General features: G+C 32.8%; 10 protein-coding genes across 15 annotated transcripts; 5 read left to right on the top strand and 5 right to left on the bottom strand.

The window, feature by feature from the left end:
* Nucleotides 1-861: 861 nt before the first annotated feature.
* igfbp6b (insulin-like growth factor binding protein 6b) lies at nucleotides 862-3,987 on the top strand. Its single transcript, XM_051096544.1, has 4 exons — nucleotides 862-1,486; nucleotides 2,306-2,340; nucleotides 3,053-3,172; nucleotides 3,446-3,987. The coding sequence occupies exons 1-4, from the start codon at nucleotides 1,144-1,146 to the stop codon at nucleotides 3,548-3,550; spliced, it is 603 nt and encodes a 200-aa protein (XP_050952501.1). The 5' UTR covers nucleotides 862-1,143; the 3' UTR covers nucleotides 3,551-3,987.
* Nucleotides 3,988-7,323: 3,336 nt separating this feature from the next.
* pip4k2ca (phosphatidylinositol-5-phosphate 4-kinase, type II, gamma a) lies at nucleotides 7,324-18,525 on the top strand. Its single transcript, XM_051096543.1, has 10 exons — nucleotides 7,324-7,830; nucleotides 8,858-8,955; nucleotides 9,195-9,291; nucleotides 10,185-10,331; nucleotides 13,238-13,384; nucleotides 15,240-15,278; nucleotides 15,367-15,480; nucleotides 15,562-15,826; nucleotides 15,944-16,047; nucleotides 16,153-18,525. Exons 1-10 carry the CDS (start codon nucleotides 7,669-7,671, stop codon nucleotides 16,231-16,233), a joined length of 1,254 nt encoding a protein of 417 aa, XP_050952500.1. The 5' UTR covers nucleotides 7,324-7,668; the 3' UTR covers nucleotides 16,234-18,525.
* A 7,180-nt stretch (nucleotides 18,526-25,705) lies between these two features.
* On the top strand, nucleotides 25,706-27,999 carry gpr182 (G protein-coupled receptor 182). Its single transcript, XM_051096808.1, has 2 exons — nucleotides 25,706-25,859; nucleotides 26,337-27,999. Exon 2 carries the CDS (start codon nucleotides 26,340-26,342, stop codon nucleotides 27,414-27,416), a length of 1,077 nt encoding a protein of 358 aa, XP_050952765.1. The 5' UTR covers nucleotides 25,706-25,859; nucleotides 26,337-26,339; the 3' UTR covers nucleotides 27,417-27,999.
* Nucleotides 28,000-29,832: 1,833 nt separating this feature from the next.
* LOC127154929 (zinc finger and BTB domain-containing protein 39) lies at nucleotides 29,833-38,426 on the bottom strand. The gene is made up of 3 exons (XM_051096807.1): nucleotides 38,146-38,426; nucleotides 34,425-35,939; nucleotides 29,833-32,532 (listed from the first exon to the last, which is right to left on the bottom strand). The coding sequence occupies exons 2-3, from the start codon at nucleotides 35,904-35,906 to the stop codon at nucleotides 31,639-31,641; spliced, it is 2,376 nt and encodes a 791-aa protein (XP_050952764.1). The 5' UTR covers nucleotides 35,907-35,939; nucleotides 38,146-38,426; the 3' UTR covers nucleotides 29,833-31,638.
* Nucleotides 38,427-39,491: 1,065 nt separating this feature from the next.
* agap2 (ArfGAP with GTPase domain, ankyrin repeat and PH domain 2) lies at nucleotides 39,492-62,532 on the bottom strand. 5 transcript variants are annotated; one of them, XM_051096351.1, is made up of 20 exons: nucleotides 60,613-62,532; nucleotides 60,306-60,398; nucleotides 57,438-57,496; nucleotides 55,822-55,909; nucleotides 55,627-55,712; nucleotides 53,851-53,992; nucleotides 53,626-53,760; nucleotides 53,421-53,536; nucleotides 51,504-51,644; nucleotides 50,955-51,035; nucleotides 50,689-50,793; nucleotides 48,988-49,159; nucleotides 48,752-48,859; nucleotides 47,365-47,502; nucleotides 47,065-47,124; nucleotides 46,672-46,820; nucleotides 42,050-42,140; nucleotides 41,724-41,946; nucleotides 40,621-40,888; nucleotides 39,492-40,242 (listed from the first exon to the last, which is right to left on the bottom strand). In XM_051096351.1, exons 1-20 carry the CDS (start codon nucleotides 61,631-61,633, stop codon nucleotides 40,036-40,038), a joined length of 3,483 nt encoding a protein of 1,160 aa, XP_050952308.1. In that variant the 5' UTR covers nucleotides 61,634-62,532; the 3' UTR covers nucleotides 39,492-40,035. The 5 variants fall into 5 exon arrangements, with proteins under 5 accessions (XP_050952308.1, XP_050952307.1, XP_050952311.1 ...); XM_051096350.1 differs by having other exon boundaries at nucleotides 48,976-49,159; nucleotides 60,613-62,531; XM_051096354.1 differs by lacking the exon at nucleotides 51,504-51,644 and having other exon boundaries at nucleotides 48,976-49,159; nucleotides 60,613-62,531.
* A 9,551-nt stretch (nucleotides 62,533-72,083) lies between these two features.
* On the top strand, nucleotides 72,084-80,750 carry tspan31 (tetraspanin 31). The gene is made up of 6 exons (XM_051096944.1): nucleotides 72,084-72,269; nucleotides 75,125-75,292; nucleotides 75,413-75,493; nucleotides 75,576-75,716; nucleotides 76,011-76,121; nucleotides 79,031-80,750. The coding sequence occupies exons 1-6, from the start codon at nucleotides 72,207-72,209 to the stop codon at nucleotides 79,103-79,105; spliced, it is 639 nt and encodes a 212-aa protein (XP_050952901.1). The 5' UTR covers nucleotides 72,084-72,206; the 3' UTR covers nucleotides 79,106-80,750.
* A 10,089-nt stretch (nucleotides 80,751-90,839) lies between these two features.
* marchf9 (membrane-associated ring finger (C3HC4) 9) lies at nucleotides 90,840-112,210 on the top strand. Its single transcript, XM_051097084.1, has 4 exons — nucleotides 90,840-92,327; nucleotides 108,439-108,594; nucleotides 108,729-108,921; nucleotides 111,236-112,210. The coding sequence occupies exons 1-4, from the start codon at nucleotides 91,986-91,988 to the stop codon at nucleotides 111,568-111,570; spliced, it is 1,026 nt and encodes a 341-aa protein (XP_050953041.1). The 5' UTR covers nucleotides 90,840-91,985; the 3' UTR covers nucleotides 111,571-112,210.
* Nucleotides 112,211-117,783: 5,573 nt separating this feature from the next.
* Nucleotides 117,784-143,786, bottom strand: hipk1a (homeodomain interacting protein kinase 1a). The gene is made up of 17 exons (XM_051096747.1): nucleotides 143,519-143,786; nucleotides 140,944-141,680; nucleotides 137,431-137,804; nucleotides 135,433-135,556; nucleotides 135,002-135,121; nucleotides 134,814-134,900; nucleotides 133,133-133,314; nucleotides 132,864-133,025; nucleotides 130,688-130,881; nucleotides 130,446-130,564; nucleotides 127,981-128,121; nucleotides 125,450-125,607; nucleotides 123,480-123,635; nucleotides 123,223-123,381; nucleotides 121,378-121,571; nucleotides 121,007-121,116; nucleotides 117,784-118,446 (listed from the first exon to the last, which is right to left on the bottom strand). The coding sequence occupies exons 2-17, from the start codon at nucleotides 141,676-141,678 to the stop codon at nucleotides 118,027-118,029; spliced, it is 3,435 nt and encodes a 1,144-aa protein (XP_050952704.1). The 5' UTR covers nucleotides 141,679-141,680; nucleotides 143,519-143,786; the 3' UTR covers nucleotides 117,784-118,026.
* Nucleotides 143,787-146,992: 3,206 nt separating this feature from the next.
* ube2j2 (ubiquitin-conjugating enzyme E2, J2 (UBC6 homolog, yeast)) lies at nucleotides 146,993-153,511 on the bottom strand. Its single transcript, XM_051097188.1, has 7 exons — nucleotides 153,330-153,511; nucleotides 152,561-152,691; nucleotides 151,430-151,470; nucleotides 151,240-151,342; nucleotides 150,678-150,816; nucleotides 148,127-148,207; nucleotides 146,993-148,023 (listed from the first exon to the last, which is right to left on the bottom strand). The coding sequence occupies exons 2-7, from the start codon at nucleotides 152,689-152,691 to the stop codon at nucleotides 147,739-147,741; spliced, it is 780 nt and encodes a 259-aa protein (XP_050953145.1). The 5' UTR covers nucleotides 153,330-153,511; the 3' UTR covers nucleotides 146,993-147,738.
* A 2,552-nt stretch (nucleotides 153,512-156,063) lies between these two features.
* On the bottom strand, nucleotides 156,064-251,381 carry acap3a (ArfGAP with coiled-coil, ankyrin repeat and PH domains 3a). 2 transcript variants are annotated; one of them, XM_051096591.1, is made up of 26 exons: nucleotides 251,236-251,381; nucleotides 212,544-212,601; nucleotides 206,826-206,945; nucleotides 204,550-204,603; nucleotides 194,898-194,956; nucleotides 192,366-192,549; nucleotides 192,241-192,285; nucleotides 192,056-192,151; nucleotides 190,183-190,257; nucleotides 187,769-187,780; nucleotides 177,022-177,134; nucleotides 175,544-175,595; nucleotides 174,956-175,056; nucleotides 174,773-174,884; nucleotides 172,605-172,813; nucleotides 169,166-169,235; nucleotides 168,958-169,052; nucleotides 168,652-168,869; nucleotides 168,376-168,477; nucleotides 166,125-166,226; nucleotides 165,811-166,031; nucleotides 165,563-165,672; nucleotides 163,797-163,907; nucleotides 163,249-163,310; nucleotides 156,872-156,974; nucleotides 156,064-156,777 (listed from the first exon to the last, which is right to left on the bottom strand). In XM_051096591.1, the coding sequence occupies exons 1-26, from the start codon at nucleotides 251,280-251,282 to the stop codon at nucleotides 156,771-156,773; spliced, it is 2,538 nt and encodes an 845-aa protein (XP_050952548.1). In that variant the 5' UTR covers nucleotides 251,283-251,381; the 3' UTR covers nucleotides 156,064-156,770. The 2 variants fall into 2 exon arrangements, with proteins under 2 accessions (XP_050952548.1, XP_050952550.1); XM_051096593.1 differs by having other exon boundaries at nucleotides 166,125-166,217.
* Between the last annotated feature and the right edge of the window lie 9,923 nt (nucleotides 251,382-261,304).

The following is a 261,304-nucleotide window of genomic DNA, read 5'->3' as shown; positions in this document are numbered from 1 at the left end:
TGCACAAAGAAAACAAAAATTAACGACTTTATTCAACAATTCCTCTCTTCCGTTTTAGTCTTCGCACACCTTATTACCTTTCTGTCGGATTTCTCTCAGATTTCATCAGAAATATCTTAATTTGTGTGCCGAAGATGAACGAAGGTCTTACAGGTTTGAAAAGACATGATGGTGAGTAATTAATGACAGAATTTACATTTTTTGTAACTTTTTTGACTTCATAACTGGTAACTTCCATGACATATGCCGGACTTTTCCAATCTTTTTTTTACCGTCTTTTTCAAACGCAATGCCCACATCTTAACATCCATTTGACAACCGAACCACAAATCAAATCCCTGCTCTACATTTAGTCTTTTTCAATGCTCAGAGGTATGTCTGAATACTGAATAAAAGATCTATCACCACTTCTGTTTGATCTCAACTTTAATAAGTAGTTTTCCTGCATCTGAAAGGTTCAAAAAGTCACTAATACTACAATGCAACATAAAAAAAAGCTTCACTTCTATGAAGTGACTGATCATTCTTAGAAGCAACAGGGTTAATGGAGCGACTCTCCCACAAGCAAATTACGGTAGTCGGCAGAGAAATGGAATCCCTCGCCTTTATTGTTACCATGGCAAAGATTACTAGAATGCTCTAACATTTTCACAGATGATGCAGAAAAAGTAACCATCATAGCCAGAGTAAGTATCCTGGGCATAGGAATGTTTCCAGATACAATAATGGGTGAGGGAAAGCTGGAGCAGTGCTTGATGATTTCTAAAAGGAAAAATAATCTCTCTCTTTCTGTCTCTCTCTCCCTCTCTCTCTTTCTTTCCACCCCCCCTTACACATTCTCTCTCCCTCTCTCTCTCTCTCTCTCTCTGTCTCTCAGTCCCAGCCCCTGAAGGTGTCATAACTGTGCTCTCTCCCTCTCGCTCTCTATCACCGCCTTTCAGATCTTTAAAAGCCGCTGCTTGCCATTTCTCACTCGTTCTCGGTTTGTATCCTCTGGCACTGCAGGGGACTCCCGGCTCGCAGCCTCACCAAGCTGAAAAGCCAGCAAAGAAACAGAGAGGAGAAAGAGAAACAGACTTCCAGAAATAGCATCAGCCACGTACGACACAACCGAGCTTGGAGAACCTGAGACCCGGACACAAGATGTCTTTCCTTTCCAACTTGACGCCCGTTGTCCTGTTGCTGCTCATCCACTGTGGATCCTGGTCCTCGGCGGGTCGCTTGGGCCCCCACAAGAACTGCCTGACCTGCAAAGACGGGCACCTCTCGGGCGCGGGCCGGGCCTCCAGGGACCCGGCCGGGGCGCCCGCCACCACCGTGCTGGCGTTGGGGGAGCCCTGCGGGGTTTACACCCTGAGCTGCGCCAAGGGGCTTCGCTGCGTGCCCCCTCCACGTGAACACAGCCCCCTTCAGGCTCTGCTGCAGGGCAGAGGCTCCTGCGCCAAACAGAGCAAAGCGAGTCCCACCGAGAGGCCCCGCCCCACAGGTAAGAGTTTCAGCCAGCGGATGCCTTTGCAGTCCCTTCCTCCGTGCCGGCGTTGCCGCATGCGGTGAGAAAATGCGATGGGTAATCTGCTTTAAGTACCATGGCGAAATAGCTAGAGGATGCATTTCAGCTTCTATGGATGTGCTGGCAAGCCGCTGTGCTGCAGTGTCCATATCACAGGCTTGGTAGGATGACAAAACTGTAACTGAACCAAGGACATGTGCATAAAGTGCCGGGAATAGCTGCTGGTTTGCATGTGATGGCTGTAAATTTCTGCAGGGTGTAAAGGCATTTCTGTGATTTGAGGCTTTCGCACCTCGTAAATACGCATGATGAAGATCACTTGTAATAACGGGCACTTGAATGAATGCGCGAGGGTTGTATATGAGTACAGATGTGTGACAGTATATGCAACTGTGCCATGCATATGGCCATCAGAACTATTCAAAGCAGAATAAAGAGGAGAAACAGGAGATAAAGAGCAAGAGTAGTGTGTGTGTGTGTGTGTGTTCTTGAGTGTATATCAGTGTCACCCACATTCCTACAGTGTCATTTCATGTAGCAGGTGAAATGTAGTCATGCAGTCTCCATCTACTGTTTACTTTAGGTTATTACAATTTGACAAAGCCTATATGGTCAATTCATAAAAATGATTCTAGGAACTGTTTCCTAAAAATATGGGGTTGTCCAGTTTGAGAAACCCAAATTAAGCAACATATACTCTTAAATCACAGCCATATTCATTTAGTCGAATCACAGATTTCAATGTCTTTTTCTCAAAAGTGCACAGTCATTAATGTCTCTTTTTTTTTTTCACAGGGCCACATCCTTCGAACAGTGGTGAAATAGACAAGGTGAGTCTATCCTTCGGTTTTTGGCTTCTATGATTAATGCTCACAAGCTAAATAGAGCATGACCAATGCAATCTACTGGAAAAATGGTTAATTATGTTTCACAGTAATTGTTAAATTAATGTTAAATGTTAATGGACAGGTTTTAAGAAAAAAAAAGTGACCCTGGACCACAAAACCAGTCGTAAGCAGCACGGATATATTGTAGCAATAGCCAAGAATACATTGTATGGATCAAAATGATTTTTCTTTATGCCAAATATCATTAGGATATTAAGATCATGTTCCATGAAGATATTTAGTAAATTTCCTACTGTAAATATATCAAAACCTAATTTTTGATTGTAATATGCATTGCTAAGAACTTCACCCTCAGATTCTAGATTTTCAAATAGTTATATATCAGCCAAATATTGTCCTATTCTAACAAACCATATATCTATAGAAAGCTGCTTATTTATTCAGCTTTCAGATGATGTATAAATCTTAATTAAAAAAAACTGACCCTTATGACCCAATGGTTTTTTGGTCTAGGGTCACACATATCAATATAGTTATTATTTTATATTGTTACACCAAACTCATTTGTGTAGGCTGTGCTATATACACAAAAATCAGTGCCAGAACAGAATGTGCCTCTTAGGAATATTCAAAATACAAATACTTATGTATGATATGTGGTGTTCCAACATTTTCTCAACATTTTTCTCACCAGGCTCCATGTCGTAAGCTGCTTAACACTGTCTTGCGAGGTCTTGAGCTCACCATTTTCCAGTCGGATCGTGACATCTACATCCCGAACTGTGACACTCGTGGTTTCTACAGGAAAAAGCAGGTACTGACTAAATGAATATCAAGTGGGAATTTATTTTTTTAATATTAAGCAAATGGCAACATTAACATTAAAAAAAAAAAAAAAAAAAAAAAGTGTTAGTTCCTCTTGTTTTTCAATAGCAGCATCTACCCCACTTCCTTGCGGAAGTTTGTTTCAATTAATGAACCGAGGAGGAAGTTTTGATATGTGAAGGTCACCATTATGAGCCATTTTGTACTGCGAATGACAACCTTTGACGTACCAAAGCAAGAACAATCTCCTGTTGTCTCGTAGTGTCGGTCCTCTAAGGGCATGCAGCGTGGCCACTGCTGGTGCGTCGACGAGATGGGCAACACCGTGCCATCACGTGCCGGGGGAGGATGGCGCTTTACCATGTGACGGAGAGTGAGGGGAGCGACGGCCCCACAGCTCTGAGCCTGGAGGAAGAGGAGGGGTACAGGGAGAGGGGATGACTTCAGCTCGGTGCAAGACACTGCCTGACCAGGACACACCAGGGATAAACCACTTCACACGGGAACGGGCCCTCACTCAGAACGTCCAGACCACGTTCACTGCCATAAACTCGAACAAACAGCATCAGAACACAGAAATAGTGACCACTACACCACATGAGCTTAAGTTGGGATAGGTCAGCTGTTACAGAGAGATATTTAATTCCTGGCCACAACTTCTATGTTTGTTTCTCAATGGGCTGTTTAATTATTAAGCAGACGGGGTGACTATGTTTTCGAACCCGTCCCCTCTCCCCTTCTCCAATGATACACTGACTAAACTATACTTATGAAAACGGAATATACCTTCTCGTCTAATTTATTCTGGAGTATTACTAAATTTCCTTGAATATTTTCCTCAAAGACTTGCATACTTTTGAATCGTACACATTGTCATGTAATCGACATCTAAACGCTATCATAATGTGCACATTTGGGAAGTACTCCTTTTTCGTTCATACGACACTCTGACCGCAAACACACGTCGTGGATTATTTGTACATAAGTGAGGTTATCGTGGTTGGTTGTGTCATGAGGTGGAATATTCTTGAATGCTGATGGCTGTTACCTTTTTCGAGAAGTTGTTAGGCATATTTTTCTATATTTCAATATGCTATTTTATATATATATATATATATAAATATATATAAATTGTTGATTTATTTAATGAACTACAATGCCATGTATTTTTATATTGTCAGCAGTTTTTTCATTGTCAAAACAGAGCTTATTTTATTTGCTAAGAGAGTGAGTGCCATGCCATAAAAAGGGATTAAAAACAAAAATACAATTTAAACATACCCTTAAGAGCATTTACTGCTGTACATGTGTTTTTTATATAATTTTTATTATTTTATGTCACACTTGTTTCATTATTTATGTTGATATGTTGATCCTTCAGTATTGGAAAGTGTTACTATACCGCTTCATTTTCAATATTTCAGATTGTATTTGGGTATTTTGTTCAGAACCCTGTGTTTTCTCATTCCCACAATGCATTGAGAAAAAAAAGTGCACAAAATAATGTCTGATCAATGTACCTCACACTGATTTTGTTGTATCAATATATGTGCCAGTAGTTGTGGGCCCTTGAAAAGGAACCCATTGCAAAAATTATAACGTGTGCAAGAACTATGATACAAAAAAATAAACGGATACAGAGAAAAATAAATGCATATGTTAATATAAAGAATGGCTGCAGAATCTCATTTAGAAACTCACATGCATGAAATGCACTATCAAAACATGCACATGCATAACTGAAGATATTAAAAAAAAAGAAGCGATGAATTAGCATAGGCATCAAGGAAGAGCAGATGCTGCTGTTGGCTGCAAAAATACAGCCATATGCTCATACAAATGTCACATACAAATATTGCCTTGCGCATACTGAGCTATGGTGACTGTGCATTTTTTGCAAGCCCAGAACAGATTTAGCTTACTAAGAATAACTTTGTGCTTTATCAGGGTATAATATCTTGTTATATCATCCAAGCAGTTACATATGCTATTTATACAGTCTCATTTTCATAAATATAAAGGAATATTTAGAGTGCTGCTGCATTTGCCAAGACATATTCATGCACATGTATACTCACACAAAAATCCATATGCTTGTTTCCAAGGTAACAACATATAGCAGAATATAGCATATGTCTGTGCTTTCATCATGCCCTACTTTAGATCACTGTGACTTGGAGAATTTATTCCCTCTGTAACGGATGCAACATTTTTGAATGCATATATTATTCGCTGTGTCGAATCTAGACAGCCAAAATATAGGATCTGCAATGGAAGATATAAGCAAATGTATAAACAGCATTTTTACCCACATACATTGCTGACATTTATTATACAGTCACTCAAAAATCACAAGAGTCCCTTGCATAGGCCGAGGGTGAACCAACTCCTGGGTAAGTCTAAAAGCAGCTAAATCTGTGTCTACAATAAACTCATCTTTAGGAACCAAACACAGGTGTCATGTATGCTAATAAAATATTTTTAATGGGACTGAATTTGTATTTAACGTGATTACAACTGAATTAAAAAAACCTTAGAAATTAATAACTGTATTTGTATTTCCATAGTTATTCAAACAGCTAATTATATACAGAAAGCATTATTATTAACTTTGAACTATGGCGAGTTGAAGCACTCTCAAAACAAACAAATGTCTACACTGTGAAATGAATCTCTTACTTACATTGTACGTGCATCTGAGCTTTGTTGTTTATGATGGAGAGAATTCAAGAGTTGCGCACACTCAACAAATCATGAGTTTCAGCGAAGAGTCATCTGACCGCCTCTGATTGGCCATTGCATTCCTAAGCTCAACAAAATCGTGTTTGATTGGTTATAATAGAACACTGTAAAAACGCCTAAAAAGAATTAACTTACAGTGCAACATGAGCAGATCTTGATTTAATGCCGCAATCGACACTTTCTAGTAATTTTTACTTTGTTAGCAACAGACAAAATAGATTTAATTTGCTTGTGCAGGGGCACTTTTGTCCAATTTAGTGGCATTTTTTGCCCCAAGTCCCCTAAGCCTTCCCCAGCCTTGCACACGCTCCGCCAAATAGACTAATTTCAGACAGATTTTAGTAAAATGTGAGTTGTGCTTACCTGTGTAAACGTTCACAATGCTAAAATAGCTTGGGTGGTCGCCAGGGTGTTGCTATGTGATTCCTCTAATTTCGCGCGTTGGTTTAAAAGTGGTTACTTACTGGTCCAAGAGTCAGACGTCCACTTCCAAGTCTCTGCTGACATCCTGATATCTAAATACTCGTAGTCTTTCTTAAGTTAGGGTAAACTGCTCACGATTTGAGGTAACAGGACGTCTGATTCAATTCCGCGAATCGGTTCTTTCGAACAATTCTTTTCAAAGAGCCAGATGATTCTTTCGTATGTTTACGTAGCCAATGGTATCCACCTCTTTCTTCAACGGGGAAGTAAGCGTATGGGTGAGACTTCCGGTTCATTATCCGCTATAGGGAAATAACGAGAAGAATAACAGCGTAGCGTGCCGTAAACGGTAAAACTGTTTGCATTACAAACCAGTTTGTTTATAATAAGATAATAAATTAAGATAATATGGCAAGACACAATTTGCAATATCAAGCAACAAAAGGAGCTGTTACTAAAAATAGCTAAACATGGATGAGACCAGAAGCCTTACCCATAAAATTTATAATGTCCACGCAATTTGAATGAAAAAAAGGTGGATATTGGTGTGAAATATTACGTCTTTTAAAATGTTTTAGGTTTTATTTTCCCAATAAGATTATTTATTATTTTTATGTTTATTGTAATGCACTACAGCTCATTTGTTGCAGCTGTGTTTAGGCTCAAACAGTGAAATATATCAAATAAGTAATTTAGAATCTAAATATAATTCTACTTTCTCTAAATCTTCTGTCTTAAAATTTCTCACACATTTTAATTAGCCTAAATACAGCGTGTTTTGTTTCAAGTTTTGAATTCATTGATTGGTTCGGCTTTTTAATCGTTGATTCAAGAACCGCTCAGACCGATTCAGTCGGATTCGTGAACGAACCGAATCATTATAAAGATCCACCTCAAAACAAGTGTTCGTTCGGATATGTCAACCGCAGGAACGAGCGACAAGAAGTTTAATAGTTATGGTTAGATAAGTATGATATTTTTCACTGTCTCATCTCACCTGTACGTCCACAAACCACGTGACGTACACTCAGGTGAGCGTCTGACACACATTCTTGCTGTCACAATATATCAAGATTTGTTCTTATGAACTTGTGGGAGGAGCATCTGGATCACTGCCACACTTCAGCAACCTAGTGTTGTTCACTTCCATGAAGAATCGGTCCATCTGGGCCTGCAGACACAGCGGAAAAACCGGCCCCCGCGGCTTAGCGCTGGTGTTGTTTTCGACCTTTGATTGTCAGTTAGAGGAACCGGAGCAGGAACAGAGGGAGGCGGATCCGAGAGGAAAATAGACCGCTGTGTTACAGGGGAGTGACCGTGATGATGGCGTCCCTCGGTAACACCGGCAGCGCCTCCAGCCCGATGGTCATGCTCGCCCCCAAAACCAAGACCAAAAAGAAACATTTCGTCCAGCAGAAGGTGAAAGTGTTCCGGGCGAGCGACCCAATGCTCAGCGTGTTCATGTGGGGCGTTAATCATTCGGTAAGGTGGCATATGATTCACTTAACTTCCTACATCACACAACACAACTGCCATTTTAAGAGCTAACAGTTAGCTGCAAGCACGTATAATGCGGACTTGAGGTCTTTACATGCATTATGTATAACAACATTCATAAAATGTGCGTGTGCTGTTGCTCATATGGGTTTTGGCACATGAGGTCACACGCAAACCGGATACATTGTTTCATTGCATGCGGCGGATTTGCAACTGTTGCTAGCGACGTTCGATTTTCGAACGAATCGTTCTATTGAGTCGGCTCTTTGAAATCGAATTGGTTCACGGCACTGGTCGCACCGCTTTGTGGCGAATCAGACTGAATCGTTCTAAGCAGTTCAACCGATTCTGGATATTTTTTTGGTTTAGTGTTGTTATATAAGTCATATTTAGGTTCTAAACCGCTTTGTTTTTATTATTTAAATTGCTTATGCAACAAATTTAACAGGGACACATTCAATTAGAATAATTACATATATAATACGTACGAAAATAAAACGTTTTGAACATGTGTTTGAACGTTTTAGATAATGTTTAACTCCGGAATGACGGGCCATATGATGATGAACTAACATCATGAGAGGAACGAATCCCTGAGTTATTGATTTGAACGATTCTTTGACACTGTTCTAAAGAGCCGTTTGGCAAATGAATCAGATTTCATAAAATGACTGTTTTAGATTAAGTAATTTTTGCAGATTTAATATCTTAAACTCCTCCTTTTTATATATGTACTGTTTTTAATTATGACTAAGACATTATGAAGGAATCCCGTTTATATTCCTTTAAGATTTTGGCAGGATCCTGGGAAGTTTATTACCTTTAGCAGGAGTTTATGTTATGTGAAGCATGTGGTTGTTGCATAATTGGGAGACTGGGAAATCTTCATGCAGTGACATGTGTTAGAAGGGGCGTATACAAGCATTGAGTCATTCACCGTTAGGATATGAAAAATCTGGGAGTGCAAAGTTCATTTCAGATGCTTAAAGTTGTTTTTCCCACTGTTTTCCAGATAAATGATTTGAATCAAGTTCCAGTGCCCGTCATGCTTCTCCCTGACGACTTTAAGGCCAACACCAAAATTAAAGTGAACAACCATCTCTTCAACAAGTATTTATCAGAAGCACATCATTATTTTACACCGATTTTCATTGCATTGTGTCTACAGCTGTGTGTGAACTTGATCTTGCATGTTTTACCTTCGTTTAGACGAATTCTTGTAATGACCGTGAAAGAATGTAATTGGCAGCTTTTTCGGCAGAACAACCACATCAAAGCAGCATTTTGCCTTAAGGTGAATGTGAAATGCAAGAGTTTGTAATATGAAAGGATCCTTGTTTTCTTAACAGGGAGAATCTTCCAGGCCATTTTAAATTTAAGGAGTACTGTCCACAAGTTTTCAGAAACCTCAGGGAGCGATTTGGAATTGAAGATCTGGACTACCAGGTGACAAAAGTGTTATTTTGTTCTTAGATGTACACTACCAGTCAAAAGTTTTTGAACAGTAAGATTTTTAATGTTTTTTTTTTTTTTTTTTGAAGAAGTCTTATGTTCACCAAGCCTGCATTTATTTGATCCAAAGTACAGCAAAAACAGTACAATTTTGAAATATTTTTACTATTTAAAACAACTGTTTTCTATTTGAATGAATTTTAAAATGTAATTTATTCCTGTGATCAAATCTAAATTTTCAGCATCATTACTCCAGTCATCAGTGTCACATGATCCTTCCGAAATCATTCTAATATGCCGGTTTGCTATTCAAGAAACATTTTTTATTATTATCAATATTTAAAACAGTTGAAAGCAGCTATTATCTGAAATAAAAAGTGTATTTTTTTTTTATTAGGAAAGAAATTATAGAAATTAATACTTTTATTTAGCAAGGATGCTTTAAATTGCTCAAAAGTGATGATGAAGACATTTATAATGTTACAAAAGCTTTCTATTTCAGATAAATGCTGTTCTTCTGAACTTTCTATTCATCAAAGAAACCTAAAAAAAAGCTACTCAGCTGTTTTCAACATAATAATATGTTTTTAAAAAGCAAATCAGAATATTAGAATGATTTCTGAGGGATCATGTGACTGGACTAATGATGCTAAAAATTTTTAAAATACATTCAAATAGAAAACGGTTATTTAAGATAATAAAAATATTTGTAAAAATTATTTCAAAAGTTTTCGCTGTACTTTGAATCAAATAAATGCAGGCTTGGTGAGCAGAAGAGACTTCTTTAAAAAACATTAAAAATCTTACTGTTCAAAAACTTTTGACTGGTAGTGTAATATAATGTTACTGCCAAATTTGATCGGAATTTTTGTGCTGTTTTCCATCAGGTGTCTCTGGCCCGCAGTGCTCCCATGAAAGGCGACGGACAGGGAGAAGGTCTTCTCTTCACGTCCTACGACCGTACGCTGATAGTAAAGCAGATCTCCAGTGAAGAAGTAGCTGATATGCATAACATTCTGTCCGAGTATCACCAGGTATCTCACAACATACTGCTCAGGACATTCACGGTTGGAATATTTAATCTAACATATAACTAATATCTGTTCAAATGTTCATGAAAGTGTCTTATGCACATTGGTATTTACATATAACTTCTTTTTTGAAGTGGTGATATGTTCAAATGAAATTCAGAACTTATCCATCAGAAACTAGTATACCAACCAAATCATTAGGAGTCACAATAAGGTCTCAATTATTAAACTTTAGCTTCAAAAGTTGCAAACAATACAAACACATGGTATGACAGGCATTTGTGTTTTAATTTTAAGCTTGTTTGCTGTTCATTTCAACTTAAACTTGTATACTATTTTAGTTTGCTTATTATACATGTTTGCATGTGTTGCGGAAATAATCAGACAAAGAATTCAAACTCCAGCTATTTTTATGTTTAATTACCCAGTTGGGATCCGCACGCACTGTCGTTCGTTTCCCCTCCACGCTGTCATAACTTGTTCAGTCACTGAAGTCATTTTCATGTTACATTCACACTTCCTTGAAATAGGTAAATTTCTTTTATGATTGACAATGAGCTTTTGTTGTTCTGCATGCTTATTTAAAGGTGTAGTAAGTTTGTTTGTGTTTAGTGGTTGATACAGCGATAGCCTTCAGTTTTATAAACCTATTGGCATGCATACAGCATCATGATTTTGGGTTAAGATTGTGTTGTTATATTCAAAGGTGAGTTTGTCACGAATAGTTAATCCAGGCCAAAGTCAAAAAGACACTACTGAGAGAAATATTATGTCATGGGATTTCAATATGGCAGCCACCATGAATGGTGACCTTTTTTACGTAGAATAACAACTACACTACAGTTCAAAAGAATGGGGTCAGCAGGATTTATTTTTTTGGAGAAAAATAACACTTTTATACAGTAAGAGACAATAAATTGGTCAGAAGAGACGGTTAATAATAATAATGTTACAAAAGGTTTCTATTACAAATAGAGGCTCCTTTGAACTTGAATTGTGGAAAATGTACCAAAAGGTATTGCTTTTCAGCATATTAAAATGATTTCTGAAGGATCATGTGACACTGAAGACTGAAAATTCAGCTTTGCATCACAGGAATAAATTATATTTTCAAGCATATTGTAATAGAAAACAGTTATTTAAATTGTAATAATATTACTATTTTTTACTGTATTTTTGATGAGCATAAGAGACTTATTTTAAAGGGGTGCTATTATGCTTTTTCACTTTTTGAACTTTAGTCAGTGTGTGGTGTGTATGTTTGGGCATAAAAAAGATCTACAAAGTTACAAATCTCAAAGTCCACTCCAAAGGGAGATATTTCGTTTTTTTTAAAAAATCCCTTTTCAAGAACTACAATGAACGGCTCCTTTGGACTACAACGTTTGTTTTCCGCATGCAATGATGTCACAACACGGTCCATTAGAATATCATTAAAACTAGATGAGTAAAGTTTGAGAACAAACTTCTAAGTTGGCTTGGGAAAGCCTAGCCTGAACGTTTGAAGCAGTTGTAAAAGTATGAAAGCAGCTAGCATGATTTAACACATTGCTTACATGGTTTAACATGTTGTTAACATGTTTTAGCATGATTAGCTTGTTGCTTGTATTTTTATAGGCTGATTACAATGTTGTTAGCATGATTAGCATGTTGTAAGCATAATTCGCAAATTACTAGAATGTTGTTAGCATGAATAGCAAGTTACTAGCATGTTTCTAGCCTGATTAGCATGTTAGCATAGCACGTTTTGTGCATGATTAGCATGTTACTAGCATGTTTCTAACTTGGCTAAAATGTTACTAGCTTGTTGTTAACATGTTTCTAGCATGATTAGCATATTACTAGCATGTTGTTAACATGATTGGCATGTTGCTAGCATGATTAGCATGTTGCTAACATGTTTTTAACATGATTAGCATGTTACTAGCATGTTGTTACCATGATTAGCATTATACTAGCACCCTGTTAGCATGTTTCTAACATGATTAGCATGCTGCTAGCATGATTAGCAAGTTACTAGCGTGTTGCTAAAATGATTAGCATGTTACTAGCATGTTGTTAGCATAGATACCGAAATTTGGCTCAGAAGAAGAATAATAATAATATTCTTAAATAGTAGATCAGTAAGTTAGCTTTCTCAAGCCAACTTAATTAAATCCCGCCACGGAAATTCGAATTCGAACATAATTAAATTATGTTAAAAATACGTTTTTTTTGAACCACCAAGCATGAAAGCATGTTCCAGTACATCTCCAAAACAAAATCAAGACTTTGTTAAAGAGCATAATAGGACCTTTTTAAAAACACTGGAATATATTACAACCCCAAACTGTTGCGCAGTCTTTAAATGTAGTTGTTAAAAGTATTATTCATTTTGAAGCATTTTGAAACACTTGAGGCTGTGCTCTTGTAAGTGTTGGGTTATTGGTTTAAGTGCTTGTGTGTTGTTTACAGTGCTGTGAGAAAAGTAAGTGTGAGTGGGTTTCTCAGTTTCCATTGTAGCTGCATGAGCAGATTTTAATCAAGACTGTGCTTCTGCATTTGTACTGCCTTTATATTCACGACATGGCTTGAGGGTGTGCTAACACATACCCCACAATCTATAATGACAAATGTCCTACTAAATGTTACATTATAAGCTAATATTTGTTTTAAATGCTAGTTTTCCTTCATATTCCTTACAGTTTTAGTTCAGCACTGCTGATTTTAAGATCGTCTATGTGTGCAGTGATGCAGATAGGGAAAGAAACACTGTAATTTATTAAGCCTGTGGGCTTGTTTTGGTACTGGATGCCATATGGTGCTCAAAGTTGGTTTATTGGTTATAAACTGTGTTTTATTGAATACATTTTGACTGTGTCAGATTTTATGGGTGAAGCTCATGAAATATTATTCCTTGTGTTTTGCAGCATATTGTGAAGTGTCATGGCAGTACACTCCTCCCTCAGTTTCTGGGCATGTACCGTGTTACGGTGGAGAGCGAGGACACGTACCTGATCGTCATGAGAAACATGTTCAGCCACAGACTCGTCGTCCACAGGAAATATGATTTGAAGGTAGGAAGTGTTCCTCGCAGCAGAGATGAGATGCTGTTTCTTCAGGATTGTTTTGACTGTGACGCTGTGCGCTTGAACTTTTCATAGCTTGACTGATATTTGTCTTTGCGCATCATTAACTTCACGAGCAATAAGCAAACAGCACCTTAATCATGCGGCACATCCCCTGTGGACGTGATTGAGTAGTTCACGAAAAGTATCTCAGATGTGGCTGTTATCAAGGGACTGAGTGCTGAGCTTCATTGCCAAATTCATAAAATTCAGTGAGGACAAAGGTTTTTTTCATCCGGTAGAATAGGCAGTATAATTTATTTATGGCAAAATAAAATGAAGAAATTTTTTTTTTTTTAATTATTATATTCAATTAATTATGTATAAGACATTCAGTGAGAACAAAGGTTTTTTTTACACCCTGTAGAATAGGCAATATAATCTATTTATTGCTAAATAAAATGTAATAAAATACTAATAATAATTATTATATATATTCAATTAATTATGTGTATGAAATTTCAGTGAGAACAAAGGGTTTTTTTTCCATCCTGTAGAATAGGCAATATAATATATTTATGGCAAAATAAAATAAAGAAACATTATCGAAAACAATGTTAAAAAAATAAAAAAATAAAAAATATATATATAGTTACATATAAAAGAACAAAGTGTATAATATATTTTCAATTAATTATGTGTACGAAATTCAGTGAGAACGAAGGTTTTATTTCCCATCTTGTCAAATAGGCAATATAATACATTTATGGCAAAATAAAATGTAAAACATAATTATTATATATTTTCATTTAATTCTGTGAGAACTTTTTTTTTTTTTAATTATTATTATTATTATTATTTATTTTTTATTATTTATTATTAAGGATTTTTTTCCATCCCGTAGAATAGGCAATATAATATATTTATGGCTAAATAAAACGTAACAGGGAATTGCTCCAAGTCTGGGTCAAAATGTTTTAGTTCTTACATTTAACATTTTCAAACAATGTGGAAACAGTGGCTTTTAGTTTAAAATTAATCACAGTTATTTACATATTTGCTTTATATATTACATTTATGCTACCATTTACACGTACCATTTTTAAAAAATGTTTTTAAAAGTCTATTCTGCTCACCAATACTGCATTTATTGGATGGAAAATACAGTAAAAACAGTAATATTTTAAAATATTAATAAAATAAAACTGTTATTAATAAATTATTTTATTATTATTATTATTATTATTATTATTATTTTAAATTGTATTTATTCCTGTGATGCAAAGCTGAATTTTCATCAGCCGTTATTCCAGTCTTTAGTGTCACATGATCCTTCAAAAATCTTAATTTTAATGATCATAATAATTTGCAGGGTGATTTGATGCTAAAACATTTATTGTTATTACAGTAGTGCTCTTTAATATTATTTGTGGAAACCATGCTATATTTTTTCAGGGTTCTTTGAATATAAAGTTAAAAAAGAATAGTATTTACTTTAAATATAAATCCTAAATGCATCTTTGCTGAAAAAAAGTATGAATTTCTTCAACTTAAGTGACCTGCAAATTATTAACTGCAGTGTATATCATAATAAAACAATCACTGTAATGTTTCTGATATTATAAACTATATCTATTAATAATTATGTGCATGGCTGAAGTGTTTTTGGTTTTGGTTTTGGTAGAAATGGGCCTTAACGTCCATGTTTATTGCTATGTTGATTTTGTGCCACAAGGGGGTGTGATTGCACTGATGTACAACAGACTAATGCACCACAACAAATTGTCTGTTAAAGCATCTGATGCTGATACATTTAGTGAAACACTGTCTTAAAAAAATATCAACCTTTTATTGTTTTATTCAGGGTTCCCTGGTAGATCGTGAGGCCAGTGACAAAGAGAAGGTAGGATCTCAGTCCACATAATTTTTCGAAGTTATCTGCTGCGATATCAAACAATTCAGAGATTTTTTTTTTTCTTGTTTGAATGCAGGTGAAAGAGCTGCCGACTTTTAAAGACATGGATTTCAGAAATAACATGCAGAAGGTGTACGTGACAGAAGAGCAGAAAGAGAAGATTATGGAGAAACTAAACCGAGATGTAGAGGTAAAGACTTTTAAAAGTACTTTTAAAAAATGCACTGTATGTGTCGTGATGAGCTTCTAAAATCCCCGCTCTTGATGACAGTTCCTGGTGAAGCTGAAGATCATGGACTACAGCCTGCTGTTAGGCATCCACGACGTGGCACGCGGCGAGCGGGAGGAAGAGGAGGCCGAGGAGCCCTGCTGTGAAGATGACACCGATCCAGAAAACGGCCTCGCTCCGGCCGCGCAGGTGGGCTCGTACGGCACGTCGCCGGAGGGCATTGCCGGTTACATGAACTCCTTCAAACCCCTGGGACCTGGAGAATTTGACCCTTACATTGACGTATACGCTGTCAAAAGCGCCCCAGGTAAGTTCTGGCTGGTAAAACGGAGGGGAAGTTGAGGGGAAACTGCTTGCGTTTAGCACGTATGGAGAAGGGAAGCGGGAAAGGAGGTGATGTGCGTGTTTGTGTTTCGGATTCCAGGAGCGCCGCAGAGGGAGGTGTATTTTATGGGCCTCATTGACGTGTTGACGCAGTATGACACTAAGAAGAAAGCTGCCCACGCTGCAAAGACCGTTAAACATGGCGTGAGTGGAAAAACAATTTTAATGCGTGCTCGTCCAGTGCAATTCGCTTAATTCTGAGTTATAGGAGGTTATAATAACATGACTCATCCTGTTCCTTCCTTTCAGGCTGGTGCTGAAATATCTACGGTTCATCCTGAGCAGTATGCCAAACGATTCCGTGAATTCATCTCCAACATTTTTGCGTAACGCTTCAAGGTCACATTTCACCCCAAAATCAAAAGAAAAAAGTACTAAATTATATTTTGCATAAAGAAATTAGGTCTGTTTTTAAGACCATTAAGTTATTTTTCATTGTGACATTATTATTTTTATTATAATAAAACACATTTGCCCCTGTTACTGTAATATGTTCAGATGTGCTTTTTTTGGTTTTTTTTTTTTTTTTTTTTTTTTTTCCTGCAGAAATACAGTAATTGTTTTAACACACACACACAGATTTTTTTTGTTGTTGTTGTTTTAGGAGCTTTTAATCTCTTCTGTTTACAGAGCCTGTATTTATTTGATCCCAAGTACAGCAAAAACAGCTGAATTTTGAAATAGTTTTACTTTTTAAAATGACTATTTTGAATATATTTTAAAATGTAATTTATTCCTGTGGTTTCAAAGCTGAGTTTTTAGCATCATTACTCCAGTCACATGATCCTTCAGAAATCATTGTAATATTCTGATTTGCTGCTCAAAAAATATTATTATTATTTTTATTATTGTTGAAAACCACTGAGTAGAATTTTTTTTCAGGTTTCTTTGAAGAATAGAAAGTTCAGAAGAACAACATTTATCTGAAATAGAAATCTTTTGTAAAAAGACTCTCAAAATGCTTTAAATATTGATGATAATATTATTAATAATGATAATAATAAATGTTTCCTTAACAGAAAATCAGCATATTAGAATGATTTCTGAAGCATCATGTGACACTGGAGTAATGATGCAAAAAGTTAGCTTAAAAAATTAGCAAAATGTTGGGAATAAAGTACATTTTAAAATGTATTAAATAAAAAGCTAACTTTATTATTTATCTATTTTAACAGTAAAAATACAGCTTTTGCTGTATTTTGAACCAAATAAATGGAGGCTTGGTGAGCAGAAAAGAATTCTTCAAAAAAAAAAAATTAAAAATCTTTCTGTTCAAAAACACACAAACAATATTTAATACAGTAATACAGTAATATTTAAAATATTTTGATGTTAGGTTATATTATTAGCTTATTATATAACAAATTTAAGTATTTCTTCATTTTAGATTTTTTTTTTTTTTTTGAATACAATTTTCAGTATTTTGTGTAATTCTCATCATATATAGCATTATGATGAGAATTTTGAGGGGAAATGTGTTTTATTCTAAAAATAAAGTCTGAATAAAAAAAGCTTAGTGCTTAATAGGCTTATTTTTTTTAAAGCAAAATATAATTTTTTTTTTTTTTTTAATTCTAGGGTGACATGCACCGTTTTTCATCTTCTTCACAGGTTTTTGTCAGATTCACTCAACATGTTTTTGCCATCTCTATCTGCTGCCATCACATATAGGTTATGTTTTTTTTAACACCTCTTGGCTGTGCTTCATATTTTCATAACGTGATATTTAAGCAAGATATGTTGACAGGAACTTGACACACTACAGCTACGTTCATTAAGTGTAGATTCACAAATGAGTAACACTAGATTCACCTTGTGGCACAACCTGCAAACATGGGAACATTGCCTAATCTGTTAAGGAGATGTAACTCCGAACCTGTAGCAGTGACATAATATGTTCATAATGTTTTCTCTCTTTTTCTTTGGACTTTGGCTTCCCAGAGAGAGAAACCTTCGCCTTAACCGCTTACAGAACCGATTGTGGAGAATAGCAGAAACTCATGTTGTCCGATGATTTAAGTGCATGCTAGCTTCACTTAATATATGCACCACTAGAATGTTGTAAGGAGGATAACAAGATACTTGTATAAACAAATACACAAAATGACCAGCCGGTGACCCTATGTGTACAGTAAGGGTCTAGATTGAAGTAATATTATGAATTGAATACTGACTGTTTATATGGATGGATGGATGGAGCGCACACTCTTCTTTTCTCTTCTTTGAGCTATTTTATGCAGTTAGCCTTAATGCAGAAAAGAGGATTTTTGTAGTTTGTAGTAGAAATATTCTAGCAACACTGAGCTGATTTAGTATGAAATGCCTTATTGTTGCATTTTATTTATTTTGCAAATCAGTGTTTGGACCAAATATATTTTTCAGAGATTTCCAAAAACATGGTTTCTGTTATTTATGCATTTTAGCTTTGTACAATGACAATTGGCACAATTCCAGTATGTCCATAATAGTTGTACTTTAAATGGTATTTTCAGAGCTGTTTTAACACTTTAAGATGTTGTTACATTAAAACAAGTTGTTACATTGTGTTCACATAATGCATGTAACGACTGTAATTACCAATAATGTGCATTCCTAACTACAATAAAAACATTTTTTCTTACACACTGGGTTTACATATACATTCAGTTCTGTACAGTTTCAGTGAACATTTGGGCTTCTACTAATTGTCTACATTTTGGAATAATAGTTTGTCATAAAAACTGTAAAATTCCATAAAAGTATATACAGTTGAAGTCAAAAGTTTACATACACCTTGAATCTGCAAAATGTTAATTATTTTACCAAAATAAGAATGATTATACAAAATGTATGTTATTGAATAAGATATTTCACATAAAAGATGTTTACATATACGTACACAAGAGAAAATAATAATTGAATTTATAAAAAATGACCCCGGTCAAAAGTTTACATACACTTGATTGTTAATACTGTGTTGTTACTTGAATGATCCACAGCTGTGTTTTTTATTTGTTTTAGTGATAGTTGTTCATGAGTCTCTTGTTTGTCCTGGACAGTTAAACTGCCTGCTGCTCTTCAGAAAAATCCTTCAGGTCCCACGAATTCTTTGTTTTTTCAGCATTTTTGTGTATTTCTATGATTTTAAGATCCATTTTTTCACATTGAGGACAACTGAGGGACTCATGCAACTTAAAACTTTTTGAATTTTAAGATCAAGTTAAATGTAACTTATTTTGTCTTCTGGGAAACATGTAAGTATCATCTGTAGCTTCTGAAGGGCAGTACTAAATGAAAACAAAATTATATTTAGGCAAAATAAGAAAATTGTACACATCTTCATTCTGTTCAAAAGTTTTCACCCCCTGGCTCTTAATGCATCAGTGAGCGTTTGAACCTTCTGTAATAGTTGCATATGAGTCCCTCAGTTGTCCTCATTGTGAAAAGATACATCTCAAAATCATACAGTCATTGTTGAAAAGCATTCAAATACACAAAAAAAGCTGAAAAACCAAAGAATTTGTGGGACCTGAAGGATTTTTCTGAAGAACAGCAGGTAGTTTAACTAGTTTAACTGTTCAGGACAAAGGGACTCATGAACAACTATCACAAAAAAAAAAGTAACATAACATGCATTTTGTAAGATCCCTCTTATTTTGGTAAAATAATTAACATTTTGCAGATTCTGCAAGGTGTATGTAAACTTTTGATTTCAACTGTATATTTATATTTTTTTATGAATATATGTGTGTATATGCATTAATATATACATATATATATATATATATATATATATACATATTTATACATACACACACACACATATATATATAAATATATATATATATATATAGCTGTAAAAATAATTCAAAAAAATAATTTGTTTATCTTTTTGATCTTTCATTCAGAAAATTCACAAAATTCTAACCTTTTATTGAAATAAAACAATAGAAAGTGGGTGCAAATGTGTCAATGAGCACAAAATGAAGCTTCTGCCATGGGCGTCTCAGTCCTCTGATCTGAATCCTATAGAAAATTATTGGGGGGAAATGAAGGATCTGGAGAAATTTTGTATGAAGAAATGGTCTCTTGTCAGGTGCTCTTCAAACTTTTCAAGCAATATAGGAGAGAACTCACAGCTGTTATATTGGGAAAAAGATGTTGAAATAATCGGGTGCCAATAACTGTGGCCAACATAAACTAGAGAAAAACATTTATTTCATAATGAGATTTTTTCCCACTTTCTATTGTTTTACTTCAGTGAGAGGTTAAAATGTTAATTTCTGAATGAAAGTTTAAAAGGATAAACATTGCAGATTTATTTTCACAGCCACATTTGATCATATTTACCAAGGGTGCCAATATTAGTGGAGGACACGTATATATGTGGACATAAAACTGTAGAATAATTTAATACTATTAATTATATTAGATTCTTATGTTATTAATATTTTTAACATAATTTTTATTTTAAAAAAATATAATTTTGGAAAAAAACTAAAATGTGTTAACCATTTAAAATTGAATGTGTATTTAGCCCATGACGAGCTACTATTTTTATTGTAACTGATAAACTTTAAAAGAATTGAGGTCGCTGTAGTTAAGCCGGGGCCTCCGAACAGAGGTCAAGGACAGGATCCACCTAGCCCTTTCCAGAAGCTGTGATTTTGCTGACAAACTCTTTCCTGTTTCACTGACAAAAAGATGTACTCTTAACAATGGGGAGCATGCAGGAGGGAAAAACTTAATCGCCCAGCAAACTGCTGACGAATTCTTGTGGTTGTAAGAGTAGCTGGAACACAGAGTTCAAAGCATCACATTATTCTCCTCAAGGCTTTTTTCAGAGCTTAAAGCTAATAAGAAATTTAATACATAAAGAAAACTCTGTTAGAACCAGTTTAAAGCTGGGTTAAGAACTCAAATTAAGTATTTAGAATCTTTCAGAGCAGTATTAGCCCTGAGTTGAGTTGAGTCAACTCAAATAAGTTTAGTCAACTTGAAATGTTAAGTTGTACTAAGTAAGAACTTAGATATTTGAGTAGAATAAACTAAAAATTCGGTTTGTTGAATTTAAAGAAGTCCACTTCCAGAACAAAAATTTACAGATAATGTACTCACCCCCTTATCATCCAAGATGTTCATGTCTTTCTCTCTTCAGTCGTAAAAAAATTGTTTTTTGAGGAAAACATTTCAGCGTTTTCTCCGTATAGTGGACTTCTATGGTGCCCCGAGTTTGAACTTCCAAAAAGCAGTTTAAATGCGGCTTCAAACGATCCCAAATGCAGTTGTAAATGATCCCAGCCAAGGAAAAATGGGTTTTATCTAGAAAAACGCTAAGTTATTTTCATTAAAAAAATACAATTTAAAACTTTTTAATCTCAAACTCTCGTCTTGTCTTGCTTTGCCTGAACTCAAGACAGTTAGGGTATGTCGAAAAACTATTTTCTCCCTCAACTTCAAAAATCATTTCAAAATCATCCTACATCACTGCAGAACTTCCGACCCAGTCTTTGCAAAGTAAACATACCCTAACTATCATGAACCGGAAAAAAACAGTCCAGGCAGAGTAAGATAAGACGAGCGTTTGACATTAAAAAGTATATAAATTGTATAATTTTTATGAAAATAACCGATCGTTTCGCTAGAAAAGTCCCTTCTTTCTCGGCTGGGATTGTTTACAACCACATTTGGGATCATTTGAAGCCGCATTTAAACTGCATTTTGGAAGTTCAAACTCGGGGCACCATAGAAGACCACTATATGGAGGAAAATGCTAAAATGTTTTCCTCAAAAAACTATTTCTTTACAACTGAAGAAAAAGACGTACATCTTGAATGACAAGGGGGTGAGTACATTATATGTTACATTATATCTCGTTTTGGTACCCAGTTGCCTTAAAATTTTAAGTTGAATCAACTCAAATATCTAAGTTGACTAAACTTTTTTGAGTTGACTGAACTTGAAATTTTAAGGCAGTGGGGTAACAAATTATTACGTTGACTCAACAAATTGTTTTTTACAGTGTAGTAAGAACATTGTTACAGTAGTCCATGTGACATCAGTGGTTCATCTGTAATGTTACGAAGCTAGAATAGTTTTTGTGCACAAAGAAAACAAAAATAACAACTTTACTTAATTTCTTCTCTTACGCATCAGTCTCTGCTGAATTGTCATTTTTGAGTAAAATATCCCTTTAAATTTTGAAGTAATATTAACTAAACTTAATATTAAATCATTTTTGGGTGAACTATCCCTTTAAGTTTTGAACTAATATTCTCTGATTTATTTCAACAACTGATTTATTTAACAGATTTTGGCTTTTTGGAATAGCATACTATCGTACTACTATTATTTATGTAGTATCTATAAGTGCGTTTTCTGGCATTGCATATTCAGATGACCTACTTTATTTGACAAAACAGCATGTGAGCAAAACGATCCCATAATGCAATGTGTTTGGCCTAACCTTCCATTTCCAAATATGATGAATGAAATGTAATATCAGCCATGATTTTTACCACTTTTATGCTTGCTCTTATTTGATTGGACTGCCAAGAATTAAGACAAATGGATTACAAATGCAATTTTAAAACAATTTTAGAAGCCACTTAATGAATTAAACACAACCGCAAGGTCACCTGTATGATGTTACTGTAGCATACAAATGTTTGAAATATTAGTCAATACTTTATGTTTGTTTAAAAAATACTATTTTTTTAGTATGCAGTGTACAGTGCATATTATTCAGTAAGCTAGTATTTGATTCTGCACAGCCATATACACAGGAACGTATACAAATACGCATGTAATTGCCCATTGAAGTGAGTTGTTTAATGCATAATTCACACAGTAAATTGTTCTGCTCACATTTAATGAATTATGCCCCTGATTGCTGACAGACTTGCTACAAATTTGTCATTTTCAACACAGATGTTCAAACAGAAATGTCTAAACACTGAAGCCAACCCAAACAATCAGCCCAACCACAACATTTCAAACCTTTGTTCTTTGAAGCTAAAAGCTGATAGGCAAAAATGGATGTAAATCAGATTAAAAATTAGATTAGATTAGATTAAGGATCAGTATGTAGTGTTCTTGAGTGGTGCACTTCTGAAGCAGTCGCTAAATGGTCAGTGGGGGATGCCGGGGGTGTTGTGAGGGGGGGTTTTGATGTACGGCTGGCTTCCTACTTCTCTCTTGCTCTGCCTGCCACTCACTGCCCCTCGACCACGAAAGCATTTCCTGCTATTGTCCTGCTGGGGGCTGTGTTTTTTCAGCATATCAGGCACAAACCAGCTAAATATTTTTTTTTCCCGTGTAGACTTTAAGAACTGTTAAAAGATTCTTTGAAAAAAAAACAAAAATGGAGAAAAAAAAAACATACAGGGGCCGCAGGGCCCCAACACAACTCAGGGCCAAAAAGATACAGGTTTAACTTGCTTTTGTCATGTTCATATTAAAGTCAATAAACACACATCTAAATAATTAACAGTTGAGCTGTGGTGAAGTAATTGGACAAGAAATAATAATAAAAAATATTCTACTTCGGGAATATTCTATTCTAATCAGGTCATTCTATGGAAATGTCAATTTTTTCTGTCTCTAGCCTTTACAGAAATATTACACTTGAAAAACGCAATTTCTTTATGTTTTTTTTTTTAAAAATAATACAGTTATTTAAATGTTTATACTTTCTTGAGCAATTAATGTGGCGATATTTGTTTTTAAATTATATAAATTCCTAGCACCACAAAACTGCTTGTCCCCACAGCCATGTACAGAGGGAAAGTGCTTTATTTTGAGGTCAAAAACAGGTTTTTCTACCATTTAAAATACAATAATGTATTCATAACTATCAAATATATGATGTAAATGGCATAAAAAAAACTAAATCCCACATAAATATTTAAAATTCTATAATAAAAGTACTGGTCCCCTGGAGTTGTGTCACTGGTGTTACCGTTTAACAAAAAATTATTTTCAAATAAAAATCACACTGATGACATCACTTGACTTCCTTCTTCCTATTTCCTACAGATCTATGAAAAAAGGCCAATGTTAAGTACACTTTCTCTTTTTAGTTATTAGAATTTTTTTCATTTATCTCATGATTTCATATGAAGCTTTTAGCTGAAGTCACTGGTATGGCCTACTTTATAGTTATAAATAAACAAATACAAATGGATGAAACTACTTAATTTAGTGAGTATACCATGATTGGCAACATGTGGTTTGATGTTACCTTACTACCTTACACTGGTGTTTTTTTTCTGTTACATTAAATAAATAAAACATAATCTACTTATTTTGTTGCATTTTCAGTATTCTTCTGTAACTCTGACTACATGTGCTGAAAAAAAAAATCAAGAAATAATATTTCATAAAAACCTTTAATATTGCCAAAGAAGGTAACACCAGTGACCAAAAAAATGGGTACATGTGGTCTTTAAATAACTGCACAAAAAAGATTTAAAATCATTCAGCTGTCACTTATATGTATTCATAAAGTCAAAAGGTAATCTAATAATGTGGTCTAAGTTTAAATATTAGAAAAATAAACACATTTTAAGACATCTTGCCATACCAAAAGTAGACATTTCTGTAGAATAACCCAATCACGAATAAAAGACACCTTTTCTTAATAAAATTAGACTGAGCAAATTTAGGCACTTGAACAACCAGTTTCTGCTTTCCTACAATAACCATGCCACTTTTTAAATTTATTTTTTATTTTATTTTCATTCAAAACCTATTTGCTTTTGGGGGACTATTAATATTTCATATTGTATAATTGCTAATATTGGTTCTTAATTATAAATTGCTTGTTTTTGTTTCATTTGCATGTAGATCAAAAGAATATGGTAATAAATACATGCAAATTCTTAGATTTTTTAGATGACAGGACAGTGGAGATTGATTGTTGGGTGAAGATGGATCAGCAAAGGACCCTCAGTCGAGATTTGAATCCAGGTCGGCTGGCGCCATAGTTAAGCTATATGTCAGTATGCTAACCACCTTTTTCTTTAATGCGGAAGTAAGCCTATGGGCAAAACTTCCTGTTCATTTGCTATAGGGAAATAACGAGAAGAATAACAACGTGCAGTAAATGGTAAAACTGGTTGAACTACAAACCAGTGTGTTTATAAGTAAGATAATACATTAACATGGTAAGACACACCAATTTGCAATATCAAGCAATGAAGCATCTGTCAGCTTGATGCAATGAGACCGGAAGCCAGACCCATAAAATTTACAAATGGCCGCACCCACTCTTATAGGAAGAAAAACGTGGATAGGCACCGACAAATACATGTAAATTCTAGTACATCCAATATCTACTTTATTTACAAATAGAGCAGTAGATGGACTGCATTTGTTTACAACAGTGATTTAAAATAGATATCACTCCAAACACTTTAGCATACCTCGTCCAATCTTCCCTAAAGTTGCATGTTTGTTTATTACGCATCATTGTGACCGAATACACAGTGCTTTCAGCAACCAATAAGAGTATTATGTGCCTACTCATTAGTAGAGATTTGCTGTGCTTTGGGTAACGTGCAACATATACACCCTGGGGCTTGTTCTAATCCTTATTTTGTTGTTGCGCCACACCCTCGTGCAACCACTTTAATTCCATCTTGGCTCTGCGCGTTGTTTAGACCAATACTCAGAAGAAAAAACAAACATTCTCTCCGTTTATATGGATGATACTATCTGCGATCAAGAGATTCTTGGAGTCCTTCCTGTCGGATTCAACCCCCTCCTGTCCTGTGAGGATGTCCTGTCAGTGTGACGGTGGAGCAACCAGGCGCGTGAGAGGGAGAGGGAAGAGCTTATTTTGCCCCACAGCCCGATGTATGGCTAGATCCCACACAAGGTTCCAGTTGAGCAAAGCCTCCGGTGATATTTCTCCAGGACTGCTTTTACCAAGGGGTCAACCCTGAGAGCCTCATCTGCGGTAACCATATAGCAAGGTATGTCTCCTAAACGCATTGATATCTATTGTAGTTGATGGGGTTGTGTCGACTTTAATTTTCAAATTGGGGAACAAAATCTAGTAACATATTTGGTGGTGGAAGAACAGGGGTGGGCAACTCTGGCCCTCAAGGTCTACTCTTAAAACTTGCTGAGCTGGGAACAGCCAAACGAGATGGATTTGAGGGAAAAATGCCTCGCACATAATCCTCTAACAGCAGGGGTGGACAACTCTGGCCTTCAAGGTCCACTTTCCAGCAGAGTTTAGCTGCAACCTTAATTAAACCTGAAAATTCTTTAGGATTACTTGAAGAATTTCAGGTAGGTACGCTTTGGGTTGGAGCTACTTGGGTTGTCCACTTTGAGGCTTTTGTATCTGAATTTTTTTGGTTTGGCCTTTCCCAGCTCAGCAAGTGCAATATGCATTTACATGTACAATTTTTAACAAACTCTTTCGGTGTCTTTTCCATCTGCAGAAGATGACTTACGATCTACACAACTCGTCGTACGAATTCTACAACGGCACGCCGTGGTTTGTCTACGACTGCACCATCCACTTAGACGAGGATGGCCGACGGATCGCTCTTTTCCTCCTGTACCTAGTGCTCTTCATGGTAGGCTTGGCCGAAAACACCCTGGTGGTGTGGGTGAACTGGCGAAGGCGGCATTCGGCAAACGGTGTGCTGTTCTGCGTGATCAACGTGAGCTTGTCCGACTTAATGGTGATCTTCACCATGCCCTTCTTCATGCTGGAGGTGACCATGGACAAGGTCTGGCTGTGGGGCCGCTTCCTTTGCAAGGTGACGCACCTTGTATACGTCATAAACTTCTACAGTAGCTCCTTCTTCCTGGCCTTCATGACCTTGGAGCGTTACCTGTCCCTGACGCGGCCAACCAAGCCCGCCTGCTTCCCGACGCAGCATAAACGCCGCTGGTTTCTCTGCGCCGGGATCTGGCTTCTGTCGCTTGTCCTGGCCTTGCTAGAAAACGTCCATGTTGACTTGTTGGAGTGGGACGAGCCAGGCTGCTACATGGTTCCGGAGCAGTACTACACGGAGTGGTTCGTATCGGTTTCCTTCCTCTGCCTGATATTTCAGTTCCTGGGTCCAGCGTCCGTCATCATCACCTGCAACGTCCTGATCGCCCGAGCCGTCCGAACAACCCCGGACGTTCAGAATCGCCGGGAGGTGTGGTTGGTGCACGTGTACTCGCTGGTTTTTGTGGCTTGCTGGCTACCGTACCATTTGGTGTTGTTCTTGTTGACAGTGGACGACCTGGACCCGCACCTGTTCTCATGCAACACGGTCGGGGTGCTGTACTTCTCGTTTAGCCTTGTGCAATGCTTGTCGCTCTTTCACTGCATCGCCAACCCAATCCTCTACAACTTCCTCAGTAAGAGCTTCCGCAACAATCTAATAAACGCAGTGATCAGCCGCATCTCTTCACCGCAAACCAGCGCGCCAACTAACGCAGTAGCCGACAAAGCAGGGACAACGGCGGCAAAAGAACGGAAGCTCAGTAATGCCAGCACGAGTCATTCCGACATTGGCGCATAAGACGGGAAACTCCTAAATGACGATTTGGTCATTAACGTGCTACAAAAGAATTGGTCTTGTTGAGGGGGTTGTTTTTGGTCAGTCGCCTGGTAACTAGCCATATTGTCTCCTGTTTTTCTCACCTCACTATTGTTAACAGTGCAAGGAAGGAAATATTGTCAACCTTTCGCAACCTTCATTTCCACCAGTTCCTATTGTCACATCTAGGAACTCCTAGATAAGTAATAAAAGTTTTGTCCACATGCCAGCGTTTGTACAAAGACTGTTTTGATTGTTCTGCTCAACAAAAACATTCACTTAGCTGTCCATATGCTCGCAACACCTAGAGCTGTTTTAATGGCTTTTGAGCTCAGCAACTTGCTTGTACATATTGTTATAGATGTGATGTCATTAAAAAAATTGAATAAAAGTTTGTACGTTGTTTGAGTGAAGGGGCACTTCTTTGAAGAACGGTGTCTCCAAGATTATTTTTCACTACAGAATTATTTGTTGAATATAAATACACTCTATTTAACATTTAACAAGTGGTGATGTTGTGTTGAAATTGGAATTTTACTATTAAAAAGACAAGAATCTCTAACGAGTTTCATAAGTACCGTTTTTATTCTGAACACAAGTACAGCTGTAGTAAAAGAGAACAGATTTCTGATAGTGACACTGAACATGAATAAATCAAATAAATAACACTGAAGTGATATAAGGCAATTGTTTCATGTTCAAAATAAAATGTAGCATGACATTCCCTCATATTCAACGTCGATTGAGATCTTTATGGTTTACAATCTCAACATCAGCTGCAAACCGTGGCAAAGCACTGATAATGTGCATTTTCTCCTAAAAATAAAACTGATTCAGTGATAAAACCAGGCAGTTTATACAGTTCAACTGGTAATTTCTGTGCTACATTGTAAATAAAGCTATAACAACCAGTTGTCCCAGCAGTTTTGAATTTATACACTACCAGTCAAAAGATTTTTAATGTTTTTTAAAGAAGTTTCTTCTGCTCACCAAGCCTGCATTTATTTGATCCAAAATACTGCAAAATCAGTAATATTGTGAAATATTTTACTATTTAAAATAACTTTCTATGTAAATATATTTTAAAATGTACATTGCATCATTACTACAGTCTTCAGTGTCACATGATCCTTCAGAAATCATTGTCATATGCTGATTTGCTGTTCAAGAAGCATTTATTATCAATATTTAAAACAACAATTTTTTTCAGAATTCTTTGATGAATAGAAAGATCCAAATATCAGCATTTATCTGAAAGAAATGACAGAAATTAATACTTTTATTTAGTAAGAATGCTTTAAATTGATCAAAAAACATTTATAATGTTACAAAAGATTTCTATTTCAGATAAATGCTGTTCTTCTGAACGTTCTATTCATCAAAGAAACCTAAAAAAAAATCTACTCAGCTGCTTTCAACATCATAATAATAATAATAAATGTTTTTGAGCAGCAAATTGGAATACTGGAATGATTTCTGAAGGATCACGTGACTGCAGTAATGATGATAAAAATTCAGCTTTGAAATCACAGGAATAAATTACATTTGAATATATATTCAAATAGAAAACAGCTATTTTAAATAGTAAAAATATTTCAAAATTTTGCTGTAATTTGGATCAAATGAATGTAGGCTTGGTGAGCAGAAGAGACTTCTTTAAAAACATTACAAATCTTACTGTTCAAAAACTTTTGACTGGTAGTGTACTTTGTGGTTTGTCATCTATTCTGAATAGACCGTTGTGCCAAATCAAAATTGAATTGAACAAGAAATTATGTACAATATAAAACTGTCCCATATATGAAAAAAAGGCATATAACTGCTGGGAAAATAGTACAGAAGAACATCACAGCTTTCTAAGGATACCTGTCATTTATTCATGATACGATACGATTTGAACGAAACACTCTGATACGTCCCGAGTGAATACGGTGAACACTGCCATATGAACTGACTGATATATTAGCACCTCGGTTTGAATCACTTCTCGTTTCCGAATGAAATTAACGAAAGACGTTTAAATAGTTTTGCTTTATGTACAACACGACAACTATGATACTGCATCTCATAAACCAGTAACTGTCTAATTTAGTCTATGTCAAGTGATACACAACACTACTATAAAAATAACGATTATTCTGTAAAAGAAAAGTACCTTTATTTAATTATTTATTTTAAAAATGACCATTTTATTTATATCCTTGACCTAGAGCACTGCTTTGTGCATCAGAAAATGTAGAAAAAAAAGTCTTGGTTTATTCTCAACGTGCACTTGTGTTGTGTAAGAACAAAGGTTACTTTGTGCTTCTTTAGAATAACCAGAGACCCTTTAGCTTATTGTGATAGAGTTGCCAGAAGAGTATATAGAGGTAATTGCAGATCAGCACTTAGAAAAGCATCCCGTTAAAAATGACATAGTTAATTAAAACACTACAAATCAAAAGCTTGGACACGACTAAATTTGTTGGCAAAAAATCTGATCTACATGTTTATGCTTACAGTTGGAATAAAAGGTTTACATACACCTTGCGGAATTTGCAAAATGTTAATTATTTTAACAAAATAAGAGGGGTCATACAAAATGCATGTTATGTTTTTATTTAATACTGCCCTGAATAAGATATTTAGCATAAAAGCTGTTTACATACAGTCCACAAGAGAAAATAATAGTTGAAATTATAAAAATTACCCTGTTCAAAAGTTTACATACACCTGATTCTTAATACTGTGTTGTTGAATGATCCACAGCTGTGTTTTTTTTTTTGTTTGTTTGTGTAGTGATGGAGTGAAAACTCCTTCAGGTCCGACAGATTCTTTGGTTTTTCCGAATTTTTGTGTGTTTGAATCCTTTTCAACCATGACTGTATGATTTTGAGATCCATCTTTTCACACTGAGGACAACTGAGGGACTCATATGTAACTATTACAGAAGGTTCAAATGCACACTAATGCTTCAGAAGGAAAAATGGTGCATTAAGAGCCAGGGGGTGAAAACTTTTGAACAAAATGAGGATGTGTACATTTTTCTTATTTTGCCTAAATATCATATTTTTTTCATTTAGTACTTCCCTTCAGAAGTTACAGAAGATATCTACATGTTCCTCAGAAGACAAAATAAGTTAAATTTTACCCTGGTCTTAAAATTCAAAAGTTTTCACCCCCCGGCTCTTATTGCATCGTTTTCCCTTCTGGAGCATCAGTGAGCGCTTGAACCTTCTGTAATAGTTGTATATGAGTCCCTCAGTTGTCCTCAGTGTGAAAAGATGGATCTCAAAATTGTGGGACAACTGAGGGACTTTTCTGAAGAACAGCAGGCAATTTAACTGTTCAGGACAAACAAGGGATTCACGAACAACTATCACTGAACAAAAAACACAGCTGTGGATCATTCAGGTAACAACACAATATTAAGAATCAAGTGTATGTAAACTTTTGAATGTGGTCATTTTTATAAATTTGACTATTATTTACTCTTGTGGACATCTGTAAACTTACATCTTATGTGAAATATCTTATTCAGGGCAGTACTAAATAAAAAAATAACATGCATTTTGTATGATCCCTCATATTTTGGTAAAATAATTAACATTTTGCAGGTTCTGGAAGGTGTATGTAAACTTTTGACCTCAATTGTAAATGGTTGAAACTGACTTTGAAGACAAATATAACTGTCTGTGCAAGAATTTCTTTACAAAACTAAATTTTAGTTTTAAATAAATGAGCTAAACCACATAATGACTGAAAAGCAGCCAAAAAGTGCTCAGCACACATGTAAACTTCTTTAATAATGTTCAAACACTGTGTCTCATGACGTTCTTGGCAAAGGCTTGAAAAAGCTAAAATATAAAATGTTTATTTTTTGTTATTTCATAGCTTTGATGACTTTATTTTTACTCTAAAATGTAAAAAGAAATAAAATAATAATAATAAGTAGGTGTGTCCAAACGTTTGATTGGCAGTGCAACCTTGCTCAGTCTCTCTTGCCATCAAGTGGTCAAGTATCATCACTACATTAAAATAAAGTTTTACCTTTAATTTAGTCTTTAAAAAACAAGAACCACTCTCATTCTGTACACAACGACATGAAGACGATCACATTTAACACTTAATTACATTCTAAGACTACTGTCACTTTTCCTTTACAACATACAGAGTAAGTAAACGGGGGCACACAGTGTGACGGAGCGTTCAGAGAGGGCGACTTTCAGGTGTCCATGTTGGGGACGGGCTCTTTAGAGTGGTCGTTATACATAAAGGTCTCCTCGATGTTAAAATCAGGCGGCAGCTGGTCTTTGTGCAGCTCCATGTGCGAGGAAACCATCTTGAGCGTGGAGAAAAACAAGCCGCAGACGGTGCAGCGATACATGAGGGCGCCCGAATGTGTCTTTAGGTGACATATCATAGTGGAACGGCCACGGAAAAAACGCAGGCATACTTTACACTGGTAAGGCTTCTCGCCCGTGTGGATGCGGAGGTGGTAGGTGAACTCACCTGAGTGTGCAAAATGCTTCCCGCAATAACGACAGCGATACAGTTTTTCTCTAAGCCCCGTTCCGCCACCGGAGTTGCCGTTCAGTACGAGTCCGGCAGGGAACGGGGCGCCGCCGTGAGGCATTTTGTCCTGCAGGTTGAAGCCTAGGTTTAAGTTGTAACCTGGTTTACCCGAGCCGCTCGCCTCCATAGGCGAGGACGAGGATGAGGAGAATTCGAGGAGCTGGTCCGCCTTGCGTTTGGCCGGCCATGCCTGGCTGCCCTGGAGCTCGTTCGAATGCACGCTGAGATGGTAATGAAACGCGGTTTCCGAGCGGAAGGTCTGCGGACACAGGAAGCAGCGCAGCTCGGCCTGGCCTTCTCCACTCGTCTCTGGGCTGCCGTCATCCTGTTTCACCGTCACACCTTCCTCCGTGTGTAGAGACAGGTGTCTTTCCAGCAGCGCGCTCTCCAGGAAGGGGCTGGCGCATTGTGGACAAGTGTAAATAGGAAAGAGGTGCGTCAGTGTGTGCCACAGGAGGGCGCATTGAGAGGGTTGAGACAGCTGGCACACTCCACAACGTAATGTCCTCAAGCACGCGTGGCTTTGAATGTGGTCCCTGACAGTCTATAGAAAAAAAAAAAAGTTATTAAAGCAAATCATTAAAATAATAATTTGTTAATACCACACAAGTCCAAACTGACCTTGAGTAATACTGTATTTTTCATGAAAATCCAAATAGAACATAAATCCATTAAAATGTTATGTAAAGCGATCGTAGCACACTTTTAAACAATGCAATTCTAAAACATTTCTGATGTACTTTATCTGACTACACTTAAAATCAAAGTTAGTGCCAATTTGTGTATTTATATTAAGTGTACTTAAGCATCACAGTTAGAAAATTTACTTATAACTATTACATTACTAATGTATTTTAAGTAAAATCAATTTAATTTAAACTTAAGATAGCTATATAAAACTGTACTAACATTAAACACATTTTTAAATCATTCAAAGCACACTTTTAAGAAATACACTCATAAAATTCTACTGTATATATTTTTGTGGTAGTACACTTTATTTCAATGTACTAAAATCTGTTTAAATATCAGTGGTATTTAGTATACTTTTGCAGTTGCACTGGAGTACTACTGAAGTGGAAACATACATTCAATTAGTGTGTTTATAGTTTATAACTTTTACAATTTTATTTTGCACAGAAAATAAGAATGTACTACAAGTGTACTTGCTGGTATTTAAGTATTTTTTTTAGTGCATTCAAGTATACTTTATTTTCACCTGAGATAACAAAAAATACTGTTAGAATATTAAAACAAAAGTGAATATTACAATATTATAACAGTAATTTCAAGGTAATCTTAGCAAAAAAAATGTATGTAAGTGAATTTTACTTTCTTGCTTTACCACACAAGTTAGTTAGCAGCATGTAGCAGTAGTGTGTTTTATATGCAGTATTTTTCTTTTTTTCTTTTGAGTATTTACTTTAATTTTTCATATAATGTTTATAGTTTGTTTGTATTCCGGTTTACTTGAACAATTACTTGAAACTGTAAAAAATGTTTACTTAAATGTACAATGTTAGATTTTTTGCATTTTAATTTAATATTTAATTATATATCAAATGATAATTATATATTTCTCAATGAAGTGAACATTGCTTCTCATTTAAATTAATCTTATATAAATATTAATTAATAATTTAAAAACAGTTTTTAAAAGGCCATTTTCAACAGTGTTAATTTAATACTAATTTAATTAACTAATTTAAATACTGTTATAGTATTTATTAATATTTTGAAAGTGTTTATTTTTATATTTTTTGTTTTCATTATAGTATGTTTTAGTAATTTGATGTGCTTTAATTCATTCATTCATTTACCTTTAATTTACTCGTCTTATTTGTTTTAGCTTTAGTAATTTAATAACTTATTTTAGTAAGTTGCCAAGTTTTTCCTACACCTATATATTTTTATATTCCAGCTGTAACTTTTTAACTGAATATTTATATTTTATTTTAAAGAGATAGTTCACCCAAAAATTAAGATTCTCATTAGATTCTCATTAATTACTCACACACGTCGTTCGAAACCCGTAAGACCTTTGTTTATCTTCAGAAGACAAATTAAGATATTTCTGATGAAATCCAAGTGCTTTCTGAGCCCACATAGACAGCAACGCAACTACCACGTTCAAGGCCCAGAAAGGTAGTAAGGACATTAATAAAAGTTCAACCTTAATGTTATAAAGCTACGAGAATCCTTTTTGTGTGCAAAAAGAAAAAAAATAATGACTTCATTCAACAATTCTTCTCTTTTGTGTTCTGAAGATAAACAAAGGTCTTGGAACCACATGTAGGTAATGACAGAATTTTAATTTTTGCGTGAACTATCCCTTTAAGGCATAAGCGTAATGATTCAAAGTTGTCACGATGGACCTGTTTGTTTGTTTGTTTGTTTTTTATAAGACTTTGGAAAAAAAACAACAGCTTCACTAACCTTAAAATCATTCATCATGGATTTAGCACAGATAGTGCATTGCAGTTCCCCTCCTTGTCGTTGGGAGGTTCCATTCACTTGATCTGGATTTTGAGGAGCACACTTGGCAGCGGACTGACGCCTGTGGTGAATCAGTGCGGATTCAGTCCGAAATTGATGCTCGCAAACGTCGCAGGAGAACAGCAAGATACCAACATGTGTGAGGGCGTGAGCAACAGCAGCAGTACGGTCCGAGAAGGAGGCACCACACACCTGGCATGAACCTGATTCCGAGAGGTGTGTCTCAGCGTGACTTCGTATGACAGCGTTTTCTGCCGGAAGCAGCATCCCGCATGATTTGCATGGCTGCGATGATGCCAACTGCCCGAGTGACGCCCCGTTTTCTCCATTCTCTATGCACATCAAGTCCTCGTCGTCCTCTTCTTCTACAATGAAGTGCTCCTCCTCGTCGCTCAACTCAATGATGTCTTCTGAAAGTCCTCGCCACTGATCGCCACCCTCCGTTTGCTCTTCCTGTAATCGGTGCCTCTTCCTAGAATGATCGTCCGCAAAAAAATCTGATTCTTTGATTGGTCCTGCAACAGCCCCCAGTTGCAAATTGTCCAAGGGGTCATTAGAGGACGACGAAGGGGCGCAGGTTTCCCCTCCAATCTGGGCTGAAGAATCAGGGACGGAACATGGTTCCTGAGACCCAAACGTTGATTTGCTACCATTAACAACAAGCTGGTCTACTGAGTTGCTTCCTGTATCTTCTCCTTCATCTTCCTGCTCAGTCTTGAGCTGCAATGTCAGGCCAGGAAGAGCATCTGCAGAACGGTTACTGTCCGAAGGACTCGGCTTGTTGGTGACCTGCTGATCGTATCCCAAATGTACCTGCAAGTCTTCATTTTTTGGCGAATGGGTGGCCAATTGTGACCGATTCAATCGGCCGTTCCTGCCTTGAGAAACCGGAGATGGAGTTACAGGAGTAGGAGCGGCTGAAGAAGACAACGAAGAGCAGGACGCCGCAGAGGATGAGCAAACGGACGCAGCCACAGCATTGACCGACACCATATCGTTTTCCAAATCTCCTTCGGGAACCGCATCTCCAGAGCTGGAGCTCTGAAGGTCAGGAAAAGTGGCATGGCAAGCGTTCACTAACTCCCTCACGCCAAGCCTTTCCGCCAACTCATAAAGCACACCCACATCGATCAAGTCTGTGAATATCTCACCCGTGTAGATAAAAGTCAAGACCTTCTCGAAATTGGCAGCAGAGACGAAGTCCAGAGAGAAGGTGGTGGGAACGGCACCGTGGTTGCCGGAACCTCTGGAGAAAAGGCTGTTAAAGTGCGTGCAAGAGCATGCCAACACCACACGGTGAGCCGGGAAGGAACGGCCTCCGACCTGGAGGACGACGTCGCACAGGAGGCGAGACAGACGGCAGCGGTTGAGCTCGGAGAGGAGACGGGCCGCATGGCCAGAGCCCTGCAGCCTGATCCGCATGCCTGGCAATTGCAACAAAAGCCAGGATTTGGACTGAAACACAGAAGTAAATGGAAAAAGGGTGAGATTCAGATGGATTCAAGATAAATAAGTGTTATCTGCTCACCAAGCCTGCATTTGTTTGATCCAAAGTACAGCAAAAACAGTAAAATTTTTAAATACTTTTACTATTTAAAATAACCGTTTTCTATTTTAAATATATATTAAAATGTCATTTATTCCTGTGATTTCAAAGCTGAATTTTTAGCATTATTACTCCAGTCACATGATCCTTCAAAAATCATTCTAATATTCTGATTTGCTGTTCAAAAAACATGTATTATTATTATTATTGTTGTTGTTGAAAACAGCTGAGTAAAATTTTTTCAGGTTCCTTTGATGAATATAAAGTTCAGAAGAACAGCGTTTATCTGAGATTGAAATCTTTTGTAACATTATAAATGTCTTTATGATCGCTTTTGATCAATTTAAAGCATCCTTGCTAAATAAAAGTAATAATTTATATAATTTTAAAAAACAACTAACTCTTTTTAGACTTTTATTTCAGATAAATGCTGCTCTTGGATCTTTCTATTCATCAAAGAATACTTAAAACCCAAATGTAGTCAGCTGTTTTAAATATTGATAATGAAAGTGAAAGTGACGACGTATTGTCAACTATGGCGACCCATAGTCGAAATTGGTCCTCTGCATTTAACCCATTACGAGTGCACACACACAGCAGTGAGAAGCGAACAACAATACAAATGTTTCTTTAACAGGAAATCAGTATATTAGAATGATTTCTGAAGGATCATGTGACACTAAAGACTGGAGTAATGATGCTGAAAATTTCGTTTTGATCACAGGAGTAAATTAAATTTTAAAATATATTCAATAGAAAAAAAGTTGTTTTAAATAGTAAAAATATTTCAAAAAAAATGTACTGTTTTTGCTGTACTTTGGTATGCAGGCTTGGTGATCAGAAAAGACTTCTTAAAAAAAACACATTAAAAATCTTACTGTTCAAAAGCTTTTGACTGGTAGTGTATTATATATACCATATGATAATATGTATACTACACAATATTCAGATTTTCTGTATGCACTGAATACATATATATCAAAACACTCCATAACACTATCAGTGTTGCTATTGTTATTTAAAACCAAACCTTCTAAAATATTAGTTTTAATTAAGCTTAAATAAAGTACTAAAGTTACACTAAACACAAAATAAAATACAAATAAAAAGCTACATAGGAGTAAAAAAAAATCAAATAAAAATGACAAAAGCACATAACAAAATGACTAAAACTTAAACTAAAATTAATTTTTAACATTATAAGTGGACACCACTTTTTGAGCTATTCACTGATCATGTTGCAACAGATTATGTGGTCATGTGACAACTAGGTAGTACACAACATTGTTGTCACATGATCTATCATCGCTTTAAATGATTCATGTTTGAAGAGTTTAGCATGGAATAATGCAAACAGTAAGTGGTATAGAGTACATACTGCACAGAATTCAGATGGTAGTAAAGTAGTGTTGTATTTTGAACACAACCCCAATTACAAACACTTGAAAAATACCAGTGCTTGCTGACGTTTTAGAGTCAGAGCAAGTCTTTTTGATAAAAGAATATGAAGACAAGCATTCTTTGGAATAAAGTGCAAACAAAATATCCTGTACCTTACCTAAAATCGCAAATAAAACCATACTTATGAAAATCTTTATGCATTTTCACTATAACACATGACATTACACTGACTTAAACTTAAGTTTACATTTATCAGCAGATAGTTTCAACACAAGGTCAGAACAGTCTCAGATGTTTTGGTGTGTTCACACAAATGCATGACATGTGTGAATGTAGAAACACGATTCTCACGTAAATTATAATGTTAACATAACGTTACATCTCTTCAGAAAACAACGGGTGTCCTAACAAAGACACTCCAGAATACACACAAATCCAAATTTTGGATTAACACAATATTTGCTACTCCTTTGTAGACTATATTTAACCACGCGAAGCACACAATCTAGCTTGCAATGAAATAGTTCAATTCATCCTAATTTATTTAGTGCATCATTAGTTTAGCTGTAGCTAACCGGTTGCCATTGGATTCCATTAGCATGTGGGGCTGGCTAACTAGCACTTTAGCATCATCTCTCGCAGTGAAAATGAAACAGGCCGATGAGCTAGTAACTAGCACACAGAAACCGCATAACAACTCAAATGTTTCCTTACCCATAGAGTGCTGCTAGTTTGCGACAGATAAATAATCTCACTCGGTTCCTGTTAGCCCAGACAGCCGTCCCCTGCATAGACACGGACGGTGTTTCAAAACCTAGTGAGCTGCCTACCTAGTTCACTCGGTCGGTTTGGAACGCGCATGTAATGACCAAAAATGCTGTTTAGAACTGAAGAGCTCGATATGTTTGTAAGACACGGCCATTGTGTCATATTAAACTAAAACAAACTGAACACCGAACACTGAGAGGGAGCGCCACCCACTGAAATTCATGTAATCCTATTATTACTGTGGAAAAACCTACACATTGACTCGGGAATGTTTATGTATATAATGCAAGGTTGTGTTAAGCAGTTATTTAAACTAGTTTTATGATCATATCTGAAAAATATGACAACGGTAGATTTAACCAATACACTTAAGATCTATATAGCAATAGTGGCTATTAACCAAAAATATTAAAATAGCTTTAAGGCTTTTTTTTTTTTTTTGGACAAATTCTTTCAAAAGCTGTACAGTCACATTCTGTTTTTAATCTTTACAAAATGTTAATGTTTAATATTTTTATGTTTGAATTGTACTGATGTACTGATTCATTTGTTCAGTTCAGGAATCTCTTCATTTTAAATCGTGTGACTTTCCTGTGTGAACAGATATTACAAAAAAAACAAATTATTAATATATTTGAAAAGTAGGTGCAGCTAAGCAAACCATCCACATTACTGACTATTATCGAATATATGCATGAATGCAAAATGCAAATATGAGATAATAGTGCCATGAAACATTATGCAGTCTTGCGTTTATATGCATTATGAGCCCATAAAACAACGAGAATTTTAATGCACAATATTTACCTTATTCCTTAACGCGGAAGTAAGCCTATGGGCGAGACTTCCGGTTCATAAGACGCTGTAGGGAAATTACGAGAATAACAACTTATGGTAAACGGTAAACTGTTTGCACTACAAATCCGTGTGTTCATAATTAGGATAATACATTAAAATAATATGGTAAGACACACCAATTTGCAATATCAAGCAGCAAAACAAGCTGTTTTATACTGCAAAAAATAGCTGGACACGGATAAAACCGGAAGCCAGACCCATGTACAAAGAGCCACACCCGCTCTTACAGGAAAAATAAGGTCTCAGTTAGTTTATTTTGTAACTTGATAATTTTACCGACTCATTCAGTATCATAGCAAAATGCATATTTTGACCAAATGATTTGTCTGAAATCAAACAGGCCTTTGATGATAGTGTAGTTTTGAGGCATTAAAGTGTGTAAAGATTGGCTTTTTGATCAAAAAAAGATGGAGACTTAATAAGCAGTGCCAACGAGAGTTTGAAGAACAGCGTTTATTGTCTATAGTTTTTAGAAATGATGCACAATGACAAATACTATTTCTTCTGAATATAAACAATGTATTCTTACATTACATTACCCTCAGTCGTGATGTCTATTTCAAAGAACAATGGTAATGACAGTCATAACGGTAAATACATTCCCTCAGATTGCTTTGGGAAACTCTCAAGCTACATTTGACCATGTAATGCATCTATTTTACAGTATATTCATCAGCATATTATAAATAATATTGCTTTATAGTTGTTAAAACAGTTCCCATTTTTTGAAAAAGGCATGTTGAAATTTTGTAGCTGTCATTCTAAGCCTGTTCTAATATGGACGATTAAGTTTCTTCTTTTTTCTTAACTTTCTCCCTTTTCTGAGGAATCCAAGGGTGTACGTACAGTATATAAATACAGCGTTGTTGGCGATATCCTGGGACAGAAATTCACAGACACACGGAACACACAACTCTGTATGAAGAAATAAAAATGGCCCTGGAGAAAAATGTTTATAGGATCATGAATGTTCATGGGTTACGAGACCCTCCTCCTGGAATTGACACGTCCGACACTGGTGATGCTACTTTTGCGGGACAGAACAGGTGTCGGGGAAGTGGGCGACGTCTCGTTGGGGCAGCCGTGTTGGAGGAGAATCTCAGCACACTCTTTGCTGCCGGCTTGGCGCGCCAACGTCAATGCGGTTCTACCTTGCGGATCCTTTGACTTCACATCACTGCCGTACTGTTGAGAAAATTAAGCAGAAAAGTAACCTATTAGAAATGCGTAAGCAATCCTGAAAGTGCAAGAATTAATGGAAGCCATCCGAGATTTGGAGAAATTTAGCATTGCATCACTTGCTCACCAATGGATCCTCTGTAGTGAATGGGTGCCATCATAATGAGAGTCCAACCAGCTGATAAAACCATCATAATCATCCACATGACTATGGATTTGTTTGTTACAAACATGCATGTCAGCTGTTTGGACTCTCATTCTGACGGCACCCATTCACTGCAGAGGACGCAATGCTACATTTCTCCAAATCTGTACATTTTCAGCCAATCTTCATTTTTGGGTGAACTATGCCTTTAGCTCAAAGAAACAGGCTCAATAACTCACCCAGACCAGAAGCTGCGTCATGACCACATCGCCCAGCTGGCAGGCCGCATGTAATGCGCTGTGATGCTGCTGCGCTGCCCCTTCAGGCGGGACGTTGATCACTTCCTTGGTGCTGTGCGCGAGGAGCAGCAGAAGTCTGGGAAGGTCTCTGTCGATTACTGCTTTAAGCAACCAAGTCGACATTGTGTCCTCTGAACACTGAGCGGGCAAGGGCGACACAAATGCCCGCTGTTCATATTTGGCACGGATCCACGACTCTCTCTGCTCTCTGAAACAAACACAAAGCAATGGCCAAATTATTATCATGGTGGCTAACCGCAGTAGACGTTATCTCTTTACACAATGTCATGATGAACACTGAAGAAATGCAGCCTTTTTTATGTTTTTGGTCAATGCTGCAAAAATAATTTTCTTAAACAGTATCTTTGTTTTGTGTTTTTCAGTAAAAATATATCTTGAACTTAAGTGCTTCGTCTGCCATTAGGAGATCTGTTCATTTGCTTAAAGCAGAAAGCACAATTATATATATATATTATATATATATAATATTTTTTAATAGTTTTATTCAACAAAGATGCATTTAACTGATCAAAAGTGACAGTAAAGACCAAAAAAAAATATGTTTTTATTTATTAAAGAATCCTGAAAAATGTATCAGGGTTTCCATAAAAAGTTAAAGCACCACAACTGTTTTTAACATTAATAATAATAACAATTATTACTTGCGCATATTAATCAGCATATTAGACTGATTTCTGGAGTAATGATGCTAAAAAATCAGCTTTGCATCACACAAATAAACTTAATTTTTAAATATATTGTTATAGAAAGTGGTTAGTTTAAACTGTAATAATATATCACAATATTGCTGTTTTTATTGTATTTTTGATCAAATAAATGCAGTCTTGGCAAGCATAAAAGACTTATTTCAAGAACAATTAACTAAATCTTACCAGCCCCAAACTTTTGAACTTGAGAGTATTTAATTTAATTTAATTTAATTTTATTTTATTTTATTTTATTTTTTAAATGTCTTTGTACAACAAAAATGACTTAACCACTGTCCACAATGTCCAAAACATTTACAGTCAAAGCCAGCTCACCTTGTTGCCTCCGGTGTCAACTTCTGGCGCCCCTGGGTGCAGGTCTCCCAAATGCTATTGGCCATATGGTTACCTATAGCCGAAAGCACTTTTGTGAGTTCACTGGGCCAGTCGTCCAGGTCTAGTGAGCGCACGCGGGACAGGTGGGTCCCCAGGTTCCGGTGTATTCCCGAACACTCAATGCAGATTAGAGCACCAAGATTAAGACTCGCCCATGTTGGATCTGCAAGGACACCATAATGTTCTCATATAGAATGAACAATGATAGAGATCTCAACATACAGTATTTTAAGTTTACTAAGACATTATTTGAGGACAGCACTTACTTGACCCTCCACAGTCCACACAGAGGTCGTTCCCTTTGGCATTTCGAATGGCCTGCAGGGCAACAGCTTCACTTTGGCTGTTCCTTCGAGCCTGAGAGATGAAAATTACGTCTATTATTTTGTAATATCACAGGGCAAACTATGTAGCAATATATGTGTAATATATTGCTGCTTAACATGATTTATGTATGTAGTAATGAATCAATATCTTTTTGGTCTGGGAAAAAAACATATTAACCAATTATTGCTCTTCTATTTTAGCAATAGAAAATGGTTAAAGGAAAAGGTCACCCAAAAAATGAAAATATGCTGAAACTCAACCTCAGGCAATACAAGATGTAGATGAGTTTTGTCATTATAACAGATTTGGAGAAAATTAACATTACATCACTTGCTCATCAATAGATCCTCTGCAGTGAATGGGTGCCGTCAGAATGAGAGACCAACAGCTAATAAAAATTTCACAATAATCCACAACACAACCAGTCTATCAAATTATGTCTTGTGAAGTAAAACGCTACAAGTTTGTAAGAAGCTAAACATTTTTCTGAAAAAGCTGTCTGAATCAGGAGAGAAATATGCACAGATCAGTACCGTTTACAAGTAAAAACAGTCAGAAACAGATCAAAACAAATATGTTGGTGGAAAACGCAATGGATTTTTTCACCTTATTATAGATGAGAGATTGGAGTGGTGTGGATTACTTGTGGGTTATTGAGATGTTTTTGTCAGCTGTTTGGACTCTCATTCTGATGACACCCATTCACTGCAGATTCTTTTGTGAGCAAGTGATGTAAAGATGGTAAAGTGGTTGTATCTCTTTATTAGTGCTGCTGGATCTTAGCGCTGCATTTGACACTACTGACCACAACATTCTCTTGAATAGACTAGAAAATTATGTTGGCATTAGTGGAATTGCATCGGCATGTTTCAAATCGTATTTATCTGACCGTCATCAATTCGTAGAATAAAGAGGAATCATATAGATCACAAGTACAGTATGGAGTACCACAGGGCTCAGTACTAGGACCATTACTTTTTACCCTGTACATGTTACCCTTGGGAGATATCATCAGGAAACATGGTGTTAGCTTTCACTGTTATACTGATAATACTTCTCTATATTTCTATAATATGCTCTATATTTCTTCAAAAGCTGAATAAGCATTCACAAAAACAGAATGCATAGTTGATATAAAAATTGGATGACTACACTGTAAAAAAACTATTTGTTGAGTCAACTTAAAATAATTTGTTACCCGGCTGCCTTAAAATATTAAGTTCAGTTAACTCAAAAAAAGTTTATTCAACTTGAAATGTTAAGTTATACTAAGTGACAACTTAGATATTTGAGTTGATTCAACTTAAAATTTTAAGGCAGCTGGTTTACTTACCCAGCTTTTAAGTTTAACAAACACAAATATATAAGTTGTTACTTAGTACAACTTAACATTTTAAGTTGAATAAACTTATTTGAGTTGACTGAAGTTTTAAGGCAGAAGGGTAACAAATTATTTTAAGCTGACTCAACAAATTGTGTTTTTTGTTTTTTACAGTGTAGTATTTTCCTATATTCTGAAATAAAGGTGTGATTTTGGACCAAAAAGCCTGCATGTAATAATCTAGAACACCATCTAACACTTGATGGCTATTCTGTCAAGTCTATGTCTCTGCTCAAGTCCACTCTCTCTGTTTAAATCTAGATTAAAGACTCATCTTTTTAGCCAAGCATTCAAATAATGCATCTCATAAACTTTTTCTGCAGCTATATCTGATCAAATGTTCATTATTAATCTTTTAGCTCTGGTTTAACAAACCTTCCTTTTCTTAGTTTGAACAGCAGCTACGCTAATTATGTTCCTATTTGTTCTCTGTTTCTGCCATGGGATTGACATCCCATGGTAACTAGGAATTCACAAGCTCCAGTGTGGATCCAGAACACTTAAGAAGAGATGATGCCAACCCCACAGAGGACTTCAGATGATGCCAACCCTGAAACAACATACAGCACTACCGAATTCTGCTACTAATTTATAGTGTTCTTTGTCTGTTTGATTACGTCATTAATTGATCTTTACCACACATCTCTGCCATATGTACATCAAGCTACTACTACATGTATTGTAAAAATGTCAATTTGGTGTAAAGCTGCTTTGCAACGATACGTATCGTGAAGAGCGCTATACAAATAAATTTGAATTGAAAATTGAATTGAATTATGTCATGAGTTAAGAACTAAGTGTGCTATTTGATAGCGATCTTTCAGTTGAAAGCGACGTTTGTAAATCAACATTTTTCCATCTTAAAAATATCTCTGAATTAGAACATATGCTCTCAGTGTCAAATGCAGAGATTTTAACTAATGTATTCCTCACCTCAAGGTTCGATTATTGTAATGCTTTATTGGGTTGGTTGCTCTGCATGCTTAATAAACAAACTCCAGCTGGTCCAAAATAAAGCCCTGAATGGTTTAGGCTCCTCAGTACTTGAGCGAGCTCTTATTGCATTATAGTCCTTCACATCTGCTGCTTTCTCAAACCTCTGGCCATTTGATAATACCTAGAATATCAAAATCAACTGCGGGCGGCAGTTCCTTTTCCTATTTAGCGCCCAAACTCTGGAATAATCTTCCTAGTGTTGTTTGGGAGGCAGACAAACTCAGTTTAAATCTAGATTAAAGACCCATCTCTTTTACCTGGCTTACATGTAACTCACTATTGCATTTTAATAATTCAAAACCATTAAAGGATTATTAGGCTGTATTAATTAGGTCAGCCAGAACCAGGAACACTTCCCATAACACCCTATGTACTTGTTACATCATAAGAAGAATGGCATCTGCGCTAATCAGTCTGTTTCATTTTTATTCCAAGGTCACTGTAGCCACCTGGATCCAGTCTGTATCCAGTCCAGATGGTGTATCAGCACCTGGAGATGCCTTGAATGTCAGTGGAGACCATATCAACTAGATGAGCCCTGAAGACAGATCCCCTGTAAAGACCTTGTCAACTAGATGGCACAAATCTTTAGCAAAGACTACAAGAACTAGACGAGTCCTCTGCACAGACCCTGTGGCCAGGTTTGACTCCTTCACCATGTGATGTATTCAATCTTTAAGGGGAAAGAACTGGATGGATGTTCTGAGTGATGCCAGTTCACAATCTGACTTGAAAGCCTGGAATTAAACCACTCCATGCTGGTTTTGTCTGGCCTGAGGAGAACTGGCCTGGTTTCTCTCATGAAGCTGAATGAAGTTTGGGTTCCTTGCCACTTTTGCCTTTTGGCTTGTTTAGTTGTGGACACTTAATATTAGGCAATATTATGAACTTGACTGCACAAACAGCATTGGAAGAGAACTGAACTAAGCTGGGTAATGACATTACTGAATTTTGAACTTTTAATGGAAAATTGACTGTTTACAGCAGAATTGAATTAGCATTTTTTGCAAATGTGCATTATTGAAACACTATTTTCCTGTTTAACTCTGTAAAGCTGTTTTGACACAATCTGTATTGTATACATCGCTATAAAATTAAGGTGACTTGACTTGATGTTTTAATGCTAAATGTCTCCAAATCTTATTTTGATGAAGAAACAAATTAATCTACATCTTGGATGTAAATTTTTTAGCAAATTTATCATTTTTGGGTGAACTATTCCTTTAAAGATTTACTAATGTATATTGCAGATACACTACCAGTCAAAAGTTTTTGAACAATAAGTCTCTTCTACTCACCAAGCCTGCATTTTTTGATCCAAAGTAAGGCAAAAACATTAAAAATTTTGAAATATTTTTACCATTTAAAAGAACTTTTTTCTATTTCAGTATATTTTAAAATGTAATTTATTCCTGTGACGCAAAGATGAATTTTCCGCATCATTACTCCAGTTTTCAGTGTCACCTGATCCTTCAGAAATCATTCTAATATGCTGATTTGCCGTTCAAGAATTTTTTTTATTATCATTATTATCAATATTTAAAACAGCTGAGCACATTTCTTCAGGATTCTTTGATGAACAGAAAGATCCAAAGATCAGTTTTTATCTGAGATTAAAAAAAAAAACTTTTGTGAAATTATACACTATACCATTAAAAAGCTCAGAGTCAATTTAATTTTTTTTTTTTTTGCAAAAGAAATGATAGAAATGAATACTTTTATTTAGCGAGGAGGCTTTAAATTGATAAAAATTGATGATAAGGACATTTATAATGTTACAAAAGATTTCTATTTCAGATAAACGCTGTTCTTCTGAACTTTCTGTTCATCAAAGAAACCTGAAAAAAATTCTATTCAGCTGTTTTCAACATAATAAAAGAGCAAATCACAATTTTAGAATGATTTCTGAAGGATCATGTGAATGATGCTAAAATTCGGCTTTGAAATCACTTGAATAAATTACATTTTAAAATATATTCAAATAGAAAACAGTTATTTTAAATAGTAAATACATTTTTCAGAATTTTACTGGTTTTGCTGTACTTTGGATCACATAAATGCAGGCTTGGTGAGCAGAAGAGACTTCTTTAAAAAATCCTGCTAGTGTAAAAAGTGCAGAACTGTTCTCAAAAGTTATACTGTCAAGCTGATAGAGATCAGAATATTTTTTGTTGCCCTCTTTACCTTATTTCTGCTCTCACAGCTCTGTAGACTTGCGAGGATCTGGCTTTCGATGGCCTGAACCCAGGCGTCCCTGTCCTCTTGACTTTGGGCTTCAAAATGCCAGCTCTGTCCTGTGCTCGATATGATGATGAAGTCTGCGCTCTCCTCTTCTGTTTGGGCGAGAGCAACGGTTATTTACACGAGAGGAAGGGATCAATAAAAACACCCATTGTGTCCTCGGCCTAATGTAACGTCTCAGTATAATTATGTGTTTGAGAGAGACAGGAACACAGAAACACTCAGACCCATTTCCTGTAATCTAATGATGTGACAAGAGATGGACACGGACACAAACTGCAGAAAAGACAGTGAGACGGAGTCAGCTCAGCCACTCGTTTCATACATTCACATTACCTGTTTTGTTAATGTTTCTCAAGCTACCAAAGCTTTTTAATTTCCACATTTTGCGCTTGGCTTGCGGTGCAAGAAATTAGTCCAGGGCGGCAGAGGATAAGAGGAAAGAGAGGAAGAAAAGACAGAGGAAAGAAAGAAGTAAAAGAGATTGTAAAAGGACCTTAGAGAAAGCAATTAATCAGGTCCACATTGGAAAAGAAAGCAAAGCAAATTCACCTCAACTATTCATCATAATACTAACAATGATTGCTTTATCGGTGAAACTGAATCTGGTAATCTTTCATAAATCTGATCTCTTACCCTCAGCCTGCCCAGCTGCTGCGTCTCCTTTCAAGTTAATACTTCTGTTGCGTTTTTTCTTCTTCCTGTCAGTCATTGGAGAAGACGGGATGTGGTCTTTTCCTAAAGGTGGACTTGTAGCCCCCTCAATGCTTGAGTCTATTAAGAAACAAAATCATTTCTTGCAAAAGATTTGTAACCATTCTGATGATAAATCTGCACCCAAAATAGAATTACATTGAGTATATTTAATTATATTATAGTAATGGTAACACTTTATGTGTCATTTGTTAACATTAGTTCATGTATTAACTAACATGAACAAACAATGAACAATACAATCATTACACTTTATATATATACACAAACTCACATGCACGCACAATATATATTAACAATTATGTTATAAAATGCTAATTATATATATATATTCACATACACGCACGCACAATATATATAAACAATTATGTTATAAAATATAAAATTAACTAACATGAACGAACAATGAACAATACAATTATTACACTTTTTATCAATCTTTGTTAAAATTATGTAATAAAAATACAGTTGTTCATTGTTAGTTAAATGCATTAACTAATGTTAACAAACACAACTTGTGATTAGAATGTTAGTAAATGCTAAAATTAACATTAATAAACCTAATGAACCTTATTGTGTTACCATAATCATTAGTACAATAGCATTTTATAACATAATTGTTTATATATATTCTGCGTGCATGTGTGTGTATATACATACATATATATATATATATATATAATTTGCATTTTATAACATAATTGTATATATATATTGTGCGTGCATGTGTGTGTGTATATATATATATATATATATAATTAGCATTTTCTAACATAATTGTTTATATATATTGTGTGTGCATTTTGTGTGTATATATATACACACACAATAAATGTACATAGTAATGTAATAAAATGCTAATTATATATATATATATATATATATTCACACACACCTACACGCACGCACAATATATATAAACAATTATGTTAAAAAATGCTAAAATATACATATATATATATAAATCAAATTAATCAAAACAACCACTGCAGTAAAGCTTGTACTATTTTCTGTTTATTTTGAAAAATAAAAGAAATAATTTTTGTTTAGTATTTATATTGTCATTAAAATATGTTAATATAAAAAATATATAATATATAAAAAATATAAGTACAGAAACAAAATCATTTTAACCCTAAACTAGTCCATTGAGTAATATGAGACGTATGAATCATTAAAATGAACTGCCAAACGAACAGATTTGCATATGAACCAACAACTAAAATGAAACAACAGGTTAGTAGCCTTTCTACTATTAAATACTATTATAGAAAGAATAAGCAGAAGTATAAACAAAATATTTACATACCCACACCGAAACCTTTATTAGACACAGATGACGGGCAGCGTTTCACCTTTTGATCATTATGAAATGACAAACCGGATCTGGAAGCCTCTTCTACAGTCAGAAGATTTGCTGGAAAAAGAGAAATAATAAATAAATAAATAAATAAATAATGGCAGTAAAAAATCTTTTAAATTACTTTATTAGTGATTGAGTGCGTATGGAAAATGAATAAAATGTTCATTTACATGTAGCACCACCTTCAGAAGACTGCTTGTCTTTACTAAGTCCATTTACACCGGGCACGGGGACAAGAGTAGGGCCAGTGGACGGTCCGCCAGGAGTAACTGCACGATGAAGACGCTTTCCTGGCACCTTTACTGTAACTCGCAATAAGTCCATCTCTTTACCTTGAGAGTTCTGCAAAAACTCCTGCAATCACAGAATTACATATATAGTATGTGCAACAGCTACACAATCTAGAATCTACAATACATTGGTTCTCTTCTACAGCCTAAAGTAACACAACATAAAAGCTTTGGAATGGTTTAAGAAATACTAATGCAATTTTATTTAGTACCATAGATTTTTCCTTTTCCCCAAAAAACTCAGGCCAACAAACATTTTCTGGATTTTATCCATTACAACTAACTGACAAATTCACACCCAAAATATAATTATAAGCAATTATAACATAACATTCTAACATGGAATTATTATATTTTAGAACTGTTAATAGATTATAATATTTTATATTGAGTATTTTCCATTTCTAGGGCAGTTTAACTTGATGTAGTAAAATAACTAAAACAGAAATAAAAATGTACATATATATTTATATATACACACACCAGTGTATAATATAATTAATACTTCATATATACTTTTCTTAGTTCTTATTAACATTTTGAATCTGTTTTTATTTATATTAATTTTCTTCTGTTTTTGTTATTGGTAATAGTTTTTATTTTAAAAAGTGTTTTATATTGAGCATTTTCCATTTCTCATTTTAAGGCAATTTAAATATACACTGCCATTCAAAAGTTTGAAATCAGTAAGATTTTTAATGTTTTTCAAATAATTCTTTTATGCTCATCAAGGCTGCATTTACTTGAGCAAAAATACAGAAAAAATGTAAAATATTATTACAGTTTAAAATAATGGTTTTGGGTTTTAATATATTTCAAAATATAATTTATTCCTGTGATGCAAAGCTGAATTTTCAGCATCATTACTCCAGTCTTCAGTGTCACATGATCCTTCAGAAATCATTCTAATATTCTGATTTATTATCAATGAAAACAGTTGTGCTGCTTAATATTTTGTTGGAAACTGTGATACTTTCTTTAGGATTCTTTAATAAATAAAAAGTGAAAAAGAACAGCATTTATTTAAAAAAAAAAGACTATTTTGTAACAACATACTACCATTTAAAAGTTTGTGGTCAGTAATTTTTTTCATTTCTTTTTTTGAAAAAAATTAATACTATTCACTATTCAATAATATTCACCAAGGATGTGATAAAAAGTGATAGCAAAGAGTTATATTGTTGGAAAAGATAAAAAAGGATGATTATGAAGGATCATGTGACACTAAAGACTGGAGTAATGATGCTGAAAATTCAGCTTTGCATCACAGGAATAAATTATATTTTCAAGTATTTAAAAATAGAAAACCGCTATTTTAAACTGCAATAATATTTCACAATATTACTGTTTTTTTTCTGTATTTTTGTTTTTTCTGTATTTTTTTCCCATATTACAAATGACAAAAACACAATTTTATTAAATAACTCTTTAAAAATATAATTAATCATTATGTTAATAAAGCTAAAAATACTATAAAAAGTATTTTGAATAAAGCACAAACACAAAATGTGATTATAAAAACAAAAGCGTATGGGAAGCATTTAATTCTTTGTAAACAGAAAACAGTATGGCTTGCCAAAGAGCCAGACTCACATTTATATTTGAATGATACATCAGCATGCCGTTGTTTGACAGCGTCACATACTTCTTCTTCCACTCTTTATTTAAAGAGCGTTCGCTGCGTTTCCACAAAGTCCCCTGACAAAAAAAGTGCTTTATTTAATTCATTTTTTCATAATTGCATTGAGGTTCAGACAGACAGAAGTGTCTTCTACATGTCTAAATGCTTTCTGGTGCCACTGCATTTCAAAGAAACCTCACGTCATATCCTCAAGTCAATGCGGAAAAATGACACGAACCTGTTTGATAGGAACTGATCGACTGCTCATGTCACTTCTGTTATCAGAAGCTCTTTTTTCAGAATCACTCCCACGGCGGTTCTAAAATAACAGACACACTTAATAAAGTACAAATGAGAGGAAGGTGAAACACATAAAGGAAGGAAACTGATGTGACTCATGAGATGAGGTAAACATTAGGGTGACAATGAGAGTTCATAGAACCCTAGTTCATAGAAACTAGGACTAAACATACAGTCAAGCGTCTGCTTTACTGTAACAGCTTTTGATGGTGACGTGTGTAATTTCTCCACCAAAAAAGAAAAACAATGACTATTTTCGAACAGGTTTCCCATTCTGCTGTTGGATAAAAATTGGGATAGAATAAATCATTTTAACATCAAAAAATTACACACATCACCTCTAGCAGTATTATATTTCAAATAGAAGTCCAATTGTATTTTAAAATATGAATGATATAATATCAAATTTTCCATACAGTTTCACTGCTGTTGCATATAATCTAACCTGGCAAGATTTGACACTCTGTAATGAGCTCAAAGAACTAACCGCAAATAATGATGTCCGCCGTCGGGGCAGATTTCTTTGCGAGCCCCCGTCTCCACTTGCCCCACCCCGTATGTCTTTGTGACTTATCACAGGGGTAGAAGGCAAAGAGGGGTAATCACTACTCTGACCCCCATTACTGGCCTAAGAGAGGATGATGGGACGGAGAAAAGAATGAGACAGAGGTTGGAATGGTGAATGGTGCAGACAAATTAATGGAGACAAAAAAAAGTTTTACACAAATACTCAAAAGAGTCAAATACACAACAACGGGTGTAAAAATTTGCCATGCATTGATCCGAAAATGAAAACATGTTCAAATGGAATTTAATAATTTAGAGTGAATCTATAATAAAATATAAGAATGTAATTTCTTGGCCAAGAAAGTATATTTAATAATAATAATAATAATAATTATTATTATTATTATTATATTTACATAATTATGAATGTTATTGAAAATGAGTAAAATTACCATCACAGCATAGTACTGAAATAAAATTCAAGAAAAATGTGACTAAGTTCTTACTTTCTGCGTAACATATGATTGGGCAAAAAATATTAAATAATTCAGATCAAATATTTTGTAAAAGCAAATTTTTACCCCCCAACAACATTCAAGAATTCACAAGTATTATGATGATAAAGGGGTAAATCTTACAAAGAAATGTCTGGGTCATATTTCATAATAAATAAAATAAAATAAAATAAAATAAAATAAAATAAAATAAAATAAAATAAAATAAAATAAAAGTACACAAGGAAATTATATTTTGTATAAGGAAAAAAGGGTATGTTTAATATATAAAGTAATATGAAGATGAAATATGAAAGATATTTTCCCCCAAATTCACAATACTTATTATTATTATTATTATTATTTTTAAGTTATTAAAAATAACAGTATAAAATTCTACAAAATTCTACAAAAATGTGACTAATTTCTGATTTTCTGCATAGCATATAATTGGACAAAGAATATTAAATGAATCAGATCAGAATATTTTGTAAAAGCAAATTTCTACATATTGAAAGAACACCACCATGATGAAATTTAATTCATCATAAAGGGGCAAATCTCACAGAGAAATCTCTCAGTCATATTTTAAATAAAATAAAATAAAATAAAATAGGGAAATTATATCTTGTAAAACTAAAAAAACGTTATGTTTGATATATATTAATATCAAGTACTATAATGATAAAGACCATTTTTCCCTCATATTCACAGTATTTAAAATATATTATTATTATTATTATTATTATTTATGTTATTAAAATGAGTACAGTTACCATCAAATAACATAGTATTGAAATAAAATTCAACAAAAATATATCAAATATATAAAACTAATTTCTGATATTCTGCATAGCATATAACTCTGCAAATCCTTTTTGTATTAATATTAGGTCAATTTTAATTAATATAGGCAAATGCAATTCGTGTTTCAAGTATCAAATAAATATTTTGCTTTTATTTTTATGATCTTTTTATAAAATAAAATAATATAAAATAATAAAATAAACGAAACTAGACTAAACTAAAATAAAGGAAATTATATTTTGTATTAAGAAAAAGGTTTTTATGTTTAATATATATTAATAAAAAGTACTATAAAGATATAAAAATATAAAGTTTTTTTTAAGTGTTTTTATTATTCTCAAGACAATTTTCTCCCCAAATTCACAATATTCAAAATATAATAATAATGATAATATTTCTTTTTAATTTACTTTAATTTAAAAGAAATAATAAATACATTTTTTTTTACATTTATATCTTTTTTTTTTACAGTAATCTAAATTAGATTTCCCCACCCCACCATTTAAAACTGGAAGGAGAAAAATGACCTAGACATTTCTCAACATCTTTAATGAGATTCACCCAAGTATCTGACAGACTCATGAGCCCTAAGATACCTGTCCGGGCCCTGACACTGGAGTGGAGGCCCCTGAGTGACTCGGAGAGTTTGGTAGGGATTTACAGGAGGCCAGAAGGGCGGCTTGCTTCTTGGCAGCAACAATTTTGTGAGTCACTAAATGAGAAACAAGATTGTTCAATTAACACTTGCATCTTGTTCAAAGTACCCTGCTATTTTAACCCCTATTTTGAGATCCAACTCACTTTCACTAAATACTCTGTCCACATTGAGGCCATATGTGGCACAGGTCTCAAAATAAGTGCAGCGACGCACATCTATACACAGCTGCTGGACTCTCTTGTCCTCAATCACACGGGCGTTAGTGCTACTAATCTTATCTGCAGAAAGAAAAGCAGACAGAGAGTTTGCACACAACATCATATTACTCAATAACACATACCTATATACAAAACAAGTGTAGCTTTTACCTTGCGTTCCAACCGCTATAATGGGGATTTCTGCTATGTTACGATGTGCGCTTAGCTCACTGTAGTTCTTATACACATCCTGGAAACTTGCTTCGTTTTCCAGGCTAAAAACTAGGATAACGCCATCAAGCCAGTTGCAGATCTACGATCACAAATTTAGGAATGAAAAACAGGGAAAAACTCAAAAAAGAAAAGTCGCTGAAAATCATTCACTCACAGATTTGGAGAAAATTAATAGTTATTATGGATTATGGATGCTTCTTTGGTCAGAAGCAATGGTTTAAAGTTAAAATGTAGCATTTTACTTCACAAAATGTTAACTGATGTTTTTATCTGCTGTTTACACTCTCATTCTGACGGCACCCATTCACTGCAGAGGATTCATTGGTGAGCAAGTGATGTAATGCTAAATTTCTCCAAATAACTCATCTACATCTTGAAAGGTTTGAGGATGAGTACATTTTCAGAAAATAATTTTTTTTTGACAAACCGTTACTTTAAAGCAGATTACACTACTGTTAAAAATTTTGGGGTCAGAAAACTTTGATTTTTTTCAAATTTAATACTTTAATTTAGCGAGAATGCGTCAAATTGTTCAGTAAAGACCTTTAGAATGTTACAAAAGATGTCAAATTCAAATAATTGCTTTTTTTTTACTTTTTATACATTAAAGAATACAGAAAAAAATTAAGATAATATTAAGAAATGTTACTAAACTACCAGTCAAAAGTTTTTGAACAGCAAGATTTTTTGTTTTTAAAGAAAATTTTTCTGCTCACCAAGCCTGCATTTATTTGATCCAAAGTACAGCAAAAGCAGTAAAAAATGTTAAGATTTTTACTATTTAAAATAACTGTTTCTATTCGAATATATTTTAAAATGTCATTTATTTCTGTGAATTCAAAGCTGAATTTTTAGCATTATTACTCCGGTCACATCATCCTTCAGAAATCACTCTAATATTCTCATTTGCTGTTTAAAAACATTTATTATTATAATAATTATGCTGAAAACAGCTGAGTAGAATTTTTTCAGGTTTCTTTGATGAATAGAAAGTTCAGAGGAACAGCATTTTCCTGAAATAGAAATCGTTTGTAACATTAAAAAATGACTTTGTCATCAATTTTGAATCAAATTTGAATACTTGCTAAATAAAAGTATTAATTCTTCCCAAAAAACAAAAAATGGTGTATTATGTTACAGAAGCTTTTTATTTCAGATAAATTCTACTCATCAAAGAATTTTGGGAAAATATACTCAACTGTTTTAAATATTGATAATCATAATAATAATAATAATATTTAATAATAATAAAATGTTTCATATTAGAATGATTTCTGAAGGATCATGTGACACTGAAGACTGGAGTAATGATGCTGAAAATTTAGCTTTGATCACAGGAATAAATGACATTCTAAAATATATTTAAATAAAAATCATTTATTTTAAATAGTAAAAATATTTCAAAATTTTACTGTTTTTGCTGTACTTTGGATCAAATAAAGCAGGCTTGGTGAGCAGAAGAGACTTCTTTAAAAAACGTTAAAAATCTTCCTGTTCAAAAACTTTTTACTGGCAGTGTAAGAATACGGAATTCTTAATATAACGTAATTGCAAAAACGGTCCTTTAGTTAAACACATCCGGTGTAATGGCACGGATAAGCTGCTGTTGGTTTGTTAAATATGAAAAAAGAGGAAGATGCACATTGGCCGAATATTTCTGTCTTGCATACTGTATGCTTCTGTCTCAAGTGTACTTTGCAGCAATAAACACACCTGTGCACTTGGTGGGCCAGATTCCTCTCGGATCAGCAATAAATGACTCTGTCCCTCCACCAACACCTCTTTTTTATATCTTCCCCCTTCCCGAGAAGAAGAGGACAAAGGCAAAAGATAAGACACCTATAAAGCTCCTAAACAGTTAAAATGACAGTCTTCAAAGAAGAGATGAGAAAAAAACAAAGTTCTCACCCTCATGTGACTCAAGTGGAAGATAACTTCCTGTGATGAATCTGTTTACCAGAGCAGATTTTCCACTGCGAAGGCTACCCAGAACCCCCTGTATGCGGCAGAAAGATAATATTTCACTCCAAACAACAGAATATATATCAGTATGACACAGTTGAGAACTCCTAAGGACACATTTGAGATTACTTTTTTCATGAAAAGCCTAAGCTGGATTTAAGTAAAAGTCTCCATTTGTCCACTTTTAATTTTGTTGGTGTTTAGAAGAAGCATTTTGGATTTTAAAAGATCTCATTTGTGATTTTTCTTTCCTACAGGCAATAACGTATCCTTACTCAGCAGTATGACAAAAATTAAAAACAAACAAGCCTATTTGTAGTGTATTTAACCACCCCTAATGAAAAGTAAATATACTACAATGCATTTGAAATACATTTATTTAATTCTAAGTATACCACAAATACATCTACATATTTATGTACTTAATTAAAACACCCTGCAATTGAACTTTTAGTATACTAACCTGGTATACTTAAAGTCTGCTAAATTGGAACAACTAGTTTTGTACTTAATGCACTATAGTTGTGCGGAAGTTGTGCTGAAGTCCAACTAAAGATATACTGAAGTATATTTGTTTGTGCTAAATTGGAAATTTTGCAAATATACATACAATATCTTGCATTTAAAGACGGATATTATTCAAAGACCATACAATTCTCATCAATAGTGACATTAAAACACATTTCAAATTAAAAATGTTTTATCAACAAAATAAAGTTTTATCAACAATTTTTATATCAGCAAGTGATATGTCAAAAGATTTGAATTATACTTAGTATGAAATAAATATATTTTAAATACAGTCAAACCAAAATGTATTCACTATAGTTTAGAAAATGGTAATAAAACATGACAAGAACTGTGTCATATCAATACTTTGTTGACCAATTACCAAGCAATGCTTAATTTTGTTCAGTCTATGGTGTAAAAAGGTCGCATTAGCAATTAAAGTAGGGCTGTCATATTAATCGTGATTAATTTCATTTTGAAATTTCAATTTCAAAATAAAAGCTTGAGCTTGCCTAATATATGTGTGTGCTGTGTTTAATTATTATGTATATATAAATACAAACACATTCATGTATATATTTAACAAATATTTACAAGTATGTTTATTTATTGTAATTTTTATATAATATATGTAAATAAAATATTTTGTACATAAATAACATATTTCTCTTAAATATATACATTGTATTGTGTGTATTTATATATTCATAATAATTACACACAGTGTACACACACATATTAGGCAAACTCAAACTTTTATTTTGTATGCGATTAATCGCAATTAATCGTTTGACAGCCCTACTTTAATTGCTAATGCAACCTTTTTATAATATATAATATGTCACATTTTGCTATCCTCACCTACATAAATGAACTATAGTGTCCTGCACCCACTAGTAAAAAAATATAAAAATTTTGGCTTTGACTGTATTACTGTTTTACTAGGGAACTTAAATACTGTTTTCATAGATGTATGTCTAAAATGATTTGAAATTGTTGCTTGCTTAAGGAATTTAAAAAAAATACATAAATAAATATTTAGGTTTTCTCACCAATCGCAGTTCTGGAATAGCACGAGTTAGGGTCCATTCCTGGCTATTGGCACATGATGCTAAAAAAGAAGAGTCGAAGTTAAGTCATAACTTCAAAATTGCTGAAGAAAATAGGTGTGCAAAACACCCCACCCCATGCTATGGCACTGCAGGGTGTTTGAGTGGCTTTTAATGTGTTACAATGTGTTTTGATGTGCTGCTTTTCAGTTTCTAAAGGGGTTTTGGGTGGTTTCCAAAGCAGACAGAGTCTGTTGTCCTCAAGTTAGACATTCTATATTTAACACAGTGACCCTTTTGATTAAAGTGGTGGGGTTAGTTTTACCTACAGTCACTAGACTCAGTAAACATTTTGTTCTCATCAGGCCAGGCAACTTTCTATATTATAGTCACTATTATAGCTCACCCTAACAGGAAGTAAGCTATATTGGACTGAATGTGACCCTGGCCCACAAAACCTTCTTAGTCTTAAGGGTCAATTTTTTTTTAAATTGAGATTTATACATCATCTGAAAGCTGAATAAGCTTTCCATTGATGTATGGTTTGTTTGGACGAGATACAACTGTTTGAAAATCTGGGATCTGATTGTGCAAAAAAAAATCAAAATATTGAGAAAATCACCTTTAAAGTTGTTCAAATGAAGTTCTTAGCAATGCATATAATATCTTCATGAAACATGATCTTTACTTAACATCCTAATGATTTTTGGCATAAAAAAATCAATAATTTTGACCCATAAATTGTATTTTTGGCTATTGCTACAAATATACTTGTGCAACTTAAGATTGGTTTTGTGGTCCAGGGTCACAAATGTGGAAAGAAATTTTTCAACACTAAACCAAGACATTGAAAATGCTGCATTACAAACAGATTTTCAATATCTCCAATGGTGCTGCATTGGCATGGGATTAAATTAATGGCAAAAATGGAAAACAGGAAAAGTGTCATATATTTTAAGTGCATTGTCTGATTTAGCTCAAATTGGGGTTTTATATTCTGGTCTGTATTAGAGGTGCTTAGCAAGAAAAATAGATGAATGAATCACATAACAGAAAATGCAATGGGATATGTGCTGATTTATGAATATTATGTCTCGGTAGGACAGCTACTGCATTTCTGTTTTCCAAAAAAGATCTCTCATATTGATCTACAGCTTAAATCCCCTCGTTCTGACCCTTGATGTCAGTGACGTGAAACTTCAGATGACTCACTTACAGGAAGAGTGAGTTTGACACGATTTTACGATTACCCGGTTCTCACAATACTCCAACTGAGCACCAGAATTAATGACATTATCACTTCCTTTCATGTCAAGCCATGTTATTTTTCATGACTGTCAAAGTCAGTCCAGGCCTAGGGATGCGTGTCCATTTGAAAACAGATCAGGCGTTGCCCTTGTAGCACATTTCTATGCTGCATCGAAGTGCAATCTGTAGCCTCGGTTGACGGTTCATCTGGAGGTGTTATAAATCTCTGATAATTCACAGGGCGTGAAGGACTGCAGGTGTATCCGTGCAGCAGCGAGCATGGAGCTCCCACACCCCTCTCTCCGCTTTATATTGGAAGTCTTTGCACAGACCCGGCACCCAGTGATAGACGGGCACGTCACCTCGTTTTTTTTGGTGTGTGTGTGTGTGTGCCTGCACAGCTGTGGGTGCGGATGAGATGCTTTTGTTAAGGGGGGTGATACACCCTGGATTGATTAAACCAGCTCACGACGCACAGATGCAGGAGTTCACAGCTACGATCTGAGTTGGCACTCGTGTCGTTCGCAGTTTCCTCTCTCACACGCCACCCACGACACCACGGAAGAGGTTTAACCCCCTCCGAATTCAGCGCAATTCTATGAGGTCATTGTACGGCGGGGAACATCAGGAGTCGAGCCAGTGTGGTTAGACAGTGCGATCCTTATGTGCCATATACCACATGCCACCCCCTCCATCCAAACGGACGCTCTATGTGTCAAATTCTAAAGCTGGTCTCTCTGGTTTTCAAAAGGACCCCTCCTCGCATACCCTCACTCCCATTCATTTCATCTGTGGCTCGCTCCCTGGCATAACACAGCCACACAACAGGCAACTCTCTCAGCCCTCCCTGTTGCCATGACAACCCCACCTCCAGCCGCTGCTTCTGTTCACTCGGAGAACACATACGTAAATATTTTGTGTGCGCATGCGTCATGTGTACAGACACATCAGACCTTTTGCTCGTAGCATATAGTCCACTCACCCCTATATTGAGTGAACATTCTACCAAATAAGAAACCTAATCATCAAATCTATATTGCTCAAAAATATGCTGTTTGAAATGAATCCTTTGTCCAACAAGCTCTGCATTTCATTTAGTTGAAGGCACCTTACTTCTGATCATTAGAAGGAAAACCGACTTACTTTGCTTGGGTGGTTATCCATCCAGCTGCCTGCGGTGATTCAGACTCTTTTGAGTTATCTCTCCGCTACAAAAACCAATGCTTCACCTCCAGTTTAGAGTGCTAAAATTCATGGCTGGATATGGTTTGAAATTAAGAGGCTGGTGATGAAAGGACTGAAGCTTCCGTGAAAGAATGAGATCAGAATACAGGAAGTGGGCGGAACATCAAAGATGGGATTAGGATGTTGGGCAAAATTATGCTGCCTGTGGCATGGGTATTATCAAATTTGTCTCCCATTCCAATTTTTCCAGTGCAGAAACAGAAACAGTAGGGGGTGGATATAAAGAAAAGGCTGGGATGCTTTCAGAGCCTTAAATCTACAACCCTAGGCATTAGAATTAATAAAACCAGAATTCCATAAATGTGTGTACAGACTTCCATATGTCAGTTTTTCACTAAATCAGTTGACTCTGTCATCAGTCCTCGTGTCATTCCAAACCTGTTAGACTTTCTTTCTTCTGTGGAATACAAAAGATGTCTTCTTTTTTCAGACAATAAAAATATATGGAGTCCGATATTGTCTTAGACCCCACTGCATGAATAAAAACACAAAGAAATAAAGTCATTCAGGTTTAGAATGACACCATTTTTAAATTAAAAATTCATTTTGAAAACTTGCAGAAGCCCTCATTTACAATATATACAAACTACCTGGCATATCCCACTCCCATTTTCAGAAGCAATCCTGCTTCTGCTTCTACAAAGAGTTTGAGTTGTGCATGGATGAGTAAGTCATGTTCTCCTACCTTCCTCTTCACTCGATTCCCTCTGAATGGTGCTATAGACCGGAGTCACGATGGTCGTGGCACTGGTTGCAACTGGAGTGCTCTTCGTAAAAATGCCACTAATAAATCTCAGCATCTTGCGGTCACGTGCCGAAGCCCCCTGGGACTGAGCTGTTCTATAGTCTGCCACCATTTGTCCACCTTTGCACTTCAGGAGGTCCTCGGACAGACAGTTCAGGTCGCTGTTGTCCAGGGTGCGACTTTTTCCTTTGCGCTGAGGCTTGGTAATCAAGGCGACAGGGGTCGGAAGAGATGTAGATCCTGCCTTTAATCTCTCAGCCCGGGGGCTTTGGGTTCGCATGGCTATGATGTCCCCTTCAGTGGGCCTCTTTATCCCAACGCCTCCTTTGAGATCTTCATCGCAAGGTTTAACTTCGCTTACGGCCCACGAGGCCCGGAAAGATCCAGGAGTTGGGCTGGTTGGGGACTGGATCCTGGTCCGACTGTCCTTGCGGTCAAGGCTCTTGGAGGAGGCATGGATGCTCTCTCTGGACTCTTTATATTCACGGCCTCCGCCGTGTGCTTTAAGGAGCGAGACGGGTCGCTGGGTTGCACGGACTGGGATGTCACCGAGATGCCTGGCAACATCCCGGGGAAAAGAGGTTTGGGGCACTCCGGTGGATTCTCTAGCTCTTCCATTCTCAGTGGAGGGTGAGATTATTGATTTTTGTCTATCTCCGGGATGAACGCCATCTGCAAAAAGTGCCTTGTCCTCCCTCGGGCTTTGGAGTATTTCCTGTTCCACTGAGAATTTGACAGATTCTCCAGCTTCCAGCTCAACAGCCTCACCCATCTTCTGGCACTCCTGGCCCTCATTGGATCCCGCATGCTTGAGATGTTTCGCTCCATCAGAATCATACACCGCTCCCCCCAAATCCGGCCTGGACTTCTCCAACTCATTCTCCTCAGTGGTTTCTACCTTCACCAACGTGAGGGAGATAAGGTAGGTGGTTTTTGACTGTGAGGTCCCGGTTCGGTTCATGTGGTCCAGAATTGCTCAACAGACCAAGGACAGAAAATAAACACCCGCCGAGTCAAATAGTCTTCTACAGAAGAAAGAAATGACAGAACTCACAGAAAGAGACAATTCAGGCAAGTATGTCAAAAAGAAGCGAACCGTGACCTGGTTCCCTGGAGTCTGGAAAAATTTTAGCTAATGTCCTTTGTGCTCTTTCACACCTTCATGTCTCGTCTCAGACTTCATTCTCTTCATATTGCTGTTCTCTGGTCCTCTCCCACCTATTTTAAGCATGCAGACATGTGCCCACCTCTCCACACCTGCATGAAAAGCATGCTCCCGATTCCATTGACTACATTCAACAAGAGGCAGATGCGAAGGCAAAAATGACAATGCACAGGATTGAAAATTCCTTCAAGGACGACAACGAGTGAAATTACATCTGGGAGACATGCAGAACTGTTAACCTTAGATCAAGGCACATTGTTTCACCAACCTGCTCCACGACGTGTGGAGGAGACGCTGACAGACTAAAGAGTCAACCTGGGGAGTCAGTCTACATGCCACATGGATCGGTAGAAAGGTTTACGGCGAGTCCACAGAGAGAGATCCCAGTGTTCCCACACAGAGTCTATCCATCACGCCTCCGGTGATCGGTGCGTCAACCAGTCGGGGATGTCAATAAAGCAAACGCGCAAGACAATCATGCTTCATTCTAGAGAGGAAGGTGCATCTCACGCCAAAGGTTTAGACAAGTCACGCATCACGAACAAGGGTCCTTCAGATCTCTCCGGTGGAAGGTCTTCTTCAAACCCACGCAGAACGGCACCGTGCAGGAATACCCTGCTCTCTCCATCTCCTGCTTCTCTCTCTCTCTCTCTCTCTGCCCTTGTCACCAGCCAGACAGCTCCCAGCCCCTGCTTTCTACAGCCTGCTACCCCCTCCTCTCGCTCTCCCTCCCTCCCTCCCTCGCCTTCTCCCTCTCTTTTCTCTCGCTCGCACACTCTCTCCTGCTTAAAAAGCGAGAATCAGTGATGTGTTGAGGAATAAAGACAGACTGTAAAGCTTGCAAGGTTCTGACAGGGAAAGAGGGTCAACCGCACAAATATGCAGTTACGTGCAAAGCTAATCAAGACCGGCACCTCAATCAACCAAATTTTGCACTCGATCCAGTGCCGTATCAGGCGGCAACGTGCCACATATCACAGTCACAGTCAGTACAGTGATTCAGGAGCCGCCGTGTCCCCCCACCTTTTCTTTCCTCGACACTGAGCTTGCTTGTTACCAAGGTATTCCGAGGCGAAACTCCTCCTTCTTCATGCACTGATTCCATCTAGTCTCTGGCTCCCGTTCGCTATCTCCATATCTAACCCCCCTGCTCTGTGAGCTCACTGTCCTTGTCAAGGTGTGTATGAATGAGTAGGTGATTGTGTGAGGGCATGCAATATTATTGACAAATTTATTGACTGATCTGTTTGTCAAGTGGGCTTGATTAAATACTACACTGAGTAAATACTACACTCGAATTGATTCAGTACAATCTGAGATAAAAAGGTACAAAAGCTGCCACTGGTGCCGTACCCATTCAAAAGACACCAATATGTACCTTTAAGATTCTAATATGCACCCATTACGGGTAAATAAAGGTACAAAGGTGTACCTTTTTGAAAGGGTATTGCCTCAATGACAGCTTTTGAACCTTATTTCTTAGAATGTATCAGTGGTAACAGTAAAAAAACAATAGCTGTCCCATGCAAGACTATTTGGATGTCTGAAAATATATATATAATGCAGAAGTCCTAATGCATTTCTGGTTTTACACTTTTAATAGAAAATAACAGAAACCAAAAGGTTCACATTCTGAATAAACATGTTACGACAGCCATGCTAACGTAACGTTGACTGGCCTGCCTCCTGTTACTGTTTTGAAATAGTTTGACGACAAAGCAGGAAATGTTCATGGGTAAATGACATCACGGTATTGCAATAGTCTATACACTACCAGACAAAAGTTTTTGAACAATAAGATTTTTACCATTTTTAAAGAAATCTCTTCTGCTCACCAAGCCTGCATTTATTTGATCCAAAGTACAGCAAAAACAGTACAATTTTGAAATATTTTTATTATTTAAAGTAACTGTTTTCGATTTGAATATTTTTTAAAATGTAATTTTGTTATGTGATTTCAAAGCTAAAATTTTAGCATCATTACTCCAGTCACATGATCCTTAAGAAATCATTCTAATACTCCAATTTGCTGTTCAAAAAATATTTATTATTACTATTTTCAATATTTAAAACAGTTAAGTTCTTTTTTTTCAGGATTCTTTGATGAATATAAAGATCCAAAGATCAGCATTTATCTGAAATAAAAACACTTTTGTAACATTATACACTATACTATTCAAAAGCTTGGAGTCAGTATATATATATTTTTTTTTTTGGGAAAGAAATGATAGAAATGAATACTTTTATTTAGCAAGGAAGCTTTAAACTGATCAAAAGTGATGAAGTGATGATAAAGACATTTATAATGTTACAAAAGATTTCTGTTTCAGATAAATGCTGTTCTTCTGAAATTTCTATTCATCAAAGAAACCTGAAAAAAATCTACTTAGATGTTTTCAACATAGTAATATTATTAATAAATGTGTTTTAAGCAGCAAATCAGAATATTAGAAGGATTTCTAAAGAATCATGTGAGTGGAGTAATGATTCTAAAAATTCAGCTTTGAAATCACAGGAATAAATTACATTTTAAAACATATTCAAATAGAAAACAGTTCTTTTAAATAGTAAAAATATTTCAAAATTAGTTTTTGCTGTACTTTGGATCAAATAAATGCAGGCTTGGTGAGCAGAAGAGATTTCTTTAAAAATGGTAAAAATCTTATTGTTCAAAAACTTTTGTCTGGTTTGTCTGGCTTGATTAAATACTACACTGAGTAAATACTACACTCGAATTGATTCAGTACAATCTGAGATAAAAAGGTACAAAAGCTGCCACTGGTGCCGTACCCATTCAAAAGACACCAATATGTACCTTTAAGATTCTAATATGCACCCATTACGGGTAAATAAAGGTACAAAGGTGTACCTTTTTGAAAGGGTATTGCCTCAATGACAGCTTTTGAACCTTATTTCTTAGAGTGTATCAGTGATAACAGTAAAAAAACAATAGCTGTCCCATGCAAGACTATTTGGATGTCTGAAAATATATATATAATGCAGAAGTCCTAATGCATTTCTGGTTTTACACTTTTAATAGAAAATAACAGAAACCAAAAGGTTCACATTCTGAATAAACGTTACGACAGCCATGCTAACGTAACGTTGACTGGCCTGCCTCCTGTTACTGTTTTGAAATAGTTTGACGACAAAGCAGGAAATGTTCATGGGTAAATGACATCACGGTATTGCAATAGTCTATACACTACCAGACAAAAGTTTTTGAACAACAATTTTTTTGTACCATTTTTAAAGAAATCTCTTCTGCTCACCAAGCCTGCATTTATTTGATCCAAAGTACAGCAAAAACAGTACAATTTTGAAATATTTTTATTATTTAAAGTAACTGTTTTTGATTTGAATATTTTTTAAAATGTAATTTTGTTCTGTGATTTCAAAGCTAAAATTTTAGCATCATTACTCCAGTCACATGATCCTTAAGAAATCATTCTAATACTCCAATTTGCTGTTCAAAAAACATTTATTATTACTATTTTCAATATTTAAAACAGTTAAGTTCTTTTTTTTCAGGATTCTTTGATGAATATAAAGATCCAAAGATCAGCATTTATCTGAAATAAAAACGCTTTTGTAACATTATACACTATACTATTCAAAAGCTTGGAGTCAGTATTTTTTTGGGCGGGGGGGAAAGAAATGATAGAAATGAATACTTTTATTTAGCAAGGAAGCTTTAAACTGATCAAAAGTGATGAAGTGATGATAAAGACATTTATAATGTTACAAAAGATTTCTGTTTCAGATAAATGCTGTTCTTCTGAAATTTCTATTCATCAAAGAAACCTGAAAAAAAATCTACTTAGATGTTTTCAACAGTAATATTATTAATAAATGTTTTTCTAAAGAATCATGTGAGTGGAGTAATGATTCTAAAAATTCAGCTTTGAAATCACAGGAATAAATTACATTTTAAAACATATTCAAATAGAAAACAGTTCTTTTAAATAGTAAAAATATTTCAAAATTAGTTTTTGCTGTACTTTGGATCAAATAAACACTTCTTTAAAAAAACATTAAAAATCAGGATATACAGATATATAGATATACACACACATACTGGCAGTCAATTAAGTGGTATTGAGTTTACAAATCAATAATATATGCTATTGATTGCTATCAATCATGAAGACACGTGTCACATAAAACACAATTCAACAGAACATTTAAGAACATTTTTTATTGATTTGCTTCTGTATTGATTAGTCGATTAGTCACGATTACTATTGTACATAGTTACGCTTAGAAATTTCAACTCTTAAAGGGACAGTTCACCCAAAATTCCCCTCAAAAACCACAGTATTTAAAATATCTTATTTTGCATTCCACAGAAAAACAACATGCATGCATCTTTGAAATGGCACAAGTAAATTATGAAAGAAACTACCCTAGCAACCAACCACAAGACGTTAGCAACCGCATAGCAACACGCTGGAAACCTCTCAGAACACCTTATTAACCACATAGCAACATCCTAGCAACCACAGGCAAACACGACTTACATTTCACTATAGTTTGTTTATTTATACAGCATATTATTGTTCTGCTAAATACAAAATTTCACAGTAGACATCTACTTGGAGATCCAACACTCATAAATATATATTCCCCTTTCTTTCTTCCCTAAATCGCTGTCACTCTGCCTGTCTCCCACTCTCTTGGCTCCCCGCACGCAGTAAGCCACATTTAAATGTGTCAGTCCTATTCTCAAATCCCTATGCTCAGAAGCCAACAGAAGCCAATGACTTCCCCTTTACAGTTTCCTTTACTTTTATTTTATTCCCATCAAGCATAATTTGAATCATCATATGACTATGTGGGCTAGACAAATCATAGAGCATCCACTTTTCATCTCATCTGTTCTGCAACTGTGTTTACAGACATCATGAGTGCAACTGAACAAATGGAAAATGATAAAAACGGGTTAAAAATGTACATGATAGAAACAACCTTTAGCAGAATAGCTTAACATCACTGTGGCAAGTTACATAGGTAAGTACTAAAAAGTTCTGGCTTGTAGATAGCTAAGGTGTGAGATTATGTTCATTACGTCTTCATGTTGAGCTGCAATCTAGAGTGACGGATGCATAAACGCTCGCAAGAGGAAGTGCATGGAGGAAGTAAATTATAAGGAGTATCAACAAACACTATATTAAAGATGCATTAGTCTGTCACCATATGCTCTGACCTAAAAAGAATGCACACATGGCAATGCTTCCTGCTAACATGGTTTATAAATGTTGCATCCTAAAATAAATGAACTTTAGGTCTTGCTCGATGGATGCCAGATTAGTTCAAATCAGATAACAAATTTCCAAAAAAAGAAATAAGTGTAATCTTGTGGAAAACTAAAAATAATTAGGTCAGATATGCAGAGTAAGAGTAGCACTATAGACAGGTGGTGCTTGAGATGGAGAGGATGTGGCTTTCGTGGGCAGCAAGAGAGCGTCAGACAGGAAATGGACCAGCACTTCGTGTTCAAAAGCTTGCCAGCGTGACGATGTCTCTAAGATGGTGCTAATGTTTCAACCTGGGCCTCTTTAAATGAACATCCACGATTCTGATTTTACATCCGGACTGTAGTAACAGTTCATCATCACAGTCTAATGGAGAAGCGTGTGCATTTGGAGACGTCTACTGGATGTGTAATTCAATTTAACATGAGTTAAAACATTTATGTTCCTTTTTATCTGTCTGGCCTTTCTAAAATATACATTCGGGACATTTTATAACATGACATTATTACAAGGCTCAAAATAACGAATAGAAAAATTGGTGCCATGTGAAATAGCTTAATGCAAAATGTGCATTTTTAACTTATACAACTAAGCTGATAAACGCTTAGTAAACTTGTTTTCTTCTAAGGATGATCTAGACATGAAATACTATCAGAATCTGTCTTCAACATTAAACAGTGTGCAAGTCTTGGTAAGTACAGACCACTAAAGACGCTGAAGTCAACATCACACCTTGCAAAACGCTATGGGAAGTGTTCTACGGGACAAAATAAGCAATTGCATGATATTTATGAGATTTGAGGCTCACCTTGAATGCTGTGGAGGAAAACCTTTAGTCCTGTCCTGAGCTGCTGGTCCTCAACCCTTTCCAATTGTTTGAGAAATTTGTTTAGGGTGTTTTGCAAGCTTTCATGTCTTCTCACCTCAGCTCTAATTGCAGTCGAGTGTGTAACTTTATTTGAGCTATTCATATTTGGACCAACGCGACTGCTTAAAACGCATGGAGTTTCTCCTGTAACCCATCAGCATTTCCTGCCCGTTCTTTCATGTCAGTGTCACGAAGAGAAGCAGAAAGCCTTTCAGACTCTAGGTATGCAGCTCGGAGCAGAAGTAGTTTTGCTTGCATGAATTTCCTCTCTCTCTCTCTTTCTCTCTGAATTCACTTCCTGATTTTTAAAAGTGTCACCATCTCATAGGCCGCTTTCTCGCAAACAGGATTTTGTGGTAAATTCAAGGCAACCGTTGAAAAAGAAAATAATAAGACTTTGGTTTTAAACTGCAAATGAGGCTTCAAAACGACAGACTCACATATATTTTTAGATTTAGAGCTGTAAGGGTAAAACTTAAAAAAAAAAAAAATTATGATACCAATAGGGGAACTGTCAAACAGGTTTGTCAGACAAGGGTATTTTTTTTTGTCAGACAAGGTTATGTCAGGTCACTTGTTAACCCCAACCCCATTATTATTATATAAATTATCAAATAATAGTTTTTAAAATATAATTTTAGTTTATTAATTACAATATATTTTTAGCCTAAATAATAGTTTTGTTTTTCGTTTTTATTTATTTTCTTTTATTTAATATAATAGACTATTTAATAGCAGGTACCTATTACAACAAATTATTATTATTATTATTATTATTATTATTATTATTATTATTATACTAAAAAGCTAAATTGGGCTAACTGTCCCATGCTGTTCGTCAGACAAGGATATTTTTATGTCAGGGCAGTTGTTAACCCTAACCCAATTTTTAATTATATAATAAATCAATTAATAGTTTTTAAAATATAATTCAATTAGAATTTATTTATTACAGTATCTGTTATTAGCCTAAATAATAGTTTCATCTCTATTTTTATTTTTTTATTTCATATAATAAGTTATTTAATAGGAGGTACCTATTATGACAGCCTAAACAGTTGTTTTATTTATTCATTTTTTTATACAACAGGCTAAGAACAGGAGATTACGACAACTTACTATTATTATTATTATTATTATTATTATTATACTAATAAGCTAAATTGGTGCTAATTGTCACATGCTGTTTGTTAGGCAAAGGGGTTTTTTAATGTAAATTTGGGCAGTTTTAATATCTGGTCACATTAATATATGGGACAATATAAGTGTTACATGTTTTATTATTATATTATTATTATTACTATAAGGACTTTCATGTAATTATGTATTATTTGTTATTGGCTTAAATAGTGCTTTGATATTACATTTTTATTTTTATATTTCATATAATTGCTTATAATAACAGGTTCCCATGTGACATCCTTTTTTAATCCTGTACAGTGTCAACATGTCGTTATAATGTTTGTGCCTATACATGAATTGACATTTAAAAATAAACCTATCCTGAGAAATGTGTCATTTAGCCTCGGCCTCCCCTATACAATTCCATAAAATATTAATACCTAAGTAATATTTGGCATGATTTGGAGATGAAAAAACGTACTTGAATATAAATTTCACATTGTCTCCAGGGCTTCATAGTGTCTGACTCAGAATGTGGGTCTGTCTTTATCACCAGTCCTCAATGCAGCATCCTGTGTCTCACACGCCCGTGACGACAGAGGGCGGGCCGAAGCGTGACGTGGTTTGTTGCTACTCTACTCAGCCAATCACGCTGAAGCAGCACACAAGCTTCACTTCAGCGCTGGTTTAAATATCAGTCAACATGGAGCGAAGGCTCGCTATTTACTATAATCATCAAATCAGAACACTCTTATTATTATCTCAATAAACTTAGAAGTAAACAACTTCACGTTAAGCATGAACACTTGCCTTCACTGTCACTGAAGCATGCATATTTGTCGGCAAATTTACTGTGAAACAGTCCCTGATTATGTCTTCATGTGTTTAATAAATGAGTATGTTGCCTTCTGTGGGCTAATAAACAGCAAACTGCATTATGATAATACGCTGCTGTTCTATTTGGAGGTTTGTTATCGCGAGATCAAAGGAGGACAAGGAACGAACATTTTGTGCTTGCATTTTTGGAAAAAAATTAATACATGTTATTTACCTTTTTAAAATGACCTGTGTAAACTAGTTTAATTGTGATATGAAACACTGATATAAAAAAATAAATAAAAAGATTTTCATTTTTTCGACACCCTGGCTGTTATTTGTATTTTTGTGTATATTTATTTATGTGTATATTATTTATTTTTGTATATTTATATATGTTTTTATATATACGGTAGGTTTTATGTCAATGAAAACGTTTATGGCAATAATTAGGAAATTATCTCTGATCTCTCCTAGCGTCTTATCGCGTACATTACAAGCAAAGCACGTGTGTAAAAGTTCTGCCGCTAGAGGGTCTGCGGTTCCGATTGACGTCACCGGCTAGTTCAGCCCTACAGATGGGAACCGATTTCCGCGAATCAGTTCTTTCGAACTGTTCATGTCAAAGAATCAATCAAAACGATTCAGCGATTCGTTTCTAGCATGACCTACTTGCGTCATCACGTAGTCCCTTGACATTCCGCCGTAGATTCTCAAAAAAAAAAAAAAAAACAAACCAAAACTTAAAAACTGTATGTATGTTTTATTTCAATTTAATTAACAAAAGTAATTAATGGCAATTTCATGTGTTTTAGTTTGTTGCACCCGTGATTCAGCTATTAAAGCATACACTACCATTTATTTTCATTTTCAATGTTTTTTTTTTTTTTTTTTTTTTTTTTTTTTTTTTTTTAAGTAGTCTCTTCTGCTCACCAGGCCTGCATTTATTTGATCCAAAATACAACAAAAGCAGCTATATCGTGAAATATTTGTACTATTTAAAAATAACTGCTTTCTATTTGAATATATTTTAAAATGTAATTTATTCCTGGGATCAAATTTTTTAGCATCATTACTCCAGTCTTCAGTGTCACATGATCCTTCAGAAATTATTCTAATATGTTGATTTGCTATTCAAGAAACAATTATTATTATTATTATTGTTGTTGTTGTTGTTGTTGTTGTTGTTGTTGTTATCAATATTTAAAACAGTTTAGTACATTTTTTCAGGATTCTTTGATGAACAAAATGATCCAAAGATCAACATTTATCTGAAATATATATTTATCTGAATATATCTTTTTCTTTTTCTTTTTCTTTTTTCTTTTTTTGTGTCAAGAAACAATTATTATTATTTGTGTCAAGAAACAATTATTATTGTTATTATTGTTGTTGTTGTTATGAATATTTAAAACAGTTTAGTACATTTTTTCAGGATTCTTTGATGAACAAAATGATCCAAAGATCAACATTTATCTGAAATATATATTTATCTGAATCTTTTTCTTTTTCTTTTTTCTTTTTTTTTTCTGGGAAAGAAATTATGTTAATATATATTAATACTCTTATTCAGAAGAATGCTTTAAACTGATCAAAAGTAATAATAAAGACATTTATAATGTTACAAAATATTTCTACTACAGATAAATGCTGTTCTTCTGAACTTTCTATTCATCAAAGAAACCTGAAAAAAACCTTCTCAGCTTTTTTCACCATAATAACAACAACAACAACAACAACAACAATAATAATAAATTTGTTTTTTAGCAGCAAATCAATATTATAATGATTTCTGAAGGATGTGACTGGAGTAATGATGTTAAAAATTCAGCTTTGAAATCAGAGGAATATATTACATTCAAATAGAATAGAAAATAGTTAAATACTAAAAATATTTTAACTTTTTTTTTTTTTTTACCGTACTTTTTATCAAATAAATGCTGTCTTGGTGAGCAGAAGAGACTTCTTTAAAAAACACTAAAAATCTTACTGTTCAAAAACTTTTGACTAGTAGTGTAGTTATTTAGAACCTAAATATAATTTACATTGGAATAAAACCATGCTAAATTTCATTTAGTCGCTGACTCCAGATAAGAACTGTTCAGACGGTTTTGCATTATGGTTTTGCATACTGGTTTATTGAGTCATAGAAAAGATTCGACTCAAACAAACGATTCGTTCATGAGTCGGACATCGCTACAGTGCTCGCCACAAGAGAAGAAGAACAGCTTATAGCATACTCACGGTAGCGAAAACAACATCAGTAGCACCTCATTTTCCCACACCGGTAAATGCCTGAAGATTCAACATGGTTTGCGGAGGATTTACGTGCTCGAAAAACGCCCTCTGTTCGCTAAATGTAGTTTATATGGTGAGTCGCACACACATGATTATTTAGCTCAGTTAGCCCGTTAGCAACGGCTAATCCGGTATATATACCTAAAACCTTTAGTTCACTTTATCTCACAATTTGTACAGGATTTAAAGCGTGTTTTGAAGAATTTACTGTATTTATATTCAATACAAAAGTGTCTGTTGATAGGTCATAGGTGAGGTCTTTGTTTTCTAGCTATCAGTAGATGAATCAGCTAGCTGTTTATCTTCATAGGCGGTACTAGTTAAACAAAACCTTTTAGTTTTATTTTCATTAGAGAGTAAAAAAATCGGTTTTAGGTATTAATTTTAAGGTATTTTGAGTTTATCTGTTGTCTGTAATCTCCTGAATGATATTTCGCCATCCAGTGTTGCATAACCGCCTCTGTGTTTGTGTAATATGTTTTTTATTTAGGCTAACTTAATCGGGTTTTTTTTCTTGAAATAAGTGTATTTGTAAATTACAAATGCGTATGTAGTTGTGTCTATTTCACTACTGATTACCTTGGGAGATTTTGGTCTGGCAGCTTTATGTATGTGTCTGTCAAAACTCAAATGTCACGTCAAATATTGTTGATATTCATGCTTGCTTAATATGATGCGTACAGGACTGAGTCACTGATCATACCTCCATAATGCCTCTGACTCACATGAGTAATGACAGTACTGGGTTAAAGTCATGGTGTTACAGTGACACTTAGCCTAAAAATAAAGGACTTTGCACTCTAGTCAGAGCTGTAAATAAGAAGTTGCATTGCTAAATGACATTGGGTGGTGTAGTCTAGTGGTTAAAGATCTGTGCTAGTAACCCAAAGGTTAGAACATTTAAAGGTAAAGAAGCTTCACCTCAGGTCATCCACTGGAACTGCTTTTGTTATGAGTACTGTAAATGTACTGATTAGATATGAATTTTGAAGTCATCGCTATTCAGATCACTTTGTGGTGTGTTTGGTTTGGTTTTGGGTCACAATGTTCTCCATAACGCTATAATCATACCCCTCATGCTGGCATTTAAGGAGGAACTGTGTGCACATTGTTCGGTCGGCTTTGGGTTTGACCTGTCATATGCTGCCTGTGACAGTAATGATGTTCGGTAAGGTTATTTTGATGCATATGTTGCTCTCTGGACCTGCAATCCTTATCCTGCTGCCCTTTGCTTTGGGTTATACAGATTCCAGACAAACCCTGAAACTGTAGATTGACCCTAGTCACCTTTTAGCTTATAGAAATGATGTGTAGAATAAACATTTTAAGTGAGTTGTGCTTCCTGTCTTCATTATAGTAGTTGTAATCAATTCAAAAGCAATATAATGTAGTCATCTTTAGGCAGTGCAAAATTCCCATCGTTTTAATATCTGTATTGACTTGAAGTCAACATGAAATTTAAAATTGACTGTTTACTCTATTAGCCTTATTGTGGATGATTCATCATTTGTCGTGTTATTTTTTTCAAGTCCTTCTCTAGCTAACTACCTTCTCTCCAACAACATGGACATATGGAGACCATACCCAGCTAGCATTTGGTTACCATGATATGTTTAATGTTTAGCCACTGCTGATAATTGTAACTACACCATCTGGAGACAAAAAGCGTGTTTTTCCATTGATGAACATTCATAATTTGCCATCTTTTGAGTCAAAGATATATTTGCAAGCAACAAATGAATTGTAACTTATTCTATTCTATTTGAGATATCTTTTTATTTTATTTTATTTTATTTTAATGTATTTAATTAATTTAATTAAATTTAATTTTGTTTCATTTTGATTTATTTAGTTTTTGGTTTTACTTTTGTTTTTTATTTATTATATATATATATATATATATTTTTTTTTTGTCAATTCTATGGAAAAACAATGATGTTATACTAAAAGTTTAAAAATGAAAAACGGTTGCATTTTGTTTTACTTTATAATTATTTTTTAGTCATGTTTTACTTTTTTTTGGTTTGATTTCATTTGTTTTTCCTTTATTCAGTCAATTCTATGGAAAAAAATCTGTAAGATAAACTGAAAGTTTAAAAATGAAAACAATTGGTTTTATTTTTTTTTTTTTCTCAGTCAATTTTTACTTTATTTTGGTTTAATTTTTTTGTTTGGTTTATTTTCCTTTTTTCAGTCAATTCTATGGAAAAATGTGTAAGGTAAACTAAAGTTTAAAAATGAAAAACAGTTGGTTTTATTTGATATTTTTCAGTCGATTTTACTTTATTTTCGTTTGATTTAATTTGTTTTATTTTGTTTGGTTTGTTTTTCCTTTGTGTTAGTCAATTCTATGGAAAAATGTAAGTTAAACTAAAGTTTAAAAAAAAAAAGGTTTTCTTTTATATTTTTCCGTCAATTTCTTTATTTTGGTTTGATTTAATTAGTTTTTTTTTGTTTGGTTTGTTTTCCCCTTTTTCAGTCAATTCTATGAAAAAATGTAAGTTAAACTAAAGTTTGATAAAGTTGTTTTATTTTGTTTGGTTTGTTTTTATTTTTTTATATGGTTTTCTTTTTCAGTCAATTCTATGGAAACATTTTTTTTTATGTTAAACTTATCTTTAAAAATGAAAAACAAATTAATTCAGTTGCAGTTAAAGTTTTTTTGTGTAACAGTGCCAGTATAGTGTTCGTTTGTTTGTATTTATTTATTTATTTTTAATCTCCTCTACAACTAAAGTCCAGTTCCTCCTTAATTTTATCCTTTCTAAATATCCTGTTGAACTTGGAAATATGTCACCTTATGGAAGTAAACAATGTTGTAAACACCATTTCATGTTGACTTTAAGCACAATATAGTGTTATTTCATACAATTTGCTTTACAGTAAAAGGTTGTGACATGTTTCTGATTAGTCTTTTGTCATCCTCAGCTGGTGGGTCTCCTGCTGATTGTCGTAGCAGCATGGGGGAAAGGCTTTGGCATTGTCTCCAGCATCCACATCATCGGAGGCGTGATTGCCGTGGGCTTCTTTCTGCTGCTGATCGCCATTGTGGGACTCATTGGAGCCGTCCATCATCACCAAGTCATGCTTTTCTTTGTATCCTTCAGCAGCCTTTGTACTGCATGTTTTTGTAGTTCTATTCTTTTAAAACTTCCATTCTAAATACTCTCATCTCCCAGTGTTGTGAAGTCCTTGACCACAGCTGCTTTTCCACAGTACATGGTCATTCTCTTCATCGTGTTCCTCTTCCAGTTTGGCATTTCCTGTTCTTGCCTGGCCATGAATCAGGGTCAACAGGTAAGCCTAATTAACTTTAAAGCACTCTTATTGTTGTTGCACACACAAACTTGGTTTTTGTTTTGTCACATTACCAAAACAGGAGAAGCTGCTGGGCTCATCCTGGGGAATGATGAGTAACGACACAAGGATCAGTCTTGAGAAGAAGCTGGACTGCTGTGGCCTGTTTAACAATACGCAGGACCAGACAAGGTTTCAGACTGACTTACACCTCTGTGATGCTGTAAGAATACATCCTTTTGTTCCCTTTTGTTTTATTTTGGCTTTTTGACACGTTATTGAACAGATAAAGTAGAGAAATAAAGGAAACTGTGGCTCGTGAGCAACAAAAATTCAATCTGCTCCACATTACATCTTGTTCTGTAAAAGAAAAATGTCTGACCAACCTGCTACAGTTTATTTTAAGATAAGTGAATGGAGCACTTGTGTCTGATGATAACACATAGCCCAGATAGTGGATGCTGAGTTAAACAAATGTGAAAAATGAAGATGAACACCCTGCTTTCTTTTTCTCCAGCCATGTATAAAAAAGAGCTCCTGCCTCAGCTGTGGTGAAAAGATGCTCCAACATTCATCAGAAGCTTTGAAGATCCTTGGAGGAGTCGGCCTCTTTTTCAGCTTTACGGAGGTTAGTTTAGATTACATGTTGTCTGAATGAAACAACAAGGTTGTGGTAACTAGATCAGGACTTCTTTTGAAGCCTGACTTTCTGAGCTGTGGGCTCGTAAGTAAAGAATCATGGTTGGAAAAAAAACAGGTACTGGTCATAAGTAACAAATACGAATGTGACTTACTTCAAAACTACATTCCTCTTCATTAGAAGGATGAAATACATACACTACCAGTCAAAAGTTTTTGAACAGTAGGATTTTTAATGTTTTTAAAGCATTTATTTGATCCAAAGCACAGCAAAAACAGTACAATTTTGAAGTATTTTTAATATTTAAAACGACCGTTTTTTATTTATATATTTTAGAATAATTTATATTTTAGATTAATTTATATTTTAGATTAATTTATTCCTGTGATTTCAAAGCTGAATTTTTAGAATCATTACTCCAGTCACATGATCCTTCAGAAATCATTCTAATATTCTGATTTTCTGCTCAAAAAACATTTATTATTATTATGTTGAAAACAGCTGAGATTTTTTTTTTTTTCAGGTTTCTCGGATGAATAGCAAGTTCAGAAAAACAGTATTCATCTGAAATAGAAATGTTTTTTGTAACATTATAAATGTTTTTATCATCACTTTTGATCAGTTGAATGCATCCTTGCTAAATAAAATGTATTAATATCTATCATTTCTTCTGACTCCAAGCTTTCGAATGGTGTAGTGTATAATGTACAAAAGCTTTTTATTTCAGATAAATGCTGATCTTTGGATCTTCCTGTTCATCAAAAAATCCTGAAAAATGTACTGTTTTATATATTAATAATAATAAATGTTTCTTGAACAGTAAATCAGCATATTAGAATGAAGTAATGATGCTGAAAAGTTAGCTTTGATCACAGGAATAAATTACATTCTAAAATATATTTAAACAATTAAGCAGTTATTTTAAAAGAGATTTCTTTAAAAAAAAAGTTAAAATATTAAAACTCTAAAATCAAAAACTTTTGACTGGTAGTGTATAGTCAAATGATTAATCACATACAAAATAAAAGTTAGAGTTTGCCTAATATATGTGTGTGTGTGTGTGTGCTGTTTGTAATTATTATGTATATAATAATATAAATACAAACACATTCATGTGTATATATATAAAAAATGTTTACAGGTATATGTATTTATTATAATTTTTATATAATTAATATTAATTATAAATAAAAATATTTTGTACATAAATTACATTTCTCTTAAATATATACATATTTATATATAGATAATAATTACGCACAGTACATATTTTATTATGTTAGGCAAACTCAAACTTTTATTTTGTATGCGATTAATCGTTTGACAGCCCTAGTATAAAGTATTAATTTCACATCTAAAGTTTGTTGTATAAGGTCAACAAATAAAATAGCTGTAGTTGTTAGTAAGTGAACGAGAGAAATAAAATCCCACATGCTCAACAACTACATGACATTATAAGTATGACTTTGAGGCTTGTAATTTTTAAGGAGGAATATTTTTGAAGGAATAGTCCGTTTTAAAACTTTATTTCTTTTAATCTTTATTTAAAATCTTGTTGTTTTAAAATATACATACATGAGTACATTAGTTAAATTTTATATTAAAGTCAAGTTTCTCAGTAATGTTGTTGTTACCGGATTCATTAATATTTTGAAATAGCTTTTATTTTATATTTTCAGTTTAGTTTGTTTTAGTAATTTTATGCCTGTTATGCTTATGTCTTTTTCATTTTTATTGTTGTTATTTCAGATTTAGTCATTTTAGTACTTTAGTACTATATATGTTTTTTTTTTTTTATTATTTCATGTCAGCTTTATTTTATTTAACAACAATTTTATTCATATAGCAGAATACACTGCTGTTGAAATGTTTGGGATCTGTAAGATTTTTAATGTTTTTACATCAAGGCTGCATTTATTTGATCAAAAATACAGAAAAAAAATATTGTGATATATTATTACAATGTAAAATAGCGGTTTTCTATTTTATTATACATTAAAATCAGATTTATTCCTATGATCAAAGCGAAATTTTCAGCATCATTACTTCAGTCTTCGGGTGTCACATGATCCTTCTGAAATCATTCTAATATGCTGATCAGTCCTGAAAACAGTTGTGCTGCTTAATATTTTTTGGAACCTGTGATACCTTTTCTTTTCAGGATTCTTTGAATAAAAAGTTTAAAAGAACAGCATTTATTTAAAAAAAAGAAATCTTTTCTAATAATATACACTCATACATTTGGGGTCAGTATTCTTATTCTTATTCTTTTTTAATAAATTAATACTTCTATTTAGCAAGGATGTGTTAAACTGACTAGAAGTGATACCAAAGACCGGTATTGTTTAAAAAAGATTTATATTTTGAATAAATGCTGTTCTTTTTGACTTTGTATTCATCAAAGAATCCTGAAAAAATCACAGGTTCCAACAACTGCTGCCAACATTGATGATTCCAATAATAAATCAGCATATTAGAGTGATTCCGAAGGATCATGTGACAGTGAAGACATCTTTGATTAGAGGAATAAATTATATTTTAAAATGTATTCAAACAGAAACCATTATTTTATATTGTAATAACATTTCCCAGTATTACTGTTTTTTTCTGTATTGTTGAACAAATAAATGCAGCCTTGATGAGCATAAGAGACTTACGGATTCTAAAAATTTAGCAGAATATTAGAATGTAATACTAGAATATAATGTAATATACTAGAATATTAAATATTGATGTTATCATATTGCTGAGATCTAAATAAGTCATTTTTAGCTATGCATTACAGTGTTAATTTACTTAAAATGATGCAGACTTTTTAATACATAGACTTTTTGCTTATTATAGCTATTATACTCCAGTATTGTGTTCGTAATCAATATTTTTGTCCTTTCCCTCAGATCTTAGGAGTTTGGCTGGCCATGCGCTACAGGAACCAAAAGGACCCGAGAGCGAACCCCAGTGCATTCTTATAGTCTCTCAGACCGTCTGTCCTAAACTACGTTTAGTGTAGTCCAGCTATTCCAGTTCCCTTTTGCACAGGTAGAGTGGAGCGCACCAAGAGACATTTAAAGCATTAAACGCAGAACACAACCCACAGATCCCCCCTCAACAAACTCACATCTGCACAGCCGGTTCAGAACACGTTAGATACAAACACATCTATTTTAATGATAGATCTGACCCATTTTCCACACAAGGTCTGCAGAGGGCTAATTTAAACCAGCAGGAGGAGGTATCATGTATGATAGGATGCTCGTTCTGGCACTTCCCCCATCCTTGATGTGAGAAGCTCTTCCTGTTTTCTGTATGCAAACCGAAAATCTGCAATGTAAAGCCATCGATGTCTGCATGTTCATAGCCTCAGTTTCTTGTGACACAATCAGCACACTTATGTACACATAGCCAGGTATGTAGTGCCGAAATGGTCCCTGTAGTTTCAGTGTAAAGGAAAGTTAACCCACATAAACTATGTTAATGTTTAGTATCAGTTAGTCAGGGTGAAATTCTGTCATGTATCTCCCAGGAAAACCTCATCCAGGTCCGATTTGAATGACCTGCGAAACACCTGTGTTTTGTGCAATGGTATATGAAGTCCGTCTCAATGAGGTGACGAGTCCAGCCTATGGGATATTAGTTTAGGATTTAGACGTAGAACGTGAATATTTAAGAAACACTTGTGTAACTGAGCCATGTGAATGGGAGGATTTTCCCCTGCCGATGGACTGCAGTCCTCCTGTTGTACATAGTCTTTACCGTGACAGGGTCGACGTTCACCGATTCTTTTGCATTCTTATTTAAACCAGCGAGATCCTACCGCCTCAATCGGGTCTCGCTGTTCTCACTGGACGTTTTAAGTTCTCCATTTCCTTTGAAGCTTAGTATTACTCATGGATATAGTGTTTTAATATCTTATGCATTGTTTTGTGGACGTGTTTGTTGGCGTGCCATTTACTCGGTCGGCTTGGTTTAAGCCTCATGCACTAACTTGCGGTTTTTATTATTTGCAATCATGTATCGCTTCTTTCCAGCTATTTTTAAAAAGTACTAACGGCATCAGGTCCATAATTTTAGCACTGAATAATGTGCCAATTCAGTTAAATCCTCCTTAGTTTGTGTTTTGCCAAATCTCTTTCTTTCGTTGGTGCGCTTATTTGTGCTAATAGTGTTAAGTTGCCATTAAAGTGTGCGTTTTTTGCAATGTTGAACATTGTTGTTGTAGATAGATCATTGTGCACACGCATATGTTGATTCCACATGTCCAATATGTTCTTGTGTTAATTTACTTACTCATCTTAATAGAGGAACATACTGGCTGATACTCACAGTCTTAACCGCTTTAGTTTCCGCCCCACATGATCGAGAAAATGGGAACATTGGAACATTGGACCATCACTCAGTACAGCTTAAATGTGTTCTGCTTCACTTGGTCATGGTATTATGAGCGTGTTTCACTGATGGATTTTGAAGAGGTGAAATCAATGTCTGTGCTATAGTAGTTATTTATTGGCATTGTGAGAAGGCCGCAGTACCCGACTTGGTGAGCTGTAAGCACCATTTTCCCTGGATTTGCCTTGTATTTTTGAAACTGACTTTTCCAATTAAATATTCTTAGATCAATACCTGTGAAATTCTCTCTTTTTTTTTTTTATTGTGTCCTCGTCATGCTGGTTTTGCACTCACAATTTTACATTTGACATCAAGTGACGACCCAACGCAGTTCCAAAGCTGTATTTAAAGGAATAGTTCACCCAAAAATTAAAGTTTGATGAAAATCTACTCCCAATCCCCATCCAGTTTGTTTCTTCATCAGAGAGCAGATTTGGAGAAATGTAGCATTACATCACTTGCTCACTGTAACACAGTTCGTAGAATGGGAAGGAGGCGGGAACCGGCGAACATTTAAACAGTTTAATAATAAAATAAGCAATCACAAAAGTAAAGCGGCAGCCCCTCACGGACGACTGCCGCACACAAAACGCAAAATAAAGTCCAGGCCTGGTCCTCTCTCGTCTTCCACTGTCGTCGCTCCTCCGTGGGCCTCGAGACCGGTGAGTGGCACAGGTGTCGCTCATTACCATTATACTCCACCGGCCTCGTTCCGTACCCATGGCTCTGGGCCCCGCCCCACTCGTCACACTCACCAATGGATCCTCTGTAGTAAATGGGTGCCGTCAGAATGAGAGTCCAAACAGCTGATAAAAACATCACAATAATCCACAAGTATTCCACACCACTCCAGTCCATCATTTAACATCTTGTGAAGTGAAAAGTTGCATGTTTGTTAGAAACAAATCCATATTTAATACGTCCATTCATTACGATGGCATTTTGGTGCCACTTTAAAAATGTAATAACGAGATTGAAGTCGAACTATTACGAGAATAAAGTCGAACTATTACGGGAATGAAGTCGTAGAGTTTTGCGGATAAAGTCAAAGAGTTTTGCAAATTAATTCATAGCAATTACGAGATTTATAATGATTTGAGATTAAATTCTAGCCTATTGCACATGCAAATGGCCCGGATTGGGATCACCGGGAAATATTCCAAAGTCTCAGCTTTGAAAATCTGTCTGTTTTATACAAACAATCAAAATACAAACAATATGTCTGGTTTAGACAGTTTTGTTGTTGTTTTTAATTAAATACATGTGAGGAATGAAAAATTGGATTCCACAGACTTTTTTTGCGGAGTACCTGGTGGAATTTTCACAAAGAAAACAGTGTAATTTAATGAAACGAATGTCTCATTGTAATCGAAAAGACGATTGATTCACATGAGTACAGCGTGAAAAACACATTATTATAACACATTGTTTGTATTTCACTATAAAATTGACACATTTTGAAAGCTGAGACTTTGTTTTATATTATAAGTACGAAAAGCACAAAGCTTATTGCTATTATTGGGTGGCTGGCGCACTACAAATAGGCCTAATGAATGCAGTCGAAGATGTGAAATATTATTGCATACTGCATTCTGCAAGCATACTGTCCCTGTGGGTATAACACATGGTATGATTTTTGCTAATAAACCCACATATATTCAAATAAATTCCGGTGACCTGGCCACTTCTTCCACAGGCTGTTTTCTCAAAATATTATAACGTTAATTGCTACGATTTAATTCTCATAATTTTGACAATTTGACTGTATTCTCAAAACATTTTGACTTTATTGTCAAAATATTACGACTTTAATTTCGTAATTTTAGAATTTATTTTTTTTAAACGTGGAGCTAAAACGCCGCCGTAATTCATAATATTGCTTTTTCCAGTGAAAACACTTTCTCATCTAAATCAGGAGAGAAATATGCACTGATTAAGCCATGTTTACAAGTGAAAACAGTCCAAAACAGTAAACACACATGTTGGTGGATTACTTGTGGATTATTGTGACGTTATTATCAGCTGTCTGGACTCTCATTCTGACGGCAAAATTCTCCAAATCTGTTCTTTTATGAAGAAACAAACTCATCGACATGTTGAATGACCAAAGGGTGAGCACTTTTTCATCAAATTTTCATTTTTGGATGAACTTTTCCTTTAATGTACTTTGGTCTGTTTTTTAACCTTGCATAATTTTATTCAATGGCTTTTGAGAATCAGGGCATTTTGTTCAGCTGGTCCATGTTTGCATCTGTCACATTTGTCCTAGTTCTACAAAGTGAAGTTAAATAGAGTTTGATGGGAAACACCGCCTTTCACATCATCAGCAAAAGATATGGGAAGTGTTTCTTCTCTATTTTATGCCTGTTCATTTTGAATTTATTTGAAATGTACACAATTATGTGCACTGTGACATTTTATTATTTGCAATTAGCCTTGTTTTTCCAAAAAATGGGTCGCAACATATCACTTGACAACCACTGGATTAGAATATCAAAGCTAACTGTCATTCGCTGTCATTCCTTTAGCTAGAAATCACTGACAACAACAGGTGTTACATTCATATTGTGTTTATATGCACTATAAACATCAATTTCCCCCACAACTAATAATCCATTTTGACACAAGGATAATCCTAAAAAAAAGACTTGAGGATGTTTTTGTCTCCAGCTCCTTATTTTGTATTCAGTGTTAAGGGTTTTTTTCCCTTTCCTGTAAACAATTTACACTAGGCTGTTATATTTAGATTATGCAACTTGTGTAGGATTGTAGGAGTGTGTAAAATGATTCATACTAGATCTAAAAAAATATTCAAACAATGTTATCTTAGAGAATGCTCCCCTAGTGAGAGACAAACACTGTTAGGTTGCTTTAAGAGTAAATTTGCTGTTGTAATGTCTCTCAGAGGTAAACAATTTGTTAGTGTAATACCCCACTTCAACTTCCAGCGTTAACACTAAGCTTTATGCTGTGTGTCCGCTGATTTGTATTGTGCACATGGCCGTGTAGTGCTTTTATATCATGGGTGAAGGTTTTATAAGGTGGTAATAGGCAAGTGCCTCAAAATGCGCTGCCCCCATGTGGTGCCCACTGGAACAAAAACAACAAAATGCTGCATTTAAATACGGCTTAGGATCCATAAAGCAAAGCCCAGTCTAAAGGTAAAAGCTTTGCTTTTAGAGCTTATTTTGTGCATGTAGTGTTTGTAATCAGCAATCCAAACATATATATGACCCTGGACCACAAAACCAGTTGTAAGGGTCAGATTTATACATCATCTGAAAGCTGAATCAATGCTTTGCATTAATTTATGGTAGGACAATATTTGGCCAAGATACAACTATTTGAAAATCTGGAATGTGATGGTGCAAAAAATTGTAAATATTGAGAAAATTGCCTTTAATGTTGTCCAAATGAAAGCATACTAATCAAAAATGAAGTTTTGATATATTTACAGTAGGAAATTTACAAAATATCTTCATGGAACATGATCTTAATATCCTAATGATTTTTGGCATAAAAGAAAAATCGATTAATTTTGACCCATACAATGTATTTTTGGCCATGGCTACAAATATAACTGTGCTACTTAATACTGGTTTTGTGGTCCAGGGTCACATGTCAGGTTTATACCAGTGTTGTTATTGTTCACTAAAGCTAAATCTATTAAAAATTGTTTTCTGAATAAATCGCTGAAATAAAATAAAATCTAAATATTAGATCAAAATTTAAATAGAATAGGCAAATAGAAAAATGACTACAACTAAAACAGAAATAAAATAAATAATAATATAACTGTAAATATTTAATAATAAAAAATGAGTAAAAATGACAGTCACACAATTGGTAAAACCTAAAGTAAAATTTAAAATCAACTGAAAATTCACAAATTAAACTAATTCAAATTATAATAAATACTAGTATGGAAATAATGCTAAAACAGCACTAGTTCATGCAAAATCAGAACATTTGAAGACCCTCAAACTGAATATATTGGGGGAAAAAAATTACAAAAGCACATGACAAAATTACTAAAACTTAAAGTAACATTTAAAATGAACTGAAACTATAAATAAAAGCTAATTCCAGATAGTAATTTAATTAATAATAAATAAATAGTAAAAATGCTAAAATGATGATTTATACAAAATCAGAACATTAAGTGCATCCATCCATCATAAAACTGAAAAATATCCATATTTAAAACTTTGTAAATCGTAGTCTCTAGCTTCCGAAGAAAGAAAGTGTTGTTCCAACAGATGATGTTGTACGTAAGCATATAGCGTAAGCTCTGATGAGAATATGCAAGTCTCGTCAAGTTTTGTTAACAGCACAGGAAAACCAGTCTCCTCTTGGTTTATATTGAAATCCTCCAACATTTGTCTTTACAAATCCTCATTTTGTACTACTAATTCGTGACCCATGGAACGCCACTCTCTTGTGAACGTGCATACGACAGTTAGCGAAAGCTAAAGATTACGGTTTGTGAAGTTTTAAATATAGATATTTTTCTTTCACAAACGCATTGATTCACTTCAGAAGGCCTTTATTAACCCCCCGGAGCATTTTAAGATGGGTGGATGCGCTTTATTGGACTTCAAAATCTCAACAGCCATTCACAGCCATTATAAAGCTTGGATGAGCCAGGACATTTTTTAATATAACTTCGACTGTATTCGTCTGAAAGAAGAAAGTCATATACACCTAGAATGGCTTAAGGGTGAGTAAATCATGGGGAAATTTTCATTTTTGGGTGAACTATCTCTAAACTGAAATTTAAAATGAACTGTAAATATAAAAATAAAAGCTCATATTAATAAATAGCAGTATATAATGTCAAAATATCACTGGTTCATACAAAATCACAATATCTGAAGTTGTAAGTAATAAAATAGAGGATGTGATATACTGTGAACAGAAGTAACTATATTCATACCACAGGCTCAGTTTTATTGCTTTACTAAATGTAAACGTAAATTAAATGCCTGCTGTATCGTTCATATGATGCTTTTCTCTACTTGTTGAGTTTTTGAGCTGCATCTTATGACCTTATCATTTGTAAGATATCACCACATTTGCACTGATGAGCTTCAGTGCATCAATAATTATTGCCAGTGGCCACAACAAATAAATCGAAAGGTTCACAGCTGAAAGCACTTCATGGATAAACAACAGCTGAATTTAAAACGGAAAAACATTGCATTTTTATATTAGATTTGGACAAACTGAGATTACGGTTTATATATATATTTTTTTATATTTTTCACTTTTATGATGAACGGATGCACTTTATTGGACTTTAAATTCTCAACACCCATTTACTGTCATTTTAAAGCTTGGACGAGCCAGGACATTTTTTAGTATAACTCCGATTGTATTTATCTGAAAGAAGGAAGTCGTATACACCTCAGATGGCTTGAGGGTGAGTAAATCATGGGGTAATTCTGCATCGAAATTTGATGCAAAATTGACCGTTTATGGAGCTTGTGTTTTTATTTTAATAACATTTGAAATAAAAATAATTCCTAAAGGCTTATTTTTTGTCTTTCTGTGCTGTCGGTCGCTTATGTAAGTAGAATGTGCTTTGTAAGGTGTCTGGTTTCCTTGAATTTCCGGTCAACGGGATTTTGGACATGCTCAGCAAAGCGAACCCCCTATCCTGTCAGCACACTTGGACTCCGTGTTGGGACATTTGCCAGTTCTCACTCCTTTCCATGAGTGTCCATATGCACAAACCGGTCTGACCACCTGTCTAGCGACCGATATAGCAAAAGGTCTATGAGATTTTTGAGAAGCATCCTTAGCAAAGGCCTAAATGTAGAAGTGCAACATATGGAGTGTGATGATCAGCAATGGGAAAACGTCTCTCTCTGCATCCTGACCTACGAGGTGTTATCTGCTATGACGAATGCCGTGATGAGGACAGATAATGGAGCTGATTGCGATTCCTCACGCTGATCCAGTCGGACAAACAGGAAGAGAAATCTCTCCCATCTGAACGGGGAGACAAGCGGGTCAATAGTGGCATAAATAATGAAACAGACTAGATGCATGTTGTTAGTGCAAATGAAGACGGACCAGCCGGACTGTCTGTGGGAAACGAGCATCGAGCGTGTACTGTGTCCTTGCTGTGTGAGACGCACCATACAGTCCCACTGGTCAGCATCAGGTCACTGGTATAGTGTTTGGAGCGATAAGCCAACCTGTGCACTTTCTAAACTATTAAGTGATCCAGACTTAGCTTAAAGGAATAGTTCACCCCGAAAAAATTAAAATCTTGGAGCAGATTTAGAGAAATTTACATCGCTTGCTCACCTGATAACAAAATCACAATCATCTACAATATTTCCAATGTGTAATATATACAAATAGAGAAGTTGTTTTAAATTGTATTAATATTTCGCAATTTTACTGTTTTTATTGTATTTTTGATCAATTAAATGAATAAATTACATAAATTTTCAATATGTAATATATTCGAATAAAAAAGTTTTTTTTAATTGTAATAATATTTCACAATATTACAGTTTTTACTGTATTTTTAATCAAATAAATAAATATATTACATACATTTCCAATATGTAATATATTCAAATAGAAAAAGTTGTTTTAAATTGTAATATTTCACAGTATTACTGTTTTTACTGTATTTTTGATCAAATAGATTAATATATTCAAATAGAAAAGTTATTTTAAATTAAAATATTTCACAATATTACTGTTTTTATCGTATTTTGATCAAATAAATTAAGTTACAAAAAATGTCTAATATGTAATGTATTCAAATAGAAAAGTTATTTTAAACTGTAATAATATTTTACAATATTACTGTATTTACTGTATTTTTGATCTAATAAATGAATATATTACATATATTTCCAATATGTAATATATTTAAATAGAAGTTATTTTAAATTGCAATAATACTTTGAAATATTACTGTTTTTACTGTATTTTTAATCAAATAAATGCAGCCTTTAAAGAACATTAAATATAGAATCTCACATGGTAATATTATTATATAAATATAGTACTATTATTATATTAATAATATAATAGATTATTAATTTATTTGTTCATTTTATTTTACTTGATAATTTAAATTACTTTTTAAATAATTATTCTAATTAAAATGCCCCTATTATGCCTTGTTTAAGGCTTTTAATATTGTTTGGGAGTCTCCTACAATAGGCTTGCATGCATGCAAGGTCAAAAGATGCTTTTGTTTTCTCTATGCATTTAATATCACCTCATTTTCCATTTGCAAATGATTTTTTCGAAGCAGTTCAAAGATTCAGTCTCTCTAAACCCCTCCTTTCCGTGAGCCTACTCTGCTCTGATAGGTCCGTTGGCTGGCCAACATAGAACATAGGCAGGAATTATGCAGATGTGTGGGATTCTAATTACTAATGACTCATTTAGGCCATACAGAGTAGATTTTTTTTTATTTTGGGAGACAATAACTTTTATTTACCATACACTTTCAGCTTGAAAGGCAATAATGGAAATAGCGTAATAGGGGCACTTAAAATAATAATAATAATAAAAAAACTTTTTTTCAGTATATGAGTAATGGTTTCGATTATGTTTGCATTGTTTCTTTAGTGTCCACCAGTGAGAGCCAGATATTAAAACATTATGATATAAATATTTCCCAGGAAGTGTATCACAATGTATGTGCGAGGGTCCACTCACTTTGCAAAAGTTCAATTATTGATGTGCACAACGGACACACTATATGCCTTTGTGCTGCATAGTCATGCTATAACAATAAATCAACAATATGAATGTAATGATTTGTTGGAGATTGATCTGTACAACCAGAAAGGATCGTTTTGACAGTTCAGTGCCAACTGGGATCAGACTCACTGTCCATTATAACTGCAAAGAATTGATCAAAGTTATGTAAGAATGTGTTTATATGTACAGTGGCATCAAAAAGTATTTTGTTTTCCACAGAAGAAAGACAGTCATGCAGGTCTGGAATGACATGAAGGTGAGTAAATGATGATGCAATTTTCATTTCCGCTCACACAGGTACTAACAACTTCCCCCTAAAAAAAGTGATATTTTTGTACCTTTATTTGCAGATCTTTTGCCCAAATTGTAGTTTTCCTCAATCATCACCAATCATCAAAGAATCCTGAAAAAATAAAATGTAATCAGCATATTAAAATGATTTCTGAAGGATCACTGAAGACTGGAGAAATGATGCTGAAAATTCAGCTTTGATCACAGGAATAAATTACATTTTCAAATATATTTAAATAGAAAGCAGTTATTTCAAATAGTAAAAATATTTGAAAATGTAACTGTTTTTGCTGTACTTTGGATCAAACAAATGCAGTCTTGGTGAGCAGAACAGACTTCTTTAAAAACATTAGAAATCTTACTGTTCAAAAACTCTTGACTGGTAGTGTACCTTTTAGAGTGAGTTGTAAATCTGTATCAGTATCAGTAGTGCATCAACTAGGCAGTAATGAAAGAAACAATTGTCACTTCATTCTTCCAGGTCCTAGCTACTTAACACAGCGTGCAATAAATGCAACGGCCGAGTGTGAAAGATCAATTTTTAGAGCCGCCCAGCTAAGGCAGAAATTGACAAGAATCTCAATCAATAAACTGCATTAGAGTGCTGACCCATCAGCTAAAGCCATGAATATGTCGTTATATGGGTCAATCCTGTTATGCAGAACATCTCCATGTCCCTGTCACATTTTTAATAGGCAAAATATAAAGTTCTATAATATGAAGTATCTTCACAAATACGGTTGAAGTCAAAAGTTTACATACACCTTGCAAATGTTAATTATTTTACCAAAATGAGAGGGATCATACAAAATACATGTTGTTTTTATTTAGTACTGACCTGAATAAGATATTTCACATAGAAGACGATATAGTTCACAAGAGAAAATAATAGCTGAATTTATAAAACTTACCCTGTTCAAAAGTTTATATACGCTTGATTCTTAATACTGTGTTGTTACCTGAATGATCCAGGTTTTTTGTTTAGTGATAGTTGTTCATGAGTCTCTTGTTTGTTCTGAACAGTCAGAAAAATCCTTTAGATCCCACAAATTTTGGGTTTTTCAGCATTTTTGTGTATTTGAACCCTTTTCAACAATGACTGTATGATCTTGAGATCCATCTTTTTACACTGAGGACAAACTGAGGGACTCATATGCAACCATTACACAAGGTTCAAACGCTCACTGATGCTTCAGAAGGAAACACGATGCATTAAGAGCCAGGGGGTGAAAACTTTTTGAATTTGAAGATCAAGGTAAATTTAGCTTATTTGTCTTTTAGAAACATGCAAGTATCTTCTGTAGCTTCTGAAGGCCAGTGCTAAATGTGAAAAGGTACACTGTAGAAAATAAAAAAACACAATTTGTTGAGTCAGCTTAAAATAACTTGTTACCCTGCTGCCTTAAAATATTAAGTTCAGTCAACTAAAATAAGTTTAGTCAACTTGAAATGTTAAGTTGTACTAAGTAACAACTAAGATGTTTGTGTTTGTTAAACTTAACAGATGGGTAAGTGACCCAGCTGCCTTAAAATTTAAAGTTGATTCAACTCAAATATCTAAGTTGTCACTTAGTATAATTTAACATTTCAAGTTGAATAAACTGATTGAGTTGACTGAACTTAAAATTTTAAGGCAGCCAGGTTACAAATTATTTTAAGTTGATTCAACAAATTGTTTTTTACAGTGTAGGATATTTAGGCAAAATAAGAAAAATGCACACATCTTCATTCCGTTCAAAAGTTTTCACCCCCTGACTATCATGCATTGTTTCTCCTCCTGAAGCATCAGTGAGCATTTGAACCTTGTGTAATAGTTGCATATGAGTCCCTCAGTGTGAAAAGATGGATCTCAAAATCATACAGTCGTTGTTGGAAAGGGTTCAAATACACCAAAGAATTGGAGCTGTGGGACCTCATGAACAACTATCACTAAACAAAAAAACACGGGTCATTCAGGTATAAAGAATCAAGCGTACGTAAACTTTTGAACGGGGTCATTTTTATGCATTTGACTATTATTTTCTCTGTGTGTACTATAGGTATATGTGAAATATCTTATTCAGGTCAGTACTAAATAAAAAATAACATGCATTTTGTGTGACCCCTCTTTTTTTGGTAAAATAATTAGAATTTTTACCATTAAACTTCAACCGTATGCTTCTGCTTTGTGTTGCAGAGTTCAAGAGGTGCTGACCCGTAAAGCTCATTTATATTTCCCGCGTCTCTTTGACACGTAGGGGAAACGTCACGACGAGAGATCAGCACCTCGGACAGCGGCGCCCGTCAAAATTCAGCACAGTTGGAATCTCCCACGGGAGAATGGAGCAGGAGCGCGCACGGCAGCGAGACGTTTGTAAATGAATCATTTTGATTGGGCGAGAGCGCGCCTTGGAAACAAGGGCCGTGTGTTGATGCGCACGGCAGAACGTCCATTTCGAGGATGAATCAGAGGGGAGCAGCATCAGCATCAGCATCCCCATCACAATACGATCCACGGCATCAGCCGCTCCGACTGCCTATCACACCCTGCGAAGAACGAAAATAGGCGAAGCGGCGCGCGGTGCCTTTTAATTTTTCCTTTCTCCAAGCTCCATCTTCCTTTGAACGTGGCGAGGAACCATATCGGGCCGGGAGGGGGATGGTGGTGAACTTCAAATGGAGACAAGATGCTGGCATTTCCCCCCAGCTCTTCTTGCTGTTTTTAAAACACCAACCTAATGGATTGTTCTGAGCTCGGCGTTCGGGATGGGAGGCGGCGTTGGAATATGTCGACGGGAAGATGCACAAGGAAATGATGTGAAAGCCTCGTCATGATGCCTCTGATGAACAATAAACAAAACTATAGGATTGCGTCCGAATCCAACTTCCAGCTCTTTTGGATTATGTTTTTATGCTGAAGGATCGTCCGACGATGACTGTATGTGGCAGCGACGCTCTGAAATGCCATTTTGCATCTTCCTTGTCTCTCATCCGCGCGTCCAGGCTTTGGATCGCTGGGAGTTTATGAAAATCACATCTCTTTAGAGCTGGAACAATGCATTTTTGCAATACCGTAGGCTTTTTATTGTCATGATCGCGCCCTATGATGATTGTAACAGAGAAACAACATCGGCCCTAACAGGCACATACATGCCATCAGAGGGAAAATAACAAGCCCTGAGATTTTCTGACCAATTACCTTTGCTTTGGACACTTTCCTCTGAGACTTCAGGGTAGCAACTGCGTTTCTGGCGAATAAAATATTAATAATAGGCCTGATCAATAACAACAACAATAATACTAATACTAATAAAAACAACAGTAATACTGATACTAATAAAAACATCAACAATAATAATATTCACCTATATATAAATTAATAAAAATCAATCACTCCTTTCGTAAACATTACAAAAAAAATCACTTCAGCCATACGACATACACATGTAGTCAAACATGTTCAAGAACCGGATCCGCATGTTTTTTAACGAACTGAAGGTGCTGGTTTTCATGCGATCCGGTTCTAGACGGTCCGACAGTGACGCAGAGCCGAACAGACGATCCAACAGCATGAGGGGGCTCGGGATGGGCGGCTGCGGATGGCCGCCCTTCGTCGACTGCTCCAGCCGCGATGACGAGGAAGAATACTACGGGAGCGACCCCAGGCCCAGGAGTCTGGCGTTCGAGGAGAAAGACCCGAAACTGCAGGCGGGCCTGGACGCGGTCAGCCTCTCCAGCAGCACGGGCAGCGGCATGAGAACACCTCAGTGTCGAATCTGCTTCCAAGGGCCCGAGCAGGTACACAAACGCTGCTTTATATCACAATAACAAGGCCTGTGTGTGTTTTCTTCACGTTAATGCTCATATTTAGCATTTGAAATGCATGTCTTAGCGGTACATTACAATGCAGTGGCCATGTTGCACATGTTATTGTTGCTGTAGTAAATTACTACAGTATGTGCAGCTACACAAAGTACAGGCTGTTCACTGGCATTGCTATTTTTATGAACATTCAATGGTTAATAATTTGAACAACAATGCAAAATTGTAAACAGCTCCACAAAATAGTTATGCAATAAGTACATGATGTCCAATAATATTTTAGTACCGTAGTTATTTATTTAAATACAAAATATAAACACAAAAATGCTATAAGGCCTATTATTATTAACAATATGAGCAAAAATACATCACTGTAAATAGCTCAACGATACAATTATGTACTAAGTATATGTTCTTTAATAATATTATTTCATATATATATATGAAAATACACTTACATCAACACTGAAATGTGGCTATATATACTAGAAATAATACTATAAACAACAATGCATAATTGTAAACAGCTACACAAAATAATTATGCAATAAGTACATGTTGTCCAAAAATATCTGTAGTACTTATTTATGTAAATACACTTATGTGAACACTGAAATGGGATTAATATAATAATAATAGTAATATAATCAACAATGCATAATTAATTTGCAAAAAGTACATGTTGTCTGATATTTTTAGTGCCTATGTAATTACACCTACATGAACTGAAAAGTAATTAATATAATATTAATATGAATAATAATAATATGAACAACAATGCATAATTGTAAATCACTCCACAAAAAATAATGCAGTAAGTACTTTTTCCAATAATATTTTTAGTACTTATTTATGTAAATGCACTTAAATGAACAGTAAAATGTGATTAATATAACAACAACAACAATAATAATAATTATAATAATGGTAATGATAATAATAATAATAATAATATGGAAAACAATGCATAATTTGTAACTCGCTCCACAAAATAATTAAGCAATAAGTACATGTTGTCCAATAATATTTTAGTATTTATTTAAATACACTTACATGAAAACTGAAATATGATTAATAATAATACTATTAATAATAATAATAATAATAATAATAATATGGAAAACAATGCATAATTGTAACTCGCTCCACAAAATAATCATGCAATAAGTACATGTTGTCCAAAAATATTTTTAGTATTTATTTATGTTAATACACGTACATGAACACTGAAATGTGATTAATAAAAATAAAAATGATAATAATAATAGAAACAACGTGCAATTCTGAATAGCTCCACAAAATAATTATGCAATAAGTACATGTTGTCCAAAAATATTTTTAGAATTTATTTATGTTAACACACTTACATGAACACTGAAATGTGATTAAAAAAAAAATAATAATAGAAACAATGTGTAATTGTGTATAGCTCCACAAAATAATTATGCAATAAGTACATGTTGTCCAATAATATTTTTAGTACTTATTTATGAAAATACACCTACATGAACACTTATTTGTGATTAATAAAAATAAAAATAATAATAATTTGAACAACAATTCGTAATTGTAAATAGCTCCACAAAATAATTATGCAATAAGTATATGTTGTCCAATAATATTTTTAGTACTTATTTATGTAAATATACTTACATGAACACTGAAATGTGATGAATGCTACTAATAATACTATGAACGACAAAGCATAACTGTAAACAGCTTAACAATATAATTATGCATTACATACATGGTGTCCAATAATATTAATTGTCTAATATTATTAAATATTATTAATATTATTTTGTACTTATGTAAAAACACCTGCATGAACACCCAAATGATAATATTACTAAATTCTAATGTACAACAACAAAAAATTCTACTATATTATAAGCAGAATATCTGAAGCATTTGTTGTCTAATAATTAATATAAATAAATAGCAACATGAACACTGCATAATTATATGCATTTTATTTAGTTCTACACATTGTGTTTATGCATTTTGCATTGTTCTGTAGCACTGCTTGCTTACTGTAAATGTTAAACATATAAAGTGAGTCTTAATTTTGCATAAGTGACCAGGAATTGTTTGGCAAGTATTGGCAGCATGTTTAGCTCGCCATCACGCCATCTGGAACAAAGAGCAGCGGCAGCATGTAGGCTAATAATGCATTTCTCTTTTGATGGGTTTACAGGTATGCCATTGGAGACTGTCGATTTAGAGGTTCAATATGCCCACCCAATTAACCTCTCTATTGCTTTTTTATGAGCTGTAGATATTTCAATGACGTTCTGTATGGAAATGTATAGATCCTAGCGGATGTTAAAGCTCAGGGCAGCCTGAAGCCAATTCATTTGCAATGCAAAGACTGTTGTGTTCATTGCAGGCCAGGAGCAAGATTCACATGGTCTGCAAGACTGAAATGTTAGGGAAAAATAAGACTCAGGAAAGATCATTAAATTACTATAACATGGAACACTTCTAGTTTATTTTCTAATTGTCAAATTATTAGCAGCAAAATAGCTGTTGTTTCATCTCTGAGTGATGTTTTCTCTTCCTGCTTGATTCGTCATCCAGTGAACTGAATGTCTGTATTAGTATAATCAGATTCTCATGGATAAATCAGTGCGTGTTTGTATTTGTATGGTATAGGCGGAACACAGGATGGATGTTTGGTCAGCAGCCAAGCTGAGAAACAACAGATGTGCGAAACCTGTAAAGCTCGTCTGCTGCAAGTTAGCCGTAGACATCAGCTAATATGGAAAGATGTTAGCGATGTACCAACACAATCCATCTGGCAGTCCATCTGATTATGTCAGCTTCGGTGTCTATTTTCAAAGCGAGATGCATTTCAGTGTAAACCTGCCTCTCAGGTAAATGGTGTAATGAGCTGTTGAAAGCGCCGGACAGACAAGAAAAACAGCCGCTGGAATACAGGCATAAGGAGGTCGCTTTCAGGCATTTTAAGATCTGTCATTCATAGTTGTAATATTGTTTTGCTGACCTTAATTTCATTAACATATAATTGAATCAGAATTGCAAGAATTAACCTCGTTAGATCAAAGGGTCATTAGCCCCCGCTGGTGAACGCCATAACTGCACTGTTTGGCAGAATTAAAGAGATAGCTCACCCCAAAATTATAATTCTGTAATTTACTTATGCTCATGTCATTTCAAACCTGTATGATTTTATGCAAAACACTAAAAAAATTTCAATGTATGGCCATTTAAAAAAAAACTACCAAAAAACATGTCATTTAGAATAAAACAACTTAGAATAAAAACCAAATAATTAAGAATTAAGAATAATAATTGAAATAATTAATTAAAAATTAAAAACGTTACAATAATAATAATAATAATAATAATAATAAATATTTCTCCATTGGTGGACAACTGGCCATTCATAAGTTGCTGTAATCTAACACACAATAAATAAACAAACAAACTAAAATAAATAAATAAAAAATTCAAACATATTATTATATTATTATATTATTATTATATTTTACCTCTGCCTGATTCTGTTTTGGAGGGTCTTAAAATCGTTCAAAAACAATTATATATTTCATAAATAATATATAATATTTACAATATTATATATTTTTATATTTTTTATAAATAGGTGTTGTCACACCAATTTAGCAGTGTTATTTTACAATCAAGATGCTATTATAGTTGTTATAAATATTTTGAATTAGTTTTACATTCTCAGTTTCTTTATTTAAATTTGAGTTAACATTTTAGTAATTTTGTTGTGTATTTGTCATTTTTATTATGTTGGAAATGTCATAATTATTTTAGTTTGAGTTATTTTAGTACATTAAAGTGCTGAAATAAGTTTAAGGATTTTTTTTTATTTGATTTTAATTTATGATTTTATTATTTTTTAATTTTGGAAAAAGTTTTAGTAATTTTGTTGTGTGTTTGTCATTTTTATTTTGTAATTTTATAATATTTTATTTAAATATATAATATTTTATTTAAATATATAATATTTTATTTAAATAGTTTTAGTTTTTTAAGGACATCACCTTCCTGAAATAAAGTTTAAGGGGTTTTATATTTTATTTTATTTTTAAGTAACAAAATCTATGATTTTAGTTTGAATTAAATTTTGTAGTGAAAGTTTTAGTAATTTTGTTGTGCATTTGTAATTTTTATTAGCTTTATTTAAATATGTCAATAAAATTTTAGTTTTAGTTTAGTATATCAACTTGAAATAAATAAGGGTTTTTTTTAAGGGTTTAAGAGTTTATTTTATTTTTAAGTAGCAAAAATGTATAGTTTTAGTTAGAGCTGTCACTAATAACTGAGTAATCTGCTGATTATTCTGACAATTAATCAAGTAATCGGATAATTATAATTAATTTTTCTGTGGTGATAAAACAGACCTAAGTGAACAATAGCATTTAAAATGACTTATATACATAATAGCAATGAGGCAATAATAATTAGTTTAAATAAAGTATCAACTGCAAGAAATCATATGGGTAAAATATGTAACATTATAAACAACTAATAGAACTATAGAACTAATGTACATTATCCATTACAACAAATGATTATTCTGACGATTAATCGAGTTATTAATTTTTTATGGTAATAAAAATAGACCTCAGCAAAAAAATAGCCTTTAAATTACTTATTACTGTAAAATACATATAAGCAAGTAATCATATGATTTTAGTGAACAAAACTGTTAAAATACATAATGTATTATAAACAATAGAGCTAATGTATATTATGCATAATACAAAAAGGTTGCAGAGGGCGCCGACGGCCTGACGATTGTTTTTAAATTTTACTACGCGATCTAATCCTTGTTTAATATCAACGAAACAACATAACTCAAATGTCCACTCAATCTTTAATACTTGGCCATTTCTTAAAGACAGATACTACAGCCACTGTAATTTCTTGAATATGTGGACATCAAAACATGTAAACACTGAGTGAAGGTTTGAGCTTTTATTTTGAAATCGCGACGAACATATTGAAAATTAGCATTAGTGACTCTGACCTTTGAGTCTCGTTCAGCAAAATGAACGAATCTTTTTTTTCGAGTCATTTCGTTCATTTTAGCAAAATATAATTAAAATGTTACGTTACTTCCCTAAAACATCTACTAGTTACACAAACATTGATCACACTACAAACAAGACGAAACTATAAAGCTATAAGAAACAGAAAAGATGAATTTATTGTTTACCTGGGTCTTTAGTCTGTGATTAGCCCACCTCACCTCTTATCTGACAAGTTTTCAGGTTTGAATCGTTCGTTCATCACGTGACAGCCCCATAAGCTCAACCAATGCAGTCTGAGCCGGAAAGAGAATTGATTAGTTCATCTCTCGAGTCTTCGGGTTTGAGTCGTTCGTTCATCACCTGACAGCCCCATAAGATCAACGAACGACTATGGCATGCTGTTTTAGCTTAAAATATTCTAAGCGTTACTCGTCGTAATTGCATTTTTACTAGTAACAATTCAATTAGAGAGCTCTATAATTAAATTTTTACTAGTAAAAATGGCAATTAGAGAGCTCTCTAATTCAATTCTTACTAGTAACAATTATAATTAGAGAGCTCTCTAATTTAGTTAGAGAGCTCTGCAATTGTATTTTTACTAGTAAGATCTGAATTATAGAGCTCTCTAATTTAGTTTTTACTAGTAACAATTGAATTAGAGAGCTCTGCAATTACATTCTTACTAGTAAGAATTAATTTAGAGAGCTCTACAACTCAATTCTTACTAGTAACAATGCCATTTAGAGAGCTCTTTAATGCAATTATTACTAGTAACAACTGAATTAGAGAGCTCTTAAATTTAGTTAGAGAGCTCTCTAATTCAGTTTTTACTAGTAAGAATTCTAATTAGAGAGCTCTCTAATTAAATTTTTACTAGTAAGAATTCTATTTAGAGAGCTCTCTAATTCAGTTGTTACTAGTAAGAACTGATTTAGAGAGCATTTTAATTTAATTACAGAGCTCTGCAATTAAACATATCTTTATTTGTTTTTTTTTACTAGTAAAAATTAAATTATAGATCTCTGTAATTGCATTTTTACTAGTAAAAATTACATTAGAGAGCTCTCTATTTGGAATTGTTACTAGTAAAAATGTAATTGAAGAGCTCTCTAACTGAAATTGTTACTAGTAAAAATTGATTTAGAGAGCTCTCTAATTGGAATTGTTACTAGTAAAAATTGATTTAGAGAGCTCTCTAATTGGAATTGTTACTAGTAAAAATTGATTTAGAGAGCTCTCTAACTGGAATTGTTACTAGTAAGAATTCAATTATAGAGCTCTCTAATTGTAATTCTTACTAGTAAAAATTCAGTTGTAGAGCTCTGTAATTAAAAATGAATGGAAGTCAATGGAGACATATGACTAGTAAAAATTCATTTGTAGAGCTCTCTAATTGGAATTGTTGCTAGTAATAATTGAATTAGAGAGCTCTCTAATTGGCATTGTTACTAGTAAAAATGTAATTATAGAGCTCTCTTATTCAATTATTACTAGTAAAAATGCAATTACGACGAGTAACACTTAGAATATTTTAAGCTAAAACGGCTTGCCATAAACGACTCCAAAAACCCGAAGACTCGAAACAGGTGAACTAATTCTAGTACAGAACCTAATAGGATGTTGCGCATGCGCGACTGAACGAATCAATCTCAGGGCGACTCGTTCGTACCGAGTCACATTAAAGAATCGTTCAAAATGAACGAATCGTTCAAGAACGACCCATCACTAATTAGCCTACTGAAAAAGATACTAATGTCGTCTCCTGTGTTTGCGTAGGCTTATAAACGATTTTCCTTTACGAATCTGATGAAATGGCGCACGTTGCGTTCCCAGATTAACGTTATAATGAACCTGAACTCACAACAATATGCAAAGATGGCGTTTGAGACGCTCCACTCACGTAAAATATAACAAACTGTCAAAATATGATACTGTGAACGGATCCGCTGTGTGACGCACATATGTATGTTAAATATTTATTTAATTGATTAATGATTGCTTTATGATTTTTTAAAAATGGGTTTAAAACATTATGCAGCCTTGGAAAACAGTCTAAAAAATGTGTTTCATTGATTCTCGTTCGTGGAATGCGCCACTTCCGGTATCTTGGCGATTAATCGACACGGGCACATTCCAGTCGAGGATTTTTTAAATTCGAGTACTCGTGACAGCCCTAGTTTTCATTTTAGTTAACTACAATAACTCTGATATTTAGTTTCTTGTCCTAAAGGGGTGCGTTTCCCAAAATCATTGTTAGCTAACTATGGTTTCCATATAATAATAATAATGATGGAACTTGTGACCACAGTTGTTTTTGGGAAATGCACCTCAGATTGATTAGTCACCATTTATGGCTCACTGACTCACAGCTTGGGTGCATAATGACGTCACGTTGTTTTCATATTTTGTTTCAGTTAATGTTTATTTTGCGTAACAGTTCATGGTTTTAGTTTTAACTATAGTAACTCTGCTGTTTAGTTGCTCGTCATCCAGATTGACTAGTCACTATTTACAGTTCAGTTGACTGACTTACAACCCGATGAATCACATTTTAAAGCTACAGTATATAGATAAATGATGATGCAAACATATATAGCTCCAGGAATGATAGTCCTCGTTGCTGTAAGTCTGACTGGCGCGCTGAAGGGGGAGATGGGATATCAGTCCTCATTAGTCAGCTTTCTGATCTGTCAGGGCTTATGGAACATGTAAAACTGATTTGTTTTGATGTGCTTGTTCTGGATACGAGCTCTAATCAGATTAAGCGGAGAGGTTTTTTGAAATATTCCACTTTAGCGCCAAAGCGGTGATCTGCAATGATGCCGGCGTCTCTATTCACATGCAGAACGGCGCTTTTTGTCAATGATTACTGTGTGCGGAGAATGACTTGAGCGCTAATTGCAGATGTAGAGACGGAGAGAGCTTCTGTTACTGATGTTTGATTTCGGCTAAACAAAATCTGGCCTTGGATCTCGGATAACAGCGAGATACACCGAAACAACAAGAGGAGGACAGGCTGTACTTTAAAGCACAGTATGACTCATCCAGGTCCACTTATGGTAACGCTCACATTGATCAGATTGGACAGACTCGTGATGTCAACTGTACTGGAGAACTTGATGGGAAATGTACAGGACACAGTAGGGTTCAAACGTAAAAAGCCTTCTGTTTTATTCTCTTTAATTTGATGCAAAACTGGTCAGTACAAGACTTTTAAATGACAGCTTTATTGACAGTAACACTGAAGCTAATCTGGTCTAAATCGTAGATCGTCTCCTCGCATTATTTGAGATCTTACAAAGAGCATCTTGTTCCAGTAAGAAAACGTTTTGTATTAAGGAGTTACAATAAACAGAGTCACAAATGTAAGCATTTAAGTAGTGACTAGTGACCTAGAAACAGTACAGAATCTTCAGTATTTCTTAATCAATAACTTAGTTTTAAAATGTCTAAAATCCCAAAACTTTCTATTTGTTTCCACAATAAAATGTATTAATTAAAAATGAAAATAACATAATATTTAATATAATTCATTTTTTTAAATATCTGTTAATATTTAATTAAATTGCATTCATTTTAATTGATTTATAATATTTAATAATTACATTTTAATTCATTTTTAAATCCAGATTTTCATTGTGGAATAAAGTTTTTTAAATATTTAAAGTTTATTTATATCATGTTATTTATTATTCCATTACATTTTATATTTGATTTATATTATATATATATATATATATTTGAATTGATTACATTTTAATAAATTTAAAGACATCCCAGAATTTTTTTGCAATTATAATGTATTATTATTTATTATTTAAATTAATGAATATTTCATATTTCATATTTATTTAATATAATTTTTTATTTAATTACATTTAATTTCATTTTTTACATTTTAATTGATTTATAATAATTAATAATTGCATTTTAATAAATGTAAAGACATGCCAGATTTTTTTCGCAATTATAATGTTCATTATAAATCTGTTTCTCCTCAGATTCTTAATATTGATTAATCTTAAAACAGTTCTTCTTATTATTATTATTACTATATAAATTAATGATTATTTTATATTTATTCATTTAATTATTTATTATTTAATTACAATTTAATTCTGATTTTTTACATTTTAATTAATTCATTATAATTAATAATTACATTTTAATACATTTAAAAACATATCAGATTTTTTGTTAGCTTTTTTCCTTTACTGGCCTGTTTCTGTGTTTATCTTTTTAACAGTTCTTGTTATTGTTATTTGAATTAATTAATATTTAATGTTTACTATTTATTTATTTAATATTATGCATTATTTAATTATATTTTAATTGCTTTTTAAAAAAATATTATTGTTATTGTTATTATTATTATTTTATTTTTTACATTTTAATTTATTTATAATAAGTGCTAATTACATTTTAATTAATTTAAAAGTATCTCATATTTTCACTGTGGACTTTTGGATCCCACTGTTTGTATTTCACTTGCCGAATTCAGTGCTCAGTAGTGTCTAGCGAAAGTCTGATCTCTTTATTGGCCTGTTTCTGTGTTTATCAGACAAACTGAGATGAACACATTATAAATCTGTGTTTCTCCTTCGAATCAATAGTGATTATGAAGCTTAAAGCGCTTCTCATTCTAGTCACATCTCAAAATTGCATTTAGACACGCTGGTACCACAGTTAACAAATCGATGCAATTAATGACCGCAGATTGCTTTCCTCTTTTCTCTTCTTTTATGCCGCAGTACCTGAGTACTTAAGAAGGTGTTCAGTGTTTCTTTTGTTTGCGGTCTTTCTAAAGATTACATCAATCTTACAGTCTTGTATCTCTGCCCCCCGTTGGACATCCTGTTCTTCATACTCCACTTGTTATTCACTTTCTGTCTATTCAATGTTCTTTTGGCAGTTCTTAAAATGCTGCCGCTACATCTGTAATGTTAGTTGATTCACGGTTTCTCGCTAAATATATCTAGCACAGTCAGTGTCAGTTGTTGTGGTGGATGCTGTATTATTAGTGGTGCAGGCTCATATTCAAGTTAAGGATTTGAATAAACCTCTAACCTTGAGCATTAAACATTAAACACAATTACAATAGTAATATTTATTATTTTGTTATTTTGTTTAATATTTTAACTACTACTACTATAACAACAACAATAATAATTGTTGATGTTATTTTTAATAAATGAACATATTAATCAAAATAAAATGTAATTGGATTTTTTTTTTTTTAAAGTGTAATTCATTTTTAAGCTCTAGTATTTTTGTGCTTGTTTATAAGGCTGCATAATTTGGCCCAAAGTTGTGTGATTATAATGACATTAAAATGATATATAATAATTACATACAATAACATAATGAAATCATAAATTATATACAGTAATTACATACTCTAATTATTGTGAGAGTTACAATTTTTTTATTTTGTTTAAAAAGTTGTATTTACTACTACTACTACTAATCATAATAATAATTATTATTATTGCCATTATTATTATTGCTGTTATTGTTAAATCACCATGTTAAATGTAAAATAAGTAAGTAAATATTTGAAGAAGATTTGGGGAAAAAGATTTGCAATATTTTTTTATTAGATAAAAAATATAAAAGTTAGTAGTAGTATTAAATAAAATAATAAATAATGTAAATGATAAGTAATACTATTGTAATATTTTACTGTAAATTTAAAAACAATTTTATAAACAGCATTTATATAAAAACGTAATAATATAAAAACAATATTAGTATTAATAATAAAATGTTAAACAGTGTAAATTATAAGTAATACTAAAATACTGTAAAATAAAAAATTACATTTTATAAAAGTATTTATAACAAATATAATAATAATAATAATAATAAGTAGCAGTAGTAGTAAAATCTGAAACATGTTATATTTTACTGTAAAACAAAAAGTAAAATTTTATGAAACAGTATTAAAAAATATAATCATGATAGTAATAATAATAATAATAATAGTAAAAAATGTAAATGATAAGTTATGATAATACTATTGTAATATTTTACTGTAAAATAAAAAATACAATTTTATGAAATAATATTTATAAAAATATAATGATAGTATTATTAATAACATTTAGTTTTAGTATTAAATAAAATAATGAACAATGTAAATGATAAGTAATCCTACCATATTTTACTGTAAAATAAAAAATTACATTTTATAAAAGTATTTACAGCGAATATAATAATAATAATAATAATAATAATTAGTAGTAGTAGTAAAATCTAAAACAATGTAAATGATAAGACTACTATTGTAATATTTTACTCTAAAATAAAAAAATTGTATGTAGTATTTCTAAATAATAATAATAATAATAATAATAATAATTATTATTATTAGTAGTAGTGATATTAAATATTGTATTAAACAATGTAATGATGAATAATACACTCATCTATTTCTATTTCACCCTAAAATATAAAATACAATTTTATGAAATAGTATTTATAAAAATATAAATATAAAAATATAATAATTATCATTATTCTTAGTAGTAGTAGTAAATAAAATAGAAAATGTAAATGTTAAGTAAAACTGTTGTTATATTTTACTGTAAAACAAAAAGTAAAATTTAATGAAACAGTATTTATAAAAAATATTATAATGATAATAATAATTATTATTATTATTGGTAGTAGTAGTCGTATTAAAAATATAAACGTATAAAAAATGTAAACGATAAGTTTATGTTTATGAAAATACTATTGCAATATTTTACTGTAAAACAAAAATGATTTATTATTATTATTATTATGATTTCAAAACAACAGTATGATTAAATACTAATATTTATGGCTGTCTTAAAGGGATAGTTCACCCAAAATGAAATTTTTTGTCATGTGGTACCTTTTGGTCGCCCACACTCTTCAAAACCGTTTGGTTACATTTTTCAAAACATCTTTTTTTGTGTTTGCCTGAAGAAAGAAATTCATACAGATTTGGAACAACATGAGGGTGAGAGAATGATAACAGAATGTTCATTTTTGGGTGCACTATCCCTTTAATTAATCTTCAGTTGTTAAACCACTGAGCTTTTATTTTGGCGAAAAACCAAAGGGAGCCATAAAAGCTTCTCTTTTGTTGACAACAGCCTAGCAACTGCACAGAATGCACCATAGCGACAGAATGCAAGAGCCAGTTCTGTTCCAATGAAATTTCGCAAAAAGCATTTTCCCGACAACTCACCCAGAGAGCGGGTGTTGTACCTGCAGAGCGCGTCCCCCACTGCAGGACTTTGAGAGTGTGTATTGATTGAGTGTCTGGAGCAGCAGAGGCCAGAATAATTCACCTGTCTTTTAACTGCATACTCTTCAGATCCTCCGGTCCCTCTACACACGCTCATAAGTCTGGAGTCCAAAGCTCACGTCAGCAGCCGCATGAAGCTCGCTGTGTCCCTGATCGATTTAGCGTTTGTAACGGCGGATGGGTTCATGAGTAATATCTCATTTACGTAAATCAACTCGACCACAACACTGCGTGTGTCAGCGTCCGGTCATGAATGGATATTGAGGTGTGTGTTCTCTTACCCTCGGCTCTAGATGACAACAGATGTCACAGGATTGTGGGTTTAAGCAGATGTGCTGTGATCCCACTAGATGCTCACGTGATTATATGAGACTCCGACATCTGTGTTAGGTAGCGCTGAAAGAAATAGAAACGGAATGGTTAATTACTTTAATAATTGCTTAAAGGGGTCATCGGATGCAAAGTTCACTTTTACATGTTGTTTGAACATTAATGTGTGTTGGCAGTGTATGTACAAATGTACCCTATAATGATACAAATCCATGCAGCGGTTTTTAATTAATTTGTAAAAATAATATCCCCTTTTTCAAATCGAGCCATTCTCAGATCCCTGTCAGTGTGGCTCGCACGATAACTGATTGACATGAGCGTCTTACCTCAGACCCGCCCGAAATCAGCTGTAACAGTCCGACCTCCATTGTGTTGATGCCGGAACAGGGATGTAAATTAGACAAGAATATCTCAAATTGAGCAATTGAGGTGTTGTGTTGCTGGATGTTATAATGAACATAATGGTCGTCATTTACTCAGTGGATTACGTTTGTTTGTGAAGGGAATGTGGCTCCCGATCTACATAAATGCGTCTATGTTCATGCAAATCATTCGTGATCCAGCTTCACCTACAGCAGAAGTGAGTATAAGAGTTTTTTATGAATCTTTGCCTATTAGTTAGCAAGTTTAACAGCTAAATGCGGCTGAAGTAAACAGGCTCGTCACTCCACAGAGAGAAGAGAGGGGCGGGGCGAGCAGAGCTCATTAACATTTAAAGCAGCCTCGACCAGAACAGGATGATTTTTGCAGAGCTGATTTTGGCATGGTGAAAAAGGTGTTTTTCACACTACCATTGAGAATTTTTAACCAAAGTATATTATAGACTTTTCGTTAAGACCCTAAAGAATCATATCAACTTGTAGAAAATGGGCATATGATTCTAGGTGTATATGACTCTTTTCTTTCAGACGAATACAATCGGAGTTATATTAAAAAATGTCCTGGCTCTTCCAAGCTTTATAATGCCAGTGAATGGGTGTTGAGATTTTGAAGTCCAAAAAAGTGTATCCATCCATCATAAATAGTGCTCCACACAGCTTCAGGGGTTAATAAAGTCCTTCTAAAGTGAATTGATGTGTTTGTATAAGAAAAATATCCATGTTTAAAACTTTATAAACGGTAATCTCTAGCTTCCGCTAACTGTTGTATGCGCATTCACAAGACAGTGGCGTTCCAGCGTAGCATAAGTGAGAAGTGAGGAACGTAAGACTTGCATATTCTCACCAGAACTAAAGCTAAAAATTACGGTTTATAAAGCTTTAAACATGGATATTTTTCTTACACAAACGCATTGATTTGCTTCAGAAGGTCTTTATTAACCCTTTGGAGTACTTTTTATGATGGATGGATGCACTTTATTGGCCCTTAAAAACTCAACATAGGGCTGGGTGATATGGACAAAAAATTTATCCTGATAATGTTTTTCATATCAGTCAATATTGATAATTATCACAATATAAATGTCAAATTTGTATTTTCTTTGAACTTTCAAGTTTAAAGGCAGATTTTTGCTCCAATGTGAAAGTTGTAAAAACAAGTCAATTAACTGTGGTTTTAAATTATTCTTTCTAGTCAGAACATGACAAACACTTCACGTTTTTGAATTCTTTACACTTTTCCAGTCATTTTTCCTTAACAAAATAAATAAAAAATAATAAGAAAAAATAATTTCTTAGTTCTACATGTTCTAATGAGTGATATTGTTTCAAATCAAGAAACAGGTTTGTGTTGCCTCATAACATTAATAATAATATAACATTTTATGTCTCTTAGAAATACACATTTGATAATAGCTTGAGTTAGGATGTAGATATAGATTTATGTTCATTATCAGAATCAGCAATATCGGAAAAAATAAAGCAACCTCATTTTTATATGATGAAATGTAATTATTCTGACTGTTTGAGTTTTTTTTAAATTAAACATTGATTTTCCATAGTAGCACCTACATCTTGATCATCACAGTTAAAACCACAAATATAGCACCACAATACCATGGTAAAAATGTAATATGGTTTCTGTGTATTTGTATGAAAACAGTAGTCTAAATACATTTAGTACAAATACATAAACGCTATAGCTTAATCACAAAAAATACTGTAATTATATTCCATTACTCCTCCTTCAATACATTTAATACATTTCTACATTAGTAATAAAATAAAACTCAACATAAATACCCACATTTCTGACACAATACCACTGTGCAGTTAGTGCTTCTACAGTAAATCTATGGTAAATTATGGCGATTTGTAGATTAAGCAGCCTTCTGACTGTATTGTTGGGCACAGTGTCTCTCCTGTTTGTCAGCGCTGTTTCATCTGACTATAAACCAGTTGTTTGTGTTCTTTACTGAAATCAAGCACTTAACACTGGATTTTAAAGCGCTGTTTAGTCTCATCAGTTTGAACTTTGAGTCAGGCGGATAAACGGTCCGAATGGCACACTTCAAATGACTAGTCCAGATGACCATATCGAACATTTATCAAGCTCTTGTAAACGGTTATCAAGAAAATTTATATCGCGTGATAATTATCGTTATCGATTTATCGCCCAGCCCTATCTGAACACTCATTCACTGCCATTATAAAGCTTGGAAGAATCAGAATGTTTTTTAATATAACTCCGATTGTATTTGTCTGAAAGAAGAAAATCATATACACCAAGGATGGCCTGTCATTTTTGGTGGGTGGAGAATTGACATGCGTTATGAATTAGGTATGTTACGTTTTCTGATGGACAGCGTGTTGAAGCCGCTTCTGTCAAAAAGCAATGCTGTAATGAAAGCATGCAGTAATGTGGGTTTTCTAAGAAATGCATGCATTTCTTAGACCTCTGCTTGATATAAATACTACTTTGTATTGTGAATGTTATTGTTTGACAGACATCGATTTCGTGATATTCAAATGATGTGGAGCTGAAAAGAGATGGATTGTAAGATAATAATAATTTTCTTTTTAGTCAGCAAATATTCAGTAAAGTGACTGATGCCTATGAGTGTTTTTAGTTGTAATATAGCAAATGATAGCCCGCTTAAGTTTTTGACAGATGTGATAACATCCATGAGAGGTGAACTTTGATTTTTGGGCATTATAAAATATGCTGGAGAAGTTCTAAATACTTTTTTGTGTAGTTCATTATATTTATTTTACAGAATGCAGCTTATTTTCATGGCTTTTAAATAAATGATTTCAAAAATGTTACATTCAGCTTTTGCAAATTTGTTGTCTTCTGCAAATCACAAGGGAAGGAGTGGTTTTTTGAGGAAAACATTTCAGCATTTTTCCCCATATAATGGGCTGCTATGGTGCCCAGATTTTGAACTTTCAAAATGCAGTTTAAATGCGGCTTCAAAAAGCTCTTGAACTCTGTTTATTATGGTTCAAGACAGATTTTTGATTCTTTTTTGACTCTTTGGTCATTAGATTTCATTCTCCCTTGCCCATAGGGGGAGCTGTTGAGCCCATGCCGCTGCGACGGCTCCGTGCGCTGCACCCATCAACCCTGCCTGATTCGCTGGATCAGCGAGAGAGGCTCCTGGAGCTGTGAGCTCTGCTACTTTAAGTACCAAGTCCTGGCCATCAGCACCAAGAACCCGCTGCAGGTAAAGCGTCAGCCTCAAACTGTGAAGTATCTGGGTCAGGGCGAAGCACTGGCTAGCGTGTCTATTTATAGGCTCCTACTAAGCAAAGCAAGAAGATGCCATCTCATGGTGTTTTTTAATGCTGTGTGTTTCAGTGGCAGGCGATTTCTCTGACGGTGATTGAGAAGGTGCAGATCGCCGCCATTATCCTGGGCTCACTCTTCCTCATCGCCAGTATCTCGTGGCTGGTTTGGTCTTCTCTCAGCCCGTCTGCCAAGTGGCAGCGCCAGGACCTGCTCTTCCAGATCTGCTACGGCATGTACGGCTTCATGGACATTGTGTGCATAGGTGAGAAGCAAAACACCACAGATAAATCCATTTAAAAAAATGATTTTTGAATCATAACACCCCTAAATATAATCTGCATATCCACCAATGCGGAAATAAGCCTGTGGGTGAGACTTCCGGTTCATTAACCGCTATAGAGAAAAAACAACAAGAATAACAGTGTGCAGTAAACAGTAAAACTGTTTGCACTACAAACTCGTGTGCTCATACCTAAGATAACACATTAAAATAAGGATGAGACTGAAAGCCAGACCCTTAAAATGTACAAATGGCTGCACCCGTTATTACGGGAAGAAAAGGGTGGATAGGCTTTTGGCATTACAAACTAAACTATGAGAATTTTGAATCATAACACCCCTAATATACATTTGCCTATATACATATGAACGGACATGTGTACCTTTTACAAAAAAGGTTAGTTAATATAGTAGTTAAGTATATACAGTATATACAGTAGTTAATATATTAAATATACTGAATAAACAAATGATTCTTTTTAAGCATGTTTTGATCTTGCAAATGTCTACATATACTAATTCAGTCCATATACTAATTCATCCACAAGTTATTCAACTCAAATTGTGAAACTCGTGTATTAAATAAATTCAGTGCACACAGACTGAAGTAGTTTACGTTTTTGGTTCTTTTAATTGTGATGATTTTGGCTCACATTTAACAAAAACCCACCAATTCACTACATCAACAAATCAGAATATGGTGACACGCCAATCAACTAATCAACTCAAAACGCCTGCACAGGTTTCCTGAGCCTTCAAAATGGTTTCTCAGTTTGGTTCACTAGGCTACACAATCATGGGGAAGACAATCAATGACACCCTTCACAAGGAGGGTAAGCCACAAACATTCACTGCCAAAGAAGCTGGCTGTTCACAGAGTGCTGTATCCAAGCATGTTAACAGAAGGTTGAGTGGAAGGAAAAAGTGTGGAAGAAAAAGATGCACAACGAACCGAAAGAACCGCAGCCTTGAGAGGCTTGTCAAGCAAAATCGATTCAAGAATTTGGGTGAACTTCACAAGGAATGGACTGAGGCTGGGGTCAAGGCATCAAGAGCCACCACACACACAGACGTGTCAAGGAATTTGGCTACAGTTGTCGTATTTCTCTTGTTAAGTCACTCCTGAACCACAAACAACGTCAGAGGCGTCTTACCTGGGCTAAGGAGAAGAAGAAATGGACTGTTGCCCAGTGGTCCAAAGTCCTCTTTTCAGATGAGAGCAAGTTTTGTATTTCATTTGGAAACCAAGGTCCTAGAGTCTGGAGGAAGGGTGGAGAAGCTCATAGCCCAAGTTGCTTGAAGTCCAGTGTTAAGTTTCCACAGTCTGTGATGATTTGGGTTGCAATGTCATCTGCTGGTGTTGGTCCACTGTGTTTTTTGAAAACCAAAGTCACTGCACCCATTTACCAAGAAATTTTAGAACACTTCATGCTTCCTTCTGCTGACCAAAAGCACCAAAAGTTGGTTAAATGACCATGGTGTTGGTGTGCTTGACTGGCCAGCAAACTCACCAGACCTGAACCCCATAGGGAATCTATAGGGTATTGTCAAGAGGAAAATGAAAAAACAAGAGACCAAAAAAGATGAGTTGAAGAAACCTAGGCTTCCATACCACCTCAGCAGTGCCACAGACTGATCACTTCCATGCCACGCCGAATTGAGGCAGTAATTCAAGCAAAAGGAGCCCCTACCAAGTATTGAAAACATATACAGTAAATGAACATACTTTCCAGAAGACCAATTCACTAAAAATGTTTTTTTTTATTGTACTTATGAAGTATTCTAATTTGTTGAGATTTGTTGGGTTTTTGTTAAATGTGAGCCAAAATCATCACAATTAAAAGAACCAAAGACTTAAACTAGTTTAGTGTCTGTGTGCATTGAATTTATTTAATACACGAGTTTCACAATTTGAGCTGAATTACTGAAATGAACTTTTCCATGACATTCTAATTTATTGAGATGCACCTGTATGCTACTTGTGCAGAAGCAGTATGTCTTAAATACTGACAGCACCATATCAGCATATGTATTGGCAGTAGCAAGTTCCTGCACTTGCTTTGCAACAACAGCAATTCAGCAGCATAGCAGTTCTATTCCACCAAGACCAAACGCATTAACTTTGTCATATCCAATACCATGTTTAATCTTCAGAGAGCTGTCAGGATAGAAATGTTGTTAGTTCATGATACCTAGTGCATTGACAAATTATTGTAAAGCTTATTGTAAAGCTTTAGAGAATTTCCATATGTTTATGGATGGATCAGTAACATGCACTAATCTCTAATTCCTCGCAGGCCTTATAATCCACGAGGGCTCATCCGTGTATAGAATCTTCAAGCGATGGCAAGCTGTAAACCAACAGTGGAAAGTATTGAACTATGAGAAGTCGAAGGACTTGGGAGACCCGGTGAGCTCCAGCAGTAAGGCAGGCAGTCGCGGCTCGCGCAGCAACCCGCACGGCCTGGCCAGCGGCAGCAGGGGGGGCCAGCGAGTGCGCAGGTTAAGGACTATCCTCAACCACCACTGCGGCTACACCATCCTCCACATCCTCAGCCAGCTGCGGCCCAGCGACACGCGGCTCGGGACCGCCACCAACCGCGAGGTGGTGATGCGCGTCACGACCGTATGAGGTCGGACCGAACGCGTTTCAGGCTCCAAGCGCCTTTTCCTGCATAATACGATGCCGGGACGATGGCGTAACGACTTTTTCGACGAACGGGAATGCACAGGAACAATGCGCGGGACATTGGCGCCATTCATTCCTGGGGTTTCTATCGGCGAGACTCTCTCATGATCTAGCACACTATTGCATTTTTAAGTTCGATTTCCTCGCTGGTGTTGTTTTTTTATCGATACGGTTTTTAAAACGTTTTGATTTTCTATGGGAGAATGGTACATGAAGTGACACCGACGTGTGATGTATATGGTGACTCTTACGGACCTATTATTGTAAATGATGTTTACGGACGCAGCAAGAAAGGCAACCATAACCAAACGATCACGACACAATAACCAGGGAAACGAGATGCGAATTGTTACATACTAAAATATATCAAAGGGGAGGGTGCAATAAGACATAATAAGAGTATACAGAGAATAAAAAGACGTAAACATTTAAAAGAATTTGATCTTCTCTGCAATAAAGATACCTGTACATTTTACAGTGACCTTTGCATGAGGGTAGAGTTTTATGCCTCCTCGACACATGGACATGATGAATTTGTTTTATTCAGAATGGTGCTCGTTTGAATAAACACTACTATTCATCTGCTGTTTGTGAAATGCATCATCACGCAGGCTTTTGTTCAAGTATGCTGGTTTTTTGTTGGCCGTTTGGAACGTAACCTTTCAGCAATGGCTCATCACATACAGCGCTTTCATTTAAATGTAAACAATGCTGAATTACAAGCATTTTGACCATATAATGCACAAATGCAACTTGATTTGAAAGGAACGACTGATTAGGCTTAGTATGCATAGAGAAAACAATGCTCCATATTATATTCTTCTGTTTTCTAATCTATATTATTATGAGTGCATACAATTACCAGTTCATTTAAATATAGATTGCAGGTAGTTCACACAAAAAATCTCTCACTCAAGTTGTTTCAAACTCTCTCTTTCTTCTATTCAGTCTGTTGAACACAAAGATGTTTCACAAAGAAGGTGGTGATTTACACTATTATGCTTTAAAAACCACTAAAACTAGTCCATGCAACTCATGCACTACATTTCCTAGTCTTCTTAAAGACAAAGTCCACCGAAAAATGAAAAGTCTGTCATTAATTACTCACCTTCATGTCATTCTAAACCTGTAAGACCTTTGTTCATCTTTGAAACACAAATTAGTCTGAAACGGAAGAGAAGAAACTGTTGAATAAAGTTGTTATTTTTGTTTTCTTTGCGCATACAAGGCATTCTCATAGCTTCATAAAATTCATGTTGAGCCACTGATGTCACATGGACTATTTTAATGATGTCCTTACTACCTTTCTGGGCCTTGAATGTGTCAGTTGTGTTGCTGTTTTAATGCAGGGTCAAAAAGCTCACAGATTTCATCAAAAATATCTTAATTTGTGTTCCTGAAGATGAACGAAGGTCTTATGGGTTTGGAACTACATGAGAGTGAGTAATTAATGACAGAATTTTTATTCTGAAGTGCACTAACCCTTTAAGTATTTTACTTTTTGAATGTAATTTTTAAGGCACTGTCTCTTTAAAGGAGTATTCAGGGTTCAGTGCAAGTAGATCTCAATTAGTATGCCATTGTTGATTAAAAAAACCCTCCTCCCTCTTCTTCTTAGATTTTGTCTTGAAGAATATAATTACATGGCTTAATTTATAAAGTAATTAGAATTATATTAAAGCACTTTACATTAGATTAGATAGACTTTACATAGAAAATGCAGATTTTGATACTAAACTCACATATAGTTTACTTCTTCGGGCTATACTGTTGAAACAGCAAGTATGTAATATTCACAAACGCTCCCTATTTACTTCCATTGCAAGACTGAAAGAATAAAATGACCTCCGGATTCAATATGTTAAGTCAATTGACTAAATTTGTGACAATGTTGATTACCACAAAAATGAATTTGCACTTTTTCCTTGTGTATTACTGTTATGTAGATTAAAAAAAAAAAGAGGAATACATAGAAATTAATTTTAACCAACATGCCACAGATTTCAACGATTTGGCCTAATGTATTAAACCTAGAATTTTCCTTACAAAAATTAACCATGGTTTTATTATGGTAAAAGTGTAGTAACCGTGTTTTGTATTATTTATTACCATTTGTCCCTTACGAAAATTACCCATGGTTTCATTATAGTAAAAGTGTAGTAACCATGTTTTTTGGCATACTGATTACCATCTGTAAAACCACAGTTTTACTACAAATACCATGTTTGAACTATGGTTACAATACCTACACCATGGTTAATTTGTAGTTTTGGTTTAGGTGTAGTAACCATGTTTTTTTGGTTTTATTTGTAGTAAAACCATGGTTAATTTTCATAAGGGGTATAACCAAATTTACTACTAATATGGTACAACCAGTTTGTGGTTACCAAGGTTTAACTATAGTAAACATTTTTTGGCTGTATTTGTAGTGAAATCATGGTTAATTTTGTTTCTTTTACGAAGTCGTTTTATTTGTTTTTTCAATGTTAACTCCGAGAGTTTTCCCAGGGAAAATCCAGTCACTTAGGAATCTATAAAATCGGCGGTTTCATGAGGACAAAATATTTTCCCAGACACATTTCACGCAAATTTTTCGCATTGAGTAACAGAAATCTGCTTGGTTTGAAAGGGATTTCCATGTGAACTGTGCTTCATAAAATGCAACACTATTGGAAAAAAAGAAAGAAAAAGAGGACCGAATGAAAAATAATTTTTATGGTAATCAACATGCCACAGATTTCGTCGATAAGTGTTAAAAAAACTAAATTTCTCTTCTAAGAAGTCGTCTTATTTCTCAAATGTAAAGCTGTAGTCATATTTACCGTTGTTCTGCGAATTTCCCAGGCGAAATCCAGTCATTTCGGAATCTTCGAAAACGGTCCTTTTTTTTCGAAATGAGTTCGAATTACTCACGCAAATTTGTCACGCTGAAAAGAAAGCTGCTTGATTTGATGTCAGCTGTGCTTCATAAATCACTACACTATTAACATTATTTTTCCACACGAATGGGTTCCACTGGCAAGACTGACCTTACATAACAGGTGCAACGTATTTTATATGATATAATACGGAACATTTTGGCTCAGGATTAAGCTGTTTTACAGTTTGTACTCTCAGGAACAGGAACACTTGTGAAACCGACAAGCAACTCCTCACGCTGTGTCTTGACCTTGATTCGACGCAGCTTTGTTTTAGCGCTTCATAGATTATCACTCCAGTTTACAAGCGCGTGGCCTCCTGGGTGCCACTATCATTGGGCGGCCCTTGCAGAGGTCACAGCGCTGCAGGGAGGGCGTCTGTCACAAGCCTTCACCTGGCAGATGTGTGTCAACGCCAGGAGCCCACTGCGAGTCCTTTCACAATGTCACACTGCTGAAACATCCACACACAGCAGCAGCAGCGCTGTCCATAGTTAAATATATTTACTTACTCAAGTCCGAACCTGTCTGCACAGGCATCATTTCTTACAGTGCCAGTGGGAAAACTGGTTCTAACTGGTTCTAAAAATGGCAGCGACAATGGATTATCACCAAAATACATTCCCCTTAGAGAGATTATAAAAATAAAGCCACAGCTACGAGTGTAGTAAGCGGCTTCATTCATCACTCGGCCTACTGCAGCCTCAGATTTATCAGACTCACACACTGTGTTCTGGATGAAAGTTTATTGTGATTTCATCTATTCTGCACTCCACTTCACATGGTGATAAAACAGTATAAACACAGCCATCATTGCACCAAAGCCAAGAACCCCGGCAACATTCACGAGACAAGCTCAGTACGACACACAAAGTGCTCTAAGATCAACTGAGATGAACAGCTAACATGTTAACCATCTGTTTAAGCGCTAGCTAAATAGCTAATCTGTGAGGTCCTGCTCTGATTTCACTGTGCAAGCAGGGCAAGATTCAACACACACACACACACACACACAAACAAACCCACTCACTCCATCCAAACATCATATTGTGCTGACGACACTACAGAACAAATGACATGTAACCGTCCTGACAGTTCACACTGACAAATTCACTCTTAAGTTATGGATAAAACACATAAAGTACAAATCAAATAATAAACGTAAGTGCTAAGTAGAATAAGAGGATATTTTCAAATCAATGTAAAAAATGATACAAAGTTGAAGAGAATTAAATGATTTAAATGAAAGCACAATTATTAGGTTAAACAGACAAATACATCATCAAAACTCCACACATATTCATCAGTAAATAAATAAAGCACAATATATTGAAAGCGAAACCTTGATTATTTAGTGTGCAACTACAGAGCTCTCTGTCAAATTAATATGGCATTAAAATGTCACTTATCAAACATTATATATGAAAAAAGATTATTTTGTGACTGAGAAAACAAGACTGTTTTATGATAATACTAAGCTTAAATTTAATATATAAATTTGCTTCTGTATCATAGTTCACTTTCTCCTGGTATTTTGGCTTGTTCAGTTTCTCGTCAGCGATGACATTCTGTGTCGTGCGGCCGCCACTTAAAAATATGTTGCAAACGTAACCATCCCAAATATAAAATTTGGGTCTGCCAACAGAACGCTTTAGCGCTGTCAGAGTGACATCACTTGTGTATCACTTCAACACATTTTTATAATTGGGCAGGCGTCAATGAAACGTTTAGAAATATCATTTTAGCCGTTCTAGGAGATATCATCGTCTGTTGACGCACATCCCAGAGATAGCTTAAACATTTAAGAAACATAATTCTCTAATTGCTAGATTAAATTAAATTCCTCCATTATTTAAAAAAAGGCATGTTTTACATATTACTAACATTATTCAGAGGTGACAGTTCAACGTGGGCTTTGTTCGGAATGGAACACTATCATACTGCTTATTGTGCAGTGTATACTGCATACAGCCTACTGCATTTTTAAAACAACAGTATGCAAATTAGAATGCATTATGCAATGATAAAAATTCAAACAGTAGTGTCACACTGTTGTCAGATAACCACACTATATTTATGGCCAGTTCTGAAATGGAAAAGATTGTTTTGCACTTTATGTAGCATGTAAGTGGATTTTCAAAATAAAAAAGTAATATTTTAAATAAATAGTAATAGTAATAGTTATTAAAAAAAGCAGTTTTTAAAACCAGCTTAAAAAATTAAGAAAAAAATCAATTTAATGAATTATTTTAGGGTGATTAGTTATAAAGAAAATAATATAAAAAATTAAAATCTTTATAATAATAACAAAACAAAACAAAACAAAGGTTGTCTTTAACCAAAGAATAAGGAAATTTTGCAGTAAAAGAAAAGTAATTTTTAAAATGTTTTTTAAACCAAATATATATATATATATTTTATTTAAACAAAAAAAAAAATCTATTTAATTATAAGATTTTTGCATTATGGCATTAAGAATTAGTAGGGGGAAAGGTGCTTAGTTGTAAAGAAAATAACATAAAAAGATGTAAAATCTTAATAATAATTACAATAAAAATAAAAATGATGAATGTTGTCTTTACTTAAAGCATAAGGAGATTTTGCAGAAAAAGTAAATAATGATTTTTAAAATAAATGTTAAAATACAAAAAAATATTTTAAGCTGTTTTTTGAACCATATATATATTGAAAATAAGAATAAGAAGTTTTAAAAGTAAAGAAATAATTTGTTTTTCTTGAGAATGAGAATAAGAAATTTTAATAGTAATACAAAAATTATTTTAAGTGTTTTTTGTTCAACCAATTATTTGAATTTAAATATAATCTATATAATATATAGTTTTTTTTTTACCTTGAGAATAAGATGTATTTTTTGCATTATGGTGAAAATAATATAAAAAAACCTAAATGTGGTAAATGTTTAACTGAAATATTTTGTTTAAAAAAAATCTTAATTTTTCTCAGTCCATTCAAATAAGTCAAGAAAGACTAGTAACTAGTAATTAACATCAAGTGTGTTGGATTGTGGGATACATAATTACACACACTGTGCTTTATTATAGTCATCTAAGTATGACTCACTTTGTTGTATTCCTCATTTGAATACATCAAATTTATTCCCTCTGCATACTGTATACTGCAGAAATCGTAAGAGTAGTATGATAGTATGCTATTCCAAACAGCCATGTTTTTTTCCTTCGTCAGTCAAACGAAGTTTGATGTGTTTTAAGGTGATGTCTTTTTCTAGACATCCTGAGGCTTCTCTGCAGGTGATATTTTAAGAAACTGTTAAAAAAACAGCTCAAAGTTTTGTGTTTATGACATGGTTTGAAATGATCCAAAATGCTCCACTGAAATGCTTTAAAGCAAATAAAACACTAAAATAAGCTAAAAGATGCTAGAATGTCATGTCCACGTGAACATCCATGACACAATCCTGGCATTTTCCATATACCTAAGGACACGTTCAGACAGCTGCTCCTCACAGGTACGGGTACTGGTTGAGTTTCCTCTGGCTGAGGGGAAATGCCGCAGACCGCTGGTAGGACGGTGTGGACAGCTGCTGTTGCTGATATGGAGCGGAAGCCTGACACATGACGCCCATGGCACTGTTCTTCTGCAGGAGGCTCAGAGAGGCCGAGTACGGGCCGGCGGTGCGCGTGTGCCGGCCGGAGGAAGAGGAACAGGAGGAAGCGGCCGAATTGTGCAGCTGGTCCACGGCCTGCGACACAGAGGCCAGGGCTGCAGATGCAGGATATGCGTACAGACTGGAGGCAGAGCCGAAGAGAGACGCTTCATGAAGCCTGTAGGAGTGGGAGGGGCCTGTAGGAGGGTAGGTGGGCTGGCGTCTCAGGGATCCGCCCCCTGTACGGTCGTGGGATGACATTATTGATTGCTGCGCCTGTTGAATAAAATACACAGAGTGAATCAAAAGCATTAAGAATCACTTCTCCAAAAAAACAACCTGATGATAAATATTAATAAAAATCAGCACTGTCAAATCGATTAGGTAAGTTTTTGTTTACATAATATATGTGTTTCTGTGTGTACTGTGCATATTTATAAGTATATATAAATACACACACATAAATGTGTATATTTAAGAAAAAAAGCTGTTAAAAAACAACCTGATGATAAATATGAATAAAAATTAGTGCTGTCAAATCGATTAATTGCATCCAAAATGTTTTTGTTTACATTATATATGTGTGTACTGTGTATACTTACAAGTATATATAAATGCACACACATAAATGTATATATTTAAGGGAAAAAAACTTGGTGATAAAAATAAATAAAAACTAGTGCTGTCAAATCAATTAATCATGACTAACTGCATCCAAAATGTTTTTGTTTACATATTATATGTGCATGTGTACTATGAATATTTATAAGCACATATAAATACACACACATAAATGTGTATATTTAAGGAAAAAAAGCTGTTAAAAAACAACCTGATGATAAATATGAATAAAAATTAGTGCTGTCAAATCGATTAATTGCATCCAAAATGTTTTTGTTTACATTATATATGTGTGTACTGTGTATACTTACAAGTATATATAAATGCACACACATAAATGTATATATTTAAGGGAAAAAAACTTGGTGATAAAAATGAATAAAAACTAGTGCTGTCAAATCAATTAATCATGACTAACTGCATCCAAAATGTTTTTGTTTACATATTATATGTGCATGTGTACTATGAATATTTATAAGCACATATAAATACACACACATAAATGTATATATTTAAGAAAAGAAACAACCTGGTGATAAATATAAAAAAAAATAGTGCTGTCAAATCGATTAATCGCGATTAATCGCATCCAAAATAAATGTTTTTGTTTACACAATATGTGTGGGTACTGTGTATATTTATAAGTATATATAAATGCGCACACCTAAATGTATATATTTAAGAAAAAAAACAACCTGGTGATAAATATTAATAAAAATTAGCGCTGTCAAATTGATTAATCACGATTACTCGCATCCAAAATAATTTTTTTTTTTTTACATAATATATGTGTGTACTGTGCATATTTATAAGTATATATATAAGTATATAAGTATATATATATATATATATATATATATAAATACACACACATAAACGTATATATTTAAGGAAAAAACCCAACGATAAATATTAATAAAAACTAGTACTTTCAAATCGATTAATCGTGACTAACTGCATCCAAAATAAATGTTTTTGTTTACATAATATATGTGTGTGTGTGTACTGTGCATATTTATAAGTACATATAAATACAAACACATACATATATATTTTTGAAAAAAAACAACCTAATGATAAATATTAATAAAAATTAGCGCTGTCAAATCGATTGATCGCAACTAACTGCATCTAAAATAAATGTTTGTGTTCACATAATATATGTGTGTACGATGTATATTTATATATTTAAGTATATATAAATGCACACACATAAATGTATATATTTAATATACACAGTACCCACACATATTATGTAAACAAAAACATTTATTTTGGATGCAATTAATTGCGATTAATCGATTTGACAGCACCAACAAAAATACGTTTGCCATGAAATCACCCTTAGAAATGGTACGGCGCACAATTTTCTTTCACGTGATGTTGTGTTTCCTGCTCAAACAGGAAGTTGAGCCAGATACACTACCAGTCAAAAGATGCAATAATAGTTAATTTATGTATTTTATTTTATTTCTAAATTTTTTTCTGTTATGCTCAACAAAGCTGAATTTCTTTGATAAAAAATACAATAAAAACAGTAATAATATAAAATATTATTACAATCTAAAAGAACGGTTTATTTTTTAAATTAAAATATATTTAAAATGTATTCATTCCTGTGAAGTGAAACTGAATTTTTTAGCAGCCATTATTCTAGTCTTCAGTGTCACATGATCCTTAAATGAATATTTTTATTTAGCAAGATTGTATTAAACTGATTAAAAGTGACAGTAAAATTAACAAATTTATTTAGCAATGATTAATTAATCAAATATGACAGTAAAGACATTAAGAAAAAATCAATTTCAAAAATACAATTTCCAATATTTCATGTGAATATTCTTTTTATACAAAAACCCCCAAAAAGTTTTTCACAAAAATATTAATCATATTAATCAAATATTAATATTAAAATATATATATATATATGTGTATATATATATATATATATATTGTTTTTTTTTTTTTTTTTTTTTTTTCAGGATTCTTCAGTGAATAGAAAGTTTAAATAGCATTTATTTGAAATAGAAATCCTTATTTCTAACATTATTATTCTCTCACTTTTTATCAAAAAGTATTAATCAAAAAACATACTGACCCCAAAACCTTTGACTCTACATGACCTCAAAGCTAACAGACACTGACTAAAAACCACAAAACTTTAATTTTTTTTTAAATTCTTTAACAACCATGCGGTCGACCTGTACAGATGTACCTGGCTTAGGTTGAGAGGCTGAGATCTGTTCGATGCCGCTCTCTGATGCCTGTCGCTGGACTGTGCGGCCGTTCCTTTCTTTGATTTTCCAGAAGTATTAGTACTTTGCTCTGGAAATACAGAAAAAAATTCTTAAAGGGTCAAATCTGTACAACCATGACAAAATTATCATATGACTACTTTGTTCTTACTCATTTCACATGTAAAGAAATGAGCCAAACATAACAGAGCTCATTAAAAAGGTACAGTAATAAATATCCTGGTTAATTCTAAAATGGGCATTTAATTGTGATTGGTTTTGGTGTAAGAAGCCTTGTGTATCATGAATGGACATGATTAGATGATTAGGTGTTAAAATGAGTCTGACGGACCTCCTGACGCTACATCCCAGAGCTGCGTTTTCACTGACGGCGTGACCACAGCGAGAGACTTGGAGTGTGTGTTGTTCTCAGTAAAGTTGGGAAGGCATTTGGGGCTGAGAGGAGTGCTGGTGGAGGAGTCTGAGTCCTGGGAGTCATGGACGGTCACACAGCTGATGACGTTTGTACGCTGGTTCACACTACAGCTGCTGTACAAAAGAAGAGAGATCTGAATTCATGCTTTTGAACCAAGTCACTTATGCTCACCAAGGCTGTATTCATTTGATCACAAACACAGGAAAAAGTGTTGTAAAATACTGTCCTTTTTTTTATTCGAATGTATTTTAAAATGTAATTTATTCCTGTGATGCAAAGCTGAATTTTCAGCATCATTAATCCAGTCTTCAGTGTCACATGATCCTTCAAAAATCATTCCAATATGCGGATTCGCTGCTCAAGGAACATTTCTAGTTATTATCAGTGTTGAAAACAGTTTCTTGTTTCAGTTTCAGATTCTTTGATGAATAGAAAGTTCAAAAGAACAGCATTTATTTGAAATGGAAATTTTGTGTAACAATATAAATGTCTTTATTGTTATTTTTGCTCAATTTAATGCTTACCGAATAAAATATTAAATTTTATTAGTTTAATTTTATTGTTATTTACTTATTTAAAATTCTTAATGAACACACATTTTAAAACAGCAGTGTATGTTATGCTTATGTTATATTATCTTGATCCGCACTGGACCATTAAGACATTTTGAATGACTGTTTTTTTATTTTTGGTGCTGGGTTGTTGTACAATATTGAACAATTTCTTTAAGTATGTTTTTTTATGTCAAAGATGTATTATTATTATTATTATTATTATTAATTAATAAATAAATTAAATTTTTCTTACTAAACTAAGAATACCATATTTTCTTTTTGTTCTTTTCTTTTTGCAAAATTTGGAATACATATAAATACTGAATAATACAAAAAAAAACGTCAAAAGGTCAAAAGTTTGTTCATAAAGGCTGCATTTATTTGATTAAAAATACAGAGAAAAACTGTAAAATTGTAAAATATTGTTGCAATATAAAATAACAGTTTTCTATTTGAATGTACTTCAAAATATAATTTATTTCTGTGATGCAAAGCTGAATTTTCAGAATCATTACTTCAGTCTTCAGTGTCACATGATTCTTCAGAAATCCGATATGCTTATTTATTATCAATGTTGTAAAAAGTTGTGCTGCTTAATATTTTTTGGAACCTATGATACCTTTTTCAGGATTCTTTGATGAATAAAAGATTAAAAAGAAAGCATTTATTAAAAATAGAAATCTTGTCTAACAATATAAGTCTTCGCTCTTTTTATCACTTTTTATCAATTTAACACATCCTTTCTAAAAGTATTAATTTCTTTCAAAAAAAGAAAGAAAAAAAATTTACTGACCCCAAACTTTTGAACAGCAGTCTGTTTAATTACAAAAGATTTAATTTTAAATATTCTTTATTTTTCTAAGAATCCCAAAAAAAAAGTATAACAGGTTCCAAAAAAAAAATACTCAGCAACACAACATTCATAATAAATTATCCTATTAGAATGATTTCCGAAGAATCATGTGACACTGAAGACTGCTGTAATGATGCTGAAAATTCAGCTTTGCATCACAGGAATAAATGATATCTTAAAGTATATTAAAATAGAAAACTGTTCTTTTAAATTGTAATAATATTTCACAATATTAGTTTTTTCTGTATTTTTGATTACATAAATGCAGCCTTGATGAGCAGAAGAGACTACTTTAAAAACCATTAAAAATCTTCCTGATCCCAAACTTGTTGGAATGTGAAAGTGATGTTGCACCTTTCAGGAGGAAACTTCCTGTCGTCCTCGTCCTCAGTGTCGCTGTGGATGGTGATGATGCTGACGGCGGGGCTGGGCGTATCAGAGATGATGATGGGCTGGGACGCATCACCACAGCTGTGTGCTACTGAAGAAACCGGCTGCTGGGAGGATGTGGGTCTGTGACATAAAGATAGAAAAATGTTTTTAATTGAGTACACAGTGGCATATTTTGAACGAATTGACTTTGGCATTTTTTGACTCATTAACTGCATTACCGGGCTTTGCTCTCTGCATGTCGACCCTTTGACCTCTTCACTCCACTCTGCTGTGTACGACTGCTGGCTGTCCCTGCGTGGGAGGGCTGTGCGCTCACGTTACGCCCCTGCGCAGAGCCCTGCTGCGTCCCATCGCACTGACCTCCATGTCGACCCCTGGCAGAGTATATTAAATACATGCTGTTTTGAGAATTGTAATTGGTTATTAGATATTTGCAGCTGGCAGAATCCAGTTTTCACTGCAGCAGCATGTTGCTCCACATTACAATCAGCAGCAACAAAGTCACAGTGTCAGTCTGCAATGATTTGCTATTTGCTAACAAGAAATACATTTGGGAACAATGTTCCAGTTCATTACTTTTAAGTTGTTTTCACACTTAATACATTTGCAAAATGCATTTTCATCATCAACACAAGTACAGCCGTAAGCTTTTAACACTGTAATCATGCAAACAATCATATGTGAATCAAGGAAAACGTGCCAAGAACCTGCCGGGTCATATTTCACCAAACTTAAATTTATAATTTTTACTGTATTGTCTCCAAATTACTAAAATAATTGATGTTTTTTTGTCATTTAAATGTGCACAAAAACATAAATATATAATATCTCATTATCTTCTCACCTTACAGTATTGAGAATGATTTTTTTTTCTTAAGAATAATAATGATAATGACAGCAAATTATACAATAATATTAACTTAATAATTTATTTATTTTTAATTACAATTTTTTTTTGTCCTACTTTGAGGTGACATATTTTGTCTCACAGGTTATGTGAAATTCACCTAATACTTCTACTATTACTACTACAAAAAAATATAATAATAATAATAATAATAATAATAATAATAATTAAATCATTTTAATAATTATTACACTAGCACTAGTAATATTTTAGTACTAACTATATATATATATATATATATAGAAAATATATAGAATATAAAGAAAAATAGACCTAATGTATTTGGTTTATTTTTAATTTTAAACAATATTATTATTACAATTTTACTTCTCTTTTGCGCTAAATAATAACAATAATAATAATAATAACAATAATAAAATAGAATATATAGAAAAACAGACCTAATGTATTTTGTTAATTTTATTTTCCTGCTCTTCTGGGCTAAATAATGATAATAATGATGATGATGATGATTATTATTATTATTATAAAAATACACTAACCACAATAATTAAATCATATTAATTATTATAACACTAGTACTAGCAATAATTTTGTAGTACTAATAATATATAATAATAGTAATGATGATGAAGATGATGATAATAATAATAATATATAGAGACTTAATATATTTTGTTTCTTTTTTATTTAATTTAATTTAATTATTATTATAAAAACACTAACCATAATAAATCATATTTATTATAACACTAGTACTAATAATATATATATATACACATATATATATATATATATATATTGATAATAATAACAACAACAATAATAATATATAGAATATATAGAAAAACCAACTTAATGTTGTTTATTTTTAATTTGAAAAAATATTAATATTAATATTTTCACCTCTCTTTTAGGCTAACTTATAATAATAACAAAAACAATAATAATAAGCAATGATTCTAAAAACACAATAACCACAATGATTAAATAATATTAATTATTATAACACTAGTACCAGTAATCGTTTTTGTACTAAGAAATCTTTTTTATAAAATTATATAATTATTTAATTAGAAACAATTATATTATTATTATTCATTTTTTAGTTGATAATAATATTTTTATTCTGAGGTGATATTTTTGACAGGTTTTGTGAGATTCACCTTTAAAGCAAACCCCAGATGCATTCATACTCGAGCACAGCACCACAGTAAGGCTTTAACACAAATCAAACTTGATAGTTGAATAAATCCAAGTTTGCAACAGAACCTAAGGTGTAAAACTGCAAGTGTAAACTGCTGTGGGGGCAATTCTGACCTCCAGCTACTGTTCTGCTGGGCGGTGTTATCCGAGAGCAGAGAGCCCATGGGTGAATCGGACAGCACAGGCTGGCTGGGATTGTGCATGGTCATGCCTGACATCTGCTGCCATGAAGAGGGAATGAGGATCTGCTGCGTCCCTGCTGGCCAGCCCTGCTAAAACACACATACACAATGCCAAATGAACAAAACTATTTTGTAAGAAAATCTAATTCACTCAAATCTAATTTTGCTGCTTTTTGGCAGCTCTATTCATTTGAAGCAACAAGGCCTGTTCATCTTTTGGTCGTGAGCTTTACTGTCCAAAGCAGATGAAATAAATTTTGACTATACAGGTGAAGGCTTTTGTAATAAAACCTTGCTGGGCAGGTATAGTATAAATATGCATTACACACACTCCCATTTTGTCAACAACTGCTTATCATATCACTCCTTTTAGCTCTATTTGCGGTCAATCTTGGTGTAAACTGGCTTTAAAACATTGATGCGCTTTGACTGACAGACACATAATGAGCACATTCAGTGTGGCGACGCTCAGTCTGTCGGCGTTCGATCTCTTCCTGTCATACATAAAAAGTCGACCCTGTCCTACAAGCTCTTAAAATCATGCAGAACTTCATTAAAACAAAACAACACAGTGAGAAAGACAATTTCAATTTTCATTTCAATTATGCTGCTTGACTAATCGTGAATCTTTCATGCTTAAAGGGGAAATGGGAGTCAGAAAATCATGATAGAATTTGAGCAGATCAGCCTTTTATGAACAGAACAACAGATGCAAAATACACAAGAAAACAATAACAACTGCACAGGGAATTTAACTCGAGTGATTACCAAAGCAACGCAAGTGACGAGTTACGGTTGCCAGTCCATTTATCTGCATAGAGAGGAAATGACTGGTTAGCAGTGGAAGGAAAAAAGGAGAATGAGTCAATGGGGAGACATTTGTTGCCACAGGAGTGGGTCTGTGGAAAGAGAAATCATTTGGATTGCATAGAGTCAAGCAGCCATGCTTCGCTGGATAGAGCCCTAGGGCCCAGAAGAGATGCAGCACGAGTCCAAGAGAAAACTGCCTTGTTAAATCATGATTGATAGGTGAAGAAAGAAGAAAACAAAACTAAAACAGCCACTTTCCACCACAAAACTCCTAAAGAAATGAGGGCAAATAGCAAATCACATCAATTTGTTTCATAGCTTCAAATCATAGCTGCCTTCATAACATCCAGAGTAACAGCAACGTGTACAGAATTTACATTAGGAACCTGTGACACTTTCAGCCACAATCTTAGTCTATATATAAACACATATATGTAAAATTTTGAATAAATTATATTTGATTTTTTTTTAAATACACTACCAGTCAAAAGTTTGTGAACCGTAAGATTTGTAAGGTTTTTTTTAAAGAAGTCGCATACGCTCACCAAGCCTGCATTTATTTGATCCAAAGTAGAGCAAAATCAGCAACTATTTTTGCTATTTAAAATAACTCTTTTCCATTTAAATATATTTTAAAATGTAATTTATTCCTGAGATTTCAAAGCTGAATTTTTGGCATCATTAGTTCAGTCACGTGATCCTTCAGAAATCATTCTAATATTCTGATTTGCTGCTCAGCAAACATTTATTATTATTATGTTGAAAACATTTAGAATGTTTTAGGTTTCTTTGATTAATAGAAAGTTCAAAAGAACAGCATTTATCTGAAATAGAAATGTTTTGTAACATTATACATTTCTTTATTATCACTTTTGATCAATGTAAAGCATCTTTGATAAATGTTTCTTGAACAGCAAATCATGTGATACTGAAGACTGGAGTAATGATGCTGAAAATTTAGCTTTGATCACAGGAATAAATTACATTTTAAAATATATTCAAATAGAAAGCAGTTATTTTAAATAGTAAAAGTATTTCACACTATTACTGCTTTTGATGTATTTTGGATCAAATAAATGCAGGCTAGGTGAGCAGAAGAGACCTCTTTAAAAAAATTAATTAATCTTACTGTTCACAAACTTTTGGTTGTGTATATAAATTAATTAATGCTAGTAGTATTATTAAATTAAAACAGCATTTATAAAAATTGCATTATAATTATTTAACAAAAATATTGTTGTTATTAAAATAGTTATATAACAAAAAAAAAAAACTAAAATAATTAATAACTTCCAGTGAGCTAGATGATTCAGAAAGCTCTCTGATTCAGTGAGTCGTTCAGTGAAGGATTCATCCAGCTGATTCAAACTGGTAACCGTTCAGTTTATGAATCTTTTTAAACAGTTTATTAAAAGAAGGGGTTCATAAGATTTATTTGTTGTGAATTACACTACACTGGTCGCATCGTATCGTTTTTGCATGCAGCCCATGAAAACAACTTGATAGAAAAACTGTTACTGTTTGGCACACTATCTTTTTTTATCTCATTCAATTCAGAAGTTTGGCCTAGGAACGCAACATGCAGAGAAGGTGAAAAAAAAATGGGGTAAGAAGAAAAGGAAGTAGGTGTCACACTGCAGGGCGCAGGTTTACCAGCATGGCAGCACTCTGCTCCAGACGCCGAGAGCCCAAGGCCAGCGGCGTCATTCCCGCCACTGGTAGGCGCAGGGAGGCCACGGTCAGCGGCGTGCTGCTGCTCTGGTTGGGGAAGGGATAAAGGGAGGTGTGGAGGAACTGAGGATGGAGGAAAGGGTGGAATGTTACAAAATGCCTGTTGAGCTGACGGAGAAATTTAACTCACCAAAACAGACCAATATCATTTGACAGTAAAGACAGTGACTCACTAGCTGACTCGAAACAACCTGTGAGTGCACGCATACATTACGTGATGAAGTCTAGTAAGTTAGGTTAAATTAGTGCACGTACACATTTAGAGTGCATTCTTTCACTGTATGATTCAGTCTATTAAAATGCATTTAGACTGATCCCAAAATTCAAGATATAGGGGCAGAAAAAGTATATTTATATCATTTCATATAGATAATCAATATTACACGAAGAGTGCCAGTTTTTCACCTCCAAAAATCTGCATGATTACAAATGTGATATTGATTTTATACAACAGTTCAATAAACAATAAGATAATATTAGGAGACTTACGTTTTAGACACCATATTGCCTGTTTTTCCTCTATTTTGCCAACAAAAATTATTCCAAACACACCCACAGCACAGTTTTGCATCTCTGAGCAACATGACAGTGTTTCGTTCCTGAGTGAATCAACTGTTTAAATGATTCGGTTCAATCGCAATGACTCATTTACTTAACAGTGACTTGCTGCCACCTACTGGCATTTTTAATGTTCATTTTTCAAATAATTTCAAATATCAGTATTCAATGTTTTATTTTTAAATTAACATATCAAAACTTTATTTATGCATTTGCAACTGCAGGTTAAATTAATTAATGTCCCTCAGAGCCGCATTAAACATTGTGTAAATACATCTAAATGCTACTTCAGATGGCAGAAGATGAATTTTGTTAAAGGTTTAATACTTTTTAATCTCAAACGCTCATCTTGTCTTGCTCTGCCTGAACTCTATTCTGGCTCAAGACAGATATGTCAGGTATGCCGAAAAACTCCAATCATATTTTCTCCCTCAACTTCAAAAATGATTTCAAAATCATCCTACATCGCTGCAGAAATACCGACCCAGTCTTTGCAAAGTGAACATTCAAAGAACATCAAACACCCTTAACAAAAAAAGGTAAAACAGTGATACAGGACGATTTTGAACATGAGAACACGGACAAAAACAGAGTTCAGAGAGTAAGACAAGACGAGCGTTTGAGATTTAAAAGGATATACACAGTATTATTTTTCTGAAAATAACCGATCGTTTCGCTAGATAAGACCCTTCTTCTTCGGATGGGATTGTTTACAACCGCATTTGGGATCGTTTGAAGCCGCATTTAAACTGCATTTTGAAAGTTAAAACCATAGAAATCCACTATATGGAGAAAAGTGCTGAAATGTTTTCCTCAAAAATCATAATTTCTTCACGACTGAAGAAAGAAAGACATGAACATCTTGAATGACAAGGGGGTGAGTATGTTATATGTAAATCTTTGTTCTGGAAATGCACTTCTCCTTTAATGATTTCATTTGCCTGGTAACAGCCCAAAAATATCTTACTAGTCTAAGTAGAAATTTGACTCAAAAGATGATGCATACTTTTAGAAAAAATGGCTTTGTAAAGGTAAAAATGCCCATAAAATGTAAAAATCAATTTAAACTTATTGGAAAAGATTCATTTGTATCACTGATGTGCACATGCGGCAAAATATCGACTAATTTTTGTTATCAGTAAAATCCCAGAAAATGTCAAGATCATTATTTTTTGTCAATATCGCACACCTCTAGTCCTTACTACCTTTCTGGGCTCTGAATGTTTCAGCTGCGTTGCTGTCTATACAGGATCAGAAAGCTTTCAGATTTCATCAAAAATATCTTAATTTGTGTTCCAAAGACGAATGAAGGTCTTACGGGTTTGGAACAACACTAGGGTGAGTAATTAATGACAGAATTTTTGGGTGAACTATCTCTTTAAAAACATTTAGAAATCTTACCAACCCCAAACTTTTGAATGGTAGTTAATGTAAACAGAAACTGTAACTTTAACTTCAATCAGATTACAGAAATTTTGACGTTTGTAAAAAGCAGCATGCATGTGGTTTAATTATATTTAATGTAAATACCAGCTGATAATGATATTCTTCCTGGAAAGAGTCTGTGTTTACAGTTAATGATACATCCAATCTGAAAATCAGCTAGTGAGATGCAGACTGAAAAGGATTTAAAACAACTTCCTCTTCATCTTCACTGCAATTCTCACTGCACATTAATAAGGAGAAAGGTAATTTAGAATCAAACAAACACACAATCATCAAGCCCAATGTGCTAACAGGTAGGAAATCACACAAACAGAAAAACAAGGATCATATAAAACAGTCTAAGAGGAAAACACATTTAGAAAACACACAAACATAATGCTTACCTGTGTAAGCATGCTGGGCTGAATGTGTAGGGGCTGGGTGGATTGGTTCTGGGGCACTATGGGTACAGAGTTGTCCATTCTCACTGGATATCCACCATGTTTATTGGAGGTCTGCAGCCCTGGTCAATCAAACATAAGCCGTTCAGTTTAAATGCATACAGAAGCAGTATGAGTCTAAGGGAATGGAGGGTAGAATATAGGGAGAAGTGGGTTTGGGTAAGAGGGGCTGGGTACGGGCTCACCCTGGATGGTAGGAGGGCACACAATGAGGGTTTGCTGGAAGGGCTCTGTCTGGGCACACAGCTGAGTAGGGCGAGCCTGCAATGGCACACTCTGCTGAGCCAAGCCTGGTATATTTATAGTGGCCTGCTGGTACAGACCAGGCTGGTAGTTCAGTAAAGGGACGTTGCTGCTAAGAGACAGGGACTGGCCCCCCCGTGGAGGCCATCTGGCAGTTACGGAAAGAGAGGGAGATTCTTAACAACATTGACTAAGCACAGAAATAGCACTAAAGACCTATATATAGCATGCATACTACGCTTGAAAGCAATAGATCATCTATTATTGACAGTTCTGATGTTGTTTAAAGCAGCTCAGCCTCATGCTGTTCCAAAGATCTTTATGCAGAGAATATATATTTTTGACCACATCTGTCAAGCTCAAAAAAAAAAAAAAAAAAAAGAGAGACACAAAACCAAACCCCATATAAGTAGTTAATATGACTTGTAGGGCTCTATGATTTCCGCGATGCAGAAAATGCAGACGGAATTAAAAATAAGTCATAAAAGTCATAAAAACGGAATTTACTGTATAATGCGGAATGTCACAAAATTTGTCAGATTTTGCATGGATACATCACTTCATGAGCATTTACCATTTCTTTTGAGAAAAACTACTGTCGTATTAAATACAAACAGAAACTTAAAGCTCTTCACAGCAACCCGTTCAAAATTTGGTTTAACTTAAAGAAACAATAAGAAATATATTACTTAATGTAATGACACTAGTACTACTACTAATACAATTATTTGAACATCATTCAAGTAATATTTACCAGGAAAATTATTCACCAGAATTTGTTTACCAGAAAAAAATCTAAATACACAACACAGTATTTCTGAAACAATAAATAAATAAATAATTTCTTATAAAATCAATTATTTAGACATACTTTTGATTATAAAAATGGAATTAAATCATTAAAATTGAATCCAGAAAATTTATGTAGAACACAGAATTTGGTCAAATAAATTGTATTTCATAGGGTCTTAAAAATAATTTTTTTGTTAAACTTTTTTAAATTGCTGCTAAATTGAGTAAATTTCATGATTTCAATTAATTAGACATGCTTTTTGATTAATATTTTTTTAATTTCACCATTTAAACAGAGTCTAGAAAAATTAAAACGGGAAAAAACTGAATTCAGAAAAAAATTGAAAATTAAAAAATAAAATACGGAACTTGGGAAAAAATAAAACTGATTTCACAGGGCCCAAGACTTGTATATTATATTCCAGTGTTTTAACTAAAACACTGATTTAAAAAATCATTTTTGGCAATTTAAATAAAATAAAAAAATAAATAAAATACTAGATTAAAAACCTAACTTGAAAAAATTTTATTTGAAATTTCAAATAAATTTTTTAAGAAATTACATTAAAAACAGAAATGTACTTTGGCAATAAACTGAAGTAAAGTTGAAGTATTAAAATTACTAAAACTAAAAAGGTAATAAAATATATTAAAGCTAAATACAAAAAAAAAAAAAAACACATTAAAAACATTTTAACAGTAACAAAAAATACATTATTTTACCTAAAATTACTTAAACTAAAATAAAAAAAGCACTGAAAATATATAAATAAAATCCAATTTAAAATATTGATAAATACTATAACAGCATATACACAATATAAAAATAACACTGCTATATTCCAAGGTATGTCAGGTTGCCTCAAGAACCAATTCATTGAGTCAAGAGAGCTGAATATGAGTCTGATTTGTAAATTAATCTTTTATGCTTTTTTTTAATAAATCAGACTGATCAGGTTTTTAGACTCAACTCAGTGATTGAATAATTCATTTGCAGAATGAATTAACAGCTATTATATACATTCCAAAGGCTTGGAACATAGTGCTTGATTTACAGTTAATACAGATTATATTTGTAGGAGTTTTTCATCATTTTTGGGAGATTTAACAGAAAAAAATCATTCTTGTCTTTCACAGAAATAAATAGCATATGAATTTGCAATGTCATGATTGTAAGAAATGAAAGAACTGTCATTTTTAGATGAACTATCCCTTTAAAACACACTACAGTAGTTTGACATTACTAGTGATATTCAGTCATGTAATTATATCCACTGCAAGCACTGAATTAACAAATGAATTAACTTAATATAATGCATCTGTGCAGTTGCACACACCTGACTGTGCTGATTGAGTTGACTGCTGAAGGTAACGGTGAGATTAGCAGCTGCACTGGGGGTGTTGTGGCTGGCGAACAGGTTCTTGTTGTTGTCGAAGGCGGTACACCTGCGCTTGCAAATCTCCATGTTTTGGAAGCAGGACTTCACACTGCACAACAAGAAAAGGCAGAACTGGTGTTAGCGTACTCAGAGGAGTTCAGGGCTATGACATCTAGCTATACGTAGAGAATCAACAATTTAATCAACAGGGCTTACTGTGAGCTATGTGGGAAGTGAAGCAGGTGAGCCATCGTCACAAACGGGTGGTTGAGGGTCTTGGTGGGCGTGATCCGCTTGTCTGCGTCTAGAGTTAGCATTTTCTTCAGCAGGTCAATGAACTCCCTCCGATCAGCTTTCTCTGCCAAGATGTCTGTGCCCTCTAGGTTAGTCATGTTGACCTGGAGTGTGAGAAAGAACAAATTTGAAGTCCACTTCTAAAACAAAGATTCACATTTAATGTACTCACCCCCTTGTCATTCAAGATGTTCATGTCTTTCTTTCTTCAATCGTAAAGAAATGTATGAGCGTTTGAGATTAAAAAGTATTTAAATTTTTAAATATTAAAAAAAAAAACAAAGACACAATGTGACATATGGATGTATTTAAAAGTCTGTGCTATTTTTAGGTCACTTATCAAAAAAGCATTGTTATATTACAAGCATTGTTATATTATACACTAATCAAAAAAGCAGAGTTATATAAAAAAATGTCCTGGCTCTTCCAATCTTTATAATGGCAGTGAATGGGTGTTGAGATTTTAGGTTTGAGTTTAATAAAGTGCATCCATACATTATAAAAAATACTCCACATGGCTCTGGAGGTTAATAAAGGCCTTTTGAAGTGAATCGATGCATTTGAATAAGAAAAATATGCATGTTTAAAACTTTACAAACTGTAATCTCTAGCTTTAGAGGAATTGGGCTACTTTAACACTATTGCTGTGGGTTGTTTTTCACGTCCGCGGGTTGAAGCGAACCCAGTAACGTGACATTTATCCCCAGGAATGCAAATTTTACCAGGGGAACCACACCAAAAATGTGTTTTTTACCCTGCAGAATGCCATTTTTAACCTCGCAATGCGATTCGACTAGTTTTAGGCTAGTTTTGAGTATCAACTGGTTAATTTGTTGTTAAAACCTGGCAACCCTGCTGCTAACTGTCATAAGCATGTTCACAAAAAAGTGGCGTTTTAGCGAATGACGTAAGACGTAGGTGTATCATAAGCTCCAGTGGGAAGTTGTGAACTCGGAAGCGCAGAGAAAAGAACAAAACAAAACACTGGTCACAAATTAAATGTACAAAATCAGAATTTGTAAAGAAAAATGTTGGAGGATTTTGCTATAATCCAAGAGGAGACTGGTTTTCCTTTGCTGTAAACAAAACTTGGTTCTCACAAAACTAGCATATCCTCACCAGAGCTTACGCTACGTCCTGCGTCATCCGCTGGAATGCCACTCTCTTGTGACTGTGTGTATGACAGTTAGTGGAAGCTAGAGATTATGGTTTATAAAGTTTTAAATATGAATATTTTTCTTACACAAACACATCCATTCGCTGCAGAAAGCCTTTATTAACACCCCGGATCTGTGTGTAGTACATGTTATGATGGTTGGATGCACTTTTTTGGGCTTCAAAATCTCAACACCCATTCACTGCCATTATAAAGCTTGGAAGAGCCAGGACATTTTTTAATATATCTCCAACTGTATTCGTCTGAAAGAAGAAAGTCATATACACCTAGGATGGCTTGAGGGTGAGTAAATCATGGGGTAATTTTCACTATCCCTTTAAATTAACATGTTACAGTCTATTCATTCATTACCTGAAGTCTCTTATTCTACCATTTGTAAAAGTAATTTTTTTTACACATAGCATTTTCTGTACACTGTAGCACTACCTGCATCATGTCGTCCAGGCAGTTGAAAATGTATTTTCGAGCCTCTTTGGACTTTATCCCAAACTCTGCCTCGTGCTCTGCGGGTGTCTAAAAACAGAAATACATCAGTGTGGAAAGCGTTCAATCATGAATTGACCGCTGATGCCTTTGAACATAAAATACACAGCAGCACTTTAAGTGGGACATGCCTTGAGTCTCCAGAGAGGGTAACTGGAGTCTGGGCCTCTGTGGAAGAAACGGCTGGTTTTAGTGCCGGCGCTCAGGAGATACTCCGCTGGCAAACCTTGAGTCTGGGAAATGTACCGAATCTGTAGGGATATACATGAAATGTAGATTATACACCTATTTTTCACAGATGGACAGATGTTTGTAGCCAAGGAGTGTATGCAGAGAAAGATAACTAGCAGCTGTATGAGATTATTTGCTAGTAATAAACTAATATATCATCCAATATTGTCAACTTTAAGATTACCAGCCCTGGCATGACTCCTCATCGGAAGCGTTAGCGACCCCTTGTGTCACTTTCCTAATCTACTGATAGCATTCTCAATTGAATTTTGAATAAAACTAATTGATTCAGCACAGAACTGATTAGGCTTAAGCAAACCTTATTACTGACCTGATCATATTCTGAAGCTCCTGGATACAAAGGCCAGCCCAGAAACAGTTCAGCAATGACACAACCCAGAGACCACATGTCAATGGCCTCACAGAACGGAAGGCCCAGAATGATCTCAGGAGCTCTGCGCCACCACAGACAAATCACAAATTAATTAATAAATTAGCTTCATTTCATAGCCAGATTTACTTAGGGATATGATGTACAGTAAACAAATTCTTTAAATATTTAAAAACAAGATGTACAAAATATTATGATTTTAAATACTCAATTTGACTTGAACCAAATGTTAAGTTTTTAAAAGTCTATGGCATTAAATTAAGGGTTGCCAAATATTCATATTTTAATACAAAACTGCTTCACTGCTTAAAGAATTTTTAAAAGAATATCACCATTTTAAAGACACTTTTAGTTACATTTATACCACCTATTTTTTTTCACTTCTAGTCCCACAGAAAATATCAAAATTATATAAGGTGTATATTATTGGCAGAATGACAAGTAGAGACATACATATGATATGGTAAAGGTAAATATAATTTTTACAGATGAAGGATGATTTTCAATTTGTATTTCTCAACAATTTTATTACAAGGTATTTCTTGTAATAGTGACTATGTCTCACAATTATGACTATTTCTCATAAAAGCTACTGAATGTCTCACAATTGCAATTAATTTTTTATAGCGGTTGTACATCTCACACATGACTATTTCTCGTGATAGCGATTAATGATTTACAATTGTGATTATATCTCGTAATAGCGATTCAATGTTTTACAATTGCGACTATATCTCATAATAGCAACTGAATGTTTCACAATTGTGATTATGTCTCGTAATAGTGATTGAATGTTTCACAAATGCCTCTATTTCTTATAATAGTGACTGTATGTTTCACAGTTGTGACAATATCTCATAATAGCAATTAAATGTTTCACAGTTGTGACTATTTCTCGTAAAAGTAACTGCATGTTTCACATGTGACCATATTTCATAACAGCAATTGAATGTTTCACAATTGTGACTATTTCTTGTAATAATGACTATGTCTCAATTGCAACTATTTCTCATAATAGTGACTGTTTGTCTCACAACTGACTATTTCTTGTAATAGCAATTCAATGTTTCACAATTGCGATTGTTTCTCACAATAGTGACTGTATGTTTTACAATTGTGACTACTTCTTGTATGTCTCACAATTGCAATTACTTTTTAATAACGATTGTATATCCCACACATGCAACAACTTCACATAAAAGCGACTGAATGTTTCACAATTGTGACTTTCTCATAATAGTGATTGAATGTTTAACAATTGTGACTACTTATAATAGTGATTGAATGTTTCACAATTGTAACTATTTCTTATAACAGTTACTGCATGTCTCACAAATATGATTATTTTTGTAACAGTGATTTTATGCCTCACTATTGCGAAGTTGTATATCTCACAACTGCAACTATTTCTTGTAATAGTGATTGTATATTTCACACGTGACTATTTCTCGAAATAGCGACTGTAAGTCTCACAATTGAGATTATTTCTCGTTATAGCAATTTTATGTCTCACAATTGTGAAACTGTATATCTCACAAATGCAATTAATTCTCGTAATAGTGATTGTACATCTCCAACATGGGACTATTTCTCGTAATAATGATCATAGATTCCACACATGCCAATAATATGAGAAATGAACAGCTAATTATGCATAATTACAATGAGTGATGCTGGATGCAATGTAAAACATCCACATAAAACCCTAAAACTAATTTTCTGTCAAATACATATAATAGATTTTATACATATAATAGTATCATATCAATGTCCATTTATTTCAATTCATGTATGTAACATTAAAATAATTCTTTTTAATTTGCTTTCATTTGTTCAGCATTCATGCATTCTTATAATTCTTAGTAAAATTCAACTTGGATGCACCAAGTTGCTTTAGATTCGAAACGCACAAATGTAAATGTACAAACTATCCCTTACCGGTAGTATCTAGACTGCAGGTAGGTTGAGCACACCGCTTTCGAGACATGACTCGCTGAACCGAAGTCGATGACTTTGACTCTGTAGGGCTGTCTGATGGGGTCCACCAGCATGATGTTCTCAGGCTTCAGATCAGCATGGATGAGACCCAGACTCTTCAGCTTCATCAGCGCCGTGGCAACCTGCTGCAGGACGGGCCGGATACACTTGAGGAGCAGTGGGCTGAACTTGCTGTGCTTGAGGAAGTCGTAGAGGTTCTGCTCCAGCATCTCAAACACCAGACATGTGTGGTTCTTGTGCTGGAAGCACTCGTAAGAGCGCACAAAGTTGAACTCATCTGCATTCTCTGTGCTCAGACGGCTGAGGATGCTCACCTTTAATGGGACAGGATTAAGTTCAAAACATTTTGACAAACTTGTATCAAGCACATGATTGATGATTAATTGCAAACTTATGCAATAGATGAATAACATTTATCATTGCATCAGTCCGATATTAATTATCAAAGGTATCTTCTATGGAAGTCTGTGTCCACCTCAGAGCAAAAACTGTATTTCCTGTATGTGTTTTTATTTAATGCACATCTTATAATTGCAACTTAGCATCTCACAAATGCAATTTTATATCTCATAATTGTAACTATTTTTCGCAATTGCAACTGTAAATCTTACAATTGTGACTATTTCTTGTATTAGTGATTGTAATGTATATCTCACCATTTCGAATATTTGTCGCAACAGCGATTGCAAATCTCACAATTGTGATTATTTCTCACAACAGCGATTGAATGTTTCACAGTTGTGACTATTTCTCTTAATAGTGACTATATGTTTCACAACTGTGACTATATCTCATAATAGCAATTGAATGTCTCACAATTGTGACTATATCTCGTAATAGTGATTGAATGTACACAATTGCGACTATTTTTCATAAGTGACTGTATGTCTCAGAATTGTGACTATTTTTCGCAATAGTGACTGTATCTCTCATAATGTGACTATTCCTCGTAAAAGTGACTGAATGTCTCACAATTGTGAGTATTTCTCATAATAGCGATAGAATGTTTTACAATTGTGACTATTTCTCGTAATAATGACCATATGACTCACAATTGTGACTATTCCTCCTAATAGCGATTGAATGTCTCACAATTACGACTATTTCTTGTAATAGTGACTGTATGGGTCTGTCTATGCCTGGTCACGTCATGCGCTTTCTCTGATCTGATAGCTATTTGATCATGAAAAGACCAGGTGTAAATGCCCTCCGAAATGTTTTCGAAGCATTTAAATCTGATCGCTCAAACCACTTCAGAAGGGTCAGGGCCACATTCCAGATGAAACAGGACAAGTGTAAATGCATCTGGTTTTTGAAACCACGTGCAAATTTTTGCCCTCCCAAAATATTAAAATATTAAATGTGTGAGAGTGACTTGCTATATGGCATTTTATAGTCAGATATGACAGCGCTAATGCGACAAGTATCGCCGTGGATGAGTATCTGAGTATCTCTTCAGCAAGCCAAACCGCAAACTGCCACAACTGAAACTGAAAGTAAATCGCAGAGGCTCAACACACAATCTTCATTAAAAGTAGTGAAACTAACCTATCTTTCCACTGCTGATGACTTGCTCTCTCCTGTTGTGCTTTTTGATCTTGAAATTAGCTGATGATGAATAAAACAGCATAAAATGCAGCTGCATATCTGTTGCTTTCGTTGACATAAACGCTCATTTGTATACAGCATGGGAACTGAAGACCGAATTTATATCCGTTTTGCGAAAACACATTTATGTGGCCAACTTGGTGTAAATGGAAACGTTTTAACGAATCAGACAGATATCCGATCAGAAAAAATGTATGAAGTAACCAGGTGTAAATAGACCATATGTCTCATAACTGTGACTATTTCTTGTAAAAGTGACTGCATGTCTCACAATTTCTTGTATTGAATGTTTTCCAACTGACTATTTCTTGCTGTAGTGACTGTATGTTTCACAATTGTGACAATATCTTGTAATAGTGATTAAATGTTTTACAATTTCTAGTATTAGTGACTGTATGTCTCACAATTATGACTACTTCTCGTAGTAGCGATCAAATGTTTCACAATTCCGAGTACTTCTTGCAATAGTGATTGAATGTTTCACAACTTTGACAATATCTCATAATAGTGATTAAATGTCTCACAATTGTGACTATTTCTCATAATAACAACTGAATGTTTCACAAGTGCAACTATTTCTTATATTTATATTTGTGTCTCACAATTGTGACTATTTCTTGTAGTAGCGATTAAAAGTTTTACTGTTGTGACTATTTCTCGTAATAGTGACTTTATGTCTCACAGTTGTGACTATTTCTTGTAATAGTGACTGCATGTCTCATAATTGTGAGTATTTCTCGTAATAGCAATTGAATGTCTCACAACTGTGACTATTTCTCGTAATAATGACCGCATGATTCACAATTGTGACTATTTCTCATAATAGTGACTGTATGGGTCTGTTTACACCTGGTCTTGGTGCAACTGGAAACGTTTTAACAAATCGGACAGATATCCAATCAGAGAAAACGTATGAAGTAACCAGATGTAAATAGGCCAGATGTCTCATAACTGTGACTATTTCGCGTAATAACAATAGAATGTTTCACAACTGCGACTATTTCTTGTAATAGTGACTGTATGTTTCACAACTTTGACAATATCTCATAATAGTGATTAAATGTCTCACAATTTTGACGATTTCTCGTAATAATCATTGAATATTTCACAACTGCAACTACTTGTATTTGTGACTATGTCTCACAATTGTGACTATTTCTTGTAGTAGCGATAAAATGTTTTACAGTTTTGACTTTCTCGTAATAGACACTGTATGTCTCGCAGTTGTAACTATTTCTTGTAATAGTGACTGCATGTCTCACAATTATGACTATTTCTCGTAATAGTGATTGAATGTTTCGCAATTTTTACTATTTCTTGTAATAATGACCGTATGACTCACAATTGTGACTTTTTCTCATAATAGCGATTGAAAATATCAAAATTGTGACTATTTCTCATAATAGTGACTGTATGGGCCTGTTTACACCTGGTCTTGGTGTAAATGGAAATGTTTTAACAAATCAGATAGATTTCCGATCAGAGAAACGTATGAAGTGACCAGGTGTAAAGAGACCATATGTCTCATAATTGTGACTGTATATCTCACTAACTGCTATTTGTGACTTCATACCTCACAATTGTGACTATTTCTCTTAATTGCACCTGTATATCTCATACCTGTTGACAGTTTCGCGTAATTGCGACGGTATATATTTTTTATAAAACTGTACGTGCTTGTTGATACTGCAAATGTGTATCTCACAATTATGACTAATTCTCGCAATTGCAGTTTTATATCTCTTATTTATTTCTTGATTTACACTTAGGACACAAAGGAGATTCAGTCATTTACAGCACTAAAATGCAATGATTGGAAAAGTTTGATACTGATTAACTGCTCACCTCTATTTGGCCCTGGCGGGCATAGGACGGATGATTCTTGAGAATCTTAATGGCCACAATCTCATTAGTTCCACGCTTCCAGCATTTGGCGACCTGTCCGAATGTTCCCCGGCCGAGGAACTCCAGTACCTCGTAGCTGTTGGAGACAGAGCAGAGGATCTCATGCTGCACCAGCTGGTAGTCGCCCTCACTGTGGGAGTTGCTGCTCTTGGTGGTGGACGTGGAATGAGCGATGGACTGAGCCGTGGCATTGCCTCCACCTCCAGCCACACGGTTGGGGAGCACAGGAGCCGAGAGCTCCTCCAAAATCTGCACGCTGTCACTGCTGTCCACCTCCTCGCTCTTCCGCTTCAAACTGCCCTGTTTCTGATATCCCTCACATGTCAGAGAGGAGGAGCCCGCATCTTTTCCACGCTGACTGGATGTAGATGACGACGAGGAGGATGATGAAGGCTCCGGGACGCTGCCGGTGCTGTCTGCGGCACGTACCACTGTCTGTTCCCGCGAGCCTCCAGAAGGAGGAAAGACCAGGTTGGAGGAGTTATAATTGGAGTTGAATCCAGATGTGGAGGGGGAGGAGCCATTTGGCTGGTTCGGGCTGTGCTGGTAGTAGCTGTTCTCACCTGATTGGCTGCTCACGTTCCATGCATGGTTTTCCAACTTCAGTTTCTTGGAGCGGGAAAGGCCACTGGAGGACACGGAGGGAGAGGAAAACGCCTGCATTTGTGAGGACATGCCTAGAAAAGATAAAGTGCAAAATTATTTAGAAAATAATTTCTGACATTTTCTTTTGCATTTTGTTTTTCATTCTATTAGTATTTTATATTTATAAAATATTTTTTGTACCTGGCTTGCACCTGGCTTTTACAAAATATTATGAATTTTTGAGAACAAATATAAATATGCTTTCTAAGGATTACTTCATTTGATTGAACAAAATGACAAGACGACAAAACAAAACAGCTTATACATGTTGGTTATGCTACAATGCCTTTGAGTTTTTCAAATATTAATACTTTAAACAAAACTTCTTTATGGCTCAACAAATGATAATATTATGGCATTATAATGTAACCAACTTTTGTCATTTGTTTTTTCAAGATTTATTTTTTAATGAGACATTTTCCATCTACATTTATACCAACTAGATATTTTTTCACTTTCAGTTCTTGAAAAAATATCAAAATGACTTTTAATTCAGAAATTAAAATGTTTATCACAGAAGAGATGCATTCAAGTCATTGTCTGTATGTCTGCAAATGTCATTTTTTAAATAATTTTAATTTTATACAAGAATTTCCATGCACAACTTAATCATTATTTTCAAAAAAAGTTAGATTATTAATATTATTATTATTATTATTGCCAAATATCATGAATTTTTGAGAACAAACAATTGAGCTTTCTTATGTCATTTCATTTGTTCAAGAATTTTTCAAGAATTTTATCTTTTAATGAGAGATTTTTCATCTACATTTATACGAACTGAATATTTTTTTTCACTTCTAGTTCTTGACAAAAATATCAAAATGACTTTTAATTCAGAATTTAAAATATGTTTATCACAGAAGAGATGCATTAAAGTCATTGTCTCTATGTCTGCAAATGTATTTTTTTAATAATTTTAATTTTACACAAGAATTTCCATCTTAATCATTATAAAATAAATTATAATTTTATGCAATTATAATGTAATCAACTTCTGTTGTTTGTTTTTTCAAGAATTTTATCTTTTAATTAGACATTTTTCATCTGCATTTTTACCAGCTGGATATTTTTTTCACTTTTAGTTCTTCAAAAAATATTGAAATGACTTCTAATTCAGAACTTAGAAGAGTCATTGTTTATATGGCTAAAATTTTAATTTTAGATTTTATTTTATAAAATAATTTCCATGCACAACTTAATCATTATTTTCTTTTATTTTTTATAGTTATTATTATTTTATTATATATTATTATTATTACAATTATTGAGAGAAAGCTTTTTTAGGGTAACTCCATTTGACTTGAACAAAACATTAAGTTTAGGTTTTTCACTGATAGTCGGTGATTTTCAAATAATATTAACTTATTAAAGAACATTTTTTCACTTTTAGCCCCCCAAAAAATGACTTTTAATTCACACTAATGAATTAAAAACGTGTTTATCATTAAAGATGTGTATTTAAGTCATTTGTATTTCTGAATACCTTAACAAAAAAAGACAAAGCCTATAACAAAACAAACGTCCGTTGCCATAGCAACCGCTCCAGCTAGGTGATCCAGGGTGGTTGCTATAGAAATGGCTGTAGCCAGTTAATTGGGATGGGTTGTCATGGCAACGATTGCTACTGTGTGATAAAAAAGAGGTGTGGCGGCGACAAATGTGTCACAAACAAACTATTCAACTTTCATTGTGACAGTCAAACGTGCACTAACATGTACTAACCTAACCAGCCAACACACACCGAGACTGTCGCGTCAAACACTTCGCTGGCTGCGGAAAAACACCAAGACGTGCTGTACGCATGCAACACGCATCATAAAACCTCACATGAGCTGTCACCGTGCAGTGTAACATGTTTACAGCTCACCTGCTGTTTATGTGGAATTCCTCAGCTTGACACTTGTTCCTCATCTCTCCTATTAGGCCTCATTGTTTTCTCTTTTTTATAGAAAAGTCCCTCCGTAAAACGTCGCTTTATTCGAGCCGACGAGCTTCCGGGTGTCTAAAAATGTTAGACACAGTCCAACGCGATATCAGCACCATCGTTAAACATTAATATTCTGCAAGGACAGCGCACAGAATTGTGACTGAGACCTGGAGAGGAATGTAGGGCATTAAACGGGCTCCATTTCCGGAGTGTGAGATCGAGCGCTGATTGGCTGGACGCGTGTCACGTGGTGCATAAATCAGCGAGCCTGACTTGTTAGTCATGAAGCTGCGGCACAGTTTGTTTTTCAGATGCATTAAAGCGCTTTTTCGTTCAATTTCCATTCAAGAGTGATATGAGCAATAACTCTGAATGCGTTTAATCAGTATTTGTATGTGCCTGAAAGTTTTAGGGAGTTTTTATGAACATTTTGTACCTTTTGAGGAACTTGGGAATGTTTAAGCGCTGGTGAATAACATGTCTATAATGTATACTGTAGCTAAGGCATGAGTTTAAAGGGATAGGTCACTCAAAAACTACAATTCTGTCATTAATTACTCACCATCTTGTCGTTGCAAACACGTAAGGCCTTCGTTCATCTTCCGAACACAAATTAAGGTATTCTTGATGAAATTTGAGAGCTTCCTGAGCCTGAATAGACAGCAGTGTATTGACCACGTTCAAGGGCCAGAAAGGTAGTAAGGACATCCTTAAAATAATCCTTGTGACATCAGTGGTTTCAACCTAATCTTAGGATTCTCAAGAATACATTTGGTGTGCAAAAAAAGCAAAAATAACAAATTATTCACAATTTCTTCTCTTCCACGCATTCACAAGAGTACCACGACGCATGCGTACTGACATGCATACATAGTAGTATTCTTGTGAATGGCAGCGGATATTGACACGGAGGAGAAGAAATTGTTAGTATCATTATTTTTTGTTTTCTTTGCACACACAAAGTATTTTTGTAGCTTCATAAAATTAAGGTTGAACCACTGATGTCACATGGACTATTTTAATGATGTCCTTACTACCTGTCTGGGCCTTGAATGTGTCAGTTGCATTGCTGTCTATGCAGGGTCAGAACAGAAAGCTCTTGGATTTCATCAAAAATATCTTAAATTGTGTTTAAAAGATGAACAAAGGTCTTACAGGTTTCTAACAACATTTATACCACCTAGACATTTTTTTTTACACTTTTTCTCACTTTTAAAACTTCAAAAAATATCAAAATGACTTATCACAGAAAAGATGCATTGTTTGTATGGCTGAAATTTTAATGTTTTTTTTAAAATAAATTTTACAAAACAATTTCCATGTACAACTTAATCATTATTTTCTTTTATTTTTAATATTATTATTATTACTTTTTGAGAACCAATATAAAAGCTTTCTTAGAGTACTTGAACAAAACATTTAGGTTTTTCAATGATAATACATCAGTTATGAAAAATCCTGCTGAAAAAAAAAATCTAATTTTAATGGTTTAACCAGTACAACCATTATAAACAAAATTTGCAATGGTTTTACTTGTTTTAATGGAAGCCGTAATGGACCATGTGTGTTTCTACTGGTAATTGGTCATCTTCTATTGGTGGCTTGTTAAAGGAGAAGTCCACTCCAAAACAAAGATTTACATATAATGTACTCAACCCCTTGTCATCCAAGATGTTCATGTCTTTCTTTCTTCAGTCATAAAGAAATTGTTTTTTGAGGAAAACATTTCAGCATTTTTCTCCAAATAATGGACTGATATGGTGCCCCGATTTTGAACTTCCAAAATGCAGTTTAAATGCGGCTTCAAACGATCCCAAATGCGGTTGCAAACAATCCCAGCCGAAGAAGAAGGGTCTTATCTAGCGAAACGATCAGTTATTTTTATTTAAAAAATACAATTTAAATACTTTTTAATCTCAAACGCTCATCTTGCCTTTCTCTCCCTGAACTCTGTGTATTCTGACTCAAGACAGTTAGGGTATGTCGAAAAACTCCAATCGTATTATCTCCTTCAAGTTCAAAAATAATTTCAAAATCATCCTACATCGCTGCAGAAGTACCGACCCAGTCTTTGCAAAGTCAACATGCAAAGAACTGCATTTTGCAAGTTCAACATCTGGGCACCATATCAGTCCATTATATGGAGAAAAATGCTGAAATGTTTTCCTCAAAAAACAATTTCTTCACAACTGAAGAAAGAAAGACATGAACATCTTGGATGACAAGGGGATGAGTACATTATTTGTAAACTGTTGTTCTGGTAGTGGACTTCTCCTTTAAAACCACTAAATCCTAGTTGCAATGATATTTGTAGTGGAAACCATTAGAATTTTTTTGATGGTTCCTTTTGTTTTTCAGCAGGGAATTGTGTTCAGGGGTAAATACACGTTTTATTTGGGGGGTCCCATGGTAAAATTCACATTTCAGGGGCTAAATATTACATTATTGGGACATGAAAAACAACCCACAGCAACATTGTTAAAGTAGCCCAATTCTGGCCCTGGGACTCTTGTGAATGCACGTCAGTTGACGAGGAAGATAAACAATTGTTGAATAAAGTCATTATTTTTTGTCATAGCTTCATAATATTACACTTAAACACTGATGTCACAGACCTTAATACCTTTCTTGGCCTTGAACATGGTTGTTCCATTCCTGTCTATGCAGGGTCAGAAAGCTCTCGGATTTCAACAAAAATATCTTAATTTGTGCTCCAAAGATGAACGAAGGTCTTACAGGTTTAGAACGACATGAGGGTGAGTAATTAATGACAGAATTTTACATTTTTGGGTGAACCATCACTTTAAGAATTGATTTGCACAAGAACTGGAGTTGAATCACACACAAAGAGCTTTCTTTAACAGAATATTATTTATTCAAAATGTAAACACAACATGACTATCTCTGATTACACACCCCTCTAAAGGAAAGGATATCGATCAACAGCGTTCATGGAGGTGCTGAAAAAAGTATTACTGCTAGTATTCGGGACATCAGAACACTTGAATTGGGGGAGACCAGAACATACTGGTACAAAAGAGAGAATATTAATTCCCTCCGAGTCCGAATGAACAGCGTCACGACCGTTCTGACCCAGAAAGAGATGTTTTGCGCTGCATGTAGGCCTCAGCAAACTAGACTTGCAAGTCTTTGTTGTGAATTATTTGTGCAACTCAAGGTTTCCTTGTCCTAATAAACACAACCAAAGATCTTACAGTACAACAGGAAAGGTAAGAATCAAATGCATATGCCTATGTTTATAACACAAATTAAATCGGTATTTAATTTATTAAGAATTATTGCATAAATCACAACCCTTGAAAAGAAAAGAAGTGCTGTGTATTGTGAAAGCCAAGTAGTGCTGACAATCCTACATATTGCACAAAAACAATTTATAGTGTTACATGGCCTGGGAAAAAAAAAAAGTTCATATGCTTTACGTTTGGCCGACAGCGACCCCCTCCGAAAGAAAGTTAATGTACACTTGGAGCGCTGCATCACAGGCAAACAAAAGACAAATAATTCATTTTTACACCGCTTCTTTCCTGGCCTAACTGGTTGTTACGGTTGGCGTAGCGCAAGCGAGCACAAATGCATTTAAAAACAATTTTCCATCGGTAAAGCACGTTTACAGTTGAGCCATAAAACAGTCAGGGATTTTCGTCACAGCAATAAATGGTGCGACACACTTCAGAAATGCATTTTATTCTGCTGCTGTGTTGTTTTTAAGGAATGATTGGACTTTTTTAATCTTTCACGTAAAAACTCAGCATCCTATATGCACAGATTCTAAAATCGTACAGTTTAATGTGAAGAGAAATGTGAAAAACAACAAATGCTGATCCGGGCCCTAAAAAAGCCCACTCGGATTAATTTCGTGGTCGCACGAAGTTGGCTTCTTCTGGGAATTGGGTAAGGTAGAAAATTAGCTTTTTTTAAAATTTCCTTCCACGTTAATAAAGCCGTCGCGTGACCTTGACCTTTAAGTGGCTGGCTGTGGCCACTACGGAGGAAATCACCAAGCTCTCAATTTCATAAACGGGACACTGCTTCATTTTATTTGGTTGTGAGAAAACCCTTTTGATTTCTCGCTACCTATTTTGGTCGTGAGAACAGCACCGGCCTTTCGTCCCTCCCGTCGGCGTTTGTCGTTGGCCGATTCATTCCTGCGCGATGCTCCGCAGAACGTACTTGACCGTGTAGGCGAAAGCGGCGAAACCTACGATGACGAACAAATTAGCGAGCGCTCCGCCCAGGAGTCCATGGTTACGGTTGACCTGCTGGAGGTCGGGCGGGTGGGCTGCGCCGGGTGGCAGGTGGCCGTTCAGGGGCAGGTGGCCGTTTTGTGCGTGGTGGGCTTCGCCATCCGGCACCACGTCGGGGAGGGGCAGCGCTTGCGAGCGGGACCTGAGCTCCTCCTGCATACGCTGCTTCTGCTTGATTTCCTGTTTGAAGGGGGCGAAAGGGATCAAGTATTAATGTACTTGTTGGAAGAATGTGTTTACGGCTCATGCATACATCTGTGAGGAAGTCTGGCATGGTACGTACTTCAACAACATCTGGAAACAGTTCACAAAAGACTTTGTCCTTGATGTTGAATGCAAGACTCTGGGAGGCCAACTGTCGTTTCTGGAGGGAACACATTAAAAGCAAACACGGCATTAAAGTTGATCCCATTTACGTGCTTTGTGCATGTTTACACATAAGGGTGCATTTCAAAAACTCTTTCATATAAACACATTTGGAGTAGACGTCACAGTTACATCACCGGCAGCTGTGTTAGTAACAAATGGAGGGAAATGGGTAAAATCCATGGAATAAGAGAAAAAATTTATTGTTGTGCCTTTGAATGTCGGAATTGTAATGCAAATAATTTTTATAGAATACTGTCATCGAAAACACCATTTGAAGCTAAACAGATGTTCAAACAGACAGACTATGGATGAAACCTGCTATGATTACTCTACTTTTAAAGCATAAATTTGATTTAAACAATTGTTAGGGGACATATTGTATTACAATTACAGCATGAAATGCTGTTTAAACCTAGAACATTTTACATAACATTTACCTATTTTATCTCACAATTCTGATGATTTGTTTCTCTGCAAATGCAAGCTTATATCTCCAAGTAGAACTCAATTTAATGCAAAAATAGAAGTGTGGGCTGTAAACTCATGATTCTGAGCCGAGGGAAAAAGAGAGAATGACGAGTTGATTTATCAGAAAAGTCAGATTTTTGAAATATAAACTCAGATGTAACTTTTTTTAAAAATTCTTTTTTTATTCCATGCCTTCATTAGACCGCTACTTGAAAACTGTCATTTTCTGCCACCAGATAAGCTCCGCCCACAAAAACGTCATCGCTGTATGCAAACACCAAATTGGTCTATAAAAATAAAAAAAAAGCCTTTTGAAATAAATGCCACAAATCTGGTATGCAATAGCCACCTTAAAATATTCAATTAATTAATTTAAATTTAAATTAAATCTATCAGTCAATTCATTTCTGATAGATTGAAGCCCTGGCTCACAAATAAAAAATGCTTAAAGTGACAAAAAAGCCCTTAATATGTAAACAGATGCTAAAACAATATAGCCAATTTCTCCCTAGTATAAAAAAAAGCATACTGTAAATTCAGAGTATACTGTACCATTCAAAAATCTAAAGTTTGTAACATTTTTCATGTTTTTTAAAAGAAATCGTTTGCTCACAAAGGCTGCATTTATAGGATCAAAACAATCCAGTAAAACAGTAATACTGTGAAACATTATTACAATTTAAAATAAGTATTTTCTATAAGAATATATTTTAAAAAGTAATTTATTCCTGTGATGCCAAGCTAAATTTTCAGTATTATTACTTCAGTCTTCGGTGTCACATGATCTTTCAGAAATAATTCTAATATGCTGATTTGCTACTCAAGAAACAATTCAACAGTTGTGTTGCTTTATATTTTTGTGGAATATATTTTTCCCTGGTATACAGCATTTATTTGAGGAAAAAAAATAGTTTGAACAGTATTATACTTCATTATGTTCTAATCTAGGTCTATGCATTTAGTATGGCTTTATAATAGCAAAAAAAGCTCTGACAATTTGTGAAGAAAACACCCAGTTATTGCAAGTATGTACTAGTACAGCATTATTAGGGATGGGCAATATGACCAAAATCTTCTATCATCACAATATGGGTAATTTTATTTTATGGTAATGATATATATCACAATATAGTTATTTTTGCTATAAATAAGGTATTTATGATATCAATTTTTGATACAATTTCATAATTCTTATCACCAGTGTCAATATCACAAAAAAACAATACTAGCCTGAATAAAAAAAAACTCAAGCTTACTGAAGACAAGTCAACAGTCAGTGATTAAATAAGAATAAGAAACTAATTACAAATAAAAAAAAAACTACAGTCGAATAAATAAGAAATGTCACATACATTGTATAAAGTTACTGCAATCCAAATTCAAGACATATCTTTCAAGTGTAGAAATTTGGAAAGAAGTATATGTATATGTAATTTCCTACTGTAGTGTAAAGCAAAAATAATATACCTATGAAATATTCTTTTTCATTTATTTTACAGTGCAACTGTTTTACAATATATGACTATTACTGTCATTGTTTATTATTATTATTATTCTATTCTATTTTATTTGGCTTCCTAAAACACCATTGTGAATGTTATTTAGACTGAGACAGTATATCACAAATAAAAAGAGGGTTGAGTCCCCTTTAGAGTTCAGGTATAAATCAATTTTCTGACTTTTGTTCTGACATAAGCTTTCTTAGTTGCATTTAAATCTAGACTCAAAACTCATCTGTTTAGCTGAGAATTTACTGAATGAGCAGTGTGCTACATCCAAACTGATTGCATTATGTATAATCCTTTTCTATTTTTAACCTTTAAGTTAAATTTATTTTATATCATTTTAAAAGTTTTTAAATTCTGTTTTATTGTTGTGATTATAGTTTTTATGGTTATATTACTTCCTTTTTTGTGATTATTGTTTTATTCTACTTCCTTATTCCCTCTACTTGCTTAAAGCATTTCACTGTGATTTTAAATCAGCGTGACACTCACTGTGAAGTCAGAGGTTTCGATACTGCCAAGAGTCGGGCCTTTTTCAACCATGAAGCTCAGGAGGCCGGTTAAGATAGTAGATACGGACCACGCGGGGTTCCACGTGTCAGGGTGAAAATCTGTGATGGAAAGACACAACCTGAAAGAGAAAGAGAAAGCAAGTCATTATGCAGGAATTGCATTATTCTTCTCATTTGAGCGTTTGAGACTTTTAAAGAAACACACTTAGATGCTGATTTGTCAATTCAATGTTTCAACCAAAAAAACCTTATAGTACAGTAACAACTATGAAGTAAAATGTGTGCAACACCCATAGAGGCCAAACTTAGTTTACATGTAGCAACAGATGGACGCATGCGGCACTTAATGAGTGTGCTTAATAAAATAATGTTTTAATGAAAGAATTTTATTATATAGTAAACATTTTATAAAAGCAGTAAGGCTTGATGGCTGTGTCATGCCTAACAACTAACTTAAGCTGTAACTATGCTCAAAATAACTATTGCATACCTGAGTGCTTAAATAATAGTCTTAAAAAGAAAATGAAAGTCAGTTTGTTTACCTTGTATTACATTTAAATCTGCCGTTGGGTGTGATCATGTATATGCTCGGTGGTTTGAATGGGAATTCCCGGGGGAAAATGAGTTTGCCATGATAGTAACCACCTACAAAATACAAGACTAAGTCAAAATGAAGCAGAAACTGCAATTTTTTAAGGGAAGCACTAATGTGACATTAAACTGGGAAATCACCTTCATATGGAGTTTTCTCAGGGCCACGTACTAGATAATGCCTGAAAGAGAAAGAAAGCCACGGATGTGATAGTATTAATCATGTACAGTCTTTTATGTAGATAAAATACAATGTTTTGGAGAGTTTTAAACTTTTTTCATACAATACAAGCATATAGGGGCAGTCAAGCTCTAAAAAGGACAAATAAGCATTTGCATTCTGCTTTAGAAGACTAGAAATGTCATATAGTCATATAGACCACTTTCGTGGTGCCTTTGTATCCTTTTGAGAGCTTGACAGCATTTTTTTTCTATTCACTTTCATTGAAAGGAAGCAGAGAGAACATTCTGCAAAATACAATATAAATCATCATCTGCTGAAATATAATCTAAATCATAAAATTGACTATAAAAAGATTTTAAAAATGAAGAATTATGTTTATGCTCTTGATGAAACTCCAAAACATGACAACTAACTGTAAGTCATCTAAAATAAAATAAAACATACACAACAGGTCAAACGTTTGGAATAATTAATTTTTTTTATTAAATACGTTTCTCATGCTCAACAAAGTTGTATTCATTTGATTAAAGAGACCTAATATTATATATATATTTTTTATATATATATATATATTTTTTGTGAAAATAGAAAGTTTTTTTTTTTTGGATTTTTATTTGAAAATGAAATTTATTTGAAAATGAAATCTTTTGTAACATTATAAATGTCATTATTGACAATGTTTGGTCAATTTAATGAGTACTTTGCAAAATAAAAGTATTAATTTTTCTTCTTAAAAAAAACTTGAATAGTGGTGTATCATGGTTTCCACAAAAAGACAAAAATATTAAGAAAAGATATTTTAATAATTAATCAGATATAAGGTTTTAAGATATATTACAACTAAAAACAGTTGTTTTAAATGCTAAAAATATTAAAAATATTAAATTCTTAAAATAGTACAAATATTACACAAAATTATTATTTTACTGTATTTTTATATGAAATAAATGCAGCCTTGTTGAGCATAAGAGACTTCTTTCAAAAACATTAAAAAGTGTTGCTTATTCAGAACTTTTTGACTGGCAGTGTGTGTTTATGTGCGCATGATATAAAATAAAATCAAATGTTTTAAAGTAAATCAATTGTACCATTCCAAGATGTTGGAGGGCAGAGGTTCAGCACAGATATACGGGACTGGATCTTTCTTGATGCGCAGGTAATCCTGTTTTAACCGCTGTGTTGCTGTGGTTGGGGCCCTCTTGTTTAGGTTGTTGCTCATCTGTGAATCACATGGCACTTTCAGTTACACAGTACAATTTGAACACTTCCTAGTGTCCATACATGTGACTAATATAAAAAAAAACAGAATATTTACCAGCTGAATTACTCAGATCATGTTTGTTAGCAATAATTGCAACCCTACTGTTATGATTGTCAACAAGGAAGCAGCTTGACATCAGTGTATGATTATGAACTGAGTGTACAGCAATCTTACAGTGTGTTCTCATTACACTTAACTGTACAGATTTGATTACGTTACACAACGGCAGACATTTAAGCAAACGAGAAGAACTGTTGTGCTATTTAAAACAACATGGTGGCATGTGTTTACTGTGCGGTTAACACCTTAACAGTCAGCAACTGTAGTCAAAATAAGACAATAACAGTGAACAAACGGGTGTAAATATGATTAAACAACAACGAGAGGAGTAAACAGGGCGCTAAACGGAGACAGCGAGTGTGTTTCAAAACATATAGTGAGCTTCCTATCAAGACAGCATCTTTGAACGTCACAGACGCGTTCTAAACGTTCCGATTTACATTGATGACAACAGACGCTGTCTAGGTAGACAGTTTACTGGGTTTTTAAACACAGCCTTACACACTGAAAGGGGATTTTTAACGGTTCAGCCTCACCTCTTTCAACGCCCTCCACGGGATCGACCACGGTCAAACTGCGGTGATATATTGATATCCCTTTTTGTTTCAGAGTGAATACGCCGTTGATAAACTTTCAAAAATAACAAAAATGTAGCTCTTCGGCTAAGGTGAAATTGTCATCTATCCCCCATGCCAATATGGCTGCCGCAACACCAGGAAGTGATGATGTAAAGGGAAAATAAAAGTTCTGCGAAGCGCTCGGCTGCCTTTTAAAATAAAGGTCTGACATTAGACCGACAAAACTGAGCCAGTTGCATTATACGTGTGGATTTAGGATTATTAATTATTTTTTATAAAGAGAAGTTTCAAATAAGAAAAGCATTTGTACGGCATTGTATGCAGCATGTTGCTGAATAATATTTTCATCAACATTATAACACATGAAAACCATAAATGAATGAATTTGTTCATTTATTTATATAGAACAAACATTATTTATACATATTGTGTAGCGGTCAGTACCTACAGTGATCATGGTATAAGAACCGGCTAATTACAGTCATTCGTTCGGGAATCACACTGTACTCGTCATGTATGTTTATGATTCACAATAAAGAGCCGACTCATTAGAGTCATTCGTTCAGGAATCAGACTATACTGCTCGACCTAAGTGTTAATGATTCACTATAAAGATCCGACTCATTCGAGTCATTTGTTCGGGAATCACACTGTACTCGTCATGTATGTTTATGATTCACGGTAAAGAACCGACTCATTAGAGTCATTCGTTCAGGAATCAGACTATACTGCTCGACCTAAGTGTTAATGATTCACTATAAAGAGCCGACTCATTCGAGTCATTTGTTCGGGAATCAGACTGTACTCGACATCATGTATGATTATGATTCAGAATGAAGAACCGACTCATTAAAGTAATTCGTTCGGGAGTCAGATTACACTGTTTGACTAATGAGTAGCTATAGAACCAACTTAATGGAGTAATTTGTTCGGGAATCAATCTGTACTCATGCATATTTATGATTTGCAATAAAGAACTGACTCATAAGAGTCATTCGTTCAGGAATCAGACTGTACTCTGCCTGTGTACTTATGATTCAATGGTTCAAAACTGGTTTAAAGAATGGACAATCAAATGTGTATTTGATTCAATTTAAGAACCGACTCATAAGAGTTATTGTTCAGGAATCATACTGTACAGTAATCGTTGTCATGCATGTTTATGATTTACAATAAAGAACCGACTCATTAGAGTCATTCGTTCAGGAATCAGACTGCACTGCTCGACCTGTGTGGTAATGAGCCGCTAAAAAGAACCGACTCATTGGAGTAATTTGTTCAGGAATCTGTACTCGTCGTCATGCGTGTTTATGATTGGCAATAAAGAACCGACTCATTCGTTCTGGAATCAGACTGTACTGTTCAGCCTGTGTGTTTATGATTTACTGGTTCACCATTGGTTCAAAGAATGGACAATCCAATATGTCTTTGACTCAGTTTCAGAACCGAGTCATTAGAGTCATTCGTTCAGAAATCAGATTATACTGCTCGACCTAAGTGTTAATGATTCACTATAAAGATCCGACTCATTCGAGTCATTTGTTCGGGAATCAATCTGTACTCATCTTCATGCATATTTATGATTCACAATAAAGAACTGACTCATAAGAGTCATTCGTTCAGGAATCAGACTGTACTCTTCAGCCTGTGTGCTTATGATTCACTGGTTCAAAACTGGTTTAAAGAATGGACAATCAAATATGTATTTGATTCAATTTAAGAACCGACTCATTAGAGTTGTTTGTTCAGGAATCATACTGTACAGTAATCGTTGTCATGCATGTTTATGATTTACAATAGAGAAACCGACTCATTCGAGTCATTTGTTCAGGAATCAGACTGTACTGTTCAGCCTGTGTGTTTATGATTCACTGGTTCATAACTGGTTCAAAGAATGGACAACCCATGGTCAACCCATGTCTTTGACTCAGTTTCAGAACCGACTCATTAGAGTCATTCATTCAGGAATCAGACTGCACTGCTCAACCTGTGTGGTAATGAGCCGCTAAAAAGAACCGACTCATTGGAGTAATTTGTTCAGGAATCTGTACTCGTCCTCATGCGTGTTCATGATTCGCAATAAACAACCGACTCATTCGTTCTGGAATCAGACTGTACTGTTCAGCCTGTGTGTTTATGATTTACTGGTTCACAACTGGTTCAAAGAATGGACAATCCAATATGTCTTTGACTCAGTTTCAGAATCAGACTATACTGCTCGACCTAAGTGTTAATGATTCACTATAAAGATCCGACTCATTAGAGTCATTTGTTCGGGAATCAGACTGTACTCGTCATCATGTATGTTTATGATTCAGAATAAAGAACCGACTCATTAAAGTAATTCGTTCGGGAGTCAGATTACACTGTTCGACTAATGAGTAGCTATAGAACCAACTTATTGGAGTAATTTGTTCAGGAATCAGTCTGTACTCATCTTCATGCATATTTATGATTCACAATAAAGAACTGACTCATAAGAGTCATTCGTTCAGGAATCAGACTGTACTCTTCAGTCTGTGTGCTTATGATTCACTGGTTCACAACTGGTTAAAAGAATGGACAATCAAATATGTATTTGATTCAATTTAAGCACCGACTCATAAGAGTTATTGTTCAGGAATCATACTGTTTCATACAAAATCATACAAAATCCTCATTTTAATCGACAAGAAAGCAAGTATATTTTTAAGATATATTTATTTCCCACAACAAAAGGTCCACTGAATGTTTATGCATTTTTAACAAAATACCATCATTTTATGATATATTATCAATTTGCATCTAAAAAGACAATATACAATATCTGCATTTGAATTTGCAATGATTTATAGTGGCTGTACAGATAAAATATATAGACTACACCAGCATAGTCGATACAAAACAGTACATTCATCACTACAGCAACAGACAAAATCACTGCAGATTCTCCAAACACAACTTTCTTATTATTTCAACTGATTTAAAAACAGAAACAAATAATCAGCGCCAGATATGTTTCATAATAGAGGATAATAAAAGTGATGCTTGTAATAGTATTGAGATGAATGGAAAATGAGAAAGCATTCATGCATGATTTTTTGATTATATGTTTTACAGACATGATGAAACCATAAATTGCAGACGTTTCGACATGTAGTGCTTAATTAAGTGCCTGTTACTGTCAATGGCTAAAAGAAGGAGAATGCAAACGAAAATAAACACTAAACAGTGGGGACAAGTCCAGCTGACCCCATAAAAATACAAAAATAGCATTAAAATCATTGAAAACATTCAACGTGATCATAATTATTGTGTAAAGTCCTTAAAACTCATCTCCATCACACTTAAGATATCAGCTAGTCAAAGTGTCTTCAGCCCCAGCTTGATTGGTGTCCAAAGTTTAAAAGAGTTGATCTGTCACACTCTAGATTAAAAAGAAAAACATATATTAGTATATAAATAAAATTCAAATATTTATTTACATTCATTTTGCAGATGCCTAATGGCCATATAACTACCTGAAGGAGTGACGGAAGTGAACACTCCTCCGTTTCAGCTTCTCAGGATTGTGGGACGCCATATGGGAAAACTCACGGAAAATGTCCAGGTACGTGGTGTCACCTAAAATGGGATCAAACACGTTTAATGTGACTGTACATGTGCAGCTGTAATGTGAATGGATGCTAAAACTGATGTCAAATGTTAGAATAAGCTTTACTAATGCAAAAGCAGGCCTCTGAATGGCAAAGTATGGACATTCAGTCTATTACAATAACAGTGTTTTCAGTGGGTTTTAATGCACTTTTTTCAGATTTAGCGTTAGGGACAGAAAATGAGCTTTCTTGTGCCGTATAGGGTCTTTGTACTGTCTTGGCCACCATGGCAACAACTGAAACTTTTGAGGCGACAAAGAGTGGGTTTGAACACTTTCTAAACTGTGTGAATTTCTCATGCTTGATTTACAATGAGGAGACTGTCCCTGTCTTCCCAGGATGGGTACTCATGCGTACTGACTAGTGTCTGCACAACAGCCATTGAAAGAGAGATTCTAAATAAAAGCTGAGTTCTGTTACATTCCTGTTTAAATAGACGTTCTATTGAATTTTATTAACTTACAATGAAAGTCTATAGGATTATCATAAACTGGTTGCAAGTTATTTTACAATTCAACATATAAGGTACTGTACGTATGGAAGCCTGTTTTCGCCACTGAATAAAAAATAAAAAAGGTAACTGCGAATTTTTAGCTCATAATTCTACTTTATTTCTTGCAGTTTAAATCTCGCAATTCTGACTTTTTTTCTCAGAATTGAGATATAAAGTTATAAAGTTGAGAAATTATAAAGAATTGAGATATAAAGAGTTATAAAGTCAGAATTGTGAGACATAAACTTACAATTCTGTTTTTCTTAGAATTGCGAGTTTATATCTTGCAACTGTGACCTTTTTTTCTCAGAATTGCACGTAATTAATTCAGAATTCTAAGAAAAAAGGTCAAAATTGCGTGATATAAACTCGCAATTGCAAGTTATAAAGTCAGAATTGCGAGATATAAACTTACAATTCTGACTTTTTCTCGGAATTGCAAGTTTATATCTCGCAACCGTGACATTTTTTTTCTCAGAATTACACTTTAATAAGTCAGAATTGTTAGATATAAAGTTGTGATTCTGAGAAAAACGTCTAAATTCTGTGATATTAACTCGCAATTGCGAGATATAAAGTCAGAATTCTAAGATATAGTCGCAATTCTGAGAAAATACGTCAAAATTGTGAGATATAAAGTTTCTATATAAAGCGATTTTGAGAAAAACTGCAAAATTTGTATGATATAAACTTGCAATTTCGAATTATAAAGTCAGAAGTCCAATTCTGAGAAAAAACGTCAAAATTGCTTGATATAAACTCGCAATTGCAAGTTATAATGTCAGAATTGTGAGATGTAAATTCTGACGTTTATATTTCGCAATATTGATGTTTTTTTTCATAATTGCGCGGTAATAAAAAAAGTCTGAATTGCAAGAAAAAATTTCAGAATTGTGAGATACAAATTCGCAGTTATCTTTTTAAAAAAAAAAATGTATTCAGTGATGGAAACAGGCTTTCATAGGTACAACATAAAAACTATTTACTTTTTCATTTGTAATGTAATATTTCTTTAAATGCTGTATTTGAATACACTTTTTACATCTTTAAAAAAAAAAAAAAACTAAAATGGACCATATATTTAATATTTATTAATAATAATATTGTTCAAAATTTTGAAAACAGTAAGATTTTTAAAAGAAATTAATACTTTTATTCAGCAAGGATGCATTAAACTGATCAAAAGTGATGGTTTTCACAAAAATATTATGCAGCACAATTGTTTTCAACATTGATAATAATAAGGAATGTTCTTTGAGCAGAAAATCAGCATATTAGAATGATTTCTATGCTGAAAATTCAGCTTTGCGTCACAGGAATAAATTACATTTTAAAATATATTAAATTAGAAAACAATCATTTTAAATTGTAATAATATTTCACAATATTACTGATTTTCTTTAGCATTTTTATGCAAATAAGACTTTCAAAAACATTGAACTGGTAGTGTATGTTTGTATTGTATATTTAATATCTATTATATAACTTTAACCCTCATTATTCTGGGGTTTCATTCCGTCAGAGGAACAATTTAATTAAACAATTAATTTTAGGATGAATATTAGTGTTTTAAATGTACAGTAAACACATGAACAGAATTTGAGTGTTAAACAAACTTTAAACAAGACCTCAAAAGAAAAACTGAATCTACCCAAATGCTCACAGTAGCAAAATCAGTAAGTTTGTGAGTTAATGCAGATGGTTATATAATAATGCACACTAACTCAGCAAAGCACTACAGAGAAGAAAGAGGCAGGAGAAGTAAAAGCAAGCACAGGCAGTTAGTACTTCAGTCACGTTTCATTTATTGTCATGATTCTTTTCAGTTTAGGAGGAGAGAACAGATAAAAGGGCAGAAACCAAGAGCAAAAAGAAAAGTTGCAGAGGTTCTAATTTACAGAAGAATGATCAGTTATACAATATTCAGACATATTTTACAAATGACACCGACGTGAAAAGAAAAGCAGAAATATGAAAGCGAGCAATAAAAGGGTTATGTGCTACAGCCACCATCTAAAACATCTTGTTATACAGAATTTTTTCCCCCTTTGGCTGCATTGTTCACAAAATTTCTTAAGTTTACTGATTCGATACTCACAAAACAAAATGTTTATGTTAAACAGAAAGTGCTACGATTTCATTGGCCAGCGACAAACCAATGATCTTTCACCCCAAATACGTCAGGGAAAACATACAGTACTCTAGCCTGTTCACAAACCACAGGTAACGCATTTATAAATGAATTTTCTCTCAAGTGCTTTGGGGAACAGGTCCTCATACACTAACATGTCTGCGGTCTTTGGTTGGGATCTGGAGTTAAAGACTCTTAAGAAGTTAAAGAGTCTACATCAACATGAAAACAAAGTCTACTGTATTTATGACTCCCAGGAATAAATACGATGTCATCCAATAGTTAAGACGGGAGTTAGTCTTTTATCCTTACGTTTTGGCGTAGTGTGATGTTAAGACTGTTTCATGAGAATTCATTTACACGCAAAGATTCATGAAAGATAAAAAGCAGCAGGAAACCAAACAGACCAGAGCAACAGCAATCAATGCACTGAAGATAGCAGAAATGAACAAATAAAACGAAACTACCGCATTATAGATTAAAATACACTACCGTTTAGGTTTTGGGTCAGTAAGATTTGCTGTTAAAGATACTGCATTGCATTGAATTGACCAAAAGATCATCTAACATGATTAGCAAGTTACTAGCAGGTTGTTAGCATAATTAGCAAGTTACTAGCATGTTTACAGCCTGATTAGCATGTTGCTAGCATGATTAACATGTTGCTAACATGACTAGGATGTCACTAGCATGTTTCTAATATGAATAGCATGTTATTAGCATGTTGTTAACATGACTAGCAAGTTACTACAATATTACTACAATGATTACCAAGTTACTAGCTTGTTGCTACTATGATTATCAAGTTACTAGCTTGTTGCCATCATGTTTCTAGCATGATTAGTATATTACTAGCAGGATGTTAGCATGATTAACATGTTGCTATCATGTTTCTAGCATGATTAACATGTTACTAGCATGTTGTTAACATGATTAGCAAGTTACTTGCATGCTGCTAGTATGATTAGCAAGTTACTAGCTTGTTGCTATCATGTTTCTAACATAATTAACATATTAGTAGCATGTTGTTAACATGATTAGCATGTTGTTAACATGTTTCTGGCATGATTAGCATATTACTAGCATGTTGTTAACATGATTATGATGTCATTAGCATATTATTAGCATGATTAACATATTACTAACACGTTGTTAACATGAATAACATGTTTCTAGCATGTTGTTAACATGATTAACACATTACTAGCATGTTGCTAGTATGATTAACAAGTTACTAGCTTGTTGCTATCATGTTTCTAGCATGATTAGCATATTACTAGCAGGATGTTAGCATGATTAACATGTTGCTATCATGTTTCTAGCATGATTAACATGTTACTAGCATGTTGTTAACATGATTAGCACGTTACTACCATGTTGCTAGTATGATTAACAAGTTACTAGCTTGTTGCTATCATGTTTCTAGCATGATTAGCATATTACTAGCATGTTAACATGATTAGCATGTTATTAGCATGTTTCTAGCATGATTAGCATATTACTAACATGTTGTTAACATGATTAACATGTTGCTATCATGTTTCTAGCATGATTAGAAAGTTACTAACATGTTAACATGATCAGCAAGTTACTAGCATGTTGCTAGTATGATTAGCAAGTTACTACCTTGTTACTATTATGTTTCTAGCATGATTAACAATTACTAGCATGTTGTTAACATGATTAGCATGTTGTTAGCATGTAACTAGCATGATTAACATATTACTAACATGCTGTTATGCTGTTATACAGCATTATTAGCAAGTTGCTATCATGTTTCTAGCATGATTAGCAAGTTACTAGCTTGTTGCTAGTATGATTAGCAAGTTACTAGCATGATTAGCAAGTTACTAGCATGTTGATAGCAGGTTGGTTAGCAAGTTAATAGCATGTTACTAGCATGATTAACAAGTTACTAGCAGCTGTTAACATGATTAGTAAGTTATTAGCATGTTGCTAGCGTGTTTCTAGCATAATTAGCATGTTGCTAGCATGATGAGCATGTTAATAGCATGTTAACATGATTAGCAAGTTACTAGCATGTTGTTAGCATTATTAACATGTTTAAACCAGCTAAAACCAGTTGATTCAGTAAAAACCAGCTAAGACCAGCCTAGTCTGGTTGTCTAGTCTTAGCTGGTTTAACCTTGGCTAGTCTTTTAGCAGGTCTCCCAGCTTGGCCAGCTAAGACCAGCCTGACCAGATAAAAAGTGGCCAAAACCACTTTAAAACCAGCCTGGGAGACCAGCCAAAGCAGACATTCAGCTTAGGCTGGTTTTAACTGTTTTTTTTTAAGTAGGGAGTTGTTAAGCTTTGCTATAGCAATAAACAGCTTAGATGCACCATGGGTCTGTATAAAAGTTTTCACCCCCTCAATGAAAGTCTATGGGATCTTTAGGTGGTTTTGATAAAACCATAAGCAGTTAGAAAAGATATAGCAACTAACTTTAGACCAGTCTTCAGACCATTTTTCACATCATTACTCTTTTTCCTGTATTTTTGATCAAACAAATGCAGCCTTGATGAGCATAAACAACTTTAAATGACAAAATCTTACTGACCCCAAACTTTTGAATGGTAATTGTTGATTTTAACACCTATTAATTGAATTTGCCTTTGTGTTTTTGGTCTCAGAACTTGAGTTTGGTTGCGAACGGTAAAATTCACAAGTATATTAAGTTACAAAAATACAATCTGTTACCACGATACAAAAAATCATGTTGTATCATTGCACTATTGCTCTGGGCAGTACTCAAAAAAAGCATAAAAGTCCCATTTGAGGCATTTTCTACAAACAAAAGTGAACTAAAACGACAGTTAATAAAAAGTGCATAACAGTGGCATTTCAATTGACAAAAATCACATTTTCAATTAGTAGATTAGTAGACACTTTATACATTAATGACATATAATAAATCACAGTTTTTGATTCCACTCTCCCTCATGCGTTTGCAAGCACAAAACACAGTTTTAAGCGCCGATCCCTGTTTAAACCATGTGTACAAAAATGCCACTAGAAGAACACTGTTGGAATAGATAGACAGCTGCCTAACATACTGTATAATACTGTTTGAAGTGTAAGTGAAGAGTGAAAGTGCAGTTAGACATGTGTATAGAAGCTAACGCTGAAGGTTAGTTCATCAAACGGGTTAGATATACTAGCAAGGGCTCTGTAAGATCAGCGAGTGCAATGGTTACCGCACAGGTAACCCTCATTATATAAACAATGACACAAAAACTGTGTTGAAATGAGTAGCACCACTGTTTGCTAGGCCAGACAATCATGTGACTAATCTGAAATCTGCAGCATTTGAAGTGGTCAAGATCTGGGATTGGTTAACCAGCCCTAACCAGATTGAGAAAGATGGTCTACTAGGTTAATCTTGGCTGAATCTGGGCAAGTCTGACCAGATAGCAACCGTTTAAAACCATCTAAAGCTGGGAATTCCCATCAAGATTGGCCTGGCTTTATAGATAAACACGAACACATGGCAGGTCTTGGTGGGAATGATGGGACAAAGCGCTGGGCTCTCTAGCACTCGGCTATGTTGAGACAGATAAACTCTTGTATGCATTTCTTATATTGTTGCTCTGTGGGACTGCTGCTAGAATATTGACCTGGCTGACCGAACGGACCCTCCGACTCGCGCATCTCCTCGTTCATACGTGCTAGACGTAACCTGTTGAGAAAGAGAAAAAGAAAACAAAAAGAGGTTTGATTAGGAATTAAACTTCGTACTGTTTCTCATATACTCTACCATTCAAAAGTATGGGGTCAGAATGATGGTTTAAAGAAGTCTCTTATGCTATTTTCTAACTGCTTTCTATTTGAATATATTTTAGTATGTTATTTATTCCTGTGATACAAAGATGAATTTATCATTAATCCAGTCGCATGATCCTTCAGAAATCATTCTAATATGCTGATTTGTTGTTGTGCTGCTTAATATATTTGGTGGGAAAGTTACACTTTAGGATTCTTTGATGATTATAAAGTTCAAAATATAAATGTCTAACCAAATATGTGACCCTGGACCACAAAACCAGTCATAAGTAAAATGGGTATATTTGCAGCAATAGCCAACAATACATCGTATGGGTTAAAATGACAGATTCTGTTTTATAACATGTATTATAAACATGTATTGGATCTTTTTTAAACTTACAGAGTAACTATATCAGCGTTAGCGGCTTGAACCGCTATGCTCAGTGGGTCCTGGCCATCCTCATCACCGTCGTTTTGGGTCGCTCCTCGTTTCAGGAACAAACACACTTGACTGGAAACACAAGATGAACACAAGATGAAAAAAATACAGTTGCAATACAACCTTTCGCAACAGTTCAATTCCATGCACAAATGTGGATTTGGCAACCCTGCAGAAATAAGATTTAAACAATCATGGGTCAAGAGAGGAGAGATAACTGACAAATCATGCTGGAGAATTTGCTGCTCAGCAGGTAACTGGCTCATTTCTGATCTTGTAAGATGTGCTCTGTTTATACAGAGAGCGTGTGATTGCAAAATTGAAAGTGATAGTGAATAGCCGCTCATTCAAAAGAAATTTAAATACTCCGTATTTGATATTGATTCCCTGATGCGCGAAATTATATTCAATATTAGAATGATTGCGTGAACATGCGCCAGTCCCGCGTACGGCTTTAATACAAAAATGCACACAATAAATGATGACTGTAGAAAGCAAAAGCCAAATCCGGGACATTTTGGGGCAATTTAGAAATCCTGGCCGGATGCATTTTAAGGTCCAAAAACAGGATATGTCCATGGAAAAGAGGACGTATGGTCACCCTAACTACAGAAAAATCAAGCAAGCTAGTATGCATAAGGCACAACGTGTTGGGGAAAAAACACATTAGCGGACCAGAGGGAATAATACAGAATTTTCTCCAGAAAACTTCTTGCACAAAATAAATTCAAGCACTTTCAAGGACCTGTATTTATGTTTGTTTATTTTCAAAAACTTTCCAGGGCTTTGAAATTGTTATTTCAGATTCACAAACTTTCAAGGATTTCAAGGACCAGTGGGAACCCTGATCTGATGAGCTGGGGGGAGGGGTGAAAACTTTCTGAATTTGAAGATCAAAGTAAACTGTATTTAATTTGTCTTCCAGGAAACATGCAAGTATCTTCGTTTGCTTGTGCGAAAAGATGAATCTCAACATCATACAGTCACTGCTGGAAAGGGTTCAAATATGCAAAATGCTGAAAAACTAAAGAATCTGCAGGACATTGTGGATTTTTCTGAAGAACAGTTCACAGTTTAACTGTTCAGAACTAACAAGGGACTCATGAACAACCATCACAAAACAAAAAAAAGCAGTTGTAGATCATCCTGGTAACCACACACAATATTTTTTTAAGGTAGCTATTTGAATAACTTCAGCTATTTTTTTGTCTTGTGGACTATGTGTAAACAACATTATGTAAAATATCTTACTCAGGACAGTATTAAATAAAAAATAACAAGCATTTTGTATGATCTCTCTTATTTTGTTACAATTATTCACATTTTCACAGATTTTGCAAGGGGTTCCCAAACTTTCTCATGCCACTGTATAATACAAGTATGACAAGTCCTTTTAGGAGGTTTGTATTTTCTGGGTTGGGAGGGTGTAATTACAATATCAAGTGCATTCAAATAACTTTTGTTGGAGCAAGATTAAGTACTATTACTGCATAAAATTCAACTACAATATATTTTTTTTAAATCTATATTTCTCACTGACATGCCCACAACTCTGAAACTCTGGGCTTAAAGAAAATCCAGCTTTTTTCGTTCATAATTATGACTTTGTGATGTCATTCATGTCTGTTCAACTTGTATACAATCTTTTTGGCATTCCAGTGCACCAAAAGACAGCAAAAGGCGTCTGTTTTATTAGAGTTACTCAGAGTTACTAAGCATGCACTCACCCAGTATGACCTAAATATGTGGCATGATGTAGCGGGCCTCTTCCCCTGTGATCTCTTTGGTTGACATCTGCACCATTTTGAAGCAGAAACTCACAGGCTATTAAGGAACCCTAGATGTTGAAAACCAGAGGATTAAGGCTTTACAAACATAAGACGGCATATGGTTATTTTGCATGCCATTAGATGGAAGTTTACCTCTAGGTTACTGTTAATATGTGCATATGCAGTGTTTTTTTGTAATGACTCACTCCAATCACAGCCTGAATAAGGGGGCTTTTGCCCTCGTCCTCTTCATTCACTGAGTTGACGTCAGCTCCATGTGCCAGAGCCTCAGCCATGACGGGTAGATTTCGCGCATGGCAGGCCTTATAGAGTAACGCTCCGGCATCCAGTTCTCTCGTATCTTCTGGATCTGACGCCTCCGGCTCCATTTCAGCCTCATTACTGGAGTCTTCTGACACCTCACACTCTGAACATTAAAAAACACATGTAACACATGATCCATCTGCTTCAAAAGTCTGTATGAAAATTAACACTTGGCTTACACCATCAAGTCACTCACCCTCCTCTGTGACACTGTCCACCACGGACTCAAACACCAAGACGTCAGTGCTGCCGTCAGTACTGCCACCTAACCCACTGTCACTGCTCAGACCTGCAGGACCAACACAAGCCCACCACGGGCGCATTACACTCTAGAGCGTCAGTAACACCCAGCATGCACTGACGGCGAACGTGATGACATTATGTGTCACTGTTATACAACTATGTGAAATGACACAAAAAACAAAGCAAGAGAAAGCAGAAAATACAAAAGAAATGCAAAAAAACAAAGCAAAAACCAAACAAAACCAAGCAAAATGCAAAACACAGAACAACAAAGGTAAATAAAGCAAATGCAAATGCAAAAAAAAAAGGCAAAACAACAAAAGTAAACAATAACAAATCAATGCTAAATGCAAAGCAAAAGATAAAACCAAAACCACAAAACAACAAAGTAAACAAACAACAAAACACAGGGCAAAACACAAAATATCAAAAGAAACAAAAACAAAACATAGCAAAATGCAAAGCAAAAACAAAGCTAAACAAAATAAATAAAACTATAAACAAAAACACACAAATTAAAACAAAACAAAGCAAAACAAAAGTAAACAAAAAACAAAACGCAAGGCAAAACAAAAAAGCCCACAAACACCAAAACACAAATCAACAAAAGTAAATGAAAACAAAGCAAAGCAAAAAAAAACAATCATTGCTAACTGCAAAGCAAAATAAAGCTAAAAAAGACAAAAAAGAAATATAAGAAAAAAAGCCAATTAAAACAAAGCAAAAGACAAACAAACAAACAAAAAAAACCCCCACAAGACTAAACAAAACAATACAAACGAAACCAAAACTCAAAATAACAAAAGAAAACAAAATCAAAGCAAAGAAAAATGCAGAGCAAAACCTATGAAAAACAACCAAAAAAACAAAAACAAAACAAAAGTACACAAAATCAAAGCAAAGCAGAATGTATAGCTAAAAAACAAACAAAAAATATATATATAAAAACAAAGCAAACAAACCAAAAACAAATCATTGCTAAATGCAAAGCAAAACAAAGCTAAAAGAAATAAGCAAATTAAAACAAAGCAAAAAATGCAGGGCAAAACCTATTTAAAAAACAACAAACAAACAAACAAAAAAAAAAAACTACACAAAATCAAAGCAAAGCAAAAAAATAAATAAAACAACAAAAGTACATAAAAACAAAGCAAAGCAAAACAAATCAATGCTAAATGCAAAGCAAAACAAAGCAAAAAAAAAAGTTAACAAAAAACAAATCGCAAGGCAAAACAAAAAAAAAACTCAATCTAAACAAAAACACAAATCAACAAAAGAAAACAAAAACAAAGCAAAGCAAAACACAATCAACAAAGATAAACAAAAATGGCAAATGCAAAGCAAAACAAAGCTAAAGCCAAAAGTAAACAAATAACAAAACACAAGGCAAAAAATCCACAAATCAACAAAAAGTAAATAAAACCAAGGCAAAACAAAACAAAGCAAAAAACGAAGCAAAACAAGAAATGTACATAAAAACAAAGCAGAACAAAAAAGCAAAACACAAATCAACAAAGGTAAACAAAAACAAATCAATGCTAAATGCGAAGCAAAACAAAGCTAAAAGAAAAAACAAACAAAAACAAAGCAAATTAAAACAAAGCAAAAACAAACAACGAAAGTAAACAGAACACAAGGCAAAACAAAAAACTAAACTAAACCAAAACACAAATAAACAAAATAAATAAAAACACAGCAAAGAACAACAAAAATTAAACAAAGACAAAGCAAAGCAAAGCAAAACAAAAACAAATCAATGCTAAATGCAAGCCAAACAAGCAAAAAAAAAACATGAAATATAAACAAAAACAAAGCAAATGAAATCAAAACAAAAAACTAAACAACAAAAGTCAACAAAATATAAAATGCAAGGCAAAACAAAAAATCCAAACTAAATCAAACAAAAATAAAGCAAACAAGAAATCAAAACACAAATCAACAAAAGTAAATAAAAACAAAGCAAAGCAAAATGCATATCAAAACAAAGCAAAAAACAAAACAAAACCTCAAAAGAATATAAAAAAGCAAAGCAAAACAAACAAGAGCATACAAAAACAGCTGTTAAAAACAAAAGGCAAAACAAAACAAAAAGCAAACCACAAAACAACAAAAGCATACAACACAAAACAAAGCAAGTACGAACCAAGCGATTAAACAAAGTGTGCGGAAGCATCTTTTTTTTTTGGTCAGAATATAATACTTACTGCGAGGCCCTGAACCAGTGTCAAAATATGAAAAAAGGGTGTCCAGCTCATCTGGGCAAAAAAGGGATTCCCGTCTGAACTTTCTCTCCAGAGCAGCAGTTGCTGAAAGTTGGGGATTAAAAAGGGAAAATGTCACTTTTTTAACACTTTTACCATTTAACACATCTATGACAGCAGTTCACACAATACAATTGTGTTATCAGCCCAAAAAAACATGGTACAACCATGGTACTTTCTTGCACAGTTAATAAAAAAATACACATTTTTAATGACTACCTGAGGAAAGGGTTGCAGGAGATGCACTGCCTGGCTCCTGTCTGTACTTGCGGTGTGTTTTGGGGACGGTGGTGGCGCTGTTGTGTCTCCTGCATTTCCTGGGGTTCCATCGCCGCTCTGATTTTCTCCCGCCGTTGACCACAACTTCACCCGTCATCATCTTCTTCAGGAACTTCTTCTCCACATACTTTGCTTTGATCCAGGCCTCCTTTTCTTGCCTTAAAAAACAAGGCGGCAATTAAACACTCAGCATTCAACTCCATAGAAAAAGAGCCACTTGTGTTTGTGTCCCTCATCATCACTCACCTGGAGCTGCTGGGTCCCGGTTTCTTCAGGCCCTGCTCTTCACAGCTGCCTTCATAGATGTGGTTAATGATACTGTTTCCTAGTTCACACATCAGCTGCATTACAACAGAACAGACAGCAGTTATTGTCCGAGCGTGTTTGCTCATGTCACACAGAAAGGTCATCTAAGAGAGATTAGGATGAAAACAATCTAGATATTTGAGCAGACCTTTAGTAACTCCGGTTCCCATGAGTCCAGGGTGAGAGAACGGACCTTTGAACAATGCACTCCCAAACTCCTGTGAAAAGATGGGAAAACATTGGTCAAAACATGTTTTTTGTTGGACTCCAGTCAAATTGTCCTTTAAAAATGTTTCACTATTAGTTCATTTCTCTTTTTTCTATCTGCCATCCCGAATGCTTGTCACAGAGCATTTTGGGATAGCTTTCTCCATAAATAATATATGCAATGTTGACATAACACAAAATTATTGCACACACAACCTAAAAAAAAGGATAAAAATACATCTGCAACCATTTCGATTGTAAAAAAAACTTTAATTTCACAAAAAAAGAATCATTACAGTCTTCATCACTGTTATTTTGCCAACTTTATTACGCAAAATTGTTTAAAACTAATAAAATTAGTTAAATAGTTATATATCATAAAACAGGTGAACAACCACAACAATACTAATGTTATGAAATAAATAACAGTGATGATAAAAATTGGTTATTGTTATTTTTAATTACCAAAAAAAAAAAAAATTCCATCAGTAATGATGATGAGGATGATAATTATACTTTTACACTGATGATTTTCTATTTTAATAATGTTGCATAAATAACAGTGATAATAACAATGGTTATTGTTATTATTAATTACTATTATAATTATTAAAAAAAATTTAATAAAATTGCTATTGTATAAAAGTATATTTTTAATAAATAAAATTGCATAAATAATTATGCTTTCATTTCCATTGATGCATTTAGCAGGAAATTTTCCAAAAATAAAATGACAAAAATAATGATAATGATGGATGTTTTTATAATTCTTATTCAATATTTCAGCATAAAATTGCATAAATAACAGTGATGATAATTATAATGGTTATTGTTATAAAAATAATAATAATAATAATAATAATAATAATAATTATTATTATTATTAATATTTAACTTTTTTTCCTAAAAAAATTGCATAAGTAATGATGCTTACATTCACAATGATGCATTTAGCAGGCAATTTTGCAAAAACAAAATTGCACAATTAATGATAATGATGATGATAAATTCTGCATGAATAAAACTGCATACATAATGATAATAATACCAGTGGTTATTCTTATTATTAATTGTAAATATTAATGATAATTATTATAATTATTTAACATTTCCTAAATAAAATCACATAAATAATGATAATGATGGATGTTATTTTCATAAACCTTATTAAATAATGATGGTTCTTATTTTTCTTGTAATCTAATAATTTTCATTTTAAATAAAATTGCACTAATAACAGTGATAATAACAATGGTTATTACATACCTACACAAAATAGCATAAATAATGCTTAGATTTAATTTGACGGATTTAGCAGACAGTTTTGCAAAAATAAAACTGCATAAACATTAAAAATGATGTTGTTTTTATTAAATAATTTTGCAAAAATAAAATTCTATTAAAAATCAGTATCAGTCAATGTCTGATTGTAATTTTGAGAAAAGTTTCTGATCTGAGCTGCTGAAGTTCTCTAAGGGCGTCAAACTCCCACCATTCACTAACTCCTAACAATTCAAGCGAGATGTTTCCCACTCGAGCTGAGGATTGTAGCACTGGGGCGACTGACATCACTAGACAACACGCTTCCCTGAGAAACACAGCGGCGACCCACACTGTCATGTAAATGTGCATTCTGCCCACTAGATCAGCACGTTTCCAGGCAACCTTGTTGGAGCGGGTGAAGACTGTGTTGGTGAGCCACACTGTCTGGAGCAACACACTCATGTGAGCTCAGAGTGAGAGGTGTGGCGTCACGAAGAGCATGAATATTCATGAGGTAGTCAAGACACGGCTGACTGCATAAACAGCCAGCATATCTCATGTTTTGACACAGAATGTCATATTCAATATGTCAAAAGGTTAACAAATCTTGTGAACTCCTTAAAGAGGTCATATTATGGAAAACATGATTTTGCTTGCTCTTTTAAAATGAAGCAAAGGTCAAGAAAGGTTGGAAAAAGGTCACGCTTGTAAAAAAAATACTGTCACATTTTAATTATAATAAACTATTACCTATACTTTTCATTATTGGATGAAATATTAAGTATACACAACAGCAGAATTTATGCTAAATTGTTTTGCAGTGGGAACGGATGAATACTACTACTACTACTAATGAACCATTTACATTGCAAAACAATTGTGCATAAATTGCTATTACTATTGTTAATATTACTAATATTATTCAACAATTTAAAAAGAATTATAACATATTGAAATATTATTATTATTATATTATTTTAGCATTTTCATTATAAAACTATTTTGCATAAATTGCTCATAATTCATTGTATTGTTATTTATATTATTATTCAACCATTTAATAATAATAATAAATTATTACATTATTATTGCTATTATTACACCATATATTTAAATATTATTATAATTAAACTATTCTTCTTTTACCATTTCCATGTCACAACAATTTTGCACAATTTGCTAATAATGATAATAATAATAATAATAAATTGTATTATTACTGTTATTAGATTATTATACTTTTACCATTCCCATTGTAATTTTTTTTGCATAAATTAGTAATAATAATTATTATTGTTACTATTACTATTATTTAGCCATTTCCAGCCATTGCAAAACTATATTTTATAATAATAATAATAATAACAACAACATATTAAATATTATTATTATTGTTATTAGATTATTATAATTCTACAATTGTAAAACAATTTTGCATAAATAATAATAATTTAAAAATAACAAAAAGTAATAATAATTATTACTACTACTATTCAGCCATTTTAATCCATTGCAAAACTATACTTTTTAAATTAGTAATAATACTATTATTAATAATAATAATAATAATAATAATAATAATATATTAAATAGTATTATATTGTTATTAGATTGCTATAATTCTACCATTCCAATGGTAAATCAATTCTGCATAAATTAGTAATAATAATTATTACTATTACTATTTTTATTCATCAATTTTCATCCATTGTAAAACTATATTTTATAAATTGGTAATAATAAAAGCAACAACAACAACAACAAAAATAATAATAATAATTATTATTATTACTATTATTATTATGTTAAGGCCTTAATATTTGTCAGTGTGTGTCTGGAGGAAAGTAACTGCAGTGTTTGACCTTCTCTCTTGTTCTGACAACCCTACGGTCGCTGGCTTGCCTCTGACTAATGGGAGAATCAAATCTGACCTAATCCAATTAAGAAACCCGACTGAGCCAAGGGGGAAGTGACACAACATGTTTATGGTGGCTGGTCACGGGACAAACTAAACTCAGGCATCACAGACCTTTTGTTTTGGTATAACGGATTATCACTTGCCAACATTATGGTTATGGTTCATTATGGTTATGGTTATGATCACTTGAAAACCTTACCTGTGAATGCCGGAGCACTCGATGCAGAGCAGGACGCCCAGATTGATGCTGGCCCAGCGTGGGTCGGCCTGTCCACAGTCACAGCACTGCTGGTTTCCCGGCAGACACAAGATACGCTGCAAAATGCTTTCGCCCCTCCCACTGCGCTCTCTGGGCTCATTTGCTGAGTCTATACTGCTGATGGAGGGTGAAGCGGTCCGGTCCAAACGCTGCACACAGACACACAACAGAGCAAAAATGAGAACAGACTTGGGGTTTCTTTCAACCAGTTGGTTCAAAATGGTGATTTACTCATTTATTTGTGTTTATCAAATAAGCTTTATATAAAAAAGCATGCATGTATGTATGTATGTATGTATGTATGTAGTTATTTATTTATTATCAGAAGTTTCAAACCACAAAACTTAGAATGAACTGTTATCTATATTTTTTATTATTGGATAAAATATTAGGTATATACGTATAAATGTACTACTACAACTAATAATAACATTAATAATAATAAATGCACTTATAATAATAATAATAATAACAACAACAACAATAATAAATGCACTTATAATAATAATAACAATAAATGCATTGATAATAATAATAATAATACACAACTGTTACAAAACTTAGAATGAACTGTTATATATATTTATATACTTTTAATTATTGGATGAAATATTAAGTATATACAAAATGTAATAATAATAATAATAATAATAAATGCATTTATAATAATAATAAAAATAACAACAATAATAAATGCATCTATAATAAAATAATAATAATAACAACAACTATTATTATTATACAAAATATTAGTAGTAGTAGTAGCAATAGTAGTGCTATTACTATTATTATTATTATTATTATTATTATTATTATTATTATTATTATGATTGTTTATTGTCAGTTTTTTTGCATAAAATGGCATAATATAAAAAATATTGTTATTATTATTACCTTTTTATTATTAACTGTAACAACAACATTATTGTTAAAAGTTTATAAAATTGTTTCAAATATTATAGTAATAACAACAACAGTAACAATAATAAATGCATTTATAATAATAATAATAATAATAATAACAATAATAACTACAAAACTGTTACAATGAACTGCTATCTACACTCTTCATTATTGGTTGAAATAGGTATATATGAAATGTAATAATAATAATATTAATAATAATAACAATAAATGCATTTATAATAATAATAATAATGACAATAATAATAAAAAATGCATCTATAATAATAATAATAAAATGCATTTATAATAATAATAATAACTATTATTATTATACAAAATAGTAGTAGTAGTAGTAGTAGTATTACTATTATTATTATTATTATTATTATTATTGTTTATTGTCTGTCTTTTTTTGCATAAAATGGCATAACATAAAAAATACTGTTATTATTATTAACTTTTTATTATTAACTGTAACAACAACAATATTATTGTTAGAAGTTTATAAAATTGTTCCAAATATTATAATAACAACAACAACAACAACAATAATAAATGCATCTATAATAATAATAATAATAATAATAATAATAATGATAAAATGCATTTATAATAATAATATTAATAACTATTATAATTATACAAAATATTATTACTAATATTGTTACTATTATTATCATTTCTATTTATTGTCTTTTGTCTATTTTGCATAAAATGGCATAATAATAAAAAAGATAAAGTTGCTTCTTCTTACTATTAATGGTAACAACAACAACAATATTATTGTTAGTGTTTTAAAACTGTTTATTGTTTAAAAACTTGTTTAAAATGTTATATTTTATTGCAGTCTAATAATTACTTATTTTAAAGGAATTAGTTCGAAACACTCAATGGTTTATTTGTAAATTATTCTGTAACATTTCATTAATAAAATGTAAATTAATAAAACAATATATTTAATGAACTGTATTTAACTTGCATTTTGAATCTACTGGACAACAGTGAAAAATACACTCTTACAAGCCAGTTCTACTGAAAATCATCATGAGTTACGTCATTTTTGAAGCGTTGACACATACTTATTTGCGTATAGAGTGACTTCATTACTGTTTTCTTTGGGTTTTCTCTCTCTCTTTTGTTTTAACTAATCATACCTATGCTCATCTTTCGTTACAGTGATTTTGTATGTTGACTGTACAAACCTCAATATAATAATTATCTGGACTCTCTCTGTACGCTGAGGCGATGCTGGCTTGAACCGCCTGGATCCAGGCCTGCCGAAGTTTCTCTGACTCAGCCTGCAGCATACAGCTCCTACAACACACATCCAAACTAGTTAAACAGCTCTAGTCTTCATTATAACGTAAAGTTTGATCTTCACTCACTTGGTGGGCGACACGACTTCAAAACAGAACCTCCTCTCGATGTCCTCACAAGGTTTGACAGAACAGAGTCTCAGGTCCTCCACAACAACCGTCAGCGAATCCTGTGAAGGACCAAGACGCTTCAGTAAACCTGTTTTGCTGACTTGAAGAAAAGCAACTCGAAATAAACCCATTTCACTCTCAAATGCATTAAGCAGCACTGCATCACAGCAATTTAAGCAGACTCCCTGAGCAAGCACTTTGACCAAAATAAATGGACGTCGTTCTCTAAACAGATGAAGAGCAGGCAGTTCTGTGTGCATGCATTGATTTGTCAGGGAATGAGTTTGTTATCTTCACAAAGACTGAGTGCTGTGGAGATATGCCGCCTGGCTAAACTACAACTACTGTATCTAATAGCTCAGAGTGACCTGTGATGTGAAGATTCACCATCATTGATTGTGAACTGAAGAAATCTGCTGATACATGTCGGTGACTCTCTAGGTACTGTATAATGAAGCTGCTTGTTAAAATCAAAGACTGATTACTTAAGCTGTCTAAACTGCTCTGACTTATGTGTCCACTCACTAAATGCTGACCTGAACTCACCTTTAGTTTTTTCTGATAAACCAGCTGACTGTTTTGGATGGAGAACCACCGCCTGAAAAAAAAGGCAATACAGAGATATAAGAGACAGACAATTAGTTATTACTGATTTTTATCAATTTAATAACTAATCATAGGCATGCTAGGTTTCAAAAATGCTAAATAATACATAAATGTACTATATAATGACATATTGGATTATTGGCTGATATTAGAGATTTTTAATGAACATTGATATTGGATTAACTCAAAGTTAATCTTTAAAAAATAACTTGAAATAATTCCATAACACAATTGTTTAATGAATAATATATGAAATAAATAATATTATTAGTAACAATAATAAATAATAATGTAATAACACTGTCATTAGAGATTTTTTTTTATTTTTTAGATTTTTTAGAAATAAATATTGGATATTTAACACTTAATAGTCACTTTTATTATTTTTTTACTGTCATCTAACTCGAAGTCAATCTTTAAAAATAATCTAAAATAACTCCATAAAAACATTTTTAATAACTAATAATATAAATAAATAATATTAATAATAACAATAATAAAAACAATAATTTAATAACACTGTTATTAGAGTTTTTTTTATGTAAATCGACATGGGACATTTAATACTTAATAATCATTTCTCCAGTTTTTCATTTTATTATTAATCTTTAAAAAAATATATTTAAGATATTTCCATAACACACTTGTTTAATACATAATAATTGAAATAAATAATATCAATAATAACAATAATAAAAAATTATTTAATAACAAAAAAAAAAAAAAAAAATAATGGATATTGATATTGGATATTCAATAATTCATGCTCACCACCTCAGTTTTTACTTTTATATTACTTTTAAATTATATTCTTTAAAAATATCATTTAAAATAATTCAATAACAATAATTCAATAATTTAAATTATAACAACAACAATTAATTATTTAATAACACTGTTGATTAATTAAGTCTCAAAATTATGATTTTTTTTACTACCGTACTTTAATGTTGCAATGCCTAAATTCACTTGTAGAATTTAAAATGACTAATTTTAGTTTTTAATATTTTAATTTAAATTTATTTAGACAAAATACCATAGAATTTTAAAATCTACAACACCTCCTACTGGTGATTAATGTAAAATAAAATGCTAAAAAGAAGATTTTTGTGAGTGCGGATCATGGTTTCATATATCTATAACAACAAAATAATATCAGTATCAAGCCAGAATTTTGACGCGAAATATCAGTGCATCCCCAAATAATTATGCTTTTTTTTTCTTGCATATTGTTGCATCCCTAAAACCCACCCATGACCTAGTTGCATGCTTGATTTAAAGCAAATCAGGAGTATTCAGATTCATAATCAAGCGATATGGGATTTACAACGACAGATTAATTTCAGTGAACAAATATAATGAATTAAATTACATCCAGAAAAAACAAATCCTGAATATCTGCTTATATCACAACCTACCTATTCCATGTTTTGAAGGCATTACTGGCCCTTTTGAACAGATAGCCCTCCATCACCAATCCGTTGGGCGCATCCACGTTAAACTCCAACTTTGGGTCGTCATATGCAAAGTCCTGAATGACAAAACAATAGTGGAGCGTTACAACAAAGTGAAGGCCATATGCAAGAAATAAGCTCAGACAACCAATGCATCAAAACACATTATATTCTGTTTGTAGTAGTGCTTCATTATTAAACAAGAGGTTGTAAGTAGAGCAGATGCACAAATTCACACACAACACTTTCTCTCTATGTATCTACAACACTATGAGTGATTCATCCAGCGCTCTCAGATGTCCCACCAGAGCTTTTTGAAGATGACGCAAGCTGTTGCGTAAGCATGTGAACCTATCCAACCCCTATTACCGCCGATGAGCTTCACATATTCACACTCACCACTCACAATTCCTGTTTCAGCAGCACACTCAATGCTCTCAAGCCTGTATGTGAGAGGTGAATCATCATAGGAGGTCCTTATGGCAACAACCTCCTCCGTTCAGGTCATTTATATTGATTATCTCTGAGTGGAGGAATGATACGCTGTCAGCCAGGCTAACATTTTAGCCATCACATGTACTTAATGGTATACCATTATACACTCAACGAGACATTGAATGCACCGGGCGGAAGTGATTCGACAGGAAGACTTTAATATAAGTACAGTATTGAATGAGAAAGTTCAGCAAAGTGCAAATTGAAAGGAAAAACACCTCCTGATGTCTCCTCTAGCATTTCAGAAAAGATCTCAGCTCAAAGATCATAACTTTACCATTCTAAAGTTGGGAGGGTAAAAATAAAATAAATAAATGAAATAATAAATAAATGAATAAATAAATGAATAAATAAATAAATAAATATTAATAATTGTAATAATTAATTAGAAACACATATATTAAATTAAATTATTATTTTATTTTAATATTATAAATAATAGTAATAATATTGTTATTCTACATATTTAAATAAATTTAAATTGTACAAAGAAATATATATTTTAGTTGTCATTTTTTACATTTATTTAAATATTTATAATAATAATATTATACATAATATTTATAATATTTAAATATTATAATTATTATATTATAATAGTATTATAATAAATATTTAAATTAATTAAAATAAATGTTATAGATAGATAGATGATCGATAGATAGACAGACAGATAGATAGATAGATAGATAGATAGATAGATAGATAGATAGATAGATAGATAGATAGATAGATAGATAGATAAAATAAAGAAATAATTTAATAACACTGTTAATTGAGATATTAGGGTTTTTTGATGGATATCAATATTGAATATTTAATAGTTCATGCTCATTTACCCTGATTTTAGTTTTATATTACTTTTACCGTCATTAACTTACTCAGTTATTATTTAACAAATATAATTAAAATACTTCCATAACACAACTATTTATTAATTAATATTTGAAATAAATGTTATTAATAATAATAATAATAATAATAATAATAATAATACAAATTATTTAATAACACTGTTAATTGGAATATTAGGGTTTTTCAGTGGATCATGATATTAGATATTTAATAGTTCATGCTATTTATGAGTAAGTGTGATTTTAAAATAAATAAATAAATAAATATATATATTATATCACATTACATGTATTATATACATATTATTCTTTATTTTGTTAAATTATTATTATTTTTTAATTTTCTATTTATCAAAGATAAATAGAATTCAAAACATTCTATTGAAAAAAATGCACACAGATTATAATAAGAATCATTATTAACAATTGTGCACCAAAAATAACTTAGCAATAACTGAAATAACTAATAACTAAGCAGCAAATCAGTATGTTATTATGATTTCTGAAGGATCATGTGACGCCGGAAACTGGAGTAATGTTGATGAAAATTCAGCTTTACAATTACAGAAATGAATTATATAAAATATAAATAAATAAATAACATGGAAAACAGTTATTTTGAATTGTAATAATATTTCACAACATTACAGTTTTTTCCAACTGTTACTTCTTAAAAAAAATAAATTAATTAAAAATAAAGTTTATATATAATTCTCTTAATTATTCCAAACTTTGTCTGGTTGCTGCTATCCATATTTCATTTTACAGCTCTTTCATTTATTGTATGTCAACAGTTGCCTTATTTGTGTCAATTTCCAAAGAATTTTAGGAGAAACATTCAAGACATTTAAGTTGATACTTCAAAGAAACATGTCTTAAAGAGCAGCTTTTCAGCAATACAATCAAAACTGCACTGTAAAAAATATCTTTTCAAAGTATGTTTTACAAAAAAATATTATTTCAGTTTTTCTACTTGTCACATCACATTTAATCCAATGTGTGTATGTATTTCTATCAATTTCTGAGCAAAAACAGTTGAACCGTAAACCCTTCATGAAAGCCGCACTGATTAGAGATAAACTGGGTCACTCATCACGTCTTCATTAACTAGATCATTTCACAACCCAAACAAACACCCTTGAAAAGTCTCAGCCCTCGGCTTCCTATCTGTCTGTGGCTTTGTCAAAACTTTCAAAGCGTCCTGGCCTCTCGTGAACTCTCTGAAGGCCTCGAGATAAAGCCGCTTCAACACTTCAGCAGCAGGTCTGACAGAGAATGGACGTTTTGCTGAAAGAGCTCTTTGAACACAAACACTGCGCTCTTGCATCTTAAACAAGATTGCGCAACATCATTCGATGTTCCATGATTAAATACGTGAGGCGCTGTTGTTTTAATATAACCATGGAAAAAATAAAAGCAAACAACTGCCACCCAGAATACACTCAGCAAACCCCCACAGCACTGCAGTATTGTGGTGTGGTGCATTTGCTTCAGAAAATGTAAAGATCTAGTCTTTTCTTCTGCTCAAACTGGTCGTGACAATAAGGCTTATTTATAGTCACTCATTTTACCCAAATCCACAGCAGGGGGACTGGTCAAACATTCACATCCATTCAGTTGTGTTTCCTTACAGCCACAGACTAAATGCTTCACTCAGGATCTGAATGGTACAGAAAACACCCTCCCTTTCACTTGCTACGCTGCTCTGCCATGTTCCCACACACTTAAATACACATGGATTTAATGCAGTTAGGCTCCATACCTTTAAATCTATTAAAAAGTAAAAAGACTCAGGGGAAATATATATATATATATATATATATATATATATACAGTTTGTGTGTATGTACAGTATGTATATATATATATATATATATATATTTACACACACACACACACACACACACACACACACAGAATTAAAGTTATTATATTTCTTTTATGTATTTTTATATTTATTTACATATATGTAATGTACTTTTACATTAACATTAGATCATTAGATATTTTTAAAATATTTAAATATAGTTTGATGACATTTCTACATATTTGCATGTACATAATCTGCAGTTTGTTATATTTTTAAATACAGTTATTTATGTTGTTATTTATGTAATTATATATAATGTATATATATTTAAATAAAGTTATTATACATATTGTATAACTATATATTTTATTTAAATATTTTAAATAAATAGGTTTAATCACATTTCTACCTATTTGCATATACATAATATATCTGCAGTGTACACATTAGTTATTATATTTATTTAAATATATGTAATGTACTTTTTAAATATTTAAAGTTTAATGACATTTCTACATTTTTGCATGCGCATAATCGTTATAATATTTAATATTTTTAAATATAGTTACTATTTATGTTTTACGTATTTATATATTTTGACATTTATTTTGTAAAACTATATTTTTAAGGAAAATATTTAAAAATAGTTTAATGACATTTCAAACTATTTGCATATACATATGAAATTTATATAATAATATTATTAAAGCTATTATATTTATATATTTTATATATATATATATATATTTTTTTATTTTATTTTATATAGCATAAATGTTTTAACATATTTAAATATAGTTTAAAGACATTTCTAATGATTTTGCATACATAAACTGTTTGTGGTTTGTTATAATATTTATTATTTTAAATAGATATTTGTTTTATGTTTGTTTATATTTTTTACATATTTATTTAATATAACATTACATTACATAGCATAGCATAGTATAACATTTTTTAAAAACATTTAAAATGTAGTTTAATAATATTCACATACACTGTATAAAAGTTATATTTATATATTTAAAAAAATATTTTAAAAATCTATAATTTTTTGCTATTTTTTGCATTATATATTATAAATAGATTTGCATTTTGTGCATAAATTATAAATTCATATTCATATGCGCAAAACTATACAGAAAATCAACAATATAATATTACACAATCCTATATTAAACTAACACACAATCTAACATAAAGAACAGATTCTGAATGTAAAACAACAGTCAAAACAACATGGGCTAATACATTTGTAGTGATACTTAACTGCAAAACTAAACTAAACTAAGCTAAACTAAAATAAATGCATGTCTTTATATTGTATGAATATTCAAGAAATTCAAGAGTAATAGGTAAGAAAAGGAAACTATGTTTAGTCTTTTTACCACTATATTCTATACGGCTACAAAATCTTAAGAGAATAACCAACTGCATTAATGCACCAACTCACCAAAGTGAAGTCTAACCTGCCAAAGATCTTCATCCTTAAATGTTTGATGTATTTTAAAATCATTGCATCCCCTAGAAGTGGCTGAGCTCAACTAAACGAGTGTGCAGCCCAACCGAGCATGCATTCAATGCGCTGTGTGTGAGTCACGCAGCCTGGCAGCTCTCACAGTCAGCCGTGGAGCTTCAGCAGGGGCGATCATGTGCGACTCCACTTGCCCAGTGCTGCCCACTGCCTGAGCTACAGCTCATTAACATACAGCTGACGGCCCACGCGCTACACACCCGACACCGGACCGCAGAAATCACTGTGCAGACACTAACGCAGCACACTTCTGATGGGACTTCATTAAAACTTTCTTTAACAATATTAAATATTATTATAACAAATAGCAAACAGATTATGCACATGCAAATAGTTAGAAATGTCATTAAATTATATTTAAATATTTAAAAATATATAATGTTATATTAAATAAATAACACATAATATATAAAATATATTTATACAAATAAATATAAAATATACACAACATGTAATAATTTTCTTTAATAACAAACTGCAAACATATGTATATGCAAAGAGTTAGAAATGTCATTAAACTATATTTAAATATATTTTTAAGTTATATAAAATAAATATGGAAAAAAAAAAAAAAAAACATAAAATAAATAATAACTGTTTAAAACAGATTATGTACATGCAAATAGTTAGTAATGTCAATAAATTATATTTAAATACAAAAAAATATGTATAATGATATATAAAAAAATATAAAAATGAATATATTTATATAAATAAATAAAACTAATAATACAATAACTTTCTTTAATAATAAACTGCAAACGTGTGCAAAGAGTTAGAAATGTTATTAAACTATATTTAAATATATTTTTAAATAGGTTATATAAAATAAATATGCAAAAAAAAAAAATTTAAATAAATAATAACTGTTAAAAAATGTAAAATATTATACACTGCAAACAGATTATGTACATGCAAATACTTAAGAAGTCAATAAATTACATATAAATATTTTAAATATTTAAATAATGTTATATAAAATATATAAATTAATTATATAAATAAATATTAAATATTTAAAACAAATATAATAACTTTCTTTAAAAAAAACTGCAAACATATGTATATCCAAAGACTTTGAAATGTCATTAAACTATGTTAAAATATTTGTAAAAAGTAAAAAGTAAAAATAAAATAATAAGTAAAAAAAAAAAAAAAAAGCTTACATAAAATAAATATGTAAAAACAACAAAACATGGTAAATATTATAAACGGCAAACAGATTATGTACATGCAAATAGTTAGAAATATCATTAAACTATATATATATATTTTTTAATATAGCTATATAAAATATGTTAAAAATATAAAAATACATAAAACAAATAATAGCTTTCTTTAAAAATATTAAATATTATGACAAACTGTAAACATATGTATATGCAAATAGCTAGAAATAAAGTATATTTAAATATTTTTTAAAATATGATATATAAAATAAATATTAAAAATACACAAAGCATTTCTTTAAAAATATTAAATATTATAACAAACTGCAAACAGATTATTACATGCAAATAGTTAGAAATGTCATTAAACTATATTTAAATATTTAAGAATACATGTAATGTTATATAAAAATAAAAAACACATTACATATAAAATAAATATATAAAAATATAAACATCTTCAATAATATAAAATATTACTATAACAAACTGCAAAAAAGAGTATGTATATACAAATACTGTTAGAAATGTCATGAAACTATAATATAATAATATATATACAATTAATTTTATATTAATATTTGCTTAAAATACATTTTAAATATATAAAATAGTTTATATATAGCAAAAACACTATTTTTTAATAAATCATTGATGTTCAGTTCATGACCCATCATGCCATCACAACAAAACTAAGCTTCATTTAACCTCCAGTGTTAAGTTATCACTTAAAAGAGCAATTAACCAAAAATGCAAATTTTAGTCTGTAAAATATGCAATTAAAAGCAGAATATTTCAATACCTGTCAGCTGCGGCTGAAGAATCTCGTGTGCAGCATCTCACAAAACATTGTAAGACTGCAGAAGACTAGCGGTGCTATTTTAGGAGCTGCCGATGACGTGTGAGCTTATAAAAGCCATCATCTGTTTCAACTACAAAGTCTATCAAAGTTTAAAGTATTCCAGCGGGATAAAAACACAGGATGAAATATTAAAACTCAAATTTAGGGCGTCTTATTTGTAGTGGAGTGCTGTGAAGACATAAGAACTGCAGTTTGACTTGCTGGGAGACACATCAATGGAGATCAATGGAGACTTCAAGAGTGTCATGCTCACTTTAAAACAAGAGCATCTCCATCTACTGTAATTACAGCAACACCATACAATTAATCCATCTGTGAGACAGCATTAATCTCCACATCACATACTAGGTGACACTCTCTTCCTTCTGAGACGTCTGGGGGTGATCCTGCAGATCTTCACTAAACACATGCTGTAACTCATGTCAATATCTTCCGTTTTGAAATCACACACAGACCTGATATCTGTTCATGATTCAGCAGCGCATGTGTCAGATCGCCGTTAACAGCAGTCATAGTTTGATAAGCATGCCAGAATCACAATATGCCTCACTGTGGTGCTACAGACAGAAAAAAAATCAGTATAGAAAACGTTACTTCTGCTTATTTGAAATTGAGAACTCAGAACACCTTAGAAACCACTCAGAACACTGTAGCAACCACTTAATTCAGAAAGAGACATTAGGGTGGGCAATTTTGACTTGGACCAGTAAGCAACTACCTAGCAACCACTTAGCAGCCACTCAGAACACCCTAGCAACCACCTAGGAACCACTTAGCAACCATTTAAAAAAAAAACCCACAGCAACCACTTAATTCAGAAAGAGACATTAGGGTGGGCAATTTTGACTTGGACCAGTAAGCAACTACCTAGCAACCATTCAAAACACCCTAGCAATCACTTAGCAACCTCTCAGAACCTCCTGGCAACCACCTAGGAACCACTTAGCAACCACTCAGAAAACCGTAGTAAACACTTAATCCAGAAAGAGACATTAGGATAGGTAATTTTGATTTGGACCAGTAAGCAACTACCTAGTAACCACTCAGAACAACCTAGCAACCACCTAGGAACCACTTAGGAACCATTTAAAAAAACCCTAAGTAACCACTTAATCCAGAAAAAGACATTAGGGTGGGCAATTTTTATGTGGACCAGTTAGCAACAATCAAGCAACCACCCAAAGCACCCTAGCAACCACTTAGCAACAATTCAGAATACCCTAGCAACCACTAACCTCTCAGAAGACCCTAGCAACCACCTAGGAACCATTTAAAAAAACCTCTCAGAAAACCGTAGCAACCGCTTAATCCAGAAAGAGACGGTTGGGCTCTTTTGACCTGGACCGGTAAGCAACTACCTAGCAACCACTCAAAACACCTAGCAATCACTTAGCAACCACTCAAAACACCCTAGCAACCACATAGGAACCACTTAGCAACCATTTAAAAAAAACCCAATAGCAAACACTTAATCCAGAAAGAGAAATTAGGGTGGGCCCTAATGTGATGTGGACCAGTAAGCAACTACCTAGCAACCACTTAAAACACCATGGCAACCACTTAGCAACAATTCAGAACACCCTAGCAACCACTAACCTCTCAGAAGTCCCTAGCAACCACCTAGGAACCATTTAGCAACCTCTCAGAAAACCATAGCAACCGCTTAATCCAGAAAGAGATGGTTGGGCTCTTTTGACCTGGACCGGTAAGCAACTACCTAGCAACCACTCAAAACACCTAGCAATCACTTAGCAACCATTCAAAACACCCTAGCAACCACATAGGAACCACTTAGCAACCATTTAAAAAAAAAAAACCATAGCAAACACTTAATCCAGAAAGAGAAATTAGGGTGGGCCCTAATGTGATGTGGACCAGTAAGCAACTACCTAGCAACCACTCAAAACACCATGGCAACCACTTAGCAACAATTCAGAACACCATGGCAACCACCTAGGAACCACTTAACCACTCAAAGTAAAGGTAGCAACCACTTAATCCAGAAAGAGGCGGTTGGGCTCTTTTGACCTGGACTGGTAAGCAACTACCTAGCAACCACTTAAAACACCTAGCAATCACTTAGCAACCACTCAGAACCCCCTGGCAACCACCTAGGAACCACTCAGAAAACCGTAGTAAACACTTAATCCAGAAAGAGACATTAGGGTAGGCAATTTTGACTTGGACCAGTAAGCAACTACCTAGCAACCACTTAAAACACCATGGCAACCACTTAGCAACAATTCAGAACACCCTAGCAATGACTAACCTCTCAGAAATCCCTAGCAACCACCTAGGAACCACTTAGCAAAGTAAAGGTAGCAACCACTTAATCCAGAAAGAGACTTAAGTGGGCTGTTTTGACTTAGACCGGAAAGCAACTACCTAGCAACCTTTCCAAACAGCCTAGCAATCACTTAGCAACCACTCGGAACACCCTCAGAACTACCTAGGAACCACTTAACAACCACTCAAAGTAAAGGTAGCAACCACTTAATCCAGAAAGAGATATTGGGGTGGGCTATTTTGACTCGGACCAGTAAGCAACTACCTAGCAACCACTCAAAACACCTTAGCAACCACTTAGAACACCCTAGCAACCACTTAGCAACCATTCAGAAAACCCATAGCAACCACTTAATCCAGAAAGAGACATCAGGGTGGGCAATTTAGATTTTGACCTATAAGAAACTATCTAGCAACCACTTAAAACACCCTAGCAACCACTCAGAAAACCACAGCAACCATTTAAACCAGAAAGAGACTTTTAGGTGGGCGTTTTCGACTTGGACCAGTAAGCAACTACCTAGCAACCACCCAGAACACCCTAGCAACCACTTAACCCAGAAAGAGACTTAGGCGTGGGCTTTTTCGACTTGGACCAATAATCAACCACCTAACAATCACTCAGAGCACCGTAGAAACCATTTAACAACCCAGAAAGCGACTGGGCTATTTTGAACTCAGTTAGAAATCAGGAAACCTTAGCAACCACTTTACGCAGAAAGAGAATTTTTGGTGGGCTTATTTAACTTGGACCAGTAACCAACCATTCAGACCACCCTAGCAACCACCTACCAACACCCTGGCAATCACATTTTCTCAAAACATAAAAAAAAAGTTCAATATTGCACAAAAAAATATGCATTTCACCAAAAAAGCTAGGCTAGGCTAACAGAAAAGATCAATTCCAATCACGTCCTCCTGTTTGTAGCTCTGAATCTATTAAGTTCTGCCCTTTCCAGCGATTCCTGTGGGTCAATAATAGGTTTAACTGATGTCCAGAGACCACTCTGCGGTGAGAAAGACACGTCAAAACACTTTCAAACAAGCGGTTTCGTAAGAACTACCAGAGGATTTGTGACAGACAGAAAGACATGATCTTAGACAATTACTCAGAAACAGAACAGGCTTCTGTGGCTTAAAAATCACAACATTATGTAATTATGGGCAAGTTTCTCCTTTAAAGTGGCTCTGAGACCATATGTTCCTCACTGATGCCATCAGCCCAATACTGTCACCATGGTTTGCGGGTAATTGCTGTGATGGATTGTGAGCGTTTCTTGAGATCAACCGCATCCCAAGCAATCCCAGAAAGCATCTCTTAAACAATGCACAAAGAGAAACGTCTGCTCTTCTCATCAACCACAATAAGATGCTGAAAAAAATCCATAGAGGGAGAAGCATCTACTGAATTATTTCTGTGTTGAGTGGAGGATGATGGGACAGCCATCAGCTGTTACATAAGCCAGATACGTTTGTAGGACAAATCAATCAGTCTCACTGAACTGTAATTATATCATCAGTTACACAACACAGGATTTGGGTCAGAATTATGAGCCAAACTACATTTTTATCCCATTAAAAAACATCGGGAAATGTCAGAGTGCAGATTAATTATTTATAGCCTCCATCTTGAAAGTCACTTAAAAATGTTTACAGATTTTTATAAGCCATATTTGTTGAGGTTTAGAGCAAAAAACTCACCTGTAACAGTGTCTAAATCAGGATGAAGACAATTCCAGAACACCGTATGGAAGAAAACAGAATAAAAATGAAGATCAGAAATAATTTGACATGTTATACTGGGACAAAAACATGCACAAACTCAGTGTTTCCCATTAATTATTTAAACAAAAAAATTAATAACCCGAAAATATCTTTGCACTTCACAAAATAACATAAAAGATCTCTTTCACTGTGTTTTGCAATATTGATTTAATTGAAATATACTATTGTTTTGCAGGGCCATTTTCTTAAAAACTAAAACTAACATTTTTGTTAACGGAAATAAATTAAAATATAAATACACACACATACATGTATATATTTAAGAAAAAATATATATATATTATATACTATTGTATTTTTATATATTATTATTAAGATTTAATTTATATATATATATATATATATATATATATATATATATATAATCATGATTAATCACATCCAAAATAAAAGTTTGCTTTTAATAACACACATAACATATGTGTGTGTACTGTGTATATTTATATGCATATACAAATATGAACACATCCATGTATATATTTAAGAATTATATGTAATATATATTTACACTTTATATGATTTAATAAAATATAATATTTTTTTATTTTTATTGTTTTTTTTTTATATATTTTTACTCAGGTTTAATTTATTTTATTTCAGTTTTAAAAACATTCTATTTTAGTTTTTACTTATTTTATTCCCTTTTTTCAGTGCATCTACTTAATCTTAATGAAAATCAGCAAAAATAAGTAGTCCTGTCAAATCGATTAATCACAATTAATTGCATCCAAAATAAAAGTTTGTGTTTAACAATACACATAATGTGTGTGTACTGTGAATATCTTATATTAGTGCTGTCAAATCGATTTATCGCAATTAACTGCATGCAAAATAAAAGTTTGTGTTTAATAATACACGTTTGTGTGTGTGATGTGTATATTTATATACATATACAAATATATACACATACATGTATATATTTAAGAATTATGTCATATATATTTTTATATTCATTTTATTTTTACTCATTTTATTCCCAGTTTTTAGTGTGTTTACGTAAACTTAGCAAAAATCACCTGAAATAAGTTATTTATAAATATTTTAAATATATATAAAGATTTTTAAATATTAAAACCTAAATAAATATATAAAAACATATATATAAATATTTTTAAATATTAAAAAAACTTAAAATATATATATATATATATATATATATATATATATATATAAATAAAGATATAAATGTGTATATATTTATATATACATATAAATATACTCAGTACACACATATGTGTATTATTAAACACAAACTTCTGTTTTGGATGTGATTAATTGCAATTAATCGATTTGACAGCACTACTTATTTCAGGTGATTTTTGCTTAGTTTAAGTACAAGCACTAAAATCTGTAAATAAAGTTAATAAAAACTAAAACAGAACGAAACCCAGAAAATAAAATAAAATAAATTAAACCTGAATAATAATATTAACAAAACTACAAAAGTACCTAAGAAAATGACCAAAAATGTAACTAAAATTTAAACTGAAAGTATAAAAATAAAACCATGTCAAAAAAACTGTAACAGTACTATAGCACTGCTGTTGGCAACACTACTACTACTACAACTACTAATAATAAATTATTACAAATATAGAACAGAAAATTTCTTACAAATATCTATTTAGCAACTAAGTCTGAGTTCAGGTGTCCATGAGACTCATGATACAGCAGCAAATATAATGGAGATATCTGTCTATAAATGTTTTTCTCACAGAAAGGTGATGAACTAGGTATCTGAAGCTGTTAGAAAACACAAGTCGAGCTGTCAGAGCACTTGCCGAAAATCTTCTAAAGCAACTTCAGCGAGCTCTATTTTCTGTTCGCCCAAAATATATCCACCTCCTGCCTGCTCAACATCATTAATAACTGGAACATTCGAGGACAGAAGATCTTTTCTACTCCTGCCAGAAGCACCAGAGTACAAACACTAAAGGAAATTGAGTATCTTTAAATAACTCAGGGATAAAGTCCACATTCGTTCTTCCTTTTAGCGTTTCGAAAATGGAAAGAAGTTAGGAATACGATGCAGGCGAGACTCGAACTTGCATCGCGGCAAGTTGATGTTTTCTTCTAATTTAACCTAGTTTTGCAAACTTTGCTACGAAAAGGAATTAGAGTTAGTCCAATTAAAGCATGAATAATCCTCTATCACTAACTCCAGTGTGAAGAATTCTCAACACTTACTTTCTTTAGAGGATTAGCATTTTTAACAGTCTAATTCTGCCATTAGATGTGAGTCAGCTGTGGTATTTGTCAGAGAGTCTTTAATAACAGTCAAACAAGTGGATTTTAGGGTACGCTGTATGTGTTTGTGTGTCTGTTCTTACCCGCTGCTGAATCGTGGCATGTTTATGCTCCATTTCTCTCTTCTCCATCGCTGAATCAATCACCAGTTGATCCAGCTGTGACAAGACACACAATCCGTCATTGCAAGTTTGCTGTCGTCTCGTGCATTAGGAAAACATGATCATGTTCATTATCCACAGGCTTTGGTTGTCTGTTCACTGTAGCACAGCACTTTCAGATGTGATGGTAGGTTTAGTACTAAAGTTAGTGATGTAATGTGGCTGATCGATAAACTAATTAGACAGAAATCAGATCTGCTCTGAGGTGAATGTGTGTTTTCAGGGCTTAAACAGCATCATTTTGGCTGCTAAAAACAAAATTTGAACATTTTGAATGATACAGTATTGTATTATTTCTTGTTTGGATGCTGAAATATTTATTTTGTCTCAGAGACAAAAAAATGTATTTGAATAGTTTTGTCATTAAAACTTGTTTTAAATTTGTATAAAATCATTTTATATTATTTTATAGTATTTTTGTTCTGTTTTATCTTGGTCTGGACATGAGTTTAGTGGTCATTTCGCAAAACCTCAACATTAAAACAAATTCATTAAAATTAGTTTTAATATTAAGGTTTGAAGTAAAAAAAATGTGTTTATGCTTTATAACGGTAATCTGCAAATCCTACAAAATGTCATGCAAATAAAAGGTCTGTATATGACATTAACTACTGTAAAATAAATAAATAAATAACAGATTAAAAAATGTAAATTTAAAATTTAATTTTAACAAGTTTTACTAATTGTTAATACAATTTTTAAATACATTAATACATTTTATACATGACACATTATTGACTAAATTATAAATATTTGAATTATATAATATATATGAAATATGAAATAAATAAGATATAAAAAAATATATTTTTACCCAATTAATGAATTTGTCAAATAAATGTAAAAAAACACCACTTTAAATTTAAATTCTGCAAAATATAATATAATATAATATAATATAATGAATTTATTACTGAATGAACTACATTTATTAAATATAATAATAATATATATATATATATTTTATATTTATAAAAATAATTAAAATAAATAAATAATGTAATAAATATTTTTCATAATTGATGAATTTGTCAAATAAAATAAAATGAAATATAATTTAAAATAATGCAAAATATAATGTACAATGTAATATACTATACTATAATATATGAATTTATTACTGAATGAATTATATATTACATATAATGATTTTATATATATTTTAAATAATGAATTATATATATATATATATATATATATATATATATATATAAAAATAAACAAATAAATATTGAATTAAATAATGTATATAATGTAATATATAATATAATATAATATAATATAAATAATGAATGTATTACTGAATTAACTACATATTAAATATCTATATATATATATATATATATATATATAATAAATTTATTACTAGAAAGAACTATATATTAAATATAATAATAATATATATATATATATATAAATATATATATTTAAGTAATTAATTATATGTATATATATATATATATATATATATATAAAATAAATATTTCATGAATTAAAGAAATATTTGTACATAATTGATCAAATAAAAATGTAATATAATTTAAATATGCAAAATATAAATGTAATATATAACATAATGTAAATGATTAATTTATTACTGAATAAATATATATATAAATAATTAAATAAATAATTTTAACATAATTAATTAATTTGTTAAATAATAATACATATATATAAAAAAAAAACTTTAAATTTGTTCATACCTGTTCATTCCTAACTGAATCAATGGCCAAATTGGCCGCCAGCACTCAGACAAAAATCAATAGCGTATGTGGAAAACAACACTGCTCACCTCAGCGGCCAGTTTCTTCATGTAGGGGTCAATCTCATCCAGGAGGTTGTAGCCCTGCTGATACAGGGAGTACTGCGCATGCATGAAGGATAACATCTGTACAAGACAAGACAGACACCGATGATGCAGAATCCACAATAAACACATTCACACACACCACAGTAAAACACATCACTGACACTCACCGCATCCAAGATCTCAAATTTCTTTTTGGCTTGAAGGACATTGATCTATATGGGGGAAAACAGATGTATATAAAACACTTGGAGATAGACTGGAGATGATGAGCAGATGAGTGTTTATACATTACCTGCAACACATAGTCCAGCGCAAGATGTCGAAAGCACTTGCGGGTGAAATTGAGGGTGCTGGTGGCTTCCTCCACCTCATGGGGTTTGTTTCGAGGCGCCTGGGCGTTTTTCACCTGTGCGATCTCCAGATCCTCCCTCACCTTATCAAAGTGCTTCTTCGTGTCCTTGAATTTACGCACGTCACTGAAAATACAGATAAACATTCATTATATGGGTATTTATAAACACAAAGCTGCTGATATAGAGGCTTCAATAAAGGTTTTGTGGATCTCATGAAGGCATTCAGCGAGAAACTTCAACTACTCCAGCATTTTCTGGTTGAACATGAGAGGCAGTTGTGCTTATTTTAACAAAATACGTCTGTAATATTAATGTTGTCTGATATAATTGCACATGACAGATCAGGTGGATCTAATAAAAGCTTCATATCTCAGTGGTCTTCCTGAAATGCCATTAGTTTTACCATATAAATCTTCCGCCCATTGCATTATCAGTGATCACCGGTGATAAATGAATAGGAACCTGCTCTCAAGAATCCCATTATCCTCCACCACGACACATCAATTATTAATGAGCTCCAAAAGTCAGATCATTATTTATAAATTTACATTTATAAATTATTTATAAAGCACAATAATGAAAAAACCCTCCTCGGAGAGCGTGCGGTCGTGAACGCTTTCACACTCGCACGAGTATAAATAAAAACAGGCCACGGCAGGGCGACACTTCCTCATCTATGACCTTTCGGAGTGATATCAGCAAGTTTAATTTTCATATTTGAATATGGAGAGAAATGTAGGTCCTAAAAATATGATTTCAATAACTACAGTGTTTCTAAACACATTATTTTTCAGGGTCGATACAGATCAATTAGACCAAAAATCAATATTTTGAAACTGTATATATGTCTGGTGTAAAAATGAAATGTAATGTCAAAATTAACATTAAAAAGGCCTTTGACTTTATTTTATCAGCAAATCAGTTTTGAAAATGACCGATATGATAATAATAAAATATCAGCCTTGATAGTTGGTTGACCCCTACTCTAAATGTATAATATTAATGTTAAAAATGTGTAATATTACAATAAGTACACACACAAACAAAACATTGTACTGTAAAATAATAAAATAAATTATTATTATTATTATTATTACTATCATCATTATCACTGAGTTTAATTCTCATATTTTAATGCATGTAATTTTAATAAAGAGAAGAGAAGAGCAGGTACTAAAAATATAATTTCAATAAACTGCAGCATTTCTGAATACTATTCTTTTTACAACTAAAAGGGCTAATTTTTTTATTTGAGTAAGAACTCTGTATAAATGTATGATATTAATGTAAAAATTATAATATTACAATAAATACACTCAAAAAAAGCTGTACTGTAAAATAAAAAATATTATTATTATTACTATAAAATTAAATTTGAATGCATGTATTTTAAAGGGGAAACGAGCAGGTACTAAAATATGATTTTAATAATCTGCAGCATTTCTCAAAACATTTTTTTTACAAGTTTTACATGTGAATAAACTTTTATTTTATTAAAACAAATGTATATTAAGGTAAACAAATGTATAATATTACAATAAATACACTCACAAATAGCTGTACTGTAAAATAAAAAAAATATTATTATTATTATTATTATTATCATTATAAAATTAAATTTTAATGCATGTATTTTAATGGAAAGAAGTGCAGGTACTAAAAATATGATTTTAATAAACTGCAGCATTTCTCAAAACATGTTTTTTTACTTTTATTATAAACTTTTATTTTATTAAAAACTTTAAATGTTTAATATTAATGTAAAAAATGTATAATATAACAATAAATACAAACACAAAAAGTTGTACTGCAAAATAAAATAAATTATTATTATTATTATTATTATTATTATTATCATCATCATCAGTGAGCTAAATTTTCATATTTTAATGCATGTAATTTTAATGGAGAGAAGAGCAGGTACTAAAATATGATTTCAATAAACTGCAGCATTTCTGAATACTATTTTTACAATTAAAAAGCTAATATTTTTTATTTTAGTAGGAACTTTGTATGAATGTAGAAAATTCATGTAAAAAAAATATAACAATACATTAAATACACACGAAAAGATGTACTGTAAAATAAATTATTATTATTATTATTATTATTATTATTAAAATTTTCATGCATGTATTTTAATGGAGAGAAGTGCAGGTACTAAAAATATGATTTTAATAAACTGCAGCATTTCTCAAAACATTTTTTTACAACTTTGACATGCTAATAAACATTTATTTTTATTAAGAACTTTAAATGTATAATATTAATGAAAAAAATGTATAATAATACAATAAATACACACACACACACACACAAAGTTGTACTGTAAAATAAAATAAATTATTATTATTATTTGAAGTAATGATGAGACATATGATCACAGTTCTATATTATACATAAGCAAACCTGAATGTATATTTCATATCAACAGTGATAAAAAATTGATAATAGTGATAAAGTAAACTCACTCTTTAACAAAGTTGTGCAACTGCTGCTTGACTGATCTCTGAGCTTGATCAAACAGGATCTGAAAAACACAAAATAAAAATAAACATAAATAAAAATACCAAGCGATGACATCTGAGCATCTTTTTATCCAGTTTTATAAATAAATATGTGCAACCACACGCAAGTATATTTCCTGAAAAACAAAGGCAGTAACAGCTCAAAATAGAGCTTAACAACATTTATTAGGAAATATTCATCAGTCATCCAATATTAATCCAGAAACAGCATTCCTATCAAAAAAAAAAATCACTCTCCTATAATTCAGAAGGTAAAGTTAAGACTATTTTAGACCAAAAACCACCAAAAATTAAGAAGCAATGGCTGATTACTCTGAGAAAACTGTAATGCTCCACTATGAACACTAGGCGGCGCTCTGCATTTGTTTAATCTGAGCTGTAGAGGATGTAAACCTGTGAGTATGAGCTCCCAACACACATATCATCATAATCATCATCATCACACCCCTCCGCCTCATTGAGATTCAGCCCGAGTCTCTGCACAAGGACGCTGAGCTGATCTCGTATGCCATGCTGCAGCGGCGGAGGAAAAATAGGTCACTCGGGCAGGGAGGGAACGACATTAAAGAGGAGAGGGAGCAAAGGAGACAACAGAAAAACAAAGGGAGGTGATGCAAGATACTTTGCTTCAGTCACATCAGCACAGATGCCATCAAGACTGATGATCCCACAGCGCTGGACCTTCAGGGCTTCTTGAGAGCTTTGATTTACAGACTGCAGGAATGTGTCTGGCTATAATTGTAAAGAACCATTTCATATTTGATTATTTCTGGACAGTCATACATTTTAAAGGTCAAAGTATTTTTCTATACAGATGGTCACAGAACAAATCATTTAAATGTAATTATTCACATCAATTTATTATTGTGGTACCAACTATTTCAAATCAGTATTTCCTTAAATTTACACATAAAAATAAAACATGTGTGCATAAAACCATTAAATGGGCAAATCTCACAGAGAACAGGCTTGAAAAAATAGCTTGGAAATACGATGTTAAAATATGTTTATATATTTATTTATATGATTCATATATAAGAAAGATTGCCATTTTCAATATGTAAGGCCTAGACTGAACTTGAATTGATTTTTTTAATTTACTTTTTTTTTTTGGTCATTTATTTTTTATTATTATTTATATTGTTTTTATTATTACACACATTTTAAATGGTTATTTAGAGAGGAAAATATACCAAGTGTCATCATCTGCAGTTTTTACTGGAAAAAAAATAAATATGCAGACCTACTATTCACAAAGTAAACATACAAAATATGTATTATTTAAATAATATAATTCACAATAATTACAGTTATAGATTTATATACACACTATATTAATTTAATTTGATAGCAGAAATTAAATACAACAAAAAATATTGTATTAAATGTATTGTTAAATCATGTTTTATAGGTGATAAAACATAAATTTGATATATAAAAAATAAACATTAATTGTATTTAATTAATATATAATTAAAGTTTATATATATATATATATATATATATATATATATATATATATGTATATGTATATATATAAATTATAATGTAATTGTCATAAGAGAAATTAAATAAATTAATTTAATAAATTAATATTTATTTTATTTAATAAATTAATAAAATTAATTTATTAAATAAAATGAATATATTTATTATTTAATAACACGTATTAATTAATATAATTAATAAATTGTTATAAATTTATAAATATATATAAAATAAATGAAATGTGCATATGAATAATACATAAATACAATATAAATGTTCAATATAAATATCAATGTTTCTAAATATATTTTATATTTATAATCTACCAAGTGCCATCCAAATACAAATATATATATATATATATATATATATGCATTTAATTTATATAATTCAAATACATTTATTAAATATTTGTGTAATATTTTAATTATATAATTAATAATAATGTTATAAATGTGGGTGTGTTTGTGTGCATGTATATATATTGTGTATGAATATAATTTGGATGAAAAATTAAATCGATATAATATAAATACACATATATTTATTAAATTAGATAAGTAATATAATCATTTTTAAAATGTCATACACACACTTGCAGAAATATATATACACTCACACACACACACACATACACACACACACACACACATATATATATATATATATATATATATAGATAACAAAATAATACAATATAAATATAAATGTAATATTTGCATAATATAATTAATAATATATGTATAGTGCATGAACCATATATATAGTGTATAAATATATAACTCAATATATGACTCATATAGTGTATGAATATAATTTTGATAACAGAAATGAAATAAATACAGTGTAAATACAATGTATTTACTTAATATAATTAATAATTTAACAATAATTTAAAATATACACTATGAATTTAATTTTGATAATTAATTTGAATACATTTACATATATAAACAAAATATGAATTTGAATAAAACATAAATACAAATGTTTTCTTTAATAAATAAGTCTACTGTACTGTACCAAGTGTTATTATGTCATTATCTGTAGCTTTTTACACAAATATCCTATTTTTGCAGCAAGCATAATCCAGTATAAGCATAAGAAGTATAAACATACTTTAACAATTACATCAGCACAAAAAAATCCCATTACCACATTTTATTCTCGACAACACAAACAGGAATATGATTTGAAATGTCAGTAGGACTGTTAACCCAGATTCTGATGTTACGGCCCAGATGAATACATTTAAAACTAAGCGGTTCACTTCACTCCTCCTTAGCGTGGGTCGGTTTATAGAGCCATAAACTCCTGCAGGACCCAAATAAGGTGCTTTGTGATAAAGGTCGATGCTTTTGTGGTCCTCTGTGCCTCATGTCAAAGTTTACGGCCTCCCCTAGAGTTAGGCAACAAAAATCCCTCTATAAAACACAAGACTGTTTTCCGAGATGCTCATGACTAAACGGGGCCCTAATGGATGTCAGTGACTGATCCTGCATCCAAACGGCCTTTAAATGAAGCAGCAGGTTCTGGGAAACCAAGAACCCAACCGACCGCCCGTCTGTCGCAGGATAACCAGCCTCGTTCTTTGGCAGGAATGGAGAGAAACGCCCTGTGTGTGGTCCACCGACTGACATATTGTGGTTTAATATGTTGCCAAGTGCTAAGTGAGTATTTAATCTGAGCTCTATATGAAATCACATACGGATACCAGCTTCAGAAATGCAAAAAATAAAGTACAAAAAAAAAAAAATTTGATAACACAAATTAATACAATATGAACATTTAATTATAAATAAAATGTGCATATGAATAATACATAAATACAATATAAATAAATCAATGGGGTTTTTTATATTTTGGAGAAAAAAATCTACTAAATGTTATCCAAATACAAATATCCATTATTTAAATAATTAAATGTAATATTTATATACTACAACAATTACTGCATGTATATATATATATATATATATATATATATAAAATATAAAATATATGCATTTAATTTTAATACCAGCAATTAAATAACACAACATAAATGCATTTATTAAATATCGGTGTAATATTTTAATTACATAAATTTATAATAATGTTATAAACGTGGGTTTGTTTGTGTGTGCATATATATATATATATAGTGTATATATAGATATATAGTGTATGCATTTAAATATTATAATAATTTTTAAAATGTTATACACACACTTGCAGAAATATATATACACACACATATATATAGATAACATTGTTATATTTTTAATATAGATATATTGTTATATTATTTTAATAATTATATATTGTTAGAAAAAAAACTATTTCATTACCATTGATAACAGAAATCTACTTAATTCAAAATAAATACATTTAAAACATTAAAATAATTAAATGTGTAATATTTAAATAATATAATAATAGGCATTCATTATATAAATTTAATATGAATTTTTATTACATTTTATATCTTTTGACTTACAATTTACAACTAGACGGATGTACTGTTACTTCCACTACAGTCAAAAGCCTGGGTGTTATATTAGACAGCAACTTGTCTTTAGAAAATCATATTTCTCATGTTACAAAAACAGCATTCTTCCATCTTAGAAACATTGCCAAGCTGCGAAACATGTTACCTGTTTCTGATGCAGAAAAGCTAGTTCATGCATTCATGAGCTCTAGACTGGACTATTGTAATGCACTACTAGGTGGTTGTCCTGCATCTTCAATAAACAAGCTACAGATAGTCCAAAATGCAGCTGCTAGAGTCCTTACCAGGTCAAGAAAATATGATCATATTACCCCAATTTTAAAGTCTCTGCACTGGCTGCCTATTAGGTTCCACATCAGCTACAAAATAGCACTTCTTACCTATAAGGCACTTAACGGTTTAGCTCCTGCGTACCTAACTAGTCTTCTACCACGCTACAATCCATCACGCTCCCTAAGGTCGCAAAACTCTGGACTGTTGGTAGTACCTAGGATAGCAAAGTCCACTAAAGGAGGTAGAGCTTTTTCACATTTGGCTCCCAAACTCTGGAACAGCCTTCCTGATAACGTTCGGGGTTCAGACACACTGTCTCTGTTTAAATCTAGATTAAAGACACATCTTTTTAGCCAAGCATTCAAATAATGCATCTCATAAACTTTTCCTGCAGTTATATCTGATCAAATGTTCATTATTAATCTTTTAGCTCTGGTTTAACAAACCTTCCTTTTCTTAGTTTGAACAGCAGCTACGCTAATTATGTTCCTATTTGTTCTCTGTTGGTAACTAGGAATTCACAAGCTCCAGTGTGGATCCAGAACACTTAAGAAGAGATGATGCCAACCCCACAGAGGACTTCAGATGATGCCAACCCTGAAAACATACAGCACTACCGAATTCTGCTACTAATTTATAGTTTCTTTGTCTGTTTGATTACGTCATTAATTGATCTTTACCACACATCTCTGCCATATGTACATCAAGCTACTACTACATGTATTGTAAAAATGTCAATTTGGTGTAAAGCTGCTTTGCAACGATATGTATCGTGAAAAGCGCTATACAAATAAATTTGAATTGAATTTGAATTGAATTGAATAACAACTGTTTATGTTAAATAAAAATAACATTTTTATTGTTAAAGAAGGGTTATTTCATGCATTAATGGTAATGTATTTGTGTCCTATTTTGTTTTCCCGCCTATCTTGTTTTGTTTTTCTGAACAGATTTACGAAATGTCAGCAGCGTGTGGTTACGCTGAATGTCCTGACTTGGCTTTACTGTCGCATGTGCTCTGCCTGTGCTAAATTCCCCTGCATTTCCTGCTCTTTGCACATAACAGTATGAAGGGCTAACCAAAAGGTTAACTGTACCCACAATGCCAAAATGTCAAGTCACCACACTGATATGTCAGTGGGTTAGCGGCTTTTGTCTCTGCACGAGATTTGAGACAATCTGTAAGGACGTGAGGCTCATCATCGCATACGTCCAACATATGAAAGGCCCCTTACTGACCCTTCAATCCCTTTAACCCGCTTTCCAGACAATTCCTGTATTGTTAGGACAATGATTTGAGGAAGTTTTCCCATGACACAACTCCCTAGACTCCCGTCTTTCTTTCGAAGACCTTCGTCTTCACATACTGTCACAGCATTTCACATCACTGTGGGTTTTCCAGTTTGATTCATTTCCTTCCTATCGCTTAATAAACATGTTATCCAGAGGTCAGATAAATTCTGATCATTCCGCAGAAAAACAGACCACTCAGGAAGATGAAAAATGCCTTTTCTAGCAATATACAATTTAAACAAAATAAATCTCTCTTTATCAATAATGCAGGACAAAAAAAGCAACAAGATAGTGTTTATATGAAATGTTAAAAAATACAAAAAATAAAAATAAACGTAAAGAGCCAAATGTATGATTATTGTCTGATAAAGAAAACAGTTTAAAGCATTAAATGTGCTTGAAGTAAATGATCAAGTAAATTATTACTTTTATTCACATTGTAAAATAATAGTCATCAAAAAAATGTTTGAATTACATGTTATCTATACACATGTACATATAAATTTTCTTGTAAAATGATGACATTTTTAGAGTTTTTTTTATTTAAATATATATTTGCAAAGAAATATTTAGGAACAATTTATATTTTATGTTTAACAATTTAGATTATATTTACCTAAAAAAAAACAACTAAATTTAAACTCAAGCTTATTCAAATAGAAACGTTTTTAAATGCATGAAAAACATGAATCCATTCAGGCCTGATTGCTTAAAAATATATAAATATATTTATGTATGTATGTATATATTTATTTATTCATGAGCAAAGAAGCCTAAAACATCTAATTATAAAATAAATGTATATATTAATTTTTTAAATAAATGAACACACACACACACACATTTATACATAAATTATTAATTAATTGATTAATTAATTTATAAATAATAAATAAATACATTTATAACCATAATTTATAATCTTTATGTGGGAAAAAACTAATTTTTATTTATTTTATTTACAAATATTTATTTATTTCTATATTTATGTATTTATTTATTTATGAACAAAGAAAACTGTGAAAGACTGTGAAAATAAACCTGCATTGTTTATCATTACAAGGATATTTAAAAATATATATATATAAAAAAAAAATGAAAATAGGGGCAAATAAATCTCATTATAAAATAAATATATATTTAGATATTTTTGTAAATAATAAAAAAATTAATTAATATTTACTTCTTTATTTATAAACAAAGAAGACTGTAAAAAGTAAACCTACATTGTTTAACCTTATGATTGTTATGAAAAAAATAAATAAAACAATTGAAAATCAGGGGAGAGGGGGTGGAAATCTCATCATAAAATAAATGTATATATTCATATATTTCTTGTCAATAAATAAAGAAATAAATATTTATTTTTTTGCATTAATGGAGGGTTGTTACACCCCTGTTGTTTCACTGTAAGTGCTCTTGTGCACTGATGCATGTGTTTGTCTTTCTGCATCCATTTATATAAGTGACCCTCAAGTGATCATGTTTATACCTCAGTGCACACACTGCTCAGGTGCTGCGCGACACACACACACACACACACACTATCACAGCAGGATTCAGTCTCCAGCCCTTTGATGACCCTGCCCATTAACCTGGTTTGTGATGTCATTTCCCCATGTGGTGCTGCTGGCCTCTGTACAGCCCTTCTGTAAAGACCCAGAGCACGCTTCTCAAAAGAGCCCATCAAGGCAATGAGTTCACAGACAGAGGGCCCGTGGTGCAAGGGTCAAATCTAACACTTCACAGAGAACTGGAAAACAACACGCTTATAGAATGAACAGATGAGTGTTAGAAACTAACAATAGTCACATCTCACTCTAACATGTGCCAAAGAAAAACAAGACAATAAATAATTACTCAGACAAAGTAATTATTCCACATGATTGAAACAGCTACAAATTCAGCAAAAACCCTCCACATCCATTTTTTGCATTGTTCTGGTTCTTGAGTTAAGCTATACAGTTATTTGAACAATAATGAAATTATTGGTGTTACATTATATGCATTATATATATACAAATGTGTATACCACATAAACACACACTATAAGACCAGCATGCTACTTTGTCCTTTGGTGAAAAACAACCAAGCAATCTGAACACATTTAGAGAGTTAACGTGACTAATTGGCTAATACATTAAAATAATGACAAGAACTAAATTAGTTTGTGAATCTAACAGCATAATGCACATGTAATTCCCATATGTAATATAATGTATACTAATTTAATTATTAATATTAATTTAATTAATGACAATAGTAATACACTTTATAGTATATTTTAATTAAATTTATTTACACCCACACACACATTTATTTAATATAGACAATTCAGAAAATAACAGAAATTATATTGTCTCTACATATATATATATATATATATATATATATATATATATATATATATATATATATATATATATATATATGTATGTATGTATGTATGTATGTATGTATGTATGTATATATATATATATATATATATATATACACATATAATTAATTAAAAATATACTGTAAAATGTATTACTCTTTTCATTAAATAGAAAATTTACATTAATAAAATTAATATCATTATTATTAATACAATTATTATAAATGATTACATATGGGAATTATATATGCATGTATTTAAGAAATATGAATATTACTATTTATTTTTACTACTTATATAATACTATGTATATGTGTGTGTGTGTGTGTGTGTGTGTATATATATATATATATATATATATATATACACTGTAATATGTATTACTATTGTCACTAATTAAAAAGTAATATTAATAAAAATTAATATTACTGTTAATAAAATTAATAATAATACTATTATTACAAATTATATTACATATGGGAATTCCATATGCATACATTTAAAATATATTACTATTACTATTATTTATTTTTACTACATATTATCTATTTATTATTATTAAATATTATATACTGTATTAAATATTATTATATTTCAATTTAGTTCAATATTATATTTTAATTTAGTTCAATTTAGATCTATTACTTTATTTAATTTTATATACACTGTAAAATGTATTACTATTATCATGAATTAAACATTAATATTATTATTAATAAAATTAATATTAATACAATTATTATAAATTATATTGCATATGGAAAATTACTATTATTGATTTTTACTACTTATCTATTTATTACTATTAAAAATTATTTATTAAATATTAGATTTCAATTTAGTTCTATATATACATACATATATATATATATATATATATATACACACACACACACATCTATATATATATATATATATATATATATATATATATATATATATATAAAATTTATTCAATTATTATGAATAAAATTAATATTATTATTAATACAATTAATATTAATACATATATATTTTTATAATATATGTAATATATAAATATATATTAATATCAAATAAAATATTACAGTATATTTTAGTTTATATATATTACTTAAAAAAAAAAAAAAAAAAATATATATATATATATATATATATATATTGAACATATTTTAAAATATATTTTTAAAACAAGATAAGTGAAGTGCTGTCACCTTCAAAGGCTGTGCATCTTATCAAAAATTGTGTACAATATTTTTTGCAAGGTAGAAGCAACATTAAGTAGGTTGTGTCACATTCGTTGATCCTTAACATTAATAAATGTTAGCACTTGATCCCCAGGACACTTTTGCCAGCTTTTGCACAATTCTATTACTGTTTTACGTCGCCACTTGACGTCAGATGTAAAATGTAGGTCCTGAAACAAAGCAGAGAAGCGCTGCTCTAGATATCATCTCTGATGACCAGAAACCACGTTCACAACAACAGAGCATCATATATAATTTACATGCAACACAAGGATCATTCATGATTCACAGCATCACAGCAGCACCTTAAATCATTCACACACATCACAACCAGGGCGACACATGAGGGAAAACACATCAACATTTCACGATATGTTGACACCGTGAGGCAAATCCACCCCGCAGTCACTCGTGAGGAGAAACGAATGAGAAAAACACGAGACGTACCATGTGGTAGTTGACAATCTCCTGCAAACTCTCGCCACACTTTTCCAGACAATCCTGTAACACAAACACAAGAACAAGTCACAGTCATCATAATTCAAATTATGTTTGCATTATAAAGACCAACATTAATAATGTGGTAGTGGTAATTCAATCTCATGTTTATTCTCATATCACCATCTATTAATATTCTGGTGCACGTAGAATTCGTCCGACAAGGAAAACAAGCCCCGCTGAGCGCGCAACAGCTTTTGTCAAAATGGAAATGTAATTGTGGCTCTGACTTGATGTTTTTACAGTGGAAAATGCAAATAGCAGCAGGTTTTAATAAGATGCTCAACATTAGTCAGCTGGGTACGAGGGAAGAGAAGCCAAAAAGACTCTTAATAGCATTTACAGATGGCGGCAATGAGTCTAACCCTACTGGCACTACTGACAGGGAGAAAGGCGAGAGTACAGGAGCCCCGGCCTGCTTCTTTTTGACTCGATCCATGTCTAATCAGGGTCAAAGAGTGTCTGAGACACTCCAAAGAGCAGCCTGACGCCCTCATGTCAGTGAGCCTGCCAGTAGAGAGCTCACAATTAAAAGCAGACGCACGTTTAGAGTTGAGAATGCAGAAAAAAATGACTATAGTTGAGTGATTTATGGTGTATAGTTTTGTTAACAGTTCTTGAATCTGCAGTGTTTATCTACAGCGTCACAGCAAACGTATGTGATGACAGAAATGCTGAGTGGCACAAAATACTAGGCTATACATTTTCCTAATGCAATCTCCTGCTGTGAGGTCTGAATCATGAATGAATGGCTTTTGAGACTGTGCTTTGTAAGGAATTGATCCAAAAGAAGCAGTCACAAAAAATACATTTATGATTAGAAATTTATGAATAGAATTGGATTGAATCAGCCTAATGATTTATTATTTTTTATAATTTATTTTATTTTATTTTATTTGATTTCATTTTTTATACAGAGTTGTTCTGAATTTTACATTTTTGGAATAAATGGTAAAATAAAATTCAAATTCAAATTAAAATAAAGAAATTTATTACATTTATTTATTTATTTATTTAATGGATATTAATATACTAAATATTTCAATTATCAAATTATTATTATTATTATCATTATTATTATTAAAAAAATAGTAGTAAATATAGTACTAATAGTAAATAAAATAAATATAAATAATCAACATATAAGAAATAATAAAATTAATAAGAAATAAAACAAAAAAATATTTTTATATATTGTGATATATACATATATATATATAATTACTATTATTATAATAAAAATAAATATAAATCAATATATAATAAATAATAAAATTAATAAGAAATAAAACAAAACAAAACAGTTTTTATATAAATACATTAATTTTATATATATATATATATATATAATTGCATTATTATTATTATTACTATTATTATAATAAAAGTAAATAGAAAATCAATAAATAATAAAATCATAAATAAATCGTTTATATATAAATAAACAAAATACACAAACAAACAAATATATATATATATATTTTAAATATATTTTCTATTTTATATATATATATATATATATATATATATATATATATAACAAATAATTGTTATATACATATATATAACTAAAATAGTTTTTAAAATGATTTAAAATATATATAAATAGTAATTACAATTATACAATTAAATTAAACATTATAAAATAGTAATTAATATATAATAATTAATTAAATAAAAATAGATAAAAAACAAAACAACACATTTAAACGAAAAATAAACAAAAGCTGCAAAGTTTTATAAAACAATTGTATCATTTTTATATGAAGCTTCTAAAAGAATCATTTGTAATTCTTAGGAACCATATTTCCTTACAATTCCCTTTTCAACCTTTGTGATCAGAAGTGATGTACGCACACACATGTATATGATGAAATGTTACCGATAACATCTGGTTTTATTTTATTTTATTTTATTTTATTTTAATTTTTAATTTTATAATTTTATTTTTTTGTAAATCAGAGTTGTTTTAAATTTTACATTTTTGAATAAATGGTAGGCCTACTTAAAATAAATATAAAAATAAATAAAAATAAATAAATAAATAAATAAATAGTAATAAAATGATAAAAAATAAAAAACAGTATTTAATATATAATAAATAATTAAATTATAATAGATAAAATTCTTAGGAACTATATTTCCTTACAATTCCCATTTCGACCTTTGTGATCAGAAGTGATATACAAAGCAAACGCACACACATGTATATGATAAAATATTACCGATATCATCTGGTCCTTCTTGCACTGCTGGGATAGGTCACGGATGCCGTTGATGAAGAGTTTGTTGGCGGTGACGTACGCTTTCCCAGCTTCAATCATACCGCCACACAGCTTCACCAGCTATTAAACAAAAACAGACAGAGAAAGAGGTTAATATAAGACACGATACACCATTTATGCATAATGCTTTTTCGAGTATCAGCAGAAACTTTAAGTCTTAATCATAACCTCAACTGTGCTGAGAGAGCAGAATATTAAAACCCTTTGATACTGTGCAGCAAAACACAATCTTTTTGATTAAATATTTATAATGTTGAGTGTGATGTTATATTTACTGCCTCATATTCTAACAGATTTCTCTGAATCATAAATAAGTATATTTTATATATTTTATTTGTATATATAACATATTTTTTATTTTGTTATATGTTATTATTTTGCACCCTTCTTTAGTTAAATAACAGTTTAGTTAATAGCATTAGAAATGAATACTTTTGTTAGTATTTTTGTTTCATTAATAGTGGGGATTTTAATCTAAGTGAATCAAATCTTTTGGATCAGTTCTTGCAGAAGATTCATTCACTGATTCATTTAGTGAGTCATTCTGAATTTTAATTTTTTGGAATAAATGTTAGGCCTACTTAAAAATTAAATAAATGCATTTAATAAAATGATATTAATATAATAATATACATTATTAATTTGTATTATTATTATTGCTTTTTTAATTAAGTTTTTAAAAATAGTAATTTATTTATAATAAATAATTAAATAAAAAGAATATATTTATTTTTATTATTCATAATAAACACTATATTGTATTATTATTTAATATATTTATTTAGAATAGATTTAAAAATAATTTAACTTTTACATCCTTCTTCAGTTAATACTTTTTTCAAAATTAATATTAAGTTACCTATATTTAAAAATGTTTCGTTAATACTATTAGAAATTTATATTTTGTTAGTTTTTAGTATTTTTGTTTCATTAATGGTGAAGATTTTGATTTATCTCAGTGAATCTAATCTTTTGAATCAGTTCATGCAGAAGATTTATTCACTGATTCATTCAGTGAGTCAATCTGTCTTATCATTTTATTAAAATTTTAATGCATATGTGGAAAAAAAACAGTTCACTGCAAGATTTGCAGACCATTTTATTAAAAAGCATTTAAATGAATTCTTCATATAACAAATAGTAAACAAATTATTTACTAACAAATAGTAAATAATATATAATAATTACATAACAACATTTTTATTTTTACTATTTCTAATAAAATAAATGTATTATTTTATTATTTAATATATTTATAAATATATATAAATTATTTTGAAAAGTATGTTTTTGCATCCTTCAGTTAATACTTTTGTTTTTAAAATTAATATTACGTTACTTAAATGTTTTGTTAATACTATTTGCAGTTCATATCTTTGTTAGATTTTAGTATTTTGATTGATCAAATCTTGAAAATGTTAATCAAATCTTCTGTATCAGTTCAATCAGAAGACTCATTTACTGACTTGTTCAGTGAGTCAATGATTCTGTCTTATCATTTTATTAAAATTTTAATTTATATGTGGAAAAAAAAAAACCGTTCACTGCAAGATTTGCAGACCATTTTATTAAAAAGCATGTAAATGAATTCTTTATTGTAAAACATAAAGTAATGAATACAAATGTATGGATAGAATTGGATTAAATCAGCCTAATGACTTACTCAGAGTCAGAGTTCACTTAACTTCATGTAATTAAATTATTTTATTTATTTATTTATTAGTTTGTTTTGAATATTGAATTGTTTGTTCTTCTACTCAAAATAAATAAATAAATAAACATTATATATATATATATATATATAATAGATATTAATATAATAAAGTGTAAATTATTATTATTATAAATAAGAAATAATCAATATATAATAAATATATATAATTTAAAAAATAATACATTTTTGAATATTTTTTTAAAAAAGTAAATAATATAATAATTACATCATAATATTTTTATTTTTACTGTTTCTAATAAAATAAATGTATTATTTTATTATTTAATATATTTATAAATATATATAAATTATTTTGAAAAGTACGTTTTTGCATCCTTCAGTTAATACTTTTATTTTTATAATTAATATTATGTTACTTAAAAAAAAATACTACTATTAGCAGTTCATATCTTTGTTAGTTTTTAGTATATTGATTGATCAAATCTTGAAAATGTGAATCAAATCTTTTGAATCAGTTCATGCAGAAGATTCATTCACTGACTCGTTCAGTGAGTCATTCTGAAAATTACACTGTTACAGTCGTAGACGGTGACCAGCAGGTGTCTTTTTATGCATTATTAATGAGCCTGAAATGTGTCTTATAATTTTAATATATAAGTGGCAACAAGAAAAAAATGTTTACTTTAAGAGTTCTTCAGAAACACTGACTAGTTCATTAAAAAAAAAACATTTGAATAATTATTCAGTATAAAAACACCTGTTACTGAAGGTGTAGAGTTGTCTAAATCATCATAAAGAGCTTGTAGGCTTTCATTATACCTGCATTACCGTAATCACATTTCTGTGAGGAGTCAGAATTAACCATTCAGTGCATTTACGTAAACACTAGGTTAACTAAAACCTGAGATATTTCTTTAAATCACACAAACACAGAACAGGTGCGCTCTCATCTGCGCAGTAATTTTCACTAATATGCCAATTACTAGTTCCCACAAAATAAAGGCCAAGACAAAAATTTCCCACTTTCACACATGCCGCACATCCCAGACTCAGTGGAGGGCTTTCACATGTGGTTGTGTGTTTGTTTTATCCCTGATGGGACACATTCTCAGATGGGCTCCATGTGTCCGTCCCTGCGTTTGGAGTCTAACCCGAACCCGAGCCCAACGCTAACTTTCTTTCACATCCTGTATTGTTCTGTCCTCTGTATTCCATTTTCCTCTTTTCTTACCTCAGGTGCCGTTTCGATTGCGTCCACACACGCACACAGCTGTAAATATCGGTTCAGGAAAATCTCTTAATTTCTCACAGTCTCACAGTCAATCTAACAAACACAGACAGCCTTGTTCTTCCACACAGCTGCTGAACAGACCCACATCTGAACAGCCGGATGTAAAAACTAACAAGAAACTGACAGGCAAAAATAGACCAAAATGCAATGTTAGGTTTCCTAAAATGATAACTGAACAACAAGATTCCTCTTCATCGTGACTTCTCCAACAGTTTTCTGGAGGAAAAATCACGAGATCATACGTCTGTGCTGAAGCTGTTGTTTTGCTGAACTTCTCAAAGTTGCTCGTTGTTTTGATTAAAATGCATGGAAACACCAAACAACAACAAACAACTAAACCAAATGCATAAGAGGAGACCAAATCAATTCATCACTGTGCATACATACACGCTAATCAGTTATTGCACTAACTAGGTCTTTTCTACAGTAAAATAATTTAAATAAAAAAATTAAACTTAAAAATAAAATACAAATAATAATACAAATAAAAACAAAAAATATATATTAAAAGAAATAATAATATTAATTTGTTTTAAAATGCTCATACTTTCAGGAATAAACAAATACAACCTAAAGAAGATCTTTAAAGTGACACAGGTGTAATCTGGATTGACAGCTGTCACTTAAGGTTTTCAGGAACAGATGGACAGATGGAGATCACAGGCATTAGAGAAACATATGCGCTCAGCGTCATTTTAGCGGATTATTTCACCTTCATCTTCTCGGGAATGGTCTTTTTCTTTTTTTTTAGATTAAAAATGTATAACATATAAGGGACTTTGTGTGTATTTTTAGATAAATTTGTAACTCGTCACCATTTTTTGCCATCATTTTGTATGTATGAGGTCAATTTAATTAATGTAAGATAATGTTCACTAATATTCACTCATATTACTATAAAATAAATATTAAAAGATCACGAAAACTGAATTTTCTTTATTTAAAAATTATTATGTTAAGATTTGTTTACTGTAGAACGTGTATCTTGTCGCTGTTTCTTGACATTCTTTTTGTATTAATTTTACTAATATAGACAAATGTAATTTATGTTAAATTAGTATTAAATAAATATTTTGCATTTAGTTTTTGTTATATTTTTTATAAAAAATAAAATTACAAATAAAATTAAATAAATAAAAATAAATTATAAAATATAATAAATAAAAACTTGACGTCAAAATAAAATAGAATATAAGCTAAAAATAAAAGGAAAAAATTAAATAAATTAAAATAAATGAAATTAAAATATAGAATAAAACTAAAATAAAAAAATGAATTATAATAAAAAATAAAATAAAATAAAATAAATGACGTCAGGTCAAAATAAAAAAATAAATAAATAAAGATGTGAGGTCAAAATAAAACAAAATAAAATAAAATAAAATAAAATAAAATAAAATAAAAACCAACCTAAGAATAAAATAAAATAACAACGTCATGTCAAAATAAAATAAAATAAAAACCAACCTAAAAATAAAATAAATAAAAATAATTTAAATGAACATATAATAAAATAAAAAAAATCTAAAAATAAAATAAAACAAATAAAATAAAATAAAAAACAAAAATAGAATAAAAACCAACCTAAATATAAAATAAAAAATAAAATAAAATAAATTAAAATATAAAAAACAAATCTAAAAATAAACTAAATAATAAATTAAAATAAATTAATTTAAAACATAAAATAAAATAAATAAAATAAAATAAAATAAAATGTAAAAGATTTAAATAATATAAAATAAAAACCTGACGTTGTCAAAATAAAATAGAATATAAGCTAAAAATAAAAGGAAAAAATTAAATAAATTAAAATAAATTAAATTAAAATATAAAATAAAATGAAACAAAACAAAATAAAAAATAGAAATAAAAAACAAACTAAAAAACTAATTAAATATAAAATAAAACAAATAAAAAACTAGAAATAACAAAATAAAAACTTGATAGTCAAAATAAAATGAAATAAAAAACAAAAACTAAAATAGAAAAAAAATAAAAAAAACAATGTCATGTCAAAATAAAATGAAATAAAAACAAACTACATATTAAAAAAATAAAATAGAAATAATAAAACAATGTCATGTCCAAATTAAATTAAATTAAACAAATAAAATAAAATAAAAAATAAAATAAAATAACAACTTGATGTCATGTCAAAATAAAATAAAATAAAATAAAATACCAACTAAAATTGAAATAAAATAAAATAAATTTACATCATGTCAACTGCCCAAAGGTCAGTGTCTTGAGAGCACTAGACTAGACTCCTGTATTACAGTATTAGATCTTCCTCTCAATGAGTTCTGTCCATCTTCACAGCATTTAAGTAGGATTACCATCACTATACATTAATCCACAACGCTCCTCTAATCTCATATACCACAAACGTCCTTTCAGTTCATGTTTCTGCACATGTTCTTTCTACTCTCTAATGACAAACTGCCCTGCTTTCTGCTTTCTGTGCTGGATTTACTCCAGCATTTGCACCCACTGGTGATCCGTAAAGCCTGAGGTTGACCGCTTGACCTTGTTGTGGGAGCGGCTGATGTCAGTGTTTGGCTACAGAGGTCTTGAGAGGCATTAGATGTGATTTCTAACAAATCCAAGCTGTGATTTTCAAACATGCGGCCTAAATGCGCTCTGACGGGGTCAGAAGGTCAAGTGACAGTGTTAAAGAGTCTTGCTGTACCTTATCAAGCTTGGCTTCAATCTCCACCACCTCCGTCTCCACCTCATCAATATTAGCCCTGGAACACAAAAGAGACGATGACGTGAATTATTTTGGCCCGACAGTCACAACTTGATGAATGGCACTGAAAGGAACAGATTAACTGCAGATTTCATAGGATCTACATTTCATTCTAGATCCACCGTATTCACTCGAAACCCAAAAATTTTACCCAAAATACCTAGATGAAATCTACATTTGCTAAAATGTGCAGTATACAAGAAACACACTGCATGCAAAACCGTATCCCACAATGCACTGCGTTTTTGTCATATTAGCTAAACTGAAATGTAAAATGAAAATATTATCAAACCAGGTTTTTTAAAATTCTTTCTTAAATTTTATTTATATACAAATAATTCTAAATATATAAATAATATAAATACAAAATTATTTAATTGGACTGCCAAATGTTTAGATTTGTTTACCACAAAACTGGAATTAAAAATTGAAAATAATAATTTTCATCCCTAAGATTTATAACTGGACATCACTTGCTGCAGCATAATGAGGTCATGTGACCCATAGTGAAGTTTAAAATAATATTCATAATAAAATTTTAAAAATCTATATTAGTGCTGAAAAAATAGAAAATAATATCAACTAAATATGTGATATAATGACACCACATGACACATGTAGTGGAGTTATGTAACAAATAAAATAAAAAATAAAATAAAATATTTATAATAAAAATCTAAAAATCTATATTAGTGCTGAAAAAATAGAAAATAATATCAACAAAATATGTGATATAATGACGCCACATGACACGTCATTAAATTTTATTTATGTGACAAATAAAACAAAAATAAAATAAAATCCATATTAATGCTGAATAAATAGGGAATAATATCAAACAAATATGCAACATAATGACGCCATGTGACGCATGTAGTCGATTTATGTGACAAATAAAAAAAAAATAATAAAAAAATAAAATTAAAGTAAAACATTCATAATAAAATTTAAAAACAAATTAAAAAAAATATTAGTGTTAAATAAATAGGAAACAATATCAACCAAATACACAACATAATGAGCTAATGTCACAAAAATAAAATCAAATTAAAAAATACATAATAAAATAAAACATAATCCATATTGTTCAACAAACAGGAAATATATCAACCACATATGCAACATTATGAGGTCATGTGACGTAGTCAGGTCATGTGACAAAAAGGTAGAATAAAATGCTTATTGTGGAATAACTCCTATTGTTCAATGTTCAGTTTTATTAATATGAATGTAAAAGTGAAGTATGAATTAAATATTGAATTGCTAAGATGAAATACTAACACAAACAATTATAACGGAACGGTAATATCTCCAAATTCTGGCATACATTTTGGCTGCACACTCAAAAGTATGTCCTTTCCCACAGCCAGTAAGATGGGACACACTTTTTAGTGCATACTCTACCATGAGTACGCAAATAAGGCGCAGCCATTGTGTGGATTTATGATGCTTTTACGTCAGATTTACTGTAATTATGAGCTTCTGAATCGTAAAACCCTTTCAAATCTTTGTCAAACTACAATTTGCCATTTTAAGGTAGCTCCAACATGTAAAAACAACCGAAACGACAGCCGTTTCAACAGTTAAAGTCCTTTAATCTTGTAATTAAGGTCATCCTGATGAGTCCTGAACACACCAGTAAGACAACTGACCAATCACATCTGTCCTTCTGCTTTCAGAAGGGCTGAAATTACTAGTTGCCATCTCCTCCCTCTTTCGTTCTTCCTGCGTGAGAAAGACTTTTCCTCTGATCTGTGGGGCTGTTTTAAAGCCTCAGGCCTTACGTTAAGCCACATCGCTGAGATCTGAAATATTTTTCTGACTCTTTACAGTCAGTAATCTCTCTGTCTCTGGCTGTGCTGTGTGTGTAATGTGTTTGACGGAGGCTGCACTGATGCATGTGTTCTCCATTTAGAGCAGAAGCAATTGTGCCTCCAGTACAGAGACAAACACACTTGTGCCACACAAGAGATGTTAATGGATGATGGACCCATTGTTCTTCCTCTCTGTTGTGGTCCCTGGGCCATGGATGTACAATTTATTCATATATTTATTTATTATTATTTAACTTTTTTTAGTTTTAATTAGTAAAATCAGTAAAATACACATAAAATACATATTTAAAAATATACTATAAATTGTTAATATGTACACGTATACGTTTATATATTTATGGCAATGAAACAATTGGTAAAGAACTATATACATTTATTTATTTTTTAGTTTTACAATTTACAGTTCTTTAAAAGTATTTAACAATATTTTAAAAAAAGGTGAATGTATTTTTTAAAAACTACAAATCTAATAATATTTTAAATATTTATATTTATACACACACTCTAAAAAAATTCCTAAATAATATAATAAATAATAACGTATAAAAGAAATAATAAATCAAAAATAATAAAGTATAAAATACATAATAAATTACATAATAAAATATGTACATACATATAAATCAAAAGTTTTTAACAATATTTGAAAATTATATTATATATATATTATATAATTATATAATATATATATATATATATATATATATATATTATATTTTTTTAAAACTAAAAATCTAATATTTTAAATATTTATATTTATACACAAAATCAAAAAAACTTCATAAACAATGTAATAAAGTATAAAATAAATAATAAATCAAAAATCAAAATAAATAAATAATAAAGTATAAAATAAATAATAAATAATTTATAATAAATAAACATTATATATACATATAAAATCAAAAGAAAAAATAAATGTGAATATATTTTTTAAAAACTAAAAATCTAATAGAATATTTTAAATATGTATATTTATACACACACACCGAAAATGATCATACATAACACAATAAATAATAACATATAAAAATAGTATAAATAAATAAAAAATACAAAACAATTTTATAATTTTTCAATAAATTAACAGAAAATATTTATATTTACACATGCACACTAAAAAAACAATCATAAATAATATCATAAATAAATAATCATCATAAATTTATATATATATATATATATATTTCAGAAATATTAATTATTATAAATTATAGTAATTACACATAGAATACACACACACACACAAGTACTTTTTTAGAAATATTATTCATTATATATTATTATTTTATGTATATATATTTGTGAAATATATTTGTGAAAGCGCAAAGTGAAAACGTTACACAAGTGCCAAACATGTCCAGAATTTACATGACTGTAACAAAGCACTTAACGCTTTTTGCTTTGCAGATAAAAAAAATAATAATAGTAACAAAAACAGCAGAAAGATCCCCTAAACTTGCATTAAAAGAGGGACTTTTTGTGCCTTGAAACCACCAGGAAAATCCCTGTAGCCACACTGCAATGCCCTAAAAGTCACTCAAAACACCTTTGCAACTGCAAAGCAATATCTGGCAACCACCTACAACTCCCAGCATCACTGTGTCAGGTTTTACAAGGACAAGCACTTCTTCAGAAACTGAAAAAAATCATTCTCCTACCACCGTTACAAAGATATTCAATGCACTGCTTTCTCACTGAATTCAACCGTTTTTGTTCATTCTTTGTATAAACTGCTCCATAATAAAGTCTGTTTTTATCCTTACAAAAACATTTGCTCATTCTGGGAATCCTGCCCTGACAACAAACCCAAGTCCAGCTTATATAATGTCTGACAACATGATGAAGTTCATCTGGTGTGTTTCTGAGGAGAGTGACAGTATGGCGGCTCCTGCAGCTGTCTGAGCTCCTGATGTGTTTCCTGGGCAGAAGCACAGCTGCCGTCCCGCTCTCTCCTTCACCCGTCATCATGCCGGCTCACTGCACATGGCACTCCCAGGATGGATGCGCATGTTGCCCCCGGCCCTGTAACCATGGCAACCGCTGTGGGGGCCGACCCCTCACTTACAAACCCCCCGTTACACTAGACCACTTGATCTTGCAAATGGAGAGAATACAAAGCAATACAGTTGGCCATGTGGGTGAGGAAACAATAGTAACCAATAACATCACAGCCTAACATATTTCATTCAACTTTTTTATCCAATCAAATCCAAAAAGGTAAAAATGTAAGTCCCACCCTACACTAACTATAATGTTTTAATGAAAAAAGCAATTTTCAGCAATTTTCTTTTTTCTTTTTTTTTTTAAATGAATTACAACACCAATGATGTTTGTGTTTAGGATTAAAGATATTAATATTAAAGATATTACATAAATTAATAACAACAATAATAAACTATCAGTTAATATTAGTATAGTTCATATATTAAAGATATATCATCTTCAAAGTATTTTAATTCACAAGCTACAAAAACTATAAAACTATAAAAATATACAAATATATATAAATATATTAGTATATATTATAGTAAATAAAAATATTAAAATCTTATATATATATATATATATATATAATTGAAAATGAATAAAAATTAAAGATATATCATCTTCAAAATATGTAAAATAAAAAATATATAAAAGCTAAACACTATTAAAAAATAGAAAAATGTATGTATATATATAAAAGTATATTGAAGTTGTAATAAAAAATATCAAAATATTTTTTTGGTAAATTGAAAATATTAAAATTAAATTATATAAATATTAAAATAAATCTAAAAGAAATATTACATATATAAATGAAAGTGAATAAAAATTTAAATGTAATAATAATAAAAATAATTATAAGAAACAACTAAATAATAAACTATTAGTTAATATTAATGTAATTAATATATTAAAGATATATCATCTTAATATATATATATATATATATATATATATATATATATATATATTAGTATTAGTATATATAAATCAATAAAAAGTCAATATATATCTCAAAATATTAAAATTCACAAGATATAAAAGCTAAAATATATTAAAAAAATAAAAATATACATATATAAAAGTATATTGAAGTTGTAAATAAAAATTAAATAAAATTATTTTTAATTGTAAATAAAAACATTAAAATAAATCTAAAAGAAATATTACATATATAAATATTTTAAATCACGAGCTATAAAAGCTAAAAAACTATTACAAAATAGAAAAGAAAAAAAATATATACATATAAGTTGTAAATAAAAAATAATAAAATTACATTTAATTGTAAAAACTGTAAAAATTTTACAAATATTAAAATAAACCTGAAATAAATGTCATATATATAATTGAAAATTAAAAATTATAACTTAATAATAAAAAACTAAATAATAAACTATTAGTTACTATGAATATAATTGATATATGAAAGATAATTATATTTATACACATACATATTCTAAGTTGTAAATAAAAAATATTTTAAAAAATCTAATATATATATAAAATTAATGGTACAATAAAATAAATATGAATAATTAAATACAATATTTAAAAAATATATTAAAAAATGTATATTTAACTGAAGCAGTTTCAGTATAGGGTCCTTGCACCATCAATGCTCATTGTCTATATACATTTTCTATACATATGAAACCAACAGCGCTGTCGAATGTAAGATGTTCACCACAACAGATCAGCACTGAAGACTACTCAATATAATAACATTACTGCTGAACCAGCAGAGACATGTTTGCTTCTGGCTCAGTGTCTAGCTGACTTCACATCCTCCAGCAGGGCCGGGCACTGTTTACACCCACAAAACCCGTCTACACGGCTGAAAACCAGACAAAGGAAGAAGAAGACTTGTTTATATCAGCTCTGTCAAATCAATCCAGACTTAGCATGGACGGTCTGAGCAACGCTTGCCCATCTGAGACGTTTACAAGACAAAAGGAAACAGAAACAATGGCCAGAGTTTGAGGCATTAAACGAATTTCATGAAACTACCAATATTTGCCAGTCCTACTGATGCCTGGTGTGTGTTTGCGCATGAGTGAACGGCATTATTGACCTTGACGCGTTTGCCAGAAGGTACCAGCTGAAAGGACCACGATCCTCGTCCTCCGGGAGCTCATCGTAATGAGAGAAACACTCCAGTGGACGCTATCAAATGACTCGCTAATTTGCAAAAGAACAGCTGAGAACAACATCCGCTGTTAGTGATGCTTTCCGCTGTGTCTCATTGTTATAATGCAACAGCAACATTCACTGCATGCGCTGTGATCTGCTAAAAGGGTCTCCATCCAGATGAGGTCATCAGGAGGGTCTGATAATGATGACATCACTGCACTGAGTATTGATTGATTGATTGCTCTGAGTGCTCTAGTGGAGACCGGTCTTTTATAAAAGAGTGTCTAAGTGAGTCATCCGCAGAGAAGTGTGTATGTGTGTGTCTATTCTTAGACTGTACACCTCTTAGTGCTCTTGTCTGGAGCTTTTATATTCAGTAAAAGCCTTAATTCTCCTGCAGCCTCCAGCTATACAGTCAGCCACTGACTAAAACAGAGCAAAACGTGCATCAGCGCGGCCAGAGTGCAGAAAAATTGAATTATGGTGCATTTTAAGATGTCTTTAATGTTGCTTTATTAATTCAAAGACAACTTCTGTGATTATCACAATGGTTTTAATGTGAATTTTGCTTTCAAATATTGTTATTTAATTGCTATATTGGTGCATATACTGAAAAAAAAATTTTCTTGCTTTAACAGTTTGGAAAACATACATTTTTTAAAATTAGATTTTGAATGCAACTGGCCAGTGATCAAAAACAGCAAAACTTGAATCATCATAGCCAGTCATGCTCAATTTATGGTCTCTGACAACAAATAAATAAATAAATAAACTAAATTTAAATAAATTTAAAAAATAGACAGATTAATTAATTAAATAAAAATGTACATCAGTGAGGCCAGTGTACACAATAACTGAATTAATAGCAAAACAACAGTGGCATATTAAAATTAATTCCAATTTAATGGATAAATTATAATTAATACATTTATAATAAATATAAATTATAATATATATAAATTTGGTTGCAAAAATATTGTTGCATTTTGAATCTGCTTGTATGCTGAATTCATGGCCATCTACCAAAAATAAATAAATAAATAAATAAATAAACTAAAGGATTAAATAAAAAATAAATAAAATAAAAAAGAATTTAACTAATTGCTTTAAATAAAATAAAATAAAATAATTTTAAAAAATAAAATAAACTGCTTTAACATTTTGAATCTGCTTGTTTGTTAAATTCATGGCCACTGTTTATATCACAGAATTCTGAGAAAAAAAGATGGAATTGGGACTTTGTATCACGCAGTTCTGAGAAAAAAGTAAAAATAATTAAATTAAATTAATAATAATAAAAATAATTATAAGAAACAACTAAATAAACTATTAGTTAATATTAATGTAATTAATATATTAAAGATATATCATCTTAATATATATATATATATATATATATATATACACATATATATACATACATATATATTAGTATTAGTATATATAAATCAATAAAAAGAAAATATTTATCTCAAAATATTAAAAATCACAAGATTTAAAAGCTAAAATCTATTACAAAAAATAGAAAGATATACATATATAAAAGTATACTGAAGTTGTAAATAAAAATTAAATACAATTATTTTTAACTGTAAATAAAAACATTAAAATAGATCTAAAATAAATATTACATATATAAATATTTTAAATCACAAGCTATAAAAGCTTAAAAACTATTACAAAATAGAAAAGAAAAAAATATACACATATAAGTTGTAAATAAAAATTAATAAAATTACATTTAATTGTAAAAACTGTAAAAATTGTACAGATGTCTTTAATGTTGCTTTATTAATTCAAAGACAACTTCTGTGATTATCACAATGGTTTTAATGTGAATTTCGCTTTCAAATATTGTTATTTAATTGCTATATTGGTGCATATACTGAAAAAAAAACCTAAATAAAATAAAGAATTTAACTAATTGTTTTAAATAAAATAAAATAAAATGAAATAAAATAAATTTAAAATAATTAAAAAAAAATAAAATAAACTGCTTTAACATTTTGAATCTGCTTGTTTGTTAAATTCATGGCCACTGTTTATATCACGGAATTCTGAGAAAAAAAGCTGGAATTGGGAGTTTCTGAGAAAAAGTTCTGAGAAAAAAGTAAAAATAATAAAATAAAATGTCCAGTGTACATAAAAGTTCATTTTAAAATGCAAATTTAAAAAAAGACAAATTCTTTTAATATCATAATTCTGTTTAGCCATTAAGTTTTCTAACAGCTGTGCCAGTTTTCTTCATTCTTGGCTGTTTGTTTTTTTCATTTATTTGAAGCCTCTGATGTAGGATGCAGTGATCCATAAATGGAAACACTAGAAAAATAAGCAAGCTAATGTACAGCAAGTATCATTATCGCAAAATAAACAACTTGAGGCCGATAAAAAGACTCCTCTACTTTATGACAAGTTAATGACTGTACATTATCCCTTAAACATCTATCAGTGACGCTACTTCTCTCTACAGCTGTATGACTCGCTGCGTCTGTGTTTGTTTTGCAATTCACGTCTGGTTTTAGTCTCTGGCGAGAGTGGGACGTCTCCAAAAAGCCACAGACGGATTTAACCCAAGCGGGTTTCCTTTCTAGCCTGCTTTATGGGTGTGTGGCGTGTGGAGGACAGGCCAAAAGCAGACGGGGCCGTCCAGCTCATTGGAGACGTCAGCCCTCAGACGTCTCTCAGCGAAAGCGTGTTGATTTTGGAGGGGTCAGCATGCAGTCAAGCATCAAATATGTGTCATGAGCAAAAAGAGAGGAGAGCGGCGCACCAGGACCCCTCCTAGGCCTAGACCCCGCGAGCCCACCGCGGCCAGATACACCATGAGTTATCTGTGTTTAGTGGTGTTCTGGCAGGGCAAAGTGAACCCAGCTGGCGTGTGCGTGCAAACAATTCCCTAATCGCCGCTCTGAAACCCGCCTGCGAGAATCATGTGTGAGAAAACACGGCGGTCCTCGCTTTATCGGATGCTCTCCCGCCAAAAACCTGTTGCTGTCTGAGAGGTGATGTCACAAAACGTCTCCAGACGGGCGGAGGTGCTAATGTGTCCAGGACTGAGGGGTTTGCGCAGGGCAGTGTGGGAGTTTAACTAATGTTACACACACATTCACACAGGTCAGAGCAGATGGAGATCAGATTGTCGTGAAGCCAGCACCTCTCAACACAAACACCGCAAGTCATTCAATAACTCAACTCTATATGATACACACCTGAACTCTGTGGAAAACTTAGCTTACTCTAAAAATGATTTAGCTTTTTGAAATCAATCAATCAATCAAAATTCTGACTTTTTGTCTCAGAATTGCATAATACAAACTCGCAATTCTGACATTTCTGTCATAACTGTGAGATATAAACTCGCAATTGCGTGTTAAAAAGTCAGAATATCAGGATATAAGCTCACAATTCTACATTTTTAGATATAAGAGATAAAACTAGCAATTCTCATGACTTTTCTCACAAATGTAAGTTTGTATCTCACAATTCTGACTTTTTTCCCCACACAGATTATATCTTGTGTTTTTTCCCAGAATTGTGAAAGACTGAAATGTTCTCAGAATTGAGATTATATCTCACAATTCTGACTTAATAACTTAAGCGTTATAAAGTCACAATTGCAAGATATAAAATCGTAATTCTACGAAAAAAAAGGTCAGAATTGAGAGTCTGTATCACACAATTCCGAAAAAAAAAAGAAGTAAAAATCGCAAGTATGCATCACGCAATTTTGAGAAAAAAGTCGGAATTGCAAGTTTATATTTTACAATTCTGAAAAAAAAAAAATAGAGAGAAAGAGTGTGTATCACGCAATCACGAGAAAAAAAGTCGGAATTACACATTTATATTGCAATTCTGAGAAAAAAGTCAGAATTGCGAGTGAAAGTCAGAATTGTGAGTGTGTATCACGCAATTCTGGGAAAAAAGTCAGAATTGCTAGTTTATATCTCACAGTTCCGAGAAAAAAAGTCGGAATTGCAAGTTTGTACCGCAATTCTGAGATAAAAAGGTTGGAATTGAGAGAGAAAGTCAGAATTGTGTGTGTGTATCATTCAATTCTGAGAAAAAAGTCGGAATTGCGAGCTCATATCTTACAATTCTGAGAAAAAAGTCGGAATTGCAAGAGAAAGTCAGAATTGCAAGTGTATATCACGCAATTCTGAGAAAAAAGGGCAGAATTGCTAGTTTATATCTTACAATTCGGAGAAAAAAAGTCAGAATTGCAAGTTTGTTTCATGCAATTCTGAGAAAAAAAAGTTGGAATTGCTAGTTTATATCTATATGCTGAGAACAAAGTCAGAATTGCGAGTTTGTATAACGCAATTCTGAGAAAAAAGTCGGAATTGTGAGTTTATACCCTACAATTCTGAGAAAAAAGTCAGAATTGCAAGAGAAAGTCAGAATTGCGAGTGTATATCACATAATTCTGAGAAAAAAGTTGGAATTGCGAGTTTATATCTTACAATTCTGAGAAAAAAGTCGGAATTGCTAGTTTATATCTTACAATTCTGAGAAAAAAAAGTCAGAATTGAAAGTTTGTTTCATGCAATTCTGAGAAAAACGTTGGAATTGCGAGTTTATATCTATATGCTGAGAACAAAGTCAGAATTGCGAGTTTGTATAACGCAATTCTGAGAAAAAAGTCAGAATTGTGAGTTTATACCCTACAATTCTGAGAAAAAAGTCGGAATTGTGAGTTCATACCCTACAATTCTGAGAAAACAGTTGGAGTTGCGAGTTTGTATCTCACAATTCTGAGAAAAAAAAAAGTCAGAATTGCAAGTTTGTATCACGTAATTCTGAGAAAAAAGTTGGAATTGTGAGCTTATATTTCACAATTCTCAGAAAAAAGTTGGAATTGCGAGTTTGTATCATGCAATTCTGAGAGTTTTTTTTTTTTTTTTGATGCCAAAAACTGGCTTCCATATAAAAATAGTACAGTCCTGTTTTTATGAACTTTTCCCACCCACCATAACACTATTTTCTTAATGAGATTTAGTTTTTTGAAGCTTTCTGGGCCTTGAACATGGTAGTTGCGTTGCTGTCTATGCAGGGCCAGAAAGCTCTCAGATTTCATCAAAAATATCTTAATTTGTGTTTCGAAGATGAACGAAGGTCATTCACTGAAAAGTGCAAAAACTCTAATGAACACTTGACCTGAAGTGCAGTCAGAGCTACTTATGGCAGCAAATGCAATGACTGAGCTCTCAAACATCATCTGAAATAGGCTGGGATAGACAGCGCTCCCACAGCCCCACACAGCTCACAGCATGTGATCTGAGAGAGCTGTGATACAGTATCTTCACAGCTATCGATGGAGAAATATTCCACCACCCATCTCTGAGCAGCACTGGAGGAAAGCTCAGGGTCACTTCCTGTCGCACCAGACCACAGTGGGAATGCCAAGAGGTGGTCTATAGAAGTTGTGTGGCATGGATTAAGGTCTTCAAGAAGTTTAAAAAAGAAGTAGCTGTGGCTCAAATGACACGTTCCTCTCTACATAAGCTTCATTATATCCTGATATTGTCTTGATATGATAAGAGGAAATGAGAGAGGAAGGACACAGAAGAGTGAATCTCCACAGAAGGGGCGTGAAATCACTTCCTTCCTGACGTCTATGGCATATCTACATCAGGAGATAAAGCCCTGACACGGATGAGATGGAATATACTGTAGAGATAATTACAAACCAACCCAAACCAAATTTGTGTTTCGAAGACGAACGATGATTTTACAGGTTTGGAACAAGTAATTAATATCAGAATTTTCATTTTTAGATTAACTATCCCTTTAAATCAAAACTGCACAACATGCAAGGGCTCAAACTGATGCAGCTTTGCTGAAAAAGTGGTGCAATAAATTCTTGGCACTTCTGACCCGATCTGTTCGTATCAAAATAGCTTGTGCAAAAAATAAACCATGAAGCTATTTTAACAATTTCACTGTCAACACCATTTGAAGCGACTGATGCTATGCAAGCAATGCACTAAAACAGCCAATAACTGCAGGCCACCATTGGGCTTTGATGCAGCCAAAGATCCCAGCGTGACCCTGTGACTCCAGCCTGACCTCTGACCCCTGAAAAGAGAGCAGCTGCCATAACCATCCCTCATCATGACTAGAGAATAAACAGGCTCACACACTTCAGGAGAGACTTGGAAGTATTTACACTAGTCTATATTACAATGCTAAATTCAAGTATTCAAACATGAATGTGTCAAATGGATTTATGGAGTCAAAATAAAACAAACAACAGTTTTAGAGCTTATGGATAAAGAAAATATGAGGTTTCATTTCTGTGGCGTCTGCAGTGGTTAAAACAATAAAAACAGCTCCAGAAAAGGAGCAAAGTTCAACCGACAACAACTATAGTCTAAGCAAGAGTGCCAAAGAGTGTTAAAATCTGTTAAGAATAAAATATACTCATAAAATGTACATTTGTAACCATTTGAGTAGCAATTGCATTGCTAAAAACCTCATTTGGACAACTTTAAAGTAGACATACAACTTGTGCACTACATTATTAATCTTTTAAGGTCATATGACGGCTTTGAATGATGAACAAACCATTTAAATCGTTATTTGCTAAATTTTCCCTCTTCTGCAGCTCTCAAATTTCATTCATGTTTACGTAATGAAATATGATCTTTGTGTTTATGTTTTACAACATTAATCTGTAGTATGAATTCAGAAGACTTGAAATATTATGATGATTTGTTGAGTCTCCATTCACTTCTATTATATGGAAATAAGCAGCATGAACATTCCGCTAAACATCTCATTTTGTGTTCCACAGAAGAAAGTCAGTCATACAGTGTTTGAAGTGAATATACTTTCAAACTTCCAATTTTTAGTGAACTGTCTCTTTAAATATTCAGTAACTGATGGCTTTTCTCCTAGTTCACCCAAAAATTTAAATTCTGTTATTAATTACCAAACCTGTAAGATCTTCATTCATCTTCAGAACAAAAATTAAGATATTTTTGATGAAATCTGAGAGCTTTCTGACCCTGCAGAGACAGTAACGGTACCACGTTCAAGGCCCAGAAAGATAGTAAGGACATCGATAAAACGTTACATGGACTGTTTCAACAAAGCACTTACTGCCTTTCTGGGTCCCAGAATAGCTTTTTTTCATTAACAAACCATTTATTGTTGCTCTAGCTGTGTTATTTTTTACAGCTATGGAAGTTTTGACATGTATTCTCTGTCACAGTCTAGTGGGATTTCATTACCACTACATGTTTGTCCAAGAGTTGACGCTAAACCCTGAAAGAGGCCAGCACAACGCTGGGGCTTATGGGCGAATCCTCTGGGATTTAAATCTGACTGGAGGAAGGACGGGGCCACAGACCACTGAGTCTGGTCTCGTGAGGTTGAGAGGGACGGACGCCAGCCGGACTCAAAGCGCTGACCCGTAACATCCTTCCTGAGCCAGGCTATGATTGGACAAATTAGCTATAGGTGTCATTTTCCACTGTGTTTTTAAAATCACACGGTTTGGTACCTGCAATGTCAGCATAGTGTTAAGTAATTAACGGATGTGACGAACGGGAAATTATATCAGTGGGTGACGAGAGTGATGGATGAAGTGGTTTTTACAGGCCTAATAAAAACAGGAAGGAGAAAGCACAATGTCATTAAAAAAGAAAGACAATGCATCAAGCTCAGTACTGTTTAACAGGGACATGTGTCAGGAATATGGAAATGACAGCAAACATTGGGGAGGGAAAAAAACACTATGTCTGACTCAAAATGTTTTAATTTTATGCTTGATTTATCCTTGGCATCTATGTGATATATTACAATAGACTAATAAAATATTAAATAACATTTTATATATTCAGATAAAATTAACATTGCCAGAATGTCAAACATTATTATTATATTTTAACTATTACATATATTTGATATACAGTATTACAATAAACCATATAAATATAAAATATAAAAAATAAAATTGTATTAATATTCACACAGCCACAATATCAAAACATTATTATTATTATAATTATTAATATTATTATTATATTTTAACTATTACAAATATTTGATATATTAAAATAATCTAATGAAATAAGAAATACAATTTTATATATTAAAACAAAATTAACACTGCCACAATGTCAAAACATTATTATTATTATTAATATTTTAACTATTACATATATTTGATATATTACAATAAACAAATAAAATATAATAATTAATATCTAAAAAAAATAATATATTCAAATAAATGAACACTGCCACAATGTCAAAACATTATTATTATTATTATTATATTTTAACCATTACATACAGTATATTTGACATATTAATAAAATTGTATGTATTTAAATAAAATTAACACTTCCACAATGTCAGAATATTATTATTATTATTATTATACTTTAACGCTTACATATATTTGATATATTACAAATAAAATTAACACTTCCACATGTCAAAACATTATTATTATGATTTATTATTATTATTATTATCATTATTATATTTTAACTATTAAATATATTTGATATATTACAATAAACTAATATAAAATATAAAAAATTTACGTATTAAAATAAAATTTACACTGCCACAATGTCAACACATTATATTATTATTATTATTATTATATTTTATTTTAACTATTACATTTGATATATTACAATAAACAAATAAAATATAAAACCAAATAAAAATTTATATATATAAAAAAAAAAAAATATATATATATATATATATATATATATATATACATTTGGTTTTAAAACATATATAGTAACATAAATCACTAAAATATAATACAACTATTTTAATAAAAAGAACACAATGAGTAAAACTGCCAGAATGTGGTGTTTTATGCACTAATCAATTGTTATTTATAATATATATATATGATATGCCATTTTATGGATTTTTAAAAAAGGTGAATTTGTGCCAAAAAACTGAGCGGGACTTTTTGATTTGCAGTTCTAGTCTCTTACAGTACCTGAGGGGTCTCAGTTTCGGCGGGTGTAAATTAAAGTGAGCCTTGGGTATTTGCAGTATACGGCCCTTTCGGCCCTTTCTTTGCGTGTGGCCTGCGATTAGGGCACCGCCGATGGGGAACAGACACTTCAGACGTGAAGCCCAGCAACCAAACAAAGACCGTCATGGGGAGGAAGTGGTATAATTAACCCTTTCAGGTCACGTATTTTATTCTCACACAATACCGCCATACATTGGCTTCCCGCTCACTGAGTCCGACAACTATAGACAAGCACTCGGTCTGCATTCCTTAGCATCTCTCAGATCATTTTTTTTTTTGCATTACAGTGTTTTATTTAAATTTCAAACCACTTGGAATATCAGGAATGCGAGATGTTCATGACAGCTAGACATAACACTAGGGGCAAGGATGTAGTGAAATATCAGACCCAAATGTAGGTCCAGGAGTGAAGACGGAGGGCAGACAGTGAGTGTTCAGGATGTGAAGCGTCTTGGCTAGCCGGGCTGGTTTATATTAGCTCAGGGTGGTCTGTCGTGACTCCAGCATGCAAAAATGTCAAAGGAGATGCAGAGAGACACACACAGACGTACTCTGCCTAGCCAGACTGAGAGGGATCGAGGACGCAGGCTTTGAAAAAAAGACCTCACAATGTGTCACTGCTGGGGTGAGGGACAAAAGACACTCCCAACTCTCATTCCAGAGAGAGAGAGCTCAATGAAAAATGAGGGAATGAGGGTTTATGCTGCCGTTTCTTACCATATCTGAGAAAAAAAGAGAGAAGTCGCACATAAAAGAATCTCTTGTCGCTCCAGCAGTCTTGGCTCTGGTTGATGTGGAGAGATCTTACATTTTTGTGGGCTGCACTTGTAGTTTGGACAGGCTTTGGAACAACATACCAGACACGGGGAGTTTTTGTTCCTGGAAATGTGTCCTGTAAAAAAGCTGCTAAAACCGACTCAGAACATACTGAACAGTTGAAACTTTCACTGTGGCACAAAAATATGTATTTTGATTTCTTTAATGGTTTTTGAAAGGCATATTGCTGCAATTTTGCCATCTGAAACCAATGGGGAGTTGTAAAAGAGCGCTTTTACTGCAAAATTACAAACAGCTGACAAGATGATAATCTTTATGTTTTTGTCAAATGGCCGACATTAAACTTATATACCATTGTCTAAAATTAAAAGTGTACAAATTAAAAATAAAACACTAAGAACAATCTTTTTTAAATGCTACAAGTGATTTTAGGCATGACAATATTATAATTTACAGTAAAAAAGACATTAATTTTGAGTTTGATGAAGATTTCGTTTACTGAAAAATCATACTGCAAAATTACAAATATCTTACAAGACAATAATTTATATTTTACTGATAAAAATTGATAAATGGCTAATATTAAACTACTGTACTGTGCCTAAAAATTAAATAAATGTCTAAATAAATTAAATAGTAAAAAAACATGATTTTTAAATGCTACGATTGAATTCAGGCAAGACAACATGATGCACAGTATTAAAATTATATTTAAAGATTTGCTGAAGATCTATTTTGCTGAAAAATCATTCTGCAAAATTACAAATAGCTCACAAGATAATCATTTTTATGTTATTGCTAAAAGCCGATAAATAGCCGATATTAAAGTTCTGTTCCATGCCCAAATAAATAAAACAAAATGCCTAAATAAATTAAAAATTAAATACTAAAAACCATGATTTTTAAATGCTCCAAGTGAATTTGGGCATGACAACATTTTAACGCACAGTTTTAAAAAGATATTCACTTTGAGATTTGCTAAAGATCTATTTTGCTACAAAATTATTTCTTTAAAATGACAAATAGCTGTTAACTATAACTGACATATGGATGATATTAATTATGACTACATAATTTAAAAATAAAACACTAAAAACAAGCATTTTTAAATGCTACATGTGAATTTAGGCAAGACGACATTATAATGCACAGTATAAAAAATGATATTCATTTTGAGATTTGATTAAGATCTCTTTTACTGTAAAATCATACTGTAAAAATACAAATAGCTGAAAAGATGATAACCTTTATTTTATTGCCAATAACAGATAAATGGTTAATACTAAAATTCTACACCATGTCTAAACAAATGTTAAAAAATAATAATAATAAAAATAAAAAATGTTTAAATAAATTAAAAATAAAACTAGAAACAATTGTGTTTAAATGCTACAAGTGAATTTAGTAGGCATAACAAAATTCTATACCATGCCTAAATCAATAAAAAAATTAAATGTCTATATAAACTTAAAAAACACTAAAAACAATAATTTTTAAAATGCTACAAGTGAATTTAGTAGGGCCCTATGAAACCCTTTTTTTCCCCCCCAAATTCTGTTTTTTTCAGGTTTTTTTCTGTTTTGATTTTTCTGGATTCTCCACTCTGTTCTTATAATTAAATTCTATTTTATTAATCAAAAAGCATGTCTAATTAATTGAAATCATGAAACGTACACAATTTAACAGCAATTTAATAAAAGCTTAACAAAAAAATATATTTTAAAGCCCTATGAATTTTCTCAAATTCAGTTTTATTTTTACTAAATTCTGTGTTTTCCATTCATTTTCTGGATTCCATTTGAATGGTTTTTATTAAATTTAATAATTAAAAACATCTAATAGATTGTATTTAAAAATAATACTTTTTTTCCCCCGCCCAGAAATACTGTGCTGTGTATCTACATTTTTCTGGTAAATATTCTTTTGCTAAATACTCCTTAAAAAATAATGTTTTAATAATAATTTAATAATAGTAGTAGTAGTACTATCATTACATTAAGTAGTATATTTCTGTCACATTTTCTTCAAGTTAAACTAAACTTTTATTTTGACGTGTTGCTGTGAAGAAGTTTAAGTTTCTGTTTGTATATGATATAACTATAGCTTTTCTCAAAAGAAATGGTAAAAATCTTATTAGGTGACTTTCAGAGCAGTTCTAGAGATCACGTTAATGTATTCATGTACTTATATATTGAGGCGGCAGAGGCTAATAACACCACACGTCCATATAGTCCACTAGTCCATATCACGTTTTGATATAAGTATACTTACCTACTTTTGATTTATTCATCCAAAATTTGTCAAATTCCGTGACATTCCATGTTATACAGTAAATTCCATTTTTATGACTGGATTCCAAGATTCTGTGCATGCTTTCTTTTTTCCATTCTTTTTTTCCTGTTTTTAAAATCACTCTTTTAATATAACTCTATATAAATAAAATCACTATTATATCTAATGTGTACCAATATGGTACAGATTTATTGTGCTTCCCAAAGCTGACTTGTGGTTATTCCAGTTTCCATCAGTGGAAGGACTGAGGCTCTATAGCTTCCGAAGGACTTCTAGGAAGAGCAAATAATGACACCATGAACTGTCTAAGATAAACATGCAAACAAAACCAGAGGGAGGTCACAGTTCATAGGTTATGCTCATCTCTCCTTCCTCCAGGTGTTTCCTGAAAACTGGGTTCAATAATAAGCTCTAGACGTCACCACGCTGTCATCCTGACCAGGACCAGGATGTTGATAAGCTTTCCATAGTATGTGATGTAAACCAACATACGCTAGTCTCCATGACAGGAAGCTACTGGAGTCCATCCTATACAAATTGATATTCATCACAGCCTATAGAATCACAATGGTGAACTGAAAAATTCTGGAATGATTTCCCCATCTAATTAAAAGTTTAAACATGACAAACTTGGATTTAAACATGAGGAAATGAATTACTCATTCCATAATGCACTGTGAATGATGTAAGTGATCGGAAATAATGGTACAATATTAGACTCTAAGACACTGATTTCAAGTATAAGAAATGCGTCAACACAGGAAGTTTTGAAGAAGAAATGTCAGCTCAGATGTTCCACACTGATGGATGTGGTTGGTGTATATTTAGTGCTCTTGGAAGTGGCAGCAGGTCTTTAGGGAATGGAGCTTGCATCAGTGTGCAAACAGGCCTGCAGTGGGAAGAGCAAGTTCCCTCATGCCTCATTAAGCCTGAACGCAAACCACAGGCTCTCCTGAGACTCACAAGCCATCAATGTAACATTGACACCAAGCCACCAATAAAGGGAAAGCCTTCAATAATTACACAGAGCACACTAATGAGCATTAACTGAGGTTTTATGTAGGAACTGATTACATGATGCCACTAATTAGATGCTCATTTTACACTACCGTTCAAGAGCTTGGGATCACTAAGATTTTGTTTGTTTTTTTAATTAAAACAAATAAATCTTTATCCAGCAAGCATGCATTAAATTGTTCAAAAGTGACCATAAAGACATTTATAATATTACAAAAGATTTCCTTTTCAAATGCTGCTTTTTTGAACTTTCTATCCATCAAGGAATTCTGGAAAAAATATATAATTTTTTCACAAAAAACTAGTGCTATCAAATGATTAATCGCTTTTTGTTTACATAATATATGTGTGTGTACTGTATATATATGTATATATATATATATATATATATATATGACCCTGGACCGCAAAACCAGTCTTAAGTCGCTGGGGTTTATTTGTAGCTATAGCCAAAAATACATTGTATGGGTCAAAATTATTGATTTTTTTATGGCAAAAATCATTAGGAAAAGTAAAGTAAAGATCATGTTCCATGAAGATATTTTTGTAAATTTCCTACTGTAAATGTATGAAAACTTAATTTTTGATTAGTCATATACATGTTTAAGAACATTATTTGAAGAACTTTAAAGGCGATTTTCTTAATATTTTGATTTTTTTTCCCCCCCTTAGATTCCTGATTTTTAAATAGTTCTATCTCTGCCATAATTGTCCCTTTATTGGCCAATATTGTCCCTTCCTAACAAACCATACATCAATGGAAAGCTTATTTATAAATCTCAATTTTGAAAAAATGACCCTTATGACTGGTTTTGTGATCCAGGGTCACACACGCACACACACACACACACACACATATACATATACATATACATACACATACACATACACACACACATATATATATATATATATATATATATATATATATATATAAACACATATATTATGTACTCAAAAACTGTTATTTTGGATGCAATTAAAACACACACACACAAAAAAAAAATAAAACAAAAACAAAAACATCCATTTTCACCACTCATAATAAGAAGAAATGTTTCATTAGGGCTGGGTTTTGACAAATTTCATGATTCAATTCAATTCTGATTCACAAGCTTGTGAGTCAATTTTCAATTTGTTTTGATTTGATTATATTCAAAATGGATTATTTTGGATATATATCAGGTACAGTACATGCAAGATTTTCTCAAGGAAAAAAATCTTTCAACTAATGCTGTAAAGTATACATGAGAGTCAGTTGGTATTACATCAATATAATTTTGAGATTAAAATGAACTGATTTGTATACAAATGCTTAAATTACACTCAATTACAATTTTATAATAATAAAGTTATAATACTAACTTTACAATTAAATAATTATATTTCTACCCCAATTTATTTTTTAAAAATACCCTATAAACTTTTAAATAATGACTGTCATTAAATCTTGATGGAAATGAAAAATATGTACGATCTAAGAACCAAACAATGCCAGAAATATGAAAGAAATTTTAAAATAGTTAAAACAAAAGACAAATAGTTAAAACAAAAGACAAATAAGAAATAAAAAAAAAAATACATTGTAATAACGGGCAAAAATCTATGCATTTTGATCTGTGATGAACTATATACAACATTTATTTCTTGCAACAATTTTTTATTGTCCAAAATTAGTGGACAATAAAACAATAGGGAAAAAAAATGGCATATACTTACACTGAAGAACTAAATTATTAAATGATCAATAAAATACTCATTAAAACTGTGGTGACTAACTATCAGTAAACATTTCTGCAACTGTTAAAATATATGGAACTACTCTCATGAACGTGCATAAAGTCATTATTTTTGTTTTCTTTGTGCAAAAAGAGTATTCTCATAGCTTTGTGACATTACAGTTGAACGACTGATGTCACATGACTATTTTTAAAACGTCCTTACTACATTTCTGGGTCTTGAATGTGTCAGTTGTGTCTATGCAGGGTCAGAGAGCTCTTGGATTTCACCAAAAATATCTTAACTTGTGTTCTGAAGATGAATGAAGGTCTTACAGGTTTGGAAAGACATGAGAGTGAGTAATTAATGACAGATTTTTTATTTTTGGGTGAACTATCCCTTTAAAGCAAAAGGATACTCAAGGTTGCGCACTATTGTATTCAATTGTAATGCATGTTGTACACAACAACTGTATGTTACAATGTGCTATTGTAATGGTTTTGAAAACCTGGCTCACTCAGTTTGAATGGAGCTTTGGGTGCTGTGAATAAAACACACACACACACCCTGCTGAGTTCGCTGAGCCTTCGTTAATATTCCAGTAGGCCACCATCATCCACACGCGCTTCCTGTGCTGCACAGGGACAGGACGGAGCAGCGCAGAGGGAAAGACCCTGAGCGTGCTGAGAAAGCGAGTGGGTTTGGCCCGATCAGAACCAGATGCCTGTAAGGGCTCCAGATGTGAGTGAGCAACATCTTAGAAACAGACCCAGATGAAGCGACATGATTCACGAACAGCGGGAGAGGAACCGTTAGATACAGGACAAAGACTCAGACGGAAGAAATAAATAAAATAAAGAAGTCCAGTTAATGCCAGGTTCCCTCTCTGGACTTCCTCAAAGCGGTTCCTCTGTCCAGAGTAAAGTACATCAATCAGAAAAGTACAGTCAGTTCGACCTGGTTTTAATCCACAGTTCAAGTGCTGTCTTTAAAACACATTTAGTTCAAATGAACTGTTACTTTAGTACTTGAATTTGATGCAAAAACTGCAGTCCGTTGTTCACCATCATAGTTTCTTAAAGGGACAGTTCACCCAAAAATGAAATTTGTGTCATTAATTACTCACCCTCAGATCAAGTCAGACAATAACCAATGGTTCAGTGAGTTGATTCAGTCCATGATTCAAACCTCTGACTCACCAACTGATTCAGGTGATTCACTAAAAAGAATCGTACTAACAAGAATTGCAAAAAGTATATACTTTGTTAAGTACACAAAATAAGAGCATCAGCGTAATTTCCCATCCTCATGCCTGACGGCTGTAAATCACACCATTTACTGTACATGACTAAGCCAGAGAGAGCATTACGGTAACTATTCATATAAATGCTAAATTACAGTATTAGAGATTTACAAACTCATAACCGCCCACTGAGATGCTGCCTGCTGTGAACTTCCTGTGCGGGTCAGCAGAAGGGAAAGACGGGAGTGGGTGGATGATGATAATCCTAACTGAGAACCATTACATCCACCTGTTGGTCACGCTAGGGGGCTTTCAACTGCTTTAGCCGTGTTTTGAAGGATTGGAGGTTGTTTACTAGTACTTTAAGAAATGCTGCATGTCTTAAGGTTTGAAAGGAATCGCTTAGCATTGAATGAAAGGCTTCATGTTGTTCTTCCTGTGGAGATGGCAATAGAAAGACTCCATCACCTATCAACAGGAGGCTTCATGGGAAACTCTTTACAGTAAACTCCTGTTGTACACTGAAAAAAAATGGCTTTAAAACCATTATCAATCAAAAAAAGCTAGTAAATCTTTTTGTTTTGTCTACAACTTCATGTTTCAACAATCAACAATCATTTTTTTAAGTCTACACTGAGCGAATTTAGTGTAGAAACAATTTTCACTCAGGTATTTCACAATTAAATATAAAAAAACTGCAATTAACACTTTGAATTAAATGTAAGATTTTGAAGTACAGCGTAAAAAAATGATTTTTTAAAAAAAGTACAGTAAATAAAATATACATTTCACAAGAAAATACTGTTTCAGTTTCGCTACTTTAATAATTCATGTTTAATTTTGTAATACTTGCTGTTTTTTGTAATTGTTAGTGAGATTTATTAGCAATTTCTGAATGAAAATTGTTTCTACATAATTTTTTTCGGTTTACAAAAACTGAAATAGTACTTTCTTGTAAAATGTACTCCAGTAAGTAAAGGTCCACGATTTTAAGCATTTTTATTGTTATCGGTATCATTTTAAAAAAATTGCTGGTAAAATAATTTAAAAGCATTTTAAGAAAATATTTGTCAAAGCCTGTTATTCTTAATTTCAACATGAATTTTCATTTTTACACCAGACATAGGCCTATATTTTGGTTCAAAATATCGGTTATCGGTTTACTTTATCTGTAATAATCAGTAAAGGTCATTTTCAAAACCTATTTGCCGATAAAATAATTTGAAAGCATTTAAAAAAAGTTTTTGTCAAAGCCCTTGGTATTCTTAATTTTGACATGAGTTTTCATTTTTACAGCAGACATATATATATATATATATATATATATATATATATATATATAAAAAATATCGGTTATCGGTCTGCTTGATCTGCAACGATGGGTATCGGTCATTTTCAAAACTAATTTGCCGCTAAACTAATTTGAAAGCGTTTAAAAAGTTTTTGTCAGATTTCTTGTCATTCTTAATTTTGACATTAATTTTAATTTTTACACCAGACATATATATTGGTTTAAATGATCAGTTATCGCCATACTTGATCTGTAACAGTCGGTATCGGTAATTTTCAAAACCAAATTGCCAATAAAATAATTTAAAAACATTAAAAGAAAGTATCTGTCAGAGCTCGTTATTCTTAATTTTGACATAAATTTTCATTTATACACCAGACATATTGGTTGAAAATATTGGTTATTGGCCTGCTTGATCTCAAACAATTGTATCTGTTATTTTCAAAACCGATTTCCAGATAAAATAATTTAAAAGCACTTAAAGTAGGTTTTTGTCAGATGCATTGTTATTTTTAATTTTGACATGAATTTTCATTTTTACACCAGAAATATATATTTGTTTAAAATATCAGTTATCGGCCTACTTGATCTGTAACAATCGGTATTGGTCATTTTCAAAAACCAATTTGCTGATAAAATAATTTAAAAACATTTAAAGAAAGTTTTTGTCAGAGCTTTTAATTACTGCCAATGTTAAGCATTCTTAATTTTGATATGAATTTTCATTTTTACACCCGACAGTTATATTGGTTCAAAATATTAGTTATCAGTCTACTTGATCTGTAATAATTGGTCATTTTCAAAACCGATTTGCCGACAAAATAATTTAAAAGCATATAAAGAAAATTTTTCCAGGGTCCTTACTATTCTTAATTTTGACATGAATTTTCATTTTTACACCAGACATATATGGGTTAATCAGTCTACTTAATAATCAGTATCAGTCTACCCCTACCAATAATCTTTGAAAAATCATTTTACAGTGGTGGGAGGGTGAGATTTACTCTAAACAGGCAGAAATCTGAGAGCAATTGAGATCAAATGCACACTGTGTTCATTCTTTTGAGTTTTAAGAACCACTTGTTTGCCAATTAAACTTGGGTTTCAGGTTTCCCAGCTTTAGCTTGGTCCAAAAAACAAAATCTCTCCTTATTTTTCCCTTTCCTGTGTGCTGTCAACAACGCACTGTGTTGTGACTCAACAAAACAATTTTAAATCATTAGCCAAACATGAGCAGAAGAGCCCAGAGGAAGCAAACTGAGTCATACGGACATGTTATTAGATTTCCCCTCCTCACTTAATAAACCATTCGCGCTTTTTAGGGTCTTCACCCATGATGGTGACTCTTCCAGAATGTCGCATAGAAGTAGATTTGCAAACTGCTCAGAATGCACTGCCTTTGTGTGGCGGTGTGTGAATGGAGTGGCTATTGAGCTTTTGTAGGCAGGAAGGTCTGCCAGGCTTCACACAGAGCCCGGCACACAAAAGCCTGTAATGACATCAGCTCAGCCTCATAAGTTAAGTCTGTTTAACATGACTTAGAAGGTCTTAGTGCTCTCATTCACCTTCTTGCTCTTCTGTTGATGATTTATGGAAGACATTAACTGTTTCAAGATCCCAACCAATGTTTTAAGAGGAGTTTTCACTCCATAAAGTGTTTATATTGAGGTGTTTCTTCAACTTCAGACATTTATACATCCTACAGTTGACTTTTATTATAACTAAGATATTTTAACATTTTCATTTGTGTTGGTCTTTTTGTGCCATTTGCAACACAAATGTATCTTATGTTATGATTTTATTGTTTTTACCATCTTAAACTCTGAAAAAGTAAGTTGAGGTCAGAACCCTGCAGAATCTGCAAAATGTAATCATACAAAATGCATGTTATTGCTTATTTATTCATTCTTATAAATTCAACCATTATTTTCTCTTGTCAACTATACGTAAACATCTTTTATGTGAAAGATCTTATTCAGGTCAGTACTAAAAAAAAAAAAAGACATGCATTTTGTCTGATCCCTCTTATTTTAGTAAAATAATTAACATTTTGCAGATTCAAGTTTGCAAGTTCATTTATTTCAGTAATTCAACTCAAATTGTGAAACTCGTGTATTAAGTAAATTCAATGCACACAGACTGAAGTAGTTTAAGTGTTTGGTTCTTTTAATTGTGATGATTTTGGCTCACATTTAACAAAAACCCAACAAATCTTAACAAATTAGAATATGGTGACATGCCAATCAGCTAATCAACTCAAAACACCTGCAAAGGTTTCCTGAGCCTTCAAAACGGTCTCTCAGTTTGGTTCACTAGGCTACACAATCATGGGGAAGACTGCTGATCTGACAGTTGTCCAGAAGACTATCACTGACACCCTTCACAAGAAGGGTAAGCCACAAACATTCACTGCCAAAGAAGCTGGCTGTTCACAGAGTGCTGTATCCAAGCATGTTAACAGAAAGTTGAGTGTAAGGAAAAAGATGCACAACCAACCGAGAGAACCGCAGTCTTGAGAGGCTTGTCAAGCAAAACTGATTCAAGAATTTGGGTGAACTTCACAAGGAATGGACTGAGGCTGGGGTCAAGGCATCAAGAGCCACCACACACACAGACGTGTCGAGGAATTTGGCTACAGTTGTCATATTCCTCTTGTTAAGTCACTCCTGAACCACAGACAACGTCAGAGGCGTCTTACCTGGGCTAAGGAGCAGAAGAAATGGACTGTTGCCCAGTGGTCCAAAGTCCTCTTTTCAGATGAGAGCAAGTTTTGTATTTCATTTGGAAACCAAGGTCCTAGAGTCTGGAGGAAGGGCGAAGAAGCTCATAGCCCAAGTTGCTTGAAGTTCAATGTTAAGTTTCCACAGTCTGTGATGATTTGGGTTGCAGTGTCATCTGCTGGTGTTGGTCCACTGTGTTTTTTGAAAACCAAAGTCACTGCACCCGTTTACCAAGAAATTTTAGAGCACGTCATGCTTCCTTCTGCTGACCAGCTTTTTAAAGATGCTGATTTCATTTTCCAGCAGGATTTGGCAGCTGCCCACACTGCCAAAAGCAGCAAAAGTTGGTTAAATGACCATGGTGTTGGTGTGCTTGACTTGCCAGCAAACTCACCAGACCTGAACCCCATAGAGAATCTATGTGGTATTGTCAAGAGGAAAATGAGAAACAAGAAATGGACCAAAAAATGCAGATGAGCTGAAGGCCACTGTCAAAGAAACCTGGGCTTCCATACCACCTCAGCAGTGCCACAGACTGATCATCTCCATGCCACGCCGAATTGAGGCAGTAATTAAAGCAAAAGGAGCCCCTACCAAGTATTAAGTACATATACAGTAAATGAACATACTTTCCAGAAGGCGAACAATTCACTAAAAATGTTTTTTTTTTTGGCCTTATGAAGTACTCTAATTTGTTGAGATTGGTGGGTTTTTGTTAAATGTGAGCCAAAATCATCACAATTAAAAGAACCAAAGACTTAAACTACTTCAGTCTGTGTGCACTGAATTTATTTAATACACGAGTTTCACAATTTGAGTTGAATTACTGAAATAAATGACATTCTAATTTATTGAGATGCACCTGTAAATAATGGAATTTTCACCCCACTGAACAATTTGCTCCTAATAATTTTTTTACTTTATTGTATACTGTACATTTACCAAGGAGACAAAAGTTTCAGTGAAGAGATAAAGATGAAATATGAAACACAATATAGAAAAATCAAGGTTTCTGCTTCATTTTCAATCAATATGTAATTCTGTCAAATTGCCCAAAATTATTTTAAAAAAATATTTTTTAATAGTCTTTGTGAATTTATTATTATTTTTTTTTTAAATAATAGAAATGAATTAATTAGAGATGTTGGCTTGGCAACTAACTTAAATGAGTTTAACCATTAAAATAATTTACCTAAAATTCAAATAAAAATAAAGGTAATAGAATATCAAAAAGCAATTAAAAAACACTAAAACACACTAAAATTAAATGAAAATTAAAAATATAAAAATAAAAGAAATAATAAATACTATAATAGTATGTAAACAATACTAAAATAATACTAATCACAATACATTGTTTACAATAGATGATTTGAGATGCAGTGGAAACTACACAGTTGTGAGGCCAAGGTACAAGCAGTTGAATAAACACCCATTTACACTTCAAATATCTAAATTCTTCCAACTCAAGGATAAAAAACTGGAATCTCATGGTCTCTTTCTCAGATCCTGATCCATAAAACTAAGCAAACTCCCCCACAATCCTCTGCAGATTACTCTTCCTCTGAAGTCAACTGCACGTCCCCGGGACTGGTTTGTTTCACACAGTCCTATCATCATGTAGATGGACTCCTCCGACGCCTGTCCTGAGTCTGGCTAGTTTAAGAAATCCTAACTGTCAAAGATCCAGGCTCATCCCACTTCCCAAGAGGAAGGAATGTGGTCAGTTTATCACAGCAGCAAACAAAGTAGAGCTGCCATATGGATACTGAGGTGTTCTGAATGATTTTTAGCAAGGGGTCAAGTCCAAAAAAAAAGTATTTTTTAAAAATAAATAAATACCCATATAGCTCCGCCCTCATACAACACAAGCACCTCCCCCATCATGAGTAGACACGCCCCTCACTGGTGATTGGCTGTAAGCATACAGCATTTATCTGAAATCGCTTACTGCGCCTTTAAGTTGTAATAATTTGTCACAATATTACAAAAACTATTTTTGTATTTTTGGTCAAATAAATGCAGCCTATATGCATTGATCAAAAAGTAAGCTGTCTAATTTTTGTTTTTACAATCTGGAGCAGTTGGATCAAGCAGAGGTGGTCAAACAGCTGTCCGCACACCTTGACGTCCTGGGACCGTGTTCAGGGGGTAATGTGGGCTAATCCATGATTAGCAGGAGCGTTCAAACTGCTGACCTAATCCCTGTTGTTTTCACATTTAGCCCGTCGTCCCACAAGGCCGGACAAATCAGTGACACTCAAAGAAATGAGGAGAACATTTCCGGTCTCAGTGACACATCCACAGCGTCTTATTTAATCATGTAAAAATAGGACGATTAAATTAACAGGACGGCCTTCAGGGCGAGCCAGAAACTAGACGTGCGGGCGTCTAATTAGCTCTGTACAGAGCTAAAGCGGCAATGCACACTGATTCAAGATCAGAACTGTGCACTCACTCACTGTGTGTGCTTATTATTTTAATTAGTCCAGATACTCTTATCTATGTTAGTATCATGATATAAGATCATGATGTAAGGTCCACATTGCTTGATGGCCGGGGTTGTGAGGCTCGTAGCCCAATTACGGGGGGCCTCTGAGCCCATCTGGGTCTGTGGAGGTAAGCAAGACATCAGGCCCTGCTGGCACACATTCAGAACAGAAGGAGGTCAATATGAAGTAGAGCAGAAGAAATAAGAGCATGTTGCAGAAATCCCTTCCAGCTCAAAGCAACAGTAACTTTAGGAACAAGTTCAAAACAACTAACCGCCTCTCTGAAGACAGGCTGCAAGATTTCTTTCAAATCTAGCCATCTAGATTGATTTTTGTTATGTGCAGTTTGCATCAACTGATTGGTTATTGGGAGTGTTATTTTTGTAATATTTAGGTATTATTACAGTTTTTATTAATGTTTTAATTAATTTTTAATTATTTTTATTTCCTGTTTTTGTTTTCATTTTAGCTAGTTTCGTTGTTTGTCATTTTTAAATAGTTTTTATTTATTTAGTTCGTTTAGTTTTAGTTATTTTAATATCAACTACAGCTAAAATAAAATAAAACTTCATTGTATTTTTATTTTATTTTTTTTTTATTTTATTTTATTGTATTTTTATTTATTTTTTGTATTATTTTATTTTATTGTATTTTTATTTTATTTTACTTTATTGTATTTTTCATTTTATTTTAATTTATTATTTTATTTTATTGTATTTTTATTTTATTTTTTGCTTTATTTTATTGTATTTTTTATTTTATTTTATTGTATTGTATTTTTAATCTTTATTTACTTATTTATTTTTGTTTTACTTATTTTAATGGAACTATAGCTAAAATAAAATAAATTTAAGTGAAGTACATCAATATTTTTATTTTATTTTATTTTTATTTTTTTATTTTACTTTTTTGTATTCTTTATTTTATTTTATTAAATTATTTTGTTTTATTGAATTTTTATTTTATTTTATTGTATTGTATTGTATTTTTATTTAATTTTACTTTATTGTATTTTTTTATTTTACTTGAATTTTTAATTTTTATTTTAATGTATTTTTATTTTATTTTACTTTTTTGTATTCTTTATTTTATTTTATTAAATTATTTAGTTTTATTGTATTTTTTTATCTTATTTAATTTAATTTTATTGTATTTTTATTTTAATTTACTTTATTGTATTTTTTATTTTACTTATTACAGAACCAGCATATTTTCTAAGCACAAATGGTTTATAAATAAAGCAATCCATTCCATAGCTTTGGTCAGCTTTCTTTGGCAGATATATTCTCCTGACACTAATTACAGTCTGTATTTAGTCTAAGGATACGCAACAGTTATCTAAAACACCTGCAGACAACACGTTTAATCTGCTCAAAATAACTCTAAAGCAGGGTTAAAATGAGCTGTAATTGCAGATTAATGAGGTCATTGTCTGAAATTGGATCTAAACAAGTCGACAATTCAACATGAAACGGTTCAGACTCTAAATCGTCACGGGCCAGGCCAATGAATATAAATGACAAATAATATAAAATAAAATAAAATAAAAAAACATTATTTTAAATTGCAATAATATTTCACAATATTACTGATTTTACTGTATTTATATGGCATTATTTATTTATCTATATTGACAAATATGTTTCTGGTGTTCGTAATTTCAAATCAAACAAAACTCAGCTGACCTAGTGGCATAATTAAATCTGTACACAAAAAAAAGCCCAAAAGTTGTCCCATGGTGTGACTGGGTTTTACAGTTCTCACATGATCATGAGAAGCCGCCATACATCAACCAGCTGTTGGTCTCCAATCATGTTGACCCAATTGATCCGTCTCATTGAAAGGAGCCAGTGTGACAGAGAGAGGCCTCGTGAACAATGAGAACATTCTGCAACAAGCTGGAGACGACACATGTGAATCATAAACTGAACTTATGCCGCGGGTCACAGCAACAGGACGAGGATGTGCCCCATTCTCACAATATGCCCCATACATATAAACAGCAGCTCCATTCAAGAGTCAGGCAATGACACTTAAAGTCTCAAGAACTAGAGTTTCCAGGAAGTTTAAAAGGATTTGATAGAGAGGCAATCACATTAAATTCATGTTATGGCTCATATTAAAATAAAATAAAATAAACAGCATATACTTTCAACATTGAGAATAAGAAATCCTGCATCAAATCAGCATATTCGAATGATTTCTGAAGGATCATGTGACACTGAAGACTGGAGTATGATGCTGAAAATTCAGCTTTGATCACAGAAAAAAACTAGATTTTAAAATATATTCTTAAAGAAAAACATTATTTTAAATTGTAATAACATTTCACTATATTACTGATTTTACTGTATTTATATGCCATTATTTATCTATATTGACAAAATATTATATTAAAAAATATTTAGAAAATGAATAATTAAATAAATATAATAATTATAAATATAGCACACACACACACACACACACACACACACAAAATATTACATTTTAATATTAAATTTTAATAAAAATAAATAATAAAATAAAAAATACAATATATACAATATAACAAAATAAAAAGAATAACTATATATATATATATATATATCATAAAAATAATATAAAAATAGGATGTATTTAAAAATAACATGTATCTATTAAACTAAAAAAAAAACATGAAACAAACATAAAACATGAATGATGAAATAAATGCAAAATTAAATAAAAAATGAAAATAGATATGTATACAATATATATAATAAATATTTTTAATAAAATTGTAATTAAATTATATATATTTCATAATAAAAATATTAAGATAAAAATACAGCATGAAACAAAAAATAAAATAAAGTCAAATTAATCATTTTAAATGCTAAAAGTACATTTAGGCTCTGCAACATTACAGTATAAAATTGGATATTTATTTTGGATTATATTGATATAAGATTATATTTAACCATGTAAAATAATTATTTATGTTTTTAAAGATGATCTTTGAGTATTAGATCTCGACTAATGTGATCTAAATGTAAAAATAGAAACAGTGACCATGCACAATAAAATATCCAATAGTGGCCGACATATATCCATTGTACCTATATATTAAATATATTATGCATCCCTATGCTAGTAAAACCACTGATATTAAAACTGAATCAAAATCAAACACATATGTGACCCTGGACCACAAAACCACAAGTCATAAGGGTTTTTAAATTGAGATTTATACATCATCTGAAACTGAATAAATAAGCCTTCCATTGATGTGTGTTTTGTTAGGATAGGACAATATTTGGCCGAAATACAACTATTTGAAAATCTGGAATCTGAGGGTGCAAAATAAATCAAAATTTTGAGAAAATCGCCTTTAAAGTCCAAATGAAGTTCTTGGCAATGCATATTACTAATCAAAAATCAAGTTTTGATATATTTACAGTAGGAAATGTATAAAATATCTTCACTGAACATGATCTTTACTTCATATGCTACTGATTTTTGGCATAAAAGAAAAATTGATAATTTTGACCCATACAATGTATTTTTGGCTAATGCTACAAATATAACCGTCCTACTTAAGACTGGTTTTGTGGTCCAGGTGAGCCTCTTTCACATAAATAAAATCTGCACAGCGTCCACTGAATGTTTTATCCCAATATTTTTATAAGAACAATAATAGTAGCTCTTATATGATGATAGGTCTTGCTAAATGCAGTCTTGTAGAGACGGTTTCAGCTGTCATGCACAAATATAGCCACAGTGACCTCTCACAACCATTTGAAAGAACCAAAAGCCTGCAGTGCATTTAACAAAACACTAAAGTAACTTAAAAAGCATCACAGGATGGAGCTATTACAAGCGAGTCATTACGTAAGACACTTATCGATTGAACCATTAAGCTTAGCACCCAAACAACACTGGCTCGAATACACTGTGAGTTTTCCCAGACAGTAAAAAGGCCTCAAATGAAACTGGAGATTTCCAGTGAAAGTTCTAGAGATGTAATGAAATTACTAACTTCAATCCAAGCGCAAGAATGCATCGGTTCGCTCTCAACGGGGGTTGGAAAGAAAGGTGACACAGCAGACTTGAGTCAGGAATGATGAATAATATTTAGTCAGGTGGCTACAATCTACTCAGCGCTCTGGATTTGTTAGCAGTGCAACTAAAAGCTAAAAACTGCACATGAATGATAAAGATAACCTCCATTTTTAATTAAGCACAAAGAAAAGGCGCTTTTGCATCCTTGACGTTTCAAACGACCATTCACAGACTCACTGGACGGGTCGGCGTCCAAAGCGCAAGGTCTTTGAAGGTTGCCAGATCCTGGCAGGGATAGAATTGCTCCAGATGACAGCGATGGATAATTGTACAGGGTGTGTGAAAGCATAAACGCCATGTGAGGAGTCAGTGTGTGAAACTAGCCATGCAAAGGTAATGCGCAACATGCAGCAACAAGTGAAGGAAGGAGATTCTTTTAAATGTTTTAGATATGGAAAAACCCCAGAAACATCCTGGGAAACATTGTACATAACAGCTTTTACCTTCATACAAAGGCTGTTAATACAGTGGTTATGTCCAGTATGCTAATCAAGGATTTTTGTTAATATTGCATATGTTAATTAATTTAGCAAGGATGCAATAAATTGATCAAAGGTGACAGTAAAGACATTTATAATGTCACAAAAGAGTTCCATTTTTTAAGAAATGCTGTTCTTTTTAGGTTTATATTCATCAAAGAATGCTAAAAATATATCATGGTTTCAAAAAACATTAAGCAGCACAACATATTTCAATATTCATAATAAGAAATGTTTCTTAAACAGCAAATCAGCATATCCGAATGATTTCTGAAGAATCATGTGACTAAAGACTGTAGTAATGATGCTGAAAATTCAGCTTTGCATCACAGAAATAAATTTAAGCTGCAGCCGTGGAAGAAGGGTCTTATTTAGCGAAACGATCGGTCATTGTTTTTGAAAAAAAAAGTTTTTATACTTTTTAAGCACAAAAGCTTGTGTGTAGCACAGGCTCTGGGATGCGCATCCACGGGTCGTTCTTGACCGGTTCGTTCATTTTGAACGAATCTTTAATGTGACTCGGGAAGAACGAGTCGTCTCGGGGAGTGATTTGTTCAGTCTCGCATGCGCAACATCCTGTTAGGTTCTGTATTGGAATTAGTTCACCTGTTTCGAGTCGTTCGTTCATCTTATTGGGCTGTCACGTGATGCTGATTTTGCTAAAATGAAATGACTCGAAAAAAAGGTTCGTTCAATTTGCTGAACGATGGTAAAATGATCCGAACTTCCCATCACTACTACGAATCACGTCTTTGAATCACCACAAGTTCATCGTCTGTGTACTCCGGCTCAAAAAGGTAGAGTATGTCGAAAAACTCCATCTTATTTTCTCCTACAACTTCAGAATCATCCGACATCATTGTACCTTTTTGTTTGTAAACGGCAATTGACTTACTTGCACTTTCTTAGTCTTTGCGCGTTCGCTTTGTAAACACTGGGTCTGTGGTTCTGCCTATGTTCGGCGTGACCTTTCGATGTGATTCAATAGTACGTGAACGCGCATCCCAGAGCCTGTGCTACACAAGCTTTTGTGCTTAAAAAGTACAAAAAAATTTATTTTCCCAAAAAAATGACAGATCGTTTTGCTAGATAAAGACCCTTCTTCTTTGGCTGGGATCGTTTAGAGCCCTTTGAAGCTGCACTTAAACTACATTTTGGAAATTAAAAATCGGGCCACCAATTAAGTCCATTATATGGAGAAAAATCCTGAAATGTTTTCCACAAAAAAAGTCATCACTTCATCATGACTGAAGACAAAAAGACATGAACATCTTAGATGACAAGGGGGTAAGTACATTATTTGTGAATTGTTGTTCTGGAAGTGGACTTGATTAGTTGGATCAGATGTGTTCAATTCAGGTTGCATCTAAACTCTGCAGGGATGCGGCCCTCCAGGACCGGAGTTTGACACCCCTGGATTACACTGACCAAATTTGGTATAGATCTGTTTAAATCTCTAGGAAGAGTTTGTTTAAATACAACACCTGAAAACTGCAAAAATGAGAAAATTTAAAATAACTGACTTTGTTTCACACCATATTGGTGTGAAACATGTATCTACTGAATTTCGTACATGTACGAGAAACATAGCTCGAGCTGCACTTTGTTGAAATTTTATACGTGGCGCTATTGAGCCATTTTGCCACACCTACTTCTGAAACATATTAGACGTAACTTTTCACCACTTTTGGCGTGTGTGCAAAGTTTTATGAGTTTGAGCATGTTTAGGCCCTCAAAAATGCAAAAATGCAATTCATTTCGCGCCTTAAATATATAAAAATAGAAAATTGTTCTTTTAAATAGTAATAATATTTTTCAATATTTCAGTTTTTACTGTATTTTTTTTTAAATCAAATAAATGTAGTCTTGGTGAACAATGTTCAAAAATATTTTACAATTCTGAAAAATTTTAAACTTTTGAACAGTAGAATATTCTTTTTGTTTGAAAATGCTGGGTTTTCAAACACAGAAGAGAAGAAACTACTGAATGAAGTTGTCGTTTTTGTTTACTTTGCACACAAGTATTCTCATTGCTTCATAACATTACGGTTGAACCACTGATGTCACATCTATTTTAATGTTCAATGTTCTTACTAGCTTCCTGAGCTGTTTCTTTTGGATTTCATCAGAAATATCTTAATTTGTGTTCTGAAGATAAACAAAGCTCCTACAAGTTTGGAATGACATGAGGTAGAGGAATTAAAGCCAGAATGTCCATTTTTGGGTGAACTAACCCTACGTTTGTGCTATGAATGACACCTCAAATATTGTGGCTTCCTCAGAAGATTTCCCAATCTACTTTCTTTATAAACATTAGAAAGTTCCCGGAAATCCCTGAGGAGATTGAGGAGACCTGACTCACACGGCCAGATGGCATCCATTAAGGTGCTGCTTCCCAGTCTGGAAGTCTTTGATTTGGAGCAGGGATTATATATGCCGCCCGCTCAAACACACACGCTCTCACTCCGACGCATTTGCTCACACACACACACACACGCTCACGTGGGGAGTAACTGGAGCTGGTGCTGAGGAGGGGATGTGGGTGTAAAGGAATGCTGGTTTATTTTTCTAACCTCTGGTTTTCGGTGCTTACCACAGTCACAGCTAGAGTCTGTGCGTGGGACATTCGGAATTCTTTAGATCCCATGTTCCACCATAATGCTGGACCAGCACACCTCCTTCCTCTCAGAATATGTTGTTAAGAGAGACATCGGATGGGAAGGGATTTTCTCAGGCATTTACATTCACACTGTATCAAGCTGCTCTGGTTTAAATTGCAACATTTTACCCAGTGTGCTTCTTGACAACCAGCACGACCTGAGAAATATCGAGAAAATTTTACTATATGAAAATAACTATCCATTCATCTATATCCATTCACTATATTTTTTGTCAAAATATTTAGTTATTTTCTTACATTTTTATATATTTTTAGGTTTTTTTTATTATTTAAAAATATCTGTCCATTCAACACATCTTAATTTATATTTTTTGTCAAAAATATTATTTAAAAATATTTTTATTTTTCTTATATTTTTATACTTTTTACTATTTAAAAATGACTATTCATTCAATACAACTTAATTTAAATTTTTGGTCAAAAATACTATTAAAACATATGTATTTATTTTCCTTATATATTTTTTACTATTTAAAAATGACTAACTGTTCAATACATCTCTCTCTCTCTATATATATATATATATATATTAAATATTACTACAAAATATTTTCTTTTTCTCAAATTTAAATTTTTTTTTTTACTATTTAAAAATGACTATCCATTCAATAAATCTCAATTTATATTTGTCAAAAATATTATTACAAATATTTCTTTATTTTTCTTATATTTTTATATATATTATTTTGTATTTTTTAAATATTTTTCTTATTATTTGCTTTTTTCTTTGACTATTTAAAATTTAAAATGACTCCATTCAATACATCTCAATTTATATTTTTGTCAAAAATATTCACTTATTTTTCTTATATTTTTAGATATTTTATTTAGTTTGTTTTTTTAAATATTTTTCTTAGTTTTTTACTATTTAAAAATGACTATTCATTCAGTACTTCTCAATTTATATTTTTGTCAAAAATATTCACTTATTTTTCTTATATTTTTAGATATTTTATTTAGTTTGTTTTTTAAAATATTTTTCTTAGTTTTTTACTATTTAAAAATGACTATTCGTTCAGTACTTCTCAATTTATATTTTTTGTCAAAAATATTATTTAAACATATTTAGTTTCTTATATTTTTATATATTTAATTTTAGTTTTTTTACTATTTGAAAAAAAATACTACCTATTGATTACATCTCAATTTATATTTGTTGTCAAAAAAATTATTTAAAAAATGTATGTTATTTGCTTATATTTGTCTTTATTTTATTATTATTATTATTATTACTACTACTATTTAAAAAATGATTATCCATTCGATACATCTCAATTTATATTTTTTGTCAAAATATTATTAAAAATTGTATCATATTTAATAAAACTCTGTGAATTTATTTATTTATTTTTCTTATATTTTAAATATTTATTTTTTGTTTTTCTTAAACATAAAATCAGCTTATTAGAATTATTTCTGATGATCATCTGACACTAAAAACTGGAGTAATGATGCTGAAAATTCACGTTTGCATCACAGAAATAATTTGCATTTTAAAATATATTAAAATAGAAACAGTTAAATAGTAGAAATAGAAACAGTTATTTTAAATTGAATTTTTTGTTCTGAAAATGACTCTTTTTACTGTATCTTTGATCAAATATATGCATCCTTGGTGGGCAAAAGATCCCTAGACGCTCTTGCCATATAAATTTCATTTCATCTTTAAAGTCAAGACAAAGAGGCATTATTTTGACCATCAACTCAATGAACACAAGGAAACAACTATGAAGAAATGCTGTGCATGATTCAACCTAAAGTGCCCGTGTAATTGCGGCCAAAAAAATACTCTGAGCCCTAAAGAAGAACATCAGGACATTAGTCCATGGGATATGAGCCACGCTGAGTGAATCATGGAAAATCAATGACTGCTGGGCATAGGAGAGCTGGCCAAACATCCCTCTCACACTCAGTCAGCAGACATGCTGGAAACTACAATCAACATCACATCTATTCCAATGAACAGATTGGGTGTTACACCACCATAAATCATGAGCATTAAGTCCGTCTCTAATAAGTGTTCAGCACCTCAAGAGTAATGCAACGTCTGATTGGCAGTTACAGATAAGTAAGAGTAAAATCAGTGACTCAAGCTGCAAATTGCAGACTAATGACTCATTTAGTAGAAGTTTTAGTTAATTAAAGTACCTCTTTACAAACTAAAAATCTGTCATAATCCACTCACCCTCACGTTGCTTCAGTATTATGTAAACAAGACTTGCACACAATAACAGTGAATTAAGTGAATAATCACTTAATTTCACTCACATTTTAGTGTATTTATCATAGCGTACAAGTCACATGGACTACGGTGCTTTTTTTTCTGTTTTGCACCTTGTGGTCATCACACACTTTCAATGCATGGAAAAGAGCAGCCTGGACAGTCTGCTTGCTGTCTTATTTTGTTTACAAGAAAAAACATAATGCCTCTTTTTAGCAACAAAATAGTAGATTATGGCATCATTTTGATTAAGAGCTCAATGGAGAATCACTTAAAATCTGCGACCTTTCAGATTTTTAACCACTAAAGCCTTAAGAATACAAATAATATTATATTTATGCAATAACAATAACAAAGCAGCAACAATTCTGTTCAAATTATATAAATTATTCAGCTAGGACTGGCACATAATGAATTCATACTGTCTATTTCATGGCACTGATCAACTGAATCGTTCATGAAAATTTAATGGAGTAAACAACAGAATAGCGGATAACTCAAAGACTTGCAACTGGAAACATGTAAAGAACCTATATAATATCTCATTCTCAACATGACATTATATACAGCCCATAATATCACACAACTAACTCAGTGTATAACCTCTCATCCCGACCGTTTTTGTGGAAAACAGATATTTCATCTTACCGAAAGCGGGGTGAATCTTTAATACAGTCTTCAAAATCCACCGTCATCCTGGACGATTTATTTCCAACGATTAAAACTGAAATTTCATCGCCGTTAGTAAACAACAGGGTAAATGTAAGGGATCCCGCGTACTACAGCCTCTTCGCTCCACAGGCACAGAGTGAATCCACGGAGCTCAAACACTCGCTCCTAATGCCGCAGTAAGGGACCGTCAATAGTTTCTGTACTCTGAATAAAACGCGTAAAAGCGCAAACGACTAACGTCAGACCGTCAGTGAGTGTTGTCTTTTTTATGCTTATTAATTTTGTAAATCAAATCACATAAAATAAAATAAATAAAATATAATAAAATACAATCAAATCAAATGAAAAGCATAAAATAAAATAAAATAAAATAAAACGAAATTAAATTAAATAAAATCAAATCACATAAAATCAAGTCAAATCAAATATAAAAATAAAACAAAGAAATTATAAAATAACATGGAATAAAATAAAATAGAATAAAACAACATGAAATAAAACAAAAAATAATATAAACCGAAATGAAATGAAACAAAATCAAATCACATCAAATCAATTTTAAACATATACCAAAATAAAAATAAAATAAAATAAAATAAAATAAAATAAAACGAAATCAAATCACATACAATCAAATCAAATGAAAAACATAAAATAAAATAAAATAAAATAAAACGAAATAAAATCAAATCAAATCACATAAAATCAAGTCAAATCAATCAAATATAAAAATAAAACAAAGAAATTACAAAATAACATGAAATAAAATAAAATAACATGAAATAAAACAAAAAATAATATAAAACGAAATGAAATGAAACAAAATAAAATAATAACAAATCAATTTTAAACATATACCAAAATAAAATAACATTATAAAATAAAACAATAAAATAAAATGAAATGAAATACATAAAACAAAATGAAATAAATGAAACAAAACAAAATTAAAAGAAACAAAATAAATCAAATCAAATGAAAAAATTAAACAAAATTAAATTAAATTAAATGATAAAATAAAATAACATAAAATAAAATGGAATTAAACAATCAAATCAAATGAAAAAATAAAATAAAATTAAATTAAAATATAAAACAAAATAAAACAAAACAACATTAAATGAATTAAAATAAAAAAGAAATGAAACAAAATCACATCACATCAAATCTAATGAAAAAATAAAACAAAACAAAATAAAATAAAACAACATGAAATAAAATAAAACAAAATAAAAATAAATTATAAAATAAAATATAAAATAAAACAAATAAAACAAAATGAAATAAAACAAAATCAAATCACATCAAACAAAAATCACAAAAAACAAAATTAAATAAAATTATAAAATAAAATAAAATTGAAATATAAAAATAAAATGAAATAAATGAAACAAAATAAAATAAAAATGATGCATAAAATAAAATGTTTTGAGGTTTTATCATTAGCACTTTTTAACAGATTACACTCAAACTACTACAGTATATTGTAGTGTTAATGCAGTGTTAATTTTATGCAACATCTGATCTGTGAAGTCTGAGGCTGATACTAATGTTGATCATAAATTTTTAGTCCATGAAATTTTCAAATGTACTATTGAATTGTATACATTTTTTATCATTTTTTTTTTTTTTTTTTTTTTTTGCATTGCATTGCATTGCATTGCATATATGTGACCCTGGACCACAAAACCAGTCTTAAATCGCTGGGGTATATTTGTAGCAATAGCCAAAAATACATAGTATGGGTCAAAATTATAGATTTTTCTTTTATGCCAAAAATCATTAGGAAATTAAGTAAAGATCATGTTCCATGAAGATATTTTGTAAATTTCCTACTGTAAATATATCAAAACCTAATTTTTGATTAGTAATATGCATTGCAAAGAACTTCATTTGGACAACTTTAAAGACAATTTTCTCAATATTTAGATTTGTTTGCATCCTTAGGTTCCATATTTAATCATTTTTCTATCCTAACAAACCATACATCAACGGAAAGCTTATTTATTCAGCTTTTGGATGTTGTATAAAGCACCCCTTATGACTGGTTTTGTGGTCCAGGGTCACATTTTAACATTTTAGTTGGTTAATAACACTACCAAAAATGTATGCTGTTCTGAACACAGCCTATGATAGTATGTGCATGTATGTTGGTAAGGGCAGAAAGTAAAAAAAAAAAACTTTACAATATACAATAATAGGAAAGTGTTTGTGTGAATAGAGTCTCAATCTTTTGAGATGATCCCTAAGTCTATTCAGATTCAACACACCCCCTTGTCAATCTTATATTTGCATGAAAGAAAGGCTAGTCATTTGTAAAAGGTCAAGCCTATTTTACATGTTATATAATGATATTATTTTCTTATTATGTGTTAATGTATTTGAAGTCTCTAAATGTGCAAATTGATCTGACAGTGCAGCAATTGTGTGAAATTAAATGTAGACTGTACAGACAAACCTTGGGAATCTTGAACTGCATTTTCATGTTACGCTTTTGAACGTGAACGTGTTGAACGTGTATCTACACACATACACACGCACTCATACAGTAAGTCATTTTTTCATCCTACAAGATTGTTTAGACTATGAATTCTCCTCTTTCCGCTCCTTCAGGAAATCGTACTGCAGCAAGGAAGACATCTTTCAACATATGTTTTAACATTGATGACAGCTTCTCTCTTTCTTCTCTCGTTTAAAATGTTTCTAGTTCATATCCAGCTCTGGAAACCAGCACCACTTTACATAAAATGCCTGGACAGGGAATGTCAGCATCTTGCCGACCACCAGCAACACATAAACTGAGGATATGAATTCTGATCAGCTGACCTTGAATAACCTGCAATGCTTATTGCCATCTTTAGCACAAACCACAAGTATAATGTAACAGAATTGAGCTGCAGATGTTTCTCCAGTATCAAAACTGCTGAATCAGTCACAAATACGATTCTGGAGAGCTTATAATATTCCCCAAGAGCGAATACAGAGCGACTATGAGGCTCACTGGAACTATAAACATAGGCCAACCATATTTTATCACTAGACAAGCCTGTTGGTTTTATTGATTGAAAAAGCACAGCATTTTAGGACCAGGTGAGTGTCATTAATATTACATCAGATTTACATTTGTGCATTAGTCAGACGCTTTCATCCAAAGCGAATCCAGATGCATTTTATCAGTTCATGCATTCCCTGGGAATCGAACTCATGACCTTGAATGCACAGTATTTGTTTTAATCTGCAAATCAGCAAATTTTGATTTAGTCTTAGTCATAGTCTTTTGACTAAAATGCCATTTATTCTGTCATATTTTAGTCATCTGAATTATTTTAGTTTTAGTTTAGTTTTAGTTGACTAAACATCATAAGACTTTAGTCGACTAAATCTACAGTAGATTTAGTCAGCTAAAATCTAATGGGTTTAGTTACAGCGACCCCAGTAACATGATATTTATCCCCTACAATGCAAATTTTACCAGGGGAACCCCGTCAAAATGTGTATTTTACCTCACAAAATGTGATTTTTAACAGGGACCCTCCTCGAAACATGATTGGGCTAGTTTTGGGCTAGTTTTGAGTAGCATTTGGGTGGGTTTTGTTGTGAAAACCTGGCAACCCTGGTAGGGAATCAATGTACTGATAGACATCTGATATTCTCTCCAGGGTTGCCAGGTCTGCGGTTTTCCCACAGAATAGGGCTACTTTTAAACTGTTGCTGCAGGTTGCTTTTCCATCCACGTGTTAATGGTTTGACATATTGCATTAAGTATATTTGAATTAAATGCTTGTAATCGAAATTCAAACTCAGTGACTGGGTTGTTTTGACGCAGTGGTTGGGTTAAATGTTCAACCCAAATATATATATATATATATATATACATATATGTGTTGTTTCAAGTATATGGACATATGGATTTATCAGATATATTTTTATATTAGCTTTTGGGTTAAAAATTGCATATAAAAATTTAACCCAACAGCAGGTTAGTCCATATTAGAGAGAATATATATATATATATATATATATATTCACCTTTTGATTATTGCTGATGCCTCTGGTTTGTGTGACATTATGTGTCAGATTTTTAATTTACTACCTATTTTGGGCTCGTTTAAGCCAGCCATACAGTAATTTTTAAGCAATAGTTAAGAGTTAAATAAAACTGCTTGTAAGGTTGGGTTAAACTTTTAAACATTTACAACCCAGTCGCTGGGTTTGTCCATATTCCACCCAGTGCTAGGTTAGGTTGCGTTTTAACTCAGCATTATTAGAGTGTGTTAAGTTTTGCGAAGAAGGACTCTTGAGCTGTGTTTATGATCACTACAATATATTGGTTTTCAACAGTGACTGTGAAACATGTTAGGTATGGGAATTGTATACTGAACTGGATATGAACTAGTTGTGATATATATATTTTTTAAAGTTATATTTTTGAGCTTTTTATTACTTTATTTTTGAGAGGACAGTGGAGAGATGACAGGAAAGTATTGGGTAGAAAGATGGGAGCGGGATCGGATGGGACCTTGAGACGGGAATCGAACTCGGGTCGCAGTGAGCGCATTTGCGCTGTGTATGTCGGCGCACTAAACACAAGGCACTAAACAAGGCGCCGACTAGTTGTGATATGTGGAATATAGTCATTGGGGTACTTTTGACTGGCCATTTGGTTAGTTTTGTTAAAACTGGCAGACCTGGCAACCCTGATTCTCCCAACTGTTTACGTTCACTTAAGACGTAACCGAGTATGTTTACGTGGATACTCGTCAAAATGGACAATTCGGCATAATTTTGTGTGTATTTCTCCGTTCATGCGACGCGAAAGAGTACTCGTGCGCTGTGTGAGAGATGCTGCTTCGGTGTCTGCGCTCAGAAAACTGGACCAAATTGAGTTCTCTTTTGCGTCGTCAAATTACTCCCTGATAGTGAACGTTTTTGAACGATAAATGAGACGTGCAGTCGGATAAATCAACTGGCTTTGTTACAGTTGTACAAATGTACTCATCTAACCTAACCACGCAGCAAATTCGTTTTGTATGAATCTCTTCCCTAAATGCCCATCCCTAACATTTTCCTCTCGTTTCGTTGACAACAGAAAATGTCAATAGATTTTCGTCATAGTTTTTGTCATTCAAAACGAGTTTTTGTTTCGTTATAGTCTCGCTTTCGTCTGTGAAAAAAATGTCGTTGTCGAAAATGATTCGTCAACGAAATTAACACTGCTTGAAAAGGCACTTTAAGGTGCATTTACACTTGTAGTTCGGTCCTTTTGCTTCGTCCCACAAAACAGATTCAGTGTGTTACTGTCAAAAGGTCTGAGTTCTCTACAGCATCGTATAGCCTATCCGATTTCTTCCCTTAAGTTCCTGTACTGATTGAAATCTGGAAGTGTTTGGCTTGTAGATCTCACAGAGAAACCTGATACTAAGAGGGATTTGCATTCTGGCAAGCTGTGATAAGTGTCATAGCAAAGATGCAAACATCTGTGGAGGATTTCGTGCAAAACAATGCTGCTTATCAAGTTACAATGGACAGAACTGAGTTTAATTCAAAATCATAACTCACAACAAAACATAACATGTATATTATGATATTATGTTCTCATGGTCCATATAATGTATTTCCTTAGAATAACTAGTGTTTTTTATTAAGTCTAATATGTTCATTAAGGCTGTATACACACACACACACACACCTTACTATTTGAATAAATGCATGTATTGGAGTAGATGAATAATCCTCTGTACCCATTTGAAAGAAAAAAATCCACAAAGACAATTATTTTAATTGGCATATTTGGCATGGGCTCTTCATAATTATCTCTATTGTTCTTTGTAATCCATAAGGTCGTTTATGAGTAGATGGCCGGCATTTGGATAAATGAACATGTCAATTGTTATAATGGCATTTTCATGGCAAGAACTAAATTAGAGCATTTCAAGAGCCTGCATTTCCTTTTTGAAGCCAAAAATAGAGGGCATTATTAATTCACAGGAAATGGGGCAGCCTGGGGGAGGGACAAGCACGCAGATTTTACTCCAGGCCTTTATAGAACGCTATTGTTTGGTCTTGTCCCACTCAGGGAAAGCCGTGCCCATAAATCGGAATGATGTCATTCCCTTTTTTCTGCACTTGAGATGTCAGAATAGCCTTTGGATTGTCCGTGACAGTTTGTTTGGGGTGGGCTGGGAAGTTAAGTCAAATTGTTATTGCTCTTTCTTACAGTAAGAACAAATGCCTAGCTCAAAGTCATTTCAAAGTTCATTTCAGACAAAAATGAAAATTCTGTCATTAATTACTCACCTCATGTCGTTCCAAAACTTTGTTCATTTTCGGAACACAAATTAAGATTTTAGATGAAATCTGAGAGCTTTCTGACCCTGCATAGCTAGGAACACAACTACCACGTTCAAGGTCCAGAAAGGTAGTAAGGACAGTTTTTAAGGGAAATGCACGTATACATACATAAATCTGTTAATGGGTAAATTTGATTGCATAGCCAAATCCATAAGCAATCATCCAGAGATTCACTAAGTGCAGCAATAAAGAAGATTAGATCATTTACTAATTCTGATGAAAATGTATAGTCCTATATTCTCAAAAACATTTCCCATTATTAAAGCTTGGACCTTTTACCTACTATATTTTGAAAGGATCATTTCAGAAGAGATGGGAAGTGACAATAAAGGAGAAAGGGGAAGAGGATCACAAAGCACCTCAAGCCAGGACTCGCTGTGGCTCCAACATGATGTTGTCATTTGGGTGTCTCAGGTTGCCTTCAGTCAAAACTGTCCTGTGACTAAACAGCAAATAGTTTCTCCATTTCAGCACGACTGAAATGCTGATTTTAGGCCTCAGGACACCAGCAGTGATGGAATCAACCACTGTGAGACCATGAGGACACCAGAGCACATGTGTCTGTATCTGCTCTCGGCCTACCACCTGCGTCTCGCATGTGAAAGCTCCTCTGCTCTGCTACGGGTGTTAAAATTAGAGCGTTTTCCAATCCAGTGAGACTTCCTATTCTCCTGTCTCTCTTCCCCAGCGCTTTCTCCCTGACTTTCACAGATCAAAGCTGGATTTTTTTTCTTTTTTGGTGGCTGTTGAGTCAGCAGTCTAAATTAGAAATGAAGAAAGGCAGAGAAAAGGGAGAGAGATTTACAGGAAGTATTCCATCTTTTCATTATTTTTGCTGGCATTCCATAAAGAATTGTAAAAAGAACTGGATCTTAAAATCTCATTAAAGGAACATGATCTGCAAGACTGTTCAGAATAAAGCAAATTATCTTAATTGCTCTCATGTAATATAGATAGATGGATAGATGGATGGACGATCTGACGGTTGGACGGATGGATGGATGGACAGACAGACAGACGATAGACAGACAGATAGATAGATAGATAGATAGATAGATAGGGTAGATGGATGGATGGATGGTCGGACAGTTGGACGGACGGACGGACAGACAGACAGACAGATACACAATACAACAGACAGATGGACGGACGGACAGATACAACAGTACAATACATGGATGGATAGATGGATGGATGGTCAGATGGATGGTCGGATGGACAGACAGACGATAGATAGATAGACGGATGGACAGACGGATGCATAGATAGATGGATGGATGGATGGATGGTCAGACAGTTGGACGGACGGACGGATGGACAGACAGATAAACAATACAACAGAAAGATGGACGGACAGATACAACAGTACACTATTACATGGATGGATGGATGGATGGATGGATAGATGGATGGATGGTCGGATGGTCGGTCGGACGGACAGACAGACGATAGATAGATAGACGGATGGACAGACGGATGCATAGATAGATAGATAGATAGATAGATAGATAGTGAATGATCATACGGATAGATCGGATAGATGGATAGACAGAGAAAAGGGAGAGAGAGATTTACAGAAAGTATTCCATCTTTTCATTATTTTTGCTGGCATTCCATAAAGAATTGTATAAAGAACTGGATCTTAAAATCTCATTAAAGGAACATGATCTGCAAGACTGTTCAGAATAAAGCAAATTATCATAATTGCTTTCATGTATTATAGATAGATAAATAAATAGATAGATAGATAGATGAATGATAGATGGATGGACAGACGGATGCATAGATATATAGATAGATAGATAGATAGATGGTCAGACAGACAGAAATGAGTAAATATAAAGCAGAACAATAGAGCAGATGAGCAGTTGTATGGTCACTGTGTCCTGTCAGCTCAGATTTTGGCTGTTCTTCTCTCATCTCAGGCACATGTGCTGCAGCAGTGTGGATTGGTGGATTTGCTGGGAGAGATGTGAGTCTCAGGGAGGTTGACCTACTTTTGATCCCAGCACTTCCCAACGCTCTCTCTGTCTCTCTTTCTCCAGATGGAAGACACAAACCCTCCACTGATTACACATCGTATGTAGCAGTATCATTTCTGACTGCAGGTGCTACAACCAAAAGCCACTGGAGTGATTCAGCCACTTTCCTGCCAAAAGTATATTATACATGTTCTCTCTCTCTCTGTGTGTGTCTAATTTGGTTTGTCTCTGATCCATTATTCATCCTCAGTGTGTTTGCATTTTTTCACTACATACTCTGGCCTTTTCTTGTGGGAAGTGTTTTAGTCTCTGCAGTCTGATTCTAGTTTTCTGTTCCATGAGATTCAAATTCTTCCCACCAGAAACACAAACTGCAAACAATTCATCATCTCAGGGAATCAACAACAGATACACAGACAAAACTGATTACCGGGAAATAACTCAGTTTTGCAACACAGGCTACTAAATTCTACTAAACGTCCTTTAGCTCCCCCTTAAATAGATTCAGCAGCTCGGTCCAAGTCAGAACATATGAGACAATGACAGACCCATATGCCAACATCTTAAAATGAGTCTCAAGTGCATTTTGAAATGCCAAGTTATAAAAGTAAAAAAATAAACCCATAAAGCTGGTTTTTAGACCATCTGGGAGCAATTAAACATTTAATGAGTTTAAAAAATGGAAGTAGCAATGAGAAACATATTACAAATATGATGTCCGTTGGATTATTTAACCAGGCCAGAGCTTGTTTTAGGATCAGCATGAAGGATCTGGACAATTGTACTAACCAGATTCAAAATGGAGGAGACATTATTATTCATTGTTATTTGTTACAGTTGTATATCAGCACAGCTGTGATTCGATCGTAGGAAGCCGTAGGTAATCACAACGTGCCGATATACGGCCATATAGCATGGCTACGGATGTGATATTGGATTTATACAACAGTTCGATGACATGAGTGTGTAAAATAGATAAGAAACAATACCAGTTTTACTATAGTCTAAGTGTAGTAATCATGGTTTTTTGCTGTATCGTTTATCATTTGCAGTTTCACTACAAATGCCATGGTTAATCTATGGTTAGTGTAGCAAAACCATAATCATTTTGTGGTTAGCATGGTTTAACTACAGTAACCATGTTTTATTTAGTTTTATTTGTAGTAAAACCATGGTTACTTTTTATGAGGGAAGTTGAAACCAACGCAAATGATGCCACAGTTGCATTGGGTTTTGGTAACAAATTAACTAGTTTTAGCACCACTTAGTGGAGATTTTACGTCAGAACTGCTACAATACAATGTACGTGCAATAAGCAATGTAATCACGGGTTCAAGTGTGTAGAATGGCCAAGGATCAACAATCTCCATGTAAAACCGATCGTGCAGACCAAACCGTAAGTCATAAAGACTTGAAACTTGGAGGGATGGTAGTACTCACACCACCTACAACGTCACCAAGGCTCACCCTAATTGGCCTGACGGGGGCACTATAGTGATCAAAAGATGTTAGAATCCTTGGCTTTTGTTGTTGGAGCACATGCCTCAATTTGGCGTTATAAGAGGGAAAAAACATAAAAATGGCTATAACTACACAACCATTTGTCCTATCACCATGAAAATAGCTGTGTACGGTCGTGGTCTGAAGTACCACAAGTATCTATAAGGACAACTGCATATCTAAAAAAAACATGGCCGCCACTGGCTGAAGTT

Source organism: Labeo rohita, chromosome 23, assembly GCF_022985175.1.
Source record: "Labeo rohita strain BAU-BD-2019 chromosome 23, IGBB_LRoh.1.0, whole genome shotgun sequence".
Lineage (NCBI taxonomy): Eukaryota > Metazoa > Chordata > Actinopteri > Cypriniformes > Cyprinidae > Labeo > Labeo rohita.
This window is presented reverse-complemented; position numbering and strand designations above follow the sequence as displayed.

Excerpts from the sequence above, each read along its gene's own strand:
- igfbp6b (XM_051096544.1), top strand. The coding sequence starts at position 1,144 with ATGTCTTTCCTTTCCAACTTGACGCCCGTTGTCCTGTTGCTGCTCATC. Across the intron at positions 2,341-3,052 it reads ACAGTGGTGAAATAGACAAG|GCTCCATGTCGTAAGCTGCT; the intron begins GTGAGTCTATCC and ends TTTTCTCACCAG. Across the intron at positions 3,173-3,445 it reads GTTTCTACAGGAAAAAGCAG|TGTCGGTCCTCTAAGGGCAT; the intron begins GTACTGACTAAA and ends GTTGTCTCGTAG.
- pip4k2ca (XM_051096543.1), top strand. The coding sequence starts at position 7,669 with ATGATGGCGTCCCTCGGTAACACCGGCAGCGCCTCCAGCCCGATGGTC. Across the intron at positions 13,385-15,239 it reads ACAGGAAATATGATTTGAAG|GGTTCCCTGGTAGATCGTGA; the intron begins GTAGGAAGTGTT and ends TGTTTTATTCAG. Across the intron at positions 15,279-15,366 it reads AGGCCAGTGACAAAGAGAAG|GTGAAAGAGCTGCCGACTTT; the intron begins GTAGGATCTCAG and ends GTTTGAATGCAG.
- gpr182 (XM_051096808.1), top strand. The coding sequence starts at position 26,340 with ATGACTTACGATCTACACAACTCGTCGTACGAATTCTACAACGGCACG.
- LOC127154929 (XM_051096807.1), bottom strand. The coding sequence starts at position 35,906 with ATGCGGATCAGGCTGCAGGGCTCTGGCCATGCGGCCCGTCTCCTCTCC. Across the intron at positions 32,533-34,424 it reads CCATGATGAATGATTTTAAG|ACTGTCAGGGACCACATTCA; the intron begins GTTAGTGAAGCT and ends TTTTTTCTATAG.
- agap2 (XM_051096350.1), bottom strand. The coding sequence starts at position 61,633 with ATGAACCGAACCGGGACCTCACAGTCAAAAACCACCTACCTTATCTCC. Across the intron at positions 53,993-55,626 it reads CTGGCCCACCAAGTGCACAG|ATCTGCAACTGGCTTGATGG; the intron begins GTGTGTTTATTG and ends TTGTGATCGTAG. Across the intron at positions 51,645-53,420 it reads CAGTGTCAGGGCCCGGACAG|GCCAGTAATGGGGGTCAGAG; the intron begins GTATCTTAGGGC and ends ATCCTCTCTTAG.
- tspan31 (XM_051096944.1), top strand. The coding sequence starts at position 72,207 with ATGGTTTGCGGAGGATTTACGTGCTCGAAAAACGCCCTCTGTTCGCTA. Across the intron at positions 72,270-75,124 it reads CGCTAAATGTAGTTTATATG|CTGGTGGGTCTCCTGCTGAT; the intron begins GTGAGTCGCACA and ends TGTCATCCTCAG. Across the intron at positions 75,293-75,412 it reads ACCAAGTCATGCTTTTCTTT|TACATGGTCATTCTCTTCAT; the intron begins GTATCCTTCAGC and ends GCTTTTCCACAG.
- marchf9 (XM_051097084.1), top strand. The coding sequence starts at position 91,986 with ATGTTCAAGAACCGGATCCGCATGTTTTTTAACGAACTGAAGGTGCTG. Across the intron at positions 92,328-108,438 it reads GCTTCCAAGGGCCCGAGCAG|GGGGAGCTGTTGAGCCCATG; the intron begins GTACACAAACGC and ends CCTTGCCCATAG. Across the intron at positions 108,922-111,235 it reads CATGGACATTGTGTGCATAG|GCCTTATAATCCACGAGGGC; the intron begins GTGAGAAGCAAA and ends AATTCCTCGCAG.
- hipk1a (XM_051096747.1), bottom strand. The coding sequence starts at position 141,678 with ATGTCCTCACAAATGCAGGCGTTTTCCTCTCCCTCCGTGTCCTCCAGT. Across the intron at positions 130,565-130,687 it reads GTGCCCTCCTACCATCCAGG|GGCTGCAGACCTCCAATAAA; the intron begins GTGAGCCCGTAC and ends TTGATTGACCAG. Across the intron at positions 123,636-125,449 it reads CAGCAGAACAGTAGCTGGAG|GGGTCGACATGGAGGTCAGT; the intron begins GTCAGAATTGCC and ends ATACTCTGCCAG.
- ube2j2 (XM_051097188.1), bottom strand. The coding sequence starts at position 152,691 with ATGAGCAACAACCTAAACAAGAGGGCCCCAACCACAGCAACACAGCGG. Across the intron at positions 151,343-151,429 it reads TGAGAAAACTCCATATGAAG|GTGGTTACTATCATGGCAAA; the intron begins GTGATTTCCCAG and ends TGTATTTTGTAG. Across the intron at positions 148,208-150,677 it reads TCGAAACCTCTGACTTCACA|AAACGACAGTTGGCCTCCCA; the intron begins GTGAGTGTCACG and ends TGTTCCCTCCAG.
- acap3a (XM_051096591.1), bottom strand. The coding sequence starts at position 251,282 with ATGACGGTGGATTTTGAAGACTGTATTAAAGATTCACCCCGCTTTCG. Across the intron at positions 206,946-212,543 it reads TTGAAGCCAAGCTTGATAAG|CTGGTGAAGCTGTGTGGCGG; the intron begins GTACAGCAAGAC and ends TTTGTTTAATAG. Across the intron at positions 168,478-168,651 it reads TCCTGCAACCCTTTCCTCAG|CAACTGCTGCTCTGGAGAGA; the intron begins GTAGTCATTAAA and ends CCCAACTTTCAG.